Genomic DNA, 269,616 nt, shown 5'->3' with positions numbered 1-269,616 from the left:
ATGTAAAATGGGTGCGGCAGGAGGTGGAAGTATCTGCTGCTGTAATGAGAGCATGGTGGTACCTCTGTGTTAGGGACCTGCAGGCTGCCTGAAGAAAGAGCAGATTTCTCAGAGGTGAAGAGATTTCATGTCCCAGCTCCTACCAACTCCTTACTCATTTATTTCAGTAGGATTTCAGCACAACTGCCTTGATGACCTGGGCCCTGGTTGCACAGGCTTCTTGGGGAATCATACGGCACCATGCTCACTTTAAAGGCTGATGCGTAAGGGGACCTGACGTCCCAGATTTTCCCTCTGCTAGAAGGGTCACAGCTCCTTCCGAAGTAGCAGTGCTCTCCTATCGCTAAGCCAGAATCTCCTCCAGAGCAAAGCTTTCACATGGCAGCATCTCATGGCCCACAAGTTCTCACAGTACCTGCAAGCAAATACAGACAGTTGGGTCATGTTCATTGTGTCATGACTCATTACCAAATGAGAGCAAGCAGCCATATCAATGCTTAACGATCTTCTGAAACTTTAATTCATTTTACTCTGTAGCCGTTTTCATTAATTAGCTGGATTGATTTTATACAGATTAAAAATGTAAGTCAATCTCTTTGAAGCAGAAAAGTAGCATTTTAAAATCTATATTCTGTCCCAAGCCTATAAATACATCTGCCTCATAGAAATCAGCTGTTTATGGTTGTTCTTACAGCAGAGAAGATGACTCAAAGAGGCTTATGCACTGCATTGTTTTTATCAGAGCTGAAAAATATCCCAAATTCCCTGGGAATTAGAAAGATCAGTGACTATAGATAGATCCTGTGCTTTTCCCCCACCAGATGAAACATGGCACTGGTTTCAGATAGTCTGGAGTCACACTAGCAGCAGTCACATTTGGTTGCACTTTTATAGAATACCAGCCAGCATTTTATTTCCTCAAGTAAAAATGCACAAAGCAGAAATACCACATAGGCTGCTAATTGCTCAAAACACCACATAGCCAGCAGTTTCCTCTCTCCCTGCCCCACTTTGTTACAGAGCACCTAAGAGTGGTTGAATTCAATTACACCCCCCAAAATAATATTAAAAAACCATGAGCAAGGCTGCAGAGCCACCCATGCAAAAAGCTAGGGAATCTAATAGAATTAAGGCACTTTCTGAAGCCATTAGTTGTAGGATAAAAAAGGCTAAGTAATGAGTTCATGGATAAGGGACAGAGGGTACAGGTCCTGGCTGGGTCTCACAGGAGCATGGAAGTCACGAATGGCATCCCAGCATCCGTGCTAGTACTTGAGCAGCTCAACATTGTTACAAATGACCTGGAAAAAGGGCTGAGCACTTAGCCGAGGAAGTCTGCTGATGGCACGGAGTTATTTCTGGCTGTAAGGAGGGGACAGGTTGTGAAGAACTATAGAAGCACTTTACAGGTGAGTCCTTGTGAATGACTGACTGGGCAATAAAGTGCAGGTGAAACTCAGTGTAGATAAATGCAAAAGGCTACCAGAGTGAGGGGAAGGGGGGCAATCCTCTCAGGAAGTGTGAGCTGATGGGTACCAGGCATTGGGGCTGCAGGACGGAGAGAGAAGCTCAGTGGCAGCTCAGAGCGGCAGCTGTTCCAGGCTGAGCCACGCTGCCGAGAGGAGCACTGTCACCCTCTCCAAGGGAAGGGCAAGCTCATTCCTTTTCACAGGAGCTGTTTTAAACCTCCTAGCTGAGCGTGACTAAACGAAGCTAATCTAGGAACTCATACCCATTAACTCCAAGGTCCCTCTGTACCTTCCTGGCAGTGATGCTCTAAAGCTCTGTGGCACTTCCCAAAACATGTAATGGCTGTTTGCTGAAAGTCAGAGCCAAGTTCCAGTTGTGTTTTCAACCACAGTAATGAGATTTATATTGCAAAACTCTAGTGGTTCTTAACAGCACATTTGCCCACTTGTAAGATGGGAGGTTTTCATTATTGACTTTGTTTCCTAAACATTTGAAAGCCTTTGAAAAGCAGAGGGCTTGCTCAGCTGCGTCCATAAACATGCAAATTATGCTTGACTTGTTTTCTACCCTGTATTTATCCTCTGAGTATGCATGTTGCTGTTTAGCAAGTGCAGCAGTCCTGTGAGACCAACGATGGAAGGAGCCTCCTACCTGCAGCTCAGCCTGGGGAGCTAAACCTCCTGGCTGTCATGCCTAAATTTTTGATGAACCAAAGAGCGAGACTTTTAAATTCCTTCTTTAAACTCTGTTCCACCCCAAAAATGAGGACAGCAACCACCACAGAGCCAGGAAGGGCACCGCCAAGTAGCACCTTTGGTTGCACTAACTGCTGGAGAGCTGGGCAGCCCTCGTCCTGCGATTGCACCTCCCAGCCCATTTACCCGCACCAGGGTTTGGGCTGCAAGTGGGTGGCTGCAGGGGGAGCAGCCCTGTTCCCCCACTGGGCAGCTCGAGAGACCTTGGGAGATGGCACGGTTCAACAGGAGCGGTCTGTTTTACAGGCGTTAGGATTTTACCAGGAATTTTAAAAGACGGCTCTCTGCCTCGGGAGCAGGCGCCGCAGTAAGCACTGCTGCTGGTGCTCTCCCCTGCAAGGCACTGCACAGCTGCGGGAGGTATCTGTTTCACTGCTCCGGATCACAGCTGCCCATAGCATTTCAACTTTTTCTCTGACCAGTAATAGTTCCAACTCTTCCACTTCGTTTGGGACAAAAATGCAATAACAGACACTACAATTTGCATGAAATTTTTCAACAGCCCAGGCTAAAATCAGTCTTTATGTGCTTGGAATTTATTTAAAATAATTGCTATTTATGCTTTTTATTTTTGGCTTTTTACCAATCTAATTAGCATAATTTGACTGTGCTGGAACAAATCTACAAGGTTCCAGAACTGCTTTTGCAGATCATGCAGATTAAACATGAACTAATTAGTAAATTTCTAGTAAAAGCAGACAATGCCCACCAGTCTTCCCACAAGAAGAGAGACAAAACCCAGATGCACCAGTAAAATAGCTACAGATAGAGATATGTGTGAGAACTCTTTGCAAAAGAGAAAAAAACAACCAACAAAGACTTTGGGATATTAAGCAACAGCAGTTAATTTATTATTCTTTTCTTCTAAATATTTCAAGACCTTTTTCTGACTTCAGTTCACTCTTTTGAGGAAATTAAACATGATTCTGTAAGAACTAGTAGCCATAAGCCACTGTGGGGTAAAAAGGAAAACGCAGCAGAAGCTAGGAAGACAAATACTGAATTCACCCACGAGTTAGTCCGAGCACGTCCAAAAAACATGACGTCAGTAAAAAGGAAGAAACTCTGACTATCGCCCTGGGAGTGAAACCAAAAAATTGCTTCTCCAATATGCGAAGGCTTCTTGATTCTGAAAGTCGTCTAAAAGTTTCCTCGGGAAGCAACAATAACTCGATCAGAAATGTTCCAGCAGATGATGAAGAACAATAACAGCTGCTCCGAAACTCATGGCAAACAATGGAAAGTCCCCAGCTGATGTGCTCAGTCTTGAACAGCGTCCAAAATTCACAGAATTTCGGAGAAGAGGTAAAAGCAGCTGTCTGCCTGTAAGAGTGGTGTTCGCGCAAGGAGGGAACTGGAATGACCCCGTAGTTCAAGCCCCATCCAACAACTGCCACTGACAGGCAAAAGCCTAAAAGAATGCGCTGGAAAAGTGGGTTCAGCACTGGTCCCAGAGAAGGATGCTGCCTTCCCAGGCTTGGCGTTTGATGGGATAACATGGACAAACTTGGAAAAGTTTCTCTGGAATCAGACCCGTCATGCATGAGGTGACATTGTTAAATGCCAGGCACGTTAAAGTGTTGTTACGTTCCTGTTTGGTTAGTCACACACAGTCGGGGTGCCCTCCTGATCCCACCGGTACCAGTTTTGTGGGAGGTCTCTCGCTTCCATTCGCTGGCGCTGAACTTGCCAAGCTGCCAGTCGGGGCTGATTGGGCCGGACAGGCTCTGCTCTTTGATCTGATCTGATTAACGTCCCACAGCTTTTCCCGTGGGTGGTTACTCGGGGGATATCCGTACACGAGGCTGCTCTAATGAGTTCCCCTTACCGTCACCACCTAAGGCCCTCCTTGCCACACAAGGGCAGGAGGCTGCCACATCTCTGCCCGGAGCCCGGGTTCTCATACCCACTGCAATTAGAGTTAATGAGGAAATCTAAACCAACGGCATCAGAAACGCATTTGGTTCATTACCTTGGAAATACAGATAAAAGAGGCAAGATGGCTTCAAAACCATCTGAAGCATGTCGTGGTGCTGGAGTCTGAGTTTCACGGTGCGGTGCCGGTGCTGCCCCGGCTGCCCGGGATTTGCCCGCTGCCAGCACTCGGGGAATGCTGGGCAGAGCCCTGCGGCAGCACAGGCTGCAGGTGCTGGCACAGCCTTGCAAGGAATTGCGGCTTGTTTAAGAACTGATAGGGAGCTGTGCTGCCATGGGGGCAACAGTGCAAGCAGTGGGGTTTGCTGGTGGAAGGACAAATTCCTCTTTCACCTGCCCAGGATCTGGAGCAACGCTGTGCAGCGAAGCTGTGTGCCCTCCCCACAGTTCAGAGTGGAGCAGCTTTGCACTGCGGTACAGTAGCTGGGGAAAGTCAGCAGGAACAAACTGAAGCCTGGTAACATCACTTCACTTTCATAGCTCTTCCCCCACCACCCACCCCCAAAAAAAGAAGTATTTGGGGAGTCCAAGAGACTTTCCTCATGATACAGCTTCAAAAAAAGAAGATGTGGTTTTAAAAAACAGACCACACTTCTCTGTGAGTGAAGTTTCAACAGCAGAATTATTTCTTTAACAGGAAAATGAAGATAACATAAAAATTAACGCTTTTCCTGAGCCTTTCACTAAGTATGTGTTTATATTGTCATGTCTTACAAAACTACATAGTCATGTATTTGAAGAGAGCTTGTGTTGCTCATACCCTTTTGGTCAGGTACAATAAATACTCCTAAAATAATCTTAATAAACCTTGTGCAAACAAGCACATTATAAGCACGCTCCCTTCCCCAATTCCTGTCCCTGCCCCATGGAACTGAAATCAGGCTTTCTCCACAACACGGTTAAAGCCTGTGCACAGCCTGAGCAGAGGCTCTGGATCCTCATCCTTGTAGCTAAAATCCCTCTGGAATTTCTGTCAATTTATCCAAAGAGCCACTTGGAAATACTGCACAGGGCTTAAAACCCCCTCCCCCATGCTATTTTCAAGCGCAAGCTCTAGCAGTTCTGAAGCACTTATTCAAATTGCACCCACAACTTTTCATTTTGGACTCTTTTCAATGTGTCAGTTTAAATCTCTTCCCCTTCCTCAGGCAGCTCTCGGGCTGTGCGGTGGCGTTGGGGCTGGTGCCCGAGAGCAGGAACGGTGCAAGGTGCTCTCATGGCAGCGGCGCTGCGGGGATGACTTTCCCATCTCATGGCTTTGCACGTCTTGGTAGGCACGGGGTAGGTCGGTTTCTGCCCCAAAAGGCATGCTGGCACTTTGGCGTGTGTGAAGGCAATGCAGTCAGTAGCCTTTGCTTTATCTCTTTAATCACCTTTATAGCTTTACCTCCCTGTGTCATGTGCTACAAATTCAGACATTAGTTACGGATGGGAGTTTCTTGCATTAAAGGTTTTATTTGGGGATAGCGAAGTGGTTGTACCTTTACCACAAATAATTATGCTCCATCATCAGTATGCACTTGCAAAGCAAAAGCTGGGCAGCAGCAGAAAATTCCCCCCTGAGGTGGATGTCCCCCAGAGGCAACACTGCCATGAGCTGCAAAAGCAGGAGGAGGATGCACATGCTGTGCCTGTATGTCCCTGTCACCTCCTGGGACACGGCAGGGATCTGATGTTATCCTGCTGGAGGAACCATCTTCTCTCCCTGCCTGTCTCACCAAGAGCAAGCAGGGAGGAGGAAGCTTCAGAAATCAAGCCCCAGAGCTGGGAAGGCTTTTTCCATGTTCCTTGCTGAAATTGGTCTTTCCACTTCTCTGGCAGCCCTCCTCCTCCCAGTCGGACTGGTCACCGAGGAAATGTTAAACCCCAGGAACGCTGGTGCCAGTCTGGGGAGGGCGCGGGCAGGGAGGCTGCTCCCCTCTGCGGGATGAATCCCTCCAGCTGTGGCAACGGTTTCTTGCAAATTCAAAACCAAGACATCCAGGAAAATGTGATTACCTGTACGGGAAAGCTTCAGCTGATGGAGAGGCGCCAGTGTCCCTGCTTGCTGCTGCCAGACCCGTCTCTGCGTTTGACCTTGGGGGGTCACTCAGGTCCAGCACAGCACCGCCACGGGCAGGAGCTCTGCACTCTGTCAGCACGAGGCCAGATACTGCTGCTGGCCCTGCCCTTAGCATTCTGCTATCTGTTTATTATTTGTATTAAGCCTTCTAACACACTTGTTTATAACACTAGTTTCTAGTCTACAAAAGCAGCAAGGGCATGTGATCGATTATAGGCAAAAAGCAAAGTGAAGGGTGCTTTATAAAGTCAGCGTATTAGCGGTTTATTCAGTAAATTAATGTCTTTTAGAATGCTTATGTACAATGAAACAAAGATCTGTCATAAATTACGTAGTTCAGGCCTACAATTTATATTTCTGAAAGGCAGGGAATGATCCAATATCATTCAGCCATATCTCTGCACAAAATAAGCAGTCTATACTCTTCATCCAATATGAAAATAAAGTGATTGGAGGTCTCTGGAGCAGAGTTGCAATAGCCAAGCTCAGCTGTAACACACACTACCTGGAAGCCAGATGAGCTTGTGGTAGCACAGATTAAAAAGGGAGCGGTGTGATACAGCCTAGTGCATCCCCTGCCCCTCTCACCTCTCACCTGCATCCTGCTGGCCTGGGTTGCACAGAGGCAATGCTTCAATTTAGGAAAGAAAGTGGTGTTTCATTTTTCTCCGGATCTTCACAAGATATAGCCTGTTCTCAATGTAAATATCAAGAATCTCAAAAATTTCTCCATCACATCTCCATCACACAGTCTCTTCCTTACAAGCTGGCACTGTTTAAGAAGTCTTAAGGAGCTTCTCTTATTCATAAAAATGCTTTGTTTTTAAAAGCTTGCTGTTTCATATTTAAATAACAGCTTTAAATGTGTCTTTTGCATCTCTCCAAATTAGCAACATTTTTCCTCCCACTTTCCTCCAAAGTCCAGGATATGGAGCATACGTGATATGGTCTTGCAGCTACTTCTGCCTGAGGGAAGTCCAACAACTCACCAAATGGCAACTAGGAGGAAATACCAGGAGGGAAAGTTAATTTTAAGAAGAAGAAAGGAAAAGACCCAGAGACAAAAGTCAAAGCCAGCTTACACTACCAGTGCAATCCACTTGGTCCTGTGGGACCCCTGAAAATCATCCCCAGAGGACTCGACTCATACAAGCACCTTTGCTGGGCTTGCTCTCTAGCCACTTCTTTTAAGGTCCAGCCCAGCATCATGTAACATGGACATCTTGCTACACCTGCATGATGTCTGAATTCTGCCTGCCTGCAAAAAGTTGAAGAATTGGCATTATCTGTTAATTTTTTATCCAAGCAAGTATGATTCTTTTAATTACAGGGTTTAATGTGCTATAATGTGACTCTTGTGCCCTCAGGCACCCTGCTGTGTGCTTTTGCAGAGCGACGGTATGATCCTAGCAGTGATAAGATCTTTATAAACCCGTTGTCCTTGTTAAACAAAGAGGACTTTGATTCTATACTAACATTGCATTTGGTGAAAACTTCATTTGCACAGTCCTTTCCCTTCAGTCTACTAGAAAACTCTACCATTGACCTTCAAAGGCTTTTGAATTCATGGCTAGCAAAGGAATTGCAAGGTGAGCACCTGACTCCCAGCCTGTTTGCCAGACCTGCCATTGCTGGCCCCACCTCAGCACGTAACCTTCAGCTGCGGACTCTGAGCTTGCAGTCAGCGCTTTTACCACCTGAGCTCCTTGAAATGCCTTTCAACCCCATTGCAAATGGTGATACCGGTGATAGAGAGAGATTAAAGGCCAATGGGGATGTCACAGGAACTATGGTATCTCTCCAGTTCTCTGACAATATTTTCCAGGAGCCTATTTCCTCTTATATCAGGATATATTAAAAAGAAAAATCGATCTGCCTTATGCAAATACTTCTTATCAGCAGATAAATGTACCTGCATCACCAGGCATATGCAATTAAGGAGCCTGGGCTCGAGGTGACACAGTGGTAGCACATGGTACTGTGCAGAACAGCAGGTGGGTTCTTTCTGTCTAAGTTATTTGCACTAACTATAAGGAATGAACCATTAAACACAAAAGACCCATTTAGCAAAATGCTTTACAAAGCACCATTGAGTGGACCTTCCAATCTAGCCTATATGTGCCAGTGCAGGATTAGGCCGGGGGGGGGGGGGGGGGGAAGCGGGGAAATGTGGCTTTAATCCCTTAAACTCTTGAGAAAAGCAAAATAATACAAATGTGTATAATGCAAAACTGCATGTCTGTGATTCAAGGTGCTTCTGTGGCACCCAGGAGTTCACCAGCACCAGTTCACCAGCTCTTCCTTTCTTCTCAGGACAGGAATTTGGAGACCAGTTTCCAAGGCTGCCACGTATTAAGTGTTTTTCTCAATGAAACCATGCCCAGGATTTAGGGATCAGATCTAAACCCATGGACGTCATTGGAAACCCTTCCGCTGACTCCAGCAACCTTTGAATCAGCCCCTCATTTCTGCAGGTGCTGTGGGAACAGGGGTACACGCTGCTCTGCAGCAGTGTTTTTAAAAACGTATTGGGATCATCCCTCCCTCTGGCAACCTTTATTTTAGCAGCTTAATCATCAGACAGGAACATGAGTAGCTGAAAGATCTTCCACCTTCCTGCAATGTTAATTTTCTCCCCTGCTATATTAGCCATCATATATATATATATATATATTGTCATTTGTTTCTTTCCCTCCTCCAGATCAGAGTGCTGCTTAATCACTGCTTGCCAACTCCTGCCTTGCCATATTTCAGCCTGATCATTTAAAATGTTGTTATTCACTCCCTGAGCAGCCAGTAGTAAACTAGAGAAACAATCAATAAACGTCCTTAGCTGGAGCTCAGGCTGCAAGCGGAAACATTGTCTAAAACAACAGGGGGAGGATAAATCCTTGTTTCCTTCCCCCAGCACTGCCGATCGCACGTATGCGCTGATTCACTTGTCAGCTTGCCATTAGCAGGCACGCTCTCCCTCCCGAAGAAAGAGGCTGTGGAAGAAGAGAGGGGAAGGCCACACATGGCAGCAGCCATTGCCTGCTTGGGCAAGCTGAGTGTCCTGTCCAGGCTGGGTTCACACCTCCAGGACATCCCTCCCTGGGGAGGGTTTAGGTGCCCACAGCCTGTCCCCGTCTCCAGCACCTGGGAGGGTCTGGCACTGGCTGGCCCACCACAGTCCTGCAGGTGGGCCACCACACCAGGAGAGCCTATGGTAGAGCAGTGACACACCAGCATCCCTGCTAACGGCTGAGCCTTGCGATTGCCCTGCTCAGCATGGAGCTCACCACCATCGTTGCTGGCGCATCTCCCCCGCAGACGCCCAGAAGCTGCAGTGCAAGGCGACAGGGTCTTCCCAGCCAGAGCAGGTCCAGCAGGCAGAGGGGCTGGGCAGGGAACATCCTTTGGTGACGCAGCAGGGAAGAGGCACAAGTATCTAAGCAGGGACAAAGGGACAGGGACAAGGCAAGGCACTAACTGCTTTTGCCGCTCCACAAGCTAAGCCATCAGTGAACCAAACCCAGGGTGGTCACAGCCACAGCTGCCAGCCCCGTGGACAGGTGCTGGTGGGAGCTGCTGCCCCTTCAGAAGCAAGAAGGAGCTGGTCTCCTCTCCATCGTGACAGCCTGTGCCAGGTGCCACATCCCTCCCCACCTGTCGCCTGCTGCATAGCTCAACAGCGGGAGCCTGGGATTTCCTCCTGGCCTTCAGCAGTACCTCCGTACCCTAAAGCCTCCAGACCCATAACTCTTGTCAGACTTGCAAAGGCCACACAGATGCAAGTGACATTCTCCTCCTCTTGCTCTCCCAGTCCTCAGGAATCCTCCCAGTTATCAGGATTCTTTGGATGCAAACAAACGTAGTTACACTTCCAGAGCCATCCTTTTGGAAACTAGAGAGATTATTCTTCTTACCAGAACTTTACTCTTGGACAATACAACATTCCAAGAAAACAAAAGCAAAAATCCATCCCGTGTTGCCTGTTGCAGTTAAACTCAAAGGCATTGTCCAGACTGGGAAGGTGACTCCTGTTGTAACTTGTCGATTAAATTCAGGTACCAAATACCCCTTTAAATGGCAACCTAAATAAGGGTTGTTAATTGCACTGGTGGCACAACCAGTAACTGATGTGGAAAAGGGTGAAAAATGGTAGAAAAGAGTTTTATTTTGTTCTACCAGTGACAGAGCTCATGTTGGTGACTGTCCCCAGGTGCTCTCTCTCATGTCCAAAGCTCCCACCAGTCAGCACATGGGTCACCACACTCCCATCTGGCCTGAGCTCATGAGCAGATGTTTCAATGCCATTTAATGCCACTGTGATGCACATCATAAGGCATAAAACTGGCATTAGGTGAACAACAGGGACATGAGCTACCCATTCTGGGGCTGGTGAGGTGCCAGAGCAGCTCCCTGGGGCTGGTGGAGCTGTGTGCTCAGGGACATGCCGCAGGTGGCATTGGAAAGCAGTGGCACAGCCACTTTGTCCCTGGGTGCACAGACTTTAATGCAAAATCAGACTTATTTCCATGCTTGGCGACAAAAGAAGAGAAGCCCCATGCTCTGTGCAACACATGTCTCCAGGTTCATTACAAAGACAAAGAGTTCATCTGTGATCTGTTTGCTGCCAGGGCTCTGCTGCTCTCGCCAGCCTGGGGGCAGAAGTCTGGAGAAAGGAACCTTTGCTACAACACCGCAAGAGAAACAGAACTTGCTACCAGTCATTCATGAAACAAATGAAAAAAAAAATAATCTGCTTGATTGATATGACCGTTTCTTTACTCCCAAACCCCCCACTCTGCGTGTTTGTAGGCGTGAGCCTGCCAGCAGCACCCACAGCCGCGTGCCCTGGGACCAGGCACTGCTGCATATCCTTGGCCTGTTGAGCAAAACTGGCACAGAAAGGTGCTGCCCAACCTCAGCAAAGGGGTAAGAAACGCTGTGTCAGCCGCAAGTGGTTGTAGGCTTGAGTCCTGTGTTCAAGCAGCTCCAAATGCCTAATACCAACATCTTGTTAGAGACAGTAGAAAGGCATCAGCCATGTGGAACAGGCTTGCGTGACAACTCTTCTGCCCCAGAGGCATTTCAATGATCACTACATTAATTGCATCCCAGTTTGTACATTTTAGCCCAGCAAAACTAAAAACAGTATCTGTCTCCTGTGCATATATTTTAAGTCCACTTAAGCATACAAAGCCATGAGAGGTGATTTTCTTTCCTGCTGTCTCTGCGTGGGATTCTGTCTGTGTCTACAAGTGTTTCCATTTGTTCCCCTTATCATAACATTTTCTTGATACAGTAAAATAGTAGAGATACCCATTAGATTTAATGCCAGTCTGTAGGATGGATCTTCTCCAGTTTTAGCCTTATCTTTCTCTGTAAGCCCTCAAAAATGAGTGTTCAAAACTTATTAAGTGTTCCTGTGTTGAACTACAGATTAAAACTAGGCAAAAGAGGATCGTGGAATGATGTTTCCCTTATAGACACACCTTTTGGGAAAGATTCAAATTAGAAATCATCTATTAAACAAGCAGGATACTTCCCTGTGGGTAAATCAGGCCCTCCAAACAGGGAGTTCCAGAATTTAGGAACTGGAAAATACAGCTGATTTTCACACGTGGTCATAATGGAGGTGGTTTAGTGGTGGACTTGACAGTGTTGGGTTTACAGCTGGACTTGATGAGCTTAAAGGTCTTCTTTAACCGAAATAATTCTGTAATTCTATGATTGCACTTCATTGCAATAGCCTGAAATGGTTTGGTGGGATCTGCTTGTTTCAGTAGCCTAACGTGGTCTCTGTTGAACTCTATATGTGCAGATGCCATTATTTATAATTCATTACTTGTACTCTGATCATCACTGTTGACCCAAATCTAGCATGATAATTCTCCTAGAAAGCACAGAGACAGTTCAATGAGAAGTCTCTTCCAAAGGAACTTGACTGTCCCAAGTCAGCAGACGGGTTCCCCAGGGGTGCTAAAGCAGATCCAAAGTAGGCATGTGATACAGCAGCTGCAAGTAATGGAAGGAGGGAATACTGTAGGAAAAGAGTAAGGGAAACAGAAAGTTACACAGATTGCTTAAACTATCCCTTCATTCCTGCCAGATACTATTCAGTCTTGTCTCCAACCACAACACATCTTCCACTAAAGCAGCCCTAAGAAACACCGTTCTCAGTCCTCCTTCTCTAAATCTGCCTTGACACCAGAAGCTGGGAGCAGGGACCCATGCTGTTGCATTTGCAGCTGCCAAGGTGAAGAGAAAAATTCAAGCAATCCCAGCTGACCTGCTCATGTCTCAGTCATCAGCTGTCAGCAGTGAGACACTGGCTGTCCATGTTGTTCTGTCCCATACACACCCTGAAATCAGAGAGCTGCACACACAGATGGACATGGCCCACACTTGGAATGATTTTTTCCCTCTGCCTTCATCTTCTCTTGCAACAAACCAGCTCCCAGACAGCTCATGCTACAGAAATACTCCACGGCAACAGCTCTTTGATACAACTGAAGTTTGAGAGATGCTACCGTGGTGCTGGCTGGAAGACAACAGGTCTTGTCAACTCTGTTCTCAGGTGACAATGTGTCACATGAATCATCACCATCCCAGCCAGAGAGCACTATTAGTGGCAGGGAGAATAACAAAGAAGGTAAGGAGGGCAGAAGACCATGTGCAGCCCACTCTATACTCCCATCACTAACAAGTCAATTCATCAGTGTGCAAAACAGTGTAAAGCTGAAGAAAGCACCCCTTATTCCCTGACAGAGAGGGAGGAAGCCTGTATCAGCAAAACAAAGCTTCAAATGCAGTGTGAAAAGTTGAGTCTGAAGCTGTGCTGGCCACACTGTGCCCTTGGGTTACCTTGGATAAACCTCCTTTTTGCAAAATAGGGATGATGCCTCCTTTCCTGCAGCGTTGCCCACCTGTGTTTGGTGTGTTTTGAAGTTCTCCTGGTACGTGACCACCCTCGGCCCAGCACAGAGGAGCTCCAACCTCTAAGCAGGAATCCCCAAAGCCTAAATAACAATCTGCATAAACTATGCTCCCCTGCATTAAATGTAGAGGCACCGGGGCAAGAGGGTCTGCAGTGGGCTGAAGATTACTAGATGTACTGCCTGGGACCAGGACATCCCTGTGAGGAGATGGAAAGCATCCTGTTTAGTGCCCTTGCTCCAACACAATCACCATTACTGTTCAAGAATATTCCTCTTTCTATTCCTCCCTCCTGTCTCTACTTCAAAGGGGCTGTGACATGTTGCCAAACTGGCAGAGAACCACATTGTTCAAGCAGCTTTTCATGCAATGAGGGTCCTTCGCTCCTCATTCTGCCAGCCAGGGATACCTGCTGTCATCATCTGTTAACGCCCTCTGCTCCAGAGCAAAGGTATCAGCTCAGGTCCTGATTCAGGCCCTCCGCATCTGCAAAGGAACAACTATGTCACAACCTGATTCAGAGCCTCCTGATGCTCAGGAGAAGGGCTCGTTCCAGTCTTGATTCATGCTGTCGTGATCTGATTCAAAGCCTCCTGGCCCAGCAGGGAAGTGGGACCATGACTCAGACGTCTGGGTTGGGAGCAGGGTGACTCAGAACCCCCACAAACGACACCTGGGACAACTTCTCCAAAACCACATCTTCTCTTCTGCTACCTACTGGGGGACACTCTACTGCCTGGGCACTTAGGATGAGCTGCTCCAAGATGCACTTTGGACCCGATCAGTACGAAGAAGCTGCATGTTCGGAGAAGGTGGGCACCAGGATCCTCAGGCTGAAGTTGCCCCATGGGTACATAGATGCCAATCCTTCTCTGGTGATCACTGTACCTTCAACCTGTTGCAAGAACCTGCCTGACACCACCCCTCCTTCTGGCACAGTGCCAGGTCTTGTTCTCCAGATGCTGCTGGATTGATGCCCTTTGTATCCTACCTTGAAGAATTCAGTGCACTTTTTCAGCATCAGCAGCTCAGGGCTGCTGGGTTTTGTACTTTGTGCTTACACTTATGGGACCTGACAGTGGCTCTTTAATTCTTAATCCTTCTGAGAAGCAGACTGTGTGTTCCTTCCAACTCAGATCAGTCTGGACCTCATCAGCTCTTCTCACTTGCCTGTGCCTAGAGGAGGCAGCAGATCTGCAGACCCAGGCAAAGTTGCAGTCCTTTGCTATGGTGCTACTGCAATCAAAACCCGTGATTTTTACACTAAATTGGAACTGAACTCCTAGGTAAAGCCCCTGTGGCTTCCTCAGCATTTCTGATTTCCCTTGTGGAGGTTGGGGTGGGCCACAGGATGCAAACTGCTGATGCAGTCCCTCCAGGGGCCCTTACTCTCAGTAGTGGTGGGTTTGACCAGACCCACATCTTCAGGGACAGGTCTTTGGGTGTCCCAATACCCTCCCCCAGAACAGAGACACATTGCCTATTGGTATGTACTTAGATAGGGTTGGCTCACCTTTCCCTTGGTGTCTCAGATCTGCAAACCATGCTTAATTTCCCCAATTTCTGGATGGGGGATTAACCTGATGTCATCTTAGAATTTGAAAAGAGGAGAGAGGAGAGGAGCGGAGTGGAGAGGAGAGAGGAGAAAGGAGAGGAGAAAAGAAGAGAAGAGAGAACCTTCTGCTGCAGAAAGATTTGTAACTTATAGCTGCTTTGCAGAAAAAATTGTCTGGGATGGGGTAGGCTGTGAACTTCTGCAGCCGATTTGGGACAATTGGGACTACCCTGGCACCAAGCAGCACCATGGCTGCAGTTTGGGCTTGTGGAAGCTGTTAGCCAGACAGGTTCTCTAAGAGGACCAATACTGATCAAAACTATCCACACATAAAAATGTCACTAAACATAGCGGTGTTTGAACCCTCCCCACCAGCCTGGGAGTTAGGAACCGAAGGCAGAGAGCGGGGTGTCTCCAGCATCAACTGCCTCTGGCTGTTGGCAGAGGGCAAGAGCAAGGGACTCAGCTCTTCATCTTGAAGCCTTCACACCCCCCACAAGGAGAACTGGGGCTTCGGAAATCCAGTTCATAGCAGACCCCAAGATGTGGTGAGACCAGTAAGCACTTCTAACGTGGAATTTTATACCGAGAAATGCAGAGTTTCCTTCTGCTCTTTAAGTCTGCTTCTGTAGAGTAGTTTCTAGTTCAGAAAGGGAAAAAAATGCCTGGCACGCCTGAGCGCTGCCAGAGCACTCATCATGGAAAGAGGCAGAGCTTTTCCTGGGCACCGCAGCCCTGCCATTGTTTACCTTACTAAAAAAAGTGATCCTAACTTGGCTTAACCCTGAGATCCCCAGCGCGTTCCCCAGTGCATCAGGGCGTTTGCAGGGAGCCAAGGCTGAGGGCTAGGCGTGGTGATGGCCGGCCAAGCGCAAGCAGCGCGCTCGCTGTTACACAACGTGGATGGCAGTGTCCCCAGCTCAAGAAAAGTAAAATCCCAGCTCTATGGGCAACAGAAAACGAGCAGAGCCATTTGTCAAGGGGAAGCAGGATTTGGGGCAGGCTTTCCAAAGGGGCAGGCGTGGACCAGAGCCAGGCACCAGCATCACTTCTTAAAAAATCCACCTTTTAAGATCTGGGAAATGCTGCTTTTCTCTCAGCCCTGTTATGCTAAGCATGGCAGCGTCAGAAACTGGGGGGGGGGGGGGGGGGAGGGGGGAAGAAGCCGTGTTGAGGAGTTAAGCATGCTTTCACACTGTATCTCAGGGAAACAGTATTTCCCTCATGTTGTCTATACTGTGGGATTTCAAAACACACCAGAGTCTGGGATACTTAACACCAGCCTCCAAACAGTTAATGCAAACCAAACTGTAGCATGGTTAAGTAATTTCTTTTTTACATGATGCAGCTGCATTTTGTCCTTCATTTTCATTAAAACCAAAGAGGCTGGAAGTAAATTGTTTTAGTGAAATTGGGACAGAGCTAAGTGACCAACAGTCCCACTGCTGTGTCAGCTCTGAATGTATTTTTTTCCCCCTCCAGAGACTGATGCAGGCTGAGATATTTGCATTTGCTCACTTGTTCTCACATGATCAACATTGTTCCGCTCACCCAATTTTCATCACGAGAGGTATATTAGCAGGTAACTCATCTATGCAGTTATATTACCATTTTCCTCCCTGAAGAGCAGCATGCACACTGCAACAAAGTACAGAAACCCACACCTCTGGGCTGCAGCGACAGCAGAGGTAACAGCCTGGCTTTGCAATATTGGCTCTCCTTCCAGTTATGTTCAGCACCCTTGGGCAACCTTGCTAACATTTCAAGTAACACACGCCATTTATCTGAGCAACGTGTAAGCCAAATGTAAGCCTGCATACAATAAACTGAGCCGCACACTGCCTGAGTGAGAGCTACGTATTTCCACGTTTCCCTTTTTCTAGTAAAATATTTCCTGGCACCTTTTCCAATAGGGGCAAAACTGGTAGATTGGGCAGGACCAATACAAGTACAGTCAATCTGAAAACAGTCAAACAAATGACTGGCCATGCAGTTTATGCTGAATTAATAACCTGGGCCTCAGCTGGTTTACGTGAGTGTAGCTCCACTGGTTTCACTGCCCTCTGCCTGTTTCTGTGAACTTTCATTCTGGTTCATGCGCTCCAGAGCAGTTTGTTGAAAGGCTGCAGCACAGCACCTCTCCATCACCACTGCACCTGTACCCTGCCCTGTTCCCAGCCTCATCTCGAGCACAAGCCTGCTGATGCCAAGGGTCTTTGCACACTGCAGAGGTCTGCTGGCATTGAAGTCACTCCCAAGATTATTTATTTTTTTTTTACAATCAAGAAAACAAAAGAAAGTACATTCATCAGAGAAAGTATGTTTTTATATTATCCACTGCCCATCTCTGGAAGATCAAGGTATAAGAAAAATGTTGTTTGTGAAAGAGACGTCACCATAGACTTTAGCCGAAAGACATTCAGACTCTTGTTCCTGAATCAGAGAAATCCCACCTTAGTTATTAAAGTCAGGATCATCTTCCTTTACTTCTGATTTTTTGGCCAAATATATGCACAAGTTTCCAGCCCCTGCTCTTGCCTGACCTTTACCAAATGACCCTTCTTAGACCTGGCTATGCGGTACCATGCTGTCAGGCATCTCTCCTTCACCAGCTGCATGGGAGCTGATTTACTTACCCTTTAAAAAAAAAAAAAAAAATCATCTTCCCCCAGACATTCCTTCTTCTAATTACCCAAACCTTTGTTTCCTCTCCACTGCCTGGTAAGTGCTATTTATAACCACAGCTGCTGAAGTATCTTCTTCCCGATAGCAGGTGAAGAAGATTCCAATCACAGCACATGCTTTAAAAATCCTAATCTGTTTTCTGAAGTCATTTGATGCTACCTGTCTTTTGCCTTGTGGAAACTGCCTCTCTGTATTTTGGTAACATGCACAGAATGACAGGAATGTCCCTGGGGCAGAGAGTGGGGGAGCAATGACAATTAAAGGAAAGCACTGGGACAATACAGCTAAGCTGGTTGCAGAGCTGAAAAACATGGTCCTACCTCCCCTCCAATGAAGCACTGAGGCTTCTCCAGCTTTACTGGCACAAGAGGAAAAGTGGAAGCAGCAAGGGGAGAAGATGGTGGAAGAAACACCCCTGCCAGCAACAGCTATGCTTGGGTTTGGCGATCTCTGTCCTGGGGTAGTTAATTTGATGGAGTTATAAATCTGCCCCAAACTCAGAGGAGGCATGTGGAATGGTCATACAGGAGGTCAGTTGCCTCTGGCCTTGTAGCCTGTGCTGCAAACCTCATCCTACGCTGCAAACAAACTGCAGGCCATGCTGCAAACCTCACGTAGACCCATTCTACACAGCTACACCCAGGCAAACATTCCCAAGGTCAGCAACACCTGTGCTGCAAAGCCCAGGGTTAGATTTTCAGCTTCTTCTCTGCAGTATCAAGAGAAACAAACCTTTGTTGCACCTGGGGATTTTGAGTTCTGCCATGTGCTCATCCTACCACAGAGCAGAATTCACACCTGAACTCCTGTGGGCTTGGTTCCCTTTTGTGTAGGTCAGACTTCAAAACAAATGTAGTTAAAATTGAAACTTGTGTTAAAACTGATGTTCGTATTGGCAATTTCACTGCAGTTATGGAGAACCTTCTCCACTTAACCTGGCACAACAGAGCCTGCAGGCGTGACCAGTGATTAAAAATAATAATGCCATCCCAGACAAATGAAGAACACCACCATTGAACCGGCTGAGACAGGACCGTAAGCCCAGCTCTCTGTAGCTGAAGGGATGTTTTTTGCCACATGGAAATTTGCAGACAAAAGGGCAGAGGCTTTGGTAAGAGCGTTGAACTTACCCACTGCAGCTATATGTCAGGCAACACAACTGTTTTGGACTCAGTCCCATAGGTATCTCAGTGAGATGCATCCAAGAGAGCTGTCACAGGATTCAACCTTCAAAATCTCTGCAAACTGCATGAGTATATGGAAGAGTGAACTGATGTGCAGCAATCAGTCCTCGGTCATTAAAAGTTTGCTCCATCCGGAGAGAGGTCAGCAAGCTGCACCCCAGCAAACTGTCGATCTGATGATGATCTCTGCTGGCTTCAGCTTTATCAGGCTCCTTCCAGGCACCGATGTGCTACAGCAATTAGTTTTAATTCAAGTGCAGGCACCTTGTGCTCAAGTTCAATGTACTGGCATCTCATGTGAGACCGACAAGATGTATTGCTGCTCTGGGAGCTCTCTTTGTAACACTCCACTGCCAAGTATTTTAAAGGGGTGTTGATGCTAAGGAGATGCTCTGAGTTATTTGCACCAGAAGCAGCTGGCGGACCCACTATAACATACGTGGGGACAACCCACAAAATAACCATGAAAAGTACAGAAGATGCAATGATGTGTCACATGAAAACAAAAAGCAGACTCTGCTGTGATACCCAAGCTAAGGGCCATAAAAAGGAGCAACAACTCCCTATAAAAACGGTTACAAAGTTATCCACCGAGGGAAAAGGGGAAGAAGTCAAAACAAAACCATGACAAGAGAAGAATGTAAGAAATTAAGAAAAAGTCTTCACGGTGAGATGAGCCATGGGGAGCAGACCGACCTGTGGAAGGCAGCTGAAACAGCACAATGAGAGCATTGAATAGACCTCGATATGACCACGTGCATCTGGCTTCTGAGGGCAAAAGCTCTGCAAACACCTCTGCCATGACACATTTGTCATGGTTTTTACCTACCCTGCCAGGCCAGCACACCAGTCCCCGTGCATCACTGACTGACACCAGTTAGGCAGCCGCTGTAAATCATGGGCACATTGGTGACAAGGAAATACCTAGTGACATCTTACATGTTATGGGAACCTAATAACCTCTACTGACAAAAGTCACTCTGATTTTGGACCTCTCTGCCTTGGAAAACCAAGCCTAGCACACATGAAAATGTTCTGAGAAACTACCTGGTAAAAAAAACCCAGACCTTGCCGCAGCTTTTGCCGAGACCCACCAGCTGCATTCCCCAGTAAGCAGCACATGGGCCAGCAGGAGGGATGGCCTTTCCTCTGCAGAAAGGACACATCAGCAAAAGTCCCTCCGTGCCATGGGCTGACAAGGGCAAGGGTGAGCAAATGCCCTTTGCATTTGCTAGGATCTGTTGCCTCCCTGGGTGCAATGTCAGGGCCATTATTCACAAATATTTTATAAACAAAGGTGTTTGCTGCAGCATGTTCCCAGCTGGGCTGGTCCGAGCTGCCCTGGCCGGGAGCACTTGCCTTTTGTGTGCTGCAAGACGCGTGCTGGTGGCATGGTGCCAGCAGCAGCCACACTGCGGGGTTAGAGGCTCTTCGCGGTTCCTAGGAAGAGGCCTGCACTCCCCAGGTGGGGCTACAAGGGATCCCTGTCCGCCCCCACAGCGCCCGTGCACATCCACATTTATCTGTGGGTGCAGGGGAGCTCCCCCTGCAAGGTGCTCTGAGCTCCCGCGGGCCAGTGCTGGCCCCCAGCAACCGCGTGCCCCCCCTTCCTCCTCAAAGCATCCCTTCAATTTTCACCAAAGTGACCTGGCCTCAGTGGCAGTAGCCTCTCCACAGGTGGCACACACAGACACCTGTGGCTGTGCCCAAGAGCCTCTGACAGTGCCCAGCCAGCGAGGCTTCCCTCCACCCCTGCAACAGCCCAGCACTGGCTATAAGGGATCCCGTCTGCCCCGTCCCTTCCCAGGACAGATTTGCATATTGGGTCAGGCAAGTGTTTCCAGCTGCTTGATTTCCAGGGGGTAATATTATTCATGAAACTATTTGCAGTCCCCAAATTTTTAGTTGCTGTTTGTTTGTTGCTTCTTTCTCACTCCCTCTTCCCTGCTTTTTACTACCCCTTGGCTGTTTGTCTGTTAAAAAAAGAAAGTTTCCCTTGGCTGTACTTTCAGTAGGACATTTCAAAGTCAGGCTGAGATGGGTATTAAATGAGGATAGATGCCAGGCTCCTTTTTGCTACATCCAAACTACTAGAATAGCACTGAAAGCTATAAATTAGGTCAGCTTTCCACAAGAGCTTCCCGAGCCTTTGCTGGGAGCGATGCTGCGCAGCCTTCGGGTGAGTATCGCTTTAAACAGATCTGGTGCAGTTTGTCATGGGGGACTGGTGTGATGCAGTGAGACCTCTCGCAGGGCTGCCCCCTCCCCTATACAGACACAATTTGGGACTCAGACCTGCTTCTCTGGGGGCACACAGTCAGGGGAAGGCACAGGAGCCCCATGGCACCCCAAGACTGATGTCTGATAGACAATGGAGATAGTGAGCATGGATATGGGGCAGAGTCCCAGCCCACCGAGGAGAGAGGCTGCACATGGGCAAGATGGGCAGCAGGAGCAGCAGCTCTTGGATGAACAGCAACAGGCTGAGCAGCAACGTTGACAACTGAGATTGCCTGGGGGAGCTTCCCATCAAGTCCCGTGTGGCTTCCAGCACCTCGGTGTAGAGGCTCAAAATGCCTTTTCAGGTACAACTGGTGAACCAGGGGGATTGTTGGTGCCCAGATGATGCATCCTGCACCTGTGAGCAGAAGGATGGGCAACCATCCAAGCATGCTTTCTTGCCAGTTAAGCCATTGCCACCTTAGTACACCATCCACAAGGTGAAGCCAGTTCCTTGCTCCCTGCGGTGGAAGATGAGCTCCCTGATTTTGGAAACCTGGAAGCAAGCAAGTGGGGATATGGCAAGGGATATTTTGAGGGAGATTCCTGTAGAAGGCAGTTCATACGACTTTCCTGACTTTGCAGAGCACTTGCTGGTACAGCATGGAGAAGAGCTAAAGAGTAAAAATATACGCTCCTTCCCCAGAACACTCACCAGCTGCCTCTGACCCACAGCTCAGGGGTGTCCTCATTTAGGGCGGATGTCTGTGTGTTTATATTTGCCTTCAGCGAGTTTGCTTCTTGAACCTATGTAATTGTGGGCCAGTGTGTCCCACCCTTCACATTCGTGTTTGGGGAACACGCGTGCTGTCTCCTCTCTGCTCACTAGGATTTTGGAGTTCTGCCCCGTCCCATGAGGCACCCTCAGCACTTACTCTGCCTGGGGCAGGATCATCTCCTGGGCTGCGGACAGGTACGCCAAGAGGAGAGAAGGAAGGAGGAATGAGTCCAAGCCCTCAGCCATTAATGGAAATGCAGGAGCATGAGGAATGTAATTAGTGTCTTGGCATGGTGCTTGGGAAAGCCAGAGAGGCACGTCAGAGAGTGGAGGAGGAAGGGATCAGAGGATAAGCCAGAGAGCAGAGATCACAAAGACAGAAAGCAAAACACGGGGCCAACATTGTGAGGCTCCTAAAAGCTTCAGCAGCTCCACTGGTGGCTTCACGCACCCGTGGGGCCTCTGGGGATGCGGGAGACAAAGCCTATGGTGCAAAAGGCTTCTTCAAGGACCTGCAATCCTCTCTAAACCCTTTTTACCCTGAACACCACTTCTGCAGTTTCCATGGAGATGTCATCAATGGGATGGAGAGCAGGGGTCCACGAGTGAGTCCTGGGTGGGAAGGGAGGGACTGGCAAGAGCAGTCTCACTCTCTTGTGCCTATTACAAGTCTAAGCAAGTAAATAGATACAGATTAGCTAAGGAAATCTTCTCACTGCCCTGATGCTTGCAGGAAGCACAGAAGAGGTTCACACGTGGTGTCCCCTTGAGATCTCTGCATGCTGGAGGCAGGCAAGAGGGGATGGAAAGCTCCTCACCACCTCCAGCTGAGCTCCCCAGTGGCGACATGGTCCAAAACAATGAGACACTTTCTACCCTAAATGGCAACAGCAGACCTTCAGCAAAGCCTTGCATTTGCTGAAACAGCACCAGTGAGCTGCGGCTTGGCTCGCCAAGGCCACCTGTCCCCGCTCCCTCTCAAACGGCACAGACACCTTCCCTGCCGCATGGCCATGGCACTCCGGGATGGGGTGGTCGGTGAACAGGGAGGAGGGAAGGCTCGGACCTCGCCACGGAGTGTTTATTTGCAAGATGCTGCTGTGTTTGGATAGAGCTCCGGGCAGGATGTGCCTGCAGTAAACACAGGAAAAGGACTGACGCTGGAGCTGAGTGGAAGGGCTGGCGATAGTTTCAAGTTTTAATTAAAATGGCCTCTCTTGGGGTAGCATGTGATTCCTGAGATGATGACGGTTGTGAAGGCAGGCAGGTTGCTGAGGGCTCCCTCTTCAGGGTGCTGTGGAGGTGCCTCGGTCATTTGAGTTTCCTTTCTAGAAACAGCCCAAGGAGACACCAGGTACATCTGGGAAAACACAAACACGGATTTAGACACCGGAACATCACCTGATAGTTTTCTTTAACCTCCAAATCAAGCATGTGTCTGAGACAGAAGCAAACCCTACGTTGTGCAGTGTCAGTTGTGCACAAGCCCGCCTCGTTGCAAGTGCTGCCTCTCAGCCAGGGAATTAGAGGGACATTATAGAAACCCCAGGCTGCCATGTCAAGCCCTGTAATTTCACAATTCCCCTGCTCAAGACGCCTGCAGGCCTGTGGGCGGATTTTCCATGGAGCACTGCCCCCTGCTGCGAGCTCGCCATTCCCACACATCTCTCGCCTCACAGACCCTCCTGGTAGGAATAATCTGCAAAATAATGGTGGTCTCATGAAATTTTGGGCCATTTGCTGCCTCTGTGTCTTCTCGATGTCCTGCAGGTCTCTCACAAAGCAGAGGCTTCCTCAGAATGTGACGAGGAAGAAATACCAACGGAACAAAAGGGAGGAACGAGGGGCAAGGAATTCGGTCAACGTATCTCTTTACCTCAAGGAAATCCCTGGCTGAGACCTGAGATCTGGGGGCATCTGGGTCTGCAGCAGCTGCAGCCCAGGCCTTTGACACCAGGGCTTGCCTCGCTGTGAAGGCACGTTGTGTGACTAATGCAGCAGGTGGGGATGGATGGGACCAGTTTAGCACAGTTGCTGGTGCCACTGGGGCAAGCCCATATGTATGTGAAGGGCTCCAGCAATTTTACTGCTCTACAGCGATGGTGGGAATACACATCTCTAAAGCATCGCTTGTCTTCGTGCTAATAAGGTGCATTGGGTCGAACCCCCAGCCATGATGCTCGGGGAGTTACGGTTCTGCACCAGCAGTGGGAGAGGCACCCCAGGAAAGCACAGGCTGCTCACGGGGAGCAGCTTTGTAGGAGCCGTGTCCAACAAAATGCTGCTATCAGCACTCTAACAACATTTTCCCTACCAGTCAGGACACAAAAATGCACCCCGATGACATTATATTTGCAGCAGCCAAACCCTCCCATGAGGCTATCCCACTTGCTGGCGTTCCGCAAGTTTATTTGGCACAGTAACATGACTTTCACAATAGACTGTTTTTTCAGCATTGCCAGGGCTAATGTTTAAAATCTTCTCAACAATTTAGCCATGCTCAGGCTAAGTCTGGTAACTCAAAAGTCTGAGTTCTGGTAACTCAATCTGTTGTTGAGTGAGCGGTCTGCCTGCAGCTGTGCTGCTGCACGGCCCTATTTTTACGGTGGATAATGTATTTCAGAGGTGCCCTCACATCCCGTGGAGGTGATGCTGTTCTTCTCATTTCTGGTAAATGAACACGGTAGCTAAAGACCCAGCCTTTCACCTGCTGAGGTCCATCACAGCTTTGCCCTTGTCTTCAGAGAAGCTGGTAGCGACTTTCAGTTGAAGAAGGAAGAGAAAAGGCAGAAGAATGAAATAAAGTCCTGTTAGCGTCCAAGCTGCAGGAGGAAAAGCTGCAATTTTTGTAGACAGGGGACACAGAGAGGACAGGAAGTTTCGGAAACCTGCATGCATCCTAGATTAAACGAGCGTAGCGTGCTTTTACTCTCAATAAACCATGAAATGTCTTGGCAAAAGTCTACCCTACAGTAGATTGTAAAGTACTATAGTGTAGGTTATAAAATGACTAGTTGGAGAATACCTTGACTGGCAGATAAGAAGAGGTGGCTGCTCTAGTGCGATTTGCAAAACGAAGCCCCAGGGCACTGCTACCTACAGAGCAGCAAATTCACCCACACTGCCAAGACACGGCTGCAAGGGAAGGGAGAGAAGGGTTTCTCACACGATTGCAACAGGGACCCTGGGGAAGCAGGGGTGGAGATGGCTCTGGCACAGGGGGTTTTATCCAGGAAGAAGGCTTTTTTGGTTGACATTCATACTGGGAAAACCTGTTGGTGTTAGTGAATCGCCAAAGACTATGAGAACCATCATGGCATTCCCTGTTGGTCTGGGAAACACTAGGTTTGATTCTGCAGCCTGGCTTATTATTCCCCACATCAGCAACTCCCACCAGAAGGTATAGAATTGACCTTTATAGTGATGTCTGTGGCTGAGCTAGGAACTGAAGTATCAGGTGCTGAGGAACATCTCTGCTGGCCTGGAAAAGTCACCATGGTGATGCAGTGTAAAGTATATTTCTGCATCCTCCAACCATTTTGCAAAAATCTCTTTGAGAAACTTGAAATAAAAAATTTGGGCCTTTTTTTTTTACCTCTTCTGCCATTTATTTTCTCGATGTGACTTACTGTTGCCATTAAATTAAATGTATCCAGGTTATAGGAGAGTGAATTTATGCAGGGATTAAAATAGGCTAACGTTAGGCCATTGAAAAATTACTTAGCTCGCTACTGAATGAAAGCTCAGTGCTGACCTGCACAAATATTTCTGCCCAGGAATGAAAACAGGTCTGAAAGACAGAAATGAGAAGACAGCTGGCAGGATGAGATGAAGAAAGAGAGAATGTCAGCTGCCTCTCTGGGGACCAGGTGTCTTTGAAATGAGCCCTGCCAGACAAAATAGAAGTTCTGTTGCTGGGCTCTAACAAAATATTAGCAAAGGCCAGATCCTGTATGCCTCAAGGCTGGCATGTATCAATATAAGGTAAAAGTGAAAAACAGGGGTGGAATGTGTGTGCTCCGGCTCAGCATTAATGTTCATGTCCCACCGGCCTCTGCTCCTCAGCACAGCCAAGAGAAAAGGAACAAGTTTGCCATGGCCCTAACACTGGCACCCACCGACGCTGAGGGCAATCCCTGGTGTCTCCCTCATGCTAACCCCCTGCGAAGGACCAGGGACAAGAAACTATGCCCAGTGCATCAGGAAGATGGACAGAGGGATCCAGTATGGGTCTTTTCCTCACACTGCCATGATGATCGGTCTCAGGTTTAAATAGGAGTTCCCACTGACAAGCCACGCTGTTAGCTGATGTAGGTGGACTTCACATGAGCTGAGGAGCTTATTGAAATGTCCCAAAATAAAAGGAAGGTTTTTCCTTTACCATACTTGTATGGTTGAAATCTCAAACGGTTTTGGACTGAAGAGGATCCTAACCCACCTCCAGCCATAATTACTTCAACACAGCTGCTCAGACAGGACGAGGACAGTCTTTGTCCTGCCATAATTATTCTTGGCAAGGTATGTTTTTTTACTGATATATCCAGGAAACAAACTGTTATAGGATGCTTCATACTGCCATACCGTGTCTGCTACATGGGATAGATTAATAACAGACCTGTACTTATTTCAGTACAAATAAGAATAAATATTCATCCTAGTAGCTGGTAAATCCCGTTTCAACCACTGTATATAGTCATATGTCTACCTGCCACTACAGTGCATAAATTGTACTGGTATAACTGGTATATATGTTTTAGATGGGGAGAGTTATTCCGTTACTGTACAGCATTAGGTATCCCGATACAGATGTATTTATACCAGCACATCTGTGCCCAGTCGAAAGGAGTTTTACCACATTAACTGTGTGCACAGCTCAGCATGAGGGCATCTTCCAGTCAGCAGAAGCTATCAAAAAGAATGCAGTCTACTGTAACACATGCTCTTCTGCAAGCCATGATGAGCACCCTTCCTCCAGCAACAAGCGGGTGACCAAGAAGTAGAGCCAGTGCTGAAAAAAAAAGTAAAACAAGCGATGTCTAACATCAGGAGAGCTTCTTCAAAGAAATCCTGTCTTTTCTCCCGTGGGGAAAGTAGAGTTGTTTACTCCTTTTTGGGTCCAACGGTAGTGGGTGTAATTAAAGGCAGACAAAAGCACGGTCCGATTTGTTTGACTCATTGACAGCCTGAATAGCTGCCTCATGTTCGGTTCAGCCACACCAGAAGCCAGCCTGTTTTGCAGGGTGACGCAAGGGCAGGTACAGTGGGTGAATAGCCCTCTTTCTAAGGAGCCCCTCTTTTCCCCCTGAACTACCAGCATCTTTTAGCATTCGACACTTCTGGAGATTTTTTCCCCCCGTGGGTTTTCCATATTGCTATTTTGGGGAGATTTCAGAAGTGCAGCACAACCTTCGCCTGTTCAGCTTCTCTCTGACTGTAAAAAAGCCTCCCTGCACCACTAACCATCTAAGCCTTTGGTATTAAATTATCCATCAGAGCTCCTTTGGTAGCAGAGGGAGCTGATTGCACTGTCTTTACGGAGGATAAAAATAGCAAACATCACAGGCGAGGGCAGCGGGGAGGGCTGAGGCAAGGCTAACGAAGGCAGCGGCGCTTCCAGCGTGGCTGAAGTTTGTATCTTCACCTGCAGAGAGTGGGGACTGGTAAAAAGGCATCTAGTTTCTGAAATCGATTAAAATGTAAACGGCAGTGTCTGGATTTGTGCTGATGACCTTCATCTGTTAGGCAGGGAACGAGACACTGGATACTGCACATTTCCCAACAGCAGCCTGAAAACTCCCAGTTACCAGCCTAAAACCTCCGCCTGCTTCTTCAACTGCCTCCAGACCACCCTGCTTCCCTTGCTTGCGCATCCCAGCATTTCAGCAGGCACGACAAGCTCCCTGGGCTCCAACAGCAGGAAAACCAGCTCCTTGCAATTTCCACAGCTGCTAAATACGTGGGGCACTCTCCTACCCTGTCCCACCAAACCCCTGGCCCCCGCCTGTCCCCCTCCAGCTGCTCTGCTCCTAATCCAGGCTCTGACATCCTCGCTCCACCAAGCCCACCGGCATCGTTGACACAGTGTGGCAGCTCTCCCTCCAGACCTCGCTGAGAACCCACAAACTCACTGTTGCTTGTAGCCCAGGAGCAGGGCTGACACGCAGAGCCGGGCATCATTTGCAGACAGCGTGTCCTGAAGCAGGGAGGAGGTGGGATTTGCCTCCTTGGCCCACGTACCGGCTAGCCTGAGGTCACCAGCATGACTCGTGCCACCTTCCCTGCTCCCTGCAATGGGCTGGCCCAGTGGAGCGCAGCCATCTGGCAGCTCCCTTGTGTGAATGACGCCGCTAACGAAATGAGGATTTCACATTCCTTTTTTTGCCGAAGTGCCAATCAAGCATGTGCTACTTGGGCTGGGAAGATAGTTTAAGAAGTTTGCCAGGATTAATAGAGCTTCATATCAGCTCAGTGGGGAAAAAAAATAATCAATAGGAGCACACTTCCCTGCAAGTCCAGGTACTTTTGGGCCCAGAATTCAGCTTTTCTGGGGCTAAAGCTCTTCATGGGTATAGAAAGGACCCAGTTATCAGCAGCATTTCAGGAGACAGCAGAATACAGTGCAGAAATTTTACTTGAGTACAGGTCAAAGTGCAGCTTTGGGTAGTGAGCTTATATTCTTTATCTAGAGACGGGGATGTGCTCTGGTAGCAGACCAGGATCAGATCTCCTTTTCACTGCTATGAGGGACTGGTGGCACAAATTTCAGGGATCTGAACCTACCTCCTGTGGTACAAGAGCTGAAAAAAATAGGTAGTGAATCCTTTAGTGTTCCCTGGCACCTTCTAGGGCACTGTCAGAAATCCCACACCCCCACGGACACACACCTGTTTAGCAAGGACACACCAGGGACATACCATTTATTTACCTGTGATCACTTTCTTGCAATATTAAGCTTTTATTAATCAATAATTGGGTAGCTGTACCTCAGAAATGTTGATGCTCCGCTCTTTCGGCACTGTATATATAACCAACGGCAATCTTTCCCCAGAAAGGAATGAACTCAGTCCACCCACAACTCACGTGCTTTCTAGGAGTACCTGTGCTCTCCTAGCTCAAGGAGTCTCTGAGAGCATGTTTCATGCTTTCATATGCAAAAAGCTGTGGATAACGTTAGAAATTAGATATAGTACTGAATTCCCAGGGACTTGCTTGGGAAGCACAGAGCCAAACCACCCCAGCAAAGTGTCAGTGCCACGGGCCAGCTCCTGAAGCTGTAACTCATGTGAAAAGAGTTCAGTGATCCTGCGTGGGTGCGAAGGAACAGGATTTGACACAGGCAGACATCTGCACTCTCAGATGGGACTCAAACACAAGATATACTGAGCCCCCCATCCTTCCAACAGCTCAAACATTTCCAGGGTAAGTGCTGAACACAGAAGACCATGGGGCAGGGGAGCGAGTGGCTGCACTTAGGCTGAATTTGGTGCACAGAAACTGTGAGAATCTGCCTTCTCGTTTGTATGACTAATCACAAGTTACGTATTTCAGCCCTAGCAAAATTTTTCAACTGATGGCGACACACTAAAGCACTGAGGAGAAACAGTTCAAGATGATCCTGCTTTGCTAGAAGTTACATCTGCAACTTATAAAGCAAATTGCCATGGTAAATAGCTATCAGTAAGGCTGAATCATCTCCCCATCCTCTGCACAATTTCACTTTGACATTTGCTGTCCTTCTTCTTCTGTTTAATGAGCGAGTGAAATATGTTTGAAACTTGTGTCGGTGCATACTAGCAGTTGAAAAACTATTTTAATGAAACAAATACATTTAAAACTGCTTAAAATTTCTCAGTGTAAAGAAAGTACATAGAATGATTCACCTGTGCTATTGTGCATTTTACTTTGGTCTGCAGCAAATCAGAAATAATAAATCTGAAGATCCAAAGCCATTAATACCTCATTTTCTCCCTGCCTTTCATTGGCATCAGCTCCACTAAGCATTGATACACTAAGCTTTACTTGGGTAAACTAAGCTTTGATACCTCAGCTTTACATATTTTGCATATGAGATATGCATTTATATATATATACACACACATACCCCAATATCTTGAGATATATATCTCAATCATGAGATAGATTATTTAGGAGAAAACTCAAGGTTAACGACACCTGTAAAAAAGCATTTCATACATCTGCATTTCATACAGATGAGTTTTGTGAAGACAGCGATGTGGTGGCTGGTCTCTGGGTTACGAACACTCCATTAGTCCTTTTTCCAGCCCATTACTAAATGAGGAAAAATGTGTCTTTCTGAATAACCTTCATTTGGCTGCAGTGTCACCGAGATCTTCACAAGACAAATATCAAATGCAAAGAGCTCCAGCCTCTTCATAAGGCAAACCAAGCCACTTGGCGTTATAACTTTCCTGCAGACAACACTGCTTTCTTTTTCAAATGGGAATAAATTGTTGGAAATTCACGGACAAAGTTATTGCTAGTATAAACTAGCAACTCCTTGCTGACTTGAACAATATAGCAGGACCAAATCAGACCTAAAGCCAACCTGATGGCTTTAGGTGAAACTACAAATTAGGAAAAGCCCTAAATGGAAAAATCAAGCATGGCCAAAACTGATTCTAAAAACAATTTTAATAGAATGTGATAACACAACATAAATCAGCAGGAAAATCCAGTCAACATTTTTTTCTGCAAACAGACAGCCAAAGCAAAACAGTGAAACCTGCATGTTTACCAGTGCAGGAGCTGAACCCAGGAGCTCTGCGTGGAAAGCGTGGAGCAGCCCACACACAGCGTAACTGAAACTGCTGTGGGACCTTAGACGTGGTGATCAGGGGCGACTGGGAGCAATGACTTGTTTTGCAGAGAGGAGCTATGCCATGACGCATAGAGCTGTGGGCTCAGTTATTTATGAATCGTTGGGAGATCAGTGGGGATCCTTGTCAAAAGCCGAGAATGTGTTGGAAACATGAAAAAGGAGCTCATTACACGAATACAGAGCTCTGCTTGTTACCCAGTGACAGCAGGACCTCACCTAGGAAAACCACTAATATGCTTTTCCAGATTCCACAAGGTGATGATCAGAAATGTCATGGAGCATAGCACTGAGGCTGAATCAGGGGATTAATGCCACTTACGGAATTACCTATGCCAGCGGGTAATGCAAATGCATGGACTGAGCTCATAGATGTGCAGCCCCGGTGTGCCTGACCTGCAAGAGTTAGCGAGACATGGAGCCTGAGAGCACAACAGCGGGCAGAGACGCTTGTGGCAGAGAAATATGTTCCTTGTGAACACTGTCTGCCAGCAAGCAAGCCAGCTGGACAGTCGGGTATATCAGCTCAAGGGAAACAAAGGTGCACACAAGCAGGAGGAAAGGAGAGATAGGCAAGGCATGGTCTGAATCAGCTGTCCCTACTATTAAAGTGCAAATTTAAACAACAGGTGGATATTAATATTAATAGACAGAGTGCATAGCTGGTAATTGCTGAGATTTGGCTGGTAACTTTCTGTACAAAAAGCAGAAGATGAGCCCAGCCAGTTATAGCTTGAAGGGAGCCCTACAGATAAGACCTCTAAGTCATTCCCTAGTTAGCTCCAGATACAACCAGCATCCTGTTGCCTGAAATTCCAGAGGGACATCAAACTCCTGACGCATCCTCATCTTGCCCAAAGCTCCCGTGGTTGCCTGTCCCACAATCCCAGTGACACCTGAGGCCCTTCCCTTGCACAGAAACACCCGCTGCCCAGCAAGGCACAGGATTTGCCAACAGCAGTACTTGAAGCAACACATATTCCACGCACAATTTTTTTCCTTATACTCAGACTGCCCTTTTATTTACAAGGGGAAGAAGAAAAAGCATTTTCTCCCCAGCCCAGGGAAATGCTGTAATCAGGTCATACATCACTGAGTAGGAAAGTCTAATAATTATTCCCTTAACAGAGGTACGCCGCTCTTTGCAGATAACACTTAGTTATTTTCTCAGTGCCCCAGGCATCACACTTTTCCAGTGATATCAGCGCTGGCAACATATTTATCCTAGGGCTTGTAGGGCTCTGTGTTATTTTTCATAACTCACAGACATAAAATTTGTCCTTGTGACCTCGTGACATTTCATGCCAACACAAAATCAATAAAGCACACTGAATCACCAGACGGCTTAAAAAAAATAACCCAGCTGCAAGCATCGTTGTAACAGCGACAGAAGACCGCTACTATTAAACAGTCAGAAGTGTCATTTGTCCCCAACCTGGTCCATTGCTCAAGTCTTTGGGGTATTTCAGAGCGGTTCCTTTCCATCGTGTCACTTAAGCAGTAAAGGGGAATCTTTTATAAGCTGAGAAAGGGCCGCAGCAGCAGCTGACATGATTTATGTTTAATAAAGGCCCTTTAACGCCAGGAAAGAGGGGCCCTGCCAAATCTCAGGCGTCTCCCAAGCCGCTGCTATTGTCCCTGGGGCAGGAGCACTTTTTAGGTTCCCTCTCCATCTCTGTAAACAAAAGGACAGCTGTACGCTTGGCTGGCTCTGGACGGGGCTCTTTGTGCGCGATTAGTACCCCGCGCACATCATTCATCGCTCTTGAATAAAGATGACCTCTCGCAGGATGGGCTGGGGGAAAAAAAGCCTCTTTATTCAGCAGGGCTTGAATTAGCATAAAGGCAAGGAAACCGTTCCTTGGATGTCACAGGAAGAGCTAGATAAATAAATAAGCAAACTACAGGTTCCCTGCAAATACTCGGAGCTCAGGGGTTGGGCCTGAGAACTGTAAAATCCAAGGGAAGTTGTCCCCACTCACAGTCACCAACGCGTCACCTTGCTCTCCACTCTGAGCTCCATATGGCCCAGCCATACGTCTGCAGCTGGGAAAACACTTTGTCACAGAGGTTATAGCCCAAAAGGAGGAGAAATGAAGCATGCAACGTGGCCAGTGTGAACTAATTTCCAGCATCTGATCCCTCCACCTCTCTCAGCCAGGCAGGACGATGCCTCGGTCAATGGCTCTTGGAGTGGCAATAATATTTGCTTTTATTTTCCCAGTCCTGTGTGCAGACTGGCGGGTCAGGCAGCGAGCTGTGCAAACAGACAATGACATACTGAATTTTTTCACATGCTGGGTTTCCTGGCCGATGAAAGGCAATTCAGCAGCTTATCACCATGTATGCTGCTGCAATTAAGACCCTGGGAGCAGTGGCAAATGAAGCTCTCCTCCCCCAGCCCCCTCCACCTCCCATCCCTCCCCCATGCCCATAGGAACAGGCTGTCTCTCACCACCCACCACACCAGCACAATCACAACCCTTATTCTCGGTGCTGAGCTCCACCGAATTCACCCTGACCCAGCAGCCAGGGGCACGGCAATAAACACCAGGGTGTCCTCCGGACCCAACCTTCACATCAGATTAGTTTTCAGCTGAAGTCCTGCTGTGTCAACTGAAATGGTCCTTAGAAACATGGATTTCTCTTCTGGAAGGCTTAGCAACAGCAGAGTTAGCTTGGGTTTAAAATTAGCTAAAGGCAGACAAGAAATGAAACAGGGTTTAAAATTAAATTAAATTCCAGAACTGTTTTTAATGCAGCGTTGCTACCTTCTTTGGTTTTATCAGTGCTTACAGTAGTTACTGCGTTTGGTGCAGGTCTCACCTGCTGAAAATTATTCCATCCCTCTTTCTTCCTCTTTAACTGTACCCTTTTTGCTGAAAAAAAAAACCCTGAAAATGTGTCCCTGGCTGTAGCCAGAGGCTCCAAATGGGGGAGGCAAACAAATGAAAAAATAGACATTATTATATGACTTGTGATTTTCAAGTCAGTCTCATTACTTCTAGCCCTCTGCAGCTGCCAGCACAATGAACAAGCCAGAGTTTTCACTGTCACTCTTGTGTTCTGTAAGAGTTTCATGAGTCTCCAAAGAAGCTGCAGCAGAAAAATGCATAAAAACACAAAACAAGGTTAATTGCTAAGCCAGCATCAGCCTCCTCCAGCGGTCTGGATTACTTTGGCGAGGAGATAAACACAGGGCAGCCCTAGCTGTAAGTAGTAACGTGATTTGCACAGGTGGGCATTATCCCCCTCATCCTCAAAAGCATGACAGGCCAAGCATCTTGGCCCAATGGTGTGGTTTGTTACTGGAAAACTGAGGAGTAGGACATTACACTGTTGTGTAAACTGTGCACCCACACAGAAGGACACAAAACATTGAAGTCTTCTGACAGTGTGTGGCCAAGGGATATTGCTGGAGTAAAGACATTTCCTGTTGTGCATTAGCCTTTGGCCTTCAAATGACAGAAAATGAGCCGTTTGAAAGTTACTTCCATGAAAACCATTTGCATGTTCCTCCCACTCTTGCCTTCTTCCTGCTCCCTGCCCCGCATCTCACATTTGTCTTTGTTTCTGTTCATCTCTAATGGGGAAAAAAAGAATATTCTGAGCTAATGAAAGGGGCTAAACTCAACATTTACAACAGGTATCTGTGATATATGTGATAACTACATGTCTGCACCATTAACAGCCCTGTTGGAGTTGCAGCAAGTCAATGAATGAGTCTGTAAGGGCTGGAATACAATAAAAGTCTGTGAATGGGGCTGTAAGACAGCTCAAGTGCATCAAAGGGGAAGCAGTAAAACTGAATGAAGGGACTTCTGAGAAGAGTAGCTAGTGAGAAAATATTATCAAAAGTGCATGTTATTTAAGAATGTTATTAATCCTGCCGGCCTTAGAGGTACTCTGCCTCTCTGCTTCATTATGGAAATGCTTCCCTCAGGCACCGTCTGTCTGGTTTTCTGCTGCAGATGAAGTTGACCCAAAGGGAATTCATTACGACACATCTCCTACGGCAAAGGAAGCTTTGCTGCAAATCAGGCAGCACAGCCTGATGAATGCTGCCTGAAGAGGCTCTGACAAACGCATGGCAGACGGGACTCCACCATCAAAAGGATTCTCATGTGACAGTTTCTGCTTCCTCCTCATGCAGCTGGACATCTTGGCAGCAGGCAGGGGGTTTGGGAGGGTGATATGACTCACGTAGGATTTTTGCTGGGAACATGCTCCAGCAGGACAGAAATAATAGCGTATGCTTGGCTCAGGTACTGTCCTGGATGCAGGCAGGACTGAAAGGTATATGCAAAGGAGATGGCTCTACTGGAGAAACCAGGCAAAATGCTGGAGGTCCCAATAAGGGGAGATAGATATAGATTTATCTCTCATCTTCCATCACTTTTCTATAAGCATTCACAGATAAACCACCCAATACAGCTGGGAGTACTAAGGCAGGCTTCACTAGTCAGTGTTAGCAGAAAAAACTGGGGCATGAAACACAAAGTACTTCATTAAAGGCCAACAAGAAGTCACAGACAGACCTCCTGCCTGTTTTCCAATATTCATGACAAAACCCAAACAAAGAGCCAAGTTAGGCTTTGCCAGCTTGAAAGAGAAAGACGAAATATGAAGGGACACACTCGGGAGTAAAAGAAAATCCCCATGTGAGGCAGAGGGGTGAGACCCTCAACTTATGAGTAAAGCCAGGGCACACCTGACCATCAGATTTCAAATACGTGGCACCTTTTAAATATATAAGTGAATTAGACAAAATGAATAATCTCATGGTTTGTATGTGTCATAAATCAGGGAGATGAGAGGTGGGTAGGAGCTTTATGTCAAGCTTTGACTTTAATGAGGAGGATTAGCACAGCACCCAGACTATCTGGCGAACCCCATGCCAGCTACAGTTGAGTTGGGTCAAGCAAGCCGTTGAAGTTGGTTTCCTGCCAAGAGGCTCAGTCACATAAAAACTGTCTGTAACGTTACACACCCATATGACTCAGGCTCCTAGCATCTTCAGCTTTATTCCACAATAAAAAGAAATACAAATGTGAGCCTCTACAACAAAGGCCCTCGCAGCCGTAGCCAACAGTATTTATGAGGGTCTATCACCCTGCAGGTTATAGTGCCAGACCAGATGTCTTTGCTCTGGTCCTCGGTTCTCCAGCTGGGATGGCTGGACCTACAAAAAGGAGATGTTCAATGTTTCTGGGAGACTTTGCTTTGCTAAGCTCTGTGGTTCCTCTGTTGCTGTTTTAAGAGGGCGAGGGCCTGGCAGAGGACACATGGCATGCGCCTGCAAGTTGCCAGGAGTATTCCCAGCAGAGGATGAGCTCAGCAACTTTTCCAGCACGATGTCAGGCAAACATCATCCTGGGAGTGGTTTGGAGAAGGCAATTCCCTCCTCTCTGAGGCATGCCTGCTCCGAGCTCTGGAGTGCCACATCCTGCAAGAGGTCACTCCAAGCAAAAGGGACCATTGCCTCCTCTCCACTCTGCGAACAGTTAGCAACGTGCAGTGGTCAGTTTTTTCACATACCCATGGAGCTGGCTTCCTGGTGTTCCATGTTTTTTCCATCTTTACTAAACCCCAGTGGTGGCTGAGGGATGCGGTCCTGCAGGACACGGATGGGAGCAGGGGGAGCAGGAAGGAGTGCAGCAGCATGGAGGGAGCAGGGCACATGGAAGATATTCTATGGCGCCAGCAGGAGACACAGCCTGGAAATAGGGGATTTCAAGGGTTGTTTTCTGCAGCTTGATTATAAACCTTGAGATTTATAATCTGTTGCAGTGGGAAAGCTGCGCCACTTTGCCCGTCTCCTGCCAGCTTCACGTTGACTTTCTCCATCTCCTTGAGTTTCTAACCTGCTTCTTGCTTAAGAGCCTTCAATTCAGTGTGGAGCCATGAACTCAGTCTGAGTCTGGTCTGTGGCACGAGCCACATGAAGAGCGATCGTAGAAACATATTTTCTAGTAAGATGGCATTTGTGTGTCACCAGGTGGAAAGAGAAGTCCAGGAGGCCATGCATCTCTTGTACTGCCCTTAGCTGTAGCACATCCAGCACGAAAATACAGGCAGACTCACACACCCAAATCATACTCCTTGGCGCATGAGCAGTCCTCAAAGACCTCAACAAAAAAGAGTTGCTTCAAGCCTCAACATAGGCTTTAAAGCAATGAATCCTAGTCTTTGCTGTAGCATGGCAAATTGATGCAGTGTTTACAAACATTTGCAAGCATAGCATGGTAAAACAAATGCCGCCAGTCCTCCAGCAAAATGAATGATTTATTTTCTATTTCACACACAAATATTTGTGCTCTTCTGTCTTGGAGAGCTGCTGAGCGAGGGCAGCGAAGCAGTCTCTCCAGCCGGCTCAGCCCGGGAGCGCTGGCTGTATGGCGCCTCAAGCTCCATGCGAGTGCAGAGATGATGCAAGTGGCCAAACTGGGACCTAGCCTGGCTCCTGCAGTGGCAAATCATCCTGTAAAACTTCATTTTTGTACAGGCTGTTATCTTTCTGAATAGGAGAAAGGTTATTTTTACACTAAATAAAATCCCTTTTTTTTTTTTTTGCTAAGAAGTATTAAGATAGACTTTATAGTTTATCTCTTTGCTGTGATGGACAGAACTTGTGACAAATATATGAGGGAAATTTAATGAAAACCTTGCATGCATCTGCTGTGAGAATATGAGAATACCCCAAAATGGTCCTGTCCCATCCCGTCCTTCTCCCACCTCCTCCCACCTCCGCTGCTGCCCTCAGCGTTGCTGAAGGGCTGTGTGGGCAGCGGGGCTGCGGAGGGGATGCCCAGTCCCTCTGCCCCGTGGCGTGCCAGCTTACAGCGGGGGGGGGACGACAGACGGACACACGACACGACACCAGCAAGGGAGCATTTTATTTCTTCTCCCACCCTCCCAGCACCAAAGCAGCTTATAGAGGATGCGGGGGGAAACAGCTCATGCAGACCATCAAACCACGAGCTGAAAAAAGTGCAGATAAATGCAAACATGGTTTCCTTCTTGTCCATGGAATTTGTAAAGGGTTTTCACCGCAAGCGGATGGGGTAGGAATATAAATACATTTACAGCTCGGGGGAATCTGCTGCATCACCTCCACTGCTGCAAGCCTTTCTGCAGGTTCCTGTTTCAGGGAGATCATTTCCCGTGAGCCCCAGGGAGGGCAGCTGCCCTTGCCAGGGTAGGCTTTATGTGAGGATGTGGCTGTGGAGAGAGTCAGTTTTGGGGAGGCTTGGCATTCTCATCCTCAAAAGGCAGCAGGGGAGACAGGGCAGCAGGATACCAGCACTAAACAGTGGAAGCGCGGCAGGGCTGATGCAGGTGCACATAGCATCTGCAGACACTGGGAGGGCTCAGCTCCCTCAGACTGGGGCAGGTCTCTGAGCTTCTTAGGTTTCGTGCATGTGACAGGGAATCGGCCTTTATTTCTCCCCTAAAGCATGTTTCCACTCAGCACTGCTTCTGTATCCATGCTCCATTTGTTTGGGCCAATGGCACGATCCCTGTCTGAGCTGCTCATCTTTACTGACCAGGGCAGGCTCAGCTGGGGAGGGGATGAGACCCTGCAGATCTCTTCTGCCCACCACACACTTCAGTTCAGCCCTCCCTTCCGCAGACAGATCCAGGCAGCTCATCCCTCCATCTGGGGACTATTGGAAGGATTAGTTAGCGTACATGACATGGTTACCTGAGATAGCCCAGGGCTGGATTCAGTGACTCAGGAGCTCCCTCTGTTTCTAATGTTTGCACAGACTTTCAAGACAGAAGCGCTAAGCACTACCCTTAGCATGTTTGCTGAGGGCCAGATGCTTACAGCAAACTGGGACATGGCTGGGGAACGCTGCCAATGGATATGATGAACAGTTGTGAGGAAGGGGTTGGAGCCTGGCCATTAGCAGGCACAACAGTGCACACATACCTTTCATGTATTTCCCCTTGCAGAAGGTGCCCATGGTGGAGTTTGCATCCCAGGGGCCCCCCACAGCTGTGGGTGCAGCACCCCGGGATGCTGGAGCTGAATGCACCAGGGATTTGACATGGTGTCCCCTCTCCAGGGACCTTCCGAGGCTACCCTCACGCTGCCACCCTCTCCTGCCCTGTGGACAACGAGACACGGACCCACTCCGAGGGCAGGCATGAGGAAAGGGGAGATGACAGCGACAGTGGCAAGAGAAAGGGGGTGCTGTGACAGCCCTGCACCCCAGCACCAACCCTGGACAGGCACTGCTTGCCATAAAAGTTGGGTCACATTTGTCAGACACAGGTGATTTTTATTTCTTTTCCTGCCTGAACTGTGTCTAACTGCCTGCCCATATGTTGGCTCGCTGGCGGCTCTGGGCGCCCGGGGTGCAGTCTGCCTGTGGTCAGATGGCGAGTGGCTTCACCCATGCAGGGAGCTGGCTCTGAGCTGCGTCCTCAGGTGGTGGCTCTGCTTTCCCATCTCCCATGTCACCAGCTTTCAGCACAAGCCAGCCCTAACTATGGCATTATGCCCTGTCACTGGGGGATCCTGCTACAGCTTACAGACCTGGCAGTATTCAAATATTGGCCTCTTTGGGATGCTTAAAATGAACGGAGCAGCCTGCCCCATTTTACAGGGTACTGCTGGCCTGAGTCTGTCCCACTCTTACACTTAACTGGGAGTTTGCCTGGTTTCTGTGATAACTTCATTGCTATTTCCGTGCTACGCTCCCAACCTCCCAACCCGAAGATGCAAATATCTGTAAAAAAGCAAACCCTGTGCAAGCATAATTTCCACAGTGTCTTATAACCCTGAATAATATTGAAATTGCCAAACCCAGGACTGCTTTGTGGCCATTATCCAGCTGTGACTTCAAGGGGGCTGAGAGAGATGCCGTGCTAAAAAGCCTTCCCCGCTTGCTTCTCGGGAAGAAAGGAAAGAGAACAACCAGCCCTGATTAAAAGCTTTTTTTATTTTATTTTTTTTTTCTAAAGCGATCTTTGCATGCAAAGATTTGGTTCAAGGAGCATTAAAATCACTGCTGTCAGTTCAGAAAGAAGGGACTGAAGGAAATCTGGGCCATTGGCATTGTGCGAGGGTTGCTATGGCAATCCCCGCAGAAAGGCGGCTTAATAGGCTTTCTTCCCAGGAAACTCAAAACTGCAGCTCGCAGGCTGCGAAGCAGCGCGTGCAAAAATATTTTCATGAATAGCATCTCTGTGGAAAATTTTGTTGGCTGTTTACGGCCTCCCTTCAGAAGCAGGGTGGCAAGGAAGGTGTTTGAAGATCACCTAGCGGTGGCTGGTGACACAAAGGGGTACAGGAGATGTTGCAAAGGGACCCGCGGGCGGCAGCAGGGGTGCAAAGGGAATGGCAAATTTCTCTGCATGAAACAGGCGTTGTGAGCAACTTAAAAACACGTACTGTGATGATCTGGCTTTGCACTCCGAGAGATGCTTGAGTAAAGACAGGACCAATGAGCCGTTGGCCGTGAATTCTGTGACTCCGCACAATGCTATTCCTGAAAGCAGCAAAACGCAAAATTATGCTGTCTCTCAGCTCTTCCCTGTGATATTTATCACATTAAAAAAATAATGACATTGGCTAAAATATTCATGAATGCTCACACTCTGCTTTTCTCAGTGGAAGCTTCAGAGAATACCAGTGATTCAGGGCTTACCTGAAAAAAAACCCCACCCTTAAATATAGTGGATTAGGGAAACATATTTCATCTTAATGGAACGAAAGAAAGACTAGGGATTAAAACATGAGACTGCAAGAGAGGATATCTCTGGCGTCTGGCAGACCTTCATTTCATGACGTCTAGCAAGTCACATAAATCCCTCTGTGCTTCTGTTCCTCTGTATCACCTGTAAGCTGGTAATATTACAAGCCACGATTTACTTTCCCGGGTACTACAAAATTTAATTATTTTGGTGGTTTTGACTGCATGTTAGTAATATAATATATAATTTAACATGAAGAAATGATAGTCAAATATGTACATGTGCATCTTATTGGGAAAAATAAAATTCCTCCCCAGCCTGGCATATGACAAGGAAGATTTTCCTTTTTCTTCAGCAGTAAATACTTTGTGCTTTGGAGCAAAGAGATCTGAGTATCTCTCTGGTAAAGCCAGGAAATTCCACGTTATCGGAATGTGTAGCACAGAGCTAACCCACAAGTCTTAAAATGTCATGAGTTAGGTTTAACCTGCTGTACGTTTTGCTGTGGGTCTATTTTCCATTTCATCTGCAATTCTAGTGCTGCTCTCTCTTGAGGCAGTGATAATTAGTGCATTGGCTGAATAAAACCTGCACTTATTGCAAGACAGCTGTGTGGCCAGGAGAAAAAAATTAAACCAGAATCCCACCATATTTAAAAATTAGAAAGAAACATAGAAAAAATGACTTGCAATGACTGAGGATGGGAAAACAATAGGTAAGGTCTGAATGCTTCGCTCTCCACCAAGTTTGCGGGCGTCTGGCAGAATCATGCCATTTCCCCATGTTATGTAAAGAGATTACTGACCTCACAACATTAAGAGGAGAGTCTGAGCTCCTAATTTCTAGATTCAACGTTGGGCTCACATTATGAAACTGGAATCAGAAAAGTGTGAAGATCTTGGCATCTGTGACGTTTCTTTTGTAGGTTCATCTCAGCTATGGGGAAGTTTTAAAGACTCATTACAAAAAAGGGAAAAAACGGTTTGCATGTCTTTTACTTCTCTGTTAACTGGGACAAGTCAGACATAGGAAATCCCAAACAAGCTATAGCAATCCTTCCTCTGTCACCCACGGGCAAGGATGTGACAACAGCATAATTTTTAATGGTTGGGAAAAATGATCCATGGAGGAGCAAAGCAAGTCTCCCAAGGTCCCACAGCAAATTACAAATAAAGCTTTGAAGATTTATTGAACTCCAACACTGAACTTCCTTCTCAAGTTGATTATATAATTGAATTAGATTATTTAACACTAAAAATTCAGAAGTTAGTCTGTTCTTTAACATACAAGTTAATGAAAAGATGGGATGGAAGCTGAGCTACAGCTGCTTCATTTCTATCCAGGTGTGCAGTTGGAAAACTACTGGCTGGTTAATTCTGTTCTTGGTAGTGAATGACTGCAGGACAGTGCCCTCTGTTCATCCTTCAAGCCCTTTCAGGTAGTTAATACACAAAAGGCATCGGTTGCTTGATCTTCAGGAGCCAGGCAGCACGCATCATTTTATCAAAGTTTTGTGCTTTGGAGCTGCAGCTGAAGGAGAGACTATAGACCTTTAGGGACCTCAAGCAGGTCTCTAAATTGAAAGCTATGTTGAATCCAATTTAAAAAATGCAATTTACATGTGATTATAGCTCATCTGCATAAAATGCAGTTGTTTCGCTGCTATTTTTGGCAAGCTTAAGCTTCAAGAAGTCCTTTTCTTCGCACTTTCAAAATTACTCATTTGCATTTCTCATTTTCTCACCTTTGTTTCCCTGAAGCCCTGATTGTCAGAGGATCAAAGGATTATCAGGGTTACCTGGCTGCACGGGTGCCTGAAGACTATGCTGGGACCTGCCTTCCCCGAGCCACTAAGAAGTCTTGTATTTGGAGCTGAAACACAACTGTGTTATCTGAATAACCAGGGCTTCCCTGCATTCAAAAAAACCTATTCTTACATCAGATACGAGGACTTAATCCACTCGGTTTTGTTCCCTGAAGATTCAACCAAAGTTTATCCAGCACTAGCTTGTCTGAAGGCATTCAGAAATTGTCACAAAACCTCCTTTGGAGCAGCAGCTAAAGGGGCCCGGTGATGACAATGGATGAGCTCATGCTTTTCCTTGCAACAAGCAGGGCTTTGTTCAGCTCTGGGGATGGGAGCCGTGAATGGCAGGGAATACACCAAGTGTCAGGGTCAGATGACGCAGGAGCAAGAACTTCAATTGTTTTCAGTGGTGGGTTAGTTAGAAAGGTTAAAAAATATGTTTTACAACGTGCTGGGGAGGAGGGGAGAGTTTTGTGCAAAAGCCATCCAGCCCCGCTTTCTTCTGCGGGTGAGGAGTGTTTGCCCATGCACCACAGAGCCTGGTCTCTCTCCCACTGACGCCTGTGACAAAATTCTGGCTTTAAGCAGCAGAACAGCGATTTGATAGTCTGCAGTGCTGTTCTGCGGCACTAACCATGACTCCTTTAATTTCACCCTTCAATTGCCATAACCACAATTTTTCCTATAGAAACAGTAATGTAGAACCAACACAGTAATAATATCCTACTGCTTGTGTATCAAAGTGGAAGACACTCTACTAAAAAAAAAAAATTAAAAAAAATCCAGGAACTAACCAGGAAGGCATTTTAAGTACCATGGTTTTATCTTTTGTGTATTATTTTTTGTGTAATCCCAAAATAAAAGCTCTCAAGTGAAATTCTTCCCAAGTGAAACCTCATGTAGAACAATAGCAGAGACTGCAAATACTGTTAAACGGCTGAAAAGGTTAAGAAGGGATTTACGTGAAAAACCCGGAGACCATTAATTCAGGTTCCTATTTTGAGATCGGCTTGATGATAAGCGATTAAGACAAAGACAGAAACAAACTCATAACAGATGCCAAGATATGCTGGTTTACTACCGAGAACAAATAGTGGAATTATCTGCTTCAGCAAAAAAACTGAGCCGCATAATAAATATTTAGATAAAGAAACATTAAGAAATCATGGAGTTGCTGTACTTCTTTTCCTTGGACTCCCGTGTTTTAAAACAATGCAATAAATATAGCTGGATGATTAATTTTGCAGAAATAAAGAAAGGGTGTTAACCTGAAATGAATCACAGCTCATGAAGTTTATGTCATATTACTGAATTGAAGGAATTTCCTCCAGCCCAGGAACATTTTGAGTGACATCGCCGCCGAACGGCATGCTCAGAGTGCCACCTGATGGCTGAGCCTTGCTTTCCTCTCACCCAGCTGCCTTCAAAATGTCATAGGGCCGTCCATGATCTCATCGCTGTTCTCTTAAGCTACAAGAAAAAGCTTCTGCTTAAATTAAAAATGCTCATTTGCTCAGGAAGGGGCATCTTTGGTGTTACGTTCCTACCCACTATTGTCAGTTTGATCAAGCAGACTGCTCTACTCCCGACCTTCATTGCAGCGGGTGTATCTGGGGGATGCCCTGTGGCGCTCGGGGGGGCTCAGTGGGTTGGGGATTGGCCTGAGATGGGGGAGCACCACACCACCTGGGGAGGAGAGGCCTGGGAGATCAGCCACAGCTCCAGGTCATTCCCAGACAGGAAGAGTCAGCTCCAACCTTCAGAGAATGAGAGGCCTATGGAATTTCAAAAGACACCTCAAGATTCACATTTTGTGCATTAAATAAAGCCACCCTCAGTTTCCACTCCATTCTGCCTTCTAAAATTCCCACAGATTTGGAAATGGGGATGACTCCTGCCGGGAGTACAGGCTGGATGAAGCAGGTAACACCCACCAAGCGGCAGCCTGGATCGCATTCCTCTGTATTGACACTGCAGAGAAAACACGAGTTTTTTGCCCGATCTCTGCCAAGACAGCAGAACAGCCTCTTCCTTCGGCACTCCGTGTCGGAGTCAGACAAGATCGCGTCCTTGAACGCCTCATCCAGGTGGTGGAAACAGGGCCGTGGTCCCACCTTCCCTTGCACTCATGGGCAGGCTCTGATAGAGGGGAAGGAGAGTGTTTGCTCTTCCCCACGGAGGACAGGCAGCAGGCGTGAACTTGCTTTCTGCGCAGGGGATGTCCAGGTCCCCTTCCAGACAGAGGCACTATTCCAATTGGCTGCTATAAGAAAAAGATCTCATTCTGTTTGATATCCAGTTTTCATGTAGATGGGCTCGGCGTTGCCACTTGCATTGGCCAGTACCTGCTAAGACACACTGCAGTCTGAGGTTTGGCTTTCTAGCTGGAAGAGGTGATCACAGAACAGCTGCAGAGGCTGTTCAAGCTGTCAGAATATAAAATAAGTATGATTGAAATATTGCTTTGTGTTCTTACGTATCTCTGGTTCTTAGGAGAAACTGCAGGCAATGCTTGCATACAGCAAGTTACAGTTTGATCTTTCCCAGAAGGGACCAAGAAAGCAGCTCATCATTATTTTTCAAATAACTATATTTAGTCTTTAAAACAGTGTCTCTCATTCCACTACTAGGGCATGAAGCTGATAAGAATTCAGAAAAGGTATTCATTATGGCACCGTTTGTAGGAAATGAACATCAAGGATGATCTCACTTCATTTAAGGATCCTTGGGGGGTAAAACACAAATCCCTCCAGAATCTCACACTCTCTGCAGAAAAACAGAAGAGGTAGCAGTCTTACAAGCCAGGTGTATAAGCAGAAGATAGATATCCGGGCTGATATATAACAGAACAGTATTTTCCTATGATGGCAATGAGACACTGGAGCAGAGGCCCAGCAACAGGTAGACTTTCCATCCCTGAAGATTCTGAAAACTCAACTGGAAAGTGTCTTGAGCAACTCCACCTAACTTCAGTCAGGCCTGTTTTGAGCAGGAGGCTGGACTAGATGACCTCCAGGGGTCCCTTCCAACCCAGATTATTCCCTGCCTTGGTGATACAGACAAGGGGAACATCCACCCTTCCGCTCAGACCAGCAGTCGATGAATTTAATGTTGCCTTTCTCTCCATGGGAAGGTTGCACCAACCCAGCCAGAGCTAAGAAGCTGCTGAATCACCCCACAGTCATGTCAGGCCAAGTCCTGCAGCATCACCCTTTAGGAAGCTCTTCTAGCTGAGGCTGACCAACACGAGTGTACGTCATCCCTCATTACAGTAAACTCCCAGAGGCCATTACCTTTAAGCAAACACAGTATTTCAAATCCAACTGACAAAGCAAAGTTTGGGGACCATCTAGCACACCCTTTCTTTTTGAAAATCCCCATTAAACACAGGCACATTTCTTACTCATCACACTAGCTTTCCTGCAAAACCTTCTTCCAACCTGTCCATCAGAGCTGAGCCCCTTTTCACCATCCAAAAGCAAAGCTTCTTCATTAATAGCAGCTGTCAGTTTGTCCAGCTGGGCCAAACTGCAGCTCTTGTTGAGCCTGTGTGGACCTTACAAAATGCCCAAACAGCATTTTGTTTCAGTTGCTTCCCTAAAGCCCATCTGAGTTGGACAACGTTGGAAGATGGACAACAAGGAGATGTCTTCCCTCCGTTCTCTTAGAGAAAACACTCCTCAGGTTTTCTTCAGGTCAAGGTTACATTTATTATCAAAGCTATTTCTGCTTTGTCATTGCATCCTGTGGATGCATGGTCCTATGAATACAATCACATTTCCACAGCGGATCTCTGCTGTGTTTTTTGACCAGTTTTGATTGGAAAATTCCTGACCTAACACCTTTTTCTGCTCAATTTTCACTTTATATTTGCCTGATTTTACAGAGTTAACTGCTACGCACTGTAGAACCCTTTGTGGTCTGAAAAGCTTGGAGATGGCCTGTGAAGGGGCACCAGGACATGCCTGAAAGGACACCCAGTGTCCCCTTGCAGACAATGGTTAACCCCACAAATTTCAACATGATGGTGCAAAGGGAGTGAGCAACCCCTCCACAGCACACAGCATGTGGCCAGGCACGAAGGCAGGGCAGGCTGGACCATCCCCTGACTCTGCTGCTGCTGGGGGTCCCCCTCAGTGAGGTCCCCAAGGACCAGAGTAGACCAGGGCTAACAGCATCTGCTGCCTACCCTCCTGACCCTGCTTCAATTACTCTCCTGCTGCCAGACGTGATTCGCAGACTGAAAACCAGAGGGACTGCTGCAGCGCTGTGGTGTGACTCCTGCACAGCACAAGCCAGAGTCTCTGCCGCTAACCCCTGCAGCAGAAGAGAATTATTTTTCCCTTGTTACATGAACATGTATCTTCTGGGACTCAAGCTCATGACATGCTGCATCATGTACTTACCAGCAAGGAAAATAAATGGGCTGTATGTCATTCTCAGAGATTAATTAAATGGCTATTGAGCAGCCCAGGTTCCTCAGCTAGGAAAAATCTTCAGGAGGTACTGGGACACATCAACCTCCAGTAATGTGTAATAGTATCACTCTTGTCACCATCCTCCCTCACCGAGGTCAACAAAACATTTTGCAATGCACTGGTGCTTTCATATCCCCTCTGGGAAGAGCGTGATCAGCTGAGCTACCAGCTGACACCTTGTTCTGCTTCAAAAATCTTGGGGTTTTAATAGGGCCCTGGAAGCAAAAGAAGGGAGGCAATGAGCCCATCACAGTGTGCCCTGCCATTTCTGGAGGCACGTTCACTCAGATGCAGACTCGCTGAAGGCTTGTGTTTGCTGCTCATCAAAGCAACACCAGAAACAAACCTGCCAACTGAAACGCTGTGTTCATGCAAGCCAAAGCAAGTACCAGCCACGCGAGGACTGACTTTGTAACTGACTTCACTTCTTTCCATTAGCTCACGCAAACAGCTGCAAGCCGTCTCTGAAAGTCACAGCCCTGGCTTCAGCGGAGGTGAAATAGAAATGGGGGGAAATGCACGCAGGAGCTGGTGGTGGCAGAGGTAGCCTGCAAATGCAGTCGCTGGCTGCAGGGGTGTTAATGTACCCGCAGAACAAGTTCATAAATTATTTCAGCAATCTTCGTGCTAAGTCTCAACTCTGAAAAACCTGTGAATGAGCTGATAACTTGTACAAAGTGTACAAGAGCAGGAGGCATGGACAGAGTTTGCTCCTTCTTCAAGCATCCCAAGGTCCCCATGGAGCCCCCCAGCCATCACACCAGCAGCGCAGGGCTGAGCTCGCCCGGTGCCTGGGGTGCAGCCCCTCCATTTGGGGCTGCCAGGGCACGTGCAACTCCCAGAGCAGCAATTCTTGTCCAGCCCCAGGCTGGCCAAAAAGCCTAGTAGGAAGAGGTAGAAATATTGCAGGGGACAAAGGCAGGTGGCTGAGGGGACTAGGGCTCCAGTGGTGGCTTGCTGGGGTGTGAGCCTTATGGACCTCAATACCTTGACCAGATGCTACTGAAAAGCATCCTTCATGTCTGCCACTGATTTTGCTGCTCCAGTCAAGACTCAGCAGTTCCAGGGAACTGTCTCAAAACCAGAGGGGATGTTACTTTGGTTGCATGCAGTACTGAGGAACTGCTGCGAACATTCATCTTAGGGGCTTAGAAGACAGAAAGCTCTTACAGTGGAAAACACAGAAGATAAAAGGTGGACTTAACCTGAAGGACATGTCTGGACTGCCCCACGCGAAGCACAGTGCAGAAAATGCCAGCAGCGGGATTCAGGGAAACATCAATATATTGGTGCAGCTCAAGGCATGGGGGTAAACTTATACTTTGTGCAGAGCTGGTGTTTCTGAGTTCCCTTTTCATTGCAGGGAACAGAAAAGGCTGTCTGGTGGGACCGCTTGTGTGGATAGTGCTATGGCTGTCATCACTGCTGTCCTTGGGAAGGGAGGCACGGCTGCGAGACATACCCTGCTGATTTGTTAGTTGAATTTGCAAAGAATAATTAAATACATATAAAGCAGAGGACAGGCACGAATTTCCTTTTGTTTATTCCTCAAAATAAGTACATTAAAAAAATGTAAATGCTTTCAGGTGTCAGCCATGGGGAAAAATCCAGGAAGTCTGTTTTTCCTTGCCAACCTCACCTGGCTGCGCACCAGAGGGAGAAGGCGAAGATGAGCCGCCCTCCCATGACATTTACGAGGTCTCATCTGCTTCATCACCATCCCAACCACACAAATGATGCTCTGTTCTCTCTCTGTTCACCCAGTCTCCCTTACCTGGCACTCAAAGGCACAAATACACAGCGTGGTTACAGCTGGAGCCACAGCTTGCACAATCAATACTCCCATCGCTCAGAGAAAGAAAAACCCAGAGCAGAAAGACTGTGACATTGCAGAGGGCATTCATGGAAACAAGTGAACCGGCAGTTATCTGCCAGACCATGACTGCCCACTTCCAGGCTGCTTTGGGCATCTAACACCAGAGCTCTGTGGCTAAGCAGGGAATTTGGATTTCCCTCTTGAGCCCTGAGCCACAAGCACACTGATGCCCGCAGCAGGAGTGTGACTGCCCCCATCTCTCTTTGCAGGTGGAGCAAATGCGCTAAAAGACCTTCTAGCATCTCATGTTGTTTTGCAGACAGAGGGCTGTCAGGCCTGGCTGTCACTTGTCCTCATCCCAGAGGCAGATCCGCGTTGGCAGAGAGGTGGAAAAACTGCTGCTTCCCCTCTTTGCTTTTATTCAGGGAGGCTCAAAAAAAAAAAAAAAAGAAAAAAAAAAGAAAAAAGAAAAAAGATGCTTACTGGCAAAATTTGTGGAGTTAGCTATAAGAGATCAATAGCTGCGGGATTTTCATACCATTTGAGACTGCTCAGCACAAGGATAACAGCTGCTTTTGGCTTCTGAGAAAGGTCTGGAAAGAAACTGTCACTCAGCTATTCAGCCAGATGCTGTTTATCAAACAAAAAGTTATTTGCTTCACAAATAAACGCTCCTGAATTTGATTTCACCTCATCAAGAGGGTACCAAGTACCTGCACTATATGCTGCAAAGAAGCTCAGAATTAAAATCCAGCCCTCACATGCGTTAAATAATGGTCTAGAGAGGGTGGGCACCGGTGGGGTAAAAAATGAGCAAGTGCAATATCAACAAGGGGGAATGAACATTAAACAGTGCTGTGTGCAGGTACATGTGTGATGGCAGTACATCTTCTGCAGTAAGCCCTGTACAACCCTATTTTTATCACTCTTCTGTGACCCAAATACTGCAAACACAACACTCTGGAACTGTCTCCACACAGCAGGGCTGGTTCGTGAAACAAAGTCCCTGTTAAACCATCTGCACCCCTCACACCTACCAGCTTATATTCAGCATTTCTGGAGCAAGTGGGCAGTTTTCCAGCCTCCTGTGCAGGAGAAAGAGGATTTTTTTTCTCAGTACCCTTGGAAACAGTAGCTGTGTGCAGCAGGTTGGTGTCTCAGAGGGCTGAACAGCAGGCAAGTCTCAGGCTCTCCACGGGGCAGTGGGGATGCAGGGAAGAGCGGCAACATCTCCCTGTGCCCTTAACTGATGCTCCTCGGTTGGCCTGAACTCACAGAGGTAGACTGGAGATGATGGTAGGCAAAGCAGCCAGGAATTAATTAATGTATAGACAAAACTCTTTCAGAGGAAACATGAGCGACCTTTGCAGAAACAGTGAGGAAATTATTTATTGAGGAACAATTCTGGCACACCCAGGCTGGCAAAATGTGCCCACGTGCCTGAAGACAGAGACCCTGAGGAAATCCTGCACAAACCATGCTGCGGAGGGCTGCCACGTAAACCCAAACCCACCCAGGGGAGGATGTGCTTTTGAAGCTAAAAGGCAAAACCAAAGCACAAGGACAAATGGTTATAAACTGATCATCAGCAATCTTAGGCAGGACACTGCGAGACTGCGACTAGCTGGGATGTTTGAGAGCAGGGTGGCAGGAGCAAAAATAATCCCTTTCAGGAAGAGGTTTGATGAGTTTATGGAGGGGATTTGTACAAAGAGGTGTTTGCAATAGCCAGGGTCATCAGGCAGTGACCCCCAAAGCGCCAGCCAGCGTGGCACTGCTGCGTGTTGGCTCTTGACCCTGCAAGGGCACAGGACGGTGCCTACCCTGTGGCTAAGCTGTGTGCCTGGACACGAGCCTCTGCTCCGTGCTAGGTGATTCTATGTGAAGGGGCTGTGCTCACAACTGGCAGCTGTGGAGCTGTTTGCTAGAGATAGAGCAGCTGAGGACCTGGAAGTGTGCCCTGGGTGTTGGCCCATTGCCTATCACAGGGACTGAGGGCCTGAAATTGCCTTTATTTGCTTAACCTCTTATAAAAAACAAGACGGAAAGCATTTCTTGGAAGTGCTGCCCGTCTCCTTATGCTAAACCAAGAGGAGCAGAACAAATCCCTTGGGTCAGCATGTTGAACTTCACAAGTGCACATCAAGCAGAAACTCAGGACCACATTTTTCACCAAGACTTCCTACGGTCCACTGCTGTTTGGCCATGGTTATATTTATTTTTTGTTGTTATTGAAAGGTAAACCTTCTGTTGTTTTACCATTGGTATGAGGTGTTCTCAGCCAGTAAAAGTTGGCTTAGGCTGGGTCTTTAGGTCGTATCAACACTAAAGTAAAAGCTTACAGTCCCAGGCAGTGTTTGATCTTCTAACCAAGTTGTAATGCAGTTAGCATCTTGCCTTTCGTGATGTCTCCTGTGCATAGGTTTGCACATACAAATTACTTTGCTGGCTGAAGTCACAGATTTTGCATTTCTGCAGCCAGAAACAACCAAGAGACAAAACAAAAAAAAAGCTGGCTAAGCATTAGCCTCATGAAATTTTTTGAAAAGACCTCTATTAACCTAAACCTCTTGCTCACTGAGCTTCTTAGTGTTTCTCCTACCATTTACATTTGTGAAGGGCTTTTAAAAAACACTTTACATGCCAGCATTTATGTCGATGAGTTGTAGTTAAGAAATCTACTCAGTCTAAAAAATGCAGACACATTCCTCTGCTTCCATTTTGTGGTTTCATTTTTGCAAAATCACAACCTTTTTCTCTTCACCTGGCACTCAATGAGAACAGCGGCAGTGTCCTGTCTGAGTAGTTTATTAGACACCTCACAGCCTCACATCTTTAGGAACTTAACACCAGTGGCTAAAGACGTATCAGCACCCTATAAACATCTGCCAGTGCATTCTTGGCACTGTGAGCAGACAGGCTGTCCTCTCCCTCCACACAGGCCAGGCCACTGAAAGTGAGGAGGGGCTGAAGATTTTGCAAGACTGGATGCAGACTCCCTGATAGCTTTGGAGAATCATGTGTTGCGAGACAGAAGTCAGAGCCGGGTTCTCCAGCTAAATGACAGAGCTGAATCCTTCTCCCTACAAATCACAGAATCATAGAATGGGTTGGGTTGGAAAAGACCTTAAAGATCATCTAGTTCCAACCCCCTGCCATGGGCAGGGACACCTTCCACTAGCCCAAGTTGCTCAAAGCCCCATCCAATCTGTCCTTGAGCACTTCCAGGGATGGGGCATCCACAAGCAATAATAAATCCACAGGCAATAATCCCTCTGACTTCTTGCACTGCCAAAATGCCATTAGACAATATTTATTTTCTTTGTACAACTAGCTGTTTTGTAAAATTGTGAAGCCAACAAAGAAGTCTAAGCCCTGCTGTTTTCAGTTAGAAAAGTGACAAGTCAGGTCAGCAATAAATGCCCTCATGAAAGCTGAGGAACTGCATTTCTGCACACCGTGACAATACAGCAGCCACTAACTACTGCATCTTATTTTGGGAAGTGTGTCATGCACTCCAGTTATATATAGAAAACAGTAGATTAGGTGATGCCCTGTTCTTTCAAGACTCCCATGAGATTTAGGGGACAAAGCACGCATCTGGTGCCCAAGCACAGGAGCATGTCAGGCAAAACGGGTAAGCAGAGAAGAGAAGAAATGGAATTGTTAACAACCTGTAAGGCAGCGGCTGTGCATGGTGGAGAGCAAGGATCTAGAGCAGTGTACAGAAATAGAAAGCTGGTACCGTCCCTCCTGCTTCCTTCCCAAATGAAACCTACTTCCATCAAACTGTAGTAACACTGCAACCAAGGGAGCCTGTGGCTTCGTGCTTCACAGCAGAACCATTCTGGTGAGATTTAAGAGTTACAGCAAGTATTGAATCACAAAGAAAATCAAGGAGCAGCACAAGACACTGCTAGGTGTTGCCAAAGGTGGGTTTTCCACCCACAGGGAGGAGGGGTGAGACAACCTACAGCAGAGGCTGACCTTCTGCCTTGAAGGGAAGAACAATGGTCAGTGCATGTAGAGGAATGAAGCTGGGTTAATTAGCATTGATAATATACAGCTGTGGGCTGGCTTCAGGGGCGGTGGGTTGGCTGATGTAGATAAGGTGCAGCTGTGGCTGGTGCTGTTAAGTGGTTGAGAGCCAATGAAGAGGGAGCAGCTGAGGAAGAAGGAAAGAGAGGAAGAAGCAAGAGAAGAGCGAGCGAGCTTGGCATGAGGAGAAGGCAGCAGAGGGATTGTATGAAGCGTATGCTGGTATGAGGTGGTGAAAGGCCTTGTTGCAGCTTGATAGTTTGGAGAGTGCTGCAACAAGTGCAGGCAATAGACACTCCCAACACACCCAGCAGCTCGTACCATGGCTGGAAGTATCCAGGTGCCTGTTGCAAAGAAATGAAGTGTTTAACTCTTTGACATGAGGAACGGGGTAGCTTTCATCCATATGAGTTGCACAAATGGCCAGAGTTGCCTTGCATTCATATGTTAGCTGGCTTCTCCAGGTGGGCTGGTGGTCTTGCATCCCTGTGGGAGGTAGGACCCACCAGGGGACAAGCTGCTTCTTAAAAGGCGACTTCATCTGAGGGAGAGGCTGAGCTTAAGCTCAGGTTGGCAATCGCAAGTAGGGATTGTAGTGCAGATGTTTGTGCAGGAGGGCATGCATCTCACGGAAAGGCCTTGGAGAGAGCAAAGCTAACTGCATAACTGCTGGGGAAGGCTGCTCTGCTGTTGGTTGCGGTGGCTTATCTCAGCAGCGCCTCCATCCAGATGCAGCTGGTGTCGGAGCTGAGGTGGGCCACTGAGGTCAGGCTGGGAACGCCAGTTCAGCTCATGGGTTCAGACTGAAGCAGGTATGCGAGGCAGCACAGCCATCTCCCCTGCTCCCCGGTGTCACTGGTCTAACTCCTCATCGTGCTGGGTATTGAACCAATACATAGAAAGATCTAACCGCTAACCCAGGAACCGGCAACTCAAAGGCCAGATAGCAAAACAAGATTTTTCTGGGCCTGCGGTAATGACTGCCACCCACAAACACTACTCCCTTGCAAGCTAGAACACAGACCAGAAATACAGAGAACAAAGAAAAAGCTTCACCTTAAACACACAGCCTGGCAATCACTAATGTAAGTGATGCAATGCACTGTCTACCTTAATCCAGCTTATGTGGAAGAGAATGTATTCATTGTCAATGTGCTACACAAGCCTATAAAACCCCCGCGAAGGAGTGCTCTTTGTTGCATGAGAACTCCAGCATGCCATAAAGCAGGAGGCACTCCTATTTTTGGCAGCTGAACATGTAAAACCACGGAAGGGTGTGGGAATCAGGAGAATAGTCAGCAACATGAAAAGAAGCAAGATTTTAATGTGCTTCTAGTGAGTATCGAGATTTTTTTACGTGCCCTGTCAAAGCTCTGTGAGCAGTACTTTGTCTTCAGAAAACATTTGGGAGCTGTCTCTGAATGAGGCCTTCTCTGGAGGTTTCAGATGGAGCAGCTGAAACATGCCTCCCCCTCCAGCTAAGGACCTTTCCTCCCTCCAGCTGTCAGCCTTAATAATTCAGGGAAGTTTCCACGCGAGTCCTTTCTGCCTGTTGAACTTCCAGAAGATCACAGGATCAGAAGATGAACAGGAAAGGGTCTGGGAGGTTGCAGGTTTTCCAAGCATGCCCAGAAGTTAACGGCACATCAGGATCCCCAGCTGGGTAGGAGCCACCCAGCACCTCCATTCACGTGATGGGGCAGCAAGCGCAGCTCCAGGGTGCCACAGGAGCGGTCATCTCCTCTGGGGGGTGGCTAGCAGCTGGTACAGCCTTGGCCAGTGAGTCACTGGTGGTGGCAACCAGCCGTGGCTGGCGTGCGGAGCCAGGGAGGCTCTGCCTGGCACAGCAGACAGCTCTCACCCTAGCTGCTGGCAGGCCAGGGGCAGAAGCCGGTGGCATCAATCCTGCACGTGATGTGTGAGATCAGGCAGGTCCAGGCTCATGTAGGAGCATACGCTGAATGTGAGTCAACCGTGTGATGCTCTTGCAAGGAGGGTGTTCTTGGCTGTGTTTATAGAACTAATAGCTAAAATGTGAGAAGCAATTATGCCACGCTGCTAATTACTAATGGCTCCTCAGCTTTAGTTCTGTGTCCATTTTTGGGAACAGTGCTTCAAGAAACAGGCCCGTGGTGAGCATCTATGGGAAAGCCACCTCAGCACCAGAAATTTAAATAAGGTGTGATGTTATTCTGTGATGGAATACTGAAGCTGTTTGGGTGCTTTATGGAAGCAAACGCTAAAAGGGGAGCTGGAGAAACAGCTGTTTACTGTGAATAATAGGAGATTAGTTATTTATTACTAATGATTACTTAATTACTTTCTAGATTTATGGGGATAGAGTAAGAAGGGGAAAAAAATCAGTATTATTTAAATCTTTAGATGAAGAGTGAACCTGTTAGGAAAAACTTGCTAGCTATAGAAGTAGTAAAAACCTAGAAAAGGCTACCTGCAGAGGATGTGGATTCTCTGAGAAGGTTACACAAATATTGGTCTCTCATGATCTGTTGATATTAATCCTCTTTTAACACAAAGGTATTCATGAGATGATCCCCTTAGGTCCCTCCCAAGCTGATTCTGTGACTTAGTGACTGCCAGGTGTCTGTTTTCTGTGTTTCCTATTAAAAAGCATCTTCATTTGGCGGCTGTGGGCTCCTGAAGTGTGCTCCCACACAGCCAGTGAAGGCATGTTAGAGGGGCCCGTCGAAATTTTAACGTCCTGTGTAGTAAGTATAGTGCAGCCTCTCACACCAACTGGTGTCCAAAGCCAGTTAGGAACAAGGAACAACAATACAATCCGAGCTCTCACGGGTGCTCTGAAATCAAACTCATCAATGTCAGTGAAATCTGCTGAGGCTGTGATGAAACTAGTAATGGTATAGTCGGAGTAGGATTTATATTATTTGTGGGAAACTATATAAATGTGAAGCCAGATATTGAATAAGGAGTTTCAAGAGAAATATTTAATAACTTTTCATGCACTGTTAAAAAAGGGTAATTACAACCTGTGTGCATTGGGCAGCTGAATTAAAGTGCATTTCCTAAGTTAAAGTACACTTCCTAAGTTTTGAGGGCACCTTGAGGGCTTTACTTAGCCACATTACCATCACAGCACGGCTTCCTGTCTGTAAGAATTTAACAGAACCTTATAGCTACTCTAAAGTGGATGATGCATTAATTTCCAAAGAAGAGTAAGCTAAATAGAAATATTACTTCTAATAATAATAATAATAATAAAAATGACCTGTACTAGAAGACTTAGAAGTGAAGATACTCAAGGAATCAAAGGTATCTTTGGGGTAATCAAGTCAAGGCAACATCTCATATAGTTTCCTTCAGAAATTCTCTCTTCTCATTCCCAGACTGGCTCACTTCTATCTATTGGTATTTCTGCCCACAGCATCCATTAACTTAAGTAATTGCTTTTTCATCTTTGATACTTACCCTACTATTTAGAGAGAGCAATCATACATTTTTTCCTCAGCTTTCATTTCTCTGGGCTACAAAACCCAGCTCCTTTAAGGCCTTCCATTAAAGCAGGTCCTTCACTGTCCTGGTCTGTTTTGCACCTCTTGTAGTCATTAAGCTTCCCTGAGTGGGAATGACCAAAAGTGCATATTGTTGGGGCTCTTGCTGTATTGAATGATTATACTGAACTCTGAAGCAAGTGGAAAAATACTGAAGAAATAAGACGAGGTTACGGCCAGAACAGTGGGATGAAGAAAAAGGAGCAAATTGCAGATGTTTGCACAAAACCAAGGCCAACGGGACGTGATAAGAGGAGCTGGGAAACCGCAGAAAGGAGCCTACATGCCAGATCAAGCAGAAACAGAAATCTTCCCAGTAAACAATTGTTAACCAATCATATTATTATACGCTTGTAAAATAGCCAACCACATTATTGCACGCTTATAGAATGCCTTATAAAAGTCTACCTGGTTTGTACAATAAACGGATCAGATCTTGAACTCTGTGAGTATTTGAATCTGACTCCCGCTCGCCCGAAATGCCCGCAGCAGCATATGATATTTCATATTGCATATGATATTTCAAAGGGGGTTTCCCTACTGCCCTGTGCAATGACAGTCATGCTTCCCTTTCTGTACTGGAGATATTGTCTCTGGTGCATTGTAGGAACATCTTCACATTTATGGCCACACTGTAGGGACAGCTGTGTAGAAATACATGAGAAAGCTCTCCGTGAGGTAGTGCCAAAACTGAAAGTGATACTGTAGTGACCACTCAAATTTCCATATCAGGTTCTGTGCAGCTTCTGTGAGTCAAGATCAATTGGCCTTGCATTACGTATAAATATTGCATCTGCCGGTCTCCAGTCATATGGCATCATCCCATAGGAAGCAAGTGGGAATGCAATTGCATCATGAACTGGTGGATGTGCTGGTATGTGGCTGTTTTTGTATCATATGATCAGAAATTGCACAGTTACTGAAAGTCCAGACCTTTTCCATGCTCAGGTCCTTGAGATATTCAGCTGATTTTGCTGAACAGCTCTCTGAATTTATAGGAATACAGCCTTATGAGCTGAGATCAAACCCAAATCTCCCAGGGTTTATCCTTGTGCTGACTCAATCACTGATTATTTTCTATTACCACCTCTTCAGTGACCCCCTAACTGCTTAGGAAAACCTGCCTAAAACATTGTCATATGACTGTTACCATCCTTGATTATTTGGACTCACTGACTGGGGCCCTGACCCCAACCTGCGGGTTTAACCTCAGACCTGCCTTATCATCAGACCTGTCTGACGATCCGGACTCCTGGGACAGCCTGGATATTGTCACTGCCCTGCCCTGCCGTCATGCTGGCTCCTGACACCCCACTCCACACCCCGTCCCCCGACTCCTTCCATCAGCTGAGTATATCAGCAATATTACTATTTTTTAGTCACCTGGTTCACAGTTCTTCTACCCTCTCATGCTTTCTTATTTGTTGTTACAATCTCCTAATGTCCTCTTTTTCTGCTCATAAAGTCCTCCCAGCTGTCTTGCATTTTAGTTTAAATGGTTTCTTCACAACTACCAGAGCCTTGGTCCCAGAGATCCACGACTCGTCCACTCGTGTAGACTGCATGTATTTTTTCAGGGTCTCCAGTTTGACCAAATGAGTAAAATTTATCTTTTCCAGAGAACTCAACTAAAAAATGCACCCTGAATGTAAACTGTAAGGTTTCCACCAGGACAGAGAAATAATTCAGCCATTGGTGAAGTGGTGGAAACAGCATACACAAAAGAATTAGTAACTTGGGAAGCAACTCATGCTTGGGAAGAACAAGATAAACCAGAAACAGAAATTAAGAAACCTGCCACAAAACTGAATTAAGGGTTATAACAAAAGACAGAGACAAAATACACCAGAAAGTCAAAGCTCTGTAGAAACAAGAGACAATAAATTGGATTCTTTCCTGAAAACAGGGGTGCTGAGAAGCTGTGCAGAGGTTTCACTGGCTGTACTGCATTTCTGTAATTTATTATTTATTTTAGATTACTTGCCCTCATTGCTGTAAATTTATGTAAACCTTGCAGGGAGCCACCTCACAACTAGTCTTCTGCAGACTCCCAGTGATCCCTGGCATCCTTTTAGAAGCTCCCAAAAGGCAACTCTTGTCAGTAGATTTTAATTTGCCATATGTATTTCTTTTGAGTTTGTAATTTGGGGAAGGTTGGAAAACACAGCACACACACCATATGAATGTTCATGTGTATGTATGTTCAGCAAGATATTCTATAAGTTATTAGATATTTTTTCTTAAGACTTTTGTACTCATAATAATTCAAATTTGAAAGCACATCTATACATCATAGCAATGCAAATCATCCTTCTACACTAAGGCCACACTTCATGAACAGTGTCCTCTTTTAACTGATGATTTCAAAGATCTTTGTGATGAATTGGGGTGGACTCTCCCTGCGGAAGCTTTTGATCTAGTTTGGATTCTATTGTACTTGCCTAAAACCCCTCATACTTATAGCCAAGTGAAACCATCAGTGACAGCTGCTGATCTAAAAACCACTCACACATGGTTCCTCAAGCAACACACCTACTGTTGCTAAAAAAACACCCAGTAGAGGTTGAAAATGTTTCCACTCCTTTTCTGCAGGTCACTCAAAATTATTGATTGCTAGAATATCCAAACAGCAAAACAGGCTGGGCACGAAGACAATGCCATGAAGAAAGTACTAAAAATACATAGTTCAGTTTTTCACATTTGCAGTGCTACAGATGTGATACTACTTTTTTTTTTAGACTTCTTTTAAATAATGCATCAGACAATGTACCTGTACAGACTCCTACCTCAGGGACAGGAAAAACTCTTGAAAAAAATTGAAAAAGACTATTAAGAATTTGCTTTGGATTCAGAGAGGAGAGATTTTCAAAGGAGCTCAGCCTGTTTGGGTGTATTTGCTTGGTAGCCAAGCAAAACAGGAGCCGAGAGGCAACTCAGCTCTGCCCTATAAATGTATTCTAGACTACACACTAAGGGAGAAGAAAAGCTTCTCATGAATATGTTTATGCTGGAAATTAGGTTACTCAATCCTCACAGCAATGATGCTTTGGAACAATCTTTCACTGGAGGAGTAAGGCAAAGCCATTCTAAGCTGCAGCTTGATTAGCTGCAAGGATGATCCTGTGGTTGTCTGTGACAAGAAATGACAGGGTGTGTGGGTCTATGGATGGACTCTTTCCAAAGCATGGCTTTACTTGTCACAGTGGGAACTTTGGGCTGCTAAGTATTCTGGAAAATCTGGCTTTTACTAGCTGTCTGAAAGCGAGCAGAGGCCATTCATTAATATCCATAGACGGCGGAGCTCTTCAAACCTCCTTTTCATGTGGTAATAGCATGACACACCTGGAAGGTAAGAAACAGGCATTCGATTATAGGCTACAGGTTGATTTGAATAAAACAATGTTATGAAGAGTTTTCTTTAAAAAACTAAAGAAATTCAGCAAATGATAATTTACTCGGACTTGCTACCAGTTATTATACCATCCTTTCCATTTACCAGTTCATTATAGGATATAACCTTCGTGTTGCACTCTGTCTTCTGCAAGCCACGCTGATATTCTGAGCGCATGCTAAGGAATTGCCATGACCAGACATTTCAGAAAGAACGAAGGTAGTTACGGCATCCCTAGAGATGGGTGGCACCGTGTTGCCCAAGGGTGCACCAAGGCTAACCCTCATCAGCTAGAGGTCAGACCATGCCCAGGAGGAGCACTTAGGGTGGAAAACAATGTTGAACTGCAGGGTGTGGGCTAGGTGTAACTGCAACAGGGCAACAGGGAGCTTTGCTTTGCTTGCTTTTCTTACACTATAAAACTAAAAGGAGTTGGTCAAACCATAGCTGGACAACTTTAGTAGGTTTTTGTTTTGTTTTCCTCCAGCCTTTCTTGTCTCTTTGCTTCTTCGGGTTTTTTATTTGGCTTATAGACCTCTTGGTGGTCATGACCACAGATTTGGTTTTGGGTATCTCTGCCGGAGTTGATACAGTCGGGGAGGGAGGTAAGACAGGACCTTACTAAGAACATTGCACTGCATCGTTGTGTTTCTTCCCTCATGAGATGCTTTTGATTAGCTGCCTGAAATACAGGTTTCACAAGGAACTCCTGTGGCACAGAAGTTTGTCTAGCAAAACTAATTGAGGAGAAATAGCCCAATTAAGAAACTCATTGCACTTTTCCATTTTTAATGGCAAACTCCGCTACAATTTATGTCCTGTAGAAAGAGTTTGCCGACTTAGGGGCCTCATTATTTTTGAACTGACAAGCGTGCAATTCATGCATTCACCTGTGTTTGGCAGTCCCCAGAACCAAGTGCTGCAGAGAGAAAGGGGAAGTGTTGTGCAAAGCCTTCAACAAAAACACACCTCATCCTCAGCTTCTTCAGTTAATGACCAGCTCTCGAGCTGACATGCACATGCCTACTAATATAACTGAAAGCACCATCTACACAATTGTTCCATGCAGCAAAACAGAACGATACCCAGACCAGCCAACAACAAGTACATGCCCTGCTGTGGCTCAGCAAAAGCCTTGAACACAATGTCTCTGCCTTGTCTAAAACAGAAAGCCTGACAGTATTTCAAGGAATACTCCCCCACAAATCCACTTTTTCAATGAAAGCTCATAAGCAACAGGGGAACAGACACAGAGCTCACTCAAAATATCAGCTCTGAACATTTGGTCGTGTCTCTGCTAGCAGTTTCCTCTAGCAGGAATGTTTTCCTGGATCCTGCCACTTAAATGTCTCCTGCTGGCAACCAGCTTAAACCCCCAGGTCTTCAATCCATAAGTTCAGTACTGAAGTCCTACTCCTTCAAGTTCTCAGCTGAGAATTCTCCGGAGAGGAGGATACACCTATATGGAAATAAAATACAGTTCTTCCAGTTAAACCATTGCAGGCACCAAAATCTGCCTGGCCCAAACACAGGCAAAAAAAATTCTTAGCAAAGCAAGTTCTCTCCTTTGACAAATAAACATTTGATCAAGACAAACTGGTCAGCAGCCAGCTTAGCAACATACAGGGCCATTGCCCAGCTGACGTGCTTGTCTTTGAAGAACCCATTTCCTTCAAATAAGCTACGTTGCTACAAGGGAGAAAAAGAAGACACAGTGAAATTGTTACCTGTAAGAACATTCAACCTTTATAAACCTTATTCTTATCAAATGTCTTCTGGGTAAAACTTTCCCAGATTGCGTACAGCACTTCAACAGGATCACTTGTGTATTTTTTACTGCATGAATTTACTATGTAACACAAAAGACAAATGAAAGCAACGGGTTTATTTTCCACACGATTCACTTGCATTGCCTTCATCATATCCCATTACAAAGGCAGCAAATTCCTACTTGTGTGTAGGAGTTGATAGCGCCACCTTCTTTCTTTCCTTCTCCTCCAGACATTTAACTACGCAGAAGGTTGATCCAATGACTTAACTGCTATTGAAAAATCTTAAAATTGCTGCATGACCCACCCATTCATTTTGCAGTAGTTCTGGCCCTCATGCCTTTCTACAAGCAAATTTGACCCACTAAACCCACAGAAAACTCCCTCCTCCATTCTCGTTAAGTCTGTTTTCTCCTGTTTTATTGGATTAAATCAGCTCATAGGAGATGGCCAAGCAGCAGAAACTGCACAAAGCCAGCAGCTTTCTGGGCAGAAACAGAATTTCTGATTTCCATCGGCAGTGAACTGCTAACTTGGCTTACTGCATCTTGAGCAAACATACTGAGCCATCAGGACGATCATGTGAATATGCCTCATCTACACCATTTAAACTCAGATTGCCTTAACTCCTACCCAAGGTTCCTTAATCCACATTGATTTTGCACATGAAGAGACTTCATACCATCGGTTTTGCAAGCTCATCTGTTAAGGCAGCATCCTTCAACAGAAAAGTGGCGGAATCTTAGAACAGCCACAAGCATTTTTGCAGTGATCATCCAGCTGAAGCCCAGGAGCATGCAAAGCCATTTCTCGAGAAAGAATGCGAGCAATGATGTTTCTATGATACAGAGCACCTATTTATATGATCCAATGTAATGATTCTAATGCAAGGTTCAATGCAGAGAAAACCAAAAGGCATCAGATTTAGCAAGTAGAGGTAGAAGTGGTTTCCACACAAAGAACTTTATTTTTATAAATACAGCTGTGAAAACCCAAACTTTTAAAGGAGAAAAAAACCCAAAACAAACCCAACAAAACAAAAAAGGGAGCTTTATGTCTACGTTTAATAAAAACACTTTCTCTAAGATGAAAATAATTTACATTCTGATAACTCACATTCAAAAATAAACAGAGAAAGGCAGCAGGGCACAACATTCAAATGAATACCTAATAAAAGGTAGTAATGTATTTTTATTAATAATCAAGAATATAACACTGCAATATTTAATCTTGAGTTTGCATATACAAATGCCATATCCTACACAGCAATAAATCAAGACATATACACCATAAGGAGCACATAATATAATTTCTGTTAAATTGAGAAAGTAGGAATCATATTTAACAAAAATCTCCAAACTGATAAAATAGAAAAACCACTTAGAGTGGTAAACAACAAAAATAAACACTGAAATAACTAAAGAAAACTAATTTTAAAAGGAATACAATTAACAAATAGGAATCACGAAGTAGGACTGTCTCTCCCCCAAATATCCAATTATTTATTTTGCTCTAAGTTAAGTAACACAGCACATAGAAAAGTTATCATATTTCAGTATAGTATTAAAATGCAGGCTTCTGCAATCTGATCTATTTACATTTTGCTGATTATTTCAGCCTGCTGTATAGGAAAGAAAAGTTGTGTGTCCCTCAATCTTTGGATATAAAAACCAGAAATTACATTCTTCAGGACAAGATCTCGAGAAATCTGTGCATTAATTTTTTGGTTACGCATATTTAGTTTACTACTTTCATTCATGCAAAAACTGAATTAATCCCATTCCAGATGAGGATTTTACCATAGAATTGAAATAGCTGATTTATTAGATTACAGAACAATGGAAAAAAACTTAATTCACATAACTTGCTAATGAACTCTACTCAGTCAAAATTACACTAACCTTACACATTGGCCTTCTTAGAGACACAGGCGTAATAATTCATTCAGAAACGCTAAAAGACATAGAAATTTAAAATAGAACAGATCTGAAAACTATACTTACTCATTTTATGTAAGTGCATCAAACATTTATAAAGCCACACATAACCTCCAATGAACACAGACACTAAATTGTGAAACGTTTAAACAAGTAACCACTGCAGACCTGACAGTAATACTAAAGAAAAAAGAACACCACCATTACACTACCAAATTCTTTCATTTCCTAAAAACGTAAGTGCAAATCAGAAGTTGCAGTTTGAACAAGAAGAAAGCTTGAAATGAGTAAAATCATTCAGGTGTATAACATTGTTAATATTCTAATAAAATAGCCACATAATATATAAATAGATTGGAATTTTAACTAGGGGATATGATTTTTTTGAGGTAAAAAGAGATAAATTCAATGGGGTTATCCCTCTGAAGGAGCAGAGAATCCTCCAACAAACATTATGTCATTGCCAAACTGTGCCTCAGGCACTGTACTCAGTTGAAAAAATAGATCATTTTTGGCAAGTAAATTTGCAAAGCTATCACCTGTACAATCACAAACAAAATATATTCACACTCTGAAGTTACACAGCCTTTCATCCACATCTCAAAGCATGTTGTGGAGCAAACATATCCTCTCCTTCCTGTAGCAATAGGCACAAAAGACCTGCCCCAAGTCCCCCATCCCCATGTCAATGCATTCGTTTATAAGCAGAACACTTACTTCCCAAATTCGATATTCATTCTCAGGATTCTAGAGAACAATTTTCAACTATTACATTAATTTGACAGATATTATAGTAGAATTATATATATATATGTGAGAAATCCAGTTTGCAAAGATTACAAATATATCAAGCTGCCAGTAAACAGTTCCTATATCTACATATGACGGTGCAAGTTAGTGGTGTCATAAAGGCACTTGTCTCTCACAGACAGTACTGTCATCTCTAATCAGTCAAAAATAGATCTAAAAATATTTATTTTAACATCCGAAATGGTTTTTACTCCTTAAAGTGGTGCAAATCATCATCTATAGAACAATAATTCATTAATTCAACATGAAGGAGCTAAGTGCAAAAATATCCATAATTCAATATATCTTTATAATTAATTCATTTCAATGCCATGCTCTCAAAAAAATGCCAAAAAACATGCTCCAGTAGAAATGTGATTGGCACTAGCAGCCACAAATAAAAAGGTAGGTACATACAATAGTACAAGCAAGCTTATTTATGAAGTTATTAAAACAATTAAGTGATGAGTTGCAAAGAGAGACATTTGCCACAAGTCCTTTCCAAGACATGTTTGAAACCACACCTGACCAGTATAAAATATGTAACACACATTTACATCGAGGACATCTTTATAGCTCGCTACCTAATTTTACAAAAATAATTCCAAAATGCTCATTCACTTCAAAGTGAATTTCTGTTCCTGTTTTCTTGTGAAAAGACAAGTCGAAACCAGATCTAACAACCGAGTTTAAAAAGACACCTAAGCAGCCCCTAAATAAAGTTCAGTGCAGTTTTCAGGGGTTTATGGATGGCAGCTGAAATCCTCAACATCCCGTTTATCTGATCAGTATGTATGTACAGATCTTCCTCTCCAAGCCTCAGTACCTTAAAGGAGTAATTGGAAAGACTTTTCCCTAACAAAAGACCTGGTTTTGCAAATCAAAGGGCTCTGGTATTAAAAAAAAAAAAAAAAAAAAAAAGACCTAATTGGCTTTGCCTATGTAAATGTTAATTTGCAGTTGGCATTCCAGCTCCATTAATTTAGAAATCTAAACACCCAGAAAGGTGTGATGGATGGAATAAATCAAGTACAACCCAAAAGCCAGCAGGTTTTTTGCCCTTAATACTTTGTCGTAACACCACATTAAGAGTATATCCAGACTGCTGTGAAGTTGCTGGATGGAGCCTCATGCTTGGAAACTAATTTTCATATCCAGTCTTTTTAAAATAGTTTTGCCAGCACTGTACCATAAGGAAGATTCCCCACATTTAATAAATCTGCACTTGCTGAACATTGCACAAGGTTATTAAAACAAAAACGGGGGGGGGGGGGGGGTGGGGGGGGAAGCCACCATTTGATCAAGTATTAAACTATTCCTTCAGAGAATTGCACTTCTTTGCTTGTAGCAATGACCAGAATTGCTGATGGTGTACTGACAGTTGCCATGGCAAGTGGGTGACTGCGTGGGATAGCAGACATATAGCCAAGTCAACTGCTTATGCAATCTCCGTGATTTAAGCAAGCACAGAACACTCCACTTTTATTATGCGCTGCCAGTGATCTGCATAAAGTGCCAAAGGAAAAAATGTTCTGTGTTAGGCCATGGCTGTTTCAGTATTCCCATTCATCTGTTTTCATGTCCAGATAGTAAAGAATATTCTGCGCAAGCTTTACTGCTTGCTTTCTGGCAGCCTTACACCGCTCGTCACCTTGTGGATCAACAGCATCAAGTGCTAGAAGTTGTTTCGTAAGAAGTTCTTCCAATCTCATGTAATTTTTATCCGTTCTGTTTCCATCAAATGAAATCACCTCCTGCTGAATTTGAGACAAGTTTCCAAGAACAGTCCAAACTGCTTTATGAGACTGATGTTCGGCAGCAGTTTGCTCAGAATACATTTGCCTTTTTTCAAGTGCTTCCTTCAAATCAATGTATGTTATAAGAGTTTGAACTTCTATTACTGCTCTTCTCCTGGCTTCTCTAATACAAGGGTTTTTTCCTGGACTCACCTCATCTAAGTGGGCAATTAACCCCTGCAATTCTGCTTTGGATCCTAAATACAAATCAGAAGCATTTTCTGTTTTTAAAAGTAATGAATTAACTTCCTTCATTTTCTTACGGATCTCTTCTATTTTTAGAATGGACTGGTTTTGTGCCAAATCATAAGCGTGAGTAGAATTTGCTTCTTCTTCCAAGTCCAGGTACTTCTGCAATTTATTGATCTCTTCTACGACTTCCTTTCTGTAATTTCTTATTTCCGTGTGACCACAGACATCTAAAGCATCCAAATCAGCAATGAGGCCTGTAAGCACACAGGACAGATGCTTGCAGGTATCATTACTACTCACTCCCATGAGAAGCGCAATAAGAGTTCCTCTTGCTTTGTTCACATCACACATTACAGAGTTAATTTTGGAGACCGAAGGATGCGCATCATTAGAGAGTGGCAGGGACAGCTGTTGCTTTACACCGCTTTCTATAATCTCCTGAACAGCACATACTTTTGTCAGAGTGCGATATCTTGCTTTGCGTAAAGAAACTTTCCCTCCGGTTTTCACCTGGGTAAGCCTCAACACAATGTCCTGAATACCTTCTTCAAATTCGTCGCTTATACAGTTACCTCCTTCGTAAAAAGGTGTGATCTCACGTTCCACAAGTGACTGTGCCTCCTTGAATATAGCCTCTATTTCCAGTCTGCGCGGATGGTTTGCATTTTGTTCCAGTTCCTTAAGCAGCCTCTCTGTTTCCTGAGCAGCTCTCTTCCTGGCTTGCTGAATATCCCCCTTTCCTTCGGTGTCTACAGAATCAATCTCAAAGAGCTGTTTAGTAAGACTCCTTTCTAATTTCTTGTAATCTCGATCAGTAGAGAGACCACTGAAGACAACCACTTGCTGTTCAATCTCTTTGACTTCCTTCTGTATTTCATGCAACCGTTTTATGGATGGGTGTTGGTTACCCATATCCATTCTTTTCTTTTGTCCAGTTTCAGATGAACTACAAGGAAAGTGAGGAGAAGACCGGTCATTAATAAAGTGCTAAGCAAGCACATACCGCAACTTAAACGACATTCTGAAGCACTTCAGCATTACAGCTATTTTAAATATGTGTAGCGACAGGAATAAACCGCTCGGCTGGTATTTCATAGCCATTCCTCTACCGCCGCACACCTCCTCCTCCCGCTGGGGCTGCAGGGGTGATGCTTTAGTTACCACACGCCAGCTCCTCGCCTTTACCCGCCGCCTGCAGCCCTCCCCGCCCGCTCGGCCTCTGCAGGCGCCGCCGCACGGACCGGCCGCCCGCAGCCCGCGGGAACAGCGGCAAAGGCCGCCCGCCCCCGGGGCGCACGGCCCCCGGCAGGACCCCCCCCGCCCCCGGGGCGCACAGCTCCACACACCCCCGCCCCCGGGGCGCACAAACCCCGGCAGGCCCCCGCCCCCGGGGCGCACGGCCCCCCCGCCCCCGGACGCACGGCCCCGGCAGGGCCCTTCCCCGCCCCCGGGGCACACGGCCACCGGCAGGGCCCTTCCCGGCCCGCGCCCCGCAGCACCCGCCGGCCCGGCCCCTCCATGGCAGCCACCTCCCGCCCGCGCCCCCCCGGCGATGGGGCCCCAGGAAGCGGTGAGTGGCGATGACACCGGGCCACCCCGGGGGAGCCCAGGGCACGCTGAGAAGAGGCTCGGCCGCCGCCGCCTCCCCCCCACCCCCGCCGCAAATCCCCTCACCGCCGCCGCCCGGTACACTCTCCCTCCCTCCCGGCCCGCCTCACCCGCCGGTCGCCCGGCCGAGGGATCCGCTGCCCGGCCCGGCGCTGCGCCACGGGCCGAGCGGAATGCACACCGGCAGCCCCGCCCCGCCGGGCGGGCGGCCGCGGGGGCAGGAACGGCGCGGCCGAGCGACGCGGCCCCTTCCCAGCACCGCCCCCGGCCGCCGTCCCGCGCCCGCCCGCCCCTGCCTTTGCGACACCGCCGTAAAGCGCCAGGCGCCGGCAGGCGATGGCGGCTGCCAGGGTGCTGCGGTGGGGTGGCTGCCGCCGCCGCCTCCTCCTCTCTTCCGCCCCCTTCTCCTCCTCTGCCGGCGGCCCCGCCGCTGGACGCGGAGAGCGGCAGGAGAACGCGGTAAATCTGGGCGGGGAGCAGCTCCTGCGCCCTGGAGCCGGCCTGCCGCGGGGAGGCCTCGGGATCTCCCGCCCCCGCGGAGCTCTGAGGGGGGAGCGGGGGAGGCCGCCCCCGCGGCAGCGCGTCCCGGTAAAAGCCTGCCTTTCCCGCGGCCTCGCGTTGTTTACGTGTTTTCCAGCGCCCCCGGTGTTTGAAAATCCCAGGCGGGCCTCCGCGGGTGGGGTGCGGGGGCACACGGGAGGTAAAACGCGCTCACAAACGGAGCGGTAAGTCACGAGCTGTTGGAGCCAGATCTCACTAAGCCCGGCCTGAAAAGCTGCGCGCTTCTGCGTGTTTGCAGGGATGCACGAAGAAAGTAGCATTATGAAGACTTACATACTTGCTAGTTCGTGCCATCAAATATTTTAAGGAAGTAGAACATCAGTGATAGAAAAATTTTAGAAAAAAAGTTGCTTTTTGGAAATAACAAAGATTTGCGTCTGTTGGAAGAGTTGAAGGTATCTTCTCTGTAGCGTACTTCTAAATAAACATAAATTTTAAACGTATCACATTGCTTTCAGTCGGGGTAAATGAATGCGCACAATTCTGAACTTGTTAAACTGTTATGTTTGAAGGTTGTGTGGAGTTTTGGAGTCTGTCTCAAATTGGTTGTAATGAATTCTGCCTGTATTTTCAAGGGCCTGGGTTTCAGCCCCCCTGCACACTCGCGTAATGACTGGATTGGCCCCCCTGACACGCGTTCCAACCTGCGCCCGGTCATCTTCTACGTGCCCCCTGAGGAGTCACCCCTGGAGCGGCGGCTGCGGGAGGCACGGCAGGAGTCCCAGGCCTGTGACCAGCGCTTCTGGGCACTGCACAACTGTGCCTTCCGCCAGGTGAGCCCACTGCAACACCCTGTGATGCTCAGCTCCGGCACACCCACCTGAAATCAGGCAGTTTGGTCTCTGTGAAGTAATATTTAGTTCTCCTGCTGTTACTGGGTGGTAATTGATACTGTTTCTTTTAGTAAGCACGGAGCCTTTGTGGAAATTTTTTGTCATTCATTTCTTTAAAATGACATACAAAACTAAACTTATTGCTGTTTAGTGGCATATAATGATATTAGCCGTTTTCCTGTCTTGCACTGAAAATAAAAAGTAGCCACCCTACATGCAAGACCTGTCTGTGACTAGAGTGGCTGTTGAAAATGTTCTGCAGCTCTTTCTCTGTCATGAGAGAAACTGGGTATAATCACCAAGGGTAAATCGGGGACGTGCCCTGTTTCACTGGCAGTAAACCCCAACAAAGCTAAAAGCACAGACTTTTCAGTCATGGTCTGTCTTCTTTCCTGATCGCAGCATTGGTTAAAGACACTGAATTTTGTTGGAAGAACTGTAACAGTTCAGGAATTCACCATAGTTTGTGATGATCTTTGATCATCATACCCTCCCCAACTTGCAAAGATCTCAGAGGACAAAACAAAGCTTGTTTTTTAATTCCATAGAACTGCTTTTTAAGTTTGAAAAGCTTATGTACAAATAACTATTCTGTTTCGATCTAAGAAGTTTCAGTTTTTAAAGGCTGCATGTTTTTCTCTATTCAAATTAACTTGAGAATACAGTACATGGAATCATGGAATGGTTTGGGTTGGAAGGGACCTCAAAGATCATCTAGTTCCAATGCTCTGCCATGGGCAGGGACACCTTCCACTAGGCCAGGTTGCTCAAAGCCCCATCCAGCCTGGCCCTGAGCAGTCCCAGGGATGGGGCATCCACAGCTTCGCTGGGCAGCTGTTCCAGTGCCTCACCACCCTCACAGTAAAGAATTTCTTCCTTATATCCAATCTAAGCCTACCCTTTTTCAGTTTAAAGCCATCTTAATAGTTTCTTACAAACTGAATGTTCAGATCCTGTCAAGCAATACTGAGGCTCGGCTGTAACTTTACTCCACAAATAAGTGGTTTATGTTTCAGTAGAACGCTTACTTGAATGCATGCACGTAGCAGGATCTAAGTGACAAAGTTACCAGTTTAACTAACTCGCTGGATTCAGGGAAATGTTTTGGTGATGTTTCCAAGTACAGTGAATATTGCTGGTTATTTCAGAAGGTGTTAAGCACTACACTGCTATGTGATTAAAAACAATGGTTAATTTCAAGGACTGAGCACATCAGATTCTAATGTGGAAAACCTTGTTTCAGGAAAAAGAAGAATTTATTTATTCAAGACTCAAAGCCAAGGGTCTGGAAATGAGAGATGAAACAGGTTAGTGAGATGTTTATTTATAGTTTAGGATGCATTCTGTTTAACTTGGAATTCTGTTTGTGCTCTTTGTGATCTGTCACAAGTAAATCTTGAGGGCAGAATTAAGAACTGTTTTCAGGAGAATGATAAAAAGAGGGGAGGAGCTCTTCAGAGATGTGCATGTGGGCATCAGATCATCTGTTGCACTGTTCATCCCTAATTCCTTCCCTGCAGCTGATGTGCTGAAATTGTAGCCAAGTAATACAATAATTCTCTAGTCTAGTCTAAGGGGGAAGGAACTTTTTCCTTTCATAACTCCTAAGCCAATAGAGCATTTTTTGGCTTCAGGTCCATAGTGTATGCAATTAATACAATATTTTTCCTTGAGGAAGAATAAGACAGCTTCTGAGGAGACAGCAGCTGCTATTTGCCTGAGCACAGTTGCTGTGAAATAGTTGCTTCTCTAATTCATCATGTGAAACTGAAAACGAGATGCCTTCATAGTGACAGTGAATTGGCCATTGTAGTATGAGGTTGAACATTTTGTTCACAGAATAATGATCTGTTTGAGTTTAGTAAAGTATCTGTTCTGACATTGTGTATATCACAGACTATTATTTTCCGCTTCTGTTTGTATCCTGGTGATCACTGTATTGTTGAGAAATAATTTTAATTAAGTTCTGTGTTGTTTCGAAAATGCTTCTTTTGTATTGCCGTTTTGGTTTGGCTTGTTTTTATAGCCTAGAAATAAAAGTAAAAATAGTAAGCATGTACATCTCTTAGAAATATGTTGATTAACTCTGTTCTATAATACAGCTGCATGTGTGTATATAAAAATAAAGAGAAATAACAATACATGTGAAGTGTTGGAATAAAACTTACTTTCTTTATATGTAAGTGAATCTACAATCAGTTCTGCTGATACCAGTATGAGGAAACAAATTAACTACAGGTGTTAAGTAGGCAGTCTTCAAATAGTTGTAGAATAAACTTATCCCATAGTTTATTAATCCATTGTAATATACTAGCTCTGTAAATAATGACAAATAGAACTGATCAATAATTTAAATTTCTGTGATCAGTCTCAGGAGCCCTAAAGAGCATTTTGGAACAGCAACAAGTTGAATATCACAGTTCCATCTCCTTCATTGTATTCGTGTCCCCTGGAACATTTAAATTTCATCCTGACTTTAGAAACACTGGAAGTGCCAGGAAGTTTGTATAGTAATTACCTGGTAGGCTGAGAATATGTGCTGGTTCTCAGGATTCTACATGTGTGCTGTAGCCACAGGTTTTCTTTTCTTAGTCTGTGGAGAGAATCCATCTCCTCTTATATTCTGCTTATGAGAGTGGCATATTCAAAGTCATCTGTTGTACTTGCTTCTTCACAAAATAATTGTCTACTGTTAATAAATCTGACATCTCAGAACATACACTAAGTTACTTGAAATTTATCAGTAGCAACAGAAGAAAATGTACGTCTGAAAATACCATGTCAGTCATGGATAGTGACTATATTGACTTGCTTTACAGGGGGAAATTTAAGTTACTAAGTGCTCTTGCTGGTGCTTTTTAGACTTCAGCCACACAAGAGATTAATTTTACTCAAAGGATAGATACTTTTCCATCAGAGTCCACTAGTTCCCTAAATAATCTAAGATCTGATAAACATGGTGACTTGCAGAAGTAATAAGGGCTTAAGAGTTATGCTATCTTCAAGATGATGGTATTTTTAATCTGCTGTGTTCCCTATATAAGTTTTAAAAAGCCGGAGGATAAAAGCATATGCATTTGTTCAGGGTTACAAAGGAAACTTGTAGGAGCAAGGAGTCAGACCTAACTCTCCTGCATCTGAACCCAGTGCTTTAATGCAAATAATTAGCTTGACACTGTTATGCCAAAACTTATTTTCAGGTCAAAAAACAACACTGAATGCGGAAGAAATGGCTGACTTCTACAAGGACTTTCTAAGTAAAAATTTTAGAAAGCATATGCAGTATAACAGGTATGTAGAAGGTATTTGTTGGTTATTACACATTACAGTCTAAAGGCATAAGATTGAATTTAAAATTTGAACTTTTTTTTCCCTGTAATTGGTAAAACAGCACCTAAAACTGTCACTTTAGAAAATTTGACAGAAATTTGTATTATCATTTGAGTTTTTCCACTGCTTATTGTTGATTTAGTAGCAAGATGAATCTCGTGTCTAAGATTCAGAGAGACAAGATCAGGCACTCAGTTGTTTCTCTTATGGCGTGGGTCTTTTCATGCTGCGAACTGACACTGATAAATATGTGAACAAAACTTGAAATTTCAATATAACAGATTCTAGTTGACTTAAGGCCTAGTAAATACGATTAATCTCAAAGGAAAATTGTTTAATGAAAATAATATTTAACATTCTTAGTTTTGTCATTTTGCAAGCACACAGTAAAAGCGAAAGTGATTAGCCTTGAGTTTCAGGGGGTTTTATGTGGCAAAGCTAGTGCTAAAGCTAGTAAAATGATTGCATAAACTCATCCTGTGTAGAACCTCAGCTACAGCTGGGTAAGCCTAGTTCCACTGTGCTTCTTCACAACATCTACTGCATTGTTTCGGTCTTACTGTTTATACAACAGCTTGATAAACTGGGTTTGGAATCCAAAATGACTGAGAAATGACTTGCAAACACACGTTACCCTGCAAGTAGCTGTGCACACTTGGTAGAGGGCTAGAAATGAGGAAGGAATGGGAAGCTGGGGGAGGATAGCACTTAATCCAGTTACAGTAGCACTGCCCACTGAATATGAAACCGCAACTTCAGTTCTTTCTCTGTATTGGATTGAAAGATTATTGGGCTCAAAGGTGTCAAGTGTAACTGCATTCCTAGTGGTGTAATGCTAGTGAGAATTCTACCATCATTATAACTGATCTATAACAAATTGTGGTTTAGGGTTCTCTGTATGTATTGTGTGTATACCATAACATACTACACCGTAACAACAATTTTACTGTAACAAATATTTAAATCTGCACATCTTGTCTTGTCCATGGGGCTGGGAGGAATCTCACCATAAACCTAAGCAACGGCATGAAAAGATGGAAAGTAAAAAATTATTTTTAATAAGAGGATTATCTTTCAAATTGCCTATAGCTGATGAGTGAGAAAGCAAATTGTTTATCTTAGAACTGGTCACCAGTTGCCATTGTTGCAGCAACCTCAGGACAGTGTCCTGTCTTCATGGTAAGACAGTTCAGGCTTTGTGTCTAAACATGACCTTCCTTGTTGCTGCCTTGTAAAATCAGGTAGTGTCAGCTGCATTGTAGTTTCAAAGTGGAACTGCACAGCCCTGGAAGCGGCAGAGCTTTTTCCAGGCACTAGGATTTTTGAGGGGTCATATTTATAAAAATCTGTTTATGCATCCAGCTGTACATTCTTTTGCGGTGTTGCGAGCTGGCCTGAAAACTGGCCGCTGAAGTGTGTAACTTCTAAAATTGTATTAAAATTGAAGCAATGACTGTGCATAGATGCCATGAATATTTAGTTCAGGGTACACAGACTAGAACTACAGTCTAGTTTAGGGGAAAAAAATTTGAGAAGGGTATAGGAAATGAGGCATGAAAGGGGAAAAGAAAGAGTTGTGATATTAGCATGATGTTTTGATTCAACATGACATCTGAGGGGGTAGCTCAGTGCTGCTTGTCAGCATGATCTTGGCTACTATCCTTACTGAGAGGTTAGTATCTCAGGTTTATGTTAGATCTCTACATGCAAGGTTTCCCACAGAGATCTCAAGAGAAGACCTAAATCCCAGTGTTTAATATTCCCTGCTAGTTCTACAATATTTTGCTGCTTCTGTGACATTTTACAAAATGGGGGTGGGGTACTTGTTAGAAACCAGAAAAAAATTGTGATGTTAGTTTGTAACAGGGGCAAGAATTTGAAGCAAGTTCTGAGAGGTTAGAAAGGGCTGATACAGACTCTCCTATCTATATCTTGAGTTGGTTTCAGAAGCTATGCATGCTTCATAAAAACTATTTAAAGATACAAAGGCTAACTTTGGCAATATTAAAGGCATCATCTTTAAAAGGTACTGCATTATATTTCTAATATATTTCTTTTTTTCTTTCTAGATTTTTTTTCTCTCTAGAAAAAAAAATCCTGTTTTGAGTTATACAATTAGTCTTTGAGGTGTGACTTATTTTATTTTTTCCCATAGTTATAGGTGACCAACTATGCCCTTCCCAACACATGCATCTTCATGCATGCACAAACAAGTCTTACCCATAGCACAGCACTGGCAGGAAATTCTTCTAGATAGCTTGATGATCGGCTTTACTTCTGAAACATGAGATATGGTTACAGTTATTTTATCTTACCTGACTTCAGATACAGTTGGTCATAAAACTATCCATCCCTTAACTTTTTTACAGTTAAGCTCTCAATGATTGTAGCCCTACAGTCCCCATGTTATCTGTTTGTGGATGTGGATAGTCACATAGACCTTTTCATAGGTTATTTAACTGTCATTAAGCAGGAAAAGTGTTCCCACAAAGAATGGAAAATGCAGGTCATCACTGAATTGTCATTTGTCGATGCCAAAGGGTATTTTATTATAATTGTGTACCTTTTCCTGTTCTTGTTCTGTGTGCTGATAATTTTCCTGGCTTTGGAATCCTAGAGACTGGTATAAACGTAACTTTACTATCACATTCCTCATGGGACAAGTAGCACTGGCAAGAGCTCTGAGGTGCCTTCGTTGGAAAAAGAAAAATGTTGGAAATTAATCACAGCTCCAGGAAGAATGTGACACTAGTTAGGCCTGCTATAAACTAATGATGTTCAGAGTCTGAATGGTTAACGTAACAATTGCTTGAATCTGTTCGTTAAACTCTGTAAATAAAAGTTGTCATTGGTCTTAATTTATAATCACTATGTAAATTTCCTTTACCTTTTATTTCAAGAATATCTAAAATATTTCCCAATCAAAACACATCTGAGAAAGCTATTAAAAGCTGTTCCTCATTTACATTAAACGGAGTGGATCACAGCTGTCACATTTTTACCAGAGTCAAAACTTCAAAATAACATGTGATTCAGTGTGCTGCACCCGAACTCCAGTCAGATAATGTTGTCTCCACTAGCCATATTAGTATAGAAGACAAAAATGCCTCATTTTGCAGCAGTTGTCTGTCTGGGGCAGTAGCTATCCGTAAGTAATAAAACATGGCTGAAGGAAAAAGTATGATTTATGAGTGTATATATATATATAAAATCAGTTTGGAATAATCCTCTTTCAGTGTGATTATTTACTATTTTTAATAAGGATTTAAGATGTTTTCACATAAATTACTAATTCAGTAGGATCTTCTTAGATAATTTTGTTTTAATCAAAAGGAATTTGGCCCCCTTGGACCTCTAACATTGCTGAGCAATGAAACTGATGCATTGCTAGTAGGAAAGGAAACCGATACTTGGCTGTATGGAGGAGAACAACATTAATACTAATATGCACTGCTTTATACTGGTTCATTTCTTTCAAAAAATGTGCTATTCTCGCCAGTTTCTCTGAGGCACTCCAGCTCGCCTGAGGGTGATTTTTCTGGCCTCCAGGTATGTAACATCAATGGGAAGGTGTAAGTAAAGACTCAAAATACTATGCCATGTATCTGTAATTTAAAATAATTTCTCTTCCTCGGAATGTTCTCCCTGTCCCATTTATACAGTGCAATTGTTTTGGTACAGTACCTGCTAAGAGGATTCTGTTATAAAGAATGTATGTTATCTAATGAAATGTGTTTTCCTAAAGCTACGCAGTAGGGAAGGTTCTGCTTTTGGAAATGTCAGCTCAGTAGTCATTGATCTGTTTTTCCTATCTAAACATGACATGATTTATTCACAGGCTTTTTCAGCTGGAGCAATAAGAGCTTTGTCAATATCAACAGTAGTAATTTCTTTGCAAGATGAAATAAATATTGATGATATAGTAGAGGATCACACTGTTTCTTACAATGGTGATATCATTGGGGCTAAAACAGTCACTGGATTGTGGTTTTTAACTGTTGTGTTATTAGTAAATGAATAATGTTTGCTGAGGTGATAACCAACACTTGTAGGAAAATATTTGTGAATGTTATTTACTGCACTGGTACTGTAAAAGTTATATATTTATTAGAAAGTTAGAAAATGCCATGTTTCTTCAGGAAAATAAGTTTTTGAAGTACACCGCTGTGGGTATGTAATGTAATTCTTCAGAGCTTTACAGTAGATTGTATCTTACAGTATATAAGCTTTGACCACAATGCAAATGCACACTTATTAAATAGTTACAATGTAAAAGAATGATTGGATAACACAAGAAAATATCCCTGAAAGGCAGAAGCCAGAACCCCAGTGGACTGGTAGCTGATAGCCGTATGTTCTTACACGCTATGCATAAGATCCCTAAGGTAGTTTCACATATGCTTTAAGTGGGTAGAAATTAGTCAAAAGAAGCATTTTCATCTTCTGAGCTGCTCACTTTTTTTAACAGATGTTTTTGTGTCTGCTGTACCAGATCAGGAAATTGATTTACTACTAGAAGTAGTCCAAGGAAAAAGGTGTTACATGTCAGTTGAATGATCATGCGGATCTAAGTGTTCTGCTGTTGGCATGGGGAGATGTGGGAATTCAGACGGAAGGTTTGGATTGAGCTTCAGTCAATTCACAGTTAAAACTGTTTTCTTAACATGGAATTTTAGAGTTGGTCACCCAAAAGTAGTATAATCAGCATATGATGGATCACACTAGGATTCTGCTCTGAGCTGCTTGTAGGTAAAGTTAATGCCTTTATGGCATCTTAGTAGAATAGAATCATTTAGGTTGGAAAAGACCTTTAAGATCATGGAGTCCAACCATTACCCTAGCACTGCCAAGCCCACCACTAAAGCATGTCCCTAAGTGTCACATCTACGCATCTTTTAAATACCTCCAGGGATGGTGACTCCACCATTGCCCTGGGCAGCCTGTTCCAACACTTGACAGCCCTTTTCAGTGAAGAACTTTTTCTTAATATCCAATTTAAACCTTCCCTGGACAACTTGAGGCCATTTCCTCTTGTTCTCTCATTATCTGGGAGAAGAGACGAACACCCCCTCACTACAACCTCATTTCAGGTGGTTGTAGAGAGCAATATGGTCCCCCCTGAGCCTCCTCGTCTCCATGCTGAACAACCCCGGTTCCCTCAGCCACTCCTATGTTCTCTAGACCAGCTTTGCTGCCCTTCTTTGGACACGCTCCAGCACCTCAATGTCTGTCTTGTGGTGAGTGGCCCAAACCTGAACCCAGTGCGAGTACAGGGGGCATCACTTCCCTAGTCCTGCTGGCCAGCTATTTCAGATACAAGCCAGGATGCTATTGGTTGTCTTGGCCACCTGGGCACACTGCTGGCCCGTATTCAGCCAATACCCCCAGGTCCTTTTCCGCGGGGCAGCTTTCCAGGCACTCTGGCCCCAGGCTGTAGCGTTACATTGGGTTGTTGTGACCCGAGTGCAGGACCCAGCACTGAGCCCTGTGGAACCTCACAGTCAACTGGGACCTCCCGGGTTAGCCAGGACTGCTGATAAATGATGGAAAGCAGCTCGGTGAGCACTCCCACCCGCTCCCTCAGCACCCTTGGGTGGATCCCATCTGGCCCCATAGGCTTATGTGTGTCTAAGTGGTGTAGCAGGTCACTAACCACTTCCCCTGGGATTATGGGGGCTTCATTCTGCTCCCTGTCCCCGTCTTCCAGCTCAGGGGGCTGGGTACCAGGAGAACAACTGGTCTTGCTATTAAAGCAAAAGGTGGCACTCAGCCTTTTCCTCCTCTGTGTCATGGTTTAACCCCAGCCAGCTACGTGGCACCATGTAGCCACCAGCCACCCTGATGGGATGGAGGAGACAATTGGAAAAGTGAAAGTGAGAAAGCTTGTGGGTTGAGATAAAGACAGTTTAGTAAGTAAAGCAAAAGCCACATGCACAAGCAAAGCCAAACAAGGAGTTCATTCACCGCTTCCCATCAGCAGGCAGGGGTTCAGCCATCTCCGAGGGAAGGTGGGCTCCATCATGCACAACAGGTACTTGGGAAGACAAAACTCCAGAAGTCCAAACATTCCTCTTTCATTCTTTTTCCCCCAGCTTTTTATGCTGAACGCAGTGTTGTATGGTATGGGATATCCCTTGCATCAGCTGGTGTCAGCTGTCCTGGCTGTGTCCCCTCCCAACTTCTTGTGCACCCCCAGCCTGCTTGCTGCTGGGGTGGGGTGGGAGGCAGAAGAGACCTGACCCCGTGTAAGCACTGCACAGCAGTAACGAAAACATCCCTGCGCTACCAGCGCTCTTCCCAGCACAAAGCCAACACAGCCCATGCTAACTGCTATGAAGAAAATTAACCTTACCCCAGCCAAAATCAGCACATTCTGCACTGTGTTTTTCCCCTCACATCCAAGAAAGGCTGGAGATTCTCCTTAGTCCTCCTTTTGTTACTAATGTATTTATAGAAACATTTTTTTATTGTCTTTTAAGGCAATAGTCAGATTAATTTCTGGTTGGGTTTTGGCCCTTCTAATTTTCTCTTTGGATAACCTCACAACATCCTTGTAGTCCTCCTGAGTTGCCCCTTCTTCCAAAGGTCATAAACTCTTCTTTTTTTCCTGAGTTCCAGCCAAAGCTCTCTGTTCAGCCAGGCTGATGTGGCACATGGGAACAGCCTGCTCCTGCACATGTAAGATTTCCTTCTTGAAGAATGTTCAGTCTTCCTGGACTTTTTTGCACTTCAGAACTGCCTCCCAAGGGGATCTGTCAACCAGGCTCCTAAACAGGCCAAGATCTGCCCTTTGGATATTTAAGGTTCTGCTGATCCCCTTCTTACTTCTCCGAGACTCTAAAACTCTGTCATTTTGTGATCGCTGTGCCCGAGATGGCCTCCAACCATCACATCACCCACCAGTCCTTCTCTGGTCACAAGCAACAGGTCCAGCTGGCACCTTCCCTCGCTGGCTCCCTCACCAGCTGTGCCAGGCAGTTGTCGTCCACACACTCCAGGAACCTCCTGGACTTTTTCCTCTCTGTGATATTGTATTTCCAGGAGGCACCTGGTAAGTTGAAGCCCCCCACAAGAACAAGGGTAGCAATTGTGAGACTTCTCCCAGCTGCTTGTAGAATATTTCATCTGCCTCTTCATCCTGGTTGGGTGGTCTGTAACAGACTCCCACCATGGTGTCTTGTTGGTCTTCCCCCTGATTCTTACCCATAAACACGCAACTCCATTGGCACCATCATTAAACTCTAGACAACCAGAACACTCCCTAACATACAGAGCTACCCCACCTCCTCTCCTTCCTTGCCTATCCCTTCTGAAGGGTTTATAGCTACCCACTGCAGCACTCCAGTTGCACGAGCAATCCCACCATGTTTCCGTGATGGCAGCTCTATCATAGTTTTCCTGCTGCTCTCTGGCTTCCAGCTCCTCCTGCCTGTTGCCCATGCTGCTTGCACTGGTGTGGATGCACTTCAGTTGGGCTGTTGATCCTGCCATCCTTTTGCGGGGAGAAGCCCTAATTCCTACGGGATCATTCTCAAGCGCTTCTGTGGTTTCTAATGCATCAGTAACCCTTGTGTCTTTGATGCCGCTTGGATCTCCATCCTCTACTTCCACTGAGATGGCAGACCAAAGGACCTCGCTAGCACGCCATCCCTCAAACACTGCCGTGCTGCCCCCAGGCTTATCTCTGGCAAGCCTGGTTCTGCCCCTGTTCATTAAGATTCTGTGTGCAGTGCTGGGTCCCTTCATCTAAAGCCTATTGAAGGAGTGAGGTATTTATTAGGTAAGTGTTGAGCTCTGATTTAGAGTACCTAATAAAGCCTCTGTGAAAAGATGTTGTTAATAATACTAATCCATCTGAAATGTTGAGACTCATTACCAAACCCACATACATTTACTGAGATAATTACATTTTCTGAGCAGCCAAAAGCTGTATCATTTTTGCCAGAGTTGCATTACTTTTGGTAGTTTTTTTCTTGACTCAGAGCAGCTGTACTAATGCCAGCTGCTTTCAGATACTATTGATCATAAATCCTTTTACATCAAAGGAAGACTAAGGAGCTGCCACAGACTACTAAAAATATTTTTTTTATGTATACAAAGGCCTGCTACAGTAAGTGAAGCTAGTGAAATAGATCAAAGAGTGACTTTTCTGTGCACATTTTCTGAGTATAGGAAAAATACAGGGGAGTGTTCTTATCATTTAGGTATTTAGCTAATCCTGTCAGAAGGAACAGCAGTATTTCATATTTAGTAATGTCACCATGTGCCTTTTTAATCTGTCTCATGCACTCAGTAAGTGCATAACAAAGCAACATTATTTTGGCAATATTCACATAATTTTAGATAGTTTGTATTGACTTGCAGTGGTTATGTTCTGATAATCTCTGTGGGGGTTTCTTATTCACTGAATTTCTCTACTGGAGCTTTAATTTTGATATAATACCAGAGGAGTAAGAGGAAGTATCAAATGGGGATTGAGAGGCAGACCGACTAATGGTTAGGTTGAAGTGATTGTAGTACCTTTGGAAATTATTAATAAAGAACTGTACATCTTAAGGAAAAATAAATGCATTTTTCAATTTCATTATGAGTTTGAGAAGTGATGGTAGCAACTACTGAGAAGATAGCTTCTACACTGAACATTCTTAGGGATAAAATTAAAATTTAGTTCAAAACTCAGATTTCTAATTCAGAAGCTGACCCTTCCTGGCCCCATTTTAAGGGAACTGTTCTGCTTGCAATTTTTAGCTTCCACTATTACTGACTAAGACTGGTATCCTACAGGGTAATCAGATTTAGCCAAACAAGAATTTAATTTACATCCTGCGCAGAGCCCATAGGCCAGTCTTATGCATAAAGAATGGGAGACTGAAATGTTTTCAGGAAAGGATAATATATGCCAGGAACTGTAATATGCATGAATAACATTTTCATACTAAAAATTATATTCACTGATTCCTGTAAACTGATTCACAGAGTAATAACCCCATAACTGAATATTCAGGTTCATTTCTCAGAAAAAAAATAGTAAGGGAAATACAAGATCATTTATTTCTTATGAGTTTATTTGTTAAAAAGAGTTTATAAGTCCATGGAATGTAATCATCTTGAATACATACTCATTAATATTTATTATTATATAAATCACTTCTTTGTGCCTTGACTTTGCATTCATTAACAGATTAAGATTTACCCACATATTGTGAGATTTAATTGACTGATATATTCAAATAGCAGATGCTGTGGAAGTGCAAAAGCAATACTTCTGGCTAGAAAAGGCAAAAAGTTAGATGATCGCTTTTTAAGTGTGATCTTACTCAGAAGAAATATTATTTTATAGTACTGCCCACAGTCAAAATCAGTCTTAGAAGCCATGTAAATGCTTTGAAGACATAGTCCCTGTTTCATACAGCTGCTTGTGTTTTACTAGTTCAAACCAGATACCCGTTTAAATGAGTTCCTTGTATTTTGCACAGTGGTTCTGCTTTCTGGTGCATGCAGATTCTCACCCTTAGGGGTGGTCCCAGGTGTGTTGTAACCAGGGCCTGAGACAGCAGGAGGCAGCAAGAGCGACTGTATGCATCTCCTGAGACTGCCAGGATGCAGTTGGCCTTCAGCCTAAGCTGGAGTAGCCCTGAAGCTACTTTGCTGGACCATGAGTGGCATGAGTTTCCAGCAGCCCCCATGCCAGTCAAGAACTGCTGGCATTCAGCAATACTCTGTTCACACCACTGCCTCCAAAGAACCCACTGATATGATTCAGCTGCAGAATTGGCTGTGTTAACTTTCATCATTTGAGCCAAAACACATTAACAGGCAAAATGCAAGTTTCAGAATCATAAGAAATTCAGGTCACTATTCATACCTTATTGCTAAAGAACTTCCTGGTGACAAATTTTGGCTCTATCTTTGTAACAAATCCCTGCCGTGGAAAATTTTTTTATCTAATGATCAGTGTGTAGTATACATTGGCTGTTTTTAAAGGGTTCCAGAAAAGTTACAGATTTTCATTTCTAGAATGATTTGAATGATTAGAAATCTAGATTATTTGGGGGAGGAGGGGATGTTTTACAAAACAGATATTGTGGTCAAGGCTATATTAGAAGACAAAACCCATTAATTGCAAATTTCAAAAGAGATTAATTGACTGCCTCGATTGCTCTCCAAGTGATTTTATTATTCAGGAATGTCATATAGAAAACAGATGGTATGACACAGCATAAGTATTATGTAACAAACCAAGTCAAGACAGTTCTGACCTTAATAGCCATCAAAACTATAAATAGGTAGAAAACTCTTTACTTGTCCAGAATTGTATGAGATTGAAAGACAAAATGGAAACTAAATTCCAATGAGTATGTAATAAAATGTCTTCTGGATTTACCAATATTCTGCTCACATTTACCAAAATACTACTTTCAATGTCATGTCTGGAAAGCCTCCCATTTCCCCAGGCCTCCTGAAAAATTCCACTATGAAAACCAGAACAAAATACTAAACTGGCATATGAGTAAATAGCCACAGGTGCTAGTTTGTATCAAAGGAGAACTGAAGCCAGCTTCAAAGGAAAAATCAGCTCTGCTGTAGGATTACTGAGCAATTTTAATTTACAAGAGATGCTCAAAATTAATTCATTTGCTATGCTCCTCTGCTGCGGCTTCTCTGGTGCTGCTTTTGCTGCTGGGGAAAGAGAGGTTTATTCAGTGTGACACCTGGAGGCTTGCTGGGAATGCTTAACAGTTACCACTGCATCGCAGCCATAAATCCGGCTGCCATGAGACTAAGCAAAATAGGCTGATGCTGGGAGAACGTGCCTGAAGAGTTGCCACTGGACAGAGCATGCTTCCTTCTTAGAAAGATTTTTCTCAGGCTTTTGAATCATCAGGTTCATGCTTTCTCTAAAAGCAGCAAAGAAGTTTAGTACTTACTGTCTTGAGTCTATAATTTATAGATATTCTCTAACAGCCACTTAGCACTCAATGTTCAATTTCATTTGTACTTAATGTCTTTTCAACTAACTTTTAGTTCTATTATATGTTTGCACGTAAATTAGAAAAACAACCTCACTTATTTACAATATGAACTTTGGTTTTGGGCACTACTCAATAGAGTTTACAACCAAAAATTCAAAGGGAAAGAAGATAATTCAAATTAATGAGAATGCCGGTAACGCAGCATTCCAGCCTCCTTTGGTTGCAAAATGAGTGGGATGGGAAATGACAAATGTATGAATCTTCCTTTAAATATATTTAGAGTGCTTTCTGCATTGGTGCACAATAAACCTGGCAGTAACATTTTACGGTTATGTAGTTAGTTATAAGGATATGGGGCATGTTAAATTGCTGCCCACAACAGAACCATTTACTGGGTAGATTTCTGGTCAGTGTTAGACACTGATGAGGGAAGATACTATTATTCATCAGCCTATTCCATGTGAGTCATGACAGTTTTCTAACATATGGTGATAGTGTACTTTGTGACCCGTCAGCACGTAATAACAAGTGTAACACTGTGTAGGCAGTACATTTCACTTTCATGGCTAATTTATATGTATCAACTGTTCCCAGCTTTCTCCTAGTGTTTATTGAGGCATGTTTCAGTTCCTGTTTACAGTCGCTTTATTTTCAATACCTACGGTTTGATAAACTATGTAAAACTGTACTATATATGTCTTTGAAACAATTTCAATGTATTTCAGCTTTCATTAAAGCATAATTTTTATTTTAAATATTAAAAAATAATTTTACGTTAGAATACACAGATTCAAAATGTAAAGTACGGCATATGGAAGTTCCCCAGAACCTCCCCAGGAGACTGTTGTTAACTGATGTGATGGAGTGAACTGCTTTGTGTAATCTCCTCGAACGGTCCAGGTGTTTTAGGTGACACTGGTGGTGTAGAGAACCATGGTGGCATGGATATTTTCCTTGAAAGAAATTACTACAAGCTCTACTTTCTGCGAATCGTACTATGCCCAGCTGGCCACCAAAGACAAAAGTCAGGGAGTCCTGCTCTAAATTCCTATATTCAGTTATTTGTCCTCTGAAGCAAAATTGCAGCCTTAGAATGTCTGTGATGATCTACACACTGATGAGGTAACTGCTGCCTTAGCCAGTTTCTGCATAAATTACAATGCACCTAAACTGAGTCTAGCCTTTTTGGCACAAGGAAAACCTTCAGAACATGATGTGATGCAGCAGAATCTGCCAAATTTAACAAATAGATAGCATCCCCTCACTGTTTTTTTTATAGACGGGTCTCCAAAACACCTGTGCACAGATGTATGAGGAATTAATTTCTTCAGAAACTGACACCTACAAGGCTAGGTCTCCTTTCACATCCCCTAATATAGGGGGTATACCAAGTGTGTGTGGGCTGGGTTACAGATGGACCCCCGTGGAGGTCCTGGGCAGAACTATCACATGGAAGCTAGGTCCTTGTGGTTGTGTAAGTCACTCAAGGAGCAGGGAATAGCATAGGATTGGGAGGGCACAGAGATGATTTCAAACCCTTCTCTCAAACCCTTTTCATCTGGGTTTGATGAGACTGTTCATCAGACTCTGATCTAGACCTTTGGGAGACTGCCCAAAGATTGAGTTCTTCAAGAATATTTGCTCTCAGGTAACTGACAGACAAGCCTGTTGAGATCAAACACACCATCCATCCTGTAGGAGTGAATTACACAATCACCTCACCAATGTTTTAAGTCTAAGAGTTGATAGCAGCGATATACTTATCAATTTTTTTCTGTACCATTGTGAAGACACCGGAGAAGTGAAGAGTGAGTCCTTGGCATGTCCTTGGCATGTCTTTGAACTTAAGACTTTGCAATGGATTTCTCTGTGAAGTGGAAAAAAAATGTTTCATTAAAGCAGATAAAAAAAGACTGAATTAGAACAGGAAAGACGGGAATTACAACATCTGAAACTGAAGCAAAAACTTCACAGTACATTCATATCCAAACCCCTGGGAATAAGATCATCTCTCTTTATCCTGCATCTGCTCTATTTCCCAAGTAGACAGGATGAGGCACAAAATATCTGGCACAGGCAGTTCTGTTTGCTATTGATTTCTAGAGTGACTCTGCCCTTCTCAGCCCCACGTACTGTATACCGTCCATCTAGCCACAGGCATATTCACAGAAGCCATTTTCTGTAGAGACAAAATTGGTCATTGGCACAGAAACTACAGAAACAACTGTCACCCAGCAGAAACATTTCCATTTCCCTTTCCCTTCAGGCAAAACGTATTACCACGAATTTGTCAGCCCACTGCAGCTGAGTCCTGCCTTGGTTTGAGTACCCGCTTAACCAAAGTAAACTCTGGCAATGAAAGGCAGATGTAAAATGGCTTCCCATAAAAAATAAGAAGTTCCTTAGATTTTAAAAAAACTACATGGATGCCACATGAATTTGGTGTAATTTCATATAGAGTATTAGTTGAGGCATTTGGCAATTACTGCGGCATGTGTAGGAAAGCAATACATGAAGTGAAAGGGAGGTTAACTGATAAATCAGACTTGGGAACAATCATTTTCAATAGTGACCATGGCACAAATACTTGCAGCACATTAGGCTCAAGAAAGAGGAAGCAAATGGGAGCAGAAAAGGGCAAGTTGAACGGTCAGGGAGATGTAGAATCTCTCGTAGCGAGATTAAGAGTTTGGTTTGTTTAGCCAAGCAAATTGACCATCAGGAGGGGAAAAAGGAGTCTCATACACAGGTGCGTGGAGGAAGGACCAGCTAAGAGGATTACCCAGGGAAGAATCTTCTTTCTCTACATAATTTAATCAAGCATGTAAAAGAGAAGTGTTACATTTGAGGACTTCCTTAGAAATGCAAACATGTAGAGAAATGAGGCTGATCACTAGCAAGGGAAAAAAGCTAGAAAGAAATGACACCATTTGGCACTGTATCTGTATGTATATATTACCTTTGAGACTGAACACTGGACGAGTGGGGTTCTTAGAAGGGCAAAGTGCCTGCTTGGTTTTCAATAGAGTTTGATAATTACCTTTTGATAACTACATTTAGAAAAAGACCAGATAGGATGGTTATCTGTAATGCCTTTTAGATTTTTGAGACTTCGTTCTCTTTTCATTGGTAGGTGCAAATTTCTACTTGGAAAAGGTCACATACAGGCATACACTGGCATTACCATTTCTTGTGATCAGCATATGCATGAGCTTTAATAAAAGGCATCATCTAAAAAATCACAGCTTCCTTCTTTTATAAGTGTATGTAGGAATCTTACTGAGAATAAAGAGACTACATCTTCTATATCTCTATGAGGAAGCACCAGTTCCCCTGGTGCCAAGACAAGTTTATGTCCCAGTCTGTGCCTCTGCCTAAAATTGGTTGGAAAAATGAATGCCTTTCTTATGCTTTCAAAGGTTCACTTGCCAAAACCCCCAAAATTTTATACTGGTTAATGACATTTTCCCAGATTTACACTGATGTGTGACTGAAATTAAAATCACAGCCCTCACAAGGCTTTTTTATAGGGAAAAACACTTTTCATAATGAAACTCTGGAGAATTTAATGAGAAAAAGGTACCTAAAGGTCTCCTTTGCCATAGAAAACCCCCTCCAATAACTACCAAGATTATCAAGGTAAGGGTCTCACCTAATCTAATTGCAAGTAATCCGGCAGCAAAGCCTGATGAGTTAGCAAATCTCCTTGCAGGTATACTGACAAACCATACAGGTATCAAACAGCTAGTGTTCAAAGAAAAGGAAGGGGATAACGTAAGCAGTAATAAAGCAGGCACTTAGAAATCAGCAGAGGTGATCCTTCCATTTTCTGCTTTTAGCTAAGTGTTGCTGGGTTTGAATACAGACTATCAAAGATCTTGTGTTTGGAAGTGTCTGTTTGTTGCGTTTGTGGAATAAACTTTTTCCCTATCAATACTAGGCCTTATCCCAAAAGCAAGGTAAAGAAAGAGAGCACAGTCATAGTCGGGAAGTGAAGGTATGGGAGGGTGAGGTATCACACACTGAATGTTCTTACTGTAGTTATGGCCAAAATTGTGATATTCCACCGACGGAGTGGTTTTTATTTCCTCTGAAGGATTTAATACACTTCTGCAATCATTCAGTGACTGAGGTAGGTGAATACAGAAATAAATGTAACTTCCTGTGACTCATATGCAGTGATTAGTAATTCTCATAACACTGAATGAGCAACTGAAACCCCAAGAGAGAATAAACTCACTGAAAAGTGAGAGCATAGAGGAAGGAAAGGAGGAGCATGAATGGAATGCTATCTTTCTTCATGTATAAGCGCTAAAAGTCATGCAGAGTGAATATGGAGGAGTCTTTCCAATCCAGAAAGATGCTGGTAGTCAACTATCAGCTGACTACAGAACACGGAAGCAAGTAAGGAAGTTGCTTCATCTTTCAATGAAATGACAGGTACGGCAGAAGTAAAGAAGGAACAGAAATTGCTGGTTGAACGCAGTAAGTATGTATTGACTTAAGCATTCCCTTGTAGAACCTATTCCTTGTTTGCAGGGAGTAAAGATACAAGACTAATTCTTGTCATAAGCTCTTGGGAATTTTGATGCTTAAAAGTATCTTGAAAAATACTGAGTGTCTGTAAATTTGTATAGCATAGAGTATTATAGTTTGTCAAAGGGTGCAATTCTTAGCTCCTTGATCACTTATTACTTTGAAGATGACAGTGCAAATTGGGATATATAAATATAGCTGTGTTGCTGAAATCGTCTAATATTTTTCTTTCACGTTAATATTGACATGCAAATTCTCTAATAGTTCTAGCTTTCAAGTGGTTACTTTAACTGTATTACCTGAGGTGTTTAAGTCTGTTTTTCATAATACAACTGTTATAAAGCTAATTGAATGGGCTTCTTAAATCTTTCAGTTAATATCTTTTGGATTTAACAGTAGCATAGCGCTGTAATAGCTGGGAGACGAAAAGAATTCTGGTTAGCAAAATGTTAATGTCCAGTGCAAGCATCCTGCTCTGTTTAAAAAAAGTAACAGAAATTAACTAATGAAATGGCCTGTAAAGAGCTGAATTAACACTGCATGCTTTATTTCTTTGTTACTCCTCTGTGGGTAGAAAAAGGCAGGGAAAAGCACACTGGCTTTCATTTATTACAGTTTTCTAGAAATCCTTGTGACTATGAAAAAGGAGAATTCACTTGCATGTAAATAAAGCTTATTGACGTGGGAAGCAGGATGATGGCCAGTGTTTATTTTACTTAGAACCTTAATGCCATTCCCAACAGTGGGTTCCTGACAGCATGTTCAGGCATCTTGACTATAACAATGAGTTAAGGCAAGCAAAATACAGTCCTTTTACTCCAAAGTGCCTGAACGCCCTGATAAAAAGGTAGTTGTGCATGCAGTAATTGCACATACACACAACGGAGTTAGGCTAAAATTGTGTCTGGGACTGCATACGTGACACTTTTGACTCCTGAGCACTGATTTTTATGTTTCCTCTTTTCTGTAAAGGACACTCTTGTAAGAAATACAAACTAAAAGCATATGCAACTGTCAAGTCATTATGATGAAAAGCCAGACAGGTTGCTGAATCTGGCCTTTCAATATTTATTATTGCTAGGATGCTTTTAAACAGCACTTTAGCAGAAGCTGAAATTATTCCAATGTAGTGCTTTAATGTAGCCCATATTTATAAAACTAAGTCATAGAGTTTGTAGACTTTAGGATTAGATTTTTAAAACTTTTGTTTCTTTTGGAGGAGAGATTCTCTAAGCCAGGATATATTTTTGTTAATAACAATGGTAAATTGACCCACACTTCTTAAACTAAGTGAACCTGCATTTCTTTATAGAGGCTTGCTCAATTTGTGGATGTCAGTTAAACAAAATCTTGGTTTGCTGCATGTATTTCTCACACTGTTGCACCTCAAAAACCTAAGAGTTTTGTGCTGCATTAGCTGAACTGTTTGCTTTTTTCTCTCCTACTGTGAATTACAAATCTCCCTCTCTTTCTGGGAGAGGAGGGAAATGGCTATATTGAGAATAAAGAATCCAGCATTATAAATCATATGTTTTCAGGTTCTGTTTTAATATCCACTCAGACATCTGCAGAAAGCCAGGGTGACCTTGTTGGTGGCAGACAAATACTCTGGAGACAGTATGTCTAGATATTGCATCCTAAAAGCAGGACATATAGCATAACTGGTTCCTTAAAAGAAAATGGAAATGTGGGCAATAAATAGTTTTTGCTGCTAGATGAACTTGGGTAATTCTTATGTAGATGAGACAGGAAAAACAAGATTCCAATGCAGAGGAACTCTTAATCGTATTTCAGGTCAGGCAGAAGCACACTCACCACTTCTCTCCTGTGTGTATCTTCTGCTGTGTGCCATAAACAGAGGGGAGTAATACTGCACTTCAGTTCCATTGAGCTAATCAACCTTTCTGCGGGAGGGAGCTTATAGTGTGTGCTGCTTATGTGGGAAATTGCCAGCATGCATATACTTGATTAGCCAGTGTATTATGAATCAGGGTCATAGCTGGAGTAGTTGCTTTGTTCGGAAATGCTCAGATTCCCTCGGGTAAGCAGCTAATTGCAGGAAATCTTTTAAAGCAAATGTGTGATAGGAAGAAAGCAATGAATATTGTTTATTCAAAAGACAGGAATGGTTCCTTTGAATCAGTTCTCTTGCATAATTATGTAATTAGGGCATGTTCTATTTTTAATTAAATCTCTTTCATATTTGTGAAAATACTCTGAACCTGTGGACCAACTGACATGACTCTTACTTTTAAAATGCAGTCTGTATAAAGGAATGCCCTTCAATCTTCTTTTTTCCCCTTCCATATTACTGTGCAAACACATTTTTCACATTATACATAGTTAGCCTGTATTGCCTGTCAAAACTAAAGTATTTTGGTAAACAATTAATACAAAATTGCCAGAGAAATGTTTTAAATGAAGAACACAAGAAGCTGCTGCTCTGAAATACTACTAGTACCACAACTGTTTTTTGTTGGACTGTTTGACCTGTGTAAGATATAGTGAGTGGTATTCAGAAAGTATGCTTCTTTTCCCTCATGTTTTCAAATCCCGCAGTGACTCTGTATTTTCAGTCTCCTGGCAATCCATGCTCCCCTAACTTTGTTTTGTTTCTTGCGGACTTCTGTGACGACTCTTGTTCTTCTGCCTCTTTGACAACAGCATTAGCTTTGACTCTTTTTCCACCTTCCTGCTTCTTAGGAGTCTTGCTTTCTCACCCGACTCATTCTCACATCTGACATTTTGCAGACTTGCTCAATATTGTTGTATGTGAGGGTAGATGTACGCTCTGCTTTCCTTGTGTACTTTAGGTATTACTGTTTAGGTGAGGCTGCACATTTTGATGTACACTGTACCGCCATATGTTTCCATTAGCTTCTGACTCATACCCCGTTTATACTGCAGGAGTTGCACAGGCAGCTGGACTGGATGATCATCGTTGGTCCCTTCCACCTGTACCATTCTATCCTATTTGGAGCTCGGATGATAACACACCATTAAAATATTCTACCTAGACAGTAGTAACTCTTACATGAAGTTAAGCTGTCACTGTTCCCTGATGATTTTCAATGTAGATTTTATTGCTTGGCTGTATTTGACTTTTTTTTTTTTCCATCTCAGACTTCCAATTCCTTCAAGTCTTTCATTTCTGGGCTTAAATTCTACCTAGCGGAACATGAAAGCAACATGAAGAAAATACCATGACCATTCCTTCTCTTCTGGTAAAGAGTGGGAATGAAATTGAAAGCCGCAGAGAAATAGCTGCTGTGACAAGTCACTGCGTTCTTATGCAGGTCTTCCATGTTATGTGTAAACCTGTGGAAGAGTAGGGATCTTTCACTTAGTTCAATGTGGAACTAAGACAAGGGCGTTAAAATATATTAGCGGTACAGTTAGCCCTGGCGAGGGACCCAGCCTCCACCACAGAATTCCCCCTCCAGCCTCGGTTCTCCCTGCCCCCACGGCGCTGCGGGTGCTTACAGAGGCGGGAGCGTCACCTCTGCCCTCCGCCTACTCTGCCGAAGCAAAACCATCACCTTCTTCCCGGGACACTGAGAGCAACCAACGGGAAAAGCACCTGCGGCCGTGCCCCCTCCACAGCAAAACCACCCCAGCGTCCCCGAGGGCGCCTGCGGGCAACGCCGGGTGTTGCTCCCCCCGCCCCAAGACACACGCTTCAGGCAGGCCAGGCCTCAGCAAGGTCGGCGCGGCCCCCGCCCGCCCCGGGGATGGCGGCGTGGGGCCTGGCACCTGAGCCCCTAGCAGCCTTCATCAGCATCCCTCCGCTCCCTCCCGGGCGGGCCCCGCGCCACCGGCGGCCATTCCACTGGCGCTGCCCCCTGCTCGCGCGGCCCGATCCCCTCCGCGGGGGCGGGGTGGCGTCATGGGGGCGCTGGGAAAGAAGGGCGCGCGGGGGCTTGTGGGAGGAGAAGGGGGAGCCGCCATGGCGGGCGGGGTGGCGGGAGGGGAAGGCGGGGCGGGCGCAGGGGCGGTGGCAGCGGCAGCCGCAGCCGGGGCGGTGGCGGTGGCTAGCTGCAGCTGTCAGCGCCCGCTCCTCCGGGGCCAGGCCGTGCGCTGACCACCGTGGCTGCCGGGCCGGGCCGGGCCGGGCCGGGCCTGTCAGCGCCTCGGGGGAGGCACTGAGGGCGCCGTGGTGCTGACCCGCTCCCTCCTTCCTTCCCTCCCTTCCTTCCTTCCTTCCCTCCCTCCCTCCTTCCTTCCCTCTCTTCAGTCCTCTCTCCCCCCCAAAAAAACCCTTTTCCTTCCTCCCTTCCGCCCGCCCATCGCTGACATCCTCCTCCGGTCGCCTCCCCCCCGCCCCCCCGCCCGGGCTGCGCGGCCCCCGCCGCCTCAGCGAGCGCTGCGCACATCGCCCGAGCCTGCAGCACCGAGCGGTGAGCCAGGGGAGCTGCCCGCGCCCGGGGCGGCCCTGCCGGGGGGCAGCTTAGGGGGTGGTAAATTTTTTGTGTTTTTATCTGCGGCTACGCAAACAACAAAAGGCTGCGCGGGCCGGCCGGTCCTTCCGCAGCGCCGCTGACAGCCAGCGCCGAGGGGTGGGGGTTGGTGGTTTTTTTGGGGGGGAGGTGGTTTTTCGGTGTTTTGTGTCAAGCTCTGTCACAGTCACCGCGGCTGCGGGAAGAAGGAACCCCCCGGAGGCGCCGGGGATCGGCCTGGCTTTGTCCCCTTTTGCTGCCCTGGCTCCCTCGGTGCTGCGGCTGGGGCCGGGCGCCGCCCTGGGAGGGACCCTGGGCCGAGCCGGGGTGCGGGAGGCGCCGCCTCGCCCCTCCTGCCCGGCCGGCTCGTCGCCCCGGGGCCAGCCGCGCTTTGTTTTGGCTTCACTGCTTGGCTTAGGGGGCTTACTCCGGGGCTGATTCGGAAATGGTGAAAGATGAGGCGAGGACCGCGCTTCCTTGGGTTTTGTAAATAGTGACCGGATTTATATATTGCAGGTCACCTACCGTGCTGTAGTTGGAGGCGATTTGTAGACTTGGGCCTTGGCCAGATCTCCAGACTTAGAAGAAAAGCATTGATTAGGGACGCATTATTCTAGTAAAATGACACAAATGCATGACTGAGTTAATTGACAACTGTATCTTTAGGGCAGAGATTAACTGGAAAGGCACTTCAAGATCTTACTCATTCTGGGTTTATGTTCCTAGTATTTTTAGGTAACAAGGTGCCCGATTTGTAGATCTGCATAGCAGTTATCTATAATCACAAGCAGGAACTTCTTGACGTCTTACTGAATTCTGTGTTCTAGGCATATTGAAGCATATTTTGATGACCAAAATAGCATCATCTAGTGCTATTGCCTGCCTTTTTGAAGGCTGCTAAATCGATGATGGTGCTCTTTCTTTTTTTGTTTTGTTCCTGTTAGTGATTTTCATTAGTGTATGTGATTTAAACGTGAATCATGGAATCATAATACAGAACCAGAAAATAAAAAGGGCTAGAAAAAAGTGAAAGTTTGTTTTTACCATTTGCTTTGGACAGCAAAAATGGTGAGCAAATGTCATTTGTGATATAAAATATTTTCACAGTTACAGATTAAAGTAGATGAAATGAAGACTTTTAAAATTTAATTCTTGCATTCTTGTAATTGGCAGAAGGTTTAGTAACAATTACTCTGGGAAGTAATTGTCTCTTTCACTTCCACTTTTGTGTTTGTACATCACTTAAAATGGAAACTTATGCCCGAAGGGTGTGCTTTGGAAGCTAAAAAGGAACATTCGAGATTTAGATGGTTTAGCATTTTAATTAAAAGAACCCCAAAAAACCCCAACCCAAGCAAACCCCCCACCCCTCGTAACAAAACTGAAAATCTCAGATTTTTTGAATGCACAATTGATTTCAAAGTCTTTTGGAAAATAGCTTTAATTGATTATGAATTCTGAAGCTTCAGCAAAACACGATAGAGGATATTATAACCCTAGGATTATAGATACAATTGAAAGTAACACATTCAGCATTTTATGGCAGCAGAGAGAAAGCTGATCCATCTGGTGATTCTGAGCAGAAGACCTTGTATTTTGTAAGGTCTTGCACAATTATTTTTGTAAACACATTAAGAGGACCTTTTTGTGAAATTCCAATAGATATGGAGTACTCTAGCGGTTCCGTTTAGATAAGGACTTTCTAGAACCAAGGTTAAATGCAGGGAATTTAAATTGTCGGTTCCTGAAACTTGCACAACAATGCAGTATCACTTCTGCATCATGTTGCAGTTAAAGTTTGGCAACCTTATGTTTCTGAAGGATGATGATGGAACTGATTAATTCCTGTAATCAGAAATTCTAACAGCAATTAAAGCTTTGGTTCCCTTTGCTTTCTAATAAAAGAAAACATGCTATCATATATAATAAAGAAAGAGAATAAAATTACCCTCCAAACGTCTCGTGAAATAGCCTCATTTACTGTTTGTCAAATTACTATGATATGCTAACAGTGCCTTATTAATGGAAATTGATTTTTGAAAAGGTCTGTGTTTGACAGAAGAGAAATTGCATACACAGTTGTTAATTAAATTTGCAGGAGTCCAGAATACAATATTCTGAATGGTTTTGACATACAAGAATCAAAATAATGCTGTATAGATGCTTAAGGTCTATATGAACAATTGCTGTTTCCTCTGTTTATGAAGAGCTTGCTATGATGATGTCAGAAAACCCTCACATGTGTGCTTTTATACAGTATATATCTCTCTCTGTATAGCTAAGTATGTGTATCTACTTCTCTATACACACGTATCTACATATGTCTCCATCAGGAGTTCAGGGAAATATTACAGCCTCATAGTCAGTTCTGAGTCCATTTAATGCAGCTTCTGTTTCTCTTGAGACATGGGCTTATATAGTTGCTCTTTCACCTCTTCCTCTGGTTTTCCTGGCAGATGTGTAATTGGATTTATTCTGGGATTAATAGCATCTCCTCAGATGCATAGGTCATGATTATTTTGAAACTTAATTCAGTGTACAAATACTTGTTAAAGTAATGTTTTTATAGGAGGAGCGGGGGACGGACGAGTACAAGGAAATTAAAGTCAATTCATAAATAAGCAAAATACACTTCTGTATTTAATGTTGAAGTGCATAGTAGCAGATAGTGATGGGGACGAGCATGCTAAGTCTATTTAAATAAACATTTCTTGTAGTCTGTCCAGGGTGGTGTTCAGTATGGTACAAGTATAGTAGAAATGGACCAGTTCCATCATCATTGCAATAAAGTGGCTAGTCACAGGCTTTTCTCTTAATTCAGCCTGTATAATACTTTGTGTTTCCAAAGTATTTTTAAATTGTTTTATAAGACCATAGCATTGACCTTGACCAAAGTTTAGAAAAACACGTTAGTATTAACTCTCAATTTTCCTTAAAACAAAAGCATGACACATGGAATGTCTAATACTTTGTGGTAATCAAGTACCAGTCAAAGACAGATTGTGCATTCAAAAAATAAATTTTTTGACTTCAAACTAGAACTGATTATAATAGTTACATCCTGAGTCACAGTTGGCTTTGGGCATTTTTGAGGTATTAAGGCTTTCCCAGTAATTTCTTTAGTGAAATGTTTTCCCTTTTGAAAGCAGGCTGTAGAAATAAGTGTGGTTCCTTTGAAAAATTACTTAATCAATAAATGCCTAACCAGAAAAAGGTGCACTTAATGCTGGCTTAGATTTGCTGAGATGCTTTTTTTGCCTTCATCTTATGGATTTAAATTGGGCACTTTGTTAGAGGGTCAGAGCCAGAATTACAGATGCTTTCAGTGATGGAGGAATTACTTCCATAGGGTTTTGTTTGAGGTGCTTTGCAGGTGTCAGACATAAGATGACACTATACATGGTGGGTTTTGTGCTAGATAATTAATATATTTAAGGACAGGCCATAGTGAATAGGCAGGCATGAGGACTGAGGATGTATACTTCCAGTACCAATAATATATTTGGGAATGTGAACAAAGGAGTTGATCTCAGAGGGTGAACACTAACGCAGAGTTAACACTGGATATGCTAATTTCTTACAATGTATAAAGAAAATTAATCTCTGATGGTTGGCAGTTTCTTCAGATTCAGTCAGCAAAGAAAACAGATGCCAGTAATAGTATCTGTGTGTTGATTTAATCACTGCTTGTTGCTTTGAATCCAGCTTATCTCCCATGGACTCTGCTACTTAGGTCTTTTTAGTGCAATCAGAAACAATCTTTACTCTAGGAGCTGTGTTTTGACATGTACGTAGAATTAAATTGAATTTGTTTTGTCAAATAATTATTGTTGGTTATCTTTCTTGCTTAAAATTAGGAAGCATGGAATCATATCATCTTCTATTCCAAATTTTTGCATACTTAGATGTAGTATTTTTTACATGGTTTCTCAGTATCTTAGTCTTGCTTGCAGGTAAAAGCAGCAAAATATCTTGCAGGTAAGTTTAAAAGTGAGCAGTTTCCTATTTTGGTTCTTTTGTAAATATCTGCCATAAACCCCATTCATTGTATTAAGATTGTGTTTTTCTGGGATTATGTTAGAACTGTAGCTGACTATTAAATTTTAAAGTGGATAGAGCAAGGGATGTAACCAGTCTAGTCGGTAGTACTGGCTTCCTTACATACCAGTAGGGTTGAGGAGGTGGCTAATTACAGTCGTCTTACTATGTTATGTACACCAGCAAACCATTTACAAAGTTGATGTTGTGCTAATTAACATTCAGAAGGTCAAGAAATGTCTGGCATAAAGTTGAAATTTTTGGTACTACTTAAAAAAAATTGTATATAAAAATCAGTCTTTTTAAAGGACAGCACTTTTTTGGGAATTATCAGATAATGCTATATCTTAATTCTTAGTAATTTGCAATTCATACAAACATTGATGTTATATTCATAAACTTTCTTAAATTCTGTGCTGCTACCCCTTTTGGCAGCGTGTTACTACTAATATTTTATAGTGTTCTAATATTGTGCTTTGTCAGGAGATGGCACAAGTAGTTAAACGTTAACACAAAATTAAGATTACTTGCAATGTGCTATTAGTTGTGTGTGTGTGCTGTTCCACAAACTTTTTAAGAGGTTGCAGTAACTGCATTCCTGCAATATATCTTGAGTTTGCTCCTTCCAGCTGATGGTAGTTGAATGATTTGCAAAGCATGTTTTACAGATTACAGACTAGCAGGGGAGGTTTTGTGTTGGGGGGAAGTTCTGCTTTTTTTGGTTTTTTTTTGCTTCCCCGCCCCCCAAATAAAATATTGTGTTTAAGACTGAGTGCTTTTATGGGTGTTCCTTTATGAAACAATGTCATGTTGAATAGTGTAGGAAAGTCACAGCCGTATCTTTCTCTTCCAGTTTGAGCAGCTTCCATTTCAGAGACTGCTGGTACACCTTCATCCCTCTTGTCTTTGCCAGGAGTGGATTTTACTACACCCTCACCTTTAACATTTCATTTATTCACATACTTAAACTGGATGTTCCTCCCTGCCTCTTCCCCCCACCACTCCCACCCCCCAACCCCCCCATACTGAGGGGGAGTTTAGAGGGAGAAGGGTTGATTAAAAAAAGTGGGATTTCTACCCCCACCCCTGCCTCAGTGTAGAGGGTGGCTGCAGTTAATCGGATCAGTGCAGCTAGTGGGATGGTAATCAGTGAGGATATAGGGGAGGTTGCAGATTTGAGATAGGAGGAGGAGAACAACTTCCTAAAATGTTTCTGCTGACATTTCTGCTGACAGAATAGATGATCAATCTCTAAGGCTATAATTGAACTTTTCTTCAGCCTCAGTGCTGGTTTATGTAGTTTCACACTCCTGCTGCTTGTTCCGTGTCCTCATTCTGTCAGCACAGCTCTCTGCATGACAGCCAGGGGAAATAGGTGTATTTTGGCTGTGTTTGTGTCCTGGACCTTTTCCTTTTCTGTCCCCTCACCTCTGACTGAAAAACAATCCAGTAAAAGGAGCGTATCTTTGGTATGATTTATTATGGACAGGAGTGCTTGTGCTGGAGTGGTGGAGGATGTGAATGAAGTGTATGGCTGGAGGTGCGTTACCAGGTTATTATTTCTAACTATACATAGCCTTGGTGAGTGAATGCTCGTGGTCTTGGTTTAGAGGAAGCCAGACTAGGTGAGTCAGTGGCCGTGTCTGTCTTTAAATTCCTCTGTACATAGAAGGCAGTAGTGTGTGGAAGATATAAGAATGCACAATTGTTTATATTCACCATTTCCCTGGATGTAACCTGCTTGCATTCAGTACAATGAATATTACTGTATTGAAATACAGAGGGGTGCAGGAGTCATGATGGTCTTTGGCAGTATGCTAGCACACACGATAGTAACCTAGGGGTCTTAGCAGAGGTATGAATGAATGAGTCTTTGGGAAGGTAACGCTCATTTTGAGAAATGACCACTATGCCTGCTGTAAGGCAGAATGGATGTTAACAGAGAGGATGTTGTAAAACCACTCTGTAGGGTTCTGAACAGAGTGCTGGTGCTTGGTGGGCATTCCTGAGGGCTTAAGAAACTGTGCAGAGATGACTGCTAATGTTTTGGTATGGTACTGATAGGTGTCTTAGCCAGATGTCCTCACTTTTCAAGGACTTGTTATCCATCCTATACTTTTTGGAAAGACAAGAGGCACCACAGGGTGACTTTGACTGTGTCCCAGTAATTTGCTGTTACTTAATTGCATCTCTTTTCCCTAGTTCAGAAAAGAGATAAAGGCAGATAAATGATTCAGTTACTCCGCTATTAAGTCTTTCTCATACAGCTAGTATCCATTTGTTTCTCACAGTACTTTAAAGCTAAAATATGCTGCATGTTGATTTTAGAGCACACTTAAAATATTACTGATATAATATATGAACTTTGTAAAAATTTCTAGGTTTGGAGTTCATGCAGAATGCAAATAGAGAGCAAAGATGCACAGTATATTTTTTGACAGCTAGTCAGTGGCATTTGAATTACAGTGCCTGCTTGTAGTTTGTGAGTTTGTGTGGCCATTGAATCTTGATCCCCCACCCAGTTGTTCTGTTAACAAATGGTCTGAAAATATACTTGCTGACTCTTTTTTTTTTTTTTTTTTTTACCTCTTTCTTTCTCCCCTCCCCCCCAGCCTTCTTTCCCTTTTTTTCTCTTGGCCAGTAGTCTGGCTGCACACAGAGCAATAGTTGCAAGTGTGTGGTATGTTGCTTTTGATGGCATGGTTGTGCATGTCATGTTATGCTCTACCAGCCTCAGTAGGGGGATGCTTTCAAAACAGATTTATCCAAGTGAGGTGGTTTAAAAAGTTATATTAAAAACATAACTTTTTACTACTGATGTGTCTGTTTTACAGTTAATGTGTGCTCTCGTTCTGTGTCAGTCCTCCAGAAGAGTGATGTACCACAGCAGGACGGTGAGAACTGTCATACTAGTGTTACCACAGCCAGTATTTCAGGAGTCCCAAACAAGCACCCAGTGCCCCAGCAGTAACTAAGATAAATCATGAATGTGGAAGTTCATGGAGAGAGGGCTAAAACTATTGTTTGATCCTCAGGTGTGAGTGCACAGAACATTAAGATGCCTTTGTCAAATGCTGGGATAGTGCCTGCTGTACTGCTTTGTACCTCCTGGCCTAGTAGAGTTCAGAGCATCTGAGTAAGCCCTACAGATTATAGGGAGCTTAACAAGGAAATTATTTCCAACGTTAGAGAAAAATCGGCTCTCTGCTGTAGTAAGTAAGAAACAGTGACTGATACAAGGTTATTTTTCTAGATGATTGCATCATTTGGTATGCTTTCTGTGAAATGAAATTTGTAAGGTGTAAAAAACTGTTAGTCTGATAATTGCCATTGAAAGTATCGATTTTGATGTAATATTTAATGGGGTAGAATTAATTCCTTGTCAATATTAAGGACAGTGCCTGAACAATTTAATTGTGCAACTCTCTTTTTCTGTAGTCATTCTGTTTCACTTTTTAATGGAAGAATAAGCAGGGGGAGGCTATTTTCCCCAAGACTTGAAGGGAGACTGCGTACAGTTTGTGCATTTTAATGTAAACTGTTAGGTAGTTTCAGAATCAGATTTAAGGACTTGTTAAACCTAAGGCTAGTGTGTGCTGAAGCAGTGCTAATGGATGTTCCTTTTATGTCTGCAGAAGAAATTGCTAGTTTTCTTGTTTTGGTTCAAATAACCCTTCTCTTCAATGTCCTCAAGCATGTAAGAGCAACATAATCTGTACTTGCAGTAGTCAGCAAAGCTTCCCACGTAGATCCAATAATATGAGGCAAGCAAGATGTGGCCTTCTCTGCCCTTCCTGCATGCATTTTTTTAAATGGTTATAGATAGGCCATGAAAAGTAGATTTGGTTAAGATTATAGGTCTGATGTTAGTAAGTGGGGGCTGATGGTGTTTTTAATGTATTCTAGAAGTCTGATTTGATGGGAACATTCCTGTGCTTTTGCCTAAGTGCTATTTAGAGTTAAGATAAATAGATAACTTAAATGGATGTTTACTTTGATTAGTCAATAAAGCAGTTCTTGTCCAAAAATAACAATACAAAATGAAAGCACTAGAGTCAAGCTCAAAAAATGTTTTGTCTACATTATTGACAGCTTAAAATTGCAAGACAAGTATCTTTGAAAACAACTTTGATGTTACTGTACCTTCCTATTCCAGTCTGAGAGACTCTCAACAGCTAGAATTAGTCTGTTAAAAATGTCTTACCGAGACTCAAGATTCACTGAAGGCATGGCTACTCAAGTTGGCAAATCCATGAAGAGCTAAGTGCCATTTCCACGAGGAAATAAATGTAGATTCTTGGAATATTGAGGGTAAAAACTGTGGAGTTTGATAATGATGATGGATTTGTAACTCAAACTGTTGACAGTATTTCTTTAAAAACACAGTCAAAATTTCCTTTCAATCCACTTAAAGTAGGTAATTTATGAAGCACATCTTCATAACTACAAAATACTAAACTACAATACAGTTCTTTTGAATAAAATTACCCTTTGTTTTTCCTGATATATCTTTGTTTTTTGTGGCAAGCATTCTTGGTAACTGAGGGTAAATACAATGATTTTTTAAATACTTCAACTTCTGCCTTCTGATGCATTTAAATATGTTTAATCTGTCTTTATGTAACTACTCTTAATACAGTCATGATTATTTTGTTAAAATGATCCAGTGAAGTGTGCTTTGTGGTCATAAGCACTAGGCAAATCCTGTGCAGCCCAGACTGGTATGTTGTGTCAGGGTTCTAGTGAACAGGCAAAATGCTCTGATTTCTTGGGGTCCGTTGGCGGCTGCTTGGAAGTGTTTATTAGTGCTGACAGGAAATGAAGGAAGTGCTGGCTTTGAAGATCAACAGACACTGTTTGCTGTTGACACAGCAGTAGTACAGAAGAGACAACTCCCTTGCTCCAAGGGGCAGGAGACTTTGCGATTTGCAGTCTGTCCGTCTGCAGAAATTGCATCGACATAACTAAAATGAACAGATTGGCATTAGAGCTCTTTGCCCAAGACTACCAAACAGCAGCAGAGGTTTGTATTCAGTTTTATTATTCTGGAAAAGAACACAGTTTTGATCTTGCCACAGGTCTGAGGATATTTGCTAAGTATACTGGTTTAGATTTAGAGTAAGGAAGTATGTATGTACTACCAATCTGTAATAATGATAGTAACCTCGATTAACAAAGATTTAATAAACAGATATCTTTGTGAAAGTACAGCTTTTAGTGTAGTTCCTTTAAAATCTTGACTGGGTCTACTAAACTGCCTTAGACACACGCCTGTCAGATTTCTTTTGCACTTGCTTCAGCTTTGACAAAGAGTAATCTTTGATGTGATAACAAATGCATAGAAGGATCTTATTTCCATCCAGCTTCATTTGAAACCCAAGATGCTAGAAGAGCTTGGGAATGTATACAGAGAATAAATTTTTCTCTTAACACGCTTATGATACGTGCAGACTGATTGTAGGATCTAAACAGATGCCACTTTTCAGAGGAGGAATAATCCACAGTGATCTTAGCATATGTTGCTATTCTGTGTTTTAATCACTATCTATTCTTAGGACTTCAGAAAGGTAAAATGTAGTGGGTGAAGTATGCCAGAAAGAGGATAATTTCCCTTGATTCCTTTTACATAAATAATGGGAGCAGGCATAATAATGTGTCTGGGGGGTAGCCATATCATCTGAGGGTCTCTGTGTCTACTGCACTATGTGAGCAGGAAGAGGAAGGTGGAATTTGGCCGTGGTCTGCAGCAGCGTTATGGAATTCCAGATATGATTGAATCAAAAAGAGATTTGTTAGATTGGCAGGTCATCTGGATTGTCTGCAGTTAAAAGGATACAGATTTGACTGTATCATGATAATTGAAATGCTAGCTGGTAGCTTGTGTTTATTCAGTCGAGTACTGTCAAGGGATTGACACCATAATAGCCTTTTATTTAAGAGGAAAAATAATCTGTGTAGTTACAGGACGTTTTTAAGCCACTGAATATTTCTATACTGTAGAGTTTTTTTACTGAATTGACTGTTTCATCAGGAAGTCATAATTTTAATGAAAATAGTTCACTTGCTACAAAAGAAGGAGGGTTGAAAATACTCTTAACACTTGTCAGTTATCCTTGAAATGTGCAAAACTTTCTGTTTCACAGTAGTGTATAAGATTGTTCCTTAGAAGCATGCAGATATGATTGCTGAGAAACAGTATGCGCTTCATTAGTGGTTATGCTGTGTGCTATAGAAATCTAAAAAAAGGACCCCACAGCAGTGCATATCTTCATAGCCTGTGCTTTCTCAGCAGTGCAGATCTTAGCTTGTGCTTTCTCAAAGCGAATTGTTAGCCTCACCCTTGCTACAGGTTTTATAGGGGTTATTTTTGCTGTAATATCTTTTATTAGCAAACAATAGTTTGTTAGCCCGCTTTTCTCCTTAACTTTTTAGTTTTCCAAAGAATCTAAAGCTTTCCCCTGAAAGGTGTGCTTTTTTTTTTTTAATAGCAGGCTGTGACATTAAAAGATTCCAACGTTTATCAAGGCAAATGTACAGTGGCTGTGTTCTTCAGCTAAAAAAGTACATAATCCTCTTCACTTAAACATAATTTAATGCAGTGGGTGGGGTTACTGATAGCCACTGGAGTTTTCTGGAGTCTGATGCAGTTGTTTTCAGAGGTGGATGCTGTTGTAATGTCGGGGTAGAACATGTGGTTGTGCAGCCTCTTCCCGCTGATGCGGTGTGGAGAGTAGGCTGCACCTACTCTCAACAGAAAAGCAACAGCCACGTTAGTCCAGTGGAAATCTCTGCCAGTATTCAAGTTTTTTGGCATTTAGACATTTTAGTCAAGCTGTTCTATGCTTGTTGTGCATTTCTTCAGAAATTAGTGCATTTACCTTTATAAATGCTAAACTTCTACAGCTTCCAGTATGTGCTGCTAATTGTCCTCACTGAGTTATTTTTAAGGTAGATTGTGTCCATGGGCACTGAATTGTAAAGAGTCTTTCTGACATCATGTATTTGGAAACCTGAGGCAGTACAGAAGTGCAGCCGTATTCTGTTTATAGAACTGGGTCAGCGAGCGTACCTTGAGTCTGACCTCCAGCAGGACACTGTTTGCAGGTGGAGTCCAAGATTTTTTTATTCCGTAGAGGCTCGTGTGTGGATTCAAATATAGATTGATGAAAAGAGTGATAGATAGCATTGGCAGTTCAGCTATAGTCCTGAATATGTCAAGAAGGAAAAGCTACTCTGTTTCTTTTGTGGAGCTAGACATACTCAGTGGAATGAAATTCCTGAGTGTAAGGGATCCTTTTAATTACTTAAAAGGAGGGCAAGTCAAACAAAAAGAGAAAGATTATAAATTTTCATATGTATGGCAATATGAATTGTGATAGCAGAAATAGCCTCACAGAGAAAGAGAAATTAACATTTTAGATTTTTAAAAACATGTAAGTAACCATTGTTCTTTCAGGTTTGGAGACTTCTGACTGTAAACCATAACAGCAATACATTCAGACTGGAGTGTTTCTTGTGTGAGTCCGTTTACAAATACCTAAGTATATGAAAGACATCAGTGGGTGATTCATCCTTGCCATTTCTGACTCGTGTGTTGCCGAGCTGCCTTGTTAGGAAGGGGTGCGGTTAAGGTAGTGTCTGACATACTACTGGTGTCCCTCGCAGACAGTTTTTCATCTCTTGCCTTTGTTGGTGGCTTTCTTTTTGTGCTTGGATGGCCTGTGACTTGTGCGGATTGTTTGAGAAGGTAGTTTTCCACATCACGAAGATTAGCAGTTAAAGCTGCTCGTAGTATTTCAAGATGGTGTGTTCCGTGTGTAATGAGATGTGTTGTTGGTCTGAGCCCAGAATTAATGACTTGTAATTTGCAGCTAATACAAAATGAAACGGGTGCATGCCAGATGTAGGATGCTGAGTCTTGCCATTTCATTAAGGAGGAACTAAGAGTGAAATTAGGGTTAAAAGGTCTGAATAGACTGATTATTGTTACAGAACAGTGAACTGATAGGTACATATTGGAGATACAAACCCCTCAAATGAGTACATGCTATATCTTTGTGGAATTGGTATTGTACTTGTAGATGACAGGACCCATAGGTATGGCTTGGGCCAGTCTTGTAGTAGCTTTTATGTTAGGAAGATGATTTACTCTCTCTTGTATGCAGACACTTTATTCTGCAATTTTCAGCTATCCTACCTGCTAACTAATATTCAGAGGAAAGAGTTTAGGAAGAATTTGGCTTGTCACAGCAGTTTACGGACTTTGGGATTTATTTTTGTAACTTTTATTTTATTGTATTTCAGATTGTATTTTAAAACTATAATGATCAGACACTAGAGATGCTAAAAGATTATCTTCCAAGGTTTTAGTACTTGAAAGCTGACAAGTAATGAAAACGTCAATACTGAGAAAGGGAATTCTTAGAGGTACATAGCAAGAAAATCAAAATAAAAACTAGAACCATTTTATTTTTTTGTTTTTATATTTGTGTTTAGGACCTGGGCTAATCTTTAGTAAAGAGGAAAAAAAAGTATCTTCTGGGTTTCTTAGAAAAATGTTCTTTCTTTATTAGTGTTCCTATGCAAAGGATTCATACGGTTTTGTGTTCTGGTTGAAGAATTCTTTGAGGTGATCTGCAGGGAAATGACACTTTTTTTTTTAAGCAGCTGAGTAGGAAAAGCTATTTATGTTTGAGAGATCCTTAAATATATGAGTTGAGGATCTTAAGTAGCTAGCTGTGATGTGTGTTATGCCCGTATGAGAATTTATGCACAAACTGTGCTTGTCAGCATTACTAGTGCAATTGGTTTGAAAGTTTTATGAATAACAAAATACCTAAAGATACAGCCACGTAAGTTGTTTGTATATGAGATTATACCAGAGGTTACTTGACTTGGCTTTATGTTCCTTATGCTTTCTTTAGTTCAGATTCCTGCTATTCCCAATCCATTTCTTTGATTGGAGTGCACGTTACAAAATTTTGCAAAACTCAAAACTCTCTTTAGCTGTTGTCATTGTAGGGCTTTTTTATGTTGATCTGTCCAAGTTCATTAATTTTTTTTTATGTTTGAAGAAAATTGCTTGATTTTTTTTTTTTAGTGTTGGAAAGTACTTTAGCATAGTCTGTGTTGTGGTAAGTAAACCAGGAAGGTAAATACTCAAGATCTACACAGGCACATATTTAATACGATATGTAAATTGCTTAAGCCAGATGGCTAGTCTGTAACTCTGGCTGCATTGCATTTTGGTTTTTTTCTTCTCATCCAGAATTCTGTTTTCCAACTAAGCCTTTGTACATTTAATTTTTTTTTTTGTTTTCAATTGTACACTGAATTAGAAATTAATATTTGAGTCTAGAATTCCTGCTCTATAACAGGTAAAATTTGAAGTGCAGTGGAGGCTTAAGAAGCCTTTGACTATGCCCCTTTTTTTTTTTTTCTGTGGGGAAAAAATAGAGGAAGAAAGAATTAACTTTTTTGAAAAGCTACAATAGAAAGGCATGGTAGATTTTGTCTCTTTTCCTCTGTATACATGCATGCCTACTTCCTGCATACAAATTTAACTTTTTTGCTTCCTGTATGGGATTTGCTGCCTCAGGGTATGGAAAACTAGTTGTATGATTATGTATTCAAATATGGTCTTGTTTGATGAGTAGGTAATACCCTTTTGTAAAACATTTGTAAAAAAAATGATGGAAACAGCACCACACCTCCATACTACTCTTAAAAAGACATTAGACATTTATTTATTAATCTTACTCCTTCAAAGAATCAGATCTGATAACAAACACGTAATTTATCATGCTGTCCTCCCGCTTTCTAAATTATTCTCCCAAGCACAACCTATAAAACTCCAAACAACATTGTCCAATTTTTTGGTAGCGTTTTGCACAGAGATCATTTAAACAGACAAAACCTATGCAGAAACATTCATTCCTTTCCTGTTGGTGGGAGAGATTAGGATGCTAAACAATTTTCACAGGAGGACACTTGAGAATCCCTCTCCCAGGCTGCGTGGACCTTCAGATCAGTCTGTCTTGTAGCCTTTTCACTGGACACCAGCTCTGGTACAGTTGCTTGTACTGGTAGCTCTGAGGCAGTGAAAGCTTATGGCTACTTTTGGTTTAGAATGAGGTGGCTAAAAATCTGGGCCACCAGATTGAGACAAGAAGCGTGTATTTGTAAAGCAGGTTTACTGCTCTGGTGGGCTTTAAGTATATTTTTGCCCCATTGGGTTTAAACCTGCTTTTCCTTTCTTCCAGAGCTTCTGTGCCAGCTTTCCCTTCCTTAAGTGCACGCTTAGTGTGTTCAACCAGAGCTATGTGCCTGATTCTGTCTATGATCTGACAACCATTTTTCCTTAAAGTAATAAATCAGTGTCAGTATCACACCGTAGATGTAACTGTGCACACAGATGTGTCTTTTGGCTGGATTTCATGTTGGATAGGTACTTTCCAGGCTCCTTTATTCTTTTTGCATGAAAGCTTGACCATTGCAATGCCTAATGTAGATTTTAGTAGTTACTTTCTTGGTTTTGTGTATTATTTTTGTAACAGTGAATGGCTGCTAATTTGTCTGTATTCACCTAGAATTCATTTACTTTCTACTAAATAAGGGGTTAAAATGTGCCGTTTTTTTTAAACTGCATCTATACATGTGCTACATACATACGTGCACACACCTGCCTTCAATCTTCGGTGTAGAATGACAATAAAAGACTGAAGCACGCAGAAGGAATTGATACTACTGTTCATGTAAGACAGACAAATGATCATGTACTTAACCTAGAATGTTGGAGAAAAACTCTAGGTATTTAAAAATCGTATTTCTCAGAACTTCTCTAATACAAAATGGAAGTCCCTATTCATTAGATGTCTTCTGCTGGTTTTATTTCCTTATGATCAAAGGTTCAGTTCTTTGCATTCAGGATGGAAATTGCTAGTTGAAGGCATGAAAGCATGCTGACGGTAATTAGGGTTGAGTTGTATGCTGAATTTAGCATAATCCGTAACAATTTCTTATATGACTGTACGTGTTATAAGCATTTATTTACAAATTTGACTCACACAGTTTTAGAGAGTATGTGCTTTAAAAATGTTATTTTAAAATTGTGGGTAATAGTTCTCAGGTCATAAATGGGAAATATGTAAATATCATTCTGCTCATCAGGTTTTGGTGAGTTGATTTCTTATGCCATTATAGGTTAGATGTTTTATACAGATGCATATGCTCTGTGTTACATGTATTTGTGAATATACAGTTCTTGTATTAAACAGTGGTAAAGCCAAATCCACTGTTTCCCCAAATTATCTGTGTTTTCAGACAATAGATTATTAAAAAATAAACCAATATAGTGTACAGCACTTTTGTGACAGATAGGTATGCCTTTTAGGTGATGTGTTGCAGGAGATCATAAAAGAGAGGGTAATTTGAGTGTATATAAACAGAAAGTGCAACTTTTTTTTTTAATGTAATACAAAAGTGTAAGAGCACATTCTTTGGCTCTTCTCATGAAGTGTTGCATATATGCATGTTCCTTATAGCACTCTTACTCAAGATGTAAGTGATGGTAATTTTTTTTTGCTTTCTGCTAAAACTAGACTTGTTTCTGTACAAAGTTTTAATACAGTTTAGCTAATTCATTTTAAATGTTAATCAGACCTTTCCCCAAGTGGCTTCATATAGATGTGCTAATTTATTGCTTTTGAGAAACCTTTCCTACTTTATTCTAATTTATACTTCCTGGTTCGCTCAAAGATATAAATCTTTTAAATATAAAGGAGCAATTCCTCAATTGTTTTTGCTATAGAACATTTTTCTGGTGAAGTTTAAAAAGGGTCAAGTGATTTCTGTGTCTTCTATTTGTATTTTTTACATTGTTATACTTGTTTGTCAGTTCAGTTATAGCATGTGTGATAGTACAGATACCTGAATTGCTAAATTCTTTTTGATCTTCATTTGCGTTTGGTAAAGGTGTTTAGAAACATTCTGAAATTTGCTAGCCTTAATGTAGTGCATGAGGTATGGACAAAATAGCACAGTAGAGTGTTTCTTGCAAGAATTGTGCTATACAAGCCATTTTTCCCAGCATGAGACAGCTGTTGCAACTTCTTCAGAACAGCTGCATCTAGGCCTGTAGGCAATTGAATGTCTATATGTAACTGTAGAGTTACAATAACGAATGTAACGTAATCTTAGGGGGTAGTTGTTATTTTCAAAATACGTAGTGATAATAGCTTTTCTAGCCCTTGGAAAAGGATGAAGGTGGTGTTCCCTTCTTACTGGAAAAGGGTAATTTTTCTTACGATGAACGCTTTTAAAGTGTTGGATGGTATTTCTTCAAATTCTTCAAGCTCTGTTTTGTGGATATTTATGAAGATAGGTGTATATCAGTGGCATCTACACGTAGCTGTATTTATTCCAGTATGTCTTTTTACACCAGCTACTTTGCTTTTGCACAAACTAGAATCTTGGAGATGCAGCCCTGTTTTCAATGTTCATCAGAAATTCTTCTGCTGTGTTGTAGTATATTTTTTTTTCTGTTCCTGTTTGGCTTATGAATTATTGTTAATATTAAATCTGGAAATAGAAACTGGAAAACTTGAAGCACTGTTCAAACCTAGGACTTAAAACGCTGTAAAATTTTTGCAAAAATACAATTACATTCTGCAAATACATTTCAGATTCATATGTTGTAATGACTTCTTAAAGGAAAACTTTATTCAGCTTATTTTATTTTTACTTTTGGATTAACTAGTGTACTCTTCCATTTCAGAATGTATGAAAACATGTCCACAATGGTGTATTTAAAGGAAGAGAAGTTGGAGAAGCTTACTCAAGATGAAATCATTGCCAAAACTAAGCAAGTGATTAATGGACTAGAGGCACTGAAGAATGAACACAATTCAATTTTACAGAGCTTACTTGAAACACTGAAATGTTTGAAGAAAGATGATGAGACTAATCTGGTTGAAGAAAAATCAAACATGATTCGAAAGTCACTGGAAATGCTGGAGCTTGGCCTTAGTGAAGCACAGGTAAAATTGCAGTAGAAATAAAGCGTTTCAGACTCTGAGGTCTTCCATTTACCTTACTAAATATTAGAAATGTGCTGGGACATTTATGTTGCTATTGTATATTAAGGAAAAAGACTGCTGTGACTAAGAGGTAGATACTGTCTTGCTGTGTTGCAGAACTAATTACACATTCAGTGTTAAAGCACTGAAGCTCATAACTGAGCTCCTCGCTGCTTCAGTGAGACAGTTGCTATTTTGTATTTAGCCTTTTCCATGGCATTAGATAGGCAGTTTTTGAGCAGCTCAAGAGCTGAGCGTTTGCATTTTAACTCTAAATTATTGCATGGGGAGGTCTCACACACAGACAAATAACTTGCCCCAACCTTTGAGCTGTGCCTAACCTTAAATTCATGTTTATATTCCATTATGAGATTCTTTATAGTAGCTCATGCTGCTTCTGGAGATTGAGCATCTCTACTGTTTACTGAACGTTTTACTAAGTCAAAGTTGAATCTAAAAGCATTTTAGAGGTTACGAATTGAGTACAGAATCTGAACAACTTTCACAGTTGTGTTAAAGAAAGGACTCTGAGCTGATTTCTGTGAACTATCTTAGTTGATGAAGATATTGTCTGCAGAAGTAGAGTGTTAAGATGCATTTAGTCAGGATGTCAGGATTATATTTACAGTCCAACTTTAGGGTATTTTGTACTAGGTCAAAAACCTGAAACAATGTGATGTGACACAGTTGTTAAGTGTAAAATGGCAGAGTGTTTGCAAATGAGTTGAAAACGCCAGTGAGTTAGCTTTACATTAGTAGGCTTTATATTGATGTGTAACTGTGATCAGTCATCTTATCTGGATCGAGCTATTATTGTTTGGTGATCTGGAAGTTGTGTTGTGTGCATTGGTTCATGGTGAACTGAGGCCTGAGAGAATGATGAACAAATACAGGTTACCAGACATGGGAATGTAGAAGCCCTGGACACTGTGGTACAGACTGTCAGGCCTTAGTATATTATATGAACTTCAGTTCCTTGTATTGGAAGAAAATACCAGAAGATATATGGGATGCAATTGCAATAGTCGAGTTACTCTTTATGGGTGCCTGAAGAAGAGTGAATGAGTAACTTCTCTCTCAGAACTTTGAGATGGTATTGGCACTCTGAAAAGCTAGTTCTTTTTCTTCACTCTTACCTGATTTCATCAGCCGCAGTTGTGGATGTTGGTGCCTTGTTTGCCCCACATGGTGTTTTGTGAACGGTGGCACTGAGAAGCCAAGAAATTTGCAACTGCTGCTTTTGTTAGGAAAGCAATTATGCTTCAAACTATTACTCTCAGACCTGATAAGCCTGGTCTTCCTGCGCATTTTGGGTTGCAACAATGTAATTTTTTTTTTATTTGCAGTATTTAAATTAAGATATGGAAATATTTTATGGATGTTTTTGTGACGTGAATGTAGGTCTGATGACATAAGTGTTATTTCCATGAAAATGAAACTGACTTTGCTGAAGGAACTAATCAAACTTTTATTTCAGTTAATTCTAGAGGGTAAGATTACAAAGGAGTTTAGTTTGCCATTGTTGCTTGTACAGTGTTTGAATACTGACCCTATTATCACTGATTTCTTTTGTGCATACTTTCTTATGTTACAAATGCCACTGTTTGACTAGTCCAAGTAATTTAAATTATTGACAATTTTGAATATGTAAATAGGTAGATGCCGAAGTATGGAGATTTGGACTGGTATTAGGAATTTATACCTGGAGGTTTTCATGCCTTTATAGGAAAAAGTGGTTTCTAAAGGCTTGATGTATTTTTTGAAAGCTGAAATTTCAGTTAAGGACACTAGTTTAACATGAAATACTTAGTTTAAAAACACTTCAAGGTAACTTTGTTTTAAAGAAACATGAAATTGAGGTGGTAAAATGCTAATAACTTGAGGATATTGAACTCATCTAAAAGATTTGTATTATCACCAGTGGCCCATTCTTACAAGGTGTGCTTCCTGTAAAGGGACTGCTGTCAGCTGTTCTACGTGTATCAGTGGGAGGTTATATAAACAGAGAAGGGAGAATATCTTCTGTATGTACTGTTCGGCTTTCACTTAACAAGCTCCTTTTTCATTTAACTTTGTTTAGCAAAAAACCCAATCCAAGTAGGCTGCTTTTATGGCTGTTCTACTTTTTGTCTGTAACGTGACTGTTCAAATACAGTGAATGTCTACACACTCAAGCTTATGATATGTATGTATAAAGTGCTTACATAAACTGTGTGTTCAGTTGCATATTTAGATCTCAGCAGTATAATTGTCCCTTTGAAGTATTATCATTATGCTGAGGTGTTCATCCTTATGAATTGTAAGCATGTATATGAATCCTTTTTTGTCTGAAAGCTGCTAAATTAGAGCTCTGTGTTCTTCAGTTATTTTTGTGTTCCTTCAAGTTAAAAGTATCACTGCTCCATTTCATGGAGTGGAACAAAGATTTCAGTTTCAGTAATCTAGTTCAAAATTTTCATATATTTTAAGATTATATGTAATCTTCAGGGAATTCTAAAACAATTTGATTTCTGATAGCATCATGGAAAACAACCATTAGTAAAGAGTTCCTCTAGGTTAATTCTGGCTGAAAAAATGGTAAAAAATGTTAGAGGAAAAGTGAGAACCAGATGTATAAAAAACAGAAGTGTGAATGTTTACCAGATTTCACAGCTGACATAGGTTTTAAATAATAAAAAGCTTATGTTAAATACAGAACTGCATTGTACAGAAAGTATGTCATGTGACACCTTCTCCTTTTTAGGTGATGATGGCCTTGTCAAATCACTTAAATGCAGTGGAATCAGAGAAGCAGAAATTGCGTGCTCAGGTTCGCCGGCTATGCCAGGAAAATCAGTGGCTACGGGATGAACTAGCCAATACACAACAGAAACTACAGAAAAGTGAGCAATCTGTGGCCCAACTGGAGGAAGAAAAGAAACATCTAGAATTCATGAATCAATTAAAAAAATATGATGATGATATTTCACCATCAGTAAGTAGCTGTATAGTGAAAAGCACCTTACATTTACATATGTGTTGTAACCTGCCCGCTTACCAAGAAATGACAGTTAGAATAGTTTTATTTGTCTGTCACATAAACTTGTCATTAAAATGCTTACCTTCTACCAGTGTCACATAGTTTGCAGGAAGATTCTGAGAGTTCGGCTCATTTTTATTTTAAGAGAGTACATGTTTTGTTGTGTGTAGATAGTAAAATACATATGAGAATCAAAATCCATAAATATTTAGTATCATATTAGCTGAAAAAAAAGAAACCTGAACCAAACAAAAAAATTCCTTTTGTAAATTCAACAGTTTATATAAGTGAGGAATGTAAAATATTAGAGGTCCTAAGTACATAAGGGACTTGGCTTATTTTGACAGCAAGAAAAATAGTTAAGTTTTGTCTAGTTATATCTGTTGAGAATTCATACTAAGATAGGATGTTACTGAACCCCCTTTCAGGACCTTCTGCCAGACTTTGTGATCATCTGCATGTTTTCAGTTGTGTTTAGCTAGCCCATTGTGTTACACGTTCTTAGATTCAGAGAGAAAATGGATACGATTTTAATTTTCAGAAGTAATTTATCACTTAAAAAGACTTCTGAATTATTTGCCCTTCTTGGTATCCTTTTATTTTGTTTCCTTAAGTTAGGTAGCACTATAGGGAAAGATCTCATTTTGTGCGTTCAGACCTGCTCAGCTGTGTCTTGGAAAGAACTGTTTTCATAACCAGTTATTTTAGCAACATAATGGTTGTAAATGCGTGTGTGTTAGTCATGCTTAACTAAATCCTTTCTAACGTATTATGAGTAGTGAGAGTTGTTTTGGTCAATTGCATGCGGAACTTTTCAGTGCTATTTCATGAATTGGTGTTTATTTGTAGCTGAATACTTCCAGTGAAGCCAGTTTAGGAAAGGGGTAGGAGGAGGGAATATTAGGATTTTGATGTGCTAACTGTTGAACTGTAATCTGCAGATGGCCCAAATAGCACCGTTATTTGAAGTTTAATTAGCAAATAGGGTCAAAGTAAGCAAAGCATTTTATGGACATATGGACAATCTCTGTTGTTAGCCGTTGAAAACAGTCAATTGTATATACTCAGTATGGGGGTGGAATCAGCACATTTAAAATTACAAACTTCCCATCTGAGATCTAGTCCAACCAATCTGCTGTTTTTGCAGAACACCCACTTTGCCACCACTGAACTTGAATGCCAGCAGCAGCAGTTGTCTGCTCATTTGTGGAAAAGGTGTTGGATGAAGAGCCAGAAAAATAGGATTGTGTTCTGCTCCTGGGTCTTCTCCTTACTGAGATTAATGTTTCTGAGAACTTCAACTGTTTATACTGTGTAGATTTCACATTTAAGAAACAGGATTGAGGGATGATCTGTTACTTTATTTTACATAATTGTGGGATTTGGAATGATCTTTGGATGTTTAAGAACAGTATACACTAATGGATTGTGCAGAAGTTAATATGATTCTGGATGGAGACTATTGGAGATGACTCCCAAGCAGGTTTTTTTTCCTTTCTGAACCTTAGAGATCACAGCTGCAAAACCTATTATTTGTATAGAAGTTGAGTACTCAGAAATGGAAGTCTCTTTATTCCTCCTCCTTGCCCATCTATAACTTTGTTTAGAACTGAAAAAGTACAGTGGACAAATCTGTGTTCAGTAGCGCTCACTCTTCACTGGGTACTTTCATAAGGTATAATGCCTCTGTGAGAATAGCAGATGCGTTCTTGTGTGCTTAAATTGAGACTGAAATCTAGGAGACCTGATTTCTATTCCTGGCTCTTCTGAAGGTGTCCTGTATTGTTTTGGGACAGAGTATGTAAATACATTTGAACATAAGACCTTCATAAAACTTACATGAGAAATGTTATTCTTGTCAATTACCAAGTTCTGGATGTAGAGTTTTCCTTTTGGTGATTAAATGGACTGTCCCTTTATGCCTTAGATTTAAGCGTAACAATTTGTTTGGGTTTGGGGCTGTTCTATAGGAGGATAAAGATACGGATTCCACCAAAGAGCCTTTGGATGACTTATTTCCCAATGATGAAGATGACCAAGGACAAGGAAGTAAGTACACTTCAGATTACAATGTTAGTGTATTTCTGCAATGCAGAGTATAAAGATGCTCTTTACAAAAATGAATCCATGCTTAGTGTCCTCTGGGACACAGCAGCAGTGGTGAATGCTTCTGCTAAAATAAGGAAACCAGTCATTGATACACATTCTGTACATTGATGTGTATAGAACTGGGGCTTAGGTTTTTAAAGAGTGTTTACTAGCTGTTACAAAGTTCTTGGGACTGGCTTCTGTTCAGATTTGCCCCGCAGTCTCTTTCCTGTGGGCCTCAGAATGGAAAAGGTTTGTTCCAAGTGACTGAGGCGGATTCTGAAACATTGAAGTTCTTCGATGGTCTGACCAGATGGTGAATTCTGTTACTGACCTTTTTAATGATCTGACTTAACATTTTGGGGCAGGTTTCAGTATGAAGCCTTTCTCATACAATCTTTTGTCCTTCGCTAAGGTTGTCTTCCTTAGTTTTACTACTCATTCTAGAAGTACTGTCATCAGGTCAGAAGGACTGATGAATATGCAGTGAAGTTTAAGGTAGAGATTTGGTGGTGTGATTGAAAGAAGCCATTAATAGATAAGCCTCGCTTAGTGAAATGTTCTGTCATATGGGTGTAAAGCTGATGCTATATAATGTATTGATATTGTAGTGTATATGGAGCGTGCTAGTAGTACAATGGTTCTTAATAGACAAATGACTTCTCAAAAAATGTCTGAAGTGTCCCACGTTTGTAATCAGCATTTTCAAATTTCCTTTATGGGCACATACACAAGATGCACTACATTCTTGATAGCATGGTAATGCTATCCATAGCCAGCAATGGAAGGAGGACTTGAAGAATTTAGAATAGGTTAATGTTGACCGTGAATTCTCTCCTGAGTTTTATCCTTGCTTTCCTAGAATTTTGCAGCAGGAAAGTTGAATGGCAAAGCTGCATATATACCTGCATAGTCCCTTTACCTTATTTCACTTTATAATGTCAGTAATTTCCTTGACCTTCAGGAAAAATACTGAAATGCTTCAGTGCTGTGGTAGGCAGTGATTGTGGGTGTAGGCTTGGAATTGTGTAGTTCCACTGACATAGAAAGGCTCCCAGCTGCTGTGAGAGCATTTTGTGCTTAACAGAAAGCAGAGAAGAAAGTCGGGCTCACAGCTGGAGGGAGCCCTTACCCTCTGTTGTCTAGAATTTAATGCAAATGAGTAAGAGGGAATTTTCTCACTCTTCCCAGACATCTCCCAAATGAAGAGAAAAGGGGTAGCAGATTTTTGGGAGGAATGGGAAGGTGGGTGTTGCAACAGCCAAAGGTTAGGAGCTACTGGAAAATGAGTGGCCAAGCCCTGAGGGTTATTAAGTAAGACCTGACTGTTGACACTGACTTTGACTCAGTGTCTTTTCTCTTGAAATTGTTATTTGTGGCATCCAGGGTGTTTTAATCCTTTATGTGCCAACCTGAAGTACTCCTTGGTATAGCAGACAAAGGGAAACAAAAAGAATTTGTATGCTTAGAGAAGGAGAGTAAAGGAGGAAGGACAAATCATTTGAGCTTTTCTGCAGGTATTTGGCTTGTCTATGATAATGTTCCTTTCCATAGGGAAATGTCAATATTTCTAAGTGCAAAGTTATGATATGATCTTGAGAGTTGTTAATGATTTGCTGGCTGAAATAGTGTCCTGCTTTCTTCATTGGTTTATTACATTTGGCCCTTTGAGCTAATAGGAGTGTAAAATAATATTAATACAATACTGGACAGAATACGAAGAGTAAATGGTCATATTTTCACTGTTGCTTTTCATGACAGCATGACTGCTGTGAAGTATTTTGTCTAAAAATACTGCTTTGTATTGAAGAAATAAAAGCGAGTCTCATTTTGTGTCATTGAGGAGTAACTTTAGATGTTTTAGTTACAGTCATCTTTTAAACAACTTGAGATCTTGTGAATTTCTTTCAGTTCAACAGCAGCATAGCAGTGCAGCAGCTGCTGCCCAACAAGGTGGCTATGAAATTCCAGCAAGATTAAGGACCCTTCATAATCTTGTTATCCAGTATGCTTCCCAAGGTAGATATGAGGTTGCTGTACCTCTCTGTAAACAAGCTCTTGAAGATCTGGAGAAGACTTCAGGTCATGATCATCCTGATGTTGCCACGATGTTGAACATACTTGCTTTGGTGTACAGGTTTGTATACTGACATAGATATCTATCAGTTAAATAATATTTGGCTACAACCTGTTAAATGTTCAGACTAACATTTTTTGACTGTTTTTATTTTCCATTCCATTTATTGTCCATTCCCTGATTTTTATTAAAACTCTCAAGAGGGTCCTGCAATATTTGTATGTCTCCCTGTACTTAAAAGTCAAACACATTACTGCATTGTTGCCTGCGCCTTTGCTTTGGCAATGAAGTTGGGATTGATACTTTTTCCTTTTTTTGGTGTCTATTGAGGGGACTTGTCTTGATTACTCACTTACAGGTAGTCTAGAGGTATAAATTGTACGGTGTAAAGTAGTAGTAGATGCTAGTCCTCAGCCAGCAAACAACTTTACAGTTACAGGCTTCATGTTTTTACTTCTTGATTTCTGAATATATTATCAATTATTTTTATTTTGTACTAGCAACTTTAGGCCATTATTTAAGTCAGCTTCATTTTTATGACTTTTTCTGAATCGCCAGTATTAATTATGACTCTCTAAAATTTAGAGACCAGAACAAATACAAAGATGCAGCAAATCTCCTGAATGATGCCTTGGCTATCCGTGAAAAGACTTTGGGCAAAGATCATCCAGCGGTTTGTACATATGCAATATTATATGTTTAGTTGTGTTTTTCTCTGAATTTTTTTCAACTCATTCTAATATTAAACTCAACAGGAAAGTTTTTAAGACCTGGCATATCTCTAAACAGTACAGGTAGGAGGCCAAAATGTAACACTCTTCGCTTTCTCGTAAATACTTAACATATCTTTTGAGCATTCTATTCAATGCAGTTTCACCATAAATGATATAGTTGATTTGGGATTGCATGGATTTTCTGTGGGAAATTAATTTGTGGGGAAAGATTTTAAATTTCTTACTGAAATCACACTATTAATCTCAGATTGAAGGGGTACTTCTGATTTGTTCTACTGCTGCTTTTAAATGAAATGTGTAAATCAAACTTTTGTACTTGGTGCTTAAAATTAATGTGGTATCTCACTTCATGTAGCCTGTGTGAAGCAGGGCATCTCTGATTATATATGTGAGAGGTAGCTTTGTAAGAGAAGAAAATACGAAGAAACTATATGCACTAAATGACATTTCCACAAATGAAGCAAAAGTAATCTCTTGATTTTTTTTTTTCTTTCCTCATTTGTGTATGTATGCATTCAATAATAATTATTCTTTCATTTGCAAATTTTAAGAGGTCTATCCTGTGCATGGAAAATTTGAAAACATCGATGCATTGCAGATGTGTTCATTTATCAGATATTTGTATCAGCAAATTCCAGTGTAATTAATATATCTCTACTGTTGACAGGTGGCAGCAACTCTAAACAATCTTGCAGTACTTTATGGTAAACGAGGAAAGTACAAAGAAGCTGAACCATTGTGTAAGCGAGCTCTGGAAATCAGAGAAAAGGTATGAGTAAGAGAATACAGCACCTTTTAGTGGATTTTTTTGAGGGAGAGGGCAAAGTTTGAACACTACTTTTTTTTTTTTTTTTTTTTTTTTTTTTAATGTTTGGTTGGGTAGATCTGCCGGATAAACCACAGCGTCAGCAATGCCCAAGTGGTCAGCAGTGTCTGAAATTTAAAACACTCATAAATTCCAGTAGTCCTGTGGAGCTGCTGGAACACTCTGGGTGTATTCTAAATTCTGTATCTTGTAATTAACCTTCTTTACCTTTTTCTGTCCATTTTGATAGTTAATCATTGATTTGACAAAGCATTGGAATTTATAATGAAACAACATTAACATTTTTAAGTTGATTGTTCTGTGACCACATGGATATTTATTCCAGTCTGTGAGACTGAATGCCTGCATCTTCAGGCTTTGTATAATGTGCTGCATATGATGTTATTATACTACTTGCATTATTCTTATGAGCAGTTCTGCAGCATTCTCGGTTTGTTACAGAACTGAGTAACTTTCATATCTTGCAAATGCAGATTTTACTTTTGTCATCCTTGCGTTGAATTGATGAGCAATAAAAATTAACAGGTTATTTCTAAATTATGCATTTCTAAACCCTGATATGATGACTAGATAATATTTTAATATAAGGTATTTAATTTTCAGGTCCTGGGGAAAGATCACCCTGATGTTGCCAAACAATTAAATAACTTGGCTTTACTATGCCAGAACCAGGGTAAATATGAGGAGGTTGAATACTACTATCAGAGGGCACTGGAAATTTACCAAACCAAGCTGGGACCAGATGATCCAAATGTTGCAAAAACAAAGAATAACCTGGTAAGCCCGTTATAAAGTAAATCTAAGAAAGTAAAATTTTCTGATTAATTAAAATGCACTTTTATTCAACATGTACTGTATTTATTGTTTATCAAGCTAAATAAAACAGTGTGCTGATATCTTCTTGGGGTGTGTGTGTATTTTGTTTTTAGGCATCCTGCTATCTAAAACAGGGCAAATTTAAGCAAGCGGAAACTTTATACAAAGAGATTCTTACTCGTGCTCATGAACGGGAATTTGGCTCTGTAGATGGTAAGAAACCGAGTCCCTAGATTTGAATGTATGTTTCATGTTTTTAGTTGTTGAGAAAGAGAAATAAAATCTGTGGGAAGTTAATTGTATCCTGATGAAAATTGTCTGCTTGAGGAAGACTTAAAAAGTAAGATTATAGATGCGTTGAAATACATTCATCATAAGAAAGTATTTAGATACAGCAGTAATGTTTGATGGAAAGGGAGAGCTTTTCTTACAAGAGGTAGACTTGGTAGGTTTGTGTTTTATGGTTTGTGTTTCTGGCATAATTTATCTTATGCCAAACCAAAAACAATTTTTGTATTTTTACAGTGGCAGAAAAATGTATGTCACTTTCCAGTCACAGGAGAAAGTCAGTGCAGGGTATTTAATGATAAATATATTGTTAATGTGAGTCCTCCATTAATACTTTTAAAGAATGGGGAAGATACCTTTCAGTTAAGAATTGCACCGTATATTGAAGTTGAATGCCTTATATTAATTAGAAGTCACAGTGAAGAATTTTCATTGCATTCCATGATGGTAGCATATGCACCACTTAGTAGATGTCAAAACAGTTGTTATGATGAAAGAAAGAAATACGTGTTTTCTAGCATAGAACTGGGCACATGACAAATCGATGGCAGCAAATGCTGACTTCAAAGGTTCTCAGAGGTAAGGGTTTCTAAGTTCAGATATGAATAGAAGACAGACTGTAGAACTAGAAAAGAAGAGGTGCAGGTGCATGTTTATTTGTCTCCTTGTAGTATGGACGGTAAGGTTTTTTGTGGTGGTAATAGTTTAATTCCCTGATTCACAACATCGTTTCAGAAGGATGAAAATCAATAAACACTTTGTAGCTTTGTAATTCTATTAACCGTTTTCTTCTGTTTCATCAGATGAAAATAAGCCTATTTGGATGCATGCAGAAGAGAGGGAAGAATGCAAAGTAAGGACATTGTCATAAGTGGGGTTTTTTTTAGCTTTTACTTGTTTAAGTTACAAATTGGTTAGTTTTCTTCAATGTTACTTTTGTTTTAGGGAAAGCAAAAAGATGGCACATCTTTTGGAGAATATGGTGGCTGGTACAAAGCTTGCAAAGTTGACAGGTGGGTAACTTCTTTAAGGACAAACACCACAGCAATTCCCAGTATCCAGAAATGTCAGATTAAAGTGTATTTAAAAATGAAACAACCAGCTGCTTGCTTAGGACTATAAAAACTATAGTACTAAAAATTCAGGCCCCAGGACTGGGTTTCAGGAGTACAGTAGCAGTTTTCAAGTCCTGAGGCATCTCTTAACATAGGCTGGCTAGACCTAGTAAGTGACATAAAAAATTCACCAGTTGTGTTCTTGGCAATCCTTCACATGGAAGCATAGGTCATCTTTCTTTCTTTTTATACCGTTGGTTGGCATACATGCTCTCCCTGCCCCCAGCAAGATCTGTAGATAAGAGTGCCAGAAGCAAAAAGGAGACTGCAAATAACTGAGGCTTGTTTTCTAGTTGGCACAAGAAAACAAGGTTAAACTGCCACAATTCAGCATTATGTCAGTTTCTATAGTTTGAAGAATATCACAGAATCATGAAATCACTTAGGTTGGAAGAGACCTTTGAGGTCATCAAGTCCAGCCCTTGACCCAGCACTGCCAAGTCCATCGCTAAGTGCCTCATCTGCACATTTTTTAAACACCTCCAGGGATGGTGATTCCACCACCTCCCTGGGCAGCCAGTGCCAGTGCTTGGCCACCCTTTCGGTGAAGAAATTTTCCCAGTATGCAATCTAAACCTCCCCTGATGCAACTTGAGGCCATTTCCTCTTGTCCTAGCACTTGTTACTTGGGAGAAGACATGGACCCCGACCTCACTACAACCTCCTGTCAGGCAGTTGCAGAGAGCAGTAAGCTCCTCCTGAGCCTCCTTTTCTCCAGGCTAAACAACACCAGTTCCCTCAGTGGCTCCTCATAAGTCTTGTGCTCCAGACCCTTCACCAGCTTCGTTGCCCTTCCCTGGACACGCTCCAGCACCTCTATGTAGTGAGGGGCCCAAAACCAAACACAGTATTTGAGGTGCATGTATATAGTTTTGTGTGAAAGAAAAAACTTTAAAATGAAAGAAGAGAAAAAAGGACTTCAGCTTGGATTACACTTGGTGAAATTTTTTTTTTTTGCTTTAATTTTATTCCCTAACTGCCTTTTTTGAAATGTGCAGGTGTAAGAAAAAAACTTCACCTAGTACTGAAAATGCTTGGTGAGGGTTTCTTGTTTCTTTAGTGTTTGAGTTCTTGTATTTAACAAGCAACAGAACCTTTGTACTGCTGAAATCTGCTCTTTTTTTCTCCATCCTGAACTCTGGGTGCAATATGTTTTGTTGGTTTGTTTTTCATGTACTAGTTCATTCTAATGCATGAGGAAATCTTTTCTCTGCTGTTACTGGAGCAAAACTTGACGCAACAATACTGTGACTGAGCTAATTCTCATTGTGTCAGTGAAACAAAAATGTCTTCTTTGAGAGTGAGGCTTGTTAATGGAATGTAAGATTTTTATTTTTTTCCCTTTGTTCTAGTGTAGTTTGAATGCATAGAACCTGCAAATAAGTATTAAGTAAAAGCTGATGAAAGGAACTGTTAGTTTGTTTTGTGACTAACTAATGGTCACTGTATGCATGAGTTAGGCCTATTTTTCTGGAAGCTTTGCAATTATTCAGTTGAGCACACTCAGATTGGGATAAATTTTCACCTCCAGGTGCATCTGAGAAACACAAGGATATAGTACTCCAGTTTTCTCTTGAGTAGACCTAGAGGCTAGTTACTAACTTCTAGTTCCAGGGCTATTGACTAATCATAGTGTCAGCTGTTAATGCACCTTGAAAGGGGTTAACAGTTTTTTCCAGGTACATGGAGTACAGTATAGTATATTTCAAGAGAAACTTACTAAATAATTACAAAAATATAATAAATACTATATTAATTTAAGTTTTCATTATTTTGTGAATTGAGAAGGGTTTAGCGTGTGGTGTATATACTTTTTTTTTTTTTTTTTAAATAGTCCAACAGTAACAACTACCTTAAAGAACCTTGGGGCACTTTACAGACGACAGGGCAAATTCGAAGCTGCTGAAACATTAGAAGAGGCGGCAATGAGATCTCGTAAACAGGCAAGTATGAAAATTCACCTTAATGATACTGCTGCATTGTGGTCATGCAGATTTTCAACTTCAGTACCTTATAGGAGCAGAATATATAAAATTCTCACTGTTCAGAGTCTGGTGCCTGACCAGTCTGAACTGGTGATAAATTGGATACCATCTTAACCACTTGCAAACTGGTTAATTGCTAGGGCAGTGGCACCAGGTAGCCAGGGTAATGATTCAAATTAGGAGTGAAATTATGTGGAAAATGGAAGAGAAGAGAACACTGTGTTGGCCAGCAGTCCTCAATCGGTTACGTCTCCTGGGAGAGAGACCATACTAGGGTTAAATGGAGCGTTTCTGTTGATAATCTTTTTTTGCCAGTAATGCTCCTCTGTTTTTAATAAGGAGCTGTCAAACTTAAAAATGTTCTGTTCTGCATACAACTGACTGGTGCAGACCTTTAGAAGACCCTTATAACTTTATCAGTCACTGTTCCTGTTACTTTTGCAAAACAATGGGATGGATATTACAGTTTAAGGGGGGACTTCTAATGTGGAGAAGTTCAGTGCTGTCTCTGTGCTCTCAGATGTGCTGTTCAGATAACCCTTTCTCAGTCTTAGAAGGTGGGAGAGAGTTTGTTTTTGTTAGGGTGTTGTTGGCTTTTTGTTTTTCCTTTCCCCTTTGGATATTTGATACAATGTCTTTCATAAAAAAAGCACGTAAGACTGGACAAGCAAACATGGCTTGTCAGTCAGCGTTAAAATTGAAAGCAAGATAAGAAAATGTAAGTGAATAAAAAAGCTTGTAAAGGTCAGTTTTGTTTTTATGCAATAGTAAATAAGACTTGTATTTTTTTCAGAAGTGTTTGGGTTTTTATTTTATTTTTCTTATATGTCCATGTAAAATTCTAAACTCAAATTCTAAATTCAAGTAAGCTGACTTAGGTGATGGACCATATCTTTATTGATAATGTACTGTTTCTTATTGGTTATACTGATTTGAAGTTGTATTTTCAATAATGATAGTGTAGTGTTTGATGTGTATAGAAGATTATTTCAGGAAAAGGGAGAGAGCAAAAAAGTTCCTGGCAAACCTCATGCTCTTCTAGTGAATTCTGCAACAGTTCCCTTTGATATAAGGTGGCTAAGTTCTTTCTTCCACAAAAAATGATGGAAAACTTGTGTTTGCCAAATAAATGGAATGAAACTGGTAAGAGGAAAGTATAAACCTGGGACAAAAGTTCTTCAGCAAGAAAAATTCAAGGGTGGGGGCAAAATAGTTGATACGGGTACTTTCACTGAGGATGATTTTTCACATGGTTTTACTGAAGTTTCATTTTTGGTGTGTGTCATTCAAATGTGATTTGAAAATAAGACATGAACATGTGATGCATCTTTAACATACTTGCTTTGGTTCTTAGTTTTACTGTTGCCATTAGACATGATAATTTTTCACTGTGGACAGATGCAACCAGGGTAAATTGGCATAAAATAATAGTAATAAGAAGACTGGAAGAAAACAGCTTGTACTTATGTTTGTTTCCTTTTTATATAAACACCAAAACAGCGCACCAGCTTTTCAACTTCCAATTTTTACTGTGAAGCTTGGAATTGTTTATTTGGGACTTAAGGATGGGGGCATCTGGTTATTGAAGGAGTGTCTTCTAGAGTCCATGTTTAATTAGCCCATTTCTGGCTTGCCACTCCCACTGCAAAAACTGTTCCTTGTCTCCATTTTCCATAGAGCCTGTTGGAAGCTTGTTGCTGCTACTCCATTAAGCATGCTTCAGATTTTTATTGGTGCATCATATACCACCTATACCATAATGCATCACATTACACACAGTACTAGATTTGGGTACGTAGGAAAGAGTGCTGTCTTACTAGCAGTGTTTAACACTGCCTTTCTATTCTAGGTCATTAAAGGAGGACAGGGTTAATACATTTCCCATTTTGAGCAAAATCAAGGAGGTATTTTCATTCCCAGGTGTGGAAAAGCATCAGTCCTCCACAGCTCAGTTCTCCTTCATGCATGTTTTGTTTGCTTTAGCTGCTGGGGTAAATATGCTAGATTTTTGAAGGCTAGTGAAGTTCTTTGTCCTTCGTGTTTCATGACAGAATCAAACTGGCAAAGTGCACTTCCCTTGTCCCTTTATTGTTTTTATTTATTTTTTTTTAACATATGAGGTAAATAAGAGATGATAGCTTTGGAACAGCCTAGTCTGTATGGGATACGTCATCTTCTTAGTGGTGAATTTAGATAGTTTTATGCTTTTTGTGTTCTGTGCTGCTAAAGGGATTGGTGGAAAAGCCATTTTGAGGCTGTGTTTCTCTACTGTCTGAGAGGTGTAGCTGCTTTTCTGCACCGTACAGCCATGTGGAAGTGAAAATATATAATCATTGTATGTTGGTTTCATGCTTCCCTGTGTGTAGAGTTCCATCAGGGAGGGCTGTTCTGCTTTTCTGTTGATGGAAGGCAGCTATATGGGAACCAAGAACATGATTTCTCAATGTCACTGAAACAACTTTCTTACTCGTGCAATTGACTTTTAAGAATAATTTAGGCATGATTTTCACTTCCTGTATTGTGATAAACTTTATGGATTTATTGTACAGATTCCCTGCTGCAGTTGCTACTAGTGCTGCACAGTGAAAGATGGAAAATATTTTCTTACATGTAAGGCATTCATTTGGGATCTCTTCCTGTCAGCAGATACCATTTATGATGTGGAGTAGGTTTGTTATAAAGAAAACAAAACTGAATAAGTACAATTTGAGCTGTGTTACTTTCTAGGTTCTGTGTTAAAGGTTTTGCCTTACAGAAGGTATTTTCGTGCTTTTAAGGTATATAAAGGATTATTTGGTAATTGATGGGCATTCCTTAACACAGAGTAAATGTATTTTATTGACGACATACGTAGTCTGCTCTATTATAAACTTTTCATTTGATTTCTTTCTGAAGGATAAATTATACTACTGTGTCAAGTGTCATATATCAGTATTTTAAAATAACACAGCCTGTGTCTTAGGTATTAGATACTCAGACACCTGCGATGTTCTTCCCAAAGATGGGTGAATACTGCACCATTTGGTAGGTGGAAAACTGAAATTGCATTGACTGTTCCTGATCTATAAATTGCTTAAATATTAAACTGGCTTCAGGTGAGTGACATGAACACCATGAGGCTTTGACAAGTGATAGGGAAGGAGGAAAAGAATGACAAGTCACCAAATTCTTAGACCACAAACTGTCTGCCCACTTCATGCTGTGTTGATTCCTGCCATGTAAAAAGGACAACTTAACCGTCCTTCGAAAGCAGAATCAGGGTGATGGAGTTGGTTGGACTTCTTTCTTGGTATGGTTATTGTGTGTAGGTTGTAGATTAATACAGCTTGTAATAAAATAAAACCTTTTTACATTTCATCTAATTCTCAGGGTCTTGACAACGTTCATAAACAGAGGGTTGCTGAAGTGCTGAATGACCCTGAGAGTATAGAAAAAAGGCGAAGCCGGGAAAGCCTCAATGTTGATGTGGTAAAGTACGAGAGTGGTCCTGATGGAGGCGAGGAAGTGAGTATGAGCGTAGAATGGAATGGGGTAAGTACAGTACACAGTTTAAGAAAATAGCTTAGATAAATTATCACCGTAACAAATATGGTTGTCCATTCACCAGCCTATCGTGTTTTCAGTAGTTACTTGGTTGATCTACCTCGTCTTTTGTAATTTTGCAGAATCAATTAAGAAATAACATTTTGTTTATCATAACATAATGTAAAAAAATGTAATATTTTAAAATTTAAAACATTCTATCTTTTGTCCTGAATGGTGAAATTTCTTCAAGAATCCCAAGCAGTTGTATTTAACCAATGCTGATTGAGTGTCCTGGTTATGGTCTGGTGTACAATTGCTTGTCAGTGGTTTCTTTTTGCTGTTAGAAATACTCTGGCAATTAACTTACTTTTGCTGTTGTCTTTTTTATGTCATATTTGCCTATGTTTTAAATATTTTTTTAAAAAATACCGAAGTTGTTGGAATCACAAAGAACATTTGCTATGGAGATATATTAAGTATTAGCAGTTTTATTAATGTGATCAGTCTAACACTAAAATAATTCCAATCTTCCTCCTTACTCAGCTTGTTAGAGGAAAGAACGTAACTTTTCAGGCTGCTGTGCAATCCATTCTAAGAAGCAGTGCCATTACATAACAACGTGATAGTAACTTCATATTTCTTAAGTGAAATTAATATCCCTTTTCCCATATTAGAATTTGACTGGAGTCAGACCTTGTTCTATTTGTTTCCCATATATTGGCTTCACTGTGTAACACTGATTGTCATGAAGTAAAAACATATTTGTGATGTAATTACATATGCATTTTTCTAACTTGTTTTCCTTTAATTTGAAAGACGGTGCAAGCTTTCGGTTATTGATCTGGCTTATGGTCTTTGCTTCTGTCACCAGCTTACCCATGCTTTATCCCATTGTTGGCAATGGGATATATATTGCACTGTTAGAACTAACTCCCATCCGCAGTTCTGCTGAAAATATTCTGTTAGATGATGAAAGTGGTGTTGCCTGCTTTTGCTGTATGGGAGGGGAAGTAGCCTACTTTGCAATATTGAGCATTCTGAAGTTTCATTTCTTTTACAATAGCAATCTTTTTTCTTCTTCTTTTTGTTAGGCACATGAGACAAAGTTTAGCATTCCAAAGAAACCTTGAGAAAACACATACTGCTTTAGTTTTAAAGGAGAACGTTCTTTCCATCTTTGCTTTTGTCTCTTTATTATTGTTTTCTTGGCATTGGTGTTCTCAGTGCCAAGACAGTCAATCAGCATCTATTGTGAATAATACTGCATCATTAATAAAGCCAAAGTAAGGTTGGATAACACTTTTTTTTTTTAATTCTCATTTTGCCCATTCAGCATTAGAACTGTGTACTGTACTCTTCCCTTAATTTCGCTGTACTTTGCATGACTATATGTTCTAAATGGATTAAACATTTTTTCTGTTATTGACATTAAACAAGCATGCAGGTTTTGGATTGAAAGGGCCTTCTGTGGAAAAGCAATAGACAGTATTTCTAGGTCAGTATTTGAATCAAACTCAGTGATAAAATTTCTGAAAAATTTAATTTTGACTTCTTAGGGCAGACTTTTCATTTTTGGTGTGCTGAAGTGGCATTGCTTCATTCTCATCTTTGCTCTTTTTTTCTCCTTTTAAGAGAAGGTATTTTGTGTTACATGTTTTACATAAAGTGGGCAACTCTCTCTCCCTTTACCCTGCTAGTGTTTCTATCTCAGTGCTGTTCTTCCATCTAATTTATATTGTGTAGTTGGGGGTTTGTGGGGTTTTTTTGTGGTGGTTTTTTTTTACCCTCATGTGTTCCTCCAGACAAAATATTCTGGCTCATAAAGTATAGTAGAATTCTTTACTTCTGTGTGCAGAGCCTGAAGAGAGGCCTGCCTTTTCCATTTAAATTCTTCTGAAGTGGTCAAGCTGACTCATGTTCTTGGCTGTCAGAGAGAATATGTAGTGTATAAAGTAGCAAACTTAAATGGACAATTTTTGTTGGAAGGTTTATTGTGATTAAGTGAATTTCATATGTAATGTAATCCATATTAAGCATTATATGCTTTGATGTAGTGTGTTACACTCTTATAAAAAAAAAACCTGAAGTACCTTTTGAAGTAAATCTTCTGTTGACTATTAAAACAGACATGTTAAGTGAGGTTGTATAGTGCATATGTCTTCTAAAGTTCATCCCTTGAAGTTAACAAAAGATACTTGAAAATGTATAGAAATTGTCTTAAAAATTCAACACAGAGACACCAAGATTTGTATCCCTTATTATATTCGTATACAAAAAATGTCAGCAGGTATCTGTAATCGGCATTTTTGTAAATTGATCTTGCAGCCAGTTGCAGGACAGACAAAACCTTTGTGGTATGATAGTGCTTAATTTAAGATAACGTTCTTAGTGTGAGGAAGTACCTTTTCTTACTCTAACCCATATACTTCAGGAAGACAAGTTTCTGGGCACAGAAATCCGCTTTCAGGTGTGAAATGAAATTGTATTTTACTACCATAGACTAGTTGGTCAGAGTTGCTCTTGTTTTAATAAGAAGTGTCTGACAGTCAGGTGGGCATTGTGGCAGACAGCTACAAGTACAGAAGATGATAATGGTGGGCAGGTGTAAGCTAAAGTAATAAGGTGATTCTTATTCTGAATGATGTAAAAATAGGCAATTAAACTTTGCCATAGAAAGTGATAGCTCTTGTGATTTTCTTGTTTGTTCATAGTGCATTTAGGATATTTTTTTTAAATCCTAAACTCATGTTTTAAAGGCATCTTGATAATCATGCGGTCAGTGTTTAAGTTCAGGGTTTGATGTTTTTATTTCGGATTTCAAGTACCCAAAAGCTTGTCTGATTATTCCTAGTGTGCTGGTTAGCATAATAGAAGTTACGCTCCATACCTATCGAATTTGTCTTGCCTTTGTTCTTTGGATCACTTTCACTACTACAGTGTTGTTGGTTTAAGACCGTAAGAATAATTCGCCTTTTCACTGATCTAATATTTCTAATTGGAATTTATAGATTTCAATTTATTCAATCCTGAAAAGCCGAAGTCTGTTTTTAAAAGTGTGAACAATATATGCAATTTAATTTGCTAGATAACTAACTCAGGTTTTGATCTTCTAGTTACTTGGTAGCAAGGCATTTTGCCGTTTCCAGGAATAACTTTAATTACTGTTCATTCCAGTTGCTATAGATAAAGGCTTTCAAAGCAGTTATCTTAAGACTATCAGTAATAGTCTCTGTACTTACAGCAAGAATAGAAAATGTGTAAATTGAACCACAGCTTATTTTTAAAGGTGGATTCTTTCAGCTGCCTTGCTGCATTAGGGCAAGTAGAGAAGTTTCCACTTGAATTCTATTTAAATATATATATATATATGCACACACACACAGAAGTACGTTCTAAAAAATATTTGTGAAACTGAATTGACTCAGGTCAGTTGGATTCAGGTTCCTTAAAGTAATAAACAGAATTTTGTCTGGAGGTTAGGGGAGAACCTCTTTCTTCTTGCTGTTTTGTTTTGAGGAAAATTCTGACAGAAGTTAAAGCTGAAATGAATGCACCTTGCTCTGTTCCTTTCTTCTGTTTGGTTTTTTTCTTTATTTTTATTTTTGTGTTAATGTCAGCTGAAAAAAAAAATCCTTTCTCTGTTTACAAAATGTAATGCTAAAGCTATCACTTCATAAAGGTGTTTAGTATTTTATACAAATTCTAACTTAAAGAATGCACAGCATTGCTCATGTAAGTCATGCTCATTTGTAAGTCATGTATTAGTGATATAGGCGAAACTATAGAAAGATATGTATCCTGGTAATTGCAAGGGCCTGCACTTTGTACTTAAGGGCGGTCCAGATACTTACTCAGGAAAAAATTGTTTTGAATGTGACCTAGAAATACTGTAAAAAATAACTGTTCAAAATTGAAAACTGTTGAATTTTTCCCAACAGTTTCATTCGGTTTTTCTCTCTCCATTTCTGACAGGCCTAGATGCCTTTTGTGATTCTTATACTGTCTCCTGCATGACGGGCGTGCACCACCTTCAGGCTTTAACTTCTCTCTTCAGTACTGACTGCTGTGTTTTAGCAACCCCCTTAAGATTCTTGTCAGAGCTACACCTCCCTGTAAACTGGCCATTCCTTCAGTGCTGGTGTCCTTTTTTGGTTTTCTATTTCTGTACATGTGTAGCTTTGCCAGATATGTATCTAGTCATACAAAATGTTATACAACCATTTGCTGTGTAATACATTAGTAAAAAAAAAAAAAAGTAACAATGAACTTTATAAGTAGCTGTTCACTATGGAAAAAAGGTAGTTAAAAGTATCACACAAGGTGTTATTGAAATGGCATGATGGTGATCTTTACAGGAGAAAAACAAAACAAAACCCGTAAAAGTAAGGCATGTTCTCCAAGTGCTTTAAAATGTATTTAGAGACCTATTACGTGGTTAACATCAATATGGAACTCTGAATGTCTTCACTTATGATTATTCTAAAGTAGCATTGCTGTTTAGTCTTTGTGTGAGATTTTGGCAATTATGCTTTTCTCTACTAATCTTGGTGTTCAGTGATTTGTGTATTTGTCTTTCTAACTTCTAATAAACTCACTCCAACTCAGGTGTCTGTCTTTGTCTGCTTAGTAGTACTTTACTTCCTTCTTTCACAATTATTCTTTCATAATCACATAGGATTTCTGTGAAGTAGGAAGCAGTCACTTCTAATCTTACTAAACTGTTGGGTGTTTTTAAGAGTAAAACATTTAAAAATAGACTCGTGGTCAGTTGGAAGTTTCTTTGGATCAGCACGGCAGTGTAAAACATGAATGCAATGTATGAAAAATTCATTGCATCATGTTTTACATTTTCTTTGGTGAAAGTGAAAATGGAAGCACAGGAATTTAACCATACATGTTTCTGATCAGAAATATTTTTGTTTAAGGATTTTAGAAGTAATTAAACATGTTTGCGGGTAACGGGGATGTTTAGACAGAATGCAACAGGTGTTTTTCTTAGACTGCTGGAATGTTTTTGCTTGGGGCTTATACTCTGTTAACCACAGTGTGCTCATGTGAAATGGTAACATGGTGATGGTGAATTGCTCAGCTGCTGTGGTGGGTTTTTGTTATTATGAATCATGGCTTGAGCATGTCTTCACATTTTAGAGGTCTTTGGAAGGAACCCTTTTGTTCTGGTGAAGTTGTAGCTATACGGTATTAATGTGGTTAGGTAATTACCAAGTATATATTAACAGCAATAAAAAAAATAATTCATCGACGAAATGCTTTTGAGCCAGCGTTGGGGGAGGGCAACGAACTCGTGCAGTTTCACATTTCTTCAATTTTTTTCAGGATGGCACTGGATCTTTAAAACGCAGTGGTTCCTTTAGCAAACTTCGTGCTTCCATTAGACGCAGCAGTGAGAAGCTGGTTAGAAAGCTGAAGGGAGGAAGTTCACGGGACAGTGAACCAAAGAATCCAGGGTAATTATCTGTTCATAGCTGTGCTGGTGTGCCCTCGTTCTGTGCCCCCGCTGTAGCCTAGTGTAGTGCCTAGGACAGTGTTTTCTTTGCTCAGCTAACTGCGTATAATGTAGATTTATGTCTAAAAGAAAAATAAAACAGGAAATAATTCCTTACAAATATATATGAAAGTCCTGTAACATCTGAGGAGTATTTGCTTTTAAGAGTCAACTCATTTTTAAAAGTGGTTTTTTTCCCTATTTACTGTTAGCCACTTGAATAGTCTCATAGAATTACTGATAAATTTAGTTACCTGCAAAATTCTCCTTTTCATGCAGCAGGGAAGAATAATAAATGTTACCGACTTCTATTGTCAAAGCCTGAATACAGTAAACCCAACCCACAGCTAATGTTCTTGATAGAGCTTAATATCTTGAAATATTCTTGATACAGCTTTATATATTGTGGGTATAGAGAGAAGTACTGACTTGAGCCCTTCTCAGTTTCTAATTTTGGAAACCCCAGATTTCAGAGAGCAGAGGAAAATGCTGGAAAAACTTTAACCTAGTTGTATATCTCAATAACGTTTTGGCCTCAGCGAAGTCAAAATTCAAATGTTAATGAATTGGACTTCTCACTCTTTCCTATTTACCACATGATATGGATTTGCATGTACGTAATATTTCTAATAAATGTATAAAAGCATTCGTCATGTATTGGTTGCTGCAGAGAAGTTTAAATGTTAAAATGTACTACTGATTTTCATGGTAGCCCTCGTGGGTGTTCCACCTCACCCCCAACATAATGGCAGTCAGTTTTGCAGGGTTTCTTTCTTCCCCTTTCTGCGGAAAACTGAAACTCATTTAGTTGGCAGGGAACTATATGACAATGTGAATTTGAACTTAGGTTTTAAAACAGTTAAATTGGAGAACCTGGACTAACTTTCGATGGAGCAACTGGACCTATATTAGTAACATAGTAGATGACGATGATGGTAATACCCGAGACAGTGATCTGGAGGCAGGGGCTCAGTGTGTTTTTGTAAGTGCTCCAGTGAAGCATTGCCTTACTGTTTTTATGCGGCTGTAAACATTGTGTACAGCTGTAATACATCTAGAATTTGCTTCCTCACGTATCTGTTTCAAATTCAGCCTGATGTGATTATTAGAATTGTTAATTAAAGCTGCCAGAGACTTGATGTTGAAGGCACTGAATTAATATCAAGGTCAAAAATCCCTTTGCATTTATTGATAACATCTTTAAGAACTGCCTCTGAGGTGACAGATTGGGAAAAGCTGTGAGAGGCATGTGATTAGAAGAGGGAAATATGTAAATGTAAAATGCTTTAGGGAAAACAAGCAAATATAAGCCAAAATAGGACAAAAGAGATTTCCCTCTTTGTCTTCAGTATTAGAATTCTTATGCGCTCTTTTTCTGTTTCTATTCAGTTCTGTCTAGAGTTCATACATCATAGTTCAGGGACATTCCTGTATAAATAGATGCATATATTTATAGCTAATTTTGCATTTTTCTCCTAATTTTTGAGACATGACAAATTTTTTTCGGTTTCTTAAAAGTCAGAGTTTTATTCCCTGTTCTCTGTAGTAAATTGAGCTAACTTCTGCAGGTAGAGTAACTCTGTGATTATAGATGTAGAAAACTATGCTTACATATAACTGAAGACATTTGGCTTTACAGTGTCTCTGTAAGAGTTTTATGTTATTTATTTTAATCTTGCTTTTTATGGTCTGCACTTCAGTAGTGTTATTTGACCAAAGCAGAAGTAATCTACCGACATTAACGTTAATTACACTGTGGGGTCTGTATCACCAGATAAGATTTCCTCAAATAAAGACATTAATGTGAAACAAATTTTAAAACAAAGCAATATCTTTCTTGCTTTCCTTTTTTTGACGAAGTGTTCTTGGTTTTTAGATGTCACCGTAGTTCTCAAAGAATAATTTATTCTTAAAACTTGGAATAAGTGTATTGCATTGACAGGCTTTTTGTAGATACGCACGTTTAGTCTATAAGACAACAAATATTGCAATTTCTTTTCTTGTAAAATATAGACTTTTTAAAATCTAATTTATATTAGCTGGTTTTACTAAAAAATGCAAAGATTCTTGGTATTAAACACCAGCTTTGTAGATCGTGAAGCATAGCTGTATATATTGATATTCCAAGAAGTCAGTTTGATTTCATTTTCTAAAGAAACTTTAGTAAACTAGAGTTGTGGGGATTTTGGTTTGGTGGGGGTTTTGGTTTTTTTTGTTTGTTTGTTTTTTTCTGCTTCTGAATTTAATAGAAGGGATATTCAGTTTTTATTATGCAGACCTTTGGTTTTTAGTGGGTTCTGATCGCTGAATACTACAGTGCTAATACAGCATACATATACATCATTTTTGCTGTGAAGTCAGCCACTCTAGGTAAAAGATGTATGTGCCTCCCTCCTTACTAGTACACCTCTGCATTCCCTGCCGATGTCTCTATGAAGGCTTTATTCTGAAATTTATTTCCGCCTGTTGCTTATAATGTGCTGCTGTAAATAGTAATTGACGGTGCTGGTATGATTCTGAATGAGAAATATTCAAATAGAAGTACATTAGTATCACAGCATGAAAGAAATGCTTAGTTTTCATGTTGTTTGATATGTTTGATACATGAGTGGAAAACTCATCAGGGAAACTCTTGAAGTCATGCAAAAGCCTTTTTGACAACGAACAAGTCTCTTAACTGTTCTTTGAAACATACAGTACTTGAAGTATGGTATCAGTTCTTTATTATATTTCAGAATTCAGTTATGTAATAGTTCAACTTTGCTTAATTAGTGTTAAGTTTGATTGTTTCACTTCAGAAAATTTTGATCATACAATGGAACAATTAAGATTTATAATTTCAAAGAAAGAGGAAAAAAAGAGACCAAACTATCATTATTGCTGTTGCTTATGTACCAGAAAAACAACTTCATGCTATTTGTGCAATCGTGTTCCTAACATGGAGGGAATTAAAAGTGCATTTGCCAGGCTAAAGTTCCTAAGTATGTTGATGTAAAAACATACAAAAACCCAACCCACAAACAAACCAGTATCACATGTGTCATAAAAAAAAAAAAAAATTTTTTAATTGGCACTAAAAATACATGTGTAAATTTTTACTAGTGGATTTTGCATTTCCCTGGAATGTTTTCCATAAACCTTTGTGCTCTTTTGGAGATTTTATGTAATGTTTTGTGTTTTACAGATTAACTTACTTTGACTTCCGTATATAACCTCTGTTGTACATGTTTCCCTGAATAAATGAGAGGTGTATACCATGCATGAGTCCTTGCTTTGTTGTTGCTAACACTCATGTCAAGTATCTTAAATTGCGTGCAATCTAGCTTTTGAAACATTCTGATTTAACGCTAGGAAGAAACAGTAAGCCTATGTTATGTGGCAGCTGCTGCCTGTGTGCGTTAGTGTTCTGGCTTATTATTCTGCTAAGCCTTTGCTTTATGAAAGCATTTAAAACTCGTGCTTGACTTTGACTGTTAGTAGTCTTGCTTTAGTAGAAAGAAAAACTGGTTAATATCTAATGTGATCTGTATGGATAAACCTTTCCATGTTACTGGAAGGCATTGGAAACTTTGCATCAGCCAGCTGTTTCGCTGCAGGATTAGGCCCTCATTGTCTTGTGCATAGTTCATCAAATGTCTATTCAGAGCCCTCGTTTAGTAGTTCCAAATAGTTGAAGAGCTAGTGAAAACCCAAAGCAAACATAGAACATTCCGAGTAATGTACACCGTAAAATATTTTTGTTAGATTTTGTATATGTTTGAGATGTAGGTAAATTAATAAATACTCATCTCAAACAGCACTAGATATTACAATTAATGCAGTGATGTTTTGACTGTCAGTAGGTCCTGTGTAAGTGATTCATTTTTTTTTCCTCATCTGTTGCTTTCAATACAGTATTGCAGGGTTGTTGTTACCACTGCTCAGAGCATTGTAAAGCCAAAAGCATAATCAAAGTTAATAGCAGCAACCATCTTGCTTCCCTTCGCTTTGAAATGTTTAAAGGATTTTTAAAATGCTTTTTGAAATTGATGCTGAGGACTTACCTAGATGAGGCAGAAAATACTCATGTTGTAGCTTTTCCAAGTTAAATGCTGCCTGTGTGACAAACTTACTCGTGTTTCACATTTTCTTTCCTAAACTGTTTTGATGCTTTTGTAAGAAGCTGCATAAAATCGAAACTGAGAATTAGTTAATTAAAAGTCAGTGCTAAGTCAGTGTATTGATTTGATATGCTTTAAAAATTGAGATTTTGAGTTGAAATTAAATCACTTGCCTGAAATGTTTAAGCTTAGAGGAGCTAGCAATTTTTTTTTGGTTTTACATGTCAGTTAGAACCAGATACAAACATATGCTAAGCTATGTAGTTACCTTAAGGGGTGTCCCTCAGATCAGTGTGGGGGGCATTGTTCAGACTCCCTTAACTGTGCATTGCTCGTTGTTAATTGTGTTTTTAGAGCTGTTAGTTTTCAGCTTTTCTGATCGGTTTATCCTTGCATGTTCACTGTCCTGGTTGCAGCATGAAGCGTGCCAGTTCTCTGAATGTTCTTAACATGGGTGGCAAGGCTACTGAAGATCATTTTCAAGTAAGAAGCCCTACAATACTCTTACAAAAATAGATAGCAGTAGTAGGGTTTGGGATAAAAATAGCGTGATAAATAATATAACAACAAACTCCCAGTGACTGGCAAGATCCTACTTCGGCAAGATGTTTAAAGCGTATGCTTGAGGAATCATTCTGTAACGCTTTTGAGTATTACACTTAATTTTAAGCAAGTGCTTAAGTTGACCAGTAAAGATCATTGGCTTTTATGATAGCAAGCAGCCTCTGGCTTGGACTCTTAAGTTCTTGTAAACGCTACTTTAAAAATACAAGAACTTTCAAAGTCCAGTTAAGTATTTCTTTACTTCAGCCCCTTTATTGTAAAGAGCCCAGTCATCTTAATTGCTGTATTTTCAGATTCCCTTAAATGTGACTTCAGTTGTTTCTGAGGTCGTACAGGAGCAGTGTCTAAAAGTTTGTCTGATCTATGTTACGCTTCTGCTAATATAAACCCGTATTTTGCTTACCTGTATATGGTGTGCCCGATAGCTACTTCCCATTTCCTGTTTTTACCTAATAAATCACTGCTTCTTATATTGTCAAATAAGCTAGCAATGTTCTGCGCTCTAAACACGTGTGCATTTTACTGACACAGTAACTGCAACTAATTTTAGGAAGATAAAACTGCTTCTGTACTAACAAAACTGTACGTGAGGATCTTCATTGCTGTTTGTCCTAAAGTATCAGGAAAGCCCAAACTGTATGGCTCTCATTTTACCATTGAGTGGCATAAAGGAGTCTTAAGTATATTATCTCTAATGAATGTACTGCAGAGTTTTCTGTGGTGTGAAATGTATGCAAAACTTAATTTAGGCTGAACTTCAGGGGGGAAAAAAACCCACAAACCAGAGTAAAGCATAATTCTTTGCAGAAACCATGCCAAGGTTTCAAAATGCCATGCCTTAAGTGCCCCTAAAGTGGATCCTTAGTATATAATTGATGTGACTTCCAGAAGAGTAATTTCTGTGCACATTGTGATACCAAAGTTAGTTCTCACTTTTTGTGAACTTCGGTGGTTTCCCAACTGTATACACTCATGGCAATTCCCATAGATGGGCTCTTGCATTTCTGGGAAGACTTGGGTCAGGATTGTGAAGGGTGTGTATACATATCAACAGATCTTTTCAGTATTGCTGGCTGGGGAAAAAGAGGTTTATTCGAGTATGGAAAAGTACTCCCCTACTCACCATGAACAAGGCCAGTTCTCTGTAGTTCCCGGTACCCGTTTGTTCCTGTTTTTTAAAACTAGTAATTTTGTTTATTTGCTGAACTACCTGGACATCTGCTTAATTTATTTGTTTGTTTTTTTTTTCCCCTTCACACAGGAACGAAATAATTGTCTGACAGACTCAAGAGCTCTGAGTGTCAGTCATACTGATTTGGCGCATTGAGATTCTTGGACAGAAGCTAGCTAATATTCCTTTGTGAATAAAGAAGCACTGAGACCTTCAAAGCTTTGGTTCCTCATCATTATGTATAGGAACACCTAGTCTGTAGATTTTTGTTGGTTTTTTTTTCCAATGGACTGCTGGTTTTACTTTTCGAAATAGGGACAATTTCAAACACGGCATTAGTGGATATTTTCTTCTAAAGGAAAACTATATAGATATATATTGCTCGTTGCACTGCTCCCATTCATGGTTACATTGATTTCTTCAATAGATCCAAGTATTACAGCAGCCAAAAAAATGTAAAAATATAAACATATTTAAAGCATACCAAAATGCAATGATGTTTGAAAATGCAGGCAAAATTAAATGTGTTGCAGTAAATACACACAGTGCTGGAATGAGAAAAGGATAAAATTCATGTGCATTACTGTATAAATTGAAATTGAGCATACTGTATTGGTGGGGCTTTCCTTTGCACCACGTACTATTGTATTGTTAGAAACCTTAGCTGGCGAAACAGCACTTGGGACACGGCTTACTTAACCACTAGATTGAGCTATTAAATTTTACGGAAGAGAGGGTTGGGGTTACATTACATATAGATAGCACGAATAGCAATACCTGTGACCGTAACTTTGATACTTGTTGATGTAAGTCTTAGGGCACAGTAATCAGTGGAGGTAGGACAGTTCAGGAGAAATGGGAAACGTTTTGACCTTGACTTTGTATGGTTGAAGAACACTGACGTGTTGGACTGCAGCTGTCCCAGAGCAGCTGCTGTTGCTCTTAGGGAAACATCAAGCCTCAGGTTGACTTTCTTGCTTGTCCGCTGGAATTCACAATCCCATTCGCTGTTTTCTGAGAGTGCCCCAGCATTTCCTTATGCTGATTCCAAATCCTGCCTTTCTCCATAATAGCTGATGACAGCAGAAGCGGGCAGCTACACACTAGGCTGTTACGCTGGGGAGTAGCTGCTGTGCAGAGGACCACTCAAATCCAAAGGGCCCCAACGGAAGCGCTAGATGGCCGTAAGCGGCAAGCAACTTGTTTGACTACACATCCATGTTAAATCTACTTATGGTTAATATATATGCTGTCAGTATACGGGACTGCTGCTGGAACTAAGTGTGTATTATTAAGTTTTTTATAGACACTAGTGTTTCCTCTTGCTTTTCTGTAAAGCTTGTAATTTTGTTCATCTTTTGTAAAAATTTTTCTTCATGTGAAGCTGGATGAGAAAGTAAAAAAAAAAAGCAACCAGTGTGTATACAAATGTATTTGTGGTCATAGTTGCGAGTTGGAAAATGCCGAACAAAATTAACTTTGGGAAAAGCTGGAATATTCATTCAAGGTTAGCGCCAACTGGAGGTAACTCACAGGAATGTAAGCGAGTTTTAGTATTTGAACAGGCGGCGAAGAGTCATTAGTATCAGTAGTTCGTAGAAGTATTTGACTGGTTTTGCATCTGGTTTTACGTTGGTTACAGTAACTGATGCAAAAAGTTGTATGTGTATTGCACTTAACTTATGTTTACCAGGAGGTACCTTATTAGCATCTTTTTAAAGAAAGCTGCATATATGGTATACCTGCTATGAAGACAGTTTAGAAACGGTGAGATACAATGCTGCTAATGTGTAGAAGTTTTAGCACAGAGTAGTGCAATTCATTAATGAACTTGAGCAAGAACAGATTGTTGCTCAGTTATCTTAACAATATATACTCATATAATGTAGACTCTTAGAGTTTTAATCTTTTTATTAAGAGCTTTTTATATTACAAAAATCCATAATATATATACTTCCCCCCTGCCCCCAAAGCAAAACATGTTATGTGCACCCATTGGTGAATTCAATTCTCTGCGCAAAGCCAGAGCGAGCTGGCTCTGCACCCGGGCTGCGCACCCAGGGTGGGTGCCGGTGCCGGGCAGGCTGGGGGAAGGGCAGGAGAACCCTGCCTGAGGAGCTCTTGCTGCAGACACCCCTTGCCGTCACCCTGTTTCACACCAGCATGCTGCCGGGGTGGCTCAGCGGACCTTGCAGCACGCGGTTCTGCAGAGCTCAGTGTTTCACTGAAGAGACTGTTGTAAAAGTCTGGCTTCCAAAAAAATCCACAAAACTATTTAGACCCAGAACTGATCTTGTTAATAAGGACTTACTTAAAAGACATTGAAGAATGTGGTTTCTACATTTCATCTTTCAACTTCAAAGGAAAATTATTTTTGCAGCCTTTCTCTCTCTCAAAAAAAAAAGGGGGGGGGAAGAGAGAGAACTTGTGTAAATAGCAATACAATATTTAACCATGCCAAATTACAATGTACATTAAGTTTTAAAATGCAAGACCATGGTATGTTGATGGTGACAGTGAGGGAGCTTTCTCGTTCAGTATCTTACGGTTGGTGGCATTACTAGTACTGTGCTTTTAAATGTGTTAAACTTTTATATATTTTAAAGTGTGTTGGAAGATTAAGTTGTTGAGCTACTGCTTATTAAACAATTCTTACATTTACAAGGTTCATTTTTTTCAGAGAAGAAACTTCAAGTCTTCTCTAATCCATAAATCCCCGAGAATGAGCCAATGGGCTGGTTTGCAGTTTGTGAAGCACTTGTATAAAAACCAAGTTAAGGTCAACATTACTTGTGTGTGAATCATGAATGAATTACTGTCAGGACATGTCTGTATACATTTCAGTTTTGGGTGGGCTTCTCAGTTTGCTTTTACGTAAGATTTTCTTTCTAGATTTCCTCAGTTCCGGTTGTAGCTAACAGTCTGCATGATGTATAAAACCAGAACACCCAATTGCGTAATTCTTGGATGTCTTCAACACCAAACTAGATCAACGGCTCTGACAAAACAGAAAATGAGAAAAGACCTTCAAAACTGACAGACATCTTGTTAGAAAAACTGCAACCTTGGTAGTGCTGTTTTGTTTTTAATCTACCATTGTTGTCCTTGCCCAGAACTGTAAGGGTGAACTTCATTAAAAACATAACGAGGACTCCAGTTTAGGCCAGTTCCTCTAGATTCTCCTGTGAACAGTGGCTAGTTCTGGGGTACGCAGTAGGATGTGGGACGAATCAGACATGGAATCATTACTGCTAGAAAGGTGCCTGTTGCCCTTCCGTCTTGTCTGGTTGTGTGCTAATCTTTAGGAATATTGGCAATATTTGGTCTTGAGTTTAGATCTTGTTAAATATGATTGTAAGATGGAACTGTTTCACCATTTGTTCCTCTCTTAGAGGAATAACTGAACTATTGCTGTGATGTTTGTGCTTGCAGTACTGCAGTGATGGGACATAGCACTTAAACAATGGAAAAACAACTGGATGTGTTACCTAGTTTGTACCCTTTTTTAAAACAGCTCCCCCCATCCCCCCAAGCCCTCCTGAATGGTAGTAAATTAAAGTAGTTTTGAGAAGTATGTGTGCTGAAATTGTACCATTTGAATCCAGTAATTTTGAAAACGGTGTGGTTCTGTTGTAAATACATAGAAAAAGGGGTGTGCGGTGCTTTGTTGAAAGTGTGTTTACAATACTTGATGAGTTCAAGTTACTTTAGTTTTTGTTATGCAGGTCATGTATTTTGTCTGAAAGCTGCTAAAAGAATTGCGTTTTTGGTAATGTTAGCCTGTGCTGAGAGAATAAATGTTAAAAGATGTGATGCTGTGAAGTTTACAGTTTTATTATAGCAACTTTACATTGTCACAGAGTTATTGAAGTATTGGTGTAAACGATGGCTTTTGGTTTTGTGTTCTGTTTTGGTTTTGTTTGTTTGTTTTTTAGAATAGTTTAGAATTGAGGGAAATCTTGAATATCTAAATTTGATTGTTTTTTTTTCTCCCAAACCATTTGCAGTCGTCTCAGTACACTGAACAGCCAAGGTCAGTAGCTTTTTAAAAAAAGCCTGAAATGACAAAACAAGAAGCAAAACACAGTGCCACCATCTGACAGAGGTCAGGTTGGGAAGATGCTTATGCTCATGGTGAAATTGTGAAACTGTTCTTTAGCTATGGCTACTTTTAAATACGAAAGATTACAGAGAACCCTAGTTGGAAGTTCATTTAATGCTCCAGCTACATCAGGAAGCTCAAAGCTGCTGTAGCGGTTGTGCTGGCACACAAGAGAGACTAGAAATTGTATACAGCTTGGAACAAGCATAGCCAAGTAGTTCTAAAAAGCAGATCTATCGGTAGGCTCCCTGTATTTAGTCTCAATTCAAGCATGGAAGGTTTTTGAGTCTTTAGTTTTAAATTCTGTAGTAGAAGCATTACACAGTAGTGGTGGGAGGCTACAGTATATAATTAAGCCAGATGAGTTCCTTCCAATCGGGAATGGTATTTTCTCCTTTCTAGGACCTGGTTTAACAAAACAAGCCCCAAACCCAGTAACAGCAAAACAGAAAACCACTGCCCCCCTCTGATCTGTGGATTTCATGTTTGATTTTAAAAAACTAATAAACCTTCCAAGATTGGATTTAAAATGCTGCATTTTGCTCTCCATGTGTAGTTACTGCTGGTCACAGCTATGGACAAAACCCCATTCAGAGTTTGCCTGGTTTTCTTGCCCCATAAAACTTTGTTGAAAATAAACTTCCACAAATGTTGTTTGTAACAAATAGTGGTAATTCACTTGTTTTCATCAAGAAACTTGTAATGAGAATTTTTTAACGTGTTTTGCTACATCTGTTTTGTTAATAGGTCAGTCATGTAAATTTTTATCTTTACCAAGCACAAATTAATTTGGTAATTTGGTTCAACTTTTCCATAGCAGCGTTTCCAGAACCCTACACGATCCTTCTTCTGAAAAAGGCCTCTCTAAATACATCATGGATCTGTAGATTAATTTGAAACTGTTTAAAAGTTTCTCAAGTGTCATTTAATGTTTTTTTTCAAAGTGTAGAAAAATATTTAAACATAATCTTACAAGATAAAGGTGATACACTTAATACATTCTAGAATGTAAATTTTCTTTGTAAAAATTACTTCCATTTTTTTCCTGTATAGAAGCAACTCTCAGTTGTGAAATCCAAAGATGAATAAAGCTGTATAAAGGGAAGGTTCTTAAATTGCATTTATTGAAACTTAAGCATGTTTCAACGCTTTTGACACAAGGCTTTGCAGATGGCAGATGCTTTGTTCAGTCTTTGTGAGGGTTTGCAGCCCCAGAGCTGCCCTACAGATTTCTGACTGGGGGTGTAAGTAACTGGAGAAAGTGGTAGACACTGCAGAGGGACGTTCAGCTGCTGCGAGCGACTGACGTAAGCCTGGGCTCAGTTGTATTTTGGAGGTTAAAGGTGTGCGCATGTGATGATGCGCCAGGAAGCACACTGTAATGTGTTCTCACTCAGCTTTAAACCTCCAGCTGGAAAGCTAAGTAAGTTACCAGCGTGAGTGATGACAGGACTTACTTAGATGTTACTTAAATTTGGTGGTAAAAGTGTTCTTTACCAGGTAACCTGGGGCTTTGGTTACAGACCCATCTGTGACGTTTAACATGTCTGTCTCATTCCTGCAGGCGGTCAGGTTGCAAGAAGAGATGTTCATCAAAATACTACGCAACTGAGCCTTGAGCCGCGTATCCATGAACGTGGTGCACAGAGAGGCCAGTTCCTGGGGCTGGAGCCTGGGCTTCCGTGAGGCTCCTCAGTAAATGCATGTCCAGGTAGAGGTTGACTGATGCCTGTTAATCAGTTACATCTGTCTGTGGCTTTTTTTTTTTCTAAATCAAATTCACGCAATAGGATGAGCAATACACTGGCTAAAGTTCTTGTCCCAGATACACAGGCCAAGAATGGAAGAGAGTAACTTGAATGTTACTTGTGCTGTATTAATCTATGGCCAGTAAAATAGTTAGGAAAGAGGCATGGAACAGAAGGATTTGAGGACTGAGGTAGCCATGCCTCTGAGCTGTAGCACTCACTTTTTCCTTGGCCAGAGTACACAAAGATTTCTAAGCTTCATGGTTGGATTTTACTAAATACCAGAGAACAGTCATTTTCAAATACAGGGAATTAAGACAATTTAGGAAAGAGATTTAGAGACAATTTATGCTATTTGCACAAGTCCCTGTAGATGACTGAAGGGATTGCAGAACGCACTGAAATAAACTCATCCTTCTTTCTGCTTGCTTAGCGTTTCCTTCCTTCAGCTTCAAGCCACGACTGTGCCTGTTCTCATCCAGAACTTCCCGGTGGCAGTCACGGAGTCCCTGTCTTCCTGGGTCTCTTCCTTGTGTCATATGCTCTGTTGTGCTCAGAGAACTCTTCCTGCTGCCAGAGAGTTCCACCTGACCCCATGTCTGCTACACACTTTTCCTTTCTGCTACCCAGCTGCACGCTTCCACATGGAGATGGCTGCTGCACCCTTAAACAGGTATGACTGGGGAAAGGCAGAGGTGGCTATTTCCCTTACATAGTGTACCTGAAGAACACAAAAGGAATGTCTCTGGACTTGCCTTTGGCCAAGTGACAGTCATTCCTCTGAACTTGTATTTATGGAAGAGACCGTATTGTTTTAAACTACAGAGAACAAAAGGTTCTCATTTGCCAAAAGACAGAACTGAGCGATGTAACTGCACAGACAAATGTGAGACCCGGTAGGCTGCTGCTTTGGGCAACCTGGGGAGGCAGGCGGAAGGGGGAAATCTGAAAGCGTAACAAGTACGTGATACAAGTGAGCAGCGTACACTGGTATGAGCAGCATCTACATAGCCTAGGCCCAATAAGGTCTAAGTCCTTTAGAAAATGCACCTAAATAACTTCCTCTAGCTTGCTTTCACATTGAGTTCAGCAATGACTAGAAAAAGCAGAAGTCATAGCAGTAGCCTGAGGACAACAGAAAAACATGAGAAATAGTGTAAAGATGGGAAGAAAAAAGCGTCGTCAACAAAAACCTGAGGAGAGTAATAGCTCTATGGCTGGATGAAAACAGCTCGAGGTGCCCTTCAGAAGCCTAATTCCGTTAAAAGCCCAGCAGCAAGGACAAGGTACTAGAGGCAGCGATCCAGAAGCTGATGGAGAATGCTGTCCAGGTCCAGTAAAAACAGAGCAGGGCCGAGTACCAGGAAGAACAAGAACGGGGCCCTTGTTCTGAAAGGACCTGGTTACACCGCTTCAGCAATTAGCAAACAAGGGGATGGAGGTATGTGGTTTGTTATTTTTTAAGTGGAAGATGCTGAAGAGGCTTCTGCTATAAGGGGAGGGGACTGGAAAGCAGAAAAAGAGTGGAAAAGACCAAAAAAAAATCTTGAAAAAATCTGTAGAAGTTCTATGAAGCTAGATGTGCCTGTGTAGTACAGAAAGCAGTACAATTTTAACTCTTTACAGTAAGATGTTAAAATCAAGTATCTTTCTGGAGTTTTTTTTAATCCCAATAATAAGTAGTTTAAAAAAATGGGATAGCTGCTTTGTGTTATTTCTGAGGCCCTACAGATAGAAGAAGGGCTATACTTAATGGCAGCATGAGGCCCAGAAACACCAGCAAGCAAAGTTAACTGGTCGAGTTTAGGTCCCTTTGTGTCTGGAAACAGAGTGGGTACACAGCTGCCGTCTCCTCCTTCAGAATACTTTTCTCACAAGGAAAAGCTGATAAACATATATCCAAGTATTAAAAAAAAAAAATCATCTTTCACAGCGTAAGCAAGGCTTACTGTAGTTGTATCACTGTCTGTGCATTTCAGGATCCGTTTCTCTCCTCTAGGAAGAATTTCATTTTACTAGTAATTCTTCCTGAAACAAAAGTAGTGTTAATTTTTTTTTGGAGCAGGATACTTTACTATGCAAAGGATTTATTTTATTCCTTTTACACCTTCCAATTTTACTGTATAGTAGCGAAAGGATGGAGGGAGATGAGGAGCAAAAACTACTCTGAGAGTCCTCACACTTCCACTGTGGTGTGATGCCGCTCCAGGTGATCGCTCAGGCTGCGGTACTCGGCTGACCATCAGTCTCATTAGCAGCTGATTTGCCCAGGTTATTCCAAGTGCTGGATAGGCTTTGTTATCCGCTACACTATAAAGAAAACATTACAAATTTCTGCATGTGTGAGTTTAATATGAAATATCTTCACTTCTGTTGTAACAAGATTACACTGAAAGAAATTATCTGCTCTTTCTCTATATTTAATGTTGTTTGCTGTATTTAAAACTGTGTCTTTCAAGACAGAGATTACAGGGTGTACGCACAAAACTATACTCCAGGTTCTCTCTATAGCAAAGTGCTTCTACACAGAACAATTCATTCATTTTTCCAACTACAACCATGGTGAATACCTGCCTCTGCCTTGGTGGGCCCACTCTTGTGACAGGACAGTAACAACAGAAAGATGGTTGAGCTTCAAGTATTTGAAATGTGTAACTGCTGGCCCTGGATTCCACTCAAAGGTATATTTAGAAACGTTGGCTAGATATAATACTGCATAAGTATTACTTTAAACACTAAATTTAAACCCATTTTTCTTCCTGGAAAAAGTGCCATCTCTCCAGTAAGAGAATTACAAGATAACAAGGGGGGAATAAAAATCGAACCTTATCCTTGTTCCATGTCAGTTTCTGTATCTGGAAGATGTAACTAACTTCTCACAAAAACACAATTTATGTAGCACCTAGCTTATCTAGTAAACCGAGATTCAAACAACAAGTAAGTATGTTTCGATCCTGTTAATACCTTGGTGTCAGAAGGTATTTTTCTTAAGCAACTAACAAAACCAACTGATAAGGTTTGGTTACTGTATTTTTTTAATCGGGCAGAAAATGCACTCAGTTATATCAAGAGGCAAGAAGAGATGCAAAAATACTCTTGTGTAAGTAAGCAAGTGCCAGCCATTAACTCCAGGTAATCTTCCCCCTAACTTGCTGATTAGGGATTATCGTGTAAGTGTATATGACAGTTTCTTCCACTTCACGCACATCAGTTATTGCCAATATCAGCAAATACAACATTGCTGGCTAAATGCGCTAGTGCTCCTAACACACTCTGGTAGTTTATACTGGAGTTAAAAAGAGAAAAAAAAACGGTTAAATGCTGCTGTGTATGACATCGTGACAGTTCTGTTGTGGATGACTTACCTGCAACTGCCCTGAGCAGCTTCCAACTCGCTCACTGCATCGGTCACCTAAAGCAGAACAACAATGTTTGAAGTTGATCTGTAGCCCTGCATTTGTTTTTAGCAAGCAGAAGGGCAGGGAAGGGAACAAAGCCTATAGAAAATCCAATTTATTGGATCACATACTAAGCCAAGTTAGAAAACATGTACTCTTTCAAGGCAAGTGAGAAGGGAGTTGTGAATTATAACCTTATTCCACAGCGCTACACCTATTTAGCTAGCTACAGCTTATATGAATTTAACTACTAGTAGATACTTAATTTGTTTAAAAAAACCAAACAAAAAAGCCAGAACCACACAAAACTCTTCCAGTGCTGTAGCTATACATAAAAGGTACTGACATCCAAATCTCCAAAAGGTGTCCTCAATGATTTCACCCCCTTCGAAGGCCTGCTTAATGGAGCAGTTTGACTACAGCCCAGAAAAATCCACACCTCTCCACTCCCTCTGTTGTCTTTTAATGTCATAATTCTTCCACACAAGTTCTTCACAAAGTACAACCAATTAAGTTCTAGGTACTTCTCTACATAGAATGTACATAATGGATTAATTTACAGCCATAAGCTTTCTTAGTGTTATTATATCCACAGTTTATTTCTGTAGCTACAGACCTGATGTAATGAGTCTCCTTCCATTAGGATACAGTCTTGAAGGACCCTCTGTCAGCACATGGTCAGACTGTTGTCATTCCATGTCCGGCACTGACTGCATCTGTGAGCCAGCACCAATGTAAGACCCTCATCATGGGAAGGCAGATTTAAGAAGCTCCCTTAAATTACTTTTTTCCCTCTGGTGCTGAACCATTCCAAGGCAGAGGCTGGGTACGTCTAGACATGTCTTACCCTTAAATCTGATCTTTTGCTGGCTAGATGGGTCCTCAGAACCCCTAGGAAAAAGGCAGATAACCTTTTCCAAATGCCCGTACTTGGAGTATCCCAGAAACTTGAATCCAAGGAACTTGAATCCAGTGGTTGGCTTGACAGTGTAAATGCTGAAACACACAAACCTTGGCTCAAAGAGTAAAATCCAAACCATGCTTCCCAGGGAGAACGAATTGTCTCTAATACCAAAATTCAGAAAGCAGTTAAAGGAACTGTCAGTTTTCCTTAAAAGCTAGCTGACCCTATGAAAGACTACGTAAGAAAAAGTTGGTTAAGAAATCAGGAGTAATTCAAGGCTGAAGCTTAAATTCTACTGAATCTTAATGGGAATCTTAGTGCAAGTAAAACACTGAACGCCTGAAAGCTGTTCATATTACTGCTACGTGTGAATTCCAATACACTCCCTTCCAGTGCTGGTAGTAAGTGTAAGGCTTTACACACTGCCCATTCTGTAGTCCCAGAACTCCTCCCAGGGAACAGAAATCAAACAAGTAACAGCTGACTTGATGTTCTAGAAACATCTTTCTTCCCGACATAAACCCCTTCTTGTTTGTGACTCAAATTCAACTTTTCTCCCTACTCCTTTTCTTCTGCTTTGAGAAGGAAACCTCCAGGCTGAGTACTTACTTAGTTGATTGAAGTGCCTTCTGGAAAGGAAGTTTTCTGACAGTGGCCTGCCTGTGCATTTACTCACCCCTTTTGTGATTAGACCAAGAGCAGTGGCATGCCACTTCTACAGGATGGAAGTAGGGTCTTGTTTAGTTTTCTCAAAAGAATATTCTTTTTGACTAGTATCATTTCTGGCCTTTTTTTGGTTGAGCTCAAGTCAGCCTGCATGCATTCTAATGCTTTAGTAATTTCAGCAGTAAGGCAAAGATGCTGAGCTTCACAAAAATGCAAAGTCCCGGGTCATTCATGGCCTCCTGTATATGTGGAATATCAGTGTGCATGCAGAGTTCCCAGCGCAATTGGGCTGGCAATGGCATTTGAAGCTAGTGTTAAGAAAGAACTCTGTTATTTTAGTTTGATGCTTTGTGCAGTTGCTGTAGGTACCTATTTTCATTAGCTTTAATGGACAACCTTTGAGAATATTAACAGTCTATAAAAGCCTAAATGATATTCGCAAAGTTTAGAGAAGTTAAATTTACTAAAGTACATCAGTTTAAGGAAGCTTCAGTTTCCATCAGTCATTGATACTCAGTTAACAGTGTTAAATGCAACACTAAGAAATCTGCATACACAGATTTCCCTCCCCCACTCCAGCCATTTCTTAAATGGTCCCTATAAAATGAGGGGCAATTTGGATGTCCTACCTGATTAATGCACAGTATTGGAGTCCTGAATCTAGTGCTTAAACTGTGAAGCTGTGCTCCAAATGTCTGCAAATACCGAGCCTTCGTAACAGAATCTGAAGCTCCAAATTCACATCGAAACAAAGCAGCAAGAGAGTCTATGATCACCAGCCGCACCATGCCTCTTGTGAGCAGGAGGGAAATCCTTTTAGTAATGCAGTTGTGAAAGGTATCCTACCGCAAAATACAAACAGCCAGCATTAAAACAGTTCAGAGTGATCTGTAAAAATCAAGATAGTAACTACAGATATCACTGCTGAAACAAGCTGAGAGTTTCTAATCGTAAAGTGAGTTTGTGTCTTTAAGTCTCACTAGTAAGCATTTTTTGCAAATCTCTTGTGGTTTTACCTGAAATAAAAATAAAGAGACCGAACTGCAGTGTACAGTTATCTGCAACTCTGACTTAAATCAGTTATTTACCAACATTTTGAAAGCTCAAGAATGCAATACTGTGATCCTAAACGGCTCCCACATTGCAGGAATGGTTCTCACTGAAACACTGAGAGGTCGACACCAGCACTGAATATTCAAGCCAGAAGTCTATGCTGCTGTTCCATTAATGACATATTAACAGCAAAATACATACCTGCTACATCAAGTCCATATTGATCAAGAGTCTTTAACAACTTTGGTGTTGCAAGTTAGTCAGGATACACACCAGCTTCTGCGTATATATTTATAACCTGTCTCCAAATTCAATGAAGATCTCCCTAGAAGCTGCAGTAAAACTAGTAGCAATAACTCTACTACATTTTAATAAATATAATGACCTACAAAAATCCACCACAATTCATTCTAAAAAAAATTCATATTTATCTTTTAATATATTTCATAATAAACCCCTACAATCGACAGTTCTTTAACAGCAAATTGCAGAGGTTAACTAGTATTTGTAACAGATCTTAGTTGACTCTTAGCTTTTTGAAAGGTCTCTTGTATCAGAAAAAGCCTGCGGTTACTGGATTATAGTGTAACGACTATGCATTTTTAATTTGTGCTAATACTTACTAGGTCTGCTGCATGCTCAACAAAAATACTGTTTCCAAATTTGATCTTTTGTATGATTTCAGCTGGAACATCCGTACGCATCTTACGTTGTTGTTCTATAAGTTGTTGCAAACGCTTACTTGGGAATATATCTTCTGTACAAATGTAGACAGCTCCTATAGTCAAGGAAACCAATTCCGTTATTACAATAGGGCTATCACATGCAAAATCTTCCTATCAGCACAAAAATAAAACAACACATTATGCACTCAAAAGCTAGACATATGCACCTGGAAATTCATGCTACTTTTTTGCAGCCATATTGAATCAATGATGAGAAACAAAAAGCCACTCCTATGACTTTCCTGTAGTGGCCCGGTCCTTTTTTTGATGCCTGTTGACACAATTGGATTTTTGTACTCTCTATTAGCTGACACATTTTGCACAGCTGCAGAGCCACCTGACCACCTAACCTGGATGACTGTGAGTATTGTAATTTATCCAACCCACTAACAGTGATACTGCACAGTTTGCTTGTTTTGGTTGGAAATCCAAACCAAAGCACTATACTGTGAAGAAAATGAACTATCCCAGCCCAAACCATACAATTAGTATTTTGATTAATTTCACTCACTGTTTTCAAATTTCTTGGGTTTAAATTTACATATGGAGGGTACTCATTGCCACAATTTTGTAAGCCAGTTTAAAGAGGATCACTCATCCAATCTCAGTCCAATTAACTCTTCCTGAAAATAGTAGATTAGATAGAAAGTATTATACTTCAATCACATTACTGTGAGTGATGTCTATATATTTTTACTGCGGTTTCTGGTTAGTAAGTATGCATTATTGCAGACAAAATTAACCATACACATCAAAGATGCTGGGAAAGAAAATATGCACAGTATTTTCTTTAATAAAAATTGTTAGTTATTGCAGAACTAGACAGAATTAGCAGCTAATACTTATAGGGTTACATCTAAGGATTAAGTCCACTCACTAAAGTGGCTGAAGCTGCTAACGCAGCTTGGCAGCCAATGTGCTTGGCAATATGAGACATCCTGAACGTTTCCACCCCACTGGTCTACCCCTATGCCAGCTGCCCAGGGAGCGGGAAGTCCCATTTCCAGATGCAACTTCCAAATCCAATCCAAGTATATTCCACGGGAAAAAAAAAATGAAACTATATCCAATAGCATAAACTGAAAGATCTCAGGAGTGGATCAAGTACAATTCATGGTTAGTTTATCAATAAAAATATTCTGCTGATGGACACTTGTAGAACACGGGGTTCTGAATTCTGATAATCTTCTATACAAGGCAAAGGTGAGCCTGAGCCTAGGCCTGATTTTCTTTAGGCCTAGGCTTGCATCTTTAGTTTAATTCTCCCCAGCCTGACTATAAATTCTTATATAAATCACCCTACTTAATTTAACAAAAAAATATTTATCCGATATACAGTCTTATTTTTGAATACCAAAAAGCTATCAGGCAAAGCAAAACAATTTACCTATGCCCACTAATTAAAATAATTGTCTTTGACAGGTGGGAATTAAAGACCTTCCTCAATTATTAACACCTGGAAAAATACTTCAGCATCATCTATGCCTTCCATAGGAGATACTGAAATGTTCCTGCAATTTCTATTTCCATTCTACCTAATAACAGGTTCAAATTATACTTTGGCTTCTTTTAACTCCCCTTGGCCCTGGCAGCCAATAGCATTTATTACGAGAAGATTCATTCTCCATTCTTAATTCCCCAGTTCCATTACGTATATATTTATGTCAGACGGAATGAGGGTTGTTAGCAGTTTACAATATTTGACAGTAAATAAGGGCTACAATAAAGCATCAGTGATCAGAGCAGTCATGATCTGATCATGATCCCTGAACTACAACACACAAAAAACCTAAGAAGCTGAACCACGAATATTTTCTGTACTTCCACTTTTTTCCTAGCATTTGAGTAGATAGAATTCTGAAATTTAAACTGTGGGTATAAATGCTGTCTTCGGTAATTACAATTACTGAAGTCATACGCAATACCAGTAGACACAAATGAACACATACACAAATGTTCATCAGCAAAGAAGGAAAATAAAAGAAGAAAAAACAGAGTCCACAGTTACTTGTATCCATTAAGTTTACAGTGACACCAGTAGCCTGTTGAATACTATCTGAATTTGTATGAAGCTCAAGTGAGGAAAACAGTAAACTATTAATTATATCACTTAACTGCTGAAGACTTTTTAAATAGCTAATTATGAAACAGTTAATTAGGTGAACCTTAACTTTCTTGACTATTTCCCCAGGTTAATTTCTCCTAATTGCACTAATTTTCACCTCACTCTCCAACTTGACAATGACTGAGTATCAAATAGGCAGGTGAGTATTTTTACTAAGGGCAGTTCATGCATTCCTAATCAGATTTTCAGTTTCATGATTTCTACAGAGACAGTAAGTCAAGAAAAATTTCTAACCACAGATTTGACATTACGTATAACTAATACCAGTACTCACTCAGACAAACCAATTATGCCTTGCAACACTTATACCACAACACTGAAAGTCATAATGATGCAAATTCAAAACCAAGTAAACAAACAAAGAAATAAAGAAAACCCACCAAGATATACAGCTTCCTTAAGCCCGCGTGGTTTTTGAATTTCATAGTAACAAAAGCTATGCCAACTTGTGATAATAGTTCCTGAAGCAAAACATTCTGGACTTCTCACCTACCATTCTTATTCACAGCCGATTGTCTTCCACACAATATTGCCTAATTCTGAAAGACAAAGTTTTCTTTACCATGAATGCTGGCTTGCAGACGAATCATCTGCTTTCCAAAAATCCAACCTGCCTTAAGGAGTATGTCCCTTGTCTTCTCCTTGGTTTACTTAAAAAGGATGGAATGTCCATTACTTTAGATTTCATGGTTGGTGGGTTTGTTTTTTTTCTCTGAATGCAGATTTACATTAGATAGATCGAGAAATGTATTTTGATCCTGAGATATTGTAACATTCAAGACATTTCAAAACAGAAAACCTACTGAAAAAAATGCTTTTTTCCAAAATTAACTTATCTGGAGAAAAAGAACTGCAGAATTTTAAAGATATTTTTTTTGCAGGTTATTTCATTACAGTAATAAGAACAGTGAAACACTGAAAAAAAGTAATAAAAAATTGAAGATTAATTCCTTCTTAAGCACAGTTCTGCTTCACAGACTGGCTATTTCTGCCCCAGTTTAGTTTTGTAAATATCAGCAGTCACCTGCCTATTTTCTGCTCTGCTGTAATGCTTTTTCGACACCAGATAAATTGACTACAGCAGATATTGTACTCCGAGTACCTAACTGGTCCATTTGTGATTTCTCAAAAATACAAAGTGGCACAAGTTTGTGGATTTTTTTCCCCTTTGAGTTCTGCTCATTTCACAAAACAATTGCGTAATTTTAATCTTGAACTTTAAGAGAGTTAAGCCATATAAAATTTATCAGAGTAACTTTGCCCCGGCTTAAAATTTGAGTTTCATGGTACAATGAGACCAGCACTCTCTCCCACCAGACCTTCATCAAGCCTCTTCAGCTTTTGTTTGTGCTCTTCAGTTTGAACCACAGTAAAACTTTTGATTAGGGAGAATACGCACCCATGCACTAAAAACACAGGAGCTGCTTCATAGCCAAGTGACAAGGGCTAGAAGAGACTGACAAACAACTAAACCCAGTATTAAAGACCAATACCTAATTATGAGGCAAATACACTTAATATTCACATATCTGTAAAGATAAATGAATTGTCATAACCTAAATAAAAAGAGGAGACTAGTACAAGCATCATGCTATTTGTAGTTTATTAGGAAGCTGTTAACAAGTCAAGAGTCAGGGTAGTTACCACTTTTGGGAAAACAGTGGAGAGACACTCTTTTAAGAAGTCAGTTGTCCTCAGTGATCATATAAGCGTCTTTCCTCACAGGTCCACAAAAAACAAACAGAAATCAGCTATTTCATCAAATCCCAGTGCTTCACTTTTATTTAGGCTGATAAAAGTGCTATGCTGGTTGTTGACCAAAAACCACCCCAAAGCCAAACAAATAAAATTAAAAACCAAACCAAAACACTAAAAAACCCCACCCTCAAAGGACAAATCTTGATTCCTACAAACTGTCATGCATCATACCAGCCTGTTACTAAGATTCAGTAGAAAACCTTTTTTTTTTCTAGTTCAGAATTCTAATATGGTTATGAATGCATTCACACTATATGCATGTATTACTTTTGAGTATCTGCATATAAAATAAATTCAGCCAACTTGTGGTTGGCCATAACTGACACTCTTAGAATGGTAGACAGATAACCTGCAGGCAAAGGATGTCCTAATTTCTTTGTTTGCTGCCAACCTCCCAGCACTGAGAATTGTAAACAAGATTAGCACTAAGTCAAATGAAGTAAATACACAATAAATCTATACTGTCTAAAGAAATGTATTTCAACATCACCATCAAAAGAACAGGAAGTTTCCAGCACTAAAACAACCACACAAAAAAATCCGCCAATCCACCATAACTTTAAATCAGTAGCAAAGTTTTAGCACCGAGATTGATCTTCTATTGGTAGTGCTAGACTTCTGTGATAGTTACTAAGCATTGTTGTTCTCATCAAGTTGCCTAAAGACTAAAACTCCTCATACTTAACATAAGCTTTTAATTCCTGTATTTCTCGTAACTCAACACAACCTTTACTATTCTTTAGGCAACCCTTAATTATTGACTGCAGAGAAACCAAGTTTCATTTTCTAAATGCTATGCAAACAGAATCTGCTGCTATGACTGTATGCAGTCTAACATATGGCAAAATACCACCCTGAGAGTAAAGAACTGCAAGAATTAGGATTCCACTACTCCCTTTGCTCTCCAATTCCAGCAGCAGGATAATTCTCCCTTCTCTACCTTCTAGATTGTCAGAACTTCTGTCCTCTCACCCCTTCCAAAACACTCTGATCCTCTCACAGGATCATCGATATGATTGGCATTCTATCCCACCTTTCATGAAACTCTTAGGAGCAGGTAGATGGAGAACACTGACACGACACAGCAATCGCAATAGCACCAAGTGCTAGGTGCATAGGAAACAAGAATCGTATTCAAACAGAAATAATGAAAACACTTTGCCATTTTGTAGCCCTACAAGGAAGACTGTAGTCTGGTATAAATAGGGAGAAGTGTTGGGGCATGAATAAAAATGTATTTGCAAACTATCTGCAGTAGCTAGCAGCAACACACAAAGGAATTGAACAAAATCTATTTGCTTCTGCCCTGACTAATGATGTAACTTAAAACAAAGTGATATAAGCCACAGGCTAATTAAGGCCCTTTAAGCAAGATCTTCATTTGGACATTCCATGACTTTTCGACATGGGTGGATATAGTACAAGAAATAATTGAGTTCCCCCACAACAAACCACTGAGCTGCCAAATTAAACCCAGGGCTGCACAGAAGGAAGAGCAAGATCACAGCCAACACACACCTAAGGCAGACTACCAGGACACCAAATCCTGAGAAGTGACACAAGTTTCCTCCCTTGCTTAGGCTGCATAAAATACTAAAAATAAAATTAAAAAAATCAGGAGTTAGAGAAATGTGATAGGTTAAAAACCCCATATTCAAATAAAAGAACAAATCTGTATACTGTGGCAAGGCCAGGAAAATTGCAGGTACAAAAAAATGTTAACTTTGTTCAATTATATTTCCATCAATTTTACTCTGCGAATCACTATAATTCTTGTCATCAAACATTCTCTGAAATTTGAAACCTCCAACTAAGAATATATACCATATATCCCAAGATGTTTATGGAAAATTATCTGACAAGCTGCTGTGCTGTGGTTGTTACCTGAGGAGTCAGTAGCTACTTAGGACAGCAATGTTTTTCATATATGGTTTGCATATGTCTAGTTTAACCCACAGTGGCAGGCAGGTAAACAACAGCATAATTTAACACAAATTTTGTATTGCATTATGCTGTGATGCAAGGCATGTGCACAGCATGCTTTTGTCTGTTTCAAGGCGTACTAAAGTATCATTACTAAACGAGCTTACTACTAAAGCTATTGCAGAAGGGCAAGACATGCACTGAACATGTGCATCTACAAAGACAATATATTCCTCCAAGTGGCAAATTAATCAGTATTTATTTTTCAGTACTTACCAGACTCTAATCCTCCATACTTGTAAGGATACTGCACACAAAGGCACAGTTGTAAGCTAATCTGAGTCTTCCCAGCAGAACTTTCCCCGGCAAGTTCTGTGATTCCCTCTAAAGGAATGCCACCTTTTAGCAAGTTATCTAGTACTGAACATCCAAGGCTTAGCTTCTGGTGTTGGGAGGTGAGATGATCTTGGTAGAGCTGAAGAGCTGCAGGGTTTAGGATTTTTTTAACATGAGGGGGGGGGGGGTTGGAAAAAAAAAAAAGTTTTATTCAGTATCTTTCTGACACACAAGGATACAAAATAGAGGCTGTATACCAGGTTTATATCTACAAGGGATGCTTTCTTTGCTGATGGGAAATTTTTCTGATTCAGCCTGGTCTTCCCCACATCTTTTCCTCACCCTCACAGGGCCTACTAACTAAATGCCTGTTCAATACTTGATAGTTTACCCTGAGCCCTTTCTTCCTCTCAAACTTTTTTCCTTTCTCTGCCTCTAAGGAGTCTCTATGGAAAGCTATGCTCTGGGAAAATACTGCCAGCAAGGTTCAAGCACAGCAATTGCAGAAATGTAAAGCTATAGCAGACTATGAAACAGCATAGCAGGCATCTCGCTAAGGCCTGATGAAATAGGCAAATCACAAGAAAATAACTTTGAAGTACAGAGCTGCCACGAAGCATTTGTACAGGAGGATCTATTAGTTTCTGCTTATTTTGGAATAAGGTGTTTATAGTGAATCAGTTTATATAGTTTTTTAAGTTTTTCAACAAGTCTTAGTCCAAAAGGAAAATAGTGAGAGAGAGAGAAAGAAAAAGGAAAGATTCTGTTCCTCTAATCAAGTTTTTCAGACTGGAGAATCATTTTGTCCCATTTCAAGCAGGCTTGATCCTGAAGAAGGACACCCACCCACTTCCATCTCTTTTCAAGGTCTCAGAGGAACCGTCCTTAGGATAGTTTAATAAAAACACTTGCCTTTTCATTTTCAAAAGCCATGTTACTGTGTCAACGAGGAGCCAAAAACATATTTTCTCCCAGTGACATTATTTTAAGACTTAAATAAAACTTTTTTTTTGTATTGACCAGATTACCTGTAAGCATACTGTTTCTCCTCAGCGCATGAGAGACTGTTTTCAGTAAGCACTGTATATCTGCACTAGATAGTTTCATCAATCTTTGCAAGTCCGCTCCAGAAAGATTTAAAATCTCTTTTATTGATTTTATGTCAGCTGAAATTAGAAGAACTTTTACAAATACTTTTGGCTGGATTACAGTGTTATACACAACAGTAAAACTTTTTCCACTTTCTACTGTTCATTTACTTGAAGTTTATCTACCCTGCATTATTGTAAGCTGAGCAGGCAACTATTACTTTGTACCAACAAACGCTATAAAATTGTTCGGAAAATGATTATTGCAGCATGGGCAAAAGCTATCCATTCTAATTACTCAAAAAACTTGCTTATCAAATAATTAGTTCTAAAATGTTAGTATACATCTATATACTTATATGCATAAACACACAATTACATAAAGGAAGACACTATGGCGACAGATCTATTAGTAAGACACTGGCAAACTAAGTTACCTTTCTTAAGGGCAGCAACTACTTTAGGGTTCAAGTCAAACTGCTCCCAATTCATTTCCTGATTACAGCGCCGGGCTGAACAGCACATCAGGTAATTTTAAAGCGGCTTTTTGACATAAATGCAACAACAACAAAAAAGCATCATTCAGTGTCAAAAGTTTGTAGGATTTTCTTCATGTATTAACAATGTATTTATCAATTGTCTTAGAAAAGTAACAGCGATTCGGCACACTGGTAAAAGTCTTCTCAGATGGCTGTTTAAATATATTGTTAAGAGTTCAGCTAATAATACTGCAGTTAAGAACTACTAGTAATTTTAATTGCTTGTGATCCTGCATAGTACTTTTGCTCTGGGTTGAAGCTTGTGATGTTGGATAGTCATTTCTACCCTGCCACACTTTACACTAGCTTTTCATTTCCCAACAGAAAATAAGATCCCATGCATGTACAATTTGGGATGATCCAGCTCTATTCATACGCTGGACAGTCAAATACATTTTGATCAGCTAAAAGCAAAATTTAGTATTCAAACCAGTTTCTTGTAACAACATTAAACATTCTTTTTGATACAAAAGGCAACAGTTCACAGTTCAGCACTACAGCTGCCTAGAAGAGTACCTGGGCTCTGTCACTGTTACCAGCTCCCAGTCAGGCAGGGCTGCGGCGGGTGCGTTGAGGGTTACACAAGAACACAGGAATCACGGAGGGTCCCTCTGTTAACACGGGGGAGGAGAGGCTGACGACAGAGGGGAGGATGCTGACGACAGAACAAATGCAGAAGAAGGTTCTTTTCGAGCAGCATTTATTTAAAGCAACACTCTGACAAGAGTTTTAAGTCGAACTTACTGAAATGAACCATGACTATAAGGACCTTTGACTGGAGGGACCTCAGACCATTCCGTATACTCCCCTCCCACGAAGCCACTCCACCGCAGCCACTGTGCGAGGCACTGGGAAAACAGGGAAATCACCGGCGGGGAGCCAGCGGGAAGCCAGGCGTGTCCCACGGGCAGGGCGCCGCCAGGGCCTACCGCGGCCTGCCCTGGGCACGGGGCGCCGAGCGGCAGCACCGCCGTGAGAAACGGTTGAGGGGGAGCGGGACAGCCGGGCCCGCCCCGCCCGCGGCCTAGCAGCCCCCCAGCGCTGCCGGGAGCGGCCACGCCACAGCCAGCGCCCCCGCGGGGGCCTTGGCGGCGGCCGGCAGGACCTCGTCTCAGAGCACCCACAGACAGGGCCGCGACACCGCCCTCGCCCTCGCTACGAGCCCCCCGCCAAAGGCCGTAGCCAATCGGCGAGCAACCTGCCTGCGACGTCACCGGCCACAGGCCAATCAAAATTCCTCAAAGCGATCTCCGCGGCAGGACAACCAATGGCAGGGCGCTGCTCAACGAGCGGGCGGGACGCTCTGCGCTCTGGTATGGGCTCTTCCGCGGGGCTGGACGGGGAGCGGCAGCGGAGAGGAGCGTTCGCTACTGCCAGCGGTGACGCGAGGGCCTTGGGGCGGGCGCTGCCCACTACCAATGGCGGGGCCACCACCGAACCGCTCCTCAAGGCCGCGGCCGGCGGAGCCCGCCCGAGGGCGGCCCTGCTCGCTAATTGGCTATCGCGCTTCCCCGAACGCGGAAAGCGGGGGCGGGGGTGAGGCTCGCGCTCCCTTCGTTTCCGGGTTGCGGGGCAGGCAATTCCCAATGCGCATGCGCCTCGAGCGGCCAAAGGGGGTGGGGTGGGAATGATATACCGGCCTGAAAGCCCACGCGGTACAGGATTGGCTGAGAAGTCTGGAGCCAGTGTTCTATTGGGCGTCTGGAGTATGTGGGCGGGGACGGGCGGCTCGCCGCTTTGCATTGGCCTTGCGCCGTGCCCGTTGCGAAGGGCCCGGGCGGCCATTGGGTGGTGGCAGTGCCACTCCCGAGGGGGAGAGTAGCGGTGGCGGAGTTTGAGGGGGGAAGATGTCGGGCTGCGAGGCCCGCGACGCCAAGAAGCTGGTGCGCTCGCCCAGCGGGCTGCGCATGGTGCCCGAGCACCGCTCTGCCCGCAGCCCCTTCGGCCTGGACGAGCCGCCCTGGGTGCCTGACAAGGAGGTATCGGCGGGCGGGCGCTGCCGCTCTTCCCTTCCCAGGCGGGGCGGGGGGGCTCCCTGCGCGAGGACAGCGCCCGCTCGCGCCGCCTCAGGGGCCAATGCCCGCGGGCAGCCGCGGCGGAACGCCCGGGCGGGAACCGCGGGTCGAGGTCGCGCTGCTTCCCCTTCCCTCCGCCGCCGCGGTTCCCGGCGCCTCCTTCCCCCCCGCTGCCGTCGCTGCCTGCCGCGGCACGGCGCTGGTCGGAGCGCCGGGGAGTGGGTTTCCCGGCCCCGGGGCGGCGGGGGGGAGGTTGCCGGCCCCGGGGGTGCCGCGCTGGCCCGCGGGGGTCGCCCGGGTGCTGAGGGGCGAGTGCCAGGCGGGCTGGGCTCGCCTCCCCTCGCCAGCCCCACCCGGGTGCGGTTGTTGATTTCCCAACCCCGGGATTTTGTTCCCCTGGGTTAACGCACAGGAGGGAGGGGGCTGCCACTCGTTCCTCAGGGGTGGGCGGCCCTGTCACAAACGTTAGTGAAGAACTTAACGAGGTAACAGCATTAATGTTTAGGGAAGCAGCCTCTTTAAATGCTTATAAAGGTAATTCTGAAGACCGTGTTGATTTAAAAAAAAAAAAAAAAAGCAAAGTATTAAGGCACTAAGGCTAAGTTAGAACAGCTCTTCTGGCTCCCGATTTAAATGTTCATAGTGTCAAACAAGTATTGAATAACTTAAACTGCTTCAGTCAGCTTTGTTTTTACATTCTTTTCAAATAACCTACGTGATCATTATATTAAATTTAATGTAACATGCATTATTTGTTACCTCTCCCTACAGCTAGATGCTAAAATAACTTGACAATCAGTTGTTTGTTTACTTATTGCCAGCGTTCTGTGGTGTGGATGCATGCCAGTGTCTTTAAATGTGGCTGGAATGAAGATTTATTTTAGATGAGCCAATATGAATTTAAGCAGGGAGTCTGTAAACAGAGCTGTTCTTTGCCACATACTGACGTGGTTGGTCTGTTTTGTATGGGAACACTATGTCCTCCTTGGTGAGGAATGAGGAAGAAAATTTTGTCCCTACCTTGTATCTCTTGAGGCAAAGAGCTCTGTGTAAGAGTAGTAATTCTGGAGATTCTCTGCCAGCACAGCTTCTGCAGCTCAGACTAACTTTTACTGTCATAAGGTCTGTGATGTTGGTTTTGTCCAAAATAACCACCGTTTTTTGAAAACTAACTTTTCCAACGTATTTTAAACAAGGGGTCTGCTAAAACATGTTGTGGGAGTTTTCTCAATTTATTCTCTTCCATACTTAGTCAATAAAAAAATCAATAATTCTCCTTGTTATCTGTAGAAACTAGTTTATCGGCCTTACAGGGGCTGTAGGTAAGACAGAATTTTCACTGACCACGTCTGAGTGTCATTTGAAGGTCTGGGTGCTCAGCTTTCCGGGTTGCCACCCAGCTGGCGCCATAGTGGTGTGGTGTACTGGGTGTGTTGCAGACCGAGTGTGCATTTATCAGTGAGCTTGTGGCAAAGTCTCAGCAGTTATTGTGCAAGCGGTTTCCCTTTGCGTTGCATGGAGTCTGCTTTTGCTGCGTAGATAACTTGGTGTGCCCTGTGTGCGCTCACTTAGGCCACCTGGGAACCCGATTCCTGACATCCTCATCACCATCAGTGGATATGATTTGTGTAACGGTTAAATTGAAATTAGTTTTCTCCCTGACCTTCTGAAATGTATTTTATATTTCAGTAGTCATTGATTATAGCAGGCTACTCTCATTTAAAAAAAAAACAACCTCCAAGGTACTTGAACTCATATATATATATATATGAGTACTCTAATAGATAGTACCATCTTAATTCAACTAAAGGCTGTTTGAGGATTGCGGTAGGATTTATTTAAACTAGTTAGATAGATTTTAGAATTAAGTCTGTATATTTTAGATACATCCATCTGATGTGTATGGTTAGTTTGAATTTTATGTTGCAGTTGTACTGCAAGTATTCATGTTCCTTAAAATTCAGTTTTTCCCCTGTAGCCTGTTGGTCCGTAGGCTGATAGTGTTGGTTTATGACTGAATGTTGCCTTTGCATCAGTCTCTGATATTTGCTATTGAGGGGAAGTGTATTACAGGCAAATGTTTTAAGTGTATTTGTTAATGCATATTCTTAATCTTGCATTATTGTTATTTTGTAGAAAGTTGTTTTACTAGATTTCTTAAAGTGTATTGAAGTTCTGGCATCCCTTTGGTTAATGATTACCAAATTTGTTACAGAGTTTTTCCTTAAATAAAGCAGGTACATGATATACTGGAAAGCTTATAAAAACATGTTTTTATTAATAAAACAGAATTTAAAGAAAATGTTATCTAATTAGTTAATTCAGCAAGAACACTTGCTCTTGTTACCTTGTCAGATGTAATTAAAAAAAAAAAAAAGTGTTCTTTATCCAAGACAAGAGAGTGGTATTAGCAAATGTTGATCTGTCTTTTCAAATACACTGGCTTCTGCTGTGCACCCAGTAACACAACTTCAGTAGCTTTATTTTTCTTATGCAGGAAGAGGCTACTGGCTTATTTTAAAAAAGTAAAGGCACCTAAAAATTATGGCAGTTAGTAGTTTTGCAAAACTTACATAACACTGAAATATATTGCAATTCTTAAATTTTATGTCACAAGATTATACAGTCTTAAAATACCAGTTGCTTTGAAGAGTTTGAAGTGTAAGGCTGAAGCAGAACTACAGAAAACTTTCTTTTTGGTAGTCTTCTAATAATGTGTCAAGGTGGATAGTATTAAGAAAATTCATGCTGAACATCATTGAACTTGAAACATAGCTTAAAATGCTTGTCACTGCATGTGCCTTGTCTAACCTGGAATTTCTTTGTTAATCGCCAGCAGGGCTCAACTGATTATGTTCCTATTAAGGAAATCTTGGACTAGAAATTGAGCAAAATTTGTGTGTTTGAATGCAGAGGTGGCCAAACCTTGTGACATCCAGCTGTGTACCAGATCTTTGTGGCTGAGGAACACTATGTGCCTCAGAGCTGGGATGTGTGAGGGGAGCTTACAGATGTGGTGAAATTGATTCCCTAGAGCGCCTCAATCACTGCAGGAGGGAGCTGGGCTTTGCATGGCTGGGTCCTCGGTTGGTTCAGATGCTTGGAGTTGGCACTAGCAGTGTGACAGCTGTGCTTGGACTGCTGCAAACTTGTATAGCTCAGGCAATGATTTGGCCCTGTCCAGCTGTAATATCAGAAAGCATTGTAAGCCAGATCTGCCACATGTTTGCATTGTATCATTTTCCACTCTGGCATCAGCTGTTTTTTTGGTCAGGTGTGTTGCAAGGTGTCATTTGATGAGCTTGTGAACTTCTGCATTTGCAGAAGTTCACTCTGTTAGGAGCTCAGCCGGGTGTTATCTTGTGTGACTTTCTGAATCTCTTTGTTATTGTATATGCAAATAAAGCATATGAAGCGTAACTATAGCTTCCTGTGCATCTACAGTATTCTCACCTCTGGCTGAATCCAAAGTATTATGCAAATTTGTTATCACACTTCAGCAAATCTATGAGAAGTTCTACTGTATTTGTAATAAACTAGCTCTCAGTATTTTTAAATTAATACCAGGATCCAGCAGCTGTTGGATGTTCTTCCATTTTCCTCTTGCTGTATGAAGTAATCTGATACCAGTATTAGTGTTATATTGATTGTATGTGACATGAATATACTGGTGACATGTGTTTTTATTTCTTACTTCATATTTTTTTGTTTCTACTTGACAAAAAATTTAATTTGCACTAGTTTTAAAAAGCCTGTATCTTGAAGACCTGGAAATAACTCAAACATCATGCTTCCTCCTCTGTAAATGTGATAAAAAAACCCTTCAAGCAATAAAGCTTAATTCAATACTCATGTACTCTCTAATTATGTCAGCATATGGATGAATAGGAAGAGTTCACCTTTCAAGGTGTTCCTTGATAGAGATCTCTTCCCAGGCAAAGTAGAAGTTGCTCTTATACAAATGGGTTCACTTGGTTCTGGTTACTTAAAGCAAAGTGCCTTGAAGGAACAGTGTATCGAGCCTGCTTGTGTTGGAATATTTTTGTAGGAGAATCCCGTTCTGTGATGCCTGCTACCAAATGTCATTTGACTTGTGGTTTATTTATGACTGTTCTATATATCAGGCAGTACTATCATGATAGGTCTGGAATTCAGAAATGCTTTTCTGTAGAGTTTGTGTTAAGTAAGAGGATGGATAACTTTGTTCCTTCCTGAAAAGCAACTTGTATGTTTAACATAACATTGTATATGAAATCTATTTAGGATAGTATTTAGAAAAGTGTTTTTTCCCCCCTCCTTTGTGGCTTGCACTTTCTAATTTCTGACCAAAACCCCCCCCAAACAATATGTTGTCATTAAGAAAATGAGTTAGGCTTCTGGTAAATTTCAAAATGTACCAGAATTCTTGCCAGGTTCAGCTCCCAGAGAAGCTCTTAAGCTACACATGTCAAAATTTAAAACACTAAATCAAGATCAACATAGAGTAAAATGTGGTATTAGCAGTAGAGTATTACTTGTTTCAGAGCTGAAGCCTGGGGTATGCTGAAGTTGCTTTATGCTGAAGGTTATTCATCAGTGAATGTTAGAATAAGCTTTTCTGCAGCTATTGTGAAAAGAGGTGGTTGGCTGCCTTAATTCAGTACAGTATTTGAAACAGTACAGGAACATTTCTGGTTCTCTTTTGTGTGGCATTTAGAAACAGATAGCCTACTGTAACAAATACTGCAAGTAGTATTTATGTTCCATTACGGTGACTGCAGTTACGCTCTAATGTGTTAAACTTCTGTTTAGACATCAGAACACTTCATATAAACTATTGCGAATTATCAACAAACTTCTACTTAAAAAGAATGTGAAAAGTTTCTTGGGAATTTTTAATTTAGCTGCTGTAAAATTTTTCTTGGCTATAGTTACTGAGCTTGTCTCAGTGATTGGGTATCTGCTGAAGCAAAAGTCCCTGAAATGGACAACAAAAGCTGTTGTAACCTGAAGGAATTTATAGAAGATAAAGGATTAAGTATTGAAATACATTAATTAAAGGCAAATGGTGATTAATGTATGCTTAGCAAATAGCACCTGCTCAGCTTACGGCATGTTTTTGAGATGACATTTTGCTGTAGTCTGAGACAGTTTGGTTTGAGGAGTTACGGTTTCTAGAGTTATAAAACTTACTACAGGATCTAACCATGTTCTCCTGATTCAGATGTCAGCCTAATTTTGCATTAATATTTGCAAATAAATCTAGCGATATTTGCATTATAAGCCTTGGAGAGTGGTTTTTGGTATGGTAGAAAAAAATACGTAAAATCTTCATGAAAATCCAGTGATCTAATGGCAGAGTATCAGCCTTTTGGTAGGTGACTTTCTATACAGAAAACTTTACTTGTATAACAATCACTAATCACTTCTGGTAGTTTAGAAAATTAAAACTGTCATCCCCTAAACTCTACTTAGTTGTGAGAGAAAAAAAAAGTCTTCAGGTTTTTTTTCTGGCTTTTCTTTTGGGAGGAGTGTGGGTGTATGCTGCTTTTAGGAAAGAGATATTTCAGGAAGTGACATTTGTAGCTGGAATAAAAATTCTTAGTGGCTTGGAAGAAAACCAAGTATCTCCTAGCATTTTTCAGAAATGTGTAACTATTGAGAGCATTAAAATATAAACAATGTTTTAGAGAGTCAACAGAGCATCACAGTATAATGCAGTGAGGATGACAACTTAACACAAATCAGTCGACTCTGGAATATATGACTGACTGGATAGCCAAACATAATTAAGCATAATACTTCTGAAATGTGGTTTTGACTGCTGGCAAGATGCAGTATTCCTTAGGGCAAATGGGTTTGGCAGCATTTTTAGTCTTAGAAATGGGGATGATGTTATTTTGCTACATCAATATGAAATGAAAGCCATCCATAGTGAAAAGATGAAGGATGGAAATTTGTTGGAGGGGTTTCTTTTTAGGGCATAATATAAAGCTCAGTCCTTGTATGTGGTAATAGGTTTAAAGGTTTAGAAATCTTGTAGGTTAATCTTAATTTGTACTGTTTTCTAGTGCCCAAGATGTATGCAGTGTGATGCAAAGTTTGACTTCATAACTAGAAAGGTAAGAGAAACCAGTGAAGTGTAAAGCATTAACTGTTGCAAAATACTATTATGGACTTACTTGGATGTAAAATGTAGACGATTTCAGTAGAATAGCATGCAAAACCAGATGTAACTTGGAAGTAGTTTTTCTTTCTGTTCTGCCTTTTCTGACTACACATCCTTTTTGTTTTAATTCTGCTTTGAAATTCTTCTTGTTGCTGAATGTGTACTACACAATTAGGGTTCTTCCGAATTACTGGGTACCCACGGGATTTATATTCAAAGGAAGGGTTAGAGCAGCTCGTGTGGAAGTGGCCTGCTAACACCAGTACTGACACAGAAACCAAATCAACTAATTGCGTTCTGTTTTGGGAGATAAAATTAGTTGTGGAAATGTAAGCAAACATGTTTTCAGGAGTAATGAATTATAGTCTTACACTTAAGAACTGTATTGTTAAAAAGCAGATAACCAAAACTCAGATTCTTCTGTTCTAAAAGTAAAACAAGATTTATCTCAGGTTGGGAAAAGGGAATTCCTGATTAAAATAGAAAGTGTAAACCACCTTGATTGCTGTGAGCCATAATTAGGCTCACTGTATGAAGAGAAAACACTAACATTAGAGTTATGTTCATTGCATAAGAGTAAGCAGGTCACTGTGGACTGCACGCTGGTGTGCGGAATACTACTATCAGAAAACATTCTGCTGATATTGGGGTTTCTGCATGGAGAAGGAAAGCAGCCTGGCTCCCCACCCCATCACCCTCCCAAATAAAAAAGTCCAACAATGATTTTTAGCAGGGAATATAATTCCTTTGTATAACTACATTGACACTGTCAGCACGTGCTTGTGGAAGTGTGACTTACAGCGTACTGACATAATTGATGTTTTTTAATTTATTGTTTGGAGGGAGAGGGAAGGAAATATTGTAAACCAGACATACCAATATGTTAACCAGGTAGGTGTAAGTTTTCAGGAGGCCTGAAAAGCATTAGGATGTCAGTTAGTAATCCTAGTAATAGACTAGACTAGACCATTTCAGTTGGAAGGGACCTACAACAACTATTTCAGTCCAACTGCCTGACCAGTGCAGGGCTGACCAAGTTAAACCATGTTGTTAATGGCATTGGCCAAATGCCTCTTAAACACTGACAGGCTTGGGGCATCGACCACCTCTCTAGGGAGCCTGTTCCAGTGTCTGACCACCCTCTCGATAAAGAAATGCTTCCTGATGTCCAGTCTGAACCTTCCCTGGCACAGCTTTGAACTGTTCCTACATGTCCCATCACTGGATCCCAGGGAGAAGAGATCAGCACCTCCCTCTCCACTTCCCCTCAATCATGGGAGTGCACTTTCTCCTAGTTCCTGTTTTACCTTTTAGCTGGATGAGTTACGAGCATAGTGTTTGGTTGGAGTGTTCGGGCTGAGAAGTACTAATTCATTAGGCTGCTGCATTTTACTTGTGTTAGCTTTGGGAAGTAAATGCAGGTAGCCCTGGCAAACAGGTACTCCAGAGAATTTTGCCTAGTATTTGGAAGGAAAGCCTAAAACTGACCAAAACTGCAGTGTATCAGTTCCTCATATCAAACTGTTCAAACTTGCTTTGAGCCACAAATGAGTTCCTGCTTGCCTGGGAATACTGGTTCTCACATGAGAACTTGCATCAGGAAGACCTGCTGGGACTGTCACACCCCAACAGTGATGTGGAGCACAAGCCACTGGTTGCAGATTTAGTAGCTGAGAAACACAGTGCAGTACTACTTCTGGTTTTGCAACTTCATTGGATTTGTACTGTTCCACCTCGTATTTCTGATGGAGGAATAGCTTTAGGTTTTAAGTATGAAGACACTATCTTTTTTCCATGGGAAAATCTTGAGAGTAGGTTTTAAAGGAGAAGCATAGGATCTGCAGTTGAAGTTCCCTAATGCTTTTGCTTGCAACTGGGAAGGGACCTAGAAACCACTCTTCTCTTGTGTATTTATTGACAGTAAGGTGAAGGATTTACTGTACGCTGGAGAAGCCCTTTCAGTGTCTTGTCTGGTCTGCTTTGGAAGCATGTTTACAGAGTGCCAACAGGCTTATAGTGCTGCTGTTCATACTGTATTCAGTCATCAGAGATTTCTTTCTACCACCCTAGCAGTTACTTTTCCCTTACCTATCCCTCAGCTTGCATGTTTCACATCTGAGAAACTGTTCTGTTTCTTGGGGGATGAGTGTATTTAATGTAGTAACTTTCTCAAATTATTCCCTAATAGTTTCCTTTGTAAATAAATAAAATACTCTGTTGTGCCAACAGGCCGTGGCTGTAGCAAGATACAGCTGCTGGGAAAGCAGGTGCAGGGCCAAGAAAGATAGGGAGCGGTATGGGAAAGTAGGGAGTAACAAACTACAAGGCTGAAGTACAGCAACACAATTAGCTACATGGATAGAATGCTTATTTTAGTCATGATAATTAGGGGTGTGAGAACCACGCGCGTTTAGAGACTACTAACCAATTGTATTTCTGCTTTACGAATATGCATGTTATCGGTTCTATATAAGTAGTGTTAGAAACTAATAAAGTTGAGCAAGATGCATAACTCATATTGAGCGTCTTCTTGACTCCGGTGAACCCTTCTTCCAACAATATTCTTTCATGCTTAGCATCACTGTCGAAGATGTGGAAAATGTTTCTGTGACAAGTGCTGCAGTAAAAAAGTGCCTCTGCCTCGCATGTGCTTTGTGGACCCTGTGCGCCAGTGTGCTGAATGTGCCCTCATCTCTCAGAAAGAAACAGAGTTCTATGACAAACAGCTTAAAGTACTCATGAATGGTAAGGACTGAACGCGTATTTATGCTGTTTTGATCTCATCTGTATTTATTCAAATTGTGTTAAACAAATCTGATAAACAGTAAGAGTAATGCCCCTTGTCAAACAAGCTGCATTTTTGCCTCCTTTAAAGACTGTTTTGTTGTTACGCTTGTTTGTCAGTTAATAATTCTGTGTAATTGACTTAGAGAGAAGTTTACACTTTTTAGTCAATGTTTACAAAGAGTGATTTAATTAAAAAGACAGGAATTTTTAATGCCTCTGAGAACAGATGTGTGTGCAGTTGACATTTTTCTTAAAATGCATCTTTTAGCCATATTCCTGTTACATTAAATAAGGATGAAAAATACTTGACAATAGAGAATATTTTAATACTTTTTTAACAAGATACAGTGCTTGTTTCAGGCTTAATTTGTGAGCTTTGATCTTGTCCATGGCTTACAGCTATGGTTGATGGCAAATCATCCTGAGTAGTCCATTTTGTATAGTATTAAAACTACATGTGATACAGTAATTCATGTTCCAGTTACATTAAGAAAGCTGAGTCTTCAGTTTTTAAATGTTCTGTGATTGTTCAGTGCCTGTGGATGGTCTCTCAGCCCGATGCCAGGGTGTATGATCGGTAAGCTAAGCCACATGTCTGATTAGCACGAATGTTCCTAGGGAGATTCTGTGTTCAGGAAGGAGTATGTTCATCCCTGTAACACACAATGATTCGTAATTCTGCTTTGCAGATGAGGGTGTAGGTGAGTGTTTGAATAATGCATTTTAACCTCAAGACCTGTTTTAAACCTTGTCCTGCTTGCATTTGTGTTAGACAATGAAAGTCTGAAGTTGTGCCTGACTTACTGCAGAGCCAGTGGTCTGAGAGAGGTGGTGGTTGTGATGTCCTTTGCCGTTTTGCTGCTGTTGTCTCTGTCTTGCTTCAGCAGCAGCCTGGGGTCCATGACGAGGGGTCAGTGAGACTGTGTGAAATAGCTGAAATACAGCGAGGTGAAGCCCGTTGAGGCTGCATGGTTCACGTTATGGAGATGGACTGCAGGCCATGTGGCAGGGCTGTATGTTGGGTTTTTTTTCATCTCCCAGACCAGCAGTATTGGGATGAGGTAATACAGGGAGCATAAGGCATGGAGGAAATAAAGTGGTTAGGCGTGTAGTCTGTTTTATTTTAAGTTATGCATCACTTCACCAGTGTAGCCAAAATGACTTTTCCGATGTCAAAGAAGCTGTTTTGAGCAGGAGGAAACATAACGTGAAGGCTGAGGTTTATTGACCTCAAAGTAAGACTTAGCTAGCCTTCAATGGTGAAAGAGAGGTTGTCTTTACTATTTAAGTGTAGAGCTGAAGGTCCCATCCTGCTGTTAGATTTTTTTTTTTTTTTTTTTTGAATACCAAAACAATAGTTTGTATTATGGTGACAAGGTGGGGTCTTTAATTCTTGCCATTTCCAAATCTGTTCTCATTTTTAAAAGATTCATCTTGGATATCATCTGTATTTCCACTACATGTGGGAGAAATTACAGAGCAATTGTGAAAGGTCCTGTGAGTCAAAACATGATAATTAAAGATCAGCTTTTTATACTTCAGTGTTCTGCTGATGTTAATCAGTTTAACATTTCAATTGGTCTGTTTACCCAATTCAGTGTATTAGGTGCAGTAATTAAAAATTAATTATTCTTTTTGATACTTGAATCTTCCTTCCAAACCAGCATTAGAATACTAAAACATTTCTTTCCAGGTGCTACATTCTTTGTAACTCTGGGAACATCAGATAAATCTGAGCTCATGGTTTGTCGACTTTCCAACAATCAGAGGTGAGAAAGATTGATAGAAATTACACTTGTAAACTACATTATTGTTGCACTTACAGCTACGTTATTATCTTATAACCTGAACAAAATATAACAACAACAGGCTGTGAGGATATCAGAGAGAGTATAGACACAACTTTATTGGAGTAAGTTGGTTTGAATTTACTAGCAGTGTGGATCAGAATGCCTTGGAATGGTGGAGCTCCACTCGCTGATAATGCCTCTCAGTGCCACTGGAGTACAGTGGTGTTTGCCAGCTAACAGGGGGTCACAGAAGTGGGGGCAGGAAAAAATCTGTAGCCCCTGATAAAAGCTGGTTTCAGAGTGATTCTAACACTGCACTACATTGTTCATCGTTGCATCCCAAAGCATTGCTTTGGTCATCCCTATAATTTGGTTGGCTAGAAAACTTTAGATTCTGTGTTCTCTTTTTCTGCTAGAACTTTGGTAGAATGCTTTTAAAATTTTGAAAGGGTCTTCTGGCAAACTGAACTATAGGTTTTGTGGTTTGTTTGTTTTTGTTTTTCTTTAAGTGAAGAACTTCAATTAAAAGTAATTTTTCTTGCTTGATTTTTCTCCCTGGCCACCCCAAAGAACACAAAAATAGCTAGTCACTGAGAGATTATCTTTTTCCTTTGATTTGGACTTGATATTGTAGGGGAAATTATGCTTTTTTTAAAAAGGTTTTCTTCTGTTACGTAGGTATCTGGTTTTGGATGGAGACAGCCACTATGAAATTGAAATTATACAGATTTCAACTGTCCAGATACTTACAGAGGGATTCACTCCTGGAGGTAATTTTTTCATTGAGTACAAATTAACTGTTAAGGAAAAAATTACGTGAAGTTGTAATTATTGTTTAAGCTAGAGAGTGCATTTCTAGGTTATTGGTAACCTAGGTGTAACTATGTTAGTTACAGCTGCTTTCAGAATAGAGCGCAGTGTGTGAAAGCCTGTTCATGTGGCTGCTGGGATTTTTGGGAAAACCTAAAAATTGAGAAATTGCCTTCCAGCTATACTATGGGAGAGCTTCTTGACAAACCTGAGTAAAGGTGATCATCATCTGTTTTGGTCCTTTCTCTTGGCTAAATATAAACCCCTATTGATTCAAAAGCTCGTAGGAGGGAACTGTTAAGTCTTTTGTAGCTTCCATCTCGGAATCCAGCTGGGATTTCTCTTCTATGGGTACAGTTGTGAGGAGAGAGAGAAAGAGACAGAGAAACTGGGGGGGGGGGGGGGGGGGGGGGGGGGGAAGTAATTAAACTATGTTTTCATAACTTCATTCAACATGAAGGGGTGGCCAAATGAAACTGGTAACATCTGAATCAGAGGGCAGCTACTTACTGCCTCATCTCTTATCAGATTTTAGAGTATTTCAGGATGAACTTGAATATGATTTCACTGAAATGAGAGCAAACAAGGTCAGGAATTTTAATAATTGTTCTTTAGCAACACCTCTGCCACTGCTGGATTTTTCTAATTGGACAGCCTATCTGTGCAATATTCAGTCAGTACAGCATGTTAACTTTAACAAACTTATCTTGGTATTCAAATCAACCAGACATGTTGCTGAGTTACTTAATGCTCCTATAATTCCTTGTTCACTACTCTTCTGACTGCTTTGTCTTTTTGCCTGCCTGCCTGCCTACCTGATGGTAGAAAAAGATATTCACACTTACACCAGCCTTCTGGAGAGCCAGCATATTACTGAAGGTATCACCGGTACCTTTGAGCATGACTCACCTAAGCATGCTGTCATGACCCCCCTCCCATCTTTCTTTGCGGTGCTGGTTTTTCGCTTGATCTGTAGCTGTTCAACTTAAAGATGAGTTATGTTCAAATCTGACATGTATCTGTTCCTTCCTGTCTGTTTAATAAACTGAGAATGAATGTTGTGTAACTTTTCAGAGAACTAAAACACTCAAGGCCTTCTTTAGACCAAGTGTGCTATTATTATCTGTGCTAGAAGAGAGAAGGGAAGATGAGAAATAGTATCTTTGGTGGTACACAGTATTACACATCACCTACTTCAGCAGAGGTATATGCCAGAAATGAACAATGTACTTTTTGTGTACTGTCCAGTAAGGCTTTGCACTGAATAAATGAACTGTTAATTAACGTCTTGCTTTTCCACATCTTTAAAAGAAGTAAGACCTCTTGTTACGTAAGGTTACTGCCCAACTCGGTAATGTCCTGGAATGCCAGACTTGGGCAAACTGGTTAAATCTGGTGTTTGATTTCCACTGATTTAGATAGTGCCTTAATCTGTTATCCTGACCAGGTAGATGCAGGGGTGGGAGTGATGAAGTTGGATTGCAGTTTATCCTAGAATGGGGGGCACACAGTGACTTGTACAGACACTGCCTGCCAGCTTTTGATCAGGTTGCTTAGATTGAGATTGTCTTTGTTTGGTTTCTTGGCTATTACAGTCGTGGCCTCCAGGAGCCCTCTTGTGCAGACATTTTTAAAAAGAACTCCACAAAAAGCATCCTTCTGTTTATTGTGGTGCTGTTCCTGGGGCTTAGTTTGTGCTTTACTACTCCAGGAAATAATGCCAATCAGATGCGGTATTTTAAACAAAGCTTTTGTTTCACATCTGTATTTTTGCTTTGGTTTATCTCTTTTACTCTAGCTGCATAGAGATTAAGATACAAACATCTTGCTATCACACTGTTGTCAGAGCAATGACTTTCGTAGCGGATTTCCTTCAGGAAGTAAATGATGTTGCCAGTTGTTTTCTAGTCTTGCGTAAGCATCTCTCCCAACTCTTGTCAGGTTTGAAGGGACTTTTGACTGCTACGCCAGGCTTCTCACCAAGCAGGGGTCCCTCTTTGGTATCAGTCTAACTGGACACTAGTAAATCAGTTTACAACCTGCAGGCTACAGTATGAAACTATGGTGTCTACTCCAGAGAAGATGTGGTAACAGTAAAACGTGAGGGTATTCTTAGTGTGGGTAGCTAGCAACTTTACCTGACGGCTTACACAAGTGCTGCCTCGGCCGTTGCCAGAGAGAATTACACAACATTGAGTCTGCACGTTCTGTTGCCTGGCACAAGCTCCTGCAGTCACCACCTCCTCTGATGTGGCAGTTGGTAGTGCACTGGCAGCTAGTAGTGCTTTGAATTAAGTGATAAGCTAGTTTTCTTCAAATGTGCCTGTTAGCTAAGAAGAAGTTGTGTTACTTGGTTGGTAAAACCTGTTGCTGTTCAAGACTTTACTTCTTTTTTCAGGAGGTAATACTCGTGCCATAGGTATGATTCTGCAGTATAAGGTACCAGGATCAGAGGAGGTAACACAGATGAAATTTACAGCCAGTGAAGACTTCAGCTGTAACAAGAAGTTGTCAGCAAGCTGGCTGGCAGCTATGCATAAGGTAAGCAAAGGAGGGAAAGCTCAGAGAAGGCTGAAGAAAATCTTCATGTGGGGCTGCTCAGTAGCACTGAAGAGAGTCTGCAGCCTTAGGAGTCTTTTTTACCATTATTTTTTATTTAAGGACTTTAGGGCCTTGTCACTAAGAAAACAGAAGCTATGGATTGTTGTTACAAACATGACTTTAGCTTTATGCTCAGGTACCTGACGAAAATGGGCACTACAAACGGTTTCCTAACATCTTATGTATGTCATTAGGTGAAAAGAAGTAGGAATTAAGACTTTCAAGTTCCTTAGGTTTTTGTTACTCACTGAAGAATGTGCATTATGAAATACTCTTCTGAACCTAAACTCAGCTAATTGTTTTCACTACTTCATGAAGGTTCAAAGAAGTTGATTTTCAAAAATGGGGGCAGGACCCTGTGGAAGACTGTTCCACCTTTTGTTGCTAGGCTCTCTGTGGCTAATGAAACTGACAGTTATGGGAAGGAAAAACCAAACGCACCCCTAGTTCTGGAACTTTGTTCATTAGACCAACTGATAATCCAAACTGTAATTTATAAGCTGTCTGCAAATGCAGGTGCGTGGCTGTTTGCTTCTTTATCCCTGTTGTTAGGTTCCCCAGCCACCCCCAACCCTCGTATTGAACTCTGCATTCAGCAGAGAACTTTGCATTGCCACGCGAGTGCAGTGTAGCACTTCCTGAATACCTGTTTTAATTCACCTTTCACAAGCGATGCAACTCCTGCAGATGCAGTGAGAACCAGTATTTTATGGATAAACTGAACACCCTTCCCACACTGATTTGTCTCCTTTAAACTCTTCACAGGAGTTAAGCTCGGTTTTGAGCAACAGTCAGTGCTGTGAGACTTCCAGAGGGCCTAGCTAACAGTACGTAAAAGGACTTGCAGCTAGAGAACGCACATCTCTTCCCATGGCAGGGGGCAGGTCGAAACTGTTGTTTGAGGCACATGAACACCTTGCCAGAACTGTGCAGGGAAGAGGCAGAAGGGGTGTGGGGAATATAGACCGGAATAACACTGTTTACTGCCTATGTTTAGAGAGATTACCAAGATCTCTGAAACACTACTACTAGTCTCTTCATTTCTGACCAAGAAGAAACAAATTAAGTTGGTCTAAAATCTTCAGTGACCTAGGTTCTGCACTTAAGTAACCCTGAATAGTCTTGAAAGTTTACTCTAGTGCCTATCGCATTGGTGTTAAAGGCCTTAGACTAAGGAAAGTAGAAGAAGAATTTAAAGCCTTGGGTTGAAAGGAAGTTTTTGGAGGGGTAGGAAGGAGATGAGGGGGCTGCAAGTGAAACTTCAGTTAACACAGTGACCTTTTGCCTTCACATCAGGCAACAAAACTTCTTTATGAGTCCCGGGACCAGTAAGGGCAGCGAACTGGTGGCCGCTTGAAGGAAGACACTAGCCTCCACGGACCCGCCCTCTCACTTTTTGCTAATTCGACAGCTGGTAACACTTGCTGTTCTTGACCCTTTCCCATTCCAGTGTGGTTCATGATGTAAGAATTGGCAAACATGAGAAATTTTTTTGAACCATAAGTATTCACTATAGTGTGCAATATGTATACAATTAATGCTTTAAACAGCCTCACCTTTTAAGACTCTGTATATTTTGTTAAGCCTTTATTGGCACTTAATATGTAAGTGACCTGCACTACAGCTAATGTACAGCACAACTTTTATAGTAACACTTATATATACTGTTTGCTACAGAAAGCAAACAAATGTGTATGTCTCTTCTGCAGAGAATAGCTTTTGGGTATAGATCTCAGGTTTTTCCCTCTATCCAAATGTTTAAAATCAAATGTACAATAAAATCTGCCTTAGATATGATTTTATAGAACTCACTTGGGGTTTGTTTGGTTTTTTTAAGCATTTCATTTTAAATATCTAAGTATTTCACCAAATACCACCAAATGGACTTACATGAACGTGACCTTGGAACTTAATTTCTGTAATAAGTAAATCTCCAGAATAATTCTTAGTTTTGTATTTTCTTTTGGTAACTAGCTTTCGTTAATCTAACTGTAATTGTATACAATTTAATGTACAAATATGAATAAATTAATTCACTTCTTTAAAAAAAGGTGATACTTAATTTTACAATACATAGCTTCTTTAACGACGGGTACCATGGTCTCTGCTCTGAAACTTCTGACTTGTTATAAACAGCACCCTGCTTTTAGTTTGGAGTGCTGCTAATTGGTTCAGCTATTGGGATGAATCCTCGGCTACATGTGCTGTGCCAGGTTCTGCCCTCAGTCATCCTACCCTGGTAAAAATTGCGCATGTGAACACAGCTTGTGTCTAAAGGACCCTTGAAGGCTGTTCTAGACAAGCATTAATTTGGCACAGCTGGAATGCTGGAGAACTAGTGTGAGGAGGTTCCAAAGCTGCTGGGCAAGTCATTTTTTGTGCAGCTGGTAAAGCCGTGAGGAAGCATGAGTTAGCAGATAGAACACCGCAAGCTAGAACTAACCTTTTTGTGTCGGCTGTGACCAAAGGCCTGTCTATCCTTGCTCCCTGTATAAAGATACTGGAGAATGCAGCCATGCCTTAGCAGTACTTTATTGTGCACATTTACATGTTCTCTGAATTAGTGTATCATAGGCTCTTGAAATCATCACATTCATGTAGCAAATTCTTCAACAATAATACCCTTTCACTTTTCACCACAATATATACAGTTAATGCTAACCTGTGGTAAAAGCAAGTTACAGCACTGCAGAAATGGATATATAAATTATACACAGAACTTGTACATGAAGAATTAATCAAATTGCATACTGTTAAATGGGAGAAAATTACAAGAAATATGGCTAAAACTTATAATGGGAAATTCAAAATATAGTTTTGGTATATAAAATCATGTACAATTAAAATTCCAGTGAAGTGCTTTTTTTTTTTTTGCCTTTTTTTTTCCTTTTTTGTTGCGTGAAACTACAACGTAGTGGAATAGGTTATTGCATAACTTGCCTTGGCAACAGATTTAGGCTGCCAAGAACCACAGAAACTGTCCTCAAGTAAGCTATTGCCTTTCTTAAATCCTTCCCTAAACTTTGTTTCTTTCTTCTCCTTGACTTAACATCTACACTACCCTCTTTCTACTTCTATCCCATCCTTCATATTTTCTTCTAGACTGACTCAGGCAGACTTCAAATGACACAGTATAACCCTTACCCGGACTCTTACCCTTTTCAACTATTGCACTTTCATCCATGCAGACATACAAATCCCTTAAGCTGCTGCAAGTTCGGTACTAACTGTTGTGTCCAGGACGGACAAGCTCGGGTGGTTAGTAGGGGATCCTTTACATTAGCAGAGGTAACACTGGTGCTGTAGGCTGAATAGTCAGAAAAGAAAACACCAAGTGAAATACTGTGTAGGGATTTTGAGATGTGTACAAATACTAGCTTGATTCTAAATGCAAATACTAGATGCCAGATTATGTAAAAGCTTTTGTCAGGGTTGTCTAGACCAGGATTGAAGTGTAGAGCATGTAAACACTTAAAATCCTAGCCTTCATCAAGCTTTGGTGACTACTTAAGTTACACATGTAATAGGTGAAGATCTTGTGTCCTAGAACCCAAAAAGTTGATCAGTAATAAGAACTCAACATTCACTGGTATCGAACAAAATGTCCAAAGTCCTGACGTGGGACAGTTACTGTGGGGTTGGAGCAAACTGGACAGCGTATCTGCACTCCGCAAATGACACCTCTGAACATTGAACACAAGAAAGCTCCTACCATGGAACTTTAACTTAAAACACTGCTTTAGATGATAGTTGGCGCAACACTGTAGGTAGTGGAGGTATCACTGTCCTCATCAGTGGTGGGTCACATAAAAACGATCCTCATTTACAAACTGCAGATCTTGAAAATCGTGGATGCTGTCCATTTAACAAGAGAAAGCACCATTAAAACTAAATGTCATAGTTTTATTTCTCTGTGTGAAATGATCAAAAATGATGGCTCCAGTGTATGTTTTAAGTTTCCAGTTACCAGCACGGTATTGCACTGTTGTACAACCGATTTCAAGCAAGGGTTCGCTGTCTAGGTTTTATTCGTGGATATAACTGTAAAAACAGAATAAAAGTATTAGGCTTTGCGTGCTTGATACCAAGTTAAATATAAATCAGTTCAGTTATAACCAAGGGGTACTTGCTAACAAGAACTGGGAGATGAAGTGTTTGGGGGGTGGGGGGAGGAAGTTTTGGTAAGCTACAGCATGTTCTTAGGTAACCTCTGAAAAATCACACAGAAACAGCAGGATGCCAAGGGCTGACTTACTCCTGGCAGCAGCAGCAAAATTGCTGCTGTGAGGGTGACTTCATTCGTTTAGCTCCAAGATCCCAGACAAGACCAAAGGACGGACGCTTTGACGTAAGTACAAGAATTCCCTGTTGAGCCCCAGAGGGCTTCCTTCCTGCTCCGTACGGTTCCCTTACGTGTTCTGTCCCCTGTATCTCTCTACTTAGTAGCCATATGTTCCCCATCTCCCATGGTAGCAGTGTTCCCAACTTGCCTACAGTTGTCATCTTCAAGACTCCTTCCTGAAAGTTCTAAATTTCTACATATCTATATATTGCTTAGCTCGTGCCAGGTATTAAAACCCTTCCTACAGAACTTCCTGGGCCAAAGCTTCAAGCTGCCTAAATAGAGCCACTGCACTTTACGTAGGGGCCCTATATTTTAGCCAAGGGGGGAAAAAAAAAGCTCGTTAAAGATTAAAGCATAAACTACATTAAATGTATTAACTTGCCAAATGAAAAACAGCACTAATCTCCTAAACATAGCCTCTCCTTTTTGTTTGTAATGACACAGAGGCCAGAAAGAATAAAGATAATCTGCTTTGTGCCACTTCATACACAGAGGGATTCTGACCAAAGATCCATCTGGCGTTCCTGCTTCAGGAGGAAGTAAAAAATAAGAAGAACTTACCCCAAGAAGGTTTTTAGGCACATAGCCTTCTTTGTCATTGAGGCGGGCCCACCACCACTCTGTTTCATTGTCGTCCTTACGTCTTAGAATAGTAATGGCATCACCCTCGTGAAATGACAACTCATCATTATTCTGGGCTTCGTAATCCCACAGAGCGTACACCACTCCTTTATTCATCACTCCCAACTTCTCCTGCACTCCTGTTAACAACAGATTGGAGAACGCACTAGACAGTAAAATACCTTGGGTTTCTCCCCGAGTTTTTTAGTATGGACACTGTGGCCCAAATATTAGTCTGTTATTTATAAAAGTTTCATGAACGATATTCTGCACTTCCATGACGAAATACTTTCAGAAGTTTAACTGTGATAAAACCAAATTTTACAGAATGTTTTAAACCAATTTAGAGCATAACGTTTTCCTCTTATTATATACACAATAGAAACTTTACAATCTTACATTCAAATGAGAATAAAAGTAGTTTTACAAATGTTTGAGCAAAGCAGCTTTCTATAACTGCTGTTATGTTTCTCACAGGGCTGCCTTACACAGTAGCACTTGGAACCTTTTGAAAACCAGCAACGTCAAGTGTATAGAGCCTTAATGAAACTTACAGCTTCTGATGGAAATTAAAAACTTGTCTGTTACATCCAGGTACTTTTCTTGCAAAATACACATTTTATTTATATATACACACACTCTCTCTCTCTCTCCAAATACATCCCTTCATTAATTATTCATAAAGTATATGTATGTATTCATGTGATCTAGAAATTTGTGCACCTGGAGGTTGGGAATATCTCTGTCAAGATAACTGATGACTCACTGTTGCTGTCAAAACCTCCCCATGGAAGCATTTCCTTGAAATTAAGCCAAATTAAACTTTAGAAATCTAACATTAGAAGGACCCTGCGAAGTAACTCAAAGAACAGAAGGGCTATGAGCAATGCAATAATGAAAATACTACTCTGCTTTTACTATTTTGAAAGAACAGGTGGTTGATGGGCAGTATTGTCAAATCTGGGGCCTAGGCAGATGTTTCATGCATATCAGAGAGAGGGAAAAAAAAAAAAAAAAAGCTAAAAGTTTCTGAAGTACTATCACAGCTTACCATACAAGAACTGGGAACACTGAATATAGCCTTCTTCCATCTCTTCACACTTGTCTGCAGCAGTTTCTATATCACTTATAGTTGAAGCGAAAATAGCTGCCCCAGATTCAACCAGCAGTTTACAGAGATGAACACTATTGCAAGAAGCAGCACAATGCAAGGGTGTCCTGAAATAAAGCAAAAGTGTATACATGAAAAAAAACAACTTCCATGAATCCTAGCTTTTGCAATAGAGTTTAGCCTGTCAGTTTTAAAGAAAATTGTTCTTTATGATTATAGCCTATGTATGCATTGTTCAAAACCTGCTAAGCAACTGGAGTGCACTCCAGGATTTACCTGACTCCAAGTACAGCCACACATTATAAAACAGATGTTAGCAAAAATGTCTGTTCTCATAGCTTAGAAAGCTGCTGGGTATAAAAAGGTATTTTCCAATATGAGGAAATTTGAAAGGCAGAACAAAGGTGAGTGAAACAGATCAGCACAGCAAGGCTTCACATCCCCTCCAAACACCTCTAAAGTGCTACACCTACCTGTAAGGCTAGATTCTTCAAGGACACCAAAATCTGTGGCGAGTTATATGAAGGTGAAACTTAACCAAATTAACTTTTGTCATGTTTTATTTACAGTTTAATTATTTCAGCATCTGAGCAAGAAAGGCAACTATACCCCTAAGGAAAACCAAAAAGTAATGTACTTTATGATTTAAGTGTGCTTGCACAGGAGTTGAACACAGATCAGAATGTGCTCACTTCCTAGGTGTAAAAGGGAAGGAAATGGTTCCCAAAACAGGTCTCGACTAAATCTTGAGTGTGCATCAAAATGGCATTTCTCCCAGATGCCAAGTTAAAAATCTTGACACTTACCACCCGTCACTATCTGCTGCATTTACATTTACACCAAAATCAAGCAGGAACTTCACAATGTGGTGATGACCAGCACACACTGCGTTATGCAAAGGTGTAATTCCTTCATCATTTGGTTTACTGGGATCATCAACCTATTGAAAACGTAAAATAGTTCAGCAACTTTTTTTCTTCTTCTAAATATCTAAAGAGGTTGCCATTGTCTAGAATCTCACCTCATATATGATTCGTTGTACAAGATCAAATTCTCCCTCCAAAGAAGCATCTAGGAGAAGGGCCAACGGATTGAACTTCACTCTCAAACCGTGGCCTGTTCTTTCAGAGTTAGGTTTCTTCAAGTTGGTACGTTTTGTCTGAGTAGAGATGAAGGTTGGAAGGCATCATTTCAGCTCCCGTAAGTAGTACAAATTGATTCAGTTACTTTTTAACTCAATGAAGAATCCCATCCTTCTTGAATGGTAATTAGCTAACTATGCAAACATTTCTGTCAAAGTCTCTAAATAAAAGGCTCAATATCTCACTACGTCTTATCCAGTCAAAAAATGAAAAAAACACACCAATATCATTTAGAAGCTTCTAATTAATGGTAGCGAGTACAAGAAGTACTTAAGTCAATGATTTTTGAGCACGACTATCTTAATTGTATCTAATACAAGCTGAATGTGTTTCTGGTGGATTGTCTCAGGCACTGTCAAAACTTTTGCTTAGACTAGAAAGCATGACACAATTAAGCCCGAGTATCATTCTCTACTCGGAGTAATCTTTGCCTTGAAATAGCGAAAGTACCTGCTGTAGGTCAGTACCTACAAAGAGTTTTGCTGTGGGAAAGAAAAGTACAGAACATGAAGCTGTTTTATGTGACGTTCTAGCTGGTGTTATCGGAGGAAGCATTCTCAAGATCTGAAACACGGAAATGCACTTTGAGAATATTTTGAATCATTCACATGCGTTCTTGCCACCTTCCAGAAAAAAACATTATTTTTTCCAGAAAATATATTCCAGAAAAAAACTACAGCTTTTATAGAATGCTTTTAGTGTCTAACACTGTATAAGATCCATTTTCATTCATGCTCCTATTTAGTATGGCTATTTCAGTTTGGAAAATAAGCCTCTCACAGTACGAATAGTATCTGTTGCCAGCATGTTCCATTCTCCCAGAAGTATCCTGGCCCGCTTGTGCTCATGGAAAATGCATTCAGGGCTCTGTGCACACTGCAGTCCAGTTGTCAGAGGAATGCAAGTTCCCCAGATGAACCAGAAAGTGGAGATGTTCTTTGAAACTAATGTTAAATGCGTCATACATCAACAACTACAAATAAAATTCAGTTTTCTCCCTATTTCCAATTCTCCATATGCTGTAGATTTTGGTAATGACAAGTATTTAAAAGATTTTGGTGCAGCTGGAGGAGGGCCTTTGAAAGCGATTCAAATTATGTGACAAGCCCATTAGAAAAAACATTTCTGCTAAAACAAGTCAGCTGTGTTGCTGTTAGTGTTGGCCATGGTCTCACAACTCTGCTGAGAGGGGAAAAGGAGCACACTTCTCCCAGAACAGTTATTTTGGCTTGCCTGCAAATTAAAAAGCTTCCCACTGATACAGCTTACCCTTAGTTGCAAACAAATTGTTTTGTAGGCCCAGGGAAATGAGTATTTTTAATGGAATCTCAGATTCCAGAATTAGTTCTACAAGAGTATATCCCTAAAAAAGTTCTACAACCTAAAGTACATACACAATCTCCTGTTACCTCCATTAACAGCTTTATTATTAAACAGCTACAGCAGTATAACTAATCCACCAGAATACTCCTTGGAGCTCCCCTGGTTTTTCTTTTCTTTTAATATGAAACGTGAAGTGCAAACATACTGCTTAGCATCCTACCATCTTCCAGTTGCACTTAAACACACAGCTAATTCTATAGTTCAAAAAACTGTCTTTTTGCTTTGTTACTTACTGGAGGAAGTGGAGGAGGAACAGCAGGTGGCAAAGGAGCTTCATCTTCTACTGGTGAACTGACCTCAGGTGTGGGACTGGATGACTCTTCAGTAGAAGGAACTATAGCAGGATTATTGTTGTTATCTTCAGTTGTCTCAGAGGTTTGATTTGTGGTTTCAGTGCTTATCAGTTCCTCGGTAGCAGGGGAAGGTAATTCATTATCGTTGGCATCTGACGAAGGGGGTGGCTCATCAGGGAGGGGAACTGTAGGCTGTATGGAAATCGGTTCTTCAATATTGCCATTGGTACTAGTGTTACCATTATCAACATCAGCTAAGATGCCTATGAAGTCCTGTGGATTGCTTGGCTGATAAAAAGGAGCACTTTCTATTCCTCCAGCCAGAGTATTAAAGCGCTGATACAACAATTTTTGTATATTTGGTCCACTTGGGCCTTCTGGTTCAGTGATAGAACTACGCTTCTTTAATGGCCTAGGGGCATTGGCCAATTTTCTTCTTAGAGCTTCAAGGTCAGCATCACTTTGATAGCGTAGGGGTGAGTGCACAATAGGTGTCAGCTTAGTAGGACTGAGAGGACGAGGAATGTTTTCCACATTGCTGTTTTCACTGGATGGCGGAGCATTTTCCAGCTCTTGATCTTTTTCAGATACCTCAGTCTGAGGCTGTGACTGTGGCTGTGAGGAAGTCTGCGCAGGCAAAGAACCATGAAGGAATGGCAAGGGTGAGGGAGAAGTTGAACCAGATTGTAATACAGGTTTTCCGTAGACTGAAGAAAAGAAAGAGAGAAAACAGTGAAGAACTGTTCTCAAATTAAGTAATAAAATATTTGCAAATAAATTGCATGTCTCTGTTGCTACTCGTTTGACACTAATGCAGAAAGAAAAAACATCAAATTAATTGTATCAGAGCCTGTCAAGACAGAAATAAATACTCACCTGTTGGTGATGGTGATGCTTCTTACCATTACAAGCTACAAGTAACACCTGGAATGTTTTTCCTCTTTCCTGAGGAAACAGTAAAAGAAGAAAAACTCTCCTCTCTAGACACTGTTTTTTCAACTTGTTTATGAAAGTATTGGTAGAGTAACCAGACTATATTGTTCTAATTGCATCCTGTTCTAAGGAAAAGTTAGCTGAGTGTATACTTATCACCCCCAAAATACATGGGATCATTTTTCTGCCACACTGTGCACATAAAAATACCTTTCCTCTTCTCACAGATTTAGACAAGTTTTTCAAACTAATATGGAAAGTAAACTAAGCCCAGTAAGTAGATCTCAACAGTCTACTTCAAAGCAAAAAAAAAAAAAAAAAAAAAAATATTCTACCTGCTTTTACTGACTTGTTTAAAGTATTGTATACAGCTTGTTGATAATTCTTTGGTGGTGTTGCTTGCTGGAGATACATTGAGTAGATGGAACTGGAGTTCACTGTCTGTGGCCCTTTTCGAGGAGACTGAGGTCTTGATCCTTTATCAGCTAGAAAAGGTCTGATTGCCACAGTTAAAGGGAGTTCTGGCCTGCCATCTCCTCCTGGAAACAAGGGGGGACCGGAAGGTTGATACGTAGGGCTGGGAGGTACAGAAATTCTCTGTTGAATCTGCTGTGAAGAGCTGGGCTGATGTGCATTGCTTGGTGGCGGAAGCGGAACAGGTCTTTGCCGATTTGTTATACTAGTGCCAGGTCTGGGCAGGCTGCCATCCTTCCTTCTTTCTAGAGAATTTGTAGAACCTGTTCCTAAGGGAACTGGACTTGGATAGGTCCCATAGTTTTGAGGCAACTGCTTGCTTACGCCAGGAACTGTCGGTGGCACCTTCCCCAGGTCAAGACCCTATGTAAGAACAGTATATACCGTTTAATTAAATAAAGTATTTGTGAGCGAGAATATTCCTCAGTCAACAAAACATACTAATAATGTCGTGTGACAGCAAAGCAGTAAATATAACAATTTGTGTTCTTTAATCACTAGGTAAGATTCTACCTGAATTTATCACAAGACCTCACTGTACATCACGCAGAGGCTGCTGTTTAAAGGCATCTTCAGCTGTAGTACATTTATATGAATCCAAAACCACCTGCATACTTTCAAAGCCTGAATAACCTGTTCTAGGTTCTGGGTCTCAGTATCTAGTTGATAATGTATTTGATAATATACAGTGTGGTAGCACTTTACCAAAACTATTTAAAGACGACGTCCTTATTCTTTAAAGATCAGAGTCTTAAAGAATTCATAAAGTACTAGAACAACACTGCAAAAAACCACCACCAGTGGACTCACTCAAGGATGGATTTAATGACTTCTTTTGCGAGACAAAAAAAAGAAGACTGCATTTTAAAAAAATCATAATTACACCAAGAAAAAAGACTAACAAAGATTTGAATTAGAAAAACAGAAAGGTGGGGGAGATGATTAGGAGAAGCAAAGGGAGAGAAAAGGGGGGACCAGGTATGTAGAAGAACAGAAAGGAATACAAACTACTGAAGTTGGAAAAAATAAATACTGTCATGTGATAAGAACAGAAAGGAATAGAAGGAATACAAAGGTAATTTTCTTTGTGACTATTTAAGAACAGCAGCAGGGAAACTAGTTCTGTATGCAACTGAAGTGAGTTCAGGTATGGAAGCCAAAAGTTCATGTCAGCAAAACAGATCTATAAATATATCACAGATGAAACCCACCAGCTTATCAGTACTTCCTAATACTGAAGTTGGCAAAGGCTGGCTGGATATAGTTCCTTGTTTTAAAGCAGTATCCATGCTTGATTCTTTCCAGTCTGTGTTGGAGATCTGAGGGGGTTTGACCACAGGCGTTGAGCTCTGTTTAAGTATTGGCCAGTTGCCATCATTAGCTTGAAAACAGACAAAAATACTGTATTTAAGATAATCCACACCACCACTGTAAATAAGCAAAACGTGAAACACAATAGCTTGGATTACAACAGGATTAATTTGATTCCAGAAATGAGATAAGTCACTATTAATGTTTGATTCAGAAACTGATACTCATTGCCCAATCACTTCTCATTACCCTTTGACATTCAAATTGTATTGAAAATTTCTATAGAAAAAAAGATATGGTTGAAATTTTGGTTTGAGCATTGCATATTCTGCTATTTGACAGCAAACAAATTCAGAACAAAAATCCTTCTTACAGAAACACTTCACCAACATATTTGATACTATCCAGAGACACTACATGTTAAAGCTACGTAAGCTCTGAGTGGACTTACTCCATATTTAAACTATGGTTACTAGATTCATTCACTCATAACAGGATGTAAAAAACTCCATTCAACAATGGGGTGGAACAAAAGCATACATTCCTTTGCTGGAAATGGAAGTTAACTTACCTTTTGTTTTTCTTCAACATACTCACCTGATAAGAACAGCCCCAGAGATTTACTTTTAAAGAATTTTTATAAAGTCAGCTGACAGCTTCAACTCACAGCATCAAGATACAAGTCATGGGCTTTTATTTTCATAATATGCAAGAAATCATGCATAGCTGCACATAAACTGAGGCAACAAATCCTTAATGAAGTCCTAGATGCATTGATATGTTACTTTATTAACTGCGTGAGACTATTTAGTTTGTTATCTAAGTAAGCAACAGATTTTAAATAGCCTGATAATTAGATCTGTTTTATAGTAACTAAATAGATCCCTGGTTAGATCCTAAGCTTTGATTTGCCTTTAAAAGATTAAACTATAGGTTTCTCTTACTCTAAGGAGACCAGAGATCACTTCTCCTTCCTTACTGCCTGTAATTATCTTTGGGGAGCAGTACATATCAGTAAAGGTGACATGTAACATGTAACCAACTTTACTAGAGAGTAACAACTAAAATGGAGGGGAATTTGTGTGTGTGTAGATTTACTGAGATTTCTGAATATAGAGAGACAACATCAAATGAAAATCAGGTATATAACAACAAAGTTTCCCATTTCAGTTTAAGTTCCTAGAAAACAGAACCAGCAATACTATTTATGGAATTCTTTGCCATCTTCTGTCTGGTATAGTAGATAGTCTAAGAATAAGCTGCATGGTAACATTCTAATTACAGTAAATTTAACATCACCACTTGTACTTTCTATTCATGAGACTTACCCCTCTATTGAGTATTCCTTTTCTCCCCTCTGCCTGCCCCCCCAAATGACAACCTGAAAATTTCTTAATAATTGCCACCCAATGTTTTCACTATGACGGCAAATTCACTCTGTTAGCTCATAAACCTATTTATAAGTTTGTTAAAATCATACCATTTTTTAAGCGAGCAGAAGATAGTTATACTTCTTGCATTTAAGCTACCATACTAATTATTTTGTAATTATACATGTAGATTATTCCTTAATATTACATACACTATATTGTATTAAACTTTCAAATCAAGATCAACTGTGTTTGAATTTGGAGAGTTAATTACTCTGGAGCAAGAGTATTTTTGTGTTTGGTCATTAAAATAGGTTTAACACTTGCATGTTTTTTTTACACTGAGCATATTGTATATAGTCCAGAAATCACTTTTCACACTTGCAGACTGCCAGGATGTAAAGTAACGATGCTAAGCTTTAGTAGTGGCAACATCCAAGAACTGGACATGTTGGGTTTTTTGTTTGTTTGTTATTGGTTTTAATCATCTGGTATCAAGAGCAAGACCCAAAAAGATGGCCATCTAAACACTTTGACCCTAAATGGCAAATTTTACAACTATGCACTGAATTAATATTTGTTGTACAATACACATAGGACATTCCATAACTCCAGTAAGGTTATGGTTAAACATAAAAGCATCTTTAGCTGTAAGTTTAGCTATTCAGAAAGCACTTACAGTAACAACAGCAAAAGTCCAAAAGAATTTAATTAATTCTCTTACCTGCAAATACAAGCCCACACTCTTCTATTAGAAAGAGAGTGATACAAGAACCTTTTGTAATCCTTGGAATTTCAAATATTAGCATGTTCATCCCCAGATTCTGAGGTAACAGACTGGAAGTAAATTTAGACTCCCTCCTCTCTCTAACTTCTCTGTTTTGTTGTACTTATATAAACATCAGAAGGCAACTGTTCCCACTTTCACGTCCTTCACATTACAATCTGGCAGACTTGTCAACTGCCATGTACTTTTTATGAGCGCCTCTCTCACATACTCCCAACAACCCAAGCTGAATCTCAGGCACTTAACTAAGCTGTTGCAATCTGCAACCGCAGCGTATGACGCCAGACGCTGCATGACAGGAGCTAAATGGAGGCAACCAAACAAAATCTTGCCTGCTGCTATCTTTGGTTAGACTGAACAGGTCCCTGACACTTACCCATTTGATGGCAACGCCCTTCTGACGTGCCCTCACTAGCTCCTGCTCTCAGCCATCCCATAGGCATTTTAGCCAACTGGCTTCCTTTTCCCCTCCAAACGTACCTTCTTGTCTACTGCTTGTAAGACTCTCACTGGTCTATTTTACATTTACATAGATAAGACAGTGACATGCAGACACATTTTGTGCACTTGCTCTGACTGCACCTAAAATTTTTTGTAGGTCTGGACCCAGTATGCTTACTATAGCAACTGAAGTGCAAAGTATAACGTTTTTGTCCAATGGAAGTTAACAAGATTCTTGCTATTGACTTGGACAGAGCGAGCTTTCATCCCAACTCTGGGGCCAGTGCAACATGGAAACTGAAAGCTTCCCACAAAATAAATCAAGCAAAACCCGTATGTAACACATCCATCTAATCTGAGATATACTAAAACATGCTTTGGTGATTGCCACAAATTTTCTAACAGCAATTAGAAAATTTCAAGGTTTTCCAGTGAAGAAAACTCAACCCTAGTACACTACTCCAGGACTCTAGGAATGGATTTGCTGCAAATCTGTTTCCTTCAAAGACGAAAAGCAACTTCTCAACAATTTTACATCTCAGCAGCATCTTCCGCATGCTAGACTACAACACAAGTTCTAAAGATGCTGTTTAATATGCATCTGTATGCAAGAGCTCAGATGACCATATTAAAACCTGAGTTCTTAGCTACCCAGAGATCTTCTATGGACTCACAGTGCTGGGTGTCAAAGAGAGTAGGTGCCAGGCGGATGACATTGTGAACAGCAGACTGAAGAGAAGTGGGAGGTGACAGAATAGGATCCACTATTATGTCTAAATCAGAAACCTTCCAGGTGTCTGGAGATTTTTTCACACACCCACAGTCTGTCTCTACCGGACACACCAAGGCAGATCCAGTTACACAGAAAAAGAAAGAAAAAAAAGTGGTGGGAAAATTATAACAATGACAATGGAGAAATCAGAACAGGAACACTCAGATAATGAGAAAAGCATGACAGTTGAAAAAAATTCTCAATTTCTCTCCTTCCTGGAAGCATATAAGCTTCTTACATAAATCTATCTTAATGCAATTTATTCAAGTACCTTCAGAGTAATAAACACAAAGTCAGTCCTAAGGCAGAATAATTACTTTTATAAAAAAAAAAGTTATCATTCAGAGATCTTGTAACCTCCTGAGGCAGGTCTAGAAGTGGGTATGTGTCTCTTCTGAGGTTGATATTTACAAAACAGTGAATCATTTTTCATTGGTGAACATTAAAGTTAAGAACTGGCCTTTCCCATATATGGAAGAGAAATCCACATGTCTGAAAACAAAACTTGCAAAATATGTCACTTCAGCAAATAAGTCATTCCATATTCTTAAGACCTCTCCATAAATCCACAGTGATGTGGTTTGTACAGCCTTCGAATTAAACTAAAGGTACTGTTAAATCACTAGTATCAATGGAAAAGAATGGGGTTTGTTTGTTAGGATAGTTTCACTTCCTGAGTTTGGGAATTTTGGGAGGGCGTTTCTGTCATTCTTTCCCTACACAGAAGTTCAGATTGTCTTCCCTCCATCTCTTCCTCCCACCTGGAAGCATGCTGCAAGCTTTGTTTGAGTATTCGGCTTTAAGTACTGGAACGTATGTGAATATTGCAGCAGCTTTGCTCTAGTGGTCACTTCTTATCTCATTTTTAGATATCTCCTAGGAGAGACCAGGCACACTAAGTCCTGTGGTTAGACCAATAGGATTGTGCATTTCAATTTGTATTTTGTATGTTTTCTGTGCTAACCATTTCTTACGAATTCTGATTTTGCTAAGATGTGAGCCCAGAGGTGTGCTTTGCCAGAATGAGAACTTAAGGTACAAATGTCATGACCTGCTTCCTTCAGTCATCAACAAATTAAAAAAAAAAAAAAGAAGAAATTCTATTTTATAATGTAGACTGAATTATTAATTATGGGAGATGTGGGACAGTTTTGGACTTCAGGTTCAGGGGAGTACTCTGGAGGGGCAGATCCTTCACTAATGAAGGCAGAAACAAGTGAACAGCATCAATGTTAAGGTTACTCCTTTTCAGAAAGGCTTCAAGCACCTCAAATTCTTCCATCTCAGAGCAAAAACCTCCCACAGTTTTATTCTATTTTCCTATTTAATCTGCTTCTCAGAAGCGATACTATTTTTACTTGTTCACAAGCTTTCTTTTACTTGACAAAAAGCAACATACTGTAAATAGTTGTTTATAATATCGTTTGCCACAAAGTTGATTTAATTATTATATTCAAACACACAAACGAATTTAAAAGCTATTAAAGACAGAACATAGAATCTGTGAAGGAACATGTGCCCCTTTTAGCGGTATACCAGCTAGTAAAATTTTGAAGAAAACACTCAGTCTCCTAAGAAAAATTCATGGAAAGAGGTAAAAATGGCTCACATCAAATGACTAATGTCCATCTCACAGAACAGTACCAAGACATCTAAAACTTGCCTCTTCCACTCAGAGATTATGCCAACAGCAGGTCTCCTAAGATTACTCCTTTTCTTTATTACTCCTTTCCAAACAATGTGTACTAATAAACACCACACTTAAGTACTTACCAGATTTTGATCTTCCATGTGTTGAGCTAGAAGCAATGGTGAGAGACTGTGGTTTAACTGGATCTACTGGTACAGCATAAGTGCCAGCACTTGGAACTTGGATGTAAGGTCCTACTGCCGCCACCCTTCCTGAAGCACTCAAGGATGACTGGGGTGATGAAGTTCCATTAATACGATTCAACTAAAAAAATCAGACAAATTGAAACGTGAACTTCCATTTAATCTAGGCATTTGTGCATGAACAGGAGGTCTACATTTAATTATCTAGAACCATGCACTGTAGCTAAAACAGGTTAATTATTAAGTTATCATACTCCATGCTTCTACCAAAAAAAAAAAAAGGTAGAAGGTACAAATTTTATTACCTACAATCAACGCCTCAAAAATTGAATTTCTCAGCCACAGCACATACGTTTATTGTAGAGACCTGTGTAATGTCTCTTTCATTGTGCCTTTCTTAGGAACTTATTTTAGTCCAATTGCCTAAGTGATCAAATATGTATGGGATTTTTTAAAAGCAATACCTCCAGCTAGGAATACATATGGAAATCGAGAATTGATGTCTCTAGTCCTTAGATAAATGGCCTACTGAGCATCTGATTTCTTTTCAAAGTTCCAAACAACTATTAAGACTAACATTATCAGACCACTTATATTTTTATTAACTGTCCATACCAGAAGGTCAATTTTATAAAAAACAATTTTTATGCTTTCATGCTTTGAAACACAGCCCATAATCACACTTTCCTTCTTAGAAATATAAGCTACCATAGTTTTTAATATAGTATGGTCTGTGCCATAAAGAAAAATAAAAAAACACATTCTGTCTAACAGTTTTTCTGATATCTACGAAAAACCTTAAAATAGTTTTAAGAAGCTTGCTACTTTTAAAAGAGGTTCTTTAGATGTAATTGTATTACTCTACTGGGAAAAAGTGAGATTCACTTTTGCAGGTTTTTTATGTTCTTGATAAACTAAAGCGTGGCCCTTTTAACAGTTTATCTTACAGGGATGTTTTCTTTTTGACGTGCCTCAACTTTTTTCTTGTATAGTCGTTCACGCAGCTCATTGATTCGCTTGTCCATCATAGCCACCTCCATATTGCGTTTGTTTAAGAGTTCTTTCTGCTGCTGAAGCTTGGAGTTCTGCTCCTGGTTAAGCCTGTTACGAATCTTAAAAAAAGAAAAAAAAAAGAGAAAAAAGAATAAAGAAAAAAAGAAAAAAAACCCCATGTTAACCCAAAGCAACTTGGATCAGCAACTTGTTCTGACGTCTCTAATGTATGTTTCCATACAGGCTGTCAAATTAGCATTTGTAACCACGAAAAACTCTTCAAATAGTGAAAGAATGTCCTAATACACTAGTGAATACCTATTAAATACATGTAGACTGCATTCCATTTATAGCAAATGGATTGAAGAATTAGGCATAACAACATTTCAAAACTGAATTCCACCATGAAAAATTAAGTCAGAAATAGTTTGTTAAAAGTTATGTTTAACCAAGATGGTTTGTCTATCATGAAAACTAAATGATATAAAACTTGTAACGAAATCATGCTATTGATTCTGTTTCCATTTCCACATGAAACTTCTTTATATCTGGATGGGAGGTTAACTGAACTACTAGTACAGGGACTAGGCACAGATTTTCCTTTCTATATGGGGATTAAACTGAAACCTTCACAGCAGGTTTGCAGTAGATTAGGGGATGGATTACCTTTAAGGTTTAAATCAACCATGACAGTCTGTATAATTATTTCTCTTGCTTTCCCATTGGCATGTTTTCATACCTTCAATAAGCCTGACAGTATTGTCTCAGTGTTCCAATTTTCATGGTAATGTTACATGCGAAAAAAAACCTGCATGGGATCATTATGAAGCACAAGAGAAATTTTTATCTTCTGAGCATCTTTGCACTTAGAAATACTCAAAAGGCAGATATGCCTTGTAAAAATGAGGAAAGGGGAAAAAGGTTCTTTATTCCCAATTAATGAAAACGTGATGGATTAATTTGTATGTTGTATTTGCTCATCTAAAGAAATGAGCAGAACTAATTTAAAATATATATTAGAGTTGTTTTCTTGATCACAATAAAGTACATGAGTAAATAAAAATGTCTTCAGATCCCAATACCTTGGCACACAATTAAGTATTCCTTAACTTTCAAACATAAAAACTGGAGAAAATTTCAATGTCAATTGAGTATTTAATTGCTCATGTGAGAGCTACACTTCAGATGTAATTATCTTCTTGGAGGAAGACCTATGATAGTGATACAGGGAATACTGTGTGAATATACTGCAGCTACAGTGCACTATATGGTGCAGTGAATACAGTGCAGCATATATTTTTGATGATTCTGTTACAATGTGTTATTTAATTCTTATGGAATTTATATATTGTTTATTAAAATTGTTAAATATTGTTTATTTACTGCAAACATTATAGCTGTATTTTCACAACATACTTTAAATTTGGTTTTATTTACTGGACAGTCACGTCTCCAAGTTAAGATGACATTTAACTGAGCCTGCTACATGTAGTTCTCCGAAAAATAGAAAGGACCAAAATGAAAAAAAATAAAATTGAGAGATTGAAACAAATACTAGATGTCAACATTCAATATTGCAGTATTAGAGGCTGAGAAATGCCCTTCAGAACACTTGCATACTTTGTATAGTTATGTGTATGAGCAACAACAAAAATAGTTTTCAAAGCTAATGATTCTGTTTAAAAGAGGTTATATGCTAACTACAAACTCACACATCAACGTCATTCCAATACATTACTTTTATGAGATATCACAGAACCAAATGGCCACCTGTAACAGCAGTAATTCAGCTTTTATAAAATCTACAGCTATCATCCAAATAGCATCTCTCCATTACTTACCTGTAGCTCTTGATACAACTTTTTTAGTTCTACTGCTGCAGGTCCTGTCATTTGTCCATTGTAGGACTGAAACCCATTCAGTTTCCCTTTCCTTAAATCCTCCAGTTGCTGAGTAAGCTGATCCACCTTTAACACTGCAGCCTGTAGCTCCTGCTGCTTTTCCTGGAACATGGCACTTATATGCTCAATTTCTGTTGCTAAAATTAACAAGATAAAAAATAACAAAACAGAGTTTAGTAAAGCCGAAGTTGTTAACTTTTTAATTCTACAGGTATTGATAAATACAACACAATTGTTTTAAATCTAGTACATGTATGCACATATAAAATATTTATGTATTGGGAATTTGCTAAGTAATAATATTTCCTAATAGAGCACAGACTTATTCTGACCCTATGCCTGACTAAATAAAACAAAAAGTGACATCATATACGAATATCATAGAAACACGGCACCCTCTGTAAAACAAAAAACATTCTGAAATCCTGCTTCAATGCTATATTGACTAGTAGCATAGTATTATTTGCTAGTCATGCAGTGAATAGTAAATTAAATTAAATTATATAAAAATTCCACATACACAGGTTGCCATTCATGATCTTGCTGTAATCCACTTGCCCCCTCATGGCACGGATTTTTTTCAGCTTTGTCTCTTGGGTTTCAACACGTTCTTTAAGTTTTTGAAGCTTTTCACTCTCAGAAACAGACTGCTGCTGACGACGTTCTTGCTGCTTCAGATAACGCAAACGTTGTTCCTGACAAAATGAGGTTTTAGACAAGAGGTACTTTTTTAGACAAAAAGTTAACTTAGAATAGCCCGTCATGGATCAGTGGGGTTTTTTATTTCCAGAAACTAGAAAAGTTTGTCTTTAGTTAAAAAAATAAAAATGTATCAGTCTTCCTAGAAAGATTCTTAACATTAACAAATCTGGTTTAGAGCAGAGATTCAAAAAAATTTTTAGACCAAATATCAGATTTACATATGTGTGCAAACACAACCCTAGCCTGAAATTCAAACACATCCATGAATCTTCCTCTGGCATTTGTTTTCTGACACTATTAACACTTTTCCTGATGTTGCAAAATGAACTTCCGATGCTGTTACCCAGCTTCCCAAAAAAGACAAAAAAATACGTCCAACAGACCATTTTAAACAAGTTGACCTACTGTAAGGTAATGTTGCATTTCTAAATAACAGTCCCTCTGCTGGGCACACAAGGAAAATGTTTGTTTTTCTACATTATTTCCATCAAGAAAGAACAACAGAACTGGTAAGTTGATTCCTAGCTACTCCAAGCATTCAATGCATAATGTATATCGTAACACCTACAACAACGTCAAAAAACATTAAACCCACTCCCCACACTGAAAACATACTTAAGATTCTTGCATTTCGGAGACTTTGGAAATGCAATACACGAATATATATGAAGTGGGCATATTATCATTTCACACCACTATTACTATACCGAAGATGAGCACAGAGTCACGCCTGGTCTATCACAGATCATAAAGTGGGCCTCACAAAAGAGACAAATAAAATGTAGCCATGTTTTTATAAAGACAGATGACTTCGCTTGACATAGGTTGTTAAGAGTATCATTTACATTGAAACGTTTTATATCGCCTAGGCCAAGATGAAACTGGTAAAGCAATGGATTTCTCAAGCTCTTTCTTGAGCTTATCTAGAACAAATTAGTGTGTTTTTCTGTATCCATGGAATTTATGCTTGTGTGTGTTTGAAGAGAATTTGTATTTATTATGATCTGTATATAATTATTACCTTAGCAACCAACATTTGCTGTTGATTTTCAATCTGCTGCTGCTGTCGGGCAGCCATATCTTGAAGTTCAGAAAGAGTGAGCTCAACCCGTGGATTTCCAACCTGCATAACACAAAATGCTACATTAGTGTGTTGATCTGTATTAGGTGTTGTGAGTATAGAAGCTAAATCCCCACTGCTCAGAGGAAGGCTAAAGCCTCCTCCCCAGGCCTCAGAGGAAGAATAATGATGGACACCTCTGAAAAAGCAAGGAACCTCTGAGCAGAAAGAAAAGACACAGACCATGCACATACCAGGGGCAGAAAAAGCAAAAAGTGGAGAAGCAGATGAAAGAGAAGACACTAAAAGACAACACAACAGAAAAAAGCCTCTATACTCCATTTAACACTGCACTGTACATACACAGTACTGGTATGGCACATGTGATAACACACATACAAACAGCTATTTTAAACAGCAGAGAAACCTGAAGCTTCTCTCCTAACATTTTCAGTGTAACTGCCTTGGCAGCTTTAACTGGTGGTTAGCATTGTTTACCTAGCGCAAGACAAGACCACAGGAGAACCCTTAGCTAAAGGCTGTCACTAAGCTCACATCCCAAGATGATGAAATTTCCTGGCTGCTTGGAGCATTTAAGGTAAGAATCTGTGAAAAACAAGTCTGTACAAAGTGAAGCAAAGTAAAGTTAATGCCCTTTGTATAAGGAAGTGGCTATTATTGAGCAAACCGTCAAAGAGGAGACATTGGTGGGGCTTTATTAGCCCTTTTGCATTTCAAAACTAACAACTGTTTTAAAAAATTGGGGTAGAGAGGCAATTACTGAAAATTATTTTAAATTAAGATAATGCTATGACAACGTGTGAGGCCAAATATTAAGTGATTTTACAAATTAATGCACTGTTTCAGTATATTCATAGTCCTATCAACAATTATAATTTAAATTTATACATCACATTACTTCAATTCAACCACATTTTTTACCATGCAATCACAAGAGAGAGAGTGCAGTGTAACAAGACAAATTCCAGAAGCTGACACTTGCCAAATACATGCTTTGCTATGCGGAAAACCCAAACCCACAACTTTAGAGTTGCAGTTTAACCACAATTTTTTAATTTGCACAGAAAGAAAATACCAGCCTTTGAAAAATTATGCTGAAAAGCTGTAAAGTTCAGAATAGCCCAACATCTGCTTCTAGGTATTTACGTGTAACTCAGTCAATTTATTGGATCAGTGTAAAAGCTGGACTACTGCATTGTAATAATTCAATGAACAATGCAGTGTTTTCACCAAACTACAACTACACTATTAGTAAAACAAATTAAAATTACATTAATTCCTATGCCCAATATAGTCAATACTGCTGAAAAAGCAAAGAGAATAAATGTTGTAGATAGATTGATAACTAAAACTCTTTCAACTGAATGTTTACAAAATGGAATGGAGTCTAAATGTTTTATAGACATACAAAAATAAAGGGGTGGGTGTGTGTGAAGAAAACACTGGAACACCTCCCCACCCCAATCAATCACGCAGCAGATTCCAGAGAAAAGCTGGTTTAGCTGCTCTGCTTTTCTGGGCCCACCCTACCGACATCTAATGCAGTCCTGCAGTGATCCTTGTCCAACGCGTCCTCTGCAATACTCGTACTTCAAGAAAAATAAATTTCTCCTCTAACAACTTGTTGATACCAAAGTATCTCAGCCACTTTGAATAGCTTGTTTCATATTCCTACATCACATTCCTTCTTAAGTAATTTACCAGTTCTCCAACAAATGCATAACATAAATCTGTTTCTTTAAGCTTCAGAGAAGAAAGAAAAACACTATTTGTTTTAAAATAACAGATTACTCTCTCTTCTTTTTTCCCCCTTTTTTAAACTATCTGAACTCAAATTAATATTTTATGTTTCTGCATACAATTATTTAGGTAAGACATGCACCCCAAGGTCAGTCACTAAAATAAGCCAGATTTGGAACACTAACTCTTAAAGCTGCTGCATCTTAGATGCATGACAAACATGTCAGACTACAATTTTTAGACAAAGTTATTGTCCCTCTTTGAGCATTTCCTACTGGATAAATTATGGAGTGAAATTATAATTTTTAATGGATACTACATCTGAAACGCCTCTTACTAGTCAACAATAATGAAAACTATAGTAGAGAAGTCATTAAAAGATCATCCATGTATTTATTTACAGTTACAGCTATACAGAATAGTGGAACCAGAACAGAAGGTAAAATCCACACAAAATGCTGATTTTCTATTTCAACACTTTATTAGTGAACACAGTAATTAAATTTTTTTTAAAAAAAATTTAACTTAGTAGTAACTGTTTTTATTAACATGACTTATGACTGACAAAAGTCCTTCCCAATATTCTTTAAGGCCAAATAACTTGTGCACACTCATGGCCATCAAAGAGACATTATTAATTACACACTGAAAGGCACTAATTGGGTAAGAAAGTAAGAAAGCTTTTCCAAGTGCCATCCACAAACCAAAACGTCCTCTCTTGAGACAAAAAAATAATAACATAGAAAAATAGATGCTGTGCCCAGAACATGTTCAGGTTCTGCTGATTTCCTTTGGCACAACCTTCCTGCCAGAACAACCTAAACCTTTACATCCACTTCTGCTGGACTCTAAGTAATTCTTGAAAGGGGCTCAGAGTGGTTTGAAGGCTTCCATCTGAATCACCGATTTTAGAAGTAAAAAAAAAAAAAAAGGGGGGGGGGGGCGCGGTGTGCATGTGTCAATTGATAGTATTTTCTCACTACACAAATGCTCTGTTTCAAAAACATCCATCTTGCATCAGGCTACGAAAGTCTTCCCAATGCTGCCCCCTCCTTTCTGCTTTGATCATCCGGTTAACAACATTGATAGCTCATTCTCTTTCCAGTAGTAATTTCCAGTATAACACTGTCCAAAACACAGAGATCTTTCATTCTGCTAAGAAGTCTTGTTAAAATATATCCAGACTCAAAAAGCAGTATCTGTATAGGGGTTGTGCATGTTTCAAAGTAAAAAGGCCATTTCACCAAGTGAAAATTATGGATTTTCTAAATAAAAAATGTAACCTGGAATGCACAATGACAATAAGAAATTGGTTTGTAAAAGCACCAGAAACAAAAAAAATCATTTTGTTCCAAAAGCTCAGAATTTTTACTGCTTTAAATAAGCATATTTGAAAGTATATCTTATAACGCCTGAAAATTATGGCATTTGTATTATGTAAAATACAGAAGATTAATTATAAGATGAATGCAAATATTAGCTTCTCCTTGAACAAGCTATTAACTACTGTAAAACGTCCCATTTCGAAAGTGTAATGTCTTAAAACCTGTATACATGGCATAGCACAAGAACACAGGAAACAGTGCTAATTAAGCATTTAAATACAAACACCCTATAAGAAATCTTTTCATGTTTACCTCACTGAATACAAGTAAGCATCCCTTCCACTTAAAATAACCACACTGTACTTAGGAAAGAAAAGAGACAGCTGAGGAAACAAAGTTTTAAACCTGTAACTTCACTCGCAGTTTGTTCTTTTTCATCCACATGGCAAACCAAGTGAACAGACCAAGCAGAATTCCTTTTTGACATCAAATCAATTATTTTCAGGTCTCCAAAACAGGACAGCATTGTTTTCCAAACAGCATGAAAAACACTGAATCTTGCTCTTGCCGAGATCTAGTTGAATCAATTTGTGCAGAGCGTTTCATATTAGTTGAGTCTGCTTTTAACCATTTGCATGCAAACACCACCACTGAAAAAAAAGTCAGTCTTGGTCCTTCTTCAGAACCTCAGGTTATGCAAGGCAAAGAGAGCACTGCATTTTCTCAGTTCTTTAATGAGGTTGTTGGTTTCCTGGATTCTTAAGTTTGTGCTGTTCATACTAGTTATTAACAATTTCATCCATGAAGTCACTCACCTCTCAAAACAAACACAAGCCTATCACATTTAAGGTCCAGACCTCCTCCTCTCTCCTGCAGCAAGAGAAACCTACATCCTACAGAACTGCCTTCTGAAGGAGGTACTAAAAAGCCACTACAAATATCTACTCCTGCAAATTCCACAGATTCATTTGCTACATGGTGATACATCAAAGCAGACAGTTTTGCTGAATTGTAAATTTCTTTCCATTGATTCACAGAAGCATTTACACGTAGAGATGAATTAAATGAAATGCTATAGAGCAAACACTGCATCATTAGGCGTTAAGAAAGTATTATGTATGTCTTGGAAACACAAGAATACACCTGTATTCCCTATTGTCTTAATATTGGCAAAAATCTAAAAAAAAAAATATTTTGTTTAGCATGCACTTTAAAAGGTCATGATGAGAGACAGAATTTGTAATGAACTGGAGTTTCAGCTTCTGACATTACCCTCCTACTACAAGCTAATATTTTACCATTTGATGATTAATATTTTTAAGACAGGTGAGATGAATAGTACAGTAGTAATTAAATAGTTTGGGAACCAGTTTACAAGCAGCCTCAAAACAAGTCATACCGTAGGCATTTAATTAAGAAAAGGAACCTCCTTTAATATTTAGCTCTCCACATTAGTCTTGTCACTTTGAAAATTCATTTTCTCATTCCTTCTTCATTTCTTTCTACTGTCACACTATGCTGTTCTGTCTATCATCACAAACTCCTCAGCCTACATGCTGCTGAGCTATTATGAAACATCTTATTCATTGGCAACCCACAATACTAAATGAAAAATGGCACCTGAACTCAAGAACATTTGACAAGCAGAGTGTACTGTAGTCAATACATGTAAGCAGTAAGGGCAAATTCCAGTGGGTTTTTGCTTTTACTCCCATCAGAACTATCTTTTAAGAGGAATCTAATTATGTCAATATTAAAATAAAAAAACATGAGACCAATGTTTTTGAATAGAATATTTTTTAAAATATGAGAATTAGGATGTGATTTGATTGTATGTATTTCTTTGCCTCCATGTCTAAGTCATGAAGATACTTATTTTTGATCATTTTCTAAGTTTTCACTAGTAAGAACAGAAATTTACTTTGAAAATAATGGTGAAACGTACACCAAATCCACACCTGAGACACTTATGATTTCAGAAATAAGAGCTTTAAAGGAAAACAACAAATATTCAAAAGCTATACAGGCCACCATAATGACTGGCAATTTCACATTTAGGTTCAGCAGCACCTAGCCACTCAAAATCGCTAGTGTAAAGCATAATGTAACCAATTAATTGAAAAAGAAAACCAAAGCGTACAAGAATTTACCAGTCATTTCCTGCACACTGTCTCTTCATATCTTTTTCTAGGTTTGCAAAAGCCACCATGTCATTAACTTCCCTTATCTAATTCTTCCTTCTTTTTAAGATAGGTGTTCACACCCATCTCCCATGCAATTCTTCTTCAGTTCCCTTCCCAACACCCTGCACTAGAAAGCGTAGGTTCAAGTACCTCAAGCCTCCTGAAATGGGCCAATCTCCACCTTCTCCTATGTGTATTCTCACAGGTTTTCTAGTCTTTTTCCTACCATTCACCATCACCTCTATCCTTACTCCCTCATTTACGGCTTCTCTTTTGGTACTTTGGCCCACCCTTCCCTTACAGTCAGATGATTCTGAGGTTAAACCACCAATTTACCAACATAATCTAGATAAAATGTAATTAACAGTGTGCAGAGAGGTGAGAAAGTCTGCGTCTTAGCTTTTGCCTTGGAGCCCAGAATAGCTGGTTTTGACCTTGGCCATCAAAAACGCTACCCATAAAGTTTTTTCTGCCTGTATCCCAATACTTTCAACTGCCTATTAATTTATTGACAAGGCAATACAGAACAGCTACTAAAGACAATGTGGCATATATCCCACCTGCAACCCAGCTATGCTTATTTATTCTTTACATAGGTTGTCACTCCAAAATTGTAGTACAGATAAGGAACGTTTTGGGCTAAATGGCCTTTTTGGCTAAAACCCAAAAAAAGCAATCCTCTGAAGTCCTCCCATACACATACTCCCCAAAACATTTGCGATGGTAAAGGTAACCACATCCTCAGCCAGAAAAAAACCCCATGTTTTCTTTCACATTTAATCCAGGTTGGGACAACACCAGCAAACCAAAGGCTGGTGAGGCAGACACACCTACTGACTCCACAAAACCAAAATCCCATGCACCCAAAAAGCCCAAACACAGACCAAGGACAAGACCAGTACTGAATTAGAGGCAGAAACTGCAACAGAGAGAAATCCAAGAAGCAACTCCTTCAGGCTCATGATTTAAAGAATTTACTCCCCCATGTGGGATTCATTAACGAGCCAAGCAGTTTTGCCATGGTAAAAAGAAAACATCATCTTCACCAGCCTAATAGGAGAGGACAGCAAAGGCCAGAAAGGTACTGCAAATTGTTCCAAAACAGGCTTGAAATGCCAACATAGAAATTCAAAGTAAATACTCTGTTTTTACTGCACTGCAAGACTCCATTGTCCATGATCTAGAGCAGTTTTAAGTTGCTGGTTCCTTCCTAGGGCAAATGAGGGAATACAAAACTTACCTCCAGACTAGGAATTTACCTTTGTAGAGCTGTCAAACCCCAGAAATCTATATAGCACACGACAAACACAGAGCTGACAGGTCTGGGACTATGTATATAAGCATGTGGACAAAAGAAATGAAGTGTATTACATAAATGAGCATATTCCCAGAATGAAGCAGACTCACAACCGTAAAATGAACACGGGTAGGTTGGAGTGCTCCCTAGCCAGTGATTTCCAGACTGGGATCAGAGCTCTGCCTCCCCAGACCGGGGCATTTTCCTCCTCTGTGCCACATTTACAGCAAAGAAAGACCTACAGCTCTGGCTGCAAACTACCAAATTGCCAAAGCAAGAAAGAAAGGAACAGCTTGCTTTGCCTGCTGAATCTAGCAAAAGATTTCCTAGTTCTCCCATGCTAACTTGGACACAAGCAGCAGAAGCCCATCAGTCACATGTACTTCTCTTCCTTAAGGCTCATTCAAAGGAACGTAGTTTCAGGGATGCTTTAATTAGCTTAGTTGGCAACAAAGCTTTAAAGGTTGCTGGTAAGAAAAGGCAGGACACACTTTAGGTACATGTCCTCAGCACAACAGTAGTGATGGGGAAAACAGATGGAAGATATGGGAGTTTATTATACCAGTTCTGTATCAAATAGGTCTTATACAAAATATGCCTCCTTGTGCTATCTGAGGAGTATGAGAGGAGAACGCAGGATGGAGCATATGCTGAAGATGATTGATTCTGACCTCCTTACATTTCTGAAACACACTAACCTTATATATCACCAAATTGAAGAATTCTAATAGATTTTGATCACATTTTCCATGAAACCTGATCTTAGTGCCATGTACAACGAAGACAATTAGAAAATCTCGTGTGAAAACACATATATAACACTATAAAAACACAAATATAACACTATAAAAACACAAAAGAAAATATCTGGTTTTATTTAAGCTAAAATAGAATTTTTGCTGATCTCAACATGGATGACATTATTTCCAGTTTAATGGCTTTATCCACAGCTCTGCCTTGCATTTTTTTAATTGGGTCAGAAATATGCCGATAGCAGAAATCCATTTTAAAGAATCCAATGATAACAGCACGTGCCTTTTTTAGCTTAATGGAAAAGAACAAGCTAATTATACCCAGAAAAGGCAACCAGAATATTGGGAATTAAAGAAAAACATGTCTAGCACGTGCTATCTCCTGATAATCAAATACTCTAGAAATTAACGTTACAAATCTGGTAACTTTACTCAGAAGTTTATATAATAAAAGTGTTGTTTTATTTGTGCAAATACATACAGTAACAGTTTCTTAGGATAAACACACTTAAGCCGCATCCCAATTTGCTGAAAAATCTCACACTAGCTATGTTTGATAAAATCTTAACATCTCTCAAACTATACTACCTTGTTAGCAATTCCTCCAACTTGCTGATGCTAGTAAGTCACTCTATTTAATAAAATGTTTGAAGTCTACTCAGCATAAGCCACAGACTCCAGATTTCCTGTTTTCCCATATTATTTTCTTAGAAGTCTCACAACTGAGGCTGTCCTCTCTTTTGCACAGAATTGCTAAGAAAAGGAAGAACTTAACACAAATCAAAACAAAGTCAAAATAGATTTTCAAAATTAAACATGGATTTAAGCATATATTGAACATCTGCTACATATGAAATAAACTCCTTATAATCACATCTACAATATAGGAAAGTTGTAACTGGAACTCAATTATTTAAAATACTACTTTCCTCCTTGGCCTTGCAGACACTTTTAAAGAGCCACAGAAATCTTAAGCATGTTTATATTAACTTTAGTATCAGCTAAAATAGCCAGTAGCTGACTTGAAGGATCAACCTCATACACATATAAAAGTAAATTATCTTAAAAGAAATTATGCATTCTTATAGAAATAACAGATCAGTTGTGCACAAAACTTTATATCTGTTTACAATACCAATCCTTTCACACAAGAGTGATTTTACATAACAGGCCTGTTAGAATATATGTTGAAAACACTATCCAAGTGCCTTTAAAAATAGTCTTGGAAGTATAGTTTACTGGGTCTGTGAGAAGAACAACATCTTAATCTGATAGGATAGCCAAGTATGGTTAAGATGCACTTATTAGTCTGAGTGACATCTTTAGCATCAAATGTGTGTTCATTCTTCCCTTAATTGTTTCAATATTAAGTTTTTCTGTGGTAATATAATATTGTTTATATGAGAACAGTACAATAAAACATTTCCAAACCACACAAGTACTGAAAATAAGCATCCTGTAACTGAAAGATACATTGTGAAACACAGTGTTCAACTTGCGCTTCCCATAAAACCTAAGTGGTTAAAAGCAAAAATTGACCATGACATTACAAAGTAATGAGCTTTTGGTAAAGGTCTTAAAATGACAGCAAATGCATCTCACAAAATCTGATTAAACTATGAATTTCAATTCAAAGATAAGGCATTACAAACCCCAAACTAGTCTGCATTCCAGGCACATGACAATGAAACCCACAATCATTTAAAGTGCAAAAGCTACAGAGTATTTAAATAACATGTCCACTAAAGTGTAAACATAACATTTTGAAAACTAATGAATTACCTGTTCACTATTTTCCCATGTAATTTTTAAAAGAGCACATCTTTATTTGACGGCAGTGCCCATCAGCTGTAAACATTTGTGTTGCGTTAACATGCTTCAGCTCCATGTTTCTGTTATTTTCTGTGTACACTAATTATTTAACTGCTGTGAACAAGTCATATCAACTATTGTACGCATCTCATGAGTTCCTGCATGGCCTTTTTGGCTTAATGCAGTCAACAGGAGGTAGGGTATTTTTCAGTCTTATTCCACATGAAATTAAGGTTTCCCCAAATTCTTTATCAATATGAAAAGCTGTCTCTCTCCATTCATCAACAATCAGCTAACGGAAAAGGCTAGTGGATTTTGCCAGAAGTAAAAGACCTAATTATGGCAAGATCAAGCCAGCTGTCAACTACAATCAGCTTGATTCATTGCACTTTTCATATTCAATAGAAAATGTTGAGCAACAGAGTTCTTTTGCAGTTATCAGGCTAAACTGGAAATATAAGAATACAGACAATTTAGCTTTAAAAACACATGAATTACTTGTTCCATTTGTATTTTGTAGTCTTACCAACTCACTGCAAAAACTGAATACCCCAAAACCAGAGGAAAATCATCATTATTTGTATTTAATGTTACTGTTTAAAGTGACAAAAAACCATACCACCTGAAATTTAACAAATAGTTTAACAGAGACTGCCTAAGATAAAAGGCAAACAGTACAGTCAGAATAGATACCCCAATCTCATGCAAATAACCTTTCCAGTGTTTGCTGTATGCTTTTCCCTACATATTTCAGGTCTTTCTTAAATCTTGCATGCCGGAAGATGAATACATGACCCAGCAATAAAAGCTGAAGCATATAATAGCATAAATCAAGAAGCTGCAAGTCAGAGAAGACTGCAGCAAGCCAAAACCTAGACCTAAGGATTTTTAAATATTAAATAAAATACTAAACCCCATTAACAATTTCTTTTGTATCTAAAAATTATTATATTGTTGAAGCTTACAAACATAAAAAGCTATAGTTTACCTTGTCAAACTCAAGAATGACATGCAAGTTCACCCTCTCTTCGTTCTTTCAAGAAAGTCATTCAAGCATGATTCAGTGCACTTAGACAAGAGATCCAGCCAAATGGGTCTCCATAAGGACACTGAAGAACTGTATGTCCAAGCACAATACAGTGAATATTCCAGCTGCATAAAGAACAGGCTTATTTTTAGCAAGCGAGAAAAGGTATGAGCTGTAGAGTATGATCATCCAGTAGGAATAAGAGAAGAAAAACAAGTTCAACTCCCTTGCTCCTAAATTAGCTGGAGGGACTTTCATTTCCTTCGCTTTGATCCGAGGAAGACTGCAGGGGGAACAAACCTAACAACAATTGGATCTGGAAGCAGCTGCAGAGACAATAGAGAAATGGAAAGGTTCACTCGCCTGGGAAAAACATGTGGCTGGGAAATAGTTATGCTAGGTGTCCGAAGGCGAAATGGACAGGAAACTAAATGAACAAGTCTGTGAACATGGAAAGGTGTGTCAGAGAAAGGAGGCCACAGTAGCACTGCACAAGAAAAAACACAGAGACTGTGGAAAAGATGAGAGAAAACACTAATTTGCAGATGACATGGCTACATAAAAGACAGAATTCTAAAGGTGGCCTGAAAAGGAACAGTTGGCCTTATAGGTACCAGAAGAGTCTCCTGCTCAGAAATGAAAGCTGCTCGGAGAGGCAGAGGGACTGTCTAAACTTTCAAGCTTTCACAATTAAGCTCTTGGAGCTCTGTACTGACACAGTCAATGTAATCATCTATGTCCTGTAAGGAACTACAGAAATAAAGGAAAAGGCAAGTCCCATCTTCCTTACAATACCTTAATATTAAAATATTTGGCTTAATTAAAACTGATATGTGACTGCGAAAGGATACAACTGTGACAAAAGGCACTGAAGTTTACAGTGCCAGTGTAAAGACTGTGAAAGCACAGCAATGCTCCATGAAAAATAACAAGTGAACTCTTTAAGTAACGTTTACTTTATGAGCTAATGTGTATTATGTTATGTGGCAGCTGAAGCACTCATTTATTCTAAACTATTCTACCTTTATATAAGGGCCAAGCAACTCAGGATCTCTATGTGCAGCGACAACTGGAGGCAATTCTCCAGGTTCCATTTAGTTAGAAATCTAGGAAAAAAAAAGAGTAAATTGCATTGCTCCATGTTCACAGTACAAATATATGAAAATAAATACCATAGAGGTTAAACAAACAGACAGGACTTCTCATCGTCCCCCTTCCATGGAGATCTGCAACTAAGTATTGGTGTAAAATTAAAAAGCCGTGCCTCAGGAAAAGCAGTAAGATCTGTAAAAGTGGGAATTAAAGGTGTAGCTTGAGTAAATGGTGCAGTTTAAGGCTTTCCGTCTCTGCAAAATGGGAAGTCACTTGTTGGCTGTTACAGACGAGAAAACTGCATCTTCGTTCCCTGTAACTTCTTGAGCAGAGCTACTTTTGATGCCCAGAAGGGCAGCAGAACTACAAAGTCTGTGTGTTACGAGTGTGTACAAGTGTCTGTTTACTGTGTGTCTCATACCCATTGCTATCTAGATAGGTATTTGGTATCTAGAGTGACAGATTAAAAATTACGTAAAGACATAGCGAAGATACGGAGGAAAACAGTTCTCCTGCAGTGTTCCAAGGGTATTTCCTGTTGCCAATTAGTCAATATTTAAATTTCTCACAAATTAATTCAGATATCAAGAGCTAACATTAGTTATAAACTAATGCTATCATAACTAAAATTGTAACAGGAAAATTACCACAGAATAAGCCTGATGAAACTTATAAAATTATTTTCATCAAATGTAAGCATCTAGTGTTTGTCCATATGGATTGAAATCTATTTGAGATTGCACAGGACATGTCAAAACACTGTTGATGACATTCCAAGTCCAAAACGGATGCGATTCTGCCTAAAAAGTTTAGAAGAGGCCTCAGAGTAAGGTACAAGGTCAGGACTATCTGAATTCGCTACAGTTTCATAGAAGTTCTTTCTATGAGATCATATAGTTAGTCTTGTAGAGACGTTACCCTACATAGCTGTCCTTTACTGAGGTGTGAAGAGACTGGGATTTCTAGTCCAGCAAGAATTCAAAAGGTATTTGTATGCATGAAAATTAGCTTTAGACTGTAATTTTATTTTTTTTTTTTTACTTCCAAATTTAATTTTTTTTCCCTTAAGTCCTTTAGTTGGATTAGCTTTTCTATTTTTTGAAGAGCAGGATACTGCCAGCTGTCTGGAAAACGCTTCAGACAGACTTAAAGAACTGTATCAGTCTGAGGGGAATCCAAACTCTTATTAAGCTGACCCAGGGCTTGAACTAGATATCTGACAGTGCAGAAGGCTGCTCTAGGGGCAGCAAGGCTCCCCTCTCTGTTAGTGAAAAATAATTTTAGGAATGTATGTCTTAGATGAGGGAACTCCTTTGACTGTAAAAGTAGTAGATACAATCATTTTTGTCTTCTTAACAAAAGCAACAGAGAAAGTTGCAGCAGAAAATGAGGAAAACTTGGATCTGATTTAATTACCAGTTTTTTTACATGGTCAAAATATACCAGGAAGCCTACAAGAAAATTTCTTGGGGGGGGGAATTCTCTGCAAACTGTTTGAATTCCTTGCGCCTAAATTTCTTTTTATCATCTTTTAATGGAATTTGCTCAGACTTTGCTATGAGCCCCCTGAAAGAACCTAGATTTCCAAGACTGACATAGTTATTTGTTCATTTTAAACAAGTTTGATTAAGACCTGTCTTATGTGAATGGCAGCCTCTTCCAAGTACATTGTTAAATGTTACAAACAGAAAGTACTTAATGCTTACAAGCTTATATTAAATTGAATTTGCAGCTGAGGTTTGAAGAACAACTATTCCAGACTAAGCTCTTTATCCTTCAACATTTCAAATGAGAAACTTCAACCAAGCCCATATAATGTATTTCTCATCTCTTGAGGTTAAAACTTCTTTTAAAAAAATGGTTTGCTTTTTTCCTTACAATTAGATTGTCATATGTTTGCCTGACAGGCTAAGGAAACCATGAAGTATTTTTACCTGTGCAAGTATACTTGTAAAAACCCTCAATCAGCCATCTCTGAAACTTCTTTATCAGATGCTTTTTAGAACACATTTTAAAATATTTAACTGTCATAAGTGTAATAAATGACAAAATGTATAATAGATGTTTAATGCTTTTTTATCTGGTCACACTTGTATGGATCAAATCATTAGAACTAATGAACATACAATTCCACTCAAGGATTTTGGCATCACATGTAAATCTATCTAAACTCTTAAGTCTAGAATTTGATAAGCCATACCACAGGAACTTGAAAGCACTGTAGCTGTACTACTGTCACGATGGAATAGGATAGAGAGACTGACTGCATCACGTGGCTTCTGCTCTCTGTCAGCAACCATAGGCTCTTGTAAGTTAAATTAGTACTATTAAAAACTGCTTTCCATCTATTTCTAGACATTTTAACCTACTTGTTAATGGAATTTCCCTGAGCAATTCCCCCAGCATGAAAGAGTCTCTTGATGCTAAAACAGTTAGACTACCAGTATAAAAATCTTGCTAAAAGCCTGATTTGAGCCACTTAAACTGAAATAGTGAACTTCAGTTCTGTTATCTAATTGGCATAAAATTTTAATTCGCAATTTTATGTACTGGTCACAGCTTCAAGACTAATAAGATTTACAGCAGTGTGATTCTCCAGTTTGGGATGACGGGGAAGTTTTCTTCCTCTGGATAAGTTTCTTTTAATAAAGCTAACACAGATTTCACAGCGAGAGATAAAAATCAGGTTCCACTTTGTATTTCTTGACAACAGCTTCAGTCACTACCCATCAAGAAAAAAGCTTATTGATATCAGTCTCTCTGATTTTACTACTAGAAATAACAAGAAGAGAAAATGGTATAGGCGACCACAACCTCATTTTATTCTCTCCAAGTAAATTCCCAATTAGAAAAATAATTCAAACAAAGCAACTACAGCAAACGACTATCATCTTTGTATACAGACTTTTCATTACACTAATTACTTCTACTCAGCCCAACACACTTTAATTCCATCATGTTCCAGCACCCCATCCTTTTTCCCTCCAGAACTGCATCTGCTTTCTTGTTTTCTCATCTCCAAGAAACTTCTCGGTTATCCGATTACCTTCTCATACGGACAACTGTCATCATTCGGTCAGTCCTCTTTCTGGGACTTCCTTTAAGCACACCTCGGATCCACTTTTCCTGTTGATGACTGGTTGCTGCACCACGACGGGTGGCTCCCCAGTCCCTCCCTGTCCTGGCTACCACTGACCCCCAGTGGTTACAACTATAGTTGCTCTAACTCACTGTTCCCAGACCACTGCAGCCGCTATGGAATGACGGTTGGATCATGCTAGGACATACGGGAGCAAACAAGACCCAGCATCGTATGACCACTGTTTCACGGCCACCGATCACAGAATCGAAGAAATTATTCTTCGATTATTAGGTACAAAGGAGCTTCTGGAAGTCAGCCGGTTCAATAACCCTTGCTCAGAGCAGTTTAGACTGCTCAGGACTTGATTCAGCTAGACAGACATTGTACACGCTCCGGACAGTCTGTTCCGATGTCTATTACTCTCACCGAGAAAACATTTTCCCCGATATTTAATTAGAATTTCTCTTGTTACAACTTGTGTTCAAGTCCAGCTGGCTCAGTAACACATGCAAAAGAAAGGAGGAGGAGGAAAAGGCAGCTATTATCAGAGAAGAGAATCCCTCTTGACACGCTGTCCAATCTCCTTGGCAAAAGGAAATCTTCAGTTATGTAAGTCTTATCTCCACATATCTATACCTTTGGGTACCGGCGGAAACAGATGAGGCCCTGATTACAGCATAATTCCACTTCTAAGAAGGAAAGTTGTAAACAACAGCAAACCCCAAAAGGTTACCTCAGCAGTGAGACAAGTTGTCAATTTACAAAACCTCACATAGTTTTTTCCTTTAGACTTTGTTATGCAGAATGCAAAGTTCTCAGATGAGCACTTGCAGGTAAGTATTCTTTTTACAACAATGCATGTTTCACTGTTTGAAGACACCCAGCCTATTCTATTTTTAACATTAAATCTTTATTTGGAAAATAATCCAATGAAGTTTAAGCATTTATATACTGTGATTTCAAGCTAACAATTATTTAATAATTGCTAATCAAGCACATATAGTTTCAAAGAGCAAAAAATCCTACTGCATATGACAAAATGCCAATTAATAGAATTAACCAAATTGAATTCCAGACAGATTGCCCATCATTTTTTCCAAGACTATTGATTCAAACATTAAAGCAAACACTCAAAATTTTATATGCACATCACACTTTCAACTCTATCCCGGTATTAAGTAAAAAGCAATTATTTCATCATTAAAGCAATACACATAATAAAGATATACCTGAATGCAGAGTATTTGGTAAGATTTGAGCAGTCTTCAGTGTTCCATTGGTTTGTATTGACTTTAGGGCTAGTCTAACATTCAGCATGCCAGTAACAATGAATAAGCCTAATGCATTACGTAAGTGTAAGCTGATTAAATCCTTGATCCTGAAGCCACCTCTTTTTCCCCCTCCCCCATTGATTTGAAACTTGGCACAATTAAAAAAAATCTTAGTTTTATACACATTCAAAACCTAATTTGTACCATTTTTCGCATAAACCCCACCACAATTTACATTAATATAACCCCTTCAGGTTTTAGTCTTTCTTGTATTTTACCAGGTTTAGGAAATTATTGAACGTCCATTTAAAAGTGATCAGTTCCCTAACAAATTTTAATTTTGTGGCTAAATTTTTTTTTTTTTCATATATACTGAACGGCACAAAGGTAGCAGTGTTATTCAAGTTATCAGGTCTGAGTTCACCTGTAAAAATTAACAGCAAATTTAAAGTACAATGCCACACTATCATAAACTTCAGTGCTGCTAAGTGAGATTGTAAGGCATACTGCACATGCCAGTCCTAATTTCCAAAGATATTAGTTTCTCAAATGAAGTATACGTGCTACGACCTACATGGAAGAATAGATCAGGAGCAGTCATGAAAGAGTTACGTTCCCCTAGCACATTATAGCACTATGATCTCACTACATTGTCAGTATGACAATGGAAGCAGGATAAATGGATCCTGCAGCAGAGGATATGTTAGTGTTCTCTACAGAAAAGGAACTTAGAAAGCAATACATGATTAACTGTTTTGAATAGGGCAAAAAAATTCCTTCCACTAGGCCCACATGCCATACACAAAACAAGCTGCTAAGAGCTGCAAACTGATTGAACGACTTTGTTGCTCTGTATGTGTGAATTTTAGATGCCAATTATCAGGCAATATACAAGCACAGCGCTGTTTAATCTCCACAATTATTTTTAACATTTTAGTTCCATTTTTCTTCAAGACATCTCAGCTTGAAAAACCTGATTTGTTTGCTTTTGAACCTTTTCTTAAGCACTACTTTACCCTGAGAAAGAGCCCTATGCACATTTGGAAATTGACAGTGCTTCACAGAGACAATACAACTATGAGTTGGTGAGCTCAGATCTTTTTCCTGAAATTTAAAAATGTTTAAAAATAGTCAGCTATAGCTACAGTGCCCCAGTCAAGGCAGCAGAATGACCCTGAGCAAAGGAGAACAGCATATGCTCTGTAGACTCTTCATTAGTATTGAGGATGAGAAGACAGAGAAGAAAGTAAAGTGAGTTCCAGCTCAGTAGAAGGTTTTTAAGCCATGGTAATTTTTAAAGTAATGCACTACATTTTACTTGTAAAAGAGAGAATGTTCAAGCCAGGACTCACTGAATGCCACCAAACAGGTTGCCTATGCTATGTAATATGCATTTTAAATTAGAAACCTAGTAATATTTTAGTCAAAGAAAAAAAAAAAAAGGCATAGAAATTAACTAAGTGTGTAAAAACCAGTATAAATAGGTGGCTCTGACGGGGTATGCAACCCCTTCTACCATCTGAAAACATCCCAATCCATGGATATATTCTCATATTTTAACACATGAGGCTATGTTGTGAATCAATACCAGTGAGATAAATCAAACAAGGAAAGATGTCTGGAGGCAATACTAGTATGAAACAATAATGTAGCTGGTTTTTGCTCCACACAGGATGAGTAAGACAGAGGAAGACAGATTAAAAAATGCAGCAATTAATAAGACTCCAGCGGCTTCCCACATCACGTAAGTGTATTTCTAGACAGAAAATTTAGTTTCATTAATGAAAAAGCCACATTCTCCCATTCACTTTATAATAAAACAATCTAAACAGAACAAGGTCTATACATTTTCCACCAGTTCCCACCATACCAGAGCTTGAACAAAAAGAATTTCAAAAACATCAAATATTTGAGTGGAATTGATCCAAAACCTTTAGGATTTATTACATACCCCATTCTCTGTACGTTTCTCCACAGGTATATTTATGCCATTTCTTTGATTTTGGGCTTGACGTCCACCTAAAAGTAAAGCAAGTGTAAAGTTCAGTTTTCAACACAAATTGTTTTCACTCTTGAATCTGTCCTTTCCAGAATTTTTTGTATAAAGTTTTTGCCTATAAATCTTTATTCTGCTAGTCCCAACCCCTTCTTACTAGGTTATTCTTTGTAGGCAGTGGAGTCAGCAGAAATAAAGCATTTACTTCACAGACATCATCTGTTCAAAGTACAGCCATGCAGCTGTCATGACAAAGATGTCATGAAAGGGAATGTAGCGAGTGTGACTACTAACGTTTCATACTTCTATGTCTACAACAAGCAGTACCTTCAGTTGAATTAATTATAAATTAATACAGTAGAGGAACCTTTTCTAATACCTTACAAACAACTTTAATTTACGAATTGATCCATAGGTCAACGATTAATTAAAAAGCCTTGCACACATGGTTCAGATGCATGTATGTGAAACTCTGTGGCTTCAGGTGTATCTTAAATTTCTTCGCATACTTTAAGTTTGTATTGCCCAAAGGATGACCAAGTATTTTACAAAGTACCTAATTAATACAAAAATAACATGACATAGGATTTGATACTTCTGGCATGCAAAGCACCCAGGAGTTACTTAGAAATACTAAAGGAAACTCCAGCTCTAAGCAATAAGAACTCAGCCAAGACTTGAAATCCGGTTGTTGGAAGTAGTCAGATTAGTTGAATGAGTAAGGATAACCTGAGCATGCAATTACACATCTCACTGATAGAACTTTCATATATACTTCATAGCTGTCAGACTGTGTAAAGGATAACACACAGCCTCAAAAACCTTCTCATAAATTAAGTATAGCCTATACTAGTTAGATCAGAAAACTGAAGTGCTCCTTGTTTTTCATTCCAGTCTTAAGAAAACCCCACTTCATACAGGACTGTTTTACATAAATACTTTTGTTGTAGATCCAAGCAGACCAGCAATTTTTCAAAGTGCAAATTATCACCACCATCAAGTATATCTACGTGAAGTACTGAGAAAGTAAAGACACGGAAACCTCTACCATTGATGTCGGTAAAATAGATTTTAGTTTCTAAAGGAGGTAAAGAAGTTTACTGATTTTTTTCTATGGGGCAACTGAAAGAACAGGAAGTCAAAAAGCATATTCCCACCCACTCAAAATGTACGGACTTTCTCTCAACAAGAAAAAACAATGCATTAAGCCTCTAATACCCACCAACATGTTTGGATCAGTATTAAGCAGAACAGAAACTGATCTTACTACAAAAATATTACTCTGACTGGTAGAAATTGTTTTAGAGAAGGAAATTTGAGAATATGAATAAATGTGCCCCTGAGGAAGGTTCAAAATCGCTTTGGTATAAGGAAGTTGTACTACACATATCGGCTGAAATGCACTGAAAGAACTGATGATCGAACTCACTTCAGAAAATACTCTAAATATGTTTAGGTAACAAGGCTACAGGGTAAGTGTACTTACTCTGTTCATTACTTTCAGCTGGTGACTCCTCATGACGAAGGAAGAATTTCACCTCTTCCCTGCGGGGACCCCATTTCTGTAGGTGGTCATACATCATGTGATCAAAGGGTATGGGCCGCTCTGAAAGTACAAGATCAAAAAACTTATCACAACTATTTCAAATTAAGCTAAGTTTTATAGAATTCTCATTAAGAACCAGAATGTCCTTTTTGGTAGCAATTCCATCTATCTGGTATATTTTGTCTTAGGCAATGTCAAAGAAATGGGCTCCAACAGACAATAGTTGCACTGTATTAAAAGCTAGCCTGTTAGTGTAACATAGCTCACTGCTTAACAGCAGTACCTAACCAGTTTGCAAAACTATACAAAAAATATCAGCGCTTAGAAACCCTAACTTAGGAATTCTTCATCACAACCTTTTTCACCATGCTGATCTTTGCACTTTTGCTCCCCATCACCACCGGATGGGTATTTCGTTCATTATTCAAATGACCATTCAACATGAACCTCCAGTTTTCCACTCAGACTAAAAGCCTTATCACTACACTGACATTACGTCTCCTAAGAACTTGAGCAGGTGCTCCCACTCCAGTACACTATGCCAGACAACATCCAGTGTATGTGGAATTTCTGTCAAATCTTTGAACAAATAAAGGCTAAGTTCTATGCAGCAGTCAGTCTCTGTTTTTCCCCAAAGAAATGTAAAACATTCTCATAGTGTAGCTATTTCTTCCAAATTTATCAAATATATTACTAAGAGGCTGCCCACTATATATTTAGTATTTTAAAATGAAAATACATTTCAAAAGAAAAGTTTTCAGTTTCCCTAATTATACTTTTATTTTTTATTTGTAATTTGTTTTCATTAAGGTAAGAAAATCTTCCTTTTAAGATCTAATACTAAGCATGTTATTAGAAGATGTCTTCAAATCAGAATAAAATTATACTAGAAGAGATTTAATTAGCTTTCCTACATGCAGCACCATGTCAAATCAATATTACTACAGAATATCAGGCTTAGATGGAAACCAGAAAGCATAGTTTGTGTTCTTCATTGTTAGAAGCAAAACGCTCTCTTCCCCTAAAAACCCAAACCACAGTATCTCCTACCAGGCAAAGCACTGCTAACAATTTGTTATCCATTTCATACTTTACCCATTTGACATAAGAATACAAAATGATTCAAAGATATAACACATATCTTGGGGAAAGCCTGGGAAAAACACAAATACACATTTTTATACTGCAATTTAACTGAATTTATATTTATTATGAACTATATAAATGTATACATCTCTTGATAATCTTGGGATACTCATTTGTGTTATTTAAAGAACAATACATTTTCATACTTGATTCACAATTGATTTAATACAATGAAGTGTCTTGTCAAAATCTGACATGTCAAATATGTATAGTGATTAACACAGTTTAGCCACAGTTAGATCTCGCTGCTTTCAACAGGGAAGGGTCGTTTCAAGCACAAGCTCATTACATTCATCAACTGACTGGTTACCTGTCTTCCTAACCCCCTCAACAAAACAAAAAAAAAAAAAAAATCACAACACCTGGATTTTAAAATATAGATGCTTTTATTTTCTTTTTATTGTTCCTCACACAAGTAGACTCCAAGAAACAATGTCAACAGTGTTTATGCACACAAGAATAAGGTCAGTGGCTTATTACAATTTAGTTCTTGAAAGGGAATTTGAAAAACATGATTTTCAGGTTTTTCAACTCCTAAAGTAAAGTAGGATTTCAGATGCTTTGAAGAATATCTACTAAAATTGCAGCATGAGTCTTCTAAAGATCACAAAGTGTAAAAATATTTAAATGGTTTAGTTCAGAGAATTTAGGACACAGAAGGATCTTTAGGAATTCTCCCAAACAGGAAAACTACTACGTAAACCTAGCAAGAACTGAAGCATGATAAGAAGGTACCAAGAAACTGGATGTCTGAACAGGGTTGTGATAATTTTGGAATGGTGAGGAGTGGCTGCAGCATCACTCTTGGTTAAGCTGGTGTCCCATTAAAAGTAAGGCCATGATCCTAACAGCTATTCAAAATGAATGTTTCATTTACATAACATAACTTGAAGAATCAAAGCTAGTATTTTTCAGACATGACCAAGAGAAATGGGAAAGACATTTTGTACTACTTTTGCAATTCTTCCACAAAAAGAATTCAGGATACATTGCCTTAAATTAAACAGAAAACAGGTTAAAGTAATAACAGCAATATCATCATCACTGAAATGAATTTAAAAAAATAATGAAAAAGCACTAATTGTTCTGTGCAACTTGGCTACATGAAACAGATTCAGATAAGAAAGGGGAAGAAGAAATGGACATTAACACTTGACACAAGACATGATGAGAATTAAAGTTGCCATTCCTCCCTTCAGTTTAAATCCTTTAAATATAGAAAAAATGCAGGAATAAAGCATGTTCTTATATTTGTTGTAACTTAGGACAGCACAAAGAGTTATTTTTCTGGAAATACCTGTTCTCTAACAATCAAAATCAAACAAAAAACCTGCAGTTAAACTTTACCAGTTGTTACAGCTTCAGACATAGTCATTGTTTTCACAATACTATTTCAAACTTTAATTTTTTAAACTTTAAATAGAAGAGAATGAAGAAAAAGTGAAATAGGAGAATGGGTGTAGAGTAATAATATACAGGTTGGATCCCTGTAACAACACAGTAAAAAAAATATCTAGAGAACGTTTGTTTTCATTAATAACAGTTATAAACCATGATATATGCATATCTCATAATTATTTGCAAAAACTGATTTAGATTTTAAGTTGGATGAAAATTCTGAAGACATTTAAGGTAGACTCCTTTCCTTTTAAGTAAAAGTTTTGAGGATGGCTTTTTAAATACTTTGAAGTGACTGAAACACCCTCAAAGACCAAAACACAGATAGTGCATCAATAAAGAGAATTGCAAAAATCTTTCTGCTGGAACTATATATTCACTATTTAAAACAAATTAACTGTCAGACTTCAGAATTTGGTTTTATCCTGATTACAAATATCCTGCTGTTTGTAACAAACACATTTAAGCCTGTATTCTCGTTTCATGTATAGCAAAGTAATGATTATCTCCATAGTGGGGGAGTTCACTGCAACGTTTTCCCCCCCCCTCACGGTTGCAGAAGTACACTTGTAGTAAACAACTGTTTCTTCCATAGTCACTTGCCCCTGTTACCACTAAATTCAGGAAGACCAACATTAATTGCTGAAGGGCGTTCCAGATGTAAATGAAGTGAATAATTGAGTACTGGGGACATTTAAAGGTTTAAATCCATCCTCTCTTGAAACAAAACTACAAGTTCCTGGCATCATACCTGTCTTTCGATCTCCTTGCCAATTGCTATTTGCAATAGCTGAGGAATAAGGAAGAATATTCTGTAGGGTTTTTTTTCCTGTTATAGCATGAGAAATCCATGCAAAAAGAGGAAGCTTCAAACTGACAAAGCAATAGGTAGTACAAAATGTACTGATGTATCAGGCACTAATGTTTTTCAACTTTTTCAACTATTACTCATTTCAAGAAACTGGAAAGAAGGAAAAGGAACGAAACACAAAAATCAAATGTGAATAAAACAAATGCTTATGCCACGCAGCTCTGAAGAATCAGTTTATTAACTCTTAATACAAACAATACTTTAAACTATTTTACAAGTCTTGTGAAGCTCCTCAACCATTTCTTTGCCACACAAAAGCAAAGAGAGAAAAGCTAACATACTAAACAAGTAAGTTTTCCAGCAGCTAAGCAATTGTAATCCTACTCTGAACTCTAGAAATCTTACATAATTTTTTGAGCCAAACTTGCATGGATTTTAATAACTTTTTCTGAAAGACAAATGGTCTCTGTCACCCTCTAAAATATAAAATTAAGTATTTCTCATTTATTTGTACATGCACATTCAAAAGAGGAAGACTATTAGAGGAGACAACATTTTCTTAGATTGATACAATTCAGAAAATAGACAAGCTTTGGGGCACATAAACTGGTTTTTTGTACCTGATAATAAAACTACAATCTACAAGCCCCATTGCTTAGAATTTGAGTAGACATGTATTACTCAGTTGGGCTACCTAAGAGAGGCTGGGGCTACCTGCAGAACACAGGAGTTAAGCACATTCACAAGAGGAGAGGTATGACAGCTCTCTTAGGGAGAGAGCTGTGATTTGTCATCTGTGCAACATGAAGAGACTTCCAAGAAAACAGACCATGTACAGTGTGTGACAAAACCTAATGTGTTTATTCAACCCATGATTTTCTGTATCAAATTTTGTTTTGAATTTCAATTTCCAAAATGTTCTCTGAAAGAGCTTCTCTTGAAGAGAAAGGCTAAGGGGTCAGAGACAGTGCAATAGAAGAGAAAAAATGCTCTTCCACTGGCACAATATGCAATGAAACTACAACAAGTTGCTTCACACTTCCCACTCAGAACCAGGGCTTTAAGTTTTTTGGTTTTCTAACTGTTGCACTTAACTGTTTAGACTCCTGTTTTCGACATCAGATCTCTGCTTCAGGCAAAATTATTTTTCAAAACTTCAGATGAAAGAGTTCAATTTGGCTCGCGAGAGCAGCTGAAGGAAAAAATATTTATGCCCTCTTTAAAAAAATAAAAATATCACTGTGTTTCGCTGATAAATTTATGTACCCCAGACTTCAGAGCATGAAGGTGAGACCACCAACACATATTTTGTAACAGTATCCTACATTTAAGAACAACAAAGTGCTTGTGCTGAAATTCCTGTCCCAGACACTTAAAACCGGTGCACAGGACATCTTTTTCGCTGACAGTACAGGCCTGTTTGGGAGATCCAGAAACATGTGACTGTCCATCCATCGTGTGCCCCCCCCCTTCTCTCTAGTCTTTTCTGTCCCACACTTTCAATGGAACAGATTTATACTGTTACCACTTTGGGTATTTAGCAAGTGAATCTAGATTTGTGAAAGCACCTTCACATGATTTTTAAAAGAAATGTGGAGCCACAAGCACATTCTAAGGTTGCACAGACCCATTCAACATGTAGAAGCTTTGGGCAGGATTCTGCTTCCTAAACTTAGGTGTCTGTATGTAGGCGTACACTTTCAAAAACTGGGTGAGCTCCAATGCTCAAAATCTAAATCTAACAGATAACAACTAGCTGAAATCAGCAATGTCCGTGTTCCACTCACAGTAATATCTAGATCTCCATTGGCTATAATGGGACCAAAACCACATCAATCACAGGGTAGACACACGAAATGTAGTCTTAGTCTCTCCATCACAACTTCCTGGACAAGTTTTATTTCCCACTTTACAGAAACTTTGAGCTTTAGATATCTAGCACTTTGAGAAATAAGTATTACATCCACAGGCAAAATATTTTCTCAATCTTAGAAGTTATTATAGAAAACATGTGCTTGCACTTGGCAGGGTTGCAAGCTGTGAGTGTGCTAGAAAGATACTGTGGATCACTTTTTCAGTTTCCAGTCACCCTTTGAAGCTAGCTGGCAACACTGTCTGCATTTTTTAAGTAGTACACCCTCAAAGTATTGTGAAAGCAAAAGAACAAGTAATACCATATATGTTTCACAGACAAGTGTTTGGAAAATATTGGGAATATTCGAGTGCTGTTAAACACAGTTGCAGACCCATTTTAGAAATTTATGCAATGCACTTGGCATCATAGACTCTCCATAATCTCAGCTACCAATGTGAAAGTTTTAACCCTCTTGTAAGTTTTATCCTTAAAGACAGTTATCTAACTAAGCATAAACAGGATTTGTATTCCTTGGACTGCAGACATGCTTAACCTCTCCCTTCCTCACTCTTGCCTAAACTCTTATGAGTTCCCATTCAGCTAGGAAATGTTTTGAGACACCTTTTCCCTTTACAAAGTCTCAGAACAGTTTAGAAAAGAGGAGGAACAGTTCCCCCAAGAGGAAAATGTTATAGATTGCTAATATTTGTAAGCTCCAAAGGCATCTGAATAACGTCAGATATAATGTAATGCTTTACATTACACCTGTTTGACAAAAAGCCCCGACCAACATAAAACACCTCTATGCAAAACTTAAGAATTCAATATCAAAGCACAACCTCATCAGTCTATACAAAACAGAAGACAAACAGCTTGAACACGGGTGACCTTAGTAACTGAGGGATAAGAACTTGCCTAACCGTTATCCTCACCCATCCACTGATTCTACTCACATCCACACTTTGATATACTATGACCTGGAGGCTTGTACTACACACAATTGCAAGAGCTCATCTAGAAACAAAATCTGTAACAGGCTGTTTTGACACACTTCTGAAAAGAACTGCCCGCCTCATTCTGTGAAATAACAATTGCAACACACACTCAATACGGGCACTACTATGTGCCCCAAGGGAGGCTGTCAAATCTTTGAGAGGAAATGTTCATGAAGAAGCTGGAGATATTAAGTCTGGCACAAATCTGTCTGCAGAACATCTGCTATTCATGATAGAGAAGAAAATAAAATCTATACTAATTTTTAAATGTCATGTTCTGTTCACATGTCTAACAGTGAAGAAATAGGATGGGAAAGAACACAGGTGGTGATCTACACCCACTGACCATAACAGAAGATCACAGAGATTCCATATTGTCATTTAAATACCCTCCATCCTATATATGCAGCATAACTATTTGAAATAAATGGTTTCTAAAATAACTAATACCCATCCCATTATGTTTTTCTTCTAAGATGGTGATACAGAATACTTTTCTAATGTAATTTGAAAAACTGAAATACAGAATACTAACATATCTTACACATGCATTTTATCAAATACTCCGTGCTGAGGAAGAAAACAGAGGGGTGAAAAAAAAAAAGTCAAGAATTGTATTAATCTCTACAGATATTGAATTACCATGCTTTGCATCAAAGTTTGCTAGAAAAAATAAAAAAGTACAAATTGAAATCATTAATATTGAAAAGTCAGTCTTATCTTTTTTATAATTAGCACATACATTTAAAATCAAATTTCCACTGAACATTTTACTTACCATTTCCACGCCATACTTCAGCCAGATGGCAGCTTCCTTCTCCAGGCTCTTTGCAGAACTCTACTACATCACGACAGGTTGTTTCTGGTGTAATTGGAACTTCTGTCAGAATCTGTTCATTGTTGCTCAGAAACACAGTTAATATCATCTGAAAGAAAAAAAGAAAAGTAGCAGAATATTTAAAAAATTTTACAAGAATAAGATTGTGAGTAAGATTTATAATCCCCCTGTAAATGGAAATGTATTCTTATGGTTGGTTACCACTATCCATCAAAGCAGTTTGCAGTTTCTTGTAATTTTGCCAAAGCTTAGTCCTTCGTGTTGAATTTTTCTTGACAGTGCACTGAATTGACAATTTTTTAAAAAGCTTCATTTAGTTCTGTCTGAAAATAAGGCTAGGAGGGAAAGAACAAGTTGTGGCTATGTTGAATGCTTGAAATCATAGCATTTAAATGTTGCAAATAAATACATACTTTGGCAAAGTAACCTGAAGCTTCGCAGCTGAGCGACCCTTGGCATGATCGACATAATTTTTGCACTTTGTCTGAAGACACAATTACACTTGGTTGAACTGTAAGCCTTTGGTTAAATGGCAAGCCTCAGAGTTTAAACATGCTCCCTTCACTCAAAGTTACAACACTGAAAGACTACTTTTTCTCTAGTAAACTGATCCCAGCTATTCCAGTTGGAAAGTAGCTACAAACCAGAAAATAGCTTTTCTTCCCACCCCTACACCTTCTTAGTAACATTCAAGATGACTTGACATCAAGGAAAACAGAAAGAAGAAAGTGGGATGAAATGTATAAAGAAAAAGCCTAGCACTAAGAGCTATTACTAATATGGGTCGATGTAAACTTCTGTTGAAATTGCTTGCTCCACCTTGAATAAATGTGTGCGCAAATACCTGTACCCAGAGATACTCTCATCCTTCTTCATGCTAGCAGATGTAACTTGCTGCAAAGTTAAAACACTCAAAAACTCTGCACATTAATCAGCCTCACCCCTTTGGTGCTTATGTATTATGATATGTTCATTAATAACACGTTCATTTGCTACCTTCACCCCCCATGAAGGGCCTCAGCCTCATGGAGCAGTTTCAATGGATTTGTTCTGTAGGTCCTCATGTAATTTACTGCAAAAGCTGGAAGCACATAGTAAACAGCTGAGGGGCTTGTAAGAAGGAAAAGACAACATTCCACCAAGAAACAAAGTCCTAATGCAACAATGTTGAAGTGATTCTTTTTTTTCCTGAGTGAGACTGGTTCAGGACCAATAAAGGTTGTATTCAAAGACAAGTATTCCTACGCTACACTAAATCCTCTGAAAGATACCTGACCCTAAGCTCCCGCTTAAAATTAAACAGATACTTTTAACCATTCTACTCTGCATATTAATTTCCCATCTGTCATCAAAACACTGTTCTGTAAACCCATAGGGATGGCACAGAGATAACCTGATGTTCAAAAGACAAAGATACCACAATAATAATGTCACTATTATTAATTTGACAAAAACAGTAATTTTATCTGCAAGGAAAGTTCTTTCAGATCTTTCCAGTAAATAAAATGTGGGATCACATACTGAACCACAAAGATTAAATCTAATTATTTAAAAGCTCTTCCTTAAATGAGCACGCTCCACTTACAGTTGGACTTCAGTTTGCATAGGCAATTCATAAAAACATTCATAATATTTGTAGGACATATATGTGGAGATTTGCATTGGTAACAGCTAGATAATGAGCAAGAGCAGTCTATCTCCTTTAGAATTATGCAAAGGACAAAATTCCAGGAAAGCCCAGGCTTTGAGCTCTCAGTCTCCTTGTCAGTCCTCCAGCTATTTTAGTCCATGTTTCTACTCTCCCTCAGCCTGCCAAGTTTGTACACTGTATCCTGAAGTTTTCAAGTGACTACAACACAAGAACAGTCATCCAGGGCTGTGAATATACCAGAATTCACTCCGAGTTTCTCCAACAGCAGCATTAAAGCATGCTATACTAAAAGCTATAGTACAAGCTAGGAGGAAGCTATAAGGATGCAGCCACAGATAGTAACGTGCCTGTAGCCACCTACTGTAAATAGCTCACAACGTTATTTTTTCCCCTGTAGAAGATTCAGACACAGCCTCAATATCCATGACTGTGGAATCTTTTACAGAATAAATACCTGGTGTGGAATCTGGCAGTGGAATTTGATCTCTTAAAGATGAGGAGTCATACATGAACATAAACCAACAGGCTTAGAAGAAACCTTAAGAGGTCATATAATGCAGTCTCTTGGCCTCAGGCAGGATCAACCTTCAAATGAGTCTGATGTCCTTTGTTCTATATGAGCTTGTTCAGGCTGTCCTAGAAACCACCCTGACTTCCCTACGAGTTTTGCAACTTCAGGTGCGCTCCCCTAGTACAATGCAATGACTTACAATTGCAATAAAACTAGACCGCCACCACAGGAACAGAAGATGGCAGCTGATGTAGCACATTGCTTCCCTGTTAAGGAATAGCCTAGGAATCACCTAGAAAGCTAAAATTCCAACTGCTGAATAAAGTCTTTTCCTCACAATTTTTCTACAGTCTTGCTGGAAAAAAATGAAACTTTTCCCATCTTCAGCTGATATCCTGAATTAAAAACCAACAGGTATACCTTTAATTAGACCCTCCTCAACAACAATTTTTGTGGATACACGAAATACATTTTACTCAACTATTCTCTTATGGTAACAAGACCTGAAACACTGGTGCTTGAGAAGAAATAAACTGTACACCCACACCTCTACTGCCTTATGCCCAAGTTAATTTACTAACTCAGACATCTAATACAATAAATATTGTAAATACAATTAACGCAGCCCATGTAAGCATATTCTATCCTGATTGCAGAAAACTGAATTTAACTATCAGAAAGCAATCAGACAAGCATTATTTCAGGACATGCTGAAACATTAGAATTTAAAACAAGTCTGAGAATATTTTCTTATAGTAATAGTCATATATTCAATTAGAAAAACAGAAATAGCAAGTTCTTGGGATGAAGATGGGAACTTAACTCAGCTGGCTTTTTACTTTACATGTAACTGTTTTTTAACTAAACCCCACGTTTCCACTCAAAACCAGTGTTCCTGTCAAAAATGGATCAGATTATTATTACTCTTCCTGCATATAACCTATTTTATGTCCACAACAATGAAGTAATCTAGAAAAATCACACCTATGAAAGATTAGAAGTGAGACCAATTAAAGCAGTGAACAAAAGTTTAAAAAAATCAACACATTCCAAGAAAATGAAAACCATTAATTTTTCCCTTTGTGCTATCCGCTGCCCTCATTACACAAATCTAGATATAGGAATGCCTACCCGATATTAAAGATATAGTGGATAGAGATCTTTTTGTGTTAACGACTTCTGCCAATTTAAGAATTATCAAGCATAGGACTGTGAGTTACAAATATACTGGATATTTAATATGGCTAAATTCACACACTGCTCTTTAGTCTTACTAGATTTTCCCTTTGCCTTCTTTTTTTTTTTAAACCAACCTAGAAATTTCATTATGTAAAAGTAAGAAACAGCAAAGCAACAAGAAAACCCCCAACTCCTCTTCCAGCAAGAGTGATCAGACATTTCAAAAACAGATTTCTCCATTCCTTCTGTTTCACAAGAACTGGAAGGCATTATCTTCTCACCATGCATTTTCCCCTAATAAGAGAGTTCCAAAGCACTCATTCGTGATTTTGTGCTTTGCCATTTCAGAGCACTTGGTAGTGTCTACAACTCCAACACAACAACAATCAGCAAAGAAAAAGCCTTCTTCAAAGTTAATCTCCCTTGCACCATAGAGACCTCAACATCTCCCAGAAAGTTTTAATAACTTTCATCCTTTATTTTACTGACTAGGGAGTCCCAGGAGCTTGCTATATTTAAGGTGTTTCTAAAATGATGTTTTAACCAGAATGTCCAAAACCTTATCTTACTGAAATGTCAAAGCTCCATCAATCAAATATGAACTTGGATTAAGACTGTTTTCACTTAATAAAAAAACTGCAGAAAGAAACACAAGTAATATGTGAAGACGTGAAAAATCATCCCTTTGATGAGTCATACTAATATGCACAACTCTGCATGTAGAATGGACACAAAAAAAGTTAGAAGTTATCAATTATCTCATGCAAGTTTGCTTGCCTGGAATTCATGCCATTACATAAAACTTGCATCAGCTACAGCTGTAGAAATTCTAGCTGCATATTTCAAGTAGTAAAACAGAACTTTAACTTTATTTTGAATATGAACGCTGTCCCTTTTTAAGGCTGTACTTAATTAGATGAAGCTTTAAGCAATTACATTTTAAAGAAAACAGACTATGAAAGTACAACCACAAAACTGTTTTAATTAAAGCCACCTAAAGATACATTCTTGACTCAAGTAATCAGTATTTCTTTAAACTGTTGAGATTTCAGAACAAATCCCAAATAAATCTGATGTTGATTATTATATGTAAACCGCAGAAAAACAGTAATAAGATTAAGCAGTTTCACATCCCTATATTAAAAAGAAACATTTAAAGCCCATCCAATATAGTTATTCACCAGCATGCTTTTCTCCAATAACTATTCACCTTCAGAATTAAACTGTTATTTTCAAAATAGATCTGTTGAAGAATTTCTTGCAATATATTTACAGGTCTTATTTTAAATAAAAGCACCAAGACATACAGCAGATTTATTATAAATTACTCTGTTTTTCATCAGGACATTTCTTTCCTTTAACATCTTTCCCTGAGAAATGACTGTGTTCAATTTCCATGTTTCTGAACACATTTCTTCACACCTTCCTCGCATCCAAGCTGTACAAACTTCAAGTTCAGGCCAAAATTTAAAGCTCAGTAATGCCTTTTGACTGTATTAGCAAAATTCACAAAGGTAGCACAACGAACAGAGTTCAGTTTGCAAAAAATACAGAAATGAGTTTTCTGCCAAAATGCAGACTTGTGAAACCAATAGCATGTTTCCTACTACACTTCCAAATTTGAAGCCAACTGTCTCCATATGGCCTGCAAAAGAATTCACAAAGTTGGGAGCAACTTTGAGACACTAAAAACATATAGCTATGGGCTACTAACAAACATTAAAACCACAAAATTCACTATTCATAAACTTAAGCATTTATAAGGTTACTTAAACCAAATAAGCTAGTATTATTCTTGGATAACATTTGAGATTTTGATCAAATCTGCAAATTTAATGTTGCTTAAATGTACTCTATATTTATATATAAGCTCATATGCTAGTTGCATTAACTTGCCATTTTGCAATCACTGAAGGAAGATTTGATCCACTTTCATCAGGCTCTGCACAAGAAAACCTGGGTACAGAAAGCATAACCAGGAGGAACAGTCTAGTCTGACAATAGTTGTACCAAGACCTAGTGATGGGGTATAAAACTACTTCTCTTGCTAGGGCACAGAAATCAGTTTAATGGGGGGGGGGGGGGGGGGGGGGGGGAGTATTTAACACCTCTTATAGAAATTTGGAATTACAGCATTAAAAGAAATCCTTAAACAAGATTTCCTTACATTTTTATAAGGCCTACATGTATGCAATGGCTTAAAGAACTGACAAAAACCACAGACACTTCTTGTCAGGACTTTCAGGACTGCTGCCTTTGCCCTCTTCAGTAAACGAGCTTCATACATGACAGCAGGTATTCAACAGGATTCAGCCTATTTCAAAACCCTACACCTACTTGATACTTATTTGCTGAAGGGATACTTATGACACTTTTCTTGCTCTTTTGTTACTGAAAGATAAAAAGATACAGCATCAATTGCAGATCTGAAATTTGAAGACTCTTACTTTCGCAGTGGCAGGCTTTTTTTGTAGGGCAGAGAAATAAGCCAACATCTTTGCTACAGGAAGGAAACAGCAACTATCATCACATATTTAAATACATTCAACTAACAAAGATAGAGCCACAGATTAGTAAAGGTATTGTAGTGATTAACTCAAAGACTTCCAGAGCTCTAGGAGAACAATACCTAATGAAAACAATAGCAACTAAAAGTTCACGTTCGCTTGTGTAAATCCAAGCAACCCACAGACTCGCATGGGTGATCTACAGGCTGTGAGGAGCAAGACAGGAAGAGCACTAAAAACTGACGTAATAAATGTTAAAGTTTCCAGAATCTGCTTGAGACAGAAGAGTGACACAATCATTTAGACATTATAATCCTACATCAGATTTTAGACTATACTTTGTGATACTGTACTTCGTTGTATTAGAAGTCAGTCAATCCACAGTACTAAACTACTGCCAGCTCTCCAGACGTTATCTTTATAGAAGCTGTTTGTTGTTTGTCACAACACTGGAAGGTCTTCTTTTTGATTCAGATGGTTCTGTTAAAAGCAAGCAGGAGCTGAGATTTGGCTAATTAATTTAAAAGATGGGCAGCAAACTTGTGGCTACAGAAGGGAAAATGGGCGTAGCTGAAAAGGGACGAGTTAAAAGCGTTTAAGAGGTTGCATTACAAATAAAACTATTTAAAAGGAAAACCATCCAAGTGCAATATTTAACATCATTAGCTAAAGCAACTCAGCCTGAAGTTAGAAAAATCTATAAAACATGCCTCTTGCGATGTTTACTAGTGGAAAATGTAATTTGGCGCTTGCTACAGAATGAGTTCAACATCCCTGCATGTATTATCTGTTGGCTTGGTTCCTAAATTGCTACATCTGGAGAAACAGCAAGAGATCTTGTTGTTGCTCCTTGACACAAATAATTCTACCAAAGGACTGTCAAGACACTAGTTACCATGTAAGAGTCTTTAGAAAGCAGAGATAATTCTAGGCATGCTGACGAGTTCATGCTGAGCACATTTCTCCATTAGGCAACACACATTACAAATTGAGAGATTTTTATTTTTTCTGGAACAAGGCTTTGAAATTTTGTTTTGCTCCACTGTTTAAAAGACTGTGGACCATATGCTATCTTTCACAATATACACAACTATTATTAGAAGGTGGACACTGGAGACTCTCTTGAAAGACTCTCCTCTAATCAGTTGATGCTGGTTTTCCTAAACCCCTTACAAGGTTCATGACAACTCAATATATAAAAGTAAGTACTTGCACCTTGCAAATTAGTATTCTGTGATTTGCTATCTATCAACCATGAACAGAAGACTGATCTTCAAATCAAGAAGCTCTGAAGAAGGCCCAGAGTTTTTCTGGCACTTGCTGGCTTCATTAAGGATACTCTGTTTTATCTTTTAGAATATTTGCAGTCTGTGAATCTTAGGTTGACAAACCTCATCCAGTACTGCCTGCCTAACTTCAATGCGATTTATCTAAAGCACCTTGAAAAAAAAATTTACAATCAGCAAGCACATCAATTTCGTGTTGATTATTAAATAAAAAAGTAAAAGAAATTGCTAATCTATTCTCAAAACTAACAAATGTCCCTGCTATAACTACATATTTTAGTAGTTGTTTAGGCCTATTAATATAAGCATTCCTTAAACAAAGGATTCTTGCCAAAGTCCTTTTAGAAAACTGCAGCAGACACCGCATTTGCAAATGCATGGAACACTAGTTATACACAGGAAAAGTCAGAAGTTCAGGGGACAGCAAGACTCCAGATCAAAACAATAGCTACACTGGTACAGTCATCTTTCCTGAAGTCCATTTGTCCATAAACTCTGTCAGCTCTACTTTGATAAAATATAAACATAATGTCCAGATTTCTACTATTCTTCACATCTCCAACCCAGAGTCTTCCAAACCAAATGATTCAGAGAGTTAAGTGGGGATCCCCAGTACAGGGTCAGGTGTGGGTCCGTAGCCACCAGGGAGGAATCACTGTGGCACGACAACCGTATCTCACTCTACAGGATCACAAAACCAACTTAGTGCTAATGTTCAGAGGTCTAAATCTTTCATATTTGTCAAGGTAACAGCATGTCATACATGAAATGCATGACAAGCCTGAAACAACAGTCCTAAAATATTAACTGCCCATTTTATTAGCTGATGAGATATAAATATGTTTAAGAGTACTGTTAAATATGTTATTTTCCAAATCATTACAGAAGACATGTTGCTGAAGAACAACACAACTGTAGTGCTGTAAAATTTGCAGTATACTCAGGTGAACTGGCAATAAATTAAAAATGAAATTAAATGAATCCAAGATGACTCAGCTACAGAGATAATTTCATTACATAAGAATCTCAGCTTTCTAGTCAGGAAAAAAAGTCATATTCACCAAAAGGAAAAGTTAAAAAAAAAATACAACCAAACTAAAAACCACAACCAAACCAAAAAACTCGTACACAAACCCAAACCAAAAAAATACACACCACACACACAAAACCCCTTAAGACCCCAAATCCTACAAAATAGGACATTACACCACAGACTCAAGAAGAACCAGACGACAGATAAGACAGACAAAACATCGAATATTTTAGTTTTATTAGGTGGGGGATGTGAGGAGAAGTCCTATTCAAGATTTTTGCATATTGGCATTAGCAATACTGTAATTCACTTTGAAAGAAAGTTCACTTTGACAGCACAAGACAAAGCTGAAAAGCAGAGTTAAGCATAAGGTTGTGGGTTAATTTTCCTGAAAGACAATCCTCAAAATCCACATGCAACAGAAGTGTTCCACAGAATTTGTATCACAGAACTGAGTGTGCTCAAATTTTTCAACTACTTTGACCAAGGCTAAGGAAAGGGAGGTGCTGATGTTTCTACAGTCTTGTGTTCGACCTTGTCAACAGCTAAAGCAAAGTCATCCAAAATCCACTGAATTCCAGAAAAGCCCGACCTACCTACTGCACTGAAAATAATCTCATCAAAAAAGTACAGTATACTAAGACAGACATTTGTGTTTTTTCACTTAAAACTTTTCAACAAAACACCACACACGCCAACAAAAAAGCAAAACTACAAAAACAACCAACAGTATTTTTACTAAAGATAACGTGCTTTTTGTCAATTAATAAAGGTGATTTGCAGCACTGAACATCACTTTTTCATTTTGAAAACAAGTAACAGCTTTTATGAAATCTACAGACACACACTCCTATGTAATGTTGCAATTGGAATCAGCGCTACTCCTTCCTTTTATTTTCAATAGAGGGAAAGAAGAAGGAACTGCCACAGCTTTCTCTCATTGAGCAGAAAGTATTAACAAAATACTGATTGTTTAGTGTATTGCTTTCAGGGAATACCAACCATTCAGTCTTAGATGTAATGTCATCTGGCTTGGCAAAAGTATAAAAACTGGAAAGTGAATACATCCTTTGGGATTCAACAGGCAATCTGCAGTTTTCCTTCCAGAGTGGAAATTGCACATAATAGAAAATAACTCTTTCCAGTGCATTTATTTAGTTTTTAAATGATAGATTTAAAAACTAAAAGCTGCTCTGTTTTACTTTCAGAACTCCACTTTGGCTGAATCAAACCCCATAAATAAAAATCAAATTATATAAGGTAAAATTAAAAATTTTAGACATTTCACATACAGAAGAAACCCATATAAGGCAATAATCCCTGATCTTCAAGTAAAAATCCCACATATGCACACTCTAACCCATTATAAGGATACACTCTTTGGTTTTACAAAAAGAAACCCCACAATGTTTAATTTTACAGCAAACGAAAAAAAAGCAATGTAATCCTACCTTCTTTCTTATCATTCTGTCCTTTGTCCATTTTCTAGAGTTATGTCCAGTCTTTTCTGGTAGCCAAGATTTCTCTTTTGATGTTTTTATAATATTCTGCAGAACCATCCTTAAAATATTCTTCATGTGGACAGTTGTAAATAGCAGTAAATATAAAAATATTGTGTAGAGCTAAAACCTAAGAACAGTTCCTGTGCAACAACTACAGTGAAAAACTACTTAAATGGAGTATTTTTGGTCTACTGGCATATGAATTCAAGCAGTAATGACGAGCAGTGATAAGATGTTCTAAAGAAACAAGACAGGCCACAGTTGTGACAGGAACAAGATAGGCTGGATCAAGTTTCACCTAATTAGGCAAGGTTGCAGTAGGGGAGTTCTGCTACCCTCTCGTGCAATAGTAATCTTTGCTGTTATAATAATGACAAACAGTAAGTATCCATCTTAAATTTACATATAAGGCTCTGACTGTCTCAAAAGAGACAGAAGCGATTTTCCTGTTGAAGGGGACAATGATATGAGCAGGAGTTACAAACGCAAATAATCCTAACAACTATCATAAGACATCTCCGTGACACATTTTCTTAAATCAGAAAAATATTTTTAAAAGACCAACCATCTTAAAAAGAAAAACAACAACAAATCCACCATGTATTTATGCCTAAAAATACTATAGTTCAAGCACCACTCCATTCTTGGCAAAGTCTGTCTTCTTGCTGGACGTAATTCAAGCAGCAGAGAATATAAAATGGCAAACTATGTTTCTGATTGCCTCTTCATGTCAAGGGACAACCAATGTTTATCATCATTCCTGTCAACACTATACAGGATCCAGAGTGGGGAACAGACAGAGAGATGGCACCAACAGTGCATTTAGTTCTTACTCTACAACTGCAGGAGCAAAGCATGTTCTCCAGCCCGATCTGTTCTCGTAATAGAGAAAATGGAGAGAAAGAGTGAGCAAGTGACCCAAGAGGGCAGGAGGGGGGCAAAGAAAAAGAAAACCAAAAAATCCAACCCATACTATGAAAGATCAACAGAACCTGAACAACCTAGAGCTATGAGCTACCTTTTCTGTGTAGCATATTAACTGCATTACACACTAACTGCAGGAAGGGAAAAGTCAGGGGTCCTCCGCTTCATTTGTAACAATTCTGTGGCTCACATTACCCTTCCCTAAAAGCAGCACCAGAGAAAAAAAAAACTAGTAAGATACTGTATTTAGCCTGCTTCAACATTCAGAAATAGCACTGTCCTCCCTTAATGCATTTTGTCGGTAAAAACCCCATTCTGATTGCATGCAGCATTCCTTTCTCCTCAGCAAACCTATTACGTTGAGAGTTTTATTGAGAACATAATTGGTAGAATCGTTTCAGACTTATAAAATGCGGCAACTTAAAAAATTTAACCTGTTAGCAGCTGAGAACATTTTAAATAAATGAGAAACTGGAGGATACTTCTTAAAAGGGAAGGTTGTTTTGCTTTTGGAAGGATGGAAAAATCTAATCTGGTTGTTCTCCAAAACCGGATTGTATCTTTATCTGCCAGAAAAACAAACTGTATGACAGGAATAAATATTTGAGAGGAAAAGCTGGGCCCATATTAATACATATTGTGCCACTTGTCCAGCTATGGCTACTGACTTGGTTCTTCTAAACAAATCCCCAAAACTTATAAAAGCCTTACTTGCAATAGAAACACCTGATACACATATGAAGACCAGAAATAAATGGGAGGCTTCAAAACTAAAGCCTGTCATCCCTATTGGATAAGTGGGTTCTTTCAAAAGGAGTATATGAACCAAAATAAACACGTGTGTCACTGAACTTCCCTTTTATCCTGTCATCCTCCCTCCCGAAATAAAACACCTGTGTGTAGTTTGTTATATCAGATAAATAATGAAAACAAGCACAGTGTAGCCTTTTACTTTCTCTAATGTAGTCCATAGACGTATTGTCTCCACATGAAGTATCTGATCCAGCACAGTTATTTGGCTGACTGATTTATAACCATTACTGTTAGGCAGGTAAATATAAATCTATGATGTATGTAGAAATAAGGATACCACAACCTCTGATTGCTTAATATACTATGAGCCTCAAAATCCTAAATTAAAGAAACAAGGGGATCTTCCTCCCAAAACATGTAAAGAGGTCCTCTAAATGAAGGAGGTGAGGTACATGCAGTATTTCATAGACATAAGTTACGATCCTGTATTAAATGTGAAAACCATGTAAGATCCAAGAGGACTTGCCCTGTGTGATAAAGCTCATATTTAGCAAACCTATATATCCGCAGATGATGTAAAGCACTCAGTGGGAAAGTAAATGCAGTCTATGATCCTATTAAAGCATTTTAACATGAAGACTCTCATGATCTCTGAAAGCCACATGGAATGATGTAGGAAAAAATAGAAAGTAAAACTGAAAGTATAATTCTGTAAAATGTACACAACTTCACATGAAATATCTACACACAATGAAAAATTACTTAACATAAAGCTATAGATTAAAATTGGTGGACGTGAGCAACTAAGAATACACAGAGAAGTAATGGACAAGTATAAAGAAAAGCAAGAATTCGGAAGGAATAAAATATGACACTGCATGCTGGGTATCACTAACTTTAAACTAAGGCTTATTTGTTCTAATAACTTCTGTTCCACTCTGCCACCCTGTTTTACCCTTTCACTATTTCCACTTCTTTCCTCCTGATACATAAGCTATACTGTAAATGCTTGATATGCAAATGTAATCATTTATTTTGAACATGCCTAACTACAAAGGTGCACGATTGCACAGAGGCCCTCTAAGCTAAGCTTTTCCACATTTGTGGAAAATTAAACAGACACCTTAAGATTACTTCCAGATTAAAACTAACTTATACTTTGCATATAAGATAAAGATTTTTCTAAAACAGCTCATTTGCTTTCCATACATTCTCTTTCAGTTTCTCCAGTAGGATCAATCATCCATAGATTATATAGGGAAAAGTAAAAAAAAAAAACCACAAAACAACCACACACCAAAACCCAAACAATCCAATACAATTCCATCAAATTTTTCAAAGGTCCTTGTAAATTAATAATACTTAATGAGGCAGGTTTACTTATCACTTCCACTTAGGTAAACTGACAACTAAGTTTATGTATTTCATAAAGTTGTTTCACTGGGGTAAAGAAGTGATGTTCAATTACACTGTAACAACTGTATACTCAACAACCTAAGCAGAGTACAATTGGTGGTGAGTGTGTTTCCTTTTTCCAATCAAAGGGTAAAGAAAAAAGTGAAAAATAATTCTATTTAAACATGTCAAATATATACATTCAAATATATATATCTCCAAAACAGAAATTGTGCTTAGCATGCTTTTTTCTGGGGGTGGGGGTACGGGGCGGGTGTGTGTGAAAGGGATTTTACCAACTGCTCTCCAAATAATGTTAGAAACACAGTAGCATCCCTAAGTCCCCAGCATATCAGACTGACTACAGACACAAATATATAAAAACATGCATAGCTACATGACAACACTCACATTTTTGTGTTCTTTCACATATTTGAAGATACTTCTCACAAGAAAAGGAGAATTTTCCACAAGAAAATTTTCACAAGAAAAGGAGAATCACTGATTGACTTTGGTCCCCACTTCAGGTGGAAGAAAGGAAGACAAAAGGTTTATAAAGAAATCCAGACACAATCAGAACACTCTCACCTCTGAGCACTGGAAGGAAAGAGGTTGTTGAGACCTCACTGCTTGAAAATTTCTGTATCATTTGTGAGATAAAAAAAGTTGACCAAAAGCTTTTTTCTGCTTCTGAAAAGATACAGGCAAGTACATGCACACTGCACACCAAGCTTACTTGTAATTTTGTGCCAAGGCTTCTCAGTTCTGTAGAACTCAGAGTGAGCTGAGCAGTAGTAGTTCATAGCTTCAGATGGCCGGGGGAAGGGAACAGCAGTAAATGGGGGTAATCCAGTAATGCATTGAAGACTCAAATCACAAAGATTTGTTAGGCTGAATGTTACAAAATACCCAGAAACACAAAAATATGTATTAGAAATGTTGTATAGCAAATCCTCTATTTAGTCTATCTTTTATGTCCCTTAAAGTGATTTTCACACTATAATTTTGTACTGTAAATACAAAAAATCCACTATAAAAAGGATAACAAAGTAGTCTAAAGGTTGGTAAACATGAAAGTGAATCAAATTAAAAAGTTCTTTATGTTTAGCTAAAAATGAGCGAAAGCACAGTAGTTGATACAGCAATCAAATTATTCCAATCTAAGTATTTGAGTTGGACTCCAAAATCACACCGAGGTAAACACAGCAGTTTATAATTCAGAGTGTAAATTGATTTAAACCACCTTCGCCACTTCACCTCCTATCAGTGCTACAAAAACAACTACTACTGCTCTCCACCATCCAAAAAAAAAAAAAAGTAAAAATAAAGTGCTGCTGTCAGTAATTTGGTGGGGCATTGCAAGCAACAGACTTGAAACTGATTTGTTTCAAAGTAAAGCTTGGATTTTTATAGCATATTCCCATATCCAACATGCTCTTGCTGAAGTGGTGATAAATGACAATAAAATAATAAATACACTATGCTAGTAGTACACCAAGCAGCTCTTCAGAAAACGGATGGAAAAGATTTCCAAGTGACATCGGCTAGAATAGACACCAATCCACGTGATACGGTTTTAAAATAATGGCATTGATCCTGACATGATTTAGAAGTGTAGAAGAGGTCAACCGTTACACATCTTTTTTCCACTATCATAAGTACATGATTCAGACTTGCAGCTAAAATTTTCTGAAATTTAGATAACTTGGGACAATAAAGCAGTATGTAAAGAAATTAAGCACCAGGCATGCCAAGATACTCAGAGCTGAATGCAGAGATTAAGCTGCATACAGAGATGAGTTTCATGGTTTATAAGACACTGTTTCAAGAATTCAGTAATCTCCCAAAGTGTACATACAGTCCAACTGTTTGGAGCCTGAATAATAATTAACCAATTTGTTAGCCTGCAGAATCATCCAAAACTTCAATTTCAAGAATTTGCTGGTTTTAAGTACACAGCAGGAAGACCTAAAAACTTCTCTGTTGATGTATCCAAATAGCAACTTGTAACACTAAGGAACCCTGTTTGACTAAGTATGTATTTGACTAAGCTAAGTTTCAAACATACCCATGTACTATAAATTTTATCTTACAGGATTTGTAAGAAATGGCTGTCCATTCACAGATGCTAGTACTTTCTCAGATGCCCAAATAAGTTGGCTAAGCTGTCAGTGGGGGTAACTTACAGTTTCAGGCAAGTAATGACTAGCTGAACTGTTTAAACTTACTAGATACTAGTTACCTATGCTGCCCGCATCATTACATGGTATATGCTCCAGCTATCACATTCTTCTATGAAACACTAACAATCTATCAAACAGTTTACAGACATGAATTATACCATAACAATGTACGAATAGCCTCTCCTTATTCGGTATCTTTTCAAAGGAATTGATTGAGATATTAATAACATTTATTAAAGACATACTATGACAATGTTTTGAATGTAAATAATTCGAAAACCCCTTTTTTTGGCTAGATGGGATAGGTTGAGATCAGGTTTTGACCAACACACTGGTTAAGATTTTACAAGATAGTCAGATATGCTTTCTGAATCCTGTTTTTTTCTAAAGTAGTAAGGATAGGGGGAGGAGGAAGTAGAAAAAAAGAGGTTGAACTATGTTGAAAATACCACCTTCAGAAGAGGAGTAAGGATGCCAACAGGTGCAGCACTGTCTTGATTCATAAATTAAACAAATTGCATTAGGAAACAGGATTAGAAAAGGATTTTCTCATGGAGACATACATTCAAAATATGTCTCCTCAACTTAAACTGCACCTGTTATTCTAAACTAAGACTTAGCTTCTTTGAGACATTAAAAAAAATACGTATCTGCAGGTAAGCCTGTACTTAAGGGCTATGGCAAACTTTGCTAGTCTCAAATTGCCCTATTTATTTCCCTTTAAACATCAGAAAGCAATGCAGGCAATACTTCTCTCCACGTATTAATAACGCAGCCCTGTCCACTGCTTTTTAAATCTAATACTATAAACTCTTGACAATTCTCAGCTATTCACCTTAGCAGCTCTGGACAGATACATTCTGGTTTTTAGGAGAGTGAGGTTTGCTGGTCTTGAAGTGTCAAAAATCGGCTCCCAGGAGAGCAGAACACAGAATTAATTCAGATGTTAATCCATGCACTGTGCTTTTTTGCATGATGTCAACACCCAGGATTTGGGATTGGAGAAATTGTCCTAGATGAGCCTGTCTGAGACCTTGGGCACTGTTTTTTTGTTTTGATTTCAGAGAGCAGGCAAGTTACTCTTCTTTGCCACTTGGGACATGGATTACATCGCAAAATCATCTAGATATATCTCACCATATTTATTCACCACCATGGAGCTGTTTCAGGTTGAAAAATCCAAACAACCTAAACTGTAGGAAGGATGTAATCAATTTTACCAATCTACACATTTCTGCCTTTTCTTGTGCTGGTTCCAGTGCTTATCTGACCCTGCAATGAGTTGGTTTCAGTGTGCTCAGCTGGCAGAAAAGTATCCTGGGGTTAAAAAAAAAACCAAACAACTTCCTGCTGAGTTTGCATGCTGGAACAGCTCAGCACAGAATCAGATAAATACCAGAGCCGATAGAAAAGAGGGGGCAAGCAGGGAGGCAGGACTACAGCAGCCCCTGCAGTGACATCAAAACTGAAGCCTCAGTTTCCCCTGTTCTCAATTTATAAACAGTACTTTAGTCATGTGCAAGCTGAAATCCTTTCGTCAACTTAAAGTAGACATAAGGATACACAGGTTAAATACAGTGTCTGCAACATATGCAAGTTTAGATTAGATTGCTTCCCGATTAAGTTGGAATTCCTTAAATAAAATGGTATTATAGCTAGTCTCCTCACACATAATTAGAACTCTGCTGCTATGCAAAGCAATGAATTTGAAACCACCACCAAAAAAAATATCCTAATTTTACTTCCACTACTGAAGAACTATACTAAATTACACTATGAATCTTAGAGGATAAGCAAATAATGGGCAGAAATCAGAAGGAATGTAATACTGCAAAGTGGGGGGAAAAAAAGATGGCAGACTAGCAACTGCTATCTAAGTTTTACTGGTTTTCCTTTTTTTTTTGGTCCCAACTTTATATTTGTTTCTCAAGATTTCCCAAAAGACCACATATTCTACTCAGAAACCAATATTCCTTACTTTCTCCTGTTTCATGGAAAATGTAAAGTGTTACTGGATACGCAATAAAGATGTGAAGTCTGGTGAAACCATAACTTATCTCTGGAGTAACACTGTTACTGCACTGCAGAGATCTTGGTTTCATTTCACTGTTCTACTCACCTGCTAAGTAGCCAGAGAACAAAATTCAAAATACTGTTGCCTGGGGCACAGCTCCACAATAAACTAAACTGAAGAAACAAAAATACTGAAAGGGAGGGATTCCACTTCCCTATCACCTTCTCTGTTACCAATCTCAGCCAAGTGGTCTGCTCCCTCCTGCATGAACACGGACATGACAATGTAAGCTGATTTAATGCACTAACCTGGCAGGAAAAAAACAACAAAAAAGAAAGGAAAAAAGAAAAAAAAAAGGCAAAACAAAGGCATACCATGTACAGGTATCTCTTCAGCATTCTTTGGATACAACTATTTTTCACATTTTTAGTGACCTGGTTCAGTCTACTGAGGCAAGCAGTGCAGTCCATTCAAAGCAAATGGTGGGAATGAGCAGCAAGGAAGAGGAAACAGCCTCTTCCACTGGCCACAGGAAATTGTTAACCCAGCTCATCCCTATTGTGAAACCTCAGCCCTGAAAGGAATTCAGTTGCTCCAACATCCTACTGCACCACAATGATAAACCTGCACTCTGTGACACAAGCAAGATTATATGTACTTGCTTCTAACCAAGATTTAAGAAAAAGCATAGACTGACCTCAAATCTAGGTGAAGTGACTGAAAATTGATGTTCAAAACAATTCTTTTCCTCCACTAAGCATTTCATATTCTTGCTTGTCCTTTGAGTTAATATAGAATTTATGCTTTGTCCTCCTGGTAGCATTGTTGCTTTTGACACAGAAATCTGATTCCAAAAGATGGTGTCTCTTATTGCAACACATAATTCTATTATTGTCTGTCATAAAAAAAACTGCTTTCAGAACCTCAAAACACTGAGTACATTCCACAGATAAACTGCCTAATACATTAGAGATTATTACATGCTTCCAAGTTTAACTGATTTTAATGACAGATTTCAAAACTACCAGAAAAATGCACCAACCCGAGATGTTAAAACTAATACTTCATAATATTTATTTACTTTAAAATCTTATCATTTAAGAATCTGCAAGACACAGGATTCAAGAGCAATGGAAAAAGCTGTTTGTAAGTGAAGAACGATTTAGATGATATCTGAAATTACCTAACAACATAGTTTTCCAATTTAAGAGGGAAAAAAAAAAATCTCAAAAATAATCTCATTTTGCTGGGGTCTGACACGAGCCCAAGACTGAATCTCCTATATCTCAGGCCAGCATATTCAGTTAGAGTTGAAGTATTCTGAGCTATCCTGTGCTAGTAATTAATGTACGGTAATACTAAGCTTTTAATTTAGACAAACTCATAAGACTTGTAAATTCCACCAGTGACTCATGATGGAAAGCAAGCAAGACACACCACCACCACCACCCTACACCCCCCCAGTTAGGTAGTAACTCGTTTGCTTCTTCAAACCTCCATTCTCAACAATTATTTTTTATTTTCGAAGATGGCACTGGCTTATAAGGAGAAAAAATTAGACCTAAAACCCCCTGTACATTTGAAAAGGTAACAACTGTGAGCTGTGACTTTAATAATGGTAAATTCTTCAAAAAAGGCACTATCTTTATCCCATGTATGAACAACTCTTAGCATAGTGGGGGTAGTTTCACAGCTGAATGCAATCTTAATATAAATAAAAGAATAAATTAGAATGTTTTTAAATAATATATTTCACATCAAACCTGGATTTGTTAGATTAACATAACTCAATCTGGTGGAATGGAATTTTGTTGTTAAATAAATACCTATTCTCTCTAAACTCTACAACAGGTCAAAATCTCATTTATGTTAATATGTTAAAAGAAATTTATGAGAAAATTTTGAGAGAAAGGATACTATATATGTTTCATGAGAATACACACATATCTATTAAAGATATATAAATACTCTATTATCAGAGTAGCCTATGAATAGTACTTTTCACTGACATGGTGAAGCTGATGAACTTTATTTTTAACACTGACCACGCTATATTTGGTCATCCTAAAAAACCAGTGACGTGATCCAAAAACCCATGAAATAGCCTTTAAGCTTTGTTGCAATAAATAACTCCATTAATAATGGCTGATAAACTTGCAAATTATTCTCTACAGTCAGTTCATACTTACTCAGCAAACAAGGATGGTATCAGTATTGCTGGTAACTTTACCACTCTGAATTAATTGCAATATAATTTATCTCAACATCACTGAAAATTCCTAATATTATTTAAACATATTGAAGTGACATATCTTCCTTTAGACTTTTACAACATAGAATTGTGTTAGTAGTGACCCTGCTAAGGGAACAGTGCACACATTTGAAAGTATTTTTGCTTTAAGTTCGGAGTAAGCAATGCCCACTTTGGACTTTTGAGGAAAGGTTTTAGACTGAATACATCACAAATGTGTACCCATTTGGGAAAAAAACCACCAACCAACCAACCACCACCAAAAAACAAAAACCCTTATTCTTAATTCACCTGGAAGATAGCTTAATTCAAAAATAACTACTGCAAATGCCCATCTTTGGTTTGTGTTTTATCAGTCATGTAATCTGTCCTCATAGGTCAGGAACGTATATAGCAATTAAGATATTAATGCACACTGTAATACTTGAGATCCATTTGTATATTGTCTAGTCTAACATAAAATATGCATGTCATGATCCTCTTTGAAGACCTGCAGTCACACAAAATTAACTAAAAAAAAAAAATTATTACTGAACAGTCTCCAAACTTTTCACTCTCACCTCTATTAAAACAACAAACACAACCACATGACCCTACACAAAAACAGACAGGCCCAAAAGGTCTTTGACTCTAAGCCTCATACAAAGTCCCACAAGGTTCCTCGTAGATGAGTTCAAAAACGTGAATGCTGGCTGCAATCTCACTGATATTAATTTCTCCCAATTAAGTTAAAGGGAAAACCAGAAAAGCTCTGCAGCAATAGGTGTTAGGGGAATATGCAATACTAGCTATTCCGCCTAAGGAACTGTGATGGACTGAATCTCTTACACAGCATCCACCATCACCTCTCTTACCACTTTACTGATGGTGTACAGACTCTATGTAGTTCTCTGCCTTTGACACGATATGTTACCGTGCACATGCTGTAAAAGAAGGATACCCAAAATTTTGGTAAGAAATAGGAAGCATTATATGCTTCTCAACTGTAGCAGTTCCTTCTTCTACTGCATCTCTTCTTAATTAGGAAAAACAGTGTTTCTCATACTTGACTTTTTCTTGTCTGTACCCTAGTGTCCAAGAAATATGGCTAATACTTGTCAGCAGAAACAATTTTGGAACTACCATCCAAGAAGAAAAAACATCAATTGCATTTTAAAGGAAAAATTTCCAACACTCTTACAAAGATAAAATCCAAAGTCATCGCCCCCCCCCAAAAAAAGATAATTAGGCTCCTACAAACAAGGTACATTATGTGTACTGGCTGAAAGAGGAGCTATATCCATAATATTTTTGCAAACAAACAAAATACAACCATGGCTGTTTTAATGCAAAACATTTCCTGTTTGGAAGGCTATCACAGAGTTCTGGGTTTGCACATTTTATTCTAAGAATGCAACAAATATTAATTCTTTTTTCAGTAAAAAAAGCATCACTATATTCAAGGCATACTTATAGCAACTCTTTTAGCAGGTTCCTTAGTAGAGGTGATATTCAGTGTTGCATCATAAGCTCCTCATACACATAGCCCTTATGTCCTGAAGGCAGTGAAAGGGTTTATGATAGATGTGCCTTGTCAGCAAAGCAAAAAACAACAAGTGCGTAAAGTGCAGTCCTCATCATTATTACTTCTTGAAGCCCAACTGTGTTCAGGACCAAGAATATAGTTATTTTTATATTCTTCAAAAGCAAAGTAGAATAAGAACTATGAACTTATATGGAAAGGATGCTAAAGAATAAAGAGGGAGGTATCCTGGTTACAAAAGAAATCATAATTGATAAAAACCTCTTAGAAGTAATCCTGTTTCCTGGGAAGGTGAGGGGGTGGGAATCACTACTAACAAAACACAAGAAAAGAGGAAAACAGTAATTCTATTTTCTACACTTCAGATATGTCTTCATTCTCAAAAATGGTTGTACAGCATGTAAAAAAATTACCAATCAAAAAATGGCCTCAATCAATTACTTCAAATCTGATAAATGCAAGTCTTAAGAACCTAGAAAGTTTGATAACTTCTCATTTTAATTTGTGGACACAAAACTGGAGGGATACCCACTTGTTACAACAGTTCAAGTCTACCAGTATTAAAGTCACTCCTCTTGCTATTATACACTTCTGCTAATTAAAAAACCACCAAACAAAACCAAAACAGAATCAGGGAAGAAAAAAGCTTCTATGATGATTAATTCAAGGAATTCCATCACTAACAAATTAGATCCCTAGCTTTTCCCTTTTCAGAACACAAAATCTCAAGGAAAAAACCCAAAACATTTGGTCAAGTTCTACAGCCATATGTTCACATTACTTTGATATTATATGTTTGTTATTCCAATAAATGGAGTCGTTTTATTCGTCCTTACAGTCCAAAAATAAAATAGCTGGGATGAGAAACCAGAAGACTAAAGGCACTGTCACAGCGTCCATTTAAATATACATATTCTCAACTACATTATGATAGACTGTCCATAACAGCATCTAAAAGCTCTTTGGAAAAGTAAAATATTTATTATTTTAGGATCTATACTAAGTAAGCTGTAATCTGCAACATTACTACCACTGCAGCAAGGTAATTTGTTTTCATTAAAATTCAGCTGTCAGTATTAAAAATGCTTTGAAGTGTGTTTCAAAAACATAATAAAAAGCCTGAATCTTACACCACCTTCCAATAAGCAGAAACAACTGCTACATTTAAACAACCACAATGGTAACAGAAGACACTCGCAGAAACAACCAAATAGGTAAAAAAACCCTTCTTACAGGAAGCCCATCACTGCTCTGCGAAAGTTATCCCATTAGCCTGAAACCTACACATGTGTTAGTAATGGGAAGCAAATACATTTCCTCTGGCTCAGCCTGTGATTGGCATGTTATGCTTTCAGTAAGAATTTTATGAATGTAAAGCATAACCCAAGTTGCGATGGAACCTGGAAAATCTGACAGTCACCTTTTTGTTTGTACAAGCTGACATCGGTATGTTTATGTAACAAGTCTGAAACTCAGTGAACTTTGTTGCTGGTTTCTAGGGTGCCTAGCAAACTGAAATTCTCATAAAGTATCAACAGAGTATTCTGGTACCCAGCAGCTGGAAGAGTACATCAGGTTAAAAAGCTTGTTGTAACAGCTGGTTTTTAAACACTAGATGTACAATTTCAGACTGAAGAGTACAGGTAGTTTGAGCTATTTATTTCCTCCTCTCAGTCACGAAACAAAGTTAAAGCAATAAAATTTTGTAAAAGACGTCTTGATATTCTCACCGAGCAGCACTCTGCTGCAGTGCTTCGGTTGCAAACACTGCAGAGGAACTGTAAATAAAAACCTCATTTCTACTGGAATTGGAGAAAACATGGGAGACAGTCCATACAAGGGACTATCTCACAAACCCACACTGAGATCAAACAGCGTTTGAAAGAAATCAACAAAAAGAACGTAATTGCTCGTTACTCGGTCTCTGAGGATCCTGTCATAAAACGAACAGTCATCGAGAACTCCCGACCGCCGCACCAGCCCGCCGCGAAAGGGGGCGGGAAGAAGAGGGGCAGGAAACCGAGGGAGATTCTGTCACAGAAGACAATCAAGGTTGTTTGCGGGAAAATGAAAGGCTTTATCCTCGATAAATATGCGACGGTTTCACAGAAGAGCTGGCACAAACCGAGGAGGGAGCCCGCCTTTCCCTCGGAGGTGGCGAGGCTGAAATGAAGCCGCCGCCTGCACTCGCCTGACAAGCGGCCGAAGGGCCGGAGCCGCCTGCCCCGGGACCGGTGAACCCTCCGCACGCCCGGGCGGCCGAGAATCGGCGTTTGGAAGGGAAAACCCAAAACAAACAAACATCCCCCCCCGCCACACACCCACTCACGCAAACACAGGGAACCCACCCACGCGTCGCACCGGGCCCGGGCAGCCAGCAGCCGGTCCGCCCGCCGGCCGATACCCCGCCGCCGAAACCTGCGCCTCCCGCTGCCCCCCGCCGAAACTGCCGCGGGCGCAAGACGGCGCCGGGGGGCGGGGAAGGAGCCCTGTCAGGCAGAGGGCGAGAGCGAAGCCCGGGGGACGCGGCCCTCGACCTGTCACGGCCGGTGCAACGTCGAGAGCGGCTCGGCCGGCGGGGGGGGGGGGGAAGCAGCCCCTCGCGGAGGGGAGGGGCGGGAGCAGGTCGCGTCTCCCCACAAGACGAAGCCGGCGGGGGCCCGCGGCCCCACCCCCAGCGGGGAGACTGACGGCGCCTCCGCAGCACCGTCGCCCTCTGCCCCGGCTGGCCGGGGCACAGGCAGGGATGACGGCGGCGCCGCGCAGTCCATCCGCCGCCGCCGGCCCCGCAGGAAAAGGCAAGGCGTCCCACCGCCCGGCAGAGCGGCGCCGGGCCGGGAAGGCGACGGCGCGAACTCAGCCCCTTCCCACTCACCGGCATCATCTCCGCAGCCGTGCCCCTGCCAGCCCCACCGAGGCTGCCGCCGTGCCGTGCCGGGCCTCTCCTGCCACCGCCGCCGCCTCTGACCGCGGAGGACGCCGCGCTCGCCCTGGCGGCTGTGACAGGTGCCTCCCGTGCGCCTCGCTCCCCACAGTGGGCGGAAGGAAGAGGCGAAGTCGGCGGCGGCCGGGCTCCCAACCCCCCTCCTCCTTCTCAGCGCGGCGGCGGCGGCGGCCTGCCTGCCTGCCTGCTTCCCTCAGCGCTTCCTGCTGCCGCTCCGCCCGCGCCGCGCCGCCCAGCCAGGGGTTAACCGCCGCCGCGCCCTCATTGGCCGAGGCGGGAAGAGCCGGGGGCGGAGTGGCGGGACGCGCGCGCACGGCCAAGGGGGGGGCGGGGGCGGGAGCTGCGTAGGACGCGCGCGTCGGTGTCGCACGTGACCGCGGTGCGCCGCGCGGTGCTGGGGCGCGCGGGTCCTCCCGTCGGCGCCGCGCTGGCGGTGCGTACCCCTCGCGCACCCGCCGTGACGCCCCCACCGCTCCCCCAGCTCCGTGTTTCGCGTGGGCCTCGCCTCGCCGGTTCTTCCCGCGGCCCCGCTCCCAGCCCGGTCTCTTCCCGCCGGTGCTGTGCTGCCCTGCCCCCGGGCCGGGCCCCCGGCGGGCGCCGCCTCCTCTGGGCCCCGGGGCTGGAGGAAGGGGCAGCGGCCCTGGGCGCTCTCTGCCCCCGGAATGCGGGGAATGCGGGGCGGCTCCGCCCGGCCCGGCCTCGCCGCTAAGGGGGTGAGCGGCTGGGGCGCGGAGGAGCGGGGCGCCGGCGTGCGGGGCCTGGCGGCGGTAACGCGGGGGCGGTGGTGTCTCCCGTGGGAGGGGGCGCGCCGGGGAGGCCGCTTCCACAGCTAGTCGAGGGCTACGGAAACACACCTTGGTGCCTCGCTGTTCCTGGTGGCTAAATAACGTCGTGTCTGGCGTCGCCTGTGTTTTACCGTCCCTTCGCCCCCGCGTTACTGTGAGACCGGTGCGATGCCCTGAACTGCCCTTCAGAGCCGGCGCGAAGGTGGTGGTGTCCAGCACCCTGGTGCTGGGCTCCCCTGAGACGTGCTCTCCTGCTGGAAAGCTCATTCTGTAGAGCTACAACACCAAGATGAAAGTTAACAGCTTGGAAGGAGTCAAGCTCGACTGTAAGTCAAAACATCGCCATATGTTAGTACTGCAGCACACGCAATGTAGACAAATTTCATATTGCCGAGACTTAAATCCTCATCTACAAAATAGTTGGAGCATTGGGTAGGTCCATGTGTTTCTGTAAATGGCTGGTTTCCAGTCTTTTGTTACTTCGTTTGTAGAACATTGTGACACATCTCAGCTAGGAGGGAAAAAATGGTAACTTGCAAAGTTGTGAGAGCTTAGATAGTATTTGTGTAAGACTTTGAGGGTAAGTGATAATAGCATATTAGTCTCACATATGAGCTTGTGTGTTAAATGTAACCCATTAATGTAAGATTCTATAACAGATAACTGTGTAGATTCTTAAAAAATATGTATGTGCCTAAGATTTCATTGTGTATCCTTGTCAGTGTATTGGCAGGCTCTGGTGTCAGTTTTGTGATAGCTCAAAGCTTCTGCTTCTTTTAATAGATTGGTCCTATGGGAAAAAAACTATAAGCATCACAAGATAATACTTTGTCAGTTTAAAATTATTTTGCTAGTACTATTCAGAGTGCTACTCGCTGACAGTAACACTATTGTCATACTTAGTTTCTTGTGAACTGTGATTCTACCTGGCACACACAGCTTAGGAAACAGGTAAGGCTATATACTTCAGACCCAACAGAGAACTCCCAAGGTCTACTTAAAATGGTAGCATTAACCCTGCAACTAGGCTGACCAGCAATGAAACAGGCTATAACGTGCTCATAGATCTTAAGGAAAAAAAAAATATCTTCATCAAACTAATACTGAATTTACTGAACAAAAGGACAGCAGTGAACAGAAATTTACTTGTCCTCTTACTATTTGTGGTGAAATTCTAATTTTAACAAGAAAAATGTGCACCATTTGTCACTCATGTTCCTTAAAAATTTGTCTTTCTCATTAACCAGTTCAGATTTTTCCCAGCGATTGTTACATGAGGGTCTATAATATCTTTGCAGGTATACTTTATAGCTGACATCCCTGTTTTCAGTGACTAATAATAAAAACTAACATACTATAAATATTACTCCACTATTATTTCTCCATGGCAATAGCAGGAATGCTGACAAGATGAGGAGTGGGAGATTATGGTGCAGACAATCGGTGCTGCGAAGGCAGGCACTCCTCCACATAAAGCCTCTGTTGGAATAATGGTCTCTAGTAAAAAAGTCTGTCGACCTTGTGTTGCTTTTGGCATATGCAGCTTCAGCCAATGCAGCAACCAGACTGACTGGATACTGTGGACTAAAGAGGAAATGTCTTCAAAAGGTACAGTACATACTTTATATGCAAGTCTGTTCCTAATCCTATTTTTGCTTTCCTTGAAAAAAACCCCACTTGTCTTATCCCAACCCATCTTCCTTTTCCGATAGAAATAGGAAAGAAAAAAAAAAAACCACAACTAACCAATATTTACCAAGTGTAAGACAAACCTCTACCTGCAGTGTGGCAAGTTAACCAACATCTCCTCTCCCACAGAAGAATCTTTTCGGGAACCGCTCTTTCAGCTGTCAAGGAACAGAGCAGCCATTCAAAATCTTCTGATTCCAATTCCACCTTAAAACTACAAGTGTTTTTTCTTCTGTGAGCAGGACAAAGGTCACTTGTAGTAATGTAGAATTCCCCCCACCCCCCAATTGCCTATGCGTTTCCATACCAAATGACTAGTCCAACTTTGTAGAAAAGTTGCTTAGCCAAAGCGGCCAGTGATATCTACAAGTTAGTTGCCTGTCTTAGTTAAGTGAAGTTGTATGGTAGCAGTCATGATCTGAGGAATGCCTAAGAAGATAAGGTAAGAGAATTTGGTTATGGAAGCAGATAAAGCCAGAGATACAGAACCTAAATTATTTGTTTCCAAATACACTGCTGTTGTGAGAGGTGCTGTAATGTTATCAGCCTTTTTTGAAAGGAAAGGATTTGTGCTTATTTGTTGGTATAAGTATTAAAACATGTTAAGCGAATATTTTTTACGATCCTCTTGGTTCTTAAAAAGACCAGCAATACTACGTACCTTTAGAAATTGAAGCCACTGTAGCTTAACAGGTATTTATTCAATTCACAACATCAAAAAATGATGTTTCTTATTTATGGTATGGTTAGTTTTTGAGATTTGTGCTGAGCTTGTGTTTAGCTAGAAATTGAAATTCGATTGAAATGTATAAACTATGTGTTTTGATAAAATACTTGAAATTTATGGGTACATAGAGAAAAATTATCAAAATGTTTTGTATTTTATATAATTTCTTATATGTATTTTGTTATAATTTTATACAAAAATTATAATAAACATGTATTTTGTTATAATTTGTATTAGCCTAGATTTATTGAAAAAGGGAGATATTAACTGCAATTAATAATTTGGCAGGCATCATATTTGATCATGCACATCATTATCCTTGATGGAAGTCCCAGTTCCTACTTGTGCTTTATAAGTATCTTCTAGCAAGACTTTCAAATGTAGATGTTTAAAGTTTTTAAAACTAGCAGGTCTGGATCTCTCCTACTCCTTTTTTGTGAATAGACAGAAGGAGGAAAATGAGCTTTCCTACCTTCTGAGATCCAAGTTTTCTCCAGTTTTACAGTAACTTGCTAAGATGCTTTTTGGAGCATAGGAAATTTTTTTTCAGGCTTTGGAAGTGTCACAGGAAAATAAGTATTTTTAATTAATTTTTTTTCTTTTCATGTGGTTTTATTTTAAATAACAGGTACTTCTATTTATAGCCAGAAAGTCTCAAGAGGTCGGACATTTAGGGTGGGATCCATCTTACCCAGCTATAGTAATGTAGAAATTAGGCGCCTAGTCTCACTCGCTCATCTAGGCTCCTTCTATAGATACATAGGCATGGGGAGGGAAGGGGGAGAGGCAGTTCTGCAGGCAACTCATTCCACGCTGAGATACCCATCCCACTATCTAAATCTCTTGGTCTTTGAAGGTGCCTATCTCTCTATTGATTTAAAATGGAGCCTGGATGACTGGCTCAGATTAGAGAGCAAACTTTTGGATGGCTACAGTTAGGATGGGTTTCCTCACATCTGGCAGAACAAAATCTCTACAAAGCGAGTATGGGTAGGAGTGTCGGGGATTTTTGTGTATGTGTATTACCAAAAAAACCCAACCTGTCCCTTCTAAATAGATGAGTGGATTACTTTATTACAGAATACAACTCTCCTTTCAAAAATTACATTTTGCATTTGCTGTAATGCAGGAGGAACTGGCCGTGAGCAGGTAAGCAATTTTATAAGTTGAGTCACAGAAGTATTTCTAACTTGCCAGGCAGTTAACATGCAGGTAGGTGCAGAGCTATGTTAACAGGTGATACAAACAAAACAACTCAGTATTTCAACGAGAGTTTCATAGCAAGTAGCCTAAAATCTTGAGTGAAGTACTCTGTGAAGTAAGTGTGTACATGTAAAGGAAAAGTATTTTGACTTTTTACTGTGGCCTTAAGTAACCTTTCATTCCAGAATCAGCTGACTTCCTAAGGCTGCAACAATAAGGAATTCATACTGAACAACAGTCATATGCTGCCATGTCTGAATTCATATATAGCCAGTGCATTTTAAACACCACCAAACCTGTTCAGAGATAAACTATAAGTAATAATCTAAAGGAAACACTTTGATGCCTGTTTTGTATACAGTATTTGAGACACGTGAACAGGAGAAAGATACTTTTTCATCGCTACCTTGTAATATTCTAAAGTGATGTTATGCTGGACAAGATGACTAATGTTCTAAAGTTTCCATGGTGCAATCCACTCAATGCATCATTCTGAAAAGGAGTACAAGTAAAGCAGGACTGAAGCCGTATGATCTGTACGTAGCATAGCTGTGTGCACTTCCTAGGGATTTGAGTGTCGATACATCATGTGTTTCAGCCCTGCAGTCGGTGGATTAGAGATATAATTTCTTTAAACAGTAATGTAAATTGTACACTTAATCCAATACACATGATGCAAAAGAGCGTACTTAGTGGAGAATGCTGTGGCCTCATTGGGAATGTGTTGCTATAAACTCATATAATTCTTACACTAATAGGTACTGTTAATTTTTTATGTTGTACGGAAGATACGGCTCTGTAAGACATTACATACCATTGCTTGTACAGATGGAAAATCTTGTTCTGCTCCCCTGTAATTTATAATGATGAAACTATTAACTATGTTCGAAGGGGTGGAGAAAACAAAAACTTAAAATGTGCTGAGAGAGATTCTGTCTGCATGTAATTTTAGGCTTATAATAATTTGGGCTCTGAAGGTGTTTCTTTACAGAAATATTTTTTCTTAAATTTTCAATCAGTTTTCTACATGATGAGTGGAAGTATATGTGACTAGCTAGATGATGGGTTATTAGATGAAACATTAATTAGTGAGGGGATAGAGTAACAAGTCAATCCTTCACTCTTTTCTATGTGCCACTTTATCTTGGGTGTGCCAATTTGCTAAAGTATGAAGGGAAAAAGGATGGGGTCATGTTTTAAGTCCAGCCATTTAGTTTGTTACTCTTAAGTCTAAAATTGTTCTCAGGTATCTCAGCCATGATTCAGTGAGTCAAGTACTCAAGTGTTTTTAACAATTTCTGTATGATTTAAAGTATTTCATCTCTTGGCTAAAAGCCTAATGCAGCTAATTTCAACTTTTATATTAACCATCATTTCTTTGATTAAGATGGGCAACTATTTTATTTACTATAATTGAAAACAGTCTGTTTCCTTATGTTTACTGCTGGATCAGATGCAGGTTTGTTTTCATGTTAAAATTGTATTTCCGTATTCAAACCCAGTAATTTAAAATACCTATCTTCTTCTAGGGTATGTCTTTTCTTGGTTAGCTTACTTGAAGTAAGTAGATCTAGTAAGAAAAAACATGTAGCAGGTACAATGTTATGGAGCTCATGCTTCCTGCTGCTGTACCTGGTAATGGGTGGAAGGACTGCAGCTTGGAACGGAAGACTAGGAAAGTCCTCTACTTGATCCTGAAGTCTGGGATATACTGGAAGATGTTTTTCAGCAATTACTGAGAGAAGGTGATGTGCAAAGGAGGCTTGGAGAGAAAAACACATCTCTGAGTGGAAGAATACTCACACGTACTAGGAGTATAAACCAAATTAAATGTGTACTTAAAAAAATAGTAATCTCTTCATACTTGGTATTTAAACTACTACATTATTAAGGAATGTTACTTCCAGGAATGTAATCTTATCTGCTTTTGTGTGTATAATCATCACAGATCTTACAGATCAAAATACACAAGGTAGGTTTCCTTCAAAAATACAATATGGAGTATTGATGAATCTGTTTAAACTAAACACCATTACCATTGTGAAATAGGATATGGTTATGATTTAAAATATACCTCTACAGAAAACATTTCTGTGCTGTATGTATCTTTTATACATATATATGTTAAAAACCGCAACACCTTAAGTGATCATTTTTTAATTACCAAAATTGTCAGAGAATGGCTGTCTTTATGCAGGTGTACACAATTTATTGTCAATCTGAGTTTTTCTATCACAGACACTTTTTAAATAGTGCATTTTTATAGAAGAGCAGATGCACATAGATAGTCTGACCAGATGATGTAATCTAAGCCATTTGCAGTGATGTTTTTTCCATGCTATAAACAAAAATACTGGGTTTGTGCCTTGCTGACTCTTAAGGTTCACCCTTCCTAACTGTTCTAGGTGGAGTAATCATGTTCTAGTCCTGGGAACATTGACACAAGATGATTTTGTCTCTTGAGTGCCTTCGTTTGTAATCCTCCAGAAACATATTTCTGAATGTTTATTTTTACTGTTGTGATCCTATGACAAGGTTTACAGCAGTTCTCAGCTGCATAAACAGAATGTCAACAGTAAAGGGAGATGAACTGTATAGGACACTGATGGGACCCTATTGAAAATGATTTTGTGAAAAACCCTAGAAATAGTGACAGTAGAAAATGTATCACTGGTATGTGTTTAGAATCTATTTTAAGTTGATTTATTCAAATAACGTATCGTAAGATGCAGCTGAACCTCAGATTTGAAAGACTGAAAAGGAACGTGTTCAGCTTGAAAGGAGTACACACAGTAATAACCTACTTGCTTGGGTATGATTAGATGCTACTTTAAAGGTTTGCTTATTACTTATGTCTCAAGTTCAAAACAAGTATTTCTATTCTATAAATGGACAAGCTACAGCACAAAGTAACTTGAATCTTTTCTCTCTTTCTTCCAATTGCTATGTAAAAGTTCTACACAATTTTTTCTTGCCTTCTGTTTCTGTCCTAGAAAGGCCCAAGTACGTGTTTAAATTAGTAACCTTAATTTAAAAAGAGGTGTGTAATAGTTAGCATTAATAAGAATATATAATTTGAAAGCAAAGTAAAAAATATTTTTTGCAAGATTCCTTTTCTAGTTGCATTATTCCAAAAGAATTAACTAAATCAAAGTATGCTGAAAAGTATTTGTCTTGGTGTTTACTAAAACAAGAGTCAAATCCTTTGTTAAAACTGGTATGACTCCAATTCTTAGCTTACTCAAAGAAACGCATCATGTAAATTTTTGCTAATTATTTTAAATAAGTGTCCTGAGGTCCTAATTGGGACCAAAACAATTTTCTTTTCAAGCTGTGTGTGATATTTGTGGAACACAACAGAAGGAGTATAAGGAGAGAACTGTAATGTCAAGTATAAGAGAATTTGAATAAGGATATTTTTCTGTACAAGTAGACTAAATTAAAAGGTATACCTGAAGCATCAAGAGTAGAGAGTTAATCATAGTGCTGCAAAAAAGTATAGCTTGACACTGCTATATATATCCTCAAGATAAGTAATGAAGTTAATTATAGTAAGTGGAAATGGTTTTGTTTGGATTCCCCCCTTCCCCCCAAAAAAGGGTATCCTTGCCCTGTATGTTTGGTCCTGCACCAAATGCCTGTTCACGTTCTGTTTTATTAATGCCTCCTTTCTCCTCCCATAATACTCTACTTGTATTCAGTTTCGGTTTTGCCATTTTGCCTGTTTATATAGCATTCCATATGAAATACCTCACAACAGTTTCTACTTCGTACCTAAAGAATTCCCCCTTAATTGCAGCAATTCTTAACATTATCAAAAGCATGCTAAACACAACAGGTTAAAACAAGAAATGAAGACTACAACTGATACTGCAGGAAAAATCTGTGTAGGCAGTAGTCATCACAGATGGGATTCATTCAGTATACTGCTGCTAGTTCTACCACCCACATAATCCCTATTAACATTTCCTCGCAAACACACTTCATTAGCTCTGAAGAAATCTGTATTGTCTGTTCCAGTAGCTAGCTGAAGTTACTGTGATGATATGGATATAAAATAGGTAAAGGTCACATCAGTTTAAAAAAATTACATTGTTTTTGAAGATCATAATTAAAAGTGCATTTTCATTTAATGACAAACAATAATATATTTTAAAGAACCACTACTGAATTTATCCTTTATTACTAAAAGCATTCTTCCTGCAAGTATTGAGCATTAGGATAGTGTGGTACAATTTTTCTCCCTGTTCCCTATTTGCTTGTTCATTTGTCCCCATTAAGTGATACTATAAACCTGAGAAAACAGTGCACTGTCACACAGGAAGGAAGCAAGGTTCTGCCTCTGCTGAAGCCCAAGCTGACATTTGTGATTTGTATACAGGGTGGAGTTCTGCATTCTTTTTATTCCTCTGAGTGTTGACAGGGATGACAGTTCTTATGGGAGAGACAGCACTTTGATCATGTGTGCAGCTGGGTATGAGGAAGAAAGTTGCCTTAAATTATTTTAAGGGACACAGTGACTTAGGAAAGCTGGGTGAGTGAATGGGAAGCTAGAAATTCTCATCTGCTGCTGCTTTTCTGCCAAAAAACTAGTGGTGGTGTGCTGTAATGCAAATTATAGAGCACCTTTGCTGTACACAGGATCAGGAGATTGATCCAAATAAAAGCATAACCTGCACCACCCCACCCCCGCCCCATACTTGTTTCATTACTTTAGAGGGGAAAAATTACCTGATCCAATTCACAAATAGTTGTATCAGCAAAACCACGAAAGGCACTGTGGGTTAAGGGTAGAAACTCCACAAGCTGGTGTAGGTACCAGAGAACTCACACTGTTAAACCACAACTAAAGACATTATAGTACCCTTAGCAGAATTTAATTGAAAGTTCCAAATAATCCATTCTTATGGTGGGCAGTTAATTCTGAGTTAGGGGAGAGTAACTGTTTCCAAGTAGTTTGCCTGCAGCAGAATAGATTACAGGAATTTCTTGTTTACAAGTTCTTCTTAAATTACCAAATCAGAGTCACATGCCTTTATATTCTTAAAGAGAATATTAGCTGCTAAATGTTAGTTGCTAAAGGTCATGAAATTATAGTATGAAGAGCTTGCTGTTCAAGCACTATCTTGTCACTTCTCGTTTCTCTATTACCAAATTGTTAACCAACATATTTAATGCCTCAGGGAATCTCCATCTTGCTATTCTTTCCTTCCTAGTAGCTTTACAGATTTCCGTGAATGCAACAATGCATTTCACATGTTGATTTCCTCAGTTTCATTTCAGCCATCTGGTGGTGATGTCACATATAGTCACCTGTGTCTAACAAGCACCTGATCTTTTTCCTTCCTTGGGGACTGAAAGTACAATACGCATACCAGCTCTGTATCAGGCTGTATTTGTACTACAAACAGTTGTTTGCTGTCATGATTCAGATAAACAGGAGACTAGTTCAGCTGTTTTAGTTCCTTTAGATCATTTCCGGCAACTTTACTCATCCAATTACCATGAATACACATTTGGTTTTTTTTCCCCAAGTTAGCCATTAAAGAGGTTAAGTAGGTTGGGCCCTGTGACTAATGCTTCCTTGGCTCTGACTGTATTTTGCTGCTCCCTGGAGTATTCCATAGTACTTTATTAGCATGCAGGGGATACTCTGAGATTCCTAATTGTAGGGCAACACTTGAAAATGTTCTAGAAATCGCAGAGTTCCACAATGAAAAATCCTGGCTGTAAGAGCCAGCATGGAGAGGCAAATACAGAAGGGCTTGTACTGTAAAAAGACCACATCTTGCATTAGCATTGCTATTATTAATACAGCTTCCTACTGCTAAGCTTTAATGTTCTGGGTGATTTAAAAAAAATAAATTACCACCACCACAGCAAAACTTGGTCAGGATGGTGGTGCAATAATTAGATGAGGCTTTTCAACCTCTACAGGAGTTTGCTCTTCCACCAATGCTAGAAATGTAGAAAACAGTCCGTTTTTGTCAGTGCTGATGCCTTATTACAGGTAGCAAATGAAAAATACAGTTGCTGAACTATTTTACTACATAAAGTTTACATGTAATCCTCTTGATTTTGAAGTGTCAGCAACATAAAGAGGCACCAGCTAAATGGAAACAGCATGATCCATCAACATGCAGTAAGCATTTTCCCCATCAGTGTTTAATTGTGGATCATGATATTACCTCCATGGATTAAAGATGATCTTAAACAGTCATTTCCATAGAAAATGGGTTTGTTCAGGAGCTGAGACTTGTCTATATAGACACTTAGATAGAACAAGAAACCTTTTTGTTTTAAGCTAGCTTTAGAAGTCACCTTAGCCGAATTAGAAAAAAAAAGGCACATACTCTAAGAGTACTCGCTTCAAGGGTATTCCTTTGCAATGCTTCTCTACTTAGGGCTACACTCTAGACACTAGTGCTGCAAAAAAACCCCAATTACTCCTTCCACACCTCACTGTAAATAAAAAAGTCACTTATAATGCCTTAGCTAACTTTCCTCTGTTGTCTTTTATACCGGTATGCTTCACCATAGAGGAGCAGAAAATATACAGGCAGTACTATAGGCGCTACGTATCATGGGTGTGTTCATTTCTGCTTTTGAGTCAAGGCATTGACTGAAAGTTTATTTCCTCATTCTGTATCCTACTCAAGTAAAAAAACCAAAGAATTATTTACACACCAGTTTTACTTCCCTTACCTTTTGCAGGTATTTGTGTGCTAAGAATTACAAACAGGAAATAATATTCTGCAACCTTCATAAAAATTTCCAACAGAAATGCACTTATGGAAGAACAAGTTGCAGATGGCATTATTTCAGTAAAAATAGTAGTTCTCATAACCCTTGCTGCCCATATGTCCTTTCTTTCCCTACTAGAAAATCAAGCAAATTGGGTATCAAGAAGCATCAGTTGTTGAAGTAGGTTAAGTTTACCTAGAAGTGCAGTTAACTGTGCTCCAAGGGCAGGTTAGCAGAAGCTCCTGTTGCTTTTCAATTAAGCCAGCATGTTGATGTAGCTCAGTCCACGTACTAGGTTCTAGCTAAGGTGAAGAAATCATGCAGTGATTAATGTTGTTTCCCTAACTTGCTTACCTCAGCTCTGTAATTGAAAATTGCTAAAGCAGGTCATTTGAAGCATGTGTATTATCTTAGGAACTATAACTTAGCGATCATAAATTTGCATTACAAATGCACATATAGCTCTTTACCTGGCATAAATTTTCAATCCGAACCACTTATTAACTATACCACAACTCTGATCCACCCTGTAATCACCATTGGCCTAATATCTGTTCATTTGAAGCTCCATTTTCTTCTGGTTTTTATTCTCTGTTCCCTTCTTCTGGATGCTTTTGGCTTTAAGTAAAGAAACAACTAGTGAGTTCTTTGCACTTCTCATTCACTCTTCTCAGTGAGGAAACACTGAAAAAGCCCATATAGAAATTATGAAAGTGATGAAAGAATCAGCTAAAGCCTATCAAGTGAAGATGCAAAACCAAGGAAAACTGGAAGGTGGAAGAAAAGTCAAGAATGCATGAGAGAGAGATCTCACCTATTCCTAGCAAACTGAGTAATGCTACACCTGCCATTTAAAAAAACAACTTTCAAAGAAATTATGACTGGTAATTTTACTCTACTCGTAGGTATAGCTATCAAGCTTAAGCAGAAGTATACATTTGAAGAAATTCACGCCAATACAGTGTTTGGAATGCTTACCATCAGCAGGTAAGGTTATCAAGCTCCTGAGTATTCAGATAAAAAATACTGAAGTGATGGCCAGATACTGCAGACAGGAAGATTGAAAAGCAAAACTTTAATCACGCTTGAGGATTTAAGATGTTTCAGTGAAGTAGTTAAAAAGATGTACGTAAGCATTAAGTCATGAAAATTACTTGAGCCTCTTAAATCTCCCCAAAAGCAGATTAGGCTAAATTTAAACAAAACATGACACGAAGTCCAGTTTTTGTTTTCTACACTACGTATACTTGGTACAGAATTCAGTTCTAAAATAATTTTCTTAAGACAATACAGGTTCCTAGAGTCTCCAAAATATACTACTAGCTATAGAGTTACTTTAACAGCTATCTTCAAAAACCACTGATGACCCATCCTAGTAATACATACATTACTTCTAAATTTTCAGGAAAAAGGAAAACTCTTTGAAGTCAGTTAAATGTTTGCTTGTGTTCATATTAACTGCTGCTACAGTGAGTGATTTCATTATTCCCTTTAAATTCTGAGATTTTCATAAGCTAAAATAGCAGATGAGGGCCCATGTAATACCAATTTTCTCACACAATAAGGGCATGTTTTTAGTTACTCCTTTGCAAAGTTTGTGACAGAAGGAAGAGCCTTTCAGAATTCCCTAGCTCTACTGAATATGAAAGACAAAAAAAGATAGTAACCAATACTGTACTTTTTAAAAGATTTCTGTAAACATTTTGCATGGTGTTTTAATAACAGTACAGCTTTTGCTTTTAAACCTTGCAGAACTAAGAACTCTGTACAAAAAAAAAGTTTTAATAGTAACTTTTTGTACTTTTAATTATTGCACCACAAGTTGAAAAAAAGTTGAGAATTAAGTCCTCACACTTGGCATACTATTAAGTGACATTTTAAAAGTAAATGGAGTATTTCAAAAGTTTTAGCCAAAATGGTATCATTAGGGGGAAAAAGGGGGAAAAAAGGCTTTATGCTATTTTAAGAAACATTGGCTAATTCTATGAAGAATTTTAGTTATAGAAATACGGTCTTTTTCAAAGCACTAATGGAAAAGTTTAACATGGAACTTGGAAGAGCTGTAGAAAAAAAGTGCTTATTCTATAAATTAGGTTAGCAATACACTCCAGCATACTTTGTCCAACATCTTTAATTCCTTGTTGCTCAGTGGATTTATGCTTTGTCTAATTACAGCAGATGAATCAGGTACAGTTTTAGAATCAACTTCCCTATGGTTGTAACTTGCTTCATTTAAGTAAAGATGATGAACCACCAAATTCATACTCCAAGAAGAGAAGAGGTCTTTAATGATGGCCAGCACCAGAGGACTCTGAAACAAAGACATGATTTAGACTGTTCAAACAGTAGAACAGATCAATTCAGGAATGTAGTTTAGAACCTAGAACAGACAACTGTATCTACATCACAGCACAGGAACTGGCAATTTCAACTGCCCTGTCAAATAAAACAAAACCTTCAAACTACTTACATAAACTCAGCCAACACTAAAAATCCTCTTTTGCAAGTTTTAAAGCACTATTATAGGCAAACATCCATTCTTCCTCAGTTTTGGTATGTTTTTTCCTAAATCAAAGTTTATTTATGCTATTATCCTTAAGTCTTCTGGGCAGTATTTTCACTAATTACACATTTAAGCATGTAAATAATGTTTGCATATATAAATTCAAGTGGGAGCAAATGGGCTACCTATCATTGTGCAGAAAGTTAAGTGAGATGTAGCAGCTCATGAAAAATTAAATTCCAGTGTGATGTTAGAAGAAACTGTCCATAAGTATCTAAATACTATTTCATAGAAGATATAAAAACACAGGTACAAGTTTAAACTTCTTAGTTTCTTGACAGCTAAAATAGCAGCTACTCTTAAGACTGAGATTGAAATTTAAGTAATTCCATTAAATGGTTGTTATTTAGAAGAATTCCTCCCCATGCCCCCCTAGTCAAGGCATACAACTTCCATTCTACTCCTAACACCTATGCAAAGGACAATTAAAGACAGAGATAGTATCTGTGCAGATTCAGATGTTTCTAGGTTATAAAACCATCAATACAACCAAACCTACATATTTTGAAGTAGTTTTAAAACATTTTCTAAATCCCTAACTTAAACCCCAAACTTACATAAAATACGATGAACTAGTTTTTACTGCACTCAAAAAAATACAACAGGGTACTGGATATTTAATACTTACTATCTGCCACTGCTTTTTTGCCTGGAGAAAAAAAAGCAAAAAAAAAGTTGAACAATGACAATTAAAAAACATATGTCCTATTTATTTTTTGCAGATAATTTTCTATTAATTATACTACTTATGATTTGCTTATTTAGCTTGAACAAGATTTAACAAGTGTGCAACATGTACTTTTCCATGGTGTCAGTAAACATTATGTTGATTTTTTAAGTCATTTGTTTTTAGTTAACCACGACTCCATGCATTTAGAGACTGTAGGATCAAGATTCCTACTGTAATCCAAAAGAAACATACACAGAACGATACTTTTACATAATATATGGGTTTATATACACACAACATACTGATGTTAAACTGAAGTGAAAGAATACAGTTTGCTTTAAAATAAGTAAAATAGCTTATTTTACATTCCTGTTGTAATTGTTCTACTAAAATACTGATTCACAGTGATCACACAAAAATATATGGAAAAAAATTCTTCAGAAGCAAGACAGTAATAAGAGGTTGTACAAGCTCCACGCTTGGTAATATTATGAATAAGGCCATGAGCAACCTGATCTAACTTTGATCTAACTAATTAAAGCAGTGGTTTTGGACCAGGTGAGTTCAAGAAATCCCTTCCCATCTAAGTTATTCTAAAATATACTTTTCTATAAATGTATGTATTATTTGCAAAACTGTTCCCCAAACTACGGAAAGGGCTACAACTATTAAAAGCTATTTTCGCTTTAAAATAATGCTTAGCGTACAGTTGCTCCATATCAAGGTTTTGGCCCTTAAAACCCTACACCACCACATCTATTATCTAAATTATAAATAAAAATAAAAGCAGCATGACATGAACACAAACTTTTAAGTCTGTCAATTTTGAATTCTTGAAGTTAAAGCAAAAGTGAAACTACTTTTTTCTTCCTCTGGCTGTTCAACTGCTTATATTTATTTAAGCTTGTAAGTGTAGTGCAACAGTTTTGGATATGCTACGAGTTATTTGGACAAAGCTCAAGTAACGTTGAGGTAACATCATTCAGCTGTTCCCACAGCAAGGGGTTTCCTTCCCTGTCAAGTTTATCTACAGGTTATAAGATTTCATTGTTCATAACAGCTAATAAAGGATTTGACTTGCAACTTTTTCAGCATAGTCCAAATTGAAGAACAGGGCCTTTAAGACACTGTAATCTCTTGTACCCTTCTGTTTTGGGGGACGTGGTCCACTCAAATTTATTATTTTTACATTAGACTTTCTGTTTCTTCCTGTGAGAAAGTGATCCAATGTCATGCAGTAACACACACTTTAATGTTCAATGATGCACCCCCCATTTTGAGGTGCATCAGCCCAAAATAAACCAAGTGCTTTAATTTTCACAAGTTCACATGGGAAAACCTTTTAAAAACTGTATTTTTTTTGCATATTTTGAGAAAAACCTCAAAACCATAGGGATTCTAAAAAAATTTCTAATCAAAGTTAGTTCTAGTTCAGAACAGTCTTACATTCCCCTTTTGTGACAAATCTACAGAAGTCTCTGGCTACATTGCAAGTTAGATGTGTGTTTTTAAGAACAATTCCTACATTACCTGTCTTCATAATGTAGGCACAGTTACACTGGTATTTGAATATTTTGTTAGTGTAACCTTCTACAGTGAGCATATTAAAACTTGTAATTTTTTATAGCAAAGACCTGGCCTTAAGTAACAGTGTTAATTTATTATTTGCTGAATATTTTCAATGAGTGATTTCTAACTGTTAAGGATATTCTCATCTATAAACCATATCTACAAAGTAACACCCGATGAAGACTATAATATATAACTTACCACCATATGAAATCTTGTAATAGACATAAGCAGTTAATGCTACACCAACCCATATTTCTTGGTACACAGTGGTGAAGTACAATTTCATGGCTCTCAATGACTTTGGAAGCATTGCCTGCACCATCTGAAAAGTACAAGAAGTTTTGTCATGGTGAGTTTTGCAACTGTATTCCTACCTGCTATATTTTTAGTATATATATACATATAAATACTTATGTATATACACACTCCTGATACAGATCAGCAGCAGTTTACAGATTAAAAAAAATAATCCCAAACTCGCAAAAATACTTATTCCAAAGCAAAGCGATGAACATTCAGAGTTAAGGTTACAATTTAGGGGCTATAACAGTAAAATATAATAAATTACAGCTGATTAAAGGGTTCCAAGATGACTCAATGGAGCATTTACAGAGTAGCAATATCTAGGCTTCTCTCTCCCTATCAGTGACAGTTTTTAATGTTTCCAGATTCTCTCAGGAAGAAGGCCTCATTCCAGACAAGGCAGAGTGGCTCCTTCCTTGCACTACCAGTTAAGTTTCCCTTTCTCCTCCACAGCTGTCTCTCCCAACATGGTAATTTCTACTCAAAATAGCAAAATGAATGATGTTAAGCTACTGAATTAATGATTTATCATGAATATTTTACTTTCAAAATATGACCCAAGAGAAGAAGCCTATCATTTTTTTCTTTCTGTGCAGCTTTGTTAAACAGAAAACTGCAAGATGTTTTAAAATAAAGCTTACCCTAACTCTCATGCAACATGTTAGTACACATTTGTACCACACTGTGCTGAAATACTACAAGTTCTACTGTCTTTCATACAGCACTTCAATAAAGTCACTATTTATGCTTATTACAAGCCAATGAAGCCAGCTATATATACCTATAGACTATATATATTATAAACCAGAGTCTCAGGAAAGAAAAGCAGATTTAAACCTCTATGAGGTAATGCTTACTTACTGATCTGCCATTAATAAATGCAAAGCATCCTTTGGCAAGCATCAAAGAGAAAAGGATGCAAGGGCAGCCAATGTCAAAACAACTGCAAAAATCTAGATGCTTCTTAAAAGAATGAAAGCATGTCCATAGTAATTATGTATAATTATAGACAAACCCACAATTATCTTTATTTATTCATGGACAGACATTTTAATCCAATTTATTACTGTGGACAGACAACACTGTTTCAGGAAATGTTTCCACCAATACTATTAAGACCACTGCACCTCCCCTAAAGTTCCCAGTATTTGTAGTTTCAGGTAAGTAGTGCCATACTAGCAGTTGTTCTACTACAGCAGAGTATGAGAACACACTGACAAACAAGGAGACTGAATACAAAGGATGGAAAGGATTTTCCCACCACTACAAAACACAGAGCATAAGCAAATGCTATTTCCAACTAACGCCCTACTAAAACCCCGCGCAGATCTTTCCCCAAGGCCTCGGAGGGCCCGACGTCGTTCAGGCCTTCGTTCTGATATCACGAACAAGGGTGAGTTTGCTTCCTCGTTAACCTCCGCGCTACGACCCCACGGCAGCGCCAGGAACCTGCGCCCGCCCGCGGCCTGACCCGCGGCCCCCTCCGCACGGGGAGCGGGCGGGTAACGGCCGAGCTCGAGCGCCGCCGCCCCTCCCCCTTTCCCAGGCCGAACCACAACCATCTCCCCGAGACGCCCCTAAGCGACGCCCGCCTCGCTCGGGCCGAAACTCACCGTTAACGCCGGGAGCGCGGGGGATGCCTCCGAAGGTCACCGAGCACGGACAGCCTCCGTTACCGCCGCGGGGGATGCTGGGAAAGGACGCGCCAAAGAGCGGCGACAGCCGGCCGAGAGAGCCCCCGCCGCCGCCGCGCAGCGCCCCCTACGGCCGCGGAGGACGAGAGCGCCCCCACACCCCGGCTTCGAGGGCCGGCCCCAGGGGCGCGCCGCCGCACCTCACGACCCGGTGTGCGGGGGGAGCGGCCTCGCTCTACACGGAGGTCCCGCCAGGCCCCTGCGCCCCCTCAGCCGCCCCAAGGCTTTGACCGGCTCCCGCAGAGCTCACGTCTCTGCGGAAACCCACACCCGGGCCCAGGGCCCCGCTTCCCACGGTCTTTTGCCCAATCCACACCTCGCTTCTGTTTCCTGAGAAGCAACATAGCGAGTGTCCCGTGTAAGGACAATGCCGGGAAGGGCCTGTTGTGAGTCTTTTTCTAGCGTGTTGCTTAAGAAATCGCTTGTCCCGGAAAAGCAGGAGGCACCCGCTGGGTGAGGGTCAGGAGGGCTGAGGCATCTTCATGCCTGGGGGCCCCTTCCTCCAGGCGACAGGAGGGACAGGGTGGCCGGGGTTCCAGAGGAGCTCTCAGCCATCGTTCCGCGGGCCACGAGGAGGAAACTGACTGCTCCCTGCCTGCCGTGGCCGGGAACGGGGAGAGCGGTGCCCTGCACGGAGCGCAGAGCCAGGCCGAGCTGTGGTGCCGGCAGAGAGCAGCGCTCTGCCCTTGGGTCACGTGCCAGGGGCGGGGCCGAGCCGTCGCGTTCGGGAACTTTCTGAGCACCGAGGGCGCCGACAGCAGTGCGCGTGTGCCAGTGGTGGGGCCGAGCCGCGTCGTGCGGCGGGCGGGAAAAGGGGGGCTGCCGCGGCGGGGGTGCGCGGTGTGTTGTGCCGTGCCTCGCTACATGCCGCTGTCATCTGCGTCATGCTGCAGCAGCTCACTGCGGAGCAGAACAATGTCAAGTTGTTGGGTGAGGAGGCACAGGCTGGCGCTCTCTGTGTTCCCCCCCCCACCGTCCCCCTGGCCCCTTTGCTGCACAGGAGCCGTTAATGGCTGTGGGGTGGGTATGGGGCGCCTGGTCTCTGTTCTTGGTGGCCAGGAGATGCTCCTCACGCCTGAGGTAAAGGGTTGTCTGTGAAGGCGCCTGTGGCCTCCATTCTCGTGTGCGTGCGTGCCTGTGGCCCTGGCTGTGCAGGGCCTTTCCCCAGGGTCTGAGCTGCCTACTCGGGCTCCCCCGAGCTCTGCGTGGGCTTGGGGCGATGCAGCTGTAGGGTTTCAGCCCCTCTCCCTTGGTAATTGAGACTGTAGTCCAGGTGTGGATAGATGTGGCTATGTGGGTTTCATACACCAGTTATTTTCTGAATTGCTACTTATATTTATTGTCTTGTTTGTTACTAGATATGCAACATGTTGGATTTGCTTTCTCTAAGGTGCATTAGTGCTGGTTTGCAATTGTGGCAGCTGCTGTTGAAAAATTGTGGAACAGCATTAGAAAAGACCTGGTTTATTCTGATACAGGTGTATAACTTAGGATTTCTGGTAGTGGTAAGTGATAAATAAAATTATATTCAGGAGTAAACTTGTTTGTTCATTAGGGAATATTCTTATTCATATTCTCATTTAGTATGTTTTTATGCATTTAACTATTAGATCAATGAGCAATACTGATGATTTGGGCTGATAATTTTTTCCCCTCATAGTCCATTACTAGTACTACTGGGTTTTGTTGTGTTTTCAGTGGCTGATTCTTGAATGTCAAATTATTTCACAGTGCATACATTATTTGACCAGTAGTTTTATATGCTATTTGTAACTAAGGACTTCTCATTTATACCAGAGCTTGTCGGGAAATAAACTGCAGAAGTGGGTGTTACCTACCCTATACATTTGTTGGTAAGTTTGTTAGTTATGCTACACGTTGGTGAGAAACTGGTTTACTTACTTGTTCTTTTTTTCCTTCTTCTAAAGTTCCTCTCTAGCCAGCAGTTTTCCAGCAATTACATGTTTTGTTTACAGCAGATGTTCTGTTATTTTCAAACTGAATCTTTCTGTTGCTTCCCTACAGCAACCTCTGTTTTTTCTGAGCAGCAGTTAAGTGGTGTTTTCCTGAATCTACTGCTATGTGTTTTCTAAACTGTGTATGTGCATTGCTCTTGTGACCCATCTGAAGAATTTAAGTTACAGAGTAAAGCTAGTTCAAGGTATATTAGCATGTTGCTCCTTCATTGTGCTTTATTCTCAGATGGCAGAGTCTACAGCCAGGGAGGAGAACTGTATGTATATTTGCATAGCAGCCAGGTACATTTGGTTTTACTAGTGTCTGGATTTTGAAAATGTAAAAATACTTCCCCCAGATGCTGCTTAAACTAGAAGATGGCGTAGCAGTGCATAATAATCAGTATTTAGATCAGGTTTGGTTAGTGTGCCCATGATTGCTATAGAAAAGTGGTTTGTATGCACTTTGATGTACTGAAGTTTTTTTCAAAATTAGTGTGAGGTAGAGTCTACAGTGAGGTGGTTTTTTTCCTGTATGATGTTTAGCAGTGCTGATGTATTTCAGGAACTCACTTAAAAGGGGGTGCGCTGGCTTCTGAGAAAGAATGAACTTTTTGTCTAACAACATCAGATACTCTTGACAGTTCAGCAGAGACTGTTCAGGCGATCAGTTTGGTTTTGCTTCAAGGAAAGGACAAAACTGGCGCATCAAAATATCTGTTCCTCTCATCGTTTAATTAAAAGTACTGCCATTAGCAAGTTCTGAATCTCTGAGAGCTACTGGGTTTTATGCAAATACTTGAAGCTTTCCAGAAGTAACCAGAAATAACGTTATAGGGTTTTTTACAGCTATTTACTGTGAATGTAATTCCTAAACAGAGAATGTACGAGATGTCTGGGACATCTCAGTCTTTATTTAAGTGCCAGTAACATTTCTGTGGTATCTTGAATCCATCTGAGCACCAAGTAATCTAATTAATCTATTAAGTAACACAGGAGAAATTAGCAAGATTCATCAAGCCTAGTGTGCCAAGGCAGAGGTAGATCTTTTATCTTTCATTAGACAGATACGTCTTTCCACTCGGAAGCCTTAGCAGGTAACTGAATTGTTGGGCTCGACAGCAGTGTTAACAGAAGTTATTTTTACAGGTTGGGGTTTTCTCTTTCTCATCTGAGGAAGATAGAGGGAGGGGATATATATCCTAAATAGCCATTTATATAAGCATGGACAGGATTTCTCATCTGTAGACAATTTTTAAGCATAGATGATATGTGCATGTGTGTGCTGCTACAAAATACAAAGAAACTCTGTAAGAAGGTCTGTTTCCTTAATTGTGTTCTGTTTCCACCTGTGCTTCTGTTTCACAGTTCTGGGAGTGTGCTTATGTGTCGAGAGTTTTTGCAAAACTTGAAGAATCTTGAGAAGGTTTAGATTTGGGTAGGAGGTGCTTAAACTTTATTCACTGGCTGCTTACGAAAGTTTGGAGAAAAAATAATTTCTCTTCTTTTGCAGAGGCTGCATGTAACATAATAGTCTATTTTAATAATTCCTTCAAAACTGTTGGTTTGTTTCTTGCGAAAATAAAAATAATTTCTAATTCTTCAAATGCTTATTTATATTTATTTCAAGCTGGATATATGATTATTGATAGAGACTGTATTTCTACTTAGTCTAAAATGATATATAAGAATGTGTTGGATTAATACCAAATTGGTAATGAGGTGTGTTATTGCACATAAATGTGTGTAATAACTATTATTTTACAAAAATGTTACTGAGACTGTCTAATGGAGTGTAAAAGCCTCATGTGTTCCTTGAAAAGAGATTTAGAACAACTTCTAGTCCTTTACCAATGGTGACTCACTTTCCAAGGATTTTAAAATTTCCTTCTTACCTGAACTACCTCTAGAATTCCTCTGCTTAACTGAATGAAATTTGGAACCTTGCATCCTTCCTTGTTATCAAAACACTTGTGATGCACATTTAAAAACTTAAAGGCCTAAGTGTGGAAAAGATGGTTGTTCTCTCTTTGATTTTTTGCATTTCATAGGTGTCGCTTTCACAGAGCTGCCCTTTTTTTTTTAATAGCTAGCTTAGCTGTCTAAAAACATTGTGCTCTCTTTGTTCTACCTGACACCTGTGAAGGTGGGAGACATTGCTGCCCTTTGAAATTACTATCACCTTTCTGTCACTGGAGTGGTTTGTGTCAGCTGCCTGCCTATGTCGGAAGTATCAGTCAGGTTAGTGTAAGGAACAGTTCAGTTTCAGATCAACTCATGCAAATCATGTAGGCCGTAAATAAAAAGTTCTTAAAGAAACAGTTGAATTCTCAGATAGTCATGTTCGGCTGGGACATGATGACTGGCCTACAGCCATGTTATTGCTATATGATATAATTGAAATCTAAGTGTAAGCTAGATTTCCAGAAAATTCCAGAAAACAGCTCATATTACCTGGCAGGCTGAGGTACAGATTCTTAGTAGCATGCTGCAGTAAACCTAGCAGACTTGTCTAAAATACATTTAACTCCTTTAGTTTGTGATCTTGCTCTTACAGCTCTTCTTTTTCTGCGCTTTTCTCTGCTTTTTAAGTAGTGAAAGTACATAATCCTTTAATCAGATGAAAGTGCTCAGATTCTGTAAAGTTACCTCTCATTTGTGTATTTGAAAAAAAGGACAAAGTGAGGTCTTAGTGGATGGCATTTTTTCGGTCTTTGGTTATTTATTTTTCCTGTACCTTGACTAGTTCCCAGTTTAGTTTCTCCACCTTCTTTCCCCAAGTGTGGACCCTAGAACTAGATGCAATAGCCTAGTTTGTTTCATCAATAAAAAATGCATATAAAAGTAGGTAAGCCTTTTTTTTTGGTGCATTTCCTTAGCATTGCATTGGGATTTAACATTGAATTGGCTCTGATGCCTATATATATATATTTTTAGACTGTTATTCACTTCCTGCCTTTTAGCGTATGTTGTAGTTGATGGTCCTTGTTTCTGGACTTAGAAGACAGCATTTTCTTATATTAAAAATGGAATTGACGAGACATTTATGAAGAATGGGTGCTTTGTGTCTGTGGTCATCTTGGGTTGGTTTTTGGGTTTGGTTGTTGATTTGTTTGTGGGTTTTTTTCTTTGTCCTACCTGTTTTCAGTGATCGTAAAAGTAAGTGGACCTTGCATTTTTACTGGCCTACTAATGTCCGTAAACTAAAATTTGGAAGCTAAGTTCTTGGGGCTTTTTTTACCTATTTTCTGATAGAAAGCTGTGAGGGTTTTACGAGTACTGTTTAAGAAACTAATTTATACGAATTGGTGCTGCAGGAATTTTGCACATTTGACCAGATAAAAAATACTTTCTGAAACCAGCATTGTGGATGTTAATTCTCAATGTAATAGTAATTCTGCTAATGCCTTCCATACACTCAGTACCTGTTACCCACTTTCCTATGGAAAGGGTACTTGAAGTTTAGCTCTTTGGGGAACTTCATCACTGAGGGAAAAACCTTTTTTTCAAACCATTCCCACTCTCATGCAGAGATCCATGTTTTAATTGTTTAGAGCTGCATGAAAAGAATCTGGTACTCTGCCCCACTGATGCACGATAAGTTGAGATCAACACTTAGGGTATTTATCCATGAACCAACAACTGCACAGAAGGAGGGCAGAGTTAATACCAGTTCTGAGTGCAGATATGAGTTTGCACATGTGTGTGAAGTTTTGTGTATTTAGTTTATGGAAGGCGGAGGGACCAGTTACTTCTGGTATTAAGCTGCAATTTTTTATTGTTCTAAACCTGTAAGAACCAATTACTGTAGTCCTCTAGTGCTTTGTCAGGCCTGATTGTTTCACCTTCTGTGTATATTGTATTCTACTTTTCTGCATGAAATGTTCTCTAAATTATAAGCTCTCCAAAGTTGTTGGTTTTGTAAATAATGTTTTTATCTTTTCTGAAAGTATTGTCCCATTTGTTTCACCCAGTATATGTTGCATTATTAGTAAATTCTTTCTTGGGTGTGGGATACAACTGTGGAGCATGAGGAAATATCTTTCAGTTGTATGTTACCAGCCTGAGGAAATCTGAATGTTATCTTCAGTGTGTTTGAAGAAAATTATCAGAGGAAGCAGTTTTCTTCTGTGTCTGCAAAATAGTGCATTTTGTAAATGGAGCCATGTAAGTCTTGCCCATTTTTTTACGATGTGACAGACAGTTTAAAAGGAAATCTGGAGATGAAGAGGTTACATAAAAGATATGTAAAAATTTATTACATACAGTGAAGGGAGCTTAATTGGAAATGTAGCAAACTGAGTTCTGGCATATGTTTTCATCGATTTTCTGCTCTAATTGTCTACTGTGACTAACTGCTACGTATCCAATCAGTCTTGTAAAACTTTATTATGAGCCCATGGTAATAGGTGATGGCAGCTGAAAACCATGAAATTTTGTTCTACTTAAATTTAAAATTATCACCTCTTGCTTTGGAGATGTGTTGACTCTTTTGCCATTCTAGAAAAGTACTGTCTGGTTTGATCAAAACATTTAAGTTTAATGCAGAGTCCTGCTTTCAGGATAGCTTCCAATAAGCCAAATGAAGAAGTACAACTTTTTGAAATAAAATAAATTCATTAATTTCTTGAATGGAGAGCTAGTTGTTAAATGCCATTAAACATCTGATATTTTCATTTAGTTGTCTACCATTACAGTACTTCAGCACATGCAGAGTACAGTTTGGAAAAAGTACAGAAACAGTACATGCAGTGTGTTATAACTTCAGACATTGTTTTCATTTTAGAATTTTAACTCTTGAAGTTAAGAAATAAGTATTTGGCTCAAAAAAGTATTTACCAGTATATTTAGTATAATTGATACTATATTAAACCATTTATCTTGCACACGATAAAGTTCCCATAGAGTCTAAAAGCTGTGTGACAAATACAGAACGTTTTGCCTAACACTTTGTGGATTGATACTACTTCAAAATATGGAAAGCATTCTTTTCTTGTTTAAATACATCTAGCTGTATATGGCTAAAAAAT

General features: G+C 40.4%; 7 protein-coding genes across 33 annotated transcripts in view; 2 read left to right on the top strand and 5 right to left on the bottom strand.

Annotated features, from left to right (window-relative positions):
• Positions 1-62,089: 62,089 nt before the first annotated feature.
• BAG5 (BAG cochaperone 5) lies at positions 62,090-67,519 on the bottom strand. The gene is made up of 2 exons (XM_055716476.1): positions 67,368-67,519; positions 62,090-66,595 (listed from the first exon to the last, which is right to left on the bottom strand). Exon 2 carries the CDS (start codon positions 66,565-66,567, stop codon positions 65,215-65,217), a length of 1,353 nt encoding a protein of 450 aa, XP_055572451.1. The 5' UTR covers positions 66,568-66,595; positions 67,368-67,519; the 3' UTR covers positions 62,090-65,214.
• Positions 67,520-67,554: 35 nt separating this feature from the next.
• On the top strand, positions 67,555-142,062 carry LOC102059623 (kinesin light chain 1). 11 transcript variants are annotated; one of them, XM_055716466.1, is made up of 19 exons: positions 67,555-67,716; positions 68,394-68,591; positions 69,895-69,958; positions 71,852-71,942; positions 108,740-109,001; positions 111,784-112,014; positions 114,030-114,108; positions 116,059-116,284; positions 116,810-116,897; positions 117,626-117,727; positions 118,388-118,561; positions 118,714-118,813; positions 119,692-119,741; positions 119,834-119,901; positions 121,838-121,946; positions 125,358-125,492; positions 130,848-130,978; positions 135,533-135,599; positions 136,942-142,062. In XM_055716466.1, exons 1-19 carry the CDS (start codon positions 67,594-67,596, stop codon positions 137,005-137,007), a joined length of 2,364 nt encoding a protein of 787 aa, XP_055572441.1. In that variant the 5' UTR covers positions 67,555-67,593; the 3' UTR covers positions 137,008-142,062. The 11 variants fall into 11 exon arrangements, with proteins under 11 accessions (XP_055572441.1, XP_055572440.1, XP_055572443.1 ...); XM_055716465.1 differs by having other exon boundaries at positions 125,358-125,519; XM_055716471.1 differs by lacking the exon at positions 67,555-67,716 and adding an exon at positions 67,745-67,982 and having other exon boundaries at positions 125,358-125,519.
• XRCC3 (X-ray repair cross complementing 3) lies at positions 142,046-158,767 on the bottom strand. Of its 6 annotated transcripts, none has more exons than XM_027803443.2 (10): positions 157,961-158,763; positions 157,733-157,871; positions 157,115-157,220; positions 156,618-156,755; positions 155,530-155,736; positions 149,346-149,500; positions 148,299-148,511; positions 146,067-146,113; positions 144,882-145,011; positions 142,046-143,422 (listed from the first exon to the last, which is right to left on the bottom strand). In XM_027803443.2, the coding sequence occupies exons 3-10, from the start codon at positions 157,200-157,202 to the stop codon at positions 143,324-143,326; spliced, it is 1,077 nt and encodes a 358-aa protein (XP_027659244.1). In that variant the 5' UTR covers positions 157,203-157,220; positions 157,733-157,871; positions 157,961-158,763; the 3' UTR covers positions 142,046-143,323. The 6 variants fall into 6 exon arrangements, 5 of the variants coding, with proteins under 5 accessions (XP_027659244.1, XP_014134387.2, XP_027659246.1 ...); XR_003559473.2 differs by lacking the exon at positions 142,046-143,422 and adding an exon at positions 146,947-147,095 and having other exon boundaries at positions 144,924-145,011; positions 157,961-158,764; XM_014278912.3 differs by lacking the exon at positions 156,618-156,755 and having other exon boundaries at positions 157,961-158,767.
• A 200-nt stretch (positions 158,768-158,967) lies between these two features.
• Positions 158,968-175,178, top strand: ZFYVE21 (zinc finger FYVE-type containing 21). 4 transcript variants are annotated; one of them, XM_055716481.1, is made up of 8 exons: positions 158,971-159,195; positions 165,282-165,332; positions 167,956-168,124; positions 169,860-169,935; positions 170,635-170,726; positions 171,592-171,645; positions 173,165-173,307; positions 174,664-175,178. In XM_055716481.1, exons 1-8 carry the CDS (start codon positions 159,064-159,066, stop codon positions 174,697-174,699), a joined length of 753 nt encoding a protein of 250 aa, XP_055572456.1. In that variant the 5' UTR covers positions 158,971-159,063; the 3' UTR covers positions 174,700-175,178. The 4 variants fall into 4 exon arrangements, 3 of the variants coding, with proteins under 3 accessions (XP_055572455.1, XP_055572456.1, XP_055572457.1); XR_008733207.1 differs by lacking the exon at positions 174,664-175,178 and having other exon boundaries at positions 158,968-159,195; positions 171,295-171,645; positions 173,165-173,235; XM_055716482.1 differs by lacking the exon at positions 171,592-171,645 and having other exon boundaries at positions 158,975-159,195.
• A 705-nt stretch (positions 175,179-175,883) lies between these two features.
• On the bottom strand, positions 175,884-244,845 carry PPP1R13B (protein phosphatase 1 regulatory subunit 13B). Of its 6 annotated transcripts, none has more exons than XM_055716463.1 (18): positions 244,613-244,845; positions 220,967-221,114; positions 213,924-214,043; positions 212,393-212,460; positions 194,801-194,902; positions 193,598-193,772; positions 193,018-193,214; positions 191,131-191,295; positions 190,124-190,304; positions 188,253-188,408; positions 184,881-185,050; positions 183,531-184,032; positions 182,203-182,969; positions 180,466-180,603; positions 180,251-180,384; positions 179,385-179,551; positions 178,274-178,473; positions 175,884-177,408 (listed from the first exon to the last, which is right to left on the bottom strand). In XM_055716463.1, the coding sequence occupies exons 1-18, from the start codon at positions 244,619-244,621 to the stop codon at positions 177,367-177,369; spliced, it is 3,441 nt and encodes a 1,146-aa protein (XP_055572438.1). In that variant the 5' UTR covers positions 244,622-244,845; the 3' UTR covers positions 175,884-177,366. The 6 variants fall into 6 exon arrangements, with proteins under 6 accessions (XP_055572438.1, XP_027659313.2, XP_027659314.2 ...); XM_027803512.2 differs by lacking the exon at positions 244,613-244,845 and adding an exon at positions 230,645-230,850; XM_027803513.2 differs by lacking the exon at positions 244,613-244,845 and adding an exon at positions 230,645-230,850 and having other exon boundaries at positions 191,155-191,295.
• Positions 244,846-257,942: 13,097 nt separating this feature from the next.
• ATP5MJ (ATP synthase membrane subunit j) lies at positions 257,943-262,698 on the bottom strand. Its single transcript, XM_055716483.1, has 4 exons — positions 262,551-262,698; positions 260,833-260,956; positions 259,021-259,041; positions 257,943-258,140 (listed from the first exon to the last, which is right to left on the bottom strand). Exons 2-4 carry the CDS (start codon positions 260,954-260,956, stop codon positions 258,115-258,117), a joined length of 171 nt encoding a protein of 56 aa, XP_055572458.1. The 5' UTR covers positions 262,551-262,698; the 3' UTR covers positions 257,943-258,114.
• A 6,075-nt stretch (positions 262,699-268,773) lies between these two features.
• Positions 268,774-269,616, bottom strand: part of RD3L (RD3 like) — a 4,580-nt gene continuing 3,737 nt past the window's right edge. For all 4 annotated transcript variants that reach the window (XM_027803435.2, XM_005437894.3, XM_005437893.3 and 1 more), the window contains exon 4: positions 268,774-269,616. This exon is cut by the window's right edge and continues 558 nt beyond it. The gene's annotated coding sequence lies outside the window, so the exon portion shown is untranslated.

This window comes from Falco cherrug, chromosome 7 (genome assembly GCF_023634085.1).
Source record: "Falco cherrug isolate bFalChe1 chromosome 7, bFalChe1.pri, whole genome shotgun sequence".
Classification (NCBI taxonomy): Eukaryota; Metazoa; Chordata; class Aves; order Falconiformes; family Falconidae; genus Falco; species Falco cherrug.
Note: the sequence above shows the minus strand (reverse complement) of the source record. Positions and strands in the feature narration are given on the sequence as shown.

Coding starts and splice junctions, on each gene's coding strand:
- XRCC3 (XM_027803443.2), bottom strand. CDS start 157,202: ATGTGCTGTTCAGCCCGGCGCTGTAATCAGGAAATGAATTGGGAGCAG. Junction 156,756..157,114: donor AGTTGCTGCCCTTAAGAAAG/GTAACTTAGTTT, acceptor TTCTAATTTCAG/CTGACATAAAATCAATAAAA. Junction 148,512..149,345: donor TTGAGCATGCAGCAGACCTA/GTAAGTATTAGC, acceptor ATTTTGCGGTAG/GATACCTTTCACAACTGCAT.
- ZFYVE21 (XM_055716480.1), top strand. CDS start 159,064: ATGTCGGGCTGCGAGGCCCGCGACGCCAAGAAGCTGGTGCGCTCGCCC. Junction 159,196..165,281: donor CCTGGGTGCCTGACAAGGAG/GTATCGGCGGGC, acceptor ACTGTTTTCTAG/TGCCCAAGATGTATGCAGTG. Junction 168,125..169,859: donor GCTTAAAGTACTCATGAATG/GTAAGGACTGAA, acceptor ATTTCTTTCCAG/GTGCTACATTCTTTGTAACT.
- ATP5MJ (XM_055716483.1), bottom strand. CDS start 260,956: ATGGTGCAGGCAATGCTTCCAAAGTCATTGAGAGCCATGAAATTGTAC. Junction 259,042..260,832: donor TTACAAGATTTCATATGGTG/GTAAGTTATATA, acceptor TTTTTTCTCCAG/GCAAAAAAGCAGTGGCAGAT. Junction 258,141..259,020: donor CAAAAAAGCAGTGGCAGATA/GTAAGTATTAAA, acceptor TCTTTGTTTCAG/AGTCCTCTGGTGCTGGCCAT.
- LOC102059623 (XM_055716465.1), top strand. CDS start 67,594: ATGGCGGCTGCCAGGGTGCTGCGGTGGGGTGGCTGCCGCCGCCGCCTC. Junction 112,015..114,029: donor ATGATGATATTTCACCATCA/GTAAGTAGCTGT, acceptor GCTGTTCTATAG/GAGGATAAAGATACGGATTC. Junction 116,898..117,625: donor TGGGCAAAGATCATCCAGCG/GTTTGTACATAT, acceptor TACTGTTGACAG/GTGGCAGCAACTCTAAACAA.
- PPP1R13B (XM_027803512.2), bottom strand. CDS start 230,770: ATGAAGAATATTTTAAGGATGGTTCTGCAGAATATTATAAAAACATCA. Junction 193,215..193,597: donor GATCATGAATGGCAACCTGT/GTATGTGGAATT, acceptor TGTTAATTTTAG/CAACAGAAATTGAGCATATA. Junction 180,385..180,465: donor TACAACGAATCATATATGAG/GTGAGATTCTAG, acceptor CGTTTTCAATAG/GTTGATGATCCCAGTAAACC.
- BAG5 (XM_055716476.1), bottom strand. CDS start 66,567: ATGGATATGGGTAACCAACACCCATCCATAAAACGGTTGCATGAAATA.